Source organism: Neolamprologus brichardi, chromosome 7 (assembly GCF_056152115.1).
Source record: "Neolamprologus brichardi isolate AB-2024 chromosome 7, ASM5615211v1, whole genome shotgun sequence".
NCBI lineage: Eukaryota > Metazoa > Chordata > Actinopteri > Cichliformes > Cichlidae > Neolamprologus > Neolamprologus brichardi.
In genome coordinates, this window is record NC_142110.1 from 13,863,055 (window position 1) to 14,147,976 (window position 284,922).

Genomic DNA, 284,922 nt, shown 5'->3' on the forward strand with positions numbered 1-284,922 from the left:
TTAAACTGACTTTTTAGTAAACACCATTTAAATTTAAATGTGTGGCATGCTATACATTCTCCGGCATTCTTACTCAGGTAGGCTGTGGCATTTAAATTATAGTTGGTACTAAGAAACCCAAAGTGTGGCAAGAAACAGTTACACCATACAACACCACCTTTATACCAGGCAGAATGGTTTAGTGCTTTCATATCGTTTACAGCAAATTTTGTGTGTTACACAAGAAACCAAGACTCAACAGACCAGACATCATCTTCTGCTCAACGTTAGTGAGTCTGTGTGAACTGTGTCCTGTTCTTAGCTAAAAGGAGTGGCAACCGGTACATACTTATTATTTGAGTTACTGTTGCCTTCCTATCAGCTCGAAGCCTTCTGGCCATTCCCCTTTGACGTCTGACATCAACAAGGTATTGTTCCCCATAGAACTGCTTCTCACTGGATATTTTTCTTTTTTTGGCCTATTCTCTTTAAACTCTGAAGATGGTTGTGTAGAAAAATCCCAGCAGATCAGCAGTTTCTGAAATATTCAGACCATTCCATGCTCAAAGTCACTTAAATCCCATTTCTTTCCCATTCTGATGTGTCGTCTTGACCATGTCTACATTCCTAACTGTGTTTAATTGCTGCCATGTGACTGGCTGAATTCATATTTGCATTAGTGACCAATTAAACATGTTTATCTGGTGGCTGTAAATGCTGTGTGTTGCAATTTTGGGAAACCTACCTGTTGCAAAGTGCATAGTCTTGGACTATAAGGCGCACCGGATTACAAGGCGAGATTAAGTGAAACAAAACCTCACTGATAGCTCTGAGTTTGAAATCCGCTTCGTAAGCATGTCTCTTAACAGGTGCCATTTTGGGGCCCTTATACACACAGAATAATATTATGTTGAAGCACAGTACATATCACTCCGCGAGGCTCCTGACTACGGTAACTGTAATGCTCTGACAATCCATCAAGCAGTGCGGCCCCGTAGCTTACCAAAGTCATACTAACACATTTTGACAGATTGTTGAGTGCCGTGTAGCACATAAAATCGGTTCAAGGTCAGTAAGCACAACCAGAATCAATACATAAGGCGCACTGTTGATTTTTGAGAAAATTAAAGGATTTGAAGTAGTCCGAAAAATACGGTAGGTAAAGGACCGATACATCGTGATGGACACAATCTTTAACTGAGTGGTTTACTGAGATTATAGCAAATGTACAGGTGCTAAAGCTCCCACCTGTTTGCAGAGCACTGGCCAGCTAATGCCCATACTACTTCATGCTCAGGCATTTATATATGATGTGTTGCGTAGAGCTATTTTTCACTTTTACCCACAAACACTGACTCACATTGAAAAGCAGAAATCTAAGGTGTTTAAATTTGTCTTTAGGAAATGCACTGACTGCAATCAGACTCATGTGTCCTTAAGTCTCTCTGCCACTGAGGAAAATTATTCATTTTAGGGTTGTAAAATTGCGCTTATTCGTGTAAAAGCCATAAAAATTTGCAACATTAGGTTCTTTATACAATTTTCTACCAAAATTTCCCATAATTAAATTTTTTATTATTATTTTTAAATCAACCTGCTTAGAAAAATACATAACTGCTGCTGACAATTGTCAAGCATGGGTCTTCTCTTTTATGGAGCATGGTTTCTGACTGTCAAGTGACAGTTATAATTATACATGAGACAAAATAGTGCTGTTATTGAGTGTGAAGTGATAGCAGTGAATGTGGAGAGAATACTGATGTTCCAGCAGTTCCTGAAACCCCTTTTCCTTTGTTCAAGTCCCTCCTTTATTTGCCTATGGCTGCCCCCTCCCCTTTGCGGCGAAGCAAGCTCATTGGAGGACAGCAAAGTCACGGGTTGGCGATCATTACCACCGCGTGATAGATTCGTGATAGAACTGTTGCTAAGGTGTTTTGAATGGTTAGTTGACCATTATACTAGTCCATTTGCTCTCCATCTTCACCTGCTGAATGCTCGATGACGGCATGGGATGTGTTAAAAGTGTGAAATCTCAGCATTATTCAGTTTCTCATCAGTGAACCAGACAGTCTTCGCTGTCACTGTCTGGGGTGTTGATGGTTTCAGGCAACATTTGTTGCTGAGATTTGACCCGCATTGTGTTGGATTCCTTTATATTGAATGCCTGTTAAATCCTCTGCCAAGAGAAATTTGGCAAAGATTCATGCTGTCTGCAGATAGGCCTCTTTAGAAACGGAGCTTTAAAAAAATGCAGGTTCACCCTCAGTTCAGAGCTCATGTTGAGGAAAATCTATTTCAGTACTGCAGACTGAGCAGATCACTCAAGGCAGGAGTCAGAGGAGCTTTCTTTAAACACAGTTATGTCTTCATGCAGTAACTAAAATATTGTATTTATTAAAGTCAAATTATAAATTTTCTTATATAATTTGAATTTATTACATATCCCTGTTCATGTCTATGTAAACTGTAGTTAAATTAATGTTTTGTTTTTTCCACAATTCAAAAACGCCTCTGTGAGAATATCATTTTTTGTTGAAAATAAATCTTACCATAAAAAAGTGTTCAGTTATGTCACAAATGAGAGTTAAACAACTATAGAATTATAGAAGCATGCATCTAATTTTAAATATATCTATATTTCTGCAGTGATGATGGAAGATGGCAGTTTCATTCCTTCCATCATTAACACCCCTACAGCTTTTCCACCTACTGCTTGGAGCTGATCCAGGTGAGTTCACCCATTCAAAGTCAGTGTTAACATACCAAAACGGCAAAAAGGAAAAAAACGAGAGTTTAGTGCATTACTGCACGGCTCAGAAGGTGACAATGTTTTTGCATCCCTTTTGTCACCCCGTTGCCCCTCCAACTGCCAGCTGATTTGTATGACAGGCCCTTACACTCGAACGCCATCAGCACTTTTCTGCCGCTACACTCACTACCTGTCTGCTCTACTACCCCCCTTCTGAAACTCTAGTTTAAATTTAGGCTCACCTCAGACCACACACCATCATTATGTCTGACTGCAGAGAGGAGATGAGAGCCGCTGGCCCTGTCTGTGATTCTGGGGGAGCTCATCATGCCGGTTTCGCGGTGCAGCATCAGGCAGAGCTGCGCGGGACTGTTGGTATTGAGCAGGGAGGAGCGCCCCGGGCGAAATCCATCAAAAAGGAGCTGTTTGCACTGTGGGAATAGACATGAATAATCCATGCTTTCTTTACCATTTCCTCAGTAACTGTGTGTATCCCATTACATTCTCGGTTGCCTTTTCTTCAAATAGCCTACCATTGTGTTTGTATTAGCGTTTTTAGTGAATAGTGATATTTTTTAAATATGAAGAATTTATCCACATATTTTTTGGGGGCAGCTGACTTAAGTATATGACAGGGGGGGGGAAAGGAAAGAAAAAACAGTTTTATCATACTGATATCAAGAAGTCATCAGGCTTAACAAAAAGAAATGATTTGGGAATATATAAAACATCTAAAAACTGAACTAAGTGTCACTAAAAGTATCAATAATTTCATCTTTAAATAACAACTTTCAATTTTATGTTTTTCTAAGCACGTTTCCATCATTTACATGTCAATAAAGTGTTATTTAAGTGTTATTATGGTGCTATTAAGGTTTGAATGAAGCGCTACATTTTTGTGTTATGTTAAATAACTCTCAGGTTCTTTATGTTTTGTGTGATCAGGACTTTTGCTGTTTTGATCTTGGAACATATTTACTATAAAGTATTAACATAAAAATACTGTATTATTTTATTTATATATATTATTTTTTATTGTATAGGTGCACTTCCTTTTATAATGGTAACATGGAAATCCACACAATTTAGAATAAGTTACAGAAATTATCCCATAGCTTCTTTCTTCTTTTTTTTTTATTCGCAATTCTATATTGTGGTAATATAAACAAACCAAGATAGCAATACTGATGTTTAATTTTTCTTCCCCTGTGGAATAAATATGATGAGTTAACAGACTCACCAGGTTTCAGGTTAAAATAAAAAAGCTAAAGCTGATGAACACGCTGTGCAAAGAACAGAATTTATGGGTGGATCAGGCTTTGGGGGCTCTCTAATTTTCAGATTTTTACAATGGTCATAAACATTGATTTGTGCAGCATTATTAACGGAGGGCACTCTTGAGACCTCTGAACCATAATTACTGTTTTTTCAGGGTTTTTTTAATCCTTCAACGGCAGACGTTAGCCCTGTACTATTTCTCAATGCTATTTCTTCCTAGATGAGTTATGTAGTGAATGCTTCCTGTAAGGAGAGCTCATTCTTGGATTATAATTTAACAGACTACTGCCTCACTGTGGCAGTAACTGTGGCAGTAATACTGCTGTGCTCAAGTGCCATACTGTGCTTGTTTCCTTCCTTTTTACCACTTTCCACCTAAGGTCTTTAGTGTTCAGTAAAGTCACTGATTTTTGCAGCCGCCTCGTCCCTCCTTCTCTGTGTTTGAGGTGAGCACACCTTTCTCCATCCAAAATGAGGTATCTATTAGTAGATAAATGGATAAATCCCCTGGCGGTGATGAATATCCAGTGAGATGTGAGGAAGAGTTTATGGGTTCTGGACCTGAGCAGTTATATTGTCGGCAAATCATTTTGCTTTAATTAGATCTTAGAATATCTGATAAGATACCTCATGCCAGTTTTACTTTGTCACAGTTCTGTGCAAGCGAGATGAAAAAGATAAAAATGCAATCAAGCAAACTGAGAATTTGATTTTAAGTGAATAATTCAATTGATCTTCAGCCCACCTGGTGGTATTGCATTGCATGGGCTTAAATATCGGCATGTGATACTGCATAACTTAAACGTGCCAGTAGGGATGGGCTATGTTTATAGATAAGGATTTGTGGTGTGTGTCCTCTCTACCTCCGTCTCTTTTCTAGCCATCTCAATAAATCAGCCTTGCTTTTAGGCAGCTCTGCTGGCGAAAGAAAATCCCAATGCAGACCTCTCTGCAGTAGGTCATCTGCACACCACCTGCACATATTGTCTTTGACGGCCACTCAAACAGGTCAGGCAGGAAAAATATCCCACTCCTTTTATTCTGCCTCCATGAGCAGCGTAATCAATATGCTCTGGCTGTATCGTGCAGCTGGTGGGCAAGGCTAGTTGCTTCTTGGAGTGAGGGCAAATGCACACCAGCATGGCACATCTTGCAAAGCACTAACCTCAGGGCCATGACATCAATTAAGAAAGACAAGCCTCCTGTGCATCCGGTGCATTTGTGAAGCAAATGGGCATGAATACCTAGTGAAAGGAAAGGCCGTCATCAATGAGGTCTCTGCTGAGATGATATTGTGTCACCAATGCCCATCTGCTGAGACAGTTGTCCTAATGTTTTTAAGAGATTTGGGGAAGCAGGCTTATCTGTTTCCTTGCAGAAACTCATATGAGAATACTAATGTGTCATTTAGACTCCCAGTTAACATAGAATAAAAACTGAGGGAATGGGGGAGATGATTACAGTCGTGTGAAAAATTAAGAACAGTCAGGTCTTCATTAATTACACTTGATTAATTGATCATCAGCAAACATGAGCACATGTATAAAAGTGGATGTTTTGGCAGTGTGCTTGCCTAGAGCATTCAGGTGTGTGTTAATACAATGTCTCTATCTTCCCAGAGGATGGATGTCCTAGCAAATTCATGTCAAGGTCAGACCATGCAAAGCTTAGAGAAACTGCAAAAAGATTCTCACCGGCTACAGGCCTTAGTTTGTTAAGTCTTAAACTTTTGCAAAGTACAATTACAAAAAGACCAAACAAGTACCACTTGTTTAGAAACATTGCCAGGGGAAAAATTGGGGTTTGCAAAGTTGTATTTGTAGTTGTACAAACAATAACATTTTGGATGGACAGATAAAATTTTGGATCTATGAGACCAAAGTGGAAATGATATGGGTGGCCACAGACCTGGATACCTTACAGTCATTGAATTGACTATAAACTCCTCTGTAGACCAAACATTTCTACAGTTAAATCTCACTACTAAAGTTTGGCTCACATTGGGTCATCCAACAAGATAATGATGCAAAGTAGAGTACAATTAGAGTACATTTTTAATATTTTTTAACACAAATTGTTTTTTTATTCTATCTTGTATAGAATCAAAAAGGTTAGTGTCAGTTACTGAGCTTTAGACAGACTTTTTTTCACAAGTCATCGCAAACTGAAAATGAGATGTCTTTAAGTTTAAGTTAAAATTATATGATAAAGTATGATTTTTAGAGTCCTGTTTTGAGCTTTTTTCAAACTGGTTAACACACACAGGTCTGGCTTGTCTGAACAAATTAGAGCCTTTCTGTTTCAGTCTCTGCTTCATCTACCAATCCTTTAATAACAGTAGAGCTGCTGCCCAGGTGCAAATGGTGCAACTCGATGTTTTATTTATTTTGCTTTCACAAATTGATTTGCTAGCTGAGTGTCAGAACCTAATCTGTAGCAGCGATGCTGGTCGACACCCACATCATGTTTTCATTTATGCCTTGCAAGGGAGGGGTCACCATTACGCATTCATTTTATTCTGGACGACAGAGAGAGCAATTCTCCATTTCCACAGAAACTATGTTTCTGTCACTCAATTTTCCAAATATGGCATATTGGTGATGGTGACTCATAATTTTTTTGTATTAAAATATGTATGAATCAGTAAGGAACAAAGCCAAATTTTGGCTTACATACATACATGCATATATATATCTATATATATATAGATATATATATAGATAGATAGATAGATAGATAGATAGATAGATAGATAGATACATACATACATACATATATATATATATATATATATATATATATTTATTTTTATTTTTTTCAGTTTTATATATGTTATGATGGTTTTCATCTCAGCAAGCAGCAAGGCTGGCTGTGACTGCAGTGTATTTTCCACTGCCTTGTTTCCACCCTTCACGCCTCACTGCACAGGGTTGACTTTGACGTCAGGTATGCATGTTCTGTTTTAAGTCCATTTTATTTTGGTTTCCCTCTGAAATACATCCAGAAAGATAGCAAGATGATGTGTGTAGTGCAAAAGCCTCAAGAGCAAATGAAGAGCTCTGCATTTCTCTTGATGGCTGTAACTGAGCGATGATGGGCAGGGCATGGCTGCCGTCCCAGCGTCATGGCAGGGAACTGGAGTCTGGAGAACCGGCATGTCTTCCTCTCTTCTCTCAGAGAGCTCTGTTTGTTGCTTGCTTTCACCGTCTGTCACGCCGCAGAGCGCCATGGCTACACACTCTCTTTTCATACATTTTTCTATCCTGCCCATCACGGCATATTTCACTCTCACATACTCGACACCTCAAAGAGGAAACATGTCATCCTCCTCTCCACACATAGTGCTAAAAGGCCCCAGTGTCCCCTGCGGGAACTCTGCTCTTCCTCTGCTGATCGATCTGCTGAACCCTCGCCTTCATTCATCTACCTATCAATCCGTCTTCCTGTCTTTATGCCTTGCCATTTGTCTCCAGTCTTTATTTGCTCACAGAGGATCTCTCAATAGCTTTTGTTAATAATCAATATGGTGTGTTCTTCTCTGTTTAGAATATAAATTATGAATATTAATGCTTTTAATATAGATGCTGGACATCCTGTGCCCAGTGTGGACTCATTGCTCACAATGAGTGGAATCCCTCCAGCAGACCTGCTTGCAATGTAGGCTGTATGTATGTTTGAATTTTGCCTTTTCTTGCAGTTCTCTTCCTTAGATTGCTTTTTTTGCTGTCTACATTCAACCCCCACATGAGTTATATTGATTGTTCCAGTGCACTAATTATCCTTCTTGGCCTTGGATGTCTGTGTGAACTACAGTCAATACTTTTATTGTCAAGTCTGGATGAAAAAAAACTGTCTGATTACAGAATTAAGAGCATATTTTGGTTCTTATATTTTATAAAAGTGTTTCCTTCCTAAATGTCTCTGCAGTCACTTCCTGTGCCATACAATGAGGTCTTGACTTGGCTTGTCAACACCACTGTGTGGGTGAAGGCACTGTTTTCACATGCATCCATGCATACATTATTATAATATATATATATTCTCTCTCTCTGTGTGTGTGTGTGTGTGTGTGTGTGTGTGTGTGTGTGTGTGTGTGTGTGTGTGTGTGTGTGTGTGTGTGTGTGTGTGTGTGTGTGTGTGTGTGTGTGGACAAGCCTTGTGGGCAAAGGTACAGGTTGGTACATCCTGCTCTGCCACCATCTGTGCTCAGGCAGGGATCAGGCCACTTCTTACAGGCACATACTATTTCCATATCGCCACACAGATCTGCTTTTATTTGTTTAATGTTTCTAGCATCAAAAATAAATAAATAAACAAACATTTTTGCTTGATTTTATTGGCGATGTAAAGCCTGTTGGTTGTGGTTGCAGCTTGGTATTGGAGCAATTACTGGTCCTATTTTGCCCCTGTTTGAGCTTGTGATTGCACATACAGCACGCTATCAGAATTTACCTGTCAAGCTATGACGACTGTGACGTCACCTGTTGGTTTTTCTGAAATTTCCAAGCCTTGAGCTGAGCATTTTGACTGCTGCTATCTTTTTGTCAATTGGGGCGGGTGGGCGTGTTTAATGTTATCATAAAATCTCTACACAACTAAATGCACCACTAGAAAACTACAGTGCACTGGTTCTCAAAGGGATCCCTCGACCTTATGTTTAATTATACATGTACTGATCCTAAATTACAATTCCAGATATGTCCTCACAGTGAATGTATATTCATGATTAAAATTTCAGGTGCATCTGTAATTGCCAGGCATAATGATGGTGGATTGGGAATCAATAAGTGCTGGAGCCAGTGTCACTTGTGACCTTTGTGTGTGCTGACAGGAGCTTCATCCAATGACATTTTAAGCCCAAAGGTCCCCATGGATAAGTGCTCATCGGGCGGTGTGTAAATGACACTCTTGGCAACCTCTGTGTGTTACTAAACAGTGCTCAGCCGCCTGACAGAGCATTTGAATGCAGAGAGGCAGACGTGTGTGTTGATGTGAGCTGCACCCAAAATATCACTTTAAATGTTAAGTCTACATCTTCCCTAATAAAATGTTGAAAGGTTTTTTTTTCTGTCACGCATATCTGTGTGTTTTTGAAAATGGCCCAGACAAAATTATTTATACCTATTTTAAAAGTTGTGATATATAAATAGGATGATTTCACCTAGACCTGAGTTGCATGCTAATTGGTACCTCTGACAGAATGTCCTTGGGACAGATGAAGCAAATGCTTTTTGGAGCTTTTTGGAAAGACATATCAGTGCTATGAGGTTAGTTTTATCACACAGAAAAAATTAAATTCCCTTGAAAGACTTGATTATCACAGGACAGTATATATCTCAGCTGCACAGAAAGCACTTGATTTTGGTGGTATAGCCACCTGGCAGAACATATAAAACCCTCTTTTCAGTCATTCATAGAGTGCTGAAACATTAACACCAAAAATGTTAAACTAATTAAACTATTTTCAGAAATAACTGTTAAATAAATTATAATTATGAGTGCATCCTTCATTTTCTGGTGGAAAATAATAACATAGGGACCGGCTGGAGAAAGGTACAGAGATCGTGGACATCAATAATTCCTTTATTCAGCAACACAGACGAGATTTATAAACCCAGATGAGCACAAACATCTGTCTGCCTGGGGCACATTGTGACCTCGGTAGACTTTCTCCCACCAATCCAACGGAGTCCCTTTGCCCAACCTTTTTGGCACTGCCACCTTTTCTCACCTGCGAGGCACCCTCCTTGTTTCAGTACTCTCTCTCTCGCCGAGACTGAGGCTTAAACATGCTCAGTATATGAGGAAGTACACCCTAGCGTCAATACCATCTGCCAGCTCCCCTCAGGGCTCCAGCCAGGTGCTGGGCATGCTCTCACCCCAGCTATGCCACAACAGCACTGCCTGCTGGGATAAGCCTGCCTGTGCCAACTGTTGATCATCATGCCCTCTCATTCTCGTCCAGAGATTCCCTATTAACACAAGGAAAAGCTGTGCTTAGTATACTACGTCCACAGTAGACCAAAAAAATGTGTTTTTTAATTTTTGATGAAAACAGACAATTTCCTGAAGCCATGCTTCAATCTTTGTTGTATGTTGCTGCACTCCTCCCCTGTGTTTACTGCTGGTCTCCCAGGTTGTTCCCCTCGAGAGGCAGCGTGGAAGCACAGCTTTCATTTTCTGGAACAAGACTGCGCTGCCATGTTTAGCTGTGCGTCTGCTCTGATGCTGTACTGCTAAATTAATCACTGTTAACACGGTGACTAAAAGCAAACGCGCATAAGAAGAGAAGGTGAAACAACATGGCGCTTAATTGAGAGCATTTGTGCAGTTTTGGTGATGCTAATTCTTCAAGAGCAGCTGCTGTTTGCCACATTAGAAACAAGGTTGAACAGTGGAAGGTGGAGAAGTTCAGCCTAAGAGCGAGTGAGGAGGTAAACTGGATTTTTAAAACCCAAAGCCTTACTACCCTTCATTTGATGGTGCAGTTGTTGTTTAGCCAGGCTTTAAAGGCATTATTTAAAAGGCACAACCATTATTTTTAATAAACTGCAAAAACTGCATATATCAAATATCAAAAGCATTATGTTTAGCCACAACTAGCCAAAACATTGTTTTCTTTCTTTCTTTTTAAATTACATATATATATGTAGTGAACAGCAGTAAGCATTGTAACTCTTGCATGAATCAGAATCTTGTACACAGCCAGCATACACTGTCATAAGTCACGTCCACACACTTGCAGTCACAGGCCTTCCTTCTTAGCTCAATTACTAAAAAAATAAAAAACAGATGCATGCCACTTGCCTTGAGAGGGTACTAAACATATTTTATTGCTCTTTAATAATTGCCTTTTTAACATTGTTATCTTAATGCACCCACTTTTACAGGATCTAAGGGAAAAAAACATTTACTAGCTCTCAGGAGCAGAGTGGCAATCTTGGATGTGATGTGTCTCACCACCTATGTGCTCGGTCTGCCTTTAGCCTGCTGTTTGGCTCCTTTATGAGACCTGATTCATTGGTAAGCTGCAGCAGTATTATATTAATAGATCTCTGTTGAACCAGAATGGCTCTCTTGTGTGCTACACTCATAAGTTTTATGTTCCTGGACAATAACCTGTAAAAAAATATATTCTCCTGACTGCAAATAACTGTAGATGTGTGCAGGATTTATTACAATCAGAAGTGCTTGTTTTTACATTTCAAAATAAATTTCAAAACCTTGTGCTCAAGGTCAGAATGTACAACTGCATAGAGGAGGGGCTTATACATAATATATACAATATACTGTTAATTAGCACTAACAGGAAAGGATGCCCCCAGATTTCCCCTGATTTTGGTCTCATTTGCATAAATATAATGGGGCACAAGAGAGTGTAAAACCCGACGTCTGTCCTCCCCAAGGGGAGGAGGAGAGGTGTTAGTACGATCTGGGTGCACAAGTGATAATTGTTAGAGCTGTTATTCTGACGCTCAGACCATAAACTACACAATGTGAACAAAGACTGGGTAATATCTTTGGTTAGTTATCTAGATTTCTTTCATATATGCACACTTATTTATATTCAGATTGGCAAATAGGCTGTTTCCGCTGCATTTATTGGGGAGAGTGGAAATAAGTATTTGTTTTAAAACAGGTACACTTCCACAATAAGTGTAATGCTAATGAAAATGAACACTGATCAAATGCCATATCTTTGCGTATACATGTAAAAGGTTGTGACATAAGAATCTATCACTTGTTTTGCCTAAAACGAGGAATCATTACAAAAGAGTTGAATGATGGTGGGATATGGGGGGTTGGGGACTGATTTAAGGGAGTGGTGATACATTATTCACATGGGTGGGGGTGCGGGGGGCCTTAAGTGCCAAATTAATTTGTTTTTTCTTTCCAGTTGGACGGCAGTATAAATGGGCGCTGTCAGTCGTGCAGTAAAGTGCTGCGCATTCATTTAGACAAGTGTTATTGCTGCACTGGAGCAATACGGTTTTAGCAAAGCAGGCCAGCCTGGTGGGTGGAAGCTGTGTAATTATCTTTGGTTCCTATGATGGCAATCATTGCTAAAACAGCCAAGTGGTCCCAGAGCACAGCAGGTGTGACTGTCAGACTGCAGGTTGGTGAGACGGTCAGCAGATGTGAGTGCACATGAGCACCTTATTTGAAGACAGAGAAGACTACTGTCTACATTTGTCTTTGATGGCAATGGTACACTCATAATTATTTGTAAAAAAAAAAAAAAGAAAAAAGAAAAAAAAAGAAAGACCGCTTCAAATAAAATCAGATTTATTATTTAGTGTTCAAAAAGTCACGAAAACGAAGTCTCCTAAGAGACCAGACATCATATATCACAAAGTGGATCCCATCTAATTTCTCCTGTACCAAAACCATATTTTAAGCTTGCCATCTTTCATGCCTCTGTATAATGATCTTAAAACATAGTTTCGAGCAGATTAATGTTGACAGATATGGTGCAGATTAAAGCGAGCCCAGCAGATGTTTCAATTTTTTTTCCTCCTTTAAAATTCTGCCATTACTACTAAGCAAGTCTGACAACGTGCAAATACAGAAACACGGACATCTGCTGCGTTTCAAAGGAACAGGGGGACGTAAAATGAATACTGATGTTGCTGGGCTGCATTTATCTGCCTGACATTCAAAAGCGCTAAATGCTCTGTTTGTTCTCTGTAGCACAGAAGAAACTTTGAAACGTGCCATACTTTCAGTGGTGTGGGTCAGACAGATGTTTGCCAAGAGATATGGATGTTATTGATGCTCTCACACAGCTTGGACTGTCAGAGATATTGAGACCTATTCTGACTGCCTTGAGTTGGTTCAGCTACTATGGACAGTCAGTAACATGAGTGATGTTGACTGGTAATACACTATAAATGTAAAATATAGGAAATGGAGGTTGGACCTATAGACTTTAGCTTTTATAAATGGTGGACCAAGCCAGAGTGCATGCACTGCCCACTGGACTCCACATTTTGAAGCCTTCGCTCTAGCTTTATGGATAACGGCAAGTTAACGGCAGCAGCTTGGGTGCTAAGTAACATACAAACATTTTTCTATCATTGTCACTCACAAAAACTGGATATGCATCTTTGTCACAATTGCGTGTTTCAGATCATCACACAAATTTTAATATTAGACAAAGATGTTAGCAAGATGTAAATGAATTTTGTCTTGGGGATAATAAAGATGCTTTTTGGCAAAGGTGAGATGAGCTTTTGCGTTCTTTTTGTAGTCGTTTTTTCCTTGGAACTCTCCCATGGATGCCATTTTTGCCCAGTCTGTTTCTTATTCTTAAATCATCAGCTCTGACCTTAAATGAGAGAAGTGAGGCCTGCAGTTCTTTAAATTTTGTTCTAGGTTAACTTTGTTTTAGCTCTTTTACCGTACTTCACTTTTTGTCAGACAGGTTGTGTAATTCTTTGATTCAACAGGTCTCTCAGTTATCAGGCCTGGGTGTGTCTATTAAAACTGAGATCAGCTTTCCAGAAAATTTGGTTAGACACAGTTGATTCATGATTTAACATGATTGAACATCACTTTTTCACACAGAGCCAGGCGGGTTTGGATAGCCTTTTTTCCCCTAAATTAAATCATCATTTAAAAACTACATTTTGTATTTATTCAGGTAAATTTTGTCTAATATTTAACTTATTCAATTGTTTCAAATACACAAAACAAACAAAAGAACTCAGGAGTGGGGAAATATACACTTTTTCACAGTACTGTTGTACAATTAAAGACACAGCTCCTCACTACTCCAAAAGGCACCAACACAGTCAAGAGGTCTAGTTCAGTTGTATCCCTAATAATGCGTTGTTTTAAGCCTTAATTAGCTTTGGGAGCCTGCCTCAAGTGGTCATTCAGGGAATGGCAATTTTTGGCATGTTCTGTTGGCTTCGTTTTTCAGCCCTGAAGGTTAGCACTTGGTTGTTCCTGATCAGTCTGCTCTCCAAATACTCACCAGCACAATGAACAGCAAAAGAAGGGTACACTTTGCTTCGCTTTGCTTAAAATCTTTTTTTTCCTCACTCCAGCCCAAGTCAGAAAAAAATCTGTCCCTCCTCATATTTGTAAAGACACTGTTTGAGATGATCAACACTCACTCAGCTGACTAATGAGGTGGATTCAGCATGGGCAAAGGTCTTGGTTGAATGTCTTTGTTAGACAGGCCTGCAGCCCCATTTCTTTTCCTTTTTTTTTTTTTTGCAGGCAGTTCCCAGGGGAGGCCTTGCAGACTGCCTAATTGAATCAAGTACATATGGTGCCTCCCCCTTTGCAACTCGGCCCCTCCCTGAATGAGATGAGCGAGGAGGAGAGCTTCAGCTTTGATGCTTTTGTTCTTCTCAACATCATGGACGGCTCTGGGGGGCTTCACTGCAACTAGTTGACTGGTGGATGGAGAGGCACACCATCACTACAGAATCATGAATTCACTCTCCCTAAAATCCTGAAGCTGAAAATTGGTGTTTTAGACTGTACGACACTATACATTTCTAGTCTAGCTTTGGACAGAAAGAGCTGACCCAATCAGAGAGATCCAAATATTCAACAGCCTATTTAATCTGTATGTGATGCAACCACATTATCACTCATGTGCCAGTGGGCAGGTGGCTTAGACAGGCAAAATAAACAACTGCCGATAAGACAAAGACAGCGCTGTGTGACTGTGCATAACTTCCTGCCTTCCCTTGTATTTCAACAGCGACTGTTTCTGTTCTTCTTCAAACATGCCCGGGCATGGACTACATATCCTCAGTGTTCATCACAGTTCAGCACCCTCAATTCAGAAGGACAGATTGGAGCTGTGCTTCCAGAAGACGTCTGCTCATTAGATAGCCTCCAGATGCCAGGTTAATGAAGGATCCATTTGTGAGCCGGCATTTAAATTGCAAGACTCAGAACAGAGTATGTCCACGGTCCTGTCTCGTGAAGCACGAAGCCTCCTCCTGCTGGCCGAGTGAAATTCCATCAATGTCATGTGATATGTTTATTTATAAAATATAAACATATATTATTTATATAAATATAAACATATCTCTTATACTCTGGCTGAAACTTTAAACTTTGATCCTGTAATGTTTTTAAAGGGTGTTTAAAACAGGGCATAACAATTCAGATATAAACTCTTCCATAATACTGCTGCATGAGTTTGTCATTTTTTAGCTTCTCCATTTGGCAATGGTAATAATGGTACAAAGTGTAGATCTTTGAGTGGTTGCCTAATAAAAGCATTTAGTATATTTCCTGGTTTGCTGGTGCAAAAAAATGTATCACCGTCATAAATTTTGAGCCTCCTTTTAGCAATGGTGCAGTTCATATTGAAAGGAAAAATAAATACTCGCACTGGGTAAAAATAAGACACACAGATATTTTACTAGGCTCCCTGTCCAGCCAGTAACTCACTGATTAAGTCCTGCCTGGAAAGCACTACTCAAATGAACTTGGGTCAGCTATGTTCTAAGAGGCTAAAATGTAATTGAGGGGAACAGCTGGATTAGTCCTGGCAATGTATATCCGCTCCTAATGATATTAGATAGTAGTCTGGAGAATACCTTCCAGCACACAGCTCTCATTTTGATGAGCCACAGGAAGACTGAACTGAGATATTTTCAATCTCAGATGAGGCTGGCGCTGGCTGTTAGGCTACCACGTTTTTCATTTCAAGCATATCAAGGTTATACAATCTCTGCACACTGTTATGAAATTGTTCTTTCCTAATCATGTTTAGATTCTTTAAATTATATGTATAATAACTTTATTTCCAGGAGTAACACATACATTGACTGTGTGCTGGGTTGAATATACTGAACTGTCACATTTTCTCAGGCAAGAGTACCACGCCCAGCCCAGCTGTCTGCAAGTCCTGCAGCTAGGGTATCAGCATTTTGTGTTGGATGTATCTGATTAACATTAAGGTTCTACATACAACACTGTGGTCAAGTTACTAATTTAATGTCCATCACATGCATTCTTTATTGCTGGTACACTTCTAATCGTGGTGTTTTAAACTCCACATTGATTGCAAATCTACATGGGTTTTCAAAAGTCTTTTGACTGCAACTGATCAATATCCACTCTGAGTACAAATTTCAAATTCATCAGGCCTCCTTATATGGTATTGATTTTTGTGCAATGGCTCTGAAAAGAATCGGATTACTTCCCCCCCCCCCTCCCCATCAGTCAGAACAAACAGAAGCCTGATATGCAGTCAGGTAGAGCTGCTGTGCTTTTGTACCTCTGCTTTTAATCTTTGTGCCATTTGAGGTAAATGAGCAAACACAGACAAGATGGAGACATGTTTTTTTTTTCCATTTTAAATTATTATTATTTGCCAGTAATTCTCCCCTATTGCTGACTTTCCCATTCATTTGCACACTTTTCTATTCACTATCATCACTGCAATTATTTTGATAATGACAGTAAGCGTGGGTGACATGTTTTATGTATTTTTTTTATTGGGCTGTGATAGTCCCCACGGGCTGGACCCTGGGTTCATACATGTAGCATAATGCATGCAGTCCTCCTCCTGCAGAGCTGCAGTGTACAGTAATTTCTGAGCATCATGCCGCCGGGCACTCTTGTGGTTTGAGAGCATCGCAGGCAGAATTGACGGGAAGTGTGGAACGAGTCCTGAATAGTAATGGCTTTACGGACCATTCTCAGACATAGCAGTTTAGACACAGCAGTGTAAGCGTCCTATTGAAGAGGCAGTCTCTCACTACTCTCTCACAGAGGTTGCTGTAGTTGGTCAGCTGACAGGGGCTGAAGTGGGGTCACAGTGACATCTAGTGGCTTTTTGATGAGGCCAGAAAGATGCCTGGTGCCTTTGTGCTGTGCTAATTTTGCTTGCTTTTCTGTCGTGTGACAATTCTGTGCTGTGTTTCCAGCTTATTTTTTTAGAGAAAAAAATATTTTTCAGTCACTTCAAATCAGCCTTGTAAACACTGTTTTTGTTTTTTTTTGTTTTTTTACAGAGAGCACATTTATTATGATTATCTGCACAACCTTGACTGTCTGGTATGTTTTTGTGGGTGGGGGGGGGGGGGTCCCCTCAAATGCTTTTGTGATACTCTGTTTCTGTGCTGGTTGGTATGCAAGCACAGAGATTCCTTCCTTTTAACAGACAAAATGAAGGTGTGATGTAATCGATGAGACCGGCTTTTATGCGCAGGTCAAAACAGATGTGATACAAGCTGGCCTTGACAGACAAAAGCTGAAGCTGCGGAGCAAAGGAGGCATGTGTGGGAGGGCTGCTCATGAATGTGGGTGGTTCAGTCTGACTCTATATAAGAGCCGAGTGCTTTAAAGACCTTGAACACCGAAGGCCACTGCAGGCCGAGTTTCTAATGATAGCTATCGGGATGCCGCAAGCATTTGCTTACTGCTTGGAGTGAACAAGACTATACTGAAAGCCCTTTAACCTGTGCTGTGCTTCCAATGTTTAAAAACAATTATTTGACGTAATGATTTCCAGTTTAACGTACCTCACATAATTTAGTGCTCTGACCTAACTCACAGTGATTGTAGTTTTTGCAGACAGCAGAGTCGTTAAGACAACGCTTGCCAGTCTTATTTATTGCTAATTCCCCAGCTGTTTACCTCAGTCTCCTGTTATTTTCTGATAAGGGCGGAGTGGGGATGCAGGGAGCTCGGCGGCTTCTGTCTGGCATGCAGGTTGGGCTGGACTGTTCTGTTTGAAGTGCCCGTATCTATATGCCACAGCTGGAGTAGAGTGTGTTGAGTAGATTTACAGCTATTCTCATATTCCCACCGCAGCTAAATGTGTAACCTCACAATCGCCTCTGAATACAGACTTGCTACTGCTACAGGCTTCACAATGAAGCTGTTTCTGGCAGTGTCAGCTATTGTCTACCTTGTCTTGTATCAGCTCAGCTCCAACTAATGGACTATCATCATCCCATCTACGCTGTGCTGTCCATCAGGAGTTCTTTCTGAATAGCCTGGCCTGCTCATTAAAGATCGGCTCTGTCCTGCACAGAAAAGGGTTGAGGGGTTAATGTCTCTATTCTGTGTTGTTATCTGATTTTAGAACCATAAACGGTGCACACAGAGCACAGAATATCTCATGAGTCCCCCATGCCTTTGCTCTCCTTGGTTAGTATGAAGCTAATGTAGGTCTTAACCTGCTGATGGACCCCTAGCTAATGCCATTAAGTCCTTTACACATGATAAATGGTCTTTTCTGTGGTTGCGTAGATACAGTGACTGATGACTGGATACCAAACAGCACTCTAAATGTCTTTCTTCTCGGCAGTAATGTACAGACTTGAATGGGAACAACTTATGTGGTTATCATTTGGGTCCATTGACCTTGTCTTTCATTGCACTTACTCTACCACCTTGTTCTCTCATGGGGATGCAGGTCAGTGACTTTCCTCCAGATATTCATCTCCTGACAGGATCTGGGCCGGAGCTTGATGTTTCCTGCTTAGCTGGTAATTGCATCAGTTGACTGGCTGACCTCAATCTCATGATTTTTGGGAAGAGGTGTGTGACTCGGTGTTGACATAATTGCATGATTTGCCTTCTCATTAAATAAATTCAAGGAACAGTTCTGCCAAAAACAGGCACGCCTAGTTCCCTTTCAGTTTCCATTCCCCTTTTCACAGCGTTAGACAGGATGTGGCGTGCTTTAAATTTTAAACAAAGATTTTGTTTGTTTAGGTCTTTCTACCCACATGTTTTCCTACTACTAGTTGGAATTCATTTTATTTATTTATTTATTATTTTTTAGCCAAATCTACAAGTCTACAATCTATAGATTTAATCCCCAATACTGAAACACTATACAAGTTTACGCACATCTCCTCTTCTTTCGCTCCTCAGGGGCCCCTTTTGGGTGCAAAAGCTAGCATTAGCATTTTGATGTTTCTTTGAACTATTCAACAGCGAGCTGCCTTCAGTAAATGTCAAACGTTGTGTTAGTCATTAAGCTTCAGTTGTATAGCATTTTTGAAAAGGTCATGCGGAACCAGTGGGGAAAAAACTAGTCATGGATACTTGCTGTGCTGTAGCTGACTACCAACTTGTTCAGGTAAGGTTTTAGGGCTCGATTGGATCATTTTATTCTCCCCTGAGCATAAATCATATTTTGTGTTTGGTGAGGATTAAATAAAACTTATAGGGAAAATGAATTGGTTGTACAGCAATATATGAAATTCAGTGTTTCCCATTTGTTTTGTGTGCCTTCAAATATTAAATACATTTAAAAATCACTTTGTGTATTACTCTAATGATCCAAGTGATGAATCTTTTAGTGTGCTTTTCCTTATTTTTTTATATTACTACAACGATTATATTAAATATTAAACATGGGAAAGTTTCAAATAGTAAAGTGACCTTAACAATAAGTCCACCTTAAGTATTATAATTACATTTACATGTCTGTTTCTTTTCTGTTTGATACTTATATTTGTTACTTTCTTTGCTGCATACATTTTAGACAGAACGGCCTACTATCTACTATAACATACATATATAAAACTACACATTATACTGTAGTACTGTAGTATAGTTCGTCCTATTGTTTGTGTGTAAATTAAAGAAGTTGAAACCACAATAGTCAATACAATTTATTCAATATTCAATATATGGATATATATTAATATATGGAAGCCATATTTACTCATTTTTAAATTCCTTTTTTATTTATTTAATTTATTATTTTTGACACACTCATCACCACCACAATTCATTATACCAAAAGTCAATTTTGCCTTTATATTCATACCGCCTTAATTTATGGAGTGCTGCAGTTTGACTGCAGTGTATCCTTAATTGACAGGAGTTGATTTACAGATAATCCTTGGCTTTGCTTTCGCTGTGAACCTCACAGGGAGTGGCAGTGGCTGTCAGCCACGCATGCCCTTGAATCACAGCTGCACACTGTCCTTGACACACACCCCACTCTCCATCCCTCTTGCCACTCTCTCCATTTTGCCATATTTTATAAATCTTTATAAGCACATAACCAGCTCGCCGCAGATGTGATTTTATTTTGCTGACAGGGCACAGATATGATTGCATGCAGGACGAAATGTAATTCTCTTAGAAATTGAATTGAATTTTTTTCTTCTGCAAGACAATCAAGTGTTACCTGATCTAGTATTACTGTGTTATTGCTAATAGAAGCTAAATGCAGATCAGTTGTTACAATGTTGATTTCATTGTAATTTTTCACAGATAAAATAGCTCGTATGTATGTGATCATTGTTACAGCTACGTAATAAATTGTGGTTGTCTCCAGATTTCTTTTGGTTAAATTTTAAAACGGCCCTAACGTTGATGAGGATGCACTTTCTGAGTTACCTTTTGGCTCAGCGCTACATTAAAAATACATTTGTTGATTTTTGTGTTCATTTTGCAGATAAGCGATACACACTGTAAAAAGTCTGTAAAAATACTTTCTGTATTTCTTTTATATATGTTATTTTCATATTTTTTAATCACACATTGAATTTTACCATTTAGAGAAGTACCCATAAACTTTTGCTTAAAAAAAACATTTCAACTTTTTTCAGTGTAATCCATGAAAATGTACCATTATAGCATTCGTGTAGCATTTTGTATTTCATTTCTGGTTTATAACTTATAAAGCATTTAAATGTGTCATCTCTGCACATAATGGCCAAAGATTTATAATACCTAATATGTGTTCGAAGCTGGGTGTCTATCAGTACTCAGATATCCTTTAGGTGGAGACGGAGAAGGATACATGAACTATAGTGTTTTAAACTGTAGAACATTTAATAACATTAGAATTGTTTCTATGTTAGTATTTCTTCTCTTTTTACTCAAGCTGAAGAGCCTGAGTAACACCAACACATCCTGTCCTTTAAATTTCCTTCTTTCATTTCTACTTTAGATCTCCAACCCCTTTTTGTGCCTCTGTGTCCATTAACACATTGTAAGTATTTCCGCTTGGCTTGTCATGGTGACACGGGAAAAGCTGCAAAAAGATTGTAACTTAGGTAACAGGGACAGCGGAAGGTGTTGAAGTGCGCTGTGGAAAAAGAGGGGAAAAGAGGAAAAGCTAGGTTAGATGAAGGGTTGACAAGAAAAATAAAAGGTGGTGGATGGCAAATTTGGAATGGGGAGGTAGAAAAGGCTCCTGGGAACTGGCTGCCTGGCAGGCTAATTGAAGCTCTGTGTGGCAGCAGATTCAGAGCTGTCACTCCCATGAAGAGCACATTGGCTACATTTTGCAGGCTATGTCCTGAATTCTGATGATGTTAGAGATAGCCCAGAGTGAAAAACCAACACTGTGTCACTCAGACCCCCACCCCCATCCCCACCACCCACACAGCAGAGCACAGCGTAGCGCAGCACACATCCCCCCAAAACATAGCTCTCCACAGATTATATGTAACACGGTCAGAAGCATTCTGAACACGAGCTGTGTCTACAAAGTGCAACATGTGAATATAAATGATTTAGTTGTAGGGATTTTCTAAATTTGTCGAGCAATCTCATACATGATAATGTGATATTAAACTCCGCTGGAAGGCTTTTCACTTCTGCAGGTTTTCCCTTGCTGGATTAGGAGAGATTACGTCTTCTAGCAGAGCACATAGCCAGAAGCACCCAGTGAATTATTTAACACAAATTTAGCCTAATATTTATCTAATAACTAAACAGAGTGTAGCTTTTTTCATGGTAAGCTACATGTTGTTATTAGGTTGGCTGTTATTTTCCTCATACTGAGGAAAATACTATGACAGAGAATGAGAATGAGCGCTCTACGGTGTTTAGCTTAATGATAATTCTTCATAATTTCCTCCAAACACTTCATACACATAGGAAACCTTTAGTTACTTGAGGCATATAAGTTCATGCTGTTGGATTAGGTTAACTTATAACAAGGTAATAACAACACCCCATTTTCATCAGTGGTGATCTAACTCCAGCATTAGGGCATTCTGTAGTTTTAAGGTACAGTATAGATACACCAAACCCCCTTTCAGGCTAATATATTATTGAATAAAAAGTACTGATACATTTACATGTGTACTAGTTTTATATTGCTGCTGCCAAAAGCTTGGTACATGAATACATTGTTTGTGTGAGTCTCTCAAGCCTCAGTGAATTAATGAGAAGAACTGAAGCCTCAACACTCTTTTTCTGTGAGTTCTGCTGAAACATGATATTACAGCATTTTGTACATAGTGGGAATTCACTGCCTGTGAAGTCGCTAAGGTTTGTGTTGTGGTTACAAGCTGATTGATGTCAAAGCTCCAGCTTTCCCATTCACCATCAGTTAAAGGACTCTGACATTTTGTGTTGGATGAAGGCTTCAAAAAAGACAAAATCCCTCAGCACACCTGCAGCTGTGCAGGTAGGTTCTGACACTGTGGAGGTATTTGCGTTAGTGGGCAAGTCAGTGGAAAGATAATGAATAATCACTCTATTTAATGCCATTTTTTTGAATTTGCGCTGCCAGGCAACTGTCATCATTGAAAGTGTACACTGTGTATGCAATGCTCACACTTAAAGGACTTCAGGGCTATTGACAGAGAGCTCTCTAGCTATGGAGTGGGTAGTGTATGCCTACTGATGTAACAGCATTTATATTCAAGTGATGAAGAGGTAGAATGGCCTCGCTCACAGTGCAGTGAGAAAGGTCATAGATACAATGTATTTTGATAAAAGCTTTCAGTGTATGTAAAAATGTTAGATAACATTAAATCTACCATTGTGGAAGTCATTTAGTCCTCCCATATTGTCACGGGAAGTTGTTCAGCATTTTCCATCGTACAGATAACAATGACCATTTGGCATCCCTTTGTGTTTTTTCAAAAACTAGCTCTACATCTTTAGAGTTGATATTGCTGTTGTCTTTGTAATAATAGTAGTAACAGTTTTTACTTCATTTAAAATTTTTACCTTTAAATGTTTACATTTCTATTTGACCAATTCAATATCTAGGAAGTAGAGAACGTGTTTTGGGGGGAAAACTTTTCTCACTGACACAAACTACTGACTAGATTTGATGAAGGTGACCATGATGATGGTGGTGAAGAATGGGTTTTTGTTTTGCAGAACTTCTGTTAGACCCGTTATGAGCATACTATTATTTTCAATATCACAAATTTCTTAATTTGACACTTAGGAGGAATTCTGCTCCATTTAAAAAAAAAAATAATAAATTACAGTCAAGACCAATCATAGATGGAGAGCCTATGAACCTTGTTATATGCTTGTCAGTAGTAGACTCCTGAACCACGTCATTAAGTCATCAGTAACTCTAGTTAGCTTTATTCGCAAGGTGTCGTCAGTACAAATAAGCACAATCAGGATGATAAACAATAGTAATTGCCATATTACATTATAAATTTATCAATAGGTCGACACCACAATCACTGCCTAGAGGTCCAGTTTGTCTATCCATCCATTCCTTCACTCATCCACTAATTCATTAATTTTTTGATTATCTTTTCCGGGTTGCGGGAGGAGCAGTCTAAGCAGAGATGCCAAGACCTCTCTCCCCCCAGCTAAGTTGACAAGGGATTCTCAAGCCGCCCAACAGATGTAATCTCTCCAGCATGCTGAGTCTGCCCTGGGACAACTTTTACGTTCAAGCAGGCACCCAGAAGGCTACTAGTCAGAAGACTGAGCCAAATCATATGGCTCCTTTTCTAAGCCCTTCCTAGATTTTTGAGATCCTCAGGGAGAGCCCAAATACTCTTAGGAGAAAGCTCATTCTCACAGCCTTTACCCATGATCTCATTCTTTTGGACCATGCCATCCTTAGAATGCAAAGTTCTGCCAGTGGTGAGAGGTGGGGCTCTGCCAAACATGGCTCTCCACCAGATGCAAATACAACGCGCACACACACACACACACACACACACACACACACACACACTAAAGGCACATTCCTCTGTACGGCGTCCTCCCCAGGCAATTGATCCAACAACTCAGTTCCTCCCTCCATTAGGGTGTCCACCCTGCCATAAATGATGCAGTGACAAAGTTGATCATTGACTTACGATCAGGTCCACAAAACCCTTACAAACAGTCTGTGACTAATACTTCAGTGACTCATATAAGAAAAAGTTCAGTCATAGACATTATGGTGACATTACTTATTGTTTACTGAAGCCATGTTTTAAAGTCTCAAGTTGAACTTTTTTGCCATCACCATGTTGGTGTTCTGATACTGAACAAGACTAGCAAGAGATGGATCTGACAAAGAAACCAAGGACACCACAACTGAGTAAAAACCTTTAACTGACAGGTCATTAGCCAGTGAGCATAATCCTCCTTTTTCTGACTCACAGAATGCCCACAATTTACAAAATAGACCTGAAACTACGGATTTAAAGTCTTTAAGATGTGTGAATCGCTACCTTATCGTGGTGGAGGGGTTCGTGTGTCCCAGGGATCCCAGGGGCTATGTTGTCTGGGGGCTTTTTCCCCCTGGTAGGGTCTCCAATGGCAAATTGGTCCTGGGTGAGGGACCAGACAAAGAGCGATTCAGAAGACCCTTATGAGGAAAACATCGAGGGAACAGTTTACCCTACCCGGGATAAGGTTACCGGGGCCTCGCCCTGGAGCCAGGCCCGGGAAGGGTGCCCAAGGGCAAGCATCTGGTGGTCGGGCCTTAGTCCGTGGGGTCCGGCCGGGCACAGCCCGAAAAGGGGACATGGGCCCATCCTCCCGCAGGCCCACCACCTGCGGGAGGTGCCGTAAGGGTTGGGTGCATTCTGTGCCGGGTGGCAGCCAGAAGTGGAGGCCCTGGCGGACTGATCCCCGGCTACCAAGACAGGCAATTGGGACATGGAATGTCACCTCTCTCATGGGGAAGCAGCCTGAGTTAGTGCGTGAGGTTGAGAGGTACTGGCTAGATATAGTCGGGCTCACCTCAACGCATGGCTTGGGCTCTGGAACCAGTCTCCTGGAGAGGGGGTGGACTCTGTCTCAGTCTGGAGTTGCCCCTGGTGAGAGGCGACGGGCTGGGGTGGGTATTCCAATATCCCCTCGGATTACTGCCTGTACGTTGGGGTTCTTCCTGGTGGATGAGAGGGGTTGTTCCCTGCGCCTTAGGGTCGGGGAACGGGTCCTGACTGTCATCTGCGCTTATACACCGAGTGGCAGTTCAGAGTACCCAGTCTTCTTAGAGTTCCTGGGTGGGGTGCTGGAGGGTGCTCCACCTGGAGACTCTGTTGTCCTACTGGGAGACTTCAATGCTCACATGGGTAACGACAGCGAGACCTGGAGGGGTGTGATTGGGAGGAACGACCTCCCTGATTTGAACGCAAGCGGTGTTTTTTTATTGGACTTCTGTGCAAATCACAGTTTGGCCATAACAAACACCTTGTTCAAACATAAGAGTGTCCATAAGTGCACGTGGCACCAGGAAGCTCTAGGCCACAGGTCGATGATCGATTTTGTAATCGTATCACCAGATCTGCGACCATATGTTCTGGACACTCGGGTAAAAAGAGGGGCTGAGCTGTCAACTGATCACCACCAGGTGGTGAGTTGGAGTGCTGGGAACGCCTAGCAGAGGCCCCAGTCCGTGAGATCTTCAACGCACACCTCCGGCAGAGCTTCAACAGCATTCCGAGGGAGACTGGAGACATTAAGTCTGAATGGACCATGTTCAGCATCTCCTGCTGCTGCATTGAGCTGCAGCCGCAAGGTGGTTGGTGCCTGTCGTGGTGGTAACCCCCAAACCAAATGGTGGACACCAGAGGTGAAGGGAGCCACCAGGCTGAAGAAGGAGTCCTATCGGGCTTGGTTAGCCTCTGGGACTTTGGAGGCAGCTGACAGGTACCGACAGGCCAAGTGGAATGCGGGTCGGGCAGTGGCTGAAGCAAAAACTCGGGTGTGGGAGGAGTTCGGAGAGGCCATGGAAAAAGACTTTCGGACTGCCTCGAAGAGATTCTGACAAACTGTCAGGCATCTCAGGAGGGGAAACCGGTGTTCTACCTGCACTGTGTATAGTGCTGTTGGAGCACTGCTGAATTTGACTGAGAAAATTGTCTGGCGGTGGAAGGAATACTTCAAGGACCTCCTTAATCCCACTGACATGTCTTCCGAGGAGGAAGCAGAGTCTGGGGATGAGGGGGATGACCGGCCAATTTCTGGGGGGGAGGTCACTGAGGCAGTTAAACAACTCCTTGGTGGCAGAGCCCCTGGTGTGGATGAGGTCCGCCTCGAGTTCCTGAAGGCTCTGGACGTTGTACGGCTGTCCTGGTTGAAAAACCTCTACAATGTTGCGTGGAGATCAGGGGCAGTACCCCTGGACTGGCAGACAAGACTGGCAGAAAAATGGGTGGTCCCCATTTTTAAGAAGTGGGACCGGAGGGTGTGTTCCAACTACAGGGGTATCACACTCCTCAGCCTCCCTGGGAAAGTCTATGCCAGGGTGCTGGAAATGAGAGTTCATCCGCTAGTCGAACCTCAGATACAGGAGGAGCAATGCGGTTTTCGTCCTGGTCGCGGAACACTGGACCAGCTCTTTTTCCTCTCAAAGATACTTGAGGGTGCATGGGAGTTTGCCCAACTAGTCTACATGTGTTTTGTGGACTTAGAGAAGGCATTCGACCGTGTCCCTCGGGGTGTCCTGTGGGAGGTGCAGGCAATAAGTTGGACTCGTTCCCGGTGGGTAATGGGCTCCGCCAGGGCTGCCTTTTGTCACCGATTCTGTTCATAATTTTTATGGACAGGATTTCTAGGCGCAGCCAAGTGGCGGTGGGCTTTCACTTAGGCGGCCTCGGAATCTCATCTCTGCTTTTTGCGGATGATGTGGTTCTGTTGGCTTCATCGGGTAATGGCCTCCAGCTCGCACTGGAATGGTTCACAGCCGAGTGCGACGCAGCAGGATCAGCACCTCCAAATCTAAGACTATGGTTCTCAGCCGGAAAAGGGTGGAGTGCCCACTCCGGGTCGGGGATGAGTTCCTGCCCCAAGTGGAGGAGTTTAAGTATCTCGGGTCTTGTTCAAGAGTGATGGGAGAAGGGAGCCAGAGATCGACAGACAGCTTGGTGCTGCGGCTGCAGTGATGCGCACCCTGCAACGGTCCGTCGTGGTGAAGAGAGAGCTGAGCGTAAAAGCGAAGCTCTCAATTTACCAGTCGATCTACGTCACCACCCTCACCTATGGCCACGAGCTGTGGGTAGTGACCGAAAGAACGAGATCGCGGATACAAGCAGCGGAAATGAGTTTCCTCCGAAGGGTGGCTGGCCTCTCCCTTAGAGATAGGGTGAGAAGTTCAGCCACCCGGGAGGAGCTCAGAGTAGAGCTGCTGCTCCTCCACATCAAAGGAGCCAGCTGAGGTGGTTCAGGCATCTGACAAGGATGCCTCCTGGGCGCCTCCTGGGTGAGGTTTTCCGGGCATGTCCCATAGGGAGGAGGCCCAGGGCAGACCCAGGACACGCTGGAGAGATTATATGTCTCGGCTGGCCTGGGAACGCCTTGGTGTTCCCCCGGATAAGCTAGAGGAGGTGGCTGGGGAGAGAAAGGTCTGGGCTTCTCTGCTTAGGCTGCTGCCCCCGCGACCTGGCCCCGGATAAAGCGGAAGAAGATGGATGGATGGATGGACTACTGATTTAAAGTCTTTAAGATGTGTTTTGACACCAAAGGATTTGATAAAAAAAAAAAAAAAAGAATGCGGGTTTGAGGCACTTAAACCTTGGCTTCAGCTACTTTTATCTTTTACACGGGGTGAAGCCAAGTAAACTAGCTGCCTAGTTAGCATGTGTCATGCAGACTGGACTTATAAGCACTGATATGATTAGTGGACAAAGAATAGTTAGAAAATAATTTTTGTCCAAAGCTCTACATTTTCATCATAGGAGTTGCTTTTAGAGCCAACCTGGAGTGGCCAATCAAACAAGTACATATTTTGGGCATTTCAGGTTGGCTTATCATTTATTCTGAATAAGTTATGACGCATAATTTGTATGTTTCTGGGACAGTAAATGAAGTTAAAAGAGACCATTGGCATTTTAAGTGATGCTTGTTTGATATTCATACAGATTTTAACAACATTTGTTTCTGAAACAGCTTTGAGCAAGTTTGGAAATCCTTTGTGACAATCAAACACTATGTGCTCTACAGTTTCAGAGGGGAAAATACAATCTCCCATCTCATGATGCCCTGGCACAGATCCTACCAGATAATCAGCTGCTCCTCAGCAGAGCGAAGACTGAGCTTCCAGGCACTGCCCAGCTAGACCAGAAAACTAAAGCTGAGAGGGCAGACTCCACCGAGAACAACAAAACTAACATAAACAGCACGTATCAAGTTCCTCATCCACACATGCGGTACAGTGCAAAAATATATGAGAAACAGATTTATTTGATTTATTTCGAAAGTAAATGAAAGACTTAAATTTAGACTACAATTGTGTTCTCATGCTTTAGGCCCCCTCCGCATGACTTTGAGGATGATCCCCACGTAGCAGAGATCTCTGACCTCCAAACAAAGGTGAATAGGCATGACCAATATCTTAACTGTTCAATCAATCAGTGAGGCAATCCTATGTCATATTTAGTTAGCGAATAGTGACACAGAGAGGCCAGTGAAATGAGAAGATGATGAAGCAAACAGTCACAGTTTGGAGATAAAATGAATACATTAACATTTCTCCTTGACTGTTATTGCACTGAAGGAGGATTAAGCTGATGAGGCTTAAAGTGTTCCAATAACATTTTCTTTTCGAATATCTTGCCATTTTCTCCTGTTTTATTTACAGCCAGACTATTATGTCTGCACACTGCCTTAAATTGTCTGTGGGTGTAGATTTTATATATGCTTAATTTATCAACGAGTATCAACTGGCCTTTTTTCATTGCAAAAGTGCATATTTAAAGTTTAATAGACAATGATTATTAATACTTTACATGCAAAATAATGTGGTTAATAAAATGCAGCCAAATGTGAAATCCTCGTGTTTCAGTTGAGCTGTCATACATCTGTCCTGAAGTGACTTTATGCATGACATCAAACCTGTTTAATGGCTTTATATCATACAGAATAGAAGGGATCCAGCCAGAGACAGAGATTCCCTTTTATTTTCAATACATAAAAGGACTTTCCAGACTCATCACGGGGAGCTCTCCTTCACATCACTGCTTTGGGCCCCCAGCAGAGACGACATCTCATCTACAGTCATGATTGTCACCTCGTCCCTGCCCTTTCAATTAGATGCTCAATTTCACCCCTTGTGTCCCATGGGAGACACAACAACACCATCCAAGATTGGAATCCCCTAATCGTCACCCCCCCGCTCATACATACAGCTGGACCTGCCTCTTGTCTCCATTCAATTCTGGCTATTCAACTTGATAGAAGAGCATGTGACAGAACAATGGGTCCTACACGCTGCTAGACAACATCCAGGGGCCTTGTACAAAGAAATGCTTTGATAAAAAAGCTCTGCTCCCAGACTCATTTTGTCAGCCTTTAAAGAAACAAATTTCTTTAAAGAATTTCCCAGAAATATATATATTTTTTGCTCGCTTCTACAGAAATTCAGCTTTCCCCGGTTAAATTTCCCCTAACAAAACACCTTTACAGGATGGAGTGGAATGCCCTTATGAATTTGAGGAGCCAGAGTTATGAATACATTATACCAAACCTTAACCAATCAATTAGAGGAACATTCAAGTCAATGGATCACATTCATTTATGGCTTGCAGTAATACCCCATGTCTCATGCTACATGCATATCTGAAAACCAGAAGTTACCAGTTATCCTATTTAAAACCAGTTCAAGCCTGTTCATACCTTTTGCTGCAATAATTGTTTGTGTGTCTATGGTAATACATCCTGTATTACTCTCTTAAGACATGGGATTGAGGAGACATCTAGTGGTGGCGCTCGCTCATAACCACCTAATATCAAATTGTTTCAACAGGCCAGTGAATTTATTGTTGACACCAGTCAGTGCATGACAGTAAAATGCCATTATAAGCACTAAAAAGAATGGTATTTATTGATCTGATAGGCACTAATAAGGTTCAATGCAAGTACTAGTAGACCAGTAGGACACAAACAGTGAAAGAGAATTTTAAAAAATAACAATTTTTTGTTACCTACATTGTAGAGGCTAACTTTGCCTCCACACCTAAACAGGAAAACGAGTAAGTCATTGGTTACAGTGGGATTCAGCAGGTGGAGGGAATCCTAAGATCTCTGTAGTGGCTCAGTGGGAATAAGAATTAAAACTCATAATAATTAATGTGAGCATCAGTAGATTTTCTTAGTGTACAGGCTGTGATCAGCTGACCTGCTGCTCTTTGTGGATTTACACAACTGAATTCAACAAGATGTCAGCAGTTTCACAAGCTACCATGGGTTATGTCCATCCCCTGACACTATACTGTTTCTTTATACGAGACAGCATATAGTTGGTATAGAGTTAGGATTCGGTTAATTAATCTAAGCATCATCAGTTTAAATGCAAATTCATCTCTGATGCATTTGATGTAACCTAATTCTAACCATAAGAACCACAGCCACTTTGGCAAAATACCCCAAATATTCATGCAACATTTGAATGGCACAAAGTTAGTATAGCTTAGTTTGTTTCACAAAAATGAAAACACATAATCTAACAAAACACCTCATGCACAAATCCAATATGTGATTAAAAAATTAAGACATTGCATCTAAGCTTTAAATTTGCAGTTCATCAGAGTCACTGAGCACTCCTTACCTTTAAATACAACCACTCTTCTTCCTCTCACGTCCTGTCTGTCTTCCTCCATCTTTCTCCATCTCCTATTGAATTTATTGCGCACTCTTTTCTCTCCCTAGGAAATCCAGACCATTAGCTAGCGACACACTGTGCGACATACTGCACACGAACAGTTTGTGTATTTTTGCTGACAGAAACGTTTAATTTGAACTTACCTGCCACTTAACAAAACGTTACTTCCGTTATGCTCGCTCCTCTTCTGTGGCGCTAGCTTGATTCTGAAGTACCGCGAACACAAATTGCGGACACCTGCACTCCTTCCGGCCCACCTGTAAGCTATAAATGAACCTTTGAACCGAAAGTAACGAGACTGTTTTGCATATGTAAGGAGCGGAAAATACGCATATATGTATAAAAATATAGGTAGTAAAAGTAAAAATTTGTCTGAAAAATAAATAATCAAATAAAGTACAGATACCTGATAATTCTACTATTTGTAGTATTTGTACTTGGTTACTTCTTAAGTACTCTACTTAAGTACAGTAACCAAGTATTTGTACTTCATTACTTCTCACCTCTGCTTTTAAGCCACTGAAAATGTTCTAATGTGAGACTTACAGGCACTCTTTCACCATCAGGAGATTGAAAACTATCGCTCAGCAATGTCTAGGATGGCAGAAGACATAATAACACTTAGGACACAGGTGCTGTCTTTGGAGGCAGAAAACAGTCAGCTCCGCAGTGATCTGTCTCTGCAGCAGGACCTTGGACGAGATCTTCTGGCCGACACTGACATTGATGTCATGACCAAGGCTGAAATTGCTGACCGAATAGGTACAAAAGTAATATATCACCCTAACTTCACTCTCTGGTAGCTTACTTGTGGTTCACGGGGGCATTTAAAAGCAGAGTTTATGTTTTAAAAGTAAAATGGGAGCCAGAGCCTTCAGCTTTAAGGCCCCTCTTCTGTGGAACCAGCTCCCAGTTTGAATTCAAGAGATATACACCTTCTCTACGTTTAAGATTAGATTTACAACTTTCCATTTCGCTTATATAGCTTATAAATGGTAAATGGTAAATGGACTGATTCTTATATAGCGCTTTTCTACTCTCCCGGAGTACTCAAAGCGCTCTATACAACATGCCACATTCACCCAGTCACAGTGCTATTCTAACTACATTCACACACTCATACTCCGATGGACGCATCGGAGAGCAACTTGGGGTTAGTATCTTGCCCAAGGATACTTGGCATGCAGACTGGAGGAGCCTGGGATCGAACCTCCAACCTTCCGATCAGTAGGTGACCTGCTCTACCTCCTGAGCTACAGCCATAAGTCTATAGCTTATAGCTGGGGCTGGATCAGGTGACCCTGAACTCTCCCTTAGTTATGCTGCAATAGGCCTAGGCTGCTGGGGGCTTCCCGTGATCCCGTGAGTGTTTCTTCTTCACTCACTGGGTGTTTATACATCACTCTGCATTTCATCATTAGTTATTTCCCCTGTCATAATGTTTCCTTCCCAGTGTTGCCCATTACTTCTTCATAGGGGGTTTGTCTGATTGTTGGGATTTTCTCTGCGTTATTGTAGGGTCTTCGCCTTACAATACAAAGTCCCTTGAGGATGTTGTTGTTGTGATTTAACACTTAAATAAATTTAACATTTAAGTTTTACTCAGCTTTATATTATCCACACACCATCATTTAGTCTCAGACCAAAATTTTAAACTCCTAAGAAGTTAAGAGCAAATAAAGGACTAGGTGCTGATCCACTAAAATTAAAGATAATTTACCACCCAGCTAGCTCTCTCTCAGTGCTGTAACGGACTTAAGGTCATTTCCTTGGCAGATGAAGTCGTGACATCGAAGGCTGCTCAGCATGCGTTAATCCTTGTGAGTGTCCATTCCCAGGCAGACTGTCATTTTGTGATAAGGAAGCTTATTTAGGCCATGGACCACGATAAGCTCCGTGTGTACTACAACCCTTATCTCCTGAAGGACAGTTTGTGGCCCTCGGTGAAAGGACGTTCCAGAAGGTCTCTTTGCTAACATCAAAAGCAAAAAGATAGGATTTAACTCCCATCCCTCCGAAAGATCCATTCAAATTCAAAAGTATATTGATGGATCTTTTGATTATTATTGGTCCAAAGCACATGGCATAAAACTGACATGTTATTGAAACTAGTGTGAAATTCGAACTCATTACTTAGATATGCTCAGCGATCGAGTTTTTAAGTGAATGTACAAAAAACACATTCCCTGTAAGTAAGAGATGACAGACAGTTTCTGCAGTTCTGATGATTGTTCTGCTCTTTTTAAGCCACTCTAAAATTCAAGCTCGCCAGTGAGGTGAGCAAGGCCGCCACACAAAGGGACCGCATACAACATCTGCAAAACGAGCTCATCCGGGTTAGAAAACACACCACACACATTATGAATATTTTTTAAAACACGTCTCAGGAAAGTGTCTTTCCACTGATTATATAACTCTTATTGGTTTTATTTGTGCAGAAAAATGATAGTGAGCAGGAGCTATTAAAGGTCTGCAGAGTCCTCCAGCAGGAGCAGAAGGATCTGCAGCATCACCAGAGTCACTTGGCAAAGATGGCAACTTTAGAGGCCACAGTGAAACAGCAGGAAGAGGTGTACAGTCTGTTACTAATCTAATTTCATGATAGTGAATATGCTTCTCATGTGACTAGCAGCTTATAATTCGCATGAGGGGATATTTATGTTTGTGCCATCCTTATTTTTAGGTCATAGAAAAAATGGAGAAAGCATTAGATGGAAAGCTCAGAGACAAGAATATTCATCGTGGTGACAAAAGGCTGATGCTAATGGAAAGAGGTAAGTGCACCCAGTGGGAACAATTATGGTCACAAAAGCACTGACACTGACTGGAGTGTCTGATCTCTTTTCATGCTGAGAAGATGGCTTTAAAAAGAAGGAAATGAAATCAGCCTTGGCAGCAAGGAACGGCCCTCTCAGAAAAGAGCTGGAAAGGATTCACCAGCTGCCTGCACCACTCAAAACACAGCAGTCAGACCAGGTACTTCTTAAACTTCTTAAATATTGCAAATAACTACGATAGTATCCAAATTTTCCCTCGCAACTCCTAAAAGTGACGCTTTTTTTTTTTTTTTTTACACTCAAGGAGGAATGGAGTTTACGACATAAATTGGAGAGGGCTGAAGCACGAATCCAAACACTGGAAGCTCAGGTTAAGAAAATATAAATAAGATATACTTGGTCTAATCATTTATTTCCTTATAAATATATATATATATATTCTTTTGCATCTTTAAAGCTGGAGGAGAACGCTAAAGTATGGGGGAGAGAGAAGCAAGAAATGCTGACCAAACTGAGCGAGCACAGGCACGGCTTCATCCGAACATCCACAGCAATCCTTCAAAATGTTCCTTCGGTCAGTCAGGCCTCACTCTTCTCCATATAATTATGGTATGAAGGGATTTAATATTCTTAAATACTGCATGTTACTTCCTACAGCTCCTTATACCAGCAAAGAGGACAGCAGAAGCAAAACCTGTAAAAAGACCTGCAAATGAATTGAACTGTTGATGGGACACACAGAGTCTGTGATTTAAAATTTAGATCTAATTCAAATGTGATGATTTAATCTGAAAAAGTGTGTTTAAAATGTAAACCATAGACAATTACATATAAAAACAGATACTTTGTATCAGTTGTATTTTTTTATTCATCATTGGTACATAAGTGAACATTTTTTGCCAAGTACAGGTGAAATAAATTTGCACAATGCATTCCTGATTTTTAGTATATTTCACACACAGAGTACATGTCCCTTAGTAATCACATTTTTCACTAAGCAATCTACAATATGTACCATTACTTTGTTGTCTAGCTATAGAAATACTGAAGTAAAAACTGAGGTTTACTGCGCAGCTTTAGCTTATTCCTTCCTTCCTGTGTTTTTCTTGCTCTCCCTACAACTCTAAGGTTGAAAGATTTTCATTTGTTGTTCATATTGTGGAGTTTTGTGAAGCCGTTTACAGTTAATTTCATCAAACACGATGTTACTGACTTGCTTGTAGAGGTTTCAGAGTCAATATTATGGGCTTGTCTGGCAAGAGAATTAGCTCAAAGGTGCTCTGTACTTCCACGTGTCGCTGTTTCTCCACTCTGAAGTTCTCGAGAAACTGCAAAGGTAACGCAGACAGTTTGTATGATGTCAGTGTGCCACATATATATGGAAATACTGCTGATTATTTTCTTTATATCTTACGTGGATAAGAAAGAGTTGCATCTCTGATTCAGCTATTCTTCGTCCTAAACACTGACGGGGCCCAAAGCCGAAGCCCAGACTTCTGAAGTAGTGGGTCTCGGTCCTCAGCCAGCGAGAGGGCTGATACTGCTCCGGACGAGAAAACACCTTGGGGTCTCTTCCCATAGCATACAGCCCTAATTGGACCAGAGTCTGAATACACATACAGACATATACAGACACAACAACATGCATGACAGTTTGTATGAAAATGGTCAAATACTCAAATATAAATACATCATTTATATGTTTTTGTGCCTCCTACCCCAGCTGGGATGTGATAGTTTTGAATAATTATGTCTTCTGTTATGTATCTTTGCAAGCTCACTGCCACCGGATGCAACCTTAGACACAGAAAGAAAACCACTTTTATAAAAGAAACACAAACTAATGAACTAAGAGAATTGCAAAAGTTCATTCAGATAAAGTGTATCTTTTCTGGTCTTATCTTAAATGTCTTGAACAAGTGTTTCAGTCACCTGAGTGTTTCCTTCAGAGCACCTTTGACCAAAGGGATCCGCTTCAGCATCTCCAGCAAGTCTCCCTGACTTTCGGCCCGAGCTGCAGCCACCTCTGCCCTGAGCTCCTCCTGGAGGTTGGGGTGCCTGGCTAATTCATACAATGTCCACAGAAGCGTTATAGAAGTCTGTAACACAACCAGAAGCAGCCTTAAAAATCTGGATAACAGTCACACAGTTCCTCATACTTTGAATTTTTCTTTTTTTCTCCTTACTGTATCTACTCCACCCGCCATCAGTTCAGTGACACTGGCTTTGATGTCTTCAATGGACAGCTTGTCCAGCATGAGCAGGCTTGCCAGGACTCCTGGGTATTTCTTTGGAGTGCCTGCATCCTGACGCAGCTTCTTGTAGATGTTCTGGATACAGCGGTCCGCTGATGCAACGAAAGGACAGAAATGAAACAAGAAATTGCACCACAGTAAAAGCAAAAACTGTATTTTGAAATTTCAGAATTCAATTTTCAACCTATGTGTCCCACCGTGGTTGAATATGCCATCCCAGGCCTCCACGTGGTCCCGCCACACCTTTGATCCAGTCTGCTTCAAGAGAGCAGGAGGTATGTACAGCATGGGCGAGGTAGTCTTGAACATAAGGGTGATGCAGTCAATGAAATGCTGAGCTTCTGGGTCAATGTAGTCCAGCATCAAACCCAGACGCTCACCATACAGCACTGAGCTCACCGCTATATTGGACAAAACAAACATGAGATAGAAACAAGTGATGTGTGATTGAGTTTAAAAAAAGGCAGGAATAATTAGAATTGAATATTTTAAATAAATGTTATTCTTACATTCTAATGCGTATTTAAAGAGTTCTTGAGAGAGGTCAGTGGTCCACTTGTTCTGGCCAGTTCGCTTGATCTTTTTGTGAACTCTGGCCACAAAATCCTGGCCCACTTCATCCAGCAAAGGCACAAAGTTTTCCAGTATCTTCAAGGAAATCACCTCCTTGTTGAGAATCACACGGTTTGATCTCCAGTCTTCTCCATTCCTGTGTGACAATCAGATTTTAAATTAAAAGTATTTAGCTAACACTGATAATGCTTACTGGAGAGACTGGTTTTGTCAAAGTGTCTGAATAGTGGAAGAGTTGGAAGAGGACAATAACAGGACATACTTAAGAAGAACTCCATATTTGCGATTTCTGTAATCTCTGTATGATGTCCATGCTTCAACCTTCAGCCTTTTAGGATAATGGCCCTCTGCTTTGAAGAGGATGGCAGCATCCTCGGGGTTGATGATATTTACACTTTCATAATAACCTATTTTTTCTCTGCCATACAGAAAAGAAGAAAAGAAATTGTGAGATGAACATTTGACCTTGGAAATTGTAGGTTACAGGTTTGGGTCAGTCATGTGCAGTAATTTTTTCATTTTATGTAGAACGAAGAAAACAGCCTGGACTCCTTTACCTGTAAATGGGTCCAAAAGTGTTGAAGTTCTGCAACATGAGGCGGTGAAGATTTCTGAAGCCATCCAACTTCCAGAAATTGTACAAGTTAGCCCAGCCATTCTTCCACAGTCCGGGAATTTCATTGAAAGGCCGGACGACGCTGCTGCTTTCCGAGTATGCCTGTCTGATCATCGGCGTGCTGCTGCTGCAGCGCACGCCTGATGCTGTAAGCTCCTCTGCCCAGCACAGCGGCAGCGTCACAGGGCTACGCCAAACACTCCACTTGGCCATCTGAACAACAAAAAATGCTCACTCTGCTCCACCTTCAGCAGTTACTCTGGCTCTGCCAAGGACATCTGGTGCAAAAAAAGGGAGGCGAGAGGCTGGTCTGTAGAGTCGGCCCCCCTTTCTGCCCTGATCAAGGCTTTCTAGTTGAATCTCACAGAATAGACCAAAGAACGGCATGTCTGATTATGACAGAGCTCTGCCGCATTACTGAAGCTTTTATCTAGTTTCACGGCTCTTTTTATAATCATGTTTCAAACAGTGTTGCATAAAATAACCCTCAGAAAGCACGTTATCTTTGTAAACAAGCATTTACTTTGAATTTGTGAGAAATTATAAGAATATTACAGAAATTCAGTCACAGCATACACGAAAAACACAGTTTATAGTTAAAATTAAAGATTTAATAAATTAATTAAAATGTACTATAGTTGATGTTTCTTAAGTAGCTTTATGAGTTCTTCCAGCTTCATGGCTGTTTTAATGTCTCCCTGGACTTTAAGTCTGCCACTTGTAAAAGCAGCTATTGGTCGCAGTTCACCCTGAAACATGTCCAGAAGGTCACGGTCACTCATATTCAGGGTTACATCTGGTTCTCGACACAAGGACCCTTCCCCAGCTGCACCGCTACCTAAAGTACAAAGAGAAATAGACAGATTTCATTTTTTATGTTTTTGTACACACATTTAGCGCCAATTAAAAATTCCATAATCATGACATAATTATCACCTTGGCTCAGATCCACATAGTAACGGCGCTGTTGTCCATCTCCTGAGCTGATGTCAAACTGATAACAGGCCCCAACCTGGCGGACCAAAGACTCAGAGAGGAGCAGCTTGACTTTGCTGAGCAGCTCTTCAACACAACCTGGTGTGGCAGTGACAGACTCAGCAGCACTGCTGAGCTCATCCGTAAATGCTACGCTGTCCTCTGAAGAAAGAGGTAAAGATTACAGCACTAATTATGGAAAAGATGCAAGAAGATTTTTTAAGTGTTCTGTCTTACCCTGCTGAGGCCGTGATGTGGCACCGTGGCTCAGAAAGTGCATGGCCAACTGCTGAATGGGGCCAGTGAGGCCTTCAAGTCCAGGTGCAGAGGGCATAATCAGGGGGGCAGAGGGGCTGTCCTCTGGGGCTTTCAGTAGAGAACCAAGGGTAAGCTCTACTCTATCCACCTCCAACCCCCAAGGACGAGTCATCTCGTTTATGTCCATCTGTAAACATGAAGCATGAATGTAAGCATGAACTGATACAGCAAAAAAAATCAGCACAGAGTAGCTAAAGCGTGTCCTCACCCCAAGATATTCCCCTAGTTTCACTCTCTCAGTTTGAATTTCCCTGACGGTCTTCTTGGCCAGGCTGTGGGTCAAAGCCTTCTGTGCCGTCATTCTGGTGGAAGCATTCAGATCCTGGATTGACACCACTGACAAGACTGGGTTCCAGATCCTGAACTGGATGTCTGCTCCCACTGACAACACACCACCATCCCGAGTAGTCACCTATAACAGCACAGTGTACTGACAGCTGAACTTACATGAAGCCAAACTGGCAAACGAATTAGTACATAAGCATCTCCTCTTAAGTAAATAACATTCACAGCTCCTAAGAGGAATGGTTTTGCAAAAATCTGAAGCTCAATTGAATATAAATTGTGCCATCAGCTTGAAGTTTGAATTGTTTTTGTCTTTTTTTTTTAAAGTGTATTAAAGGTAAGAATGACAGGCTAAGCCATATGAGAAGGAAGAAATTATCTCCAGCACAAACAAAATACATTTCATGGAACTGAAGTTACTGCTTTTAAAACATTTTTAAATGGTAAATGACGCGTATAAGACGTGTTTTACCAGTATTCAGAATTCAAAAGTGTTGTGTTACAGTGTGGCAAGAGTAGAAAAATCAGCTGATCTTATGCAATCAGAAACCAGGAAACAACGGCACACAGATCATGTATTTCATCCTATGCTGACCTCTCCTGTGGCTTAAGGATAAAAAGATATAATGTAACACTTCTTTAGCTATTAATTATCATGTAATGTACATGTATATGGGCAGACATACATGCCCATACATGTATATGGACAGAGGGGATCTCATCCAAAAGACTATTAAAACCATGTTTAACAAACATGCTGAAACATCTTCTTATTTATCTTTTTAAATGCCACAGGCCAGCTATACCAATAATAGCATGTCTGGCAGTTTACCTGGCAAGGGGGGATGTTGAAAGCACGGGTGCGCAGATCTACTTTCTGCCACTGATCAATGAGAGGCAGCACGAGGACGATACCAGGGCCCTTTGGAGGACATATTCGACCCAGACGAAACACTACTATCCTCTGGTAGTTTGGCACAGTCTGAATTTAAAAAAAAAAAGTCTATTAATTCTCAACAAGTGAGTGGAGATGCTATGGGTGCAATTTTAAGCCAAACTTACTTTCAGTACAAACCATCCCGTTATTGGAAAGGTTAAAAAGGTGCAGATGTAGACCAGGGAGATGACAACTAGGTTGCAGATCCACGACAACCATCCCTGGGAGGTGTCTAAAAGGGAAGAAACCCCAAGAAGGGGTTATTTTCATTACTGATGGTCAAGTTAAGTTACTCGCACCCAGAGCTAGGCAGTGTACAAAGTGTACTAGTATGCTAAAGTATATGAAATATAGGAAATGACTAAAGTATTGTGATAATGTCATATCGTGGGCTGTCTGGTGATTCCCACCTCTAATATATGAGACATTTCATTATATTCTTTGTGTATTTTGATATAACTTATGTTGACGTCTTTTAAAAATCCTTTGCGGTTACGAAAAAGAGGCTAAGTGTCTGTCTTACTTTCTCTTCGAAGTGAATAACAATCGTACCCTAAAACCACAAATTATGTCCCCCTAAACCAGCTCGTGTTAACTAGTGTCCTACCTGTGAAGTCGTTTTCAGTAACATTGGGGATGTAGTCAAACGAAAGGCCTTTGTGGTAGTTGTTAGAGTCCACAAACAGACCAGGAGTCCTCGGAGTGCTGAAGTCCCTTTGAGGGAGCAGACGATACGAGTTTTGAAACATTGGTAATTTGAAATAATCGCTATCGCCTAATTAATGCACCTTCATACTGTTTATCGGGCACCGAGCAAATGTCAGAGCGCCAAAAACTTTGTTTTCACACACTTTTACGTTAGCTCACTATGCTGATGCGCTTCCCTGTTTTTGTTTTGGTACGCCTCTGCTTCTTCCTCTTCTGCCACGGAGGCTGTCAAATAGCCTTTAGGCGCATTAGCGCCGTCCTCTGGATTGTGGCCGATAATCCCTAAAATAGGACGGGTTGTGCCAAAAAGTGATCATCTGTCAAAAACTAATTTCCAAAGATTCGATGTGTTTTTTATGTGCAGTGTTGGGGAGTAACGGAATACATGTACCGCCGTTACGTATTTAAAATACAAAATATGAGTAACTGTATTCCGTTACAGTTACCGTTTAAAAGGGTGGTATTTAGAATACAGTTACTTTGTTGAAATAAATGGATTACACGGTGGTACTTTCCTGTTTCATATTGTGGCGGGTCAGGACTGTTTGGGTTTTGTTTGACAGCTACGTTCTGTTGTTCCAGGCGGCAGCGTTACGGTTGCCATGGTTACATGGTGACGCTCTCTCTCAGTGTGTTTCCTGGTTGAGAGAGGCCTTTTTGTTGTTGTTGTGCTAAGCTAATAGGCAGAATGCTACAGGTATAGCTCTAAAGAATGTAGCATCATGGGCAGTGTAGTCCGTGCTGCAGGGAGAATGGACTGCCATACACGTTATGTGTCTGTGAGCGAGGGAGGGAGAAAAAGGAAAAGTACAAGCTGTCATCGAGCAAAACGGGAGCTGGAAGCATGTAAATATAATAATAACCACTGCAGCCAAGAAGAGAGCCTGAGGAGCCCAGTTGTAAGTAAGCTATTAAGACTCGACTGTACACCGTGTTCGTGTTTTCCTCCAAAAACAATAAGTTCCGTTGGAGCAGCCTTTCAACGCCTCTCTCTGTCTCTTGCTAGCAAAGTTGACCCAGACAATAAAGTAAAGCTAGTTTTCAGCTACGAGCCCGACACAGACATATTAGCCAGAGGTCCCTTTACTACGGTTCGGAGCCGCGGACCTTCAGTAACAGTAATAAATCACAGCAATAGTACATTCATGTAGTTGTAAACAGCATGATAATATAAGTAATCCAAAGTATTCGGAATACGTTACTCTCATTGAGTAACGTAGCGGAATACGTTACAGAATACATTTTGGGACATGTATTCTGTATTCTGTAACGGAATACATTTTAACAGTAACCTTCCCAACACTGTTTATGTGTAATGTCTTTACTTATATTAGTAAATTTACTTGAGTGAACAGGATTTACAAAGGGGTTATATACAACATTTAAAATGTACCTGTTAAACACCTGCACTCTAGACATATTGAAGACGGAGGGCCACAAGTGAAAACATATATTAAATAAAAACAATATTAAATAATTAATTTAATATGTCATTAAAATTAGAAATTTAAATGAAATGAACTGATATTTAATTTAATCATTTAATGAGTATATATACATGTGTGTGTGTGTGTGTGTGTGTGTGTGTATATATATATATATATATATATGTGTGTGTGTGTGTGTGTGTGTGTGTGTGTGTTAATTCATTACTTAATGACTTAATGACTTAATGATGTGTTTATTTAATTCATTTTGCAATTTTGCAGGTCTTCTGCAATTTGGGTCCCTCACATTCTAAAGGTAGGTGAAGCCCCTCCTTTCATTACACCGCATGTTTATAATCCATCTGTTAAGGTAACATGGACATATTAAAAGTACTCCACTATATGTTCAAGTCACAGTTTTTTGTTTTGACCCCAAAGCCTATTTTTATGCACTATACATTTTCGTTATGAATTCAATGTTATCTCTTTTATTTTGAAGGTACTATGCACAATATTAACAATATTAATAGCACCTGTGGATATAATTATCTTTTATCCAGTATAAATATGGTTTTCTCTTTCTTGTAATCTCTGTGTCATACTTTTAATATTTTTCAGACCATTGAGAACAACCTGATACATTTAATACAATTCAACAAAGAAAATGATGGTCACAAAACAGTTGGAAGATAAACCTATCAGAGCTCTTTGGTTTCTGTTTCAAACATGTGTTATATATGTTCTTCTCAGAAGATTAATACTGAATTCTATATTTTATAGTGTTTATTGCATTATTTATTTACAAAAAAAATCCCAGAAATCATTATACTTGACAATACAACTTCATATTTATAGACATTTAAAACATTTAAAAACATGTTTGCTGGCATGTACCGTTATTTCGCTTGTTACTCAGTACACTGAATGATTAAGTCTAGCTGTAAGCTTCACAAGATGACTTTGTGGTTATAACTTAACAGAAAAATGTGCTTTAATAGAATGCCATAACCAGAAGTTGCCTTTGACTTGAGGGAAAAAAGCACAGTTTCACATAAATGTCTCTGATCCATTCATGACTGTGTTTTTCAAACAATAATATGTCAAAATATGTTTTGTCATAAAGGCTTTTTTGCATTAAACATGACAGAAGTCATCAGCAGAATGCATGAATTAAACAGTCACACAGCTTGTTGCTTGCAGGAAGTTTTCCTCTGTATGCTTAGTTTTTGAACATGTCACACAGCAGCTTCTCCATGGGTGTGCTGCCAATAGTCCTCTGAAAGAACAGCTTAGCGATCTTCTCTGAATTCACAAAGCGGAGGGAAGGCAGCAGAAGAATTAATCTCCCAAACCTTGTTGGACAAAAACAAAAAGAGTACGAGCTTAGTGTTTCTGTGTGTGTGGTGGGGTGAGGGGGGGATTTGACATTCTCCAGCTGTTATTATGTTTGAAGATTTTGTGGTATTTTGTTAGGAAAGAAAGTGCAGTTACCTGGCACCCTGGTTGGGATACACTGAATGGATGTGCTGCCCCAGCAGCACCTGTGACTGGTCCTGTAGATTCTCCACCTGTTCTGGATCTTTAAGGTTGCGTACCTCTGCGTGGGAGATTCAAACAGCAGACATCGGTTTGGTGATCCAGAAATCAGTGACTACCATCGCTGCATCAGTGATTCCTTACCTGACTTAAACAGCACAATGGCCTTCAGACAGGCAAATTCTGTCGGGTCAACAGTCAGGGCTTTAAAGCGACTAAAGACTTCTTCTAAGATCTGCAGGTCGGCAGTAAGAAGGTTGATATTGGCTTGCTGTGGGGTAGAAAGGTCTGGCAGAGACAAAAGAGGACAGCTGTCCATGGGCAGAGACCACTGGATGGCACACAGGAGGAACATCTCACTCCAAGCTTCTTCAAGAAGAATCACCTGAGGATTTCACAGAAATGTTGAGCATCTCATTAGTCTCACACACTATCCTTATATGTTTAAAAAACAAAAAACATTTTAAGATGCAAATACACAAAGAAAAAATATCTGTCTACAGGCCTCACCTGGTCACGAAATGGCAAGTGAGCAAACACAGGCAGATTTTTTGCCCACTTGACTGACATGAAGAGGAGTCGTGCCGATGTCTCATACACATTCTCCGGACAGCTGGAGGTATAAGGGGACAAACGTCTGTCGAAGGGAGTGAGGTCCCTCTCCGAATTTGTTGTCACATCAATATTTTCCTCCGCTGTGTAGCAGAAAAAGAGACATAGGCATTACAATCCAAATATCCCACACCGTAAAGTCAAATCAAAAAGTCTGTTTTCAAAATATTTTTACTCATTTCAAGACAAATAGGTTTACACCTCTATCTTCCAAGTTATTTGACCTCTTTCATTTGATCTTACCGTCCTCTGGCTCCAGTTTTGCACAGGTCTCTGCAGTCAGCAGGCTGACCATAAAGCGGTGGTTGTTACTTATGTTGCTGCAAGGTTTTACTGTGGCAGAAATTGGAGCTGACGACGTGACCAAAGGCCTGGAGATGACTGCTGAGTAGGTGTCAGAGGGGCTGAGCGCTTGCGTGGTGACCAGGTGCTCCTTTTTGGTTTCGACATTTATAGAGTCCGGACTGACGTGAGCTGTGCTTCGAGGCTGTCGCTCATTCTGCACAGCTGCCACAACAAAGCGCAGGAAAAGCTACACCATCTCACAGCGAGGTTTTAGATATTTCATATCAATACGCACAGATAATATCTACAAGGTCAGCTTTTTCTGAGTTTCTCACCATCTTTGTTCATGCCAGCCTGGAGGCACTTCTTTAATCGACAAGCTTGGCATTGGTTTCGATGCGCTTTGTCAACAGGGCACCTGCCATTTCCAGCCTGACACCTATGAAATAAAGACACAGACGGAGTTCAAATGCACGTCATTAATTGTCCTATGATTGTTTTCCTGTTATGTACAGCTGCCTTTCACAGAGCCACTTGCCCACCTATAGACGAGTCTTCTCCTCACACTGCGCTTGAAGAAGCCGCTGCAGCCGTTACAGGCAAAGATGCCATAGTGTTTGCCACTGCTTGAGTCAGAGCAAACTTTACAAAGCAGGCCTTGGCCAAACGATTTACGCAGACCTTTTTCTGTAGAGAATAGATAGTAGAAATACTTGAAATCACTCCAGATTCTTTTGAGCACCAAAGCTGTTTTAACTACAGACTGATGTAAAATTAGCTCACTCTTTTACGCATTTTGAGCTTTGTGTCAGATTCTGTGTGTAAATCTATGTATTTAAAACTTTGTGAGCATTAATTATGAGTCTAGTCTGCTGTACTGAGAAGCCTTTAACAATCATCATCTAAGCTTTCTAAAATCTTGCACATTTGTAGTAATTTGTAAGTAACGGCTCACCTGCTTGAGCTCCGTCTGTGCTCTGTTGCGTGAAGTCCTTCAAGGTGTCTGATGAAAACATGTTCATCTTTGAAATCTGCTCCTCCATCCTTACTGAAAGACATATAAACACAAGATGACTTCCTGTTTTGCATGAACTATTTTCTGTGATAAAGTACTGGCCACAATTTTCCCAAAAACATGCTGATCAAAAGTTTTTTCTTTACACTACCTCACAGAAAGCTTCTGGGAAGATCCTTAAAGAATAAGCCTTGTTGAGTGATCTGGATACAGTGCTGATGTTCTTGTACTGCTTAAATCTGATGAAGGTGGGGTCAAGGGAGATACAACTCACCGTCTTCTTTCTTTCTCTCTCTCCAGAATGAGTGTGAGAGCTTGAGTCGTCTGGAGGAAGACAAGGAGATTAGCACCAGGCGCTGTGTAAGCAAATGCTGATTTGTCATCCTCTTAATCTTTACCGTCTATAAGGGTAAATCAATCAGTCACACCACTTACAGTCACTAAGTATATTCATTCCTCTTTCCTTTCTCGCTCCTTCTTTCTTTCCTTCTTCTCTCTCTGGTTATTTTGTTAGTTGTGGTTCTTAGAATATTTAAAAGTAGAATGGGAGGCAGAGTCTTTAGCTTTCAGGTCCCTCTCCTATGGAACCAGCTCCCAGTTTGAATTTGGGAGACAGTCACCCAAGATTAGGTTTAAAACATTCCTTTTTGACAAAGCATATAATTAGGGCTGGAACAGGTGATCCTGAATCCACTCTTAGTTATGCTGCAATAGGCCTAGGCTGCTGGGGGTGTCCCATGATGCACTGAGTGTTTCTACACCACTCGAACATCTAATCATTAGTTATTATTTATTTCCAATTTAAAGTGCATTGAGGGGACTGCTCTTGTGATTTGGCACTATATAAAAAAAACTGAATTTTCTCCTAGATTGTTTTCTTCCCATCCTGTTTTGTTCTGTTCTGCTGTGAACGATGTTCCCACATTACTATAATCAGTCTATTTCTGTATCAAGACAGCAACTTTTTCTCCCTAAAAACATCAGTGTTGGTTTATTTGCTCATGTGTTCAGAGATGCAGTTTAGCCTCATGGCACTACAGTTCTGCACTGAAAGGATTGTATGAGTGTCACTGTAAGCATGATTTGCAGAAGAAATTTCCTGCTAGCAACAGCCAACAAACAGCAACAGCAAACTATTATATTAGTGCTCATCAGCAGCAGACTGTCTTCTCTTGCTTTGTTTTATACCAGAATTAAGATGTTCCTTCTGTGCCATATTGGCTCTGTCAATGACATTAACAACCTCAAGAGAAGATAGCCACCCCAAATTAGCAAAAGAGCTTAACCTTCAATGAAATGTGATCTCCTTCTGGGTGAGGGGTCACGAAAGAGCATAATGAGAAGAAAAAGAATTAGCACAAAGATTGAAAGAGCAGCAAAGGGCTGAACCTTAATTCCATTTTACTGCCATATGGTGGCTTTTCTCTGAAGCCCCCGTCTGCCTAATTGAGTGATGCAACTTATTTTTTAAGAAAATTTGAACTAGATTAACTCAAATGAATCCTTTCTTGCCTTGAATGGCTTTACGGAAATTCTCATCTCTCAACAATCTAAAGAAATCTGCACACTATTTTCTGTATTGAATATTGCATATAGCTGACCACATATAACACCATAACAAAGACACTAATACTAATGATTCCTACAGTCTACATAGACTGAATTATATCATGTCAGTAAATCACTCTTGAATTTAAGAGACCAACTTAGCATTGAAAACAGAGCTCTTTTTGTTGCCCTAAACTGGTGTATAAATGGATTAAGCATGGGTCGTCTTCAAATTATTGCTGTGCACATGGGGCCACGTAAACCCAGAACCTATAACACTCACAGGTTTGACACGCTGTGGTAGCTTGTGAAATTATATGAAAAGACTAACTGATAATTACAAAACCTTTTGTCAGTTATCTTACCATCAGCTTACGAGAGAATGAATAACTATAGCAATCTGAGTATCAGCTATTCAGGTAGTCTCAGAAAGTAGAAATTTCTTCTGAAACTTTTTTTTCTACAAAAGTCAAAAAACAAATTCTTAAAAAAAATCTCAAACTGATTCTAACCAGATTAAAATCAGTGCACAAATGAGCAGGAGTACAAGTATATTAGAATCTTTAGTTTAAGAAACAGATGTCACAGCCGCCTGCCTCAAAAGGCTATGCAGAAAGAGTGGAGAGATTGTAAAGACTGAAAATGTAATGGCTTATGCTTGAGACTGATCAATAAAAGTAATATTTTGCTGTAAGATGTGCAAAAGGATCAATTCGATTCAATTTCCGGTCCGATTTTATTTATATAGCACCGAATCACAACAACAGTCACCTCAAGGTCCTTGATATTGTCAGGTAAAGACACTCCAATAATACAAAGAAAATCCCAACAATCAGATTATCCCCTGTCAGCGAGCACTTGACAACAATGAGAAGGAAAAACTCCTTTTTAACAGGAAGAAACCTCTGGCAGAACCAGAGTCAGGGAGGAGAGCCCATATGCTGCCCATCAGGGTTTGAAGGGAGGGAGACAGGCCATTAGAAGGGAAAGACTGGTAAGGAAGTTGTACCGGAAAACAAAATTAAGTTGGAGGTGACTGCCTGGGTCAGAAGGATCTGTCAGATGTCCTTGATGAAAAATTGCATCAAGCGCATATGATAGGAGGGGTGATTAGTTTGGATTCTTTGGTGGTGATGAAGTGGGAACTTTTTGAGTGTCAGTGACCTTCAACTCTGACTCTGTTTGGACAATGACTGAAAGACACAAGAAATATTTAGAAAGAGCTTAGTATAAGTGTATAAGTAAAATATATTTAAAAAAAATAGTTTTCATGACAAACCAGAGATTTTCTGAGTGGTATGTGAATCGCTTTTATTATACTATATTGGTAGTTATATATCAGATGTTTTCCTACTACAGGCCTTATCCATACAAGTGGGTTTTTTTTATTACTTAAGCACTTTTAACCTGACATTCACACACTCTGGTGGATGCATCAGGGAGACTGGATGGATGGCTGAATGGATATTTTTATTCATTTGTCATCACTATTACTCTCTTTGATATTTTTATTTTTATTTTCTTCTCCTTTATTGCTGCTATTTTCTTTGTTTCCCACTTCTATATAAATCCACTCAACTTTCTGTGCCGGTGAAGGCAAATGTAGCATTTGATGTAATAAGTAAGGCTTTGAAAGTCCATACACTCTGGACACCTTAATTTAGCACATTAGCATTTACACTTCACACTTGGTGACAGTATAAATTTACAGTGAAAACGACCTCTGAGGAGATTCATAAGTCAGAAATACATATTTAAGTATGGCAACCTGGACTCCCACATCAGATTTTGTAGCACATGTGTTCCTCACATGTCAGGGCGAGATGATTATTTTGTTCTTAACACTAGGAACTACACATGTTAAGTCCTTTTTAGCTCAGTTTTTTGAGGAGTTGACTCTCTTCCGCACAGTTAAGATGCTGCAGCCATCAGCAAGCTCCTGCTTTGAGTCTTTTATCTGCCAGGAATAACTGTCACGTTTCTTCCCTGCCCAGCCCTGTGATTGTTGTGCAGACACAGAACAATCTTTAGCAGCATGCTGCCATGAGCTGTTTAGATGATTATGTATTTAGTGGAAACATTTATGAGGACAGTGCTGGTCATGTGATTGGACACGCGTCACCAGTAAAACCTTGGCTCTGTTGTTTGTCAGATCAAACAGATCAGTTGCTCATTACTTTAACCCTCAAATGCATGGGTCATTTCAAATGCCTTGCATTCATTTAAGGGTCAGGAATGGCATTATCTTATATCGCATATCTACATTTTGTGCATATTAAAGACTTATTATTGTAGTGAGGTGCATTGCATAAAAACTACGTGCCCTGAAAAAAACAAGGAAGGCATAATTTTATTGTCCTTCGCAGGATGCCCTTGAATGCTAGTTCATAAGTCTTTGCATCAATCTAAGCAGCTTTTTGATATAATCTCCTTGAATGTCAGCAGTTGTCAAAGAGTGAGATTAACTTTTAAAGTTATAGTGGTTCTCTACAGGATCCTCAAATTTGCCAAATCATAAAATAAATGACCATTCTTTATTTGGATTAGGATTTTTATTCATTTAAACTTGAACTTTTTCGAGATTAAAGTAATTAAAGTTCAAAATAGTAATAAGTTTAAAACCCCCAATGTTTTTATTACATTTGTAAGTTTTGTACCAACTTATATCTAAACTTAACCACCTCAAATAAGTAGAAAATAAAGCACACTAACCCTAACCCTGACAGGCTAATGATATTATTCCCCATATATTAACATATGCACAAGCTTTGATTACACAGGACTCAGCATGTCTGTGTGATTCTAAATGGCCCCAGTGATAGGTTAACCGAGCTTGCTTGCTTAAGCTTTGTTGTGTTTGGTTCAGCATTTCCTGGGGGCCCCCCTCCCCCTCCCCCAACTCCACCCCAATCAGATGAATTACAAGGAGTGAGGTGTCAGCACTAAGGATAGGGATTGGCCCTCCTTGCCATCTGCTACCATTGCTTTAATCCACGCAATGACAAAATCAGCTATCTTGGCCCACATCAGAGTAAAGTCAGCTCTATTCAACAGATGCTCGCTAACAGCTACTGTGAAATCTGTGTTTCTGCTGACAAATTAATCTTATTTGGTTGGATCAGTTGACTATTTCCCATAAATGTCAAAATAAGCCAGGGTTAAGTGATTTACTTAACAAAGCCCACAGGGCTCAAGTAAAAGTCCAGCACACAAAAATAATAGGTTAAACTGCAGCAACAGTAAAGACTTGTAAAAAAGAAGCAGCCGATAGAAGTCATGTATATACACGGACACTCACAACAACATCCTAAAATGATTTAAAACAGGGCTATTCACATAGTTCAATGCCTTTATTTTATTTTTTTAACATAGTCATTCCCTAGGTGGTCTGTAGAGGGAGACACACACCACTAGACTGTGTTACAAAAGTGAACCAACTAAGTAAGACCAAATGATGAATCAGAGTTGCTGTATGACCCACTGGAACATTTATGGGCTTACACATTACAGTTCACTTACAATAACAAGGGTCATGACCGCTGTTACTTCAGAAGCAGTCTCGATTTCTGTGTAAAAACACAAACAGCCAGAGAGAATTGAAAGTGTCTCTTTGTGTAAGAGCAGTGCTGCACCAATGCTCTGAGCATTATATAGACTCTGTTATGGCATCTTAGGGCATTGCAGCATTTTTGCACTTTATATTGCTTTTGTAGCAACACAGTGGCGCCGTGGTTAGGATTGCTGCCTCGCAGCAAGAAGGTCCTGGGTTTAAATCTGACCAAAGCGTTTCTTTGTTGAGTTTGCATGGTCTCTCTATTTCTGGGTTCTTTCCAGCTACTCTGGCTTCCTCCCACAGTCCAAAAATGTAAAGTTAGGTTAATTTGTGATTCTAAATTGCTCATAATGGTGTGAATTTGAGTGTGAAAGGCTGTCTGTCTGTTTCTGTTAGCTGTGCGACAGACTTGTGACCTGTCCAGGGTGTACTATCTCTTGCCCTGTGGTAGCCTGAATTGGAGAAGTGGAATGATGGGTAGTTTTATTTTTTTATATGGCATCAAAGTAAAGCTGAAAGTTGTACACTGGTCTCAGGTGGACTGTTTTGCTCAGATTGGTCTGTTATATAGTGTAGGACTTGGGTAAGAGACAGCCTTTATGCTTTTGAAAGGATGCTTATCTGTTTTATAAGCTTTATAATTAGGCCAGACACAGTCATGTGTCTTTTGTCTAGTTATGCTGCTACAGGAACCTCTCTATGCATTTTATCACTGTGACACATTATTTCCTTTGTGTCCTCTGTACCTTTGTGCTTACATATCTGTGGTTTCTGGCCCAACAGCCTCCCAAGTGTCTATTCATCACTGCACACTTCTTTTCACTCTGCTCTCTTCACTTCCAATCAACCTTTACAGGCAGACGGCCACCCATCTGGATAAGACGGCCACCCATTTGGAATAAGCACTTAGTCACCGTTAGGTGGCTAAGTGTTTATTCCAGGATGGTTGGCAAACCTAGGAAAAGGGTTGCTGTTTTTATAATTCCTCCAAATAAACCCGAGATTATTTTCATTGGCTAGTAAACTGTGGTGGTTTTTCTGTTTATTTTTTAAATAAACAGTGATAGAATGTGCAGGGGTCTGTGTCCAATATCAGCAAGGTTTGGAGGAAACTCTTCCTTCCACAGAATTGTGTCTTCTTTTGTTTGGGTTGCTTCCTGAGGGTGGTGTGCAGTTAGCTTCATTTGTAACATTAATCTAGTTATAAAATAGGGTTCTAAGTTTAAATCAGTTGCCTGGGATGAGACGATCATGTGTTCTATACCTGAAACAAACTGTTGTCTCAGGTATTATTCTAATAATAATTAAAAAACCATCTAGATGCTCAATCATCCAGGTATAGAAATCCCACAAAGTTGATTCTGTTCATCTGGACGTAGCGTTTTTCAGACAAAACGTTTCTCCCACTGAAAAAGCTACATCCAGATGAATTTTAATTTTGATAAAAGTCTACACAGCAATGTGACTTTATTATAATTTTTATTACATTTTAATGGAAAAGAGAGCAAGCTACATCATACTGGCGTGTGCCACTCAAACACAACTGATTTGTATATTTTGTAATCATCTCATATAATGTAGGTAAACTTTCACATTTATTACATATGATCACTACATGATATAAATGTATCAAATCAAATGTAAAATTAAAAAACAGCAGTTGCAATACAAAGAGGAAAATCCCTGAGAAAGCACAAGTGTAAATTGGACTTAAAAGCAGAGAAAATTTCTTTTTGAAGAATTTACACCTCTTGAAATTCCATTCCATTTTTTTTTAAAATTACTTCCAGTTACACCTCGGAAGTTAATCGATTCAAATGCTCAAAAATGCCACAGGGTCCATTATAATCAAACACCTTGGTACTCGTGTTTGCAGTGTCCAACAAAGAGAGGCTCTGCCTGGATACCCCGCCTGCAAACGAAGTGAAACAGAAGCATCGGTGTATATTAAGCAGACCTCATAAAAAAGAGTGCGGTGATGTGTTGAGGTATGCCATGTGCATTATCAGAAAAGCTAAAGTACCTCAAGAGTTCGCAACGAAAGTCCTGCAATCGAGGAAACGCCTTGTCCACGTCAGAGGTCTGCTTCTCATTGCTCCACAGTCTCTCTGCGGCAGCACTTGCCCTTGGCCTGTGATTTTGGATTCATCCGGTCATTATTTTGATTAATCTCATGCGCTGCACATTCTACTTAGGTTCTCTAGTTTGATCATTTCAGGGATCTTTTCAATCTCTTACCAAAGACGTGGGGTCAGATTAGTAGCATCTACGTATTCCCCCCACATGCAAACTTCACCCCCTATCACCAGCTTCTTTTGTTCCTCGGTACCTGTGAAAAAGATGTGGATTCTTTTTCTTTAATAACATGTTATACTTTAGAATTGGCTATTTACAGTTCAATGTTATCACACCACTTCAAGTCAAACTTGTCAAGTCAGAGTTTTAATGGGTCTCACTAATAAGAAATCTTTACTGATAGCTCCCACCACCAGAGAAGCACCATGGACAGCACATAAGTGAGCAAGGTTGTATTATTTTTGTTATATTACTTGGCCAACACACACCAGAAAAGTTCAGAGGCTGCACGGTATAGTAGTTGCGCCAGTCCTGGCCATAGGAAATGTGGTTGATGTACCAAGGTGCAGCGAGCAGGACCCTGTGGCCAGCTTTGGTGATAGCGCTGAGTTCTGCCGCATAAGAAGCGGGGAGGCCCTTCCAGATGTGCAGCACTGTGTCCTTGGGAATCTGAGAAGGGTAACAACAACAACTGTTGTGCTCCTTGTGTGTTATATTGCCCAAGTTTCTTTTAGTATGTTGAATCCAGTTGATTAGTATGTTTGTATTAAATACTTTATCATTTAGAAAAGTCACATATTAAAAAAAAGCCACAGTTCAAAGAATTTCTAATCCTCAAAGCACAAGCCAGAGCACAAAGTTACTCATCTAGTGCACATTCATGTCTGGAAAAATGCCCAGGCTGGACAATCCCCATTTAGCCAACATTTGGCAACCAGGGTTGAACTTTCCTTGAGCCATTATTCCTAAGCATGTGCACAAGATGAAAGTGAAAGACGTTGGCAAGAATTTTCTTTTCTTTCTGGGAAAGCATCAAGCTCAACTTCTGCAGAATCCCAAAACTGCCTCTGATGACAAAGCATACAGTCTCGGCTGTTAAACTAATTATCTCACCAGCATATTATCCTCACATTACTACCAACAAACTGTGCTCAATACAGCCTCTGTCCACGGAGAATTGTTATACTGAACTGCTGCATTTATTCTTTTTAACATGTTATCTCCCTTGACATTATTTGAAAAACCTCAACAACATCTGTATAATGTTTTTACAATTTCCCATCTTTCTCAGTACTTGCAAAGATACATTTATCTTTGCTTTTATACCCTAAATTTAAGACAAAGTCTATTAACTTGCTCATCCTGTCCCTTAAAGAGTTTTTTCATATATTTATATAATGACAATAAAGAAAACTGTGCTGAATTGAGTGACCATTATGACCTTGGCCCCTTAGAAAATTATAAAAAACCGTTTGTGATTTTTTATAGTAATTTAACATTCGATAAACAGATAAATAATGTGATCAAGACCAGCTTCTTTCACCTCCGCTTACTTGCAAAGGTGAAGCCATTTCTCTGCTTCAGAGACTTTGAGAAAGCAATCCATGCCTTTATTTCATCTCGCCTCGACTTCTACAACAGCCTCTACTCTGGTGTTACTTCGTCATCTATTGACCGACTACAGCTGGTTCAAAATGCCGCGGCAAGGCTAATGACTGGCAAGCAGAAGCGAGAGCACATATCCTCTATACTCACCTCGCTACACTGGATGCCAGTAAGTTTTCGAATTGATTTTAAGATCTTGACACTTGTTTTTAAAACTTTGCACGAACTAGCTCCTATATATCTTTCTGATCTTTTAAATTGCTATACTCCAGTGAGATCTTTGAGGTCTGCGGACCAAATGCTTCTAGTTGTCCCTAGGTCTAGATTAAAACACAGAGGAGATCGGGCTTTTGCTGTGACTGCTCCGAAACTGTGGAATAAACTACCTTTACATATCAGGACCTCTCCAACACTGGATACTTTTAAAACTCATTTAAAGACCCAATTTTACTCTTTGGCTTTTAATTCTGTATGAGTCTGTCATTCTTTTATTCTTATTATTATTATTATTACTATTATTAGTCTTATCTTTTATTTTACTTTCCTTTTAAATTTTATCTGATTATTTTATTGTACAATACTTTGGTCAACAGTTGTTGTTTTTAAAAGTGCTATATAAATAAAATTGATTTGATTTTATTTGAATTTCCAGCAGTTTTGTGTATAAAAACAATGGTTTTTAAATGGCTTGGAGAACCAAACATAAACAGTATCTGTAATTTTCTTCTGCTAAGCTTGTCTGATGGAAGCAGCTGTGGAATCTCTAATGGGCTACCAGCAGATTAGGTCAGGAGCAAGCATGTGGTTATGCTTTCAAGACCTTTAAAAAAAAGGTAAGACACCATTATGCATATGCTTAACTCTTTGATTATCTCCCAGATAAACAAAGAGTCAATTGTTGGGTTTTTGCTTTGGCAAAGCAGCTGGCAGTAGCAGGATTTTTATATGTGTGTTCAGCAGTAAGCAGCATCACAACAATCACATCTCTCTGTAGCTGTGTCCAAGTTCTTTACACACCAAGTTGTATTATTATTATTTGTTCATACCTGGAATACCTGGAAAAAAAATGATTTCAGGTACAGTCTTGGGACACAGAACAGTCTTAGTAACACTGATGTATGTAACACTTTGTACACCATGTAAATAGTCCCCAAATTTTAGCTATCCATAGATATATATTTTACGTAAAACCATGTTTTATCTGTTGATTAATATCAGACAAACAAACACACACACACACACACAGCAGCTTGCAAATCTTTAACTCTGCACAGCACACAGTTTTCATATTCTGACCCTTGAAGGCGAGGGGCCACACAGTGTAGTAGCGGGCCCAGTTGTGTGTAGGTCCGGGCTGGTCCAGATACCATGGAGAGGCTAGAATTACCCTGAGCCCTGCTTTAACCACCCTGCGTACTTCACACAGGTAACAGCCCTCTCTCCATACCTCCACCACTGATAGAGAAGTGCGCTGTAACACAAGGCTTTGGGCTCTCAGACAGATAAACAGAAAGCATGATATACATAGACTGTATATAAATAATGGACACAGCTAGGTGTCTTTACTGTTGCACTCTTGCTGTTTTAACGAGTATCACGTTGGGCTTAAAACTGGCAACTGAAACTAAACACAAGCTTTCTTTTTGCACTCAAGTGACTCGCCCCCTTCAGGACACTAGAAAGAATGCCGATTTCAGGCACTGTGCATGGGCTGTGTTTTTTAAGACCTCTCACGTCCATTGTTTGTATACAGTCCATGGTGAAAGATCAGATCAGATCAGAACAGATGGATGTTGTCAACAAACTGTTTTAAACTGCTGGTTAGCTGGCTCAAACCACTAAACCTGCAGAGTGTAAAATTACATTTGTATCAAATGTATCTGAAGAACTTCTTAATAGAGGATTTTATTTTTTCCACAATTAGCCAGTTCTGTTTTAATGTGACAATTTCCATCCTGTACTCATCTGCAGAGCTAATAGCAACTGAGCCAACAGTGTCACAACAAGTACAAAAAAAACTGGTGCATTTTTATAGAATATGCATGGATCCTGTAGATACTTGAACACACTCTAAAATATCTATAATTAATAATCCAAGAACAAAACTGTAAAGACACAGGACTATGCAAAAATGTTGAGCCACTCCTCATTCCTTCATATTTTGCTTCCAAGGAGCAATACTTTGTTGTAATTTTTCAGGGGTTGTCTTGTACAATAGTTCTCCAGGCTAGTTTTTCTTTGGGCATTGGCTGCTTTAGCACTCGATTTCAGTCCAATCCTTGTACCCAAGGATTTCTTTTAGGCCATTTAACACTTACCAATGAATTATTCATGGATAGAAACACACCCAAGGGATGAACCAGCAAAGAATTTTACATTGTATCTTTAGACACTTTGTCATTAGCAGCAGGATTAGCAAGAATTTTGATCCAGCATGCAATACCATCTGTAAAGCGTCTGATTGGCAACAGCTTCATTTTTTAGCTTGACAATGACAACAAAAATGAAGAGCTTTGAATGTCCTTCAAATCTGGAGAACTATTCCTGAAGACTACTTAAAAAAATTACCAGAAAGCTTGCCTAAGTGCAGGAACATTTATATACATAACTGCACTTATTTCTTATCTTCTTAGCAGAAAATAAATAAATTATGGGTGGCTTTTGCACAGTACTGCCCTGGTAAAATATTATAAAATTCATTGAAATTCACTTTTTTTTTTAATTTAAAATTTGTACTTGTTAAAATCAACATCATGCACTTCCAACCACATCCTCTAAAAACCACAAACGCAGGAAATGTACATTTTTTATATCATGAAATATAAGTGTTTCGGTGGGGCGTACTTACTCGTTCATGATAGTCAAAAACATCCTGCCACACAATGGATGTTCTGTTGAGAGCTACAGTGATGTTCACAATGCTAAAAAAAAGATAAGCACATGAATGCATCAGTTGGTGTATTTTGCAGAACCTTCTACATTGTATTTTCCCTTTTACAACCTACTTCTCCATGTAGTAAGCTTCCAGTTTGGTGAAGTCTGCTCCAAATCCCATTTTCATCATGAATGCTCGGACATCAGGGTTGGATTTCCTACAGAAAAAAAAATGTGTTCATTGTTTATGTAAAATTGTCATAAACTCTCTTTTATTTAATTATCAAAAATCAGAAAAACTTATTTGAAATTGTTAACAATCAGCCGACGTGTAAATGATAGTTACATTTTAACCTACCAGCAGGAAAAGTTAACCTCATCTCCTCCTAAGTGGATATAGGAATCAGGAAACACCGAAGACACTTCCTTAAATAGTGTTGCCATGAACTTGTAAGTGGAGGGCAATATTGGATTAACAGGACCAAAAGTACCAGAAGGGCTGCTCCCACTGTAGCAGGGAGTCAACAGGTCAGACTGCCCTGAGAAATAATTGTAAATAATTAATTTGACTCAGTCATATCCTTCAAATACATTTTTTTGCATTTTCTATCGAGAGCAGACAATTTGTTCCACTGATGTAACCACATAACCAGTAAGTCAGCCTTCGCTACATATTATATTGCCATTTATAGTCTTGACTTGCAGATTTGGCAGAAATTATTCCTACTGAGCCTTAACTAGACATCATGCCAAGTACTTTTTCTTCTATAGATCAAAATGCTGAAATCATTTGGACTAAACTGTTTATTATTAATGTCACTTACTGGATGTTGGGAGTTTAACTGAATTTTTACCTTTTCCCCAAGACTGAGTGTGGCCTGGTGAATCAAACTCAGGAAGGACTCTTATTCCCCGCATTCTGGCAAATGAGATCACCCTTCTTACATCTGACTGCGTGTAGATGTGAGTCATCGGATGGAAAGCCCCCTGAATAAGAGCCAGAAGTCGCTGTTCAGAGTGGATGCTATTTTTCAGCCATTTCCTATCTCATGAGTCTATATGCATTAAACCTACTTAGATTTCTGGGATAAAATAGCCAAGAACACCTTATAAAATTAGGATATTTTTTGCAAGGCAAATTGTAATGAATGTGCATAGTTACAGTGAGGATCATATGATAGGACTTACGTAAGTGCCTCAAGGAAGAATATCAACAAACCTTAGCAGACAGGTCCGGAAAGGTGCGGCTCTGATAAGGGAAGGAGGGGTCATCGACAATGTGCCAATGAAACACATTGAACTTACTGAAGGCCATCGCATCCTAACAGAAAACATGTATGTCAATACAGCTTATAATAAATACAGTGAATCAAACAGAAGGCTGAAGTTTCGATTGTGTCGTCTGATTATTACCAGGGTTTTTAAAATGGCCTGCAGTGGTAAATAATGACGTGAAGTGTCCAATAAAATCCCTCTGAACTGAAAGCGGGGGAAGTCTTCAATCTCAGTCTTGTTCACATAATACTAAATTAAAAACAAACAGAAAAAAGGGAAAAATATTAATTATACACATATTTGAAACGTGATTACTCCAGAGGCCTTGTTGTTAGTTTGTGCATTTGGAAAAACTGCGACTTACTGAGCCAAAATCCTCTTGATAAACCAACTGACTGAAGGTTTCCAGACCTGTGCTTAAACAGAGGGTGTACAGTACATAATCAGCAATTTGTTATACACGATAGATGAGGTTGACAAAATGTTGGAATTTCCCTACTTTATAAATCCACATGCAGTAGGCCTACTTGAAATTCTACTGAGTAAAACTATAAAGAAGGTGTCTGTGTGTGCCATATGAAGTGTTGCATCGGTTGAGTCAGATGAGTTAAAAAAAAAACTGGAAATACATAGCACAACCTGACAGGCTACTTACTCAATATGTAGTAGAACAAGAAATCTGCTACAACTCATCAAGCTTTGACATACTTTGCCAGCTTAAGGTGGTGGTTAACATGTTTGTTTAATTACCAATGCTCTTCAGATATATTTTACATATGCTATAATCACCTCTTAGAGCACCCCACACAGTTTCTGCCTTCAGAGATGCTTGTCCAGCAGAGACGCTCAGAGTGTCTGGAACACAAACAGGAGAAATTATGATATTTTGTCAATCTCTATATAGTATTATGGTGATTAAATTCATTACAAAACAGTGTTACTTGCTCTAATCAATGGGCATCAGCGGTTTGTACTTACATTGCTCAGAAGAGTCTTCATCTGGGTAGCTGTCGCAATCATCGCGGCCAACACTTACTTGGACAGTAAATGGTTTATCCACACTGAATCGCAGAAAACCATAACCTGGTGGTGATAAATATTAAACCATTACCACAGTATTTGCAGAAGTGAACTTGCACTTTAAGCACATTGCACACTGATTTTTTTCCCTAGGAGCTGTTGTTCTTGTGTTTGTTTCTGAAAACACAAAAACAAAGCTGTGCTACTCTCGTCCATTGTTATTGTGAGGTTATTTTCAGTTGGTATGCCCGTGCTGGCTGACTACCTTCACCTGTTGTCTGTACAATGACCATTGATCTGTTTTAAAAGCCAGCATGACAAACAACATTGAAGCCACGTGAGCACTTTGCTCTGTTTATTGTGCGTTTACAATCATGTTTTAAACGTGTTATAATGCCAATTGGCATTATAAACCATAAACCATCTACTAATAGTGTCCAGATTAGACTTTCACAAAAAGTTAGTTTTTATAGGCTATTTCATATCCTTAGTGTTTTTCGAATATATATCTAAACAGTCTGACTGAACAACTACAACTTTCAAGTTAAGCAAGACTTTAAATCTTACTTCGTTTTTGCATTTTAAGAATTTCACCTCACTATAAAACCTACCAGATGAGTAGTCTGGAAAAACAAGAGAAAAGTATCTCTTAAATGCTTCATCCAGAACAGAGCAGCCCTCCTGTGCAGCTGATTGACTTCCGTAAGTAAAGTAGAAAGCCTGGGGATTCAGAGGGTATCGCTCCGGTGAGGAGGTAATAGATTGCGGTAAAGGCCATACTCCCTCAACTGAGTGCAGCCCAAGCTGGAGGAAAATAAAAAACACCAAATTATAGTTGGGAAAAGTGTATCGTCCAGACGTTACTACAGACATGACTTCCCTCGCTCTTCACTAGCGCTAACTGCATCGTCAAAACGATACCTGTCATGTGCTTAGATGAATGCAATCACATGACTGCGGCCAGCGAGTTAATAAGTCAAGTTCGTCTTCCGGAAAATATAAGTAAACATTATTTTTATTTAAACACTATTTTATTTGGTAAGACCTGCACCAAGGTCACTGTAGTTTAAATAAATTTTAAATTTACAGGAAATGCTTTTAGTTTTAGTTGAGATATATATATATATATATATATATATATATATATATATATATATATATATATATATATATATATATATATATATATATATATAAAATTAATTTTATTAAATCGAATGTATTAAATCAAAAGTAAAGGGAAATGACCGAACTCACTCACGAAACTCATTCAACAAAAAAATGATGATAATAAAAAAAATACAGAATTGTTTTTTTTAAAGACCGAACTATTATAACTCTGTTTTGGTATATAAAACACACACACACGCAATCACTGCTTAAAATTATAGGCAACTCACGTTATATCTTTTTTTCTGTTACTAGCCTTCATTTATGAGAACGAAAGTATTTTACATTTGCATTTGATGTGACGCTTTAATTATAGATGGAAATTTTCCAAATTCGTACTTATTTGATTTAGTTGTTGTTGTTGTTTTATAAACACTTAGGTTAAAGTAAAAGTTTGTTATATTAAATGTTTTTTACATCCGTTCTTGTCCTGCTTGTCTGACGTAAGGCAGTCGTCAGTTGGTGACGCTGTGTCTCTTTGTTGGCTTAGCAGCAGCGGCGACGTTTTGTTGTTATTTTCGCCGCAGCTGAAAAACGGGCTCGGATCAACGTTTCATACGCTATAGACCTTTAGGTGTGCTTGTCACTTGCTGATAACCGCGCTAGGAATGGACTCAGACGAGGGTTATAACTATGAATACGACGAAGACGAGGAGGAATGTAGCGAGGACAGCAATGAAGAGGAACCCGACGACGACACCCTGGAGCTCGGGGAGGTGGAGTTGGTCGATCCCGTGGTGGCCGGCGGGGAGCGAGATGAGTGCGGTGAGACTGGCGGAGGGGGCCACGGCCCGGGCGAGGAAGAGGAGGAAGACTACCGTTTCGAAGTTTTGACTGCCGAGCAGATCCTCCAGCATATGGTCGAGTGTATTAGGGAGGTCAACGAGGTCATCCAGGTAGGTATTTTGGTATGACAGCATCAGGAAAGATCGGGGTCCTAGCGTAAAAACAGGCCGTGGATATTAGCTAAACCATTAGCCTTCCAGTAGTATACTTGTTATAGTTGACAGTTTAAGAACAATGATGAGATTTATAGAAAACTAAACTTACATATATATATGATAATGGCACTATGGAACTTGGTAGTTAAAATGAAGACATGAAAATTTTTCCTATATATGTGAAGGTAAAAATTTCCATTAGGACTTTTCATCCAGGAAGTAGTCCCATCCCTAAGTTGGCAGCAACGCTTGCTAAGCTAATGTTAGCTTGCTGGCTACCTAGCATCTTACAGCAAAAGCTCTAGACCAGGATGGCGTTAAGTGCCAGCTCCTGTTAGACGACAGATAGTGTGCGTTGAGCAGTTAACTGAAACTTGGTTTTTCAGAAATTCTGCATTTCTAAAGCTAAACCTTGCGTTTAGTGTTATTTTAACGTTGGACCCAAAGGCTTGGCCAGCGGTAAGTTAGCAAGTGGGATGCTAGCTTAGTTACGCTTATGTAAAAGAACGGGTTATGATAATTTCATTTTTTACCAATAACATAAAAAGTTACATTTTGCGATAGCTTTCAATGAAATTTATGAAGAAATTGGGGGAAGCTCTTCGCTTTAAGCTAGCGTTAACCTGGGCCTCCATTTCCTTTCACAGAGCTTCACTTGAGCTCAGAATAAAATGGAAATGATCTTGATAACTCAGCATCCAGTTTGGTATCTGAGAAAATGCGTTGGAGTTTTGTGTTGATTTCTATATAAACAAGCCTAAAAATTAAAATTGGCCAATAATGATACATATTATTTTTCTATCCTATGGCCGCATGGCAGTTTCTTTTCTACAGCAAAAACGAGTAACACGGTGATTTTATCCCCGTTAAATATTGTTTATGTTTAATTATTAAATTTTCGGGGTTTTGCAGCACCAACAAATGCCTTTTAAAGTTAATCCATACATAGACCTTCTGATATGAAGTTTTCGATGTAGAATGTGCTTCAAAAAGCCAGGACTTTATTAACATGCATTGGCTTCATAGTGGTCAAGTTTACATCAACTTTAGTCATCGGTACTGAGAAGTACTACTAATCTTTTGACCAACCCATTCATATCAACGTGGTTAGATAAATTAAAAGAACATTTTGCAATGGAACCACAAAGAATAACAGCTAAAGGAAGTGTAAAATTGAATCAGTGCCCTTCTAAAAGATACCATCATCATTGTTGTATGTTTTGCATATCTGTTTTAGGGTGTGTTAGTGTTAGCTAGGTGTACATAATACAGTCAGAACATAGTAAATATGTTGTCACTCCTTTCCAATGTTATGATTTTTGTTTCTCAAGGTGTATCCTGACTTTATTATTCCTCCAAGGTGAGCACCAAAGTAGAGATATACAAGCAGGGCTGTTTTTCTGGGCAAATGAACAGTCCATTACATGGTTAGGTGGGATTTGGTACAAACCTGGACCACTTTCTTTGAAATTGCAAAATGGGCATTGGGCTAGGGAGACAATACACTAATTTTTGTTCACTTCTTTATATTTGACACACATATGTGCAACATATACATGTGGTCTCCTTAATCTCACAGATATTTGCCAAACAACTAATTATTATGTGTTATATGGATAGTTTGGGAGTATAGCTTTCCCCATTTTTAAAGAGCAGTTTGTAACTTGGGTTAAACACTATTTAGTACCTTACAGTAATTTCACATTATCACTAAAGATGTAGTCAAAATTAAGTATTATTGTGTCTTAGAATACAGAGTTATTCTAATCCCTGAACTATAGTAAATGGAGTATAATAAGAAATATTTGTATTAACAGGTACATGGAGAGAGGTTCCTCATCATCCCTAGTGCTTTCCCTAAACTGTACAGCCTTGGCACTGGACATAGTCCATTTTATGCTACTGTTACACCATCATCCACATTTTCAGATAGTTTGTGAGATACCTGTTACACATTTAGAATACAACAAACAAACTATGTGTATACTACCTGTTTCTGAACCTGACACGCTTTATAATTCCAAAGTATTTTCAGAATGATGGTGTAAGCCAGTGGTTTTCCTGGTTCTGAAAGGCCTTTGTGGGGAGTGACATGGCCAAAAGCATGACTGGTCCATTTACCGACAAGGGTGTGAGTTAGCATTACTTTATTTGGAAGAAATGTAAACGTGTTTCTGGACAGCTCCTAAAAATGATATAGTTCTTGGGTGGGTAAGAACACATTTAGCAACATAATTCCATCAGATATGGAGGTGATTTTGCTTTGGCTCTGACTAGAGCTTCTTTCTGGTGGGTGAATCCTTGCATCCTTTCTTTACCCAACTTAAAACACTTTCATATCAATGTGTAGGCTTCAGTAGCCTAGAAATTTTATTTTTATTTTATTTCCCCCCAGGCAAAAGATCTACAAAAACAGTACTTTTATAGGTGTTTATACATCTATGGCTCTCTAACTGCAATTTGGACAGAAAGTCCTTATATTAAGCCATAAATGGGACTGGATATATATGATCAAGCATGATGATTAAATCCATTTTGTAGGGTATTTATTAGTTTGAGTCATCAGAAATCACAATTGTCACATCAGTGGGACATAAGTGCCACATTTGGCTTCATCCAGTGTAATATGCATACAGACTTCTAAAGACTAAAACCTTCTGTTTATTTAAAAAATAAAAACTGTCTCAGTTGTGTCTGTCTGTCTTTAACAGCTACTGTGGTTATAAGAAAGGAATAAGTGCCTGAGTGTGCTTCATTGAATAGCTGTAATGAATACAAACTTTTCTAAATATATGGTCTATTATTATGGCCTTAGATTGTGATGATTTAATTTTGTGGTAACTTGTAAAGCTGTAGTTGCTTTGTGTTGTATTTAGTGTAATGGGAAGCTGTTTTTATGTCCATTCACTGATGTACATGGGTGAACAGCAAGATCAAATATGATAACTTGCTTATGTTTTCTAACCCTATTTCTAATGTGCAAAATAGTTTAATGTCCTGCCATAGAATATATTACCTTTACCTTCCTAATTCAGTACTTATCTTTAATCAGGCTTTAAAAGCTGAAAAGGCCTGAAAGCCATTACAACCGTTGGATCCTCTAGCTCATTGAAACTAGTAGAAGTTGCAAGTAAAAATCAAGTTTCTCACAAACTATTTCTTGTTCCTTTAGAATCCTGCAACAATAACACGCATTCTTCTCAGTCACTTCAACTGGGATAAAGAAAAGCTCATGGAAAGGTAAGAAATTCTGAATTACATTCTTGGCCACTTTTAACTTCCTGACAAGTGTCAACCAAAAGGTTCATAGCAGAGCGTATCTAAAAGCTTATTTTATTTCAATCTATTCAGGTATTTTGATGGTAATCTGGACAAGCTTTTCTCTGAGTGTCATGTCATTAACCCGAGTAAGAAGCCCCGAATACGTCCTCCAATCAACACTAGATCATCGGCACAGGACATGCCATGTCAGATCTGCTATCTGAACTTCCCCAACTCTGTGAGTCACATAATGACACTAACATGGAGCTCCACTATCTTAACGTGTTGTCAGGCAATTTAATGCACACTTTAACTTTTGTAATGCAAGCGGAGAAACAACAGGAGAGCATCATCAGAGGCAGGGACATTGTAATCCTGTTTTGTTACAAATGGGGAAACCCGTTTTATTTTTTATATTTTAAAGACTAGTTAAAAGCTTTGCTAAAAGTCATTTAACATAACAAAAGGTGGTTACAACAGCTAAGAAAATAAATTGCTAGGATTTTGGTTTCTTATACATGTTATAAGATCTTTATAAACAGATACAAACTTATCCCCCCCATACAATAGCATTTTTTTTCAGCCACATTTATTCAGTAATAGCTCCTCCCCATGAACAACCTTGGATTTGGTGACTCTGTCATCAGGCCAGAGTGACATTAAAAATACAAGGGTGGAAAAACAAATTACATTTTTACATCTCTCTGATCAAAGCTATAGATAAGGACTCAGTAGCTGTTTTATAAAAACTGTCCTCCAATAACAATATTAATAAAAGAATTGTTCTTTGAATATAAAGCTGTTCAATAACATAAATGTCACTTGTCTGTTACATTTCTTTTGTTGAATGGATTCTAAGAAATTCCCAAAAACATATTGTATGCCAAATTTATTTTATACCAGTTATACCAGCCACTGCTTTATTTAATGCAGTGCACATTGCAGTCTTCTCAAAACAGAGGTGCTTGGTGTTTTAAAAAAACTGGTAAAGGAACCTCCTGGGTGGAAAGGGTTTAATGTTAAGGTGAAAATGGATCCGTAAATAAAAGGCACACATCATCATGTTTAGTTCTTCAGTTATGATGATGGGATGTCAGAACTATGGATTACCATAACTGTCTGAATTTAGAATATTATCCTTTGGAGCACACATTTCAGTGTTATTTCAATCAGGTTGTTAAAACAGTGTGTAAAATCCAGGTGATGTTTTTCTTAGAAGGGTTTTCACTGGCCTCTGAAGGCCTTTCCTACCTGGTTACTAATTTTTTGATACCTTGTGTGTTTCATTCCAAATTATAAACTATCAGCTTTTTGTTGATACTGTTTGTTTAACAGTATTTTACAGGCCTGGAGTGTGGACACAAGTTCTGCATGCAGTGTTGGGGAGATTATCTGACGACCAAAATAATTGAAGAAGGAATGGGACAGGTATCTACTTCAAAATTTTAAGATTTATTTAGAATAGAACTTGTGACTTTATGCAACAAGTGGCAATGTCCATTTTCTCTTAATCAACAGTAAGAGGGCACCAAAAGTCCTCAGCAGTTCTCGTCTACCTTCTCGCTTATCAGCCTATGTGCACATACAGATACTAGTAGCCACTATCCAACCAGTATAATTTACAGATCAACTCATTTGATATTAGGATTGGATATCAGTGTAATCCTAACTCAAAAAGCTGAACTGTATATCCATGACAGTGGGATAGTGTGTTCAGTTCAACGCTGTTGTTCTCTGTTTGTTACACCATGCGTCAGCACCTCTGCTTGGAAGTATTTCATGTCTGCAACATCAACATTTCTTTCTTTGTATCTTTGCAATAATTTGAATTGTTCATGTTAGTTTAAGAATTTCAGACCCTCCCATGATGAGTCGTTTGGTCTTCTTGCTCTTTTGCAATTTTTCAGTACTTTGAAAAGCTGTGACGAGTTCTACGTTAGCTATTCTATTCAGTCATTGACACGCATCCATACACTCCTTTTAATTTATACATGTAACGCAGATAGACTTTCAAAGAATGACACAGTGGCTGTAATTTTGGGGGTTTCATTGTCTTCACTTGACATTTAGACAGAGTTTGTGTTCTTGTAACTGTCACAGGGCAAGCCTAAAAAAGTTAAATCAGAAAGGGCAGCTGCTCTTCCTCTTCTTTACCGCTGTGATCCACCAAAAACAATTGAAGAGGGTGCTATTTGACACTGCCTTTACTATTTCAAAAGGTGGTTCTCTAATTATCTACCTTCTGTGTTTCCTTTACAGACCATTTCTTGCCCTGCTCATAGCTGTGACATTTTGGTTGATGACAACACAGTCATGTGAGTATCTGTGCATATATTTTTTTATGTTGTTACATATTGGGCATTGTTCAATGAAATAGCAATAGCAATACCAAAGACATGCAGCTTGTGGGGATAGGTTAATTGGATAATCCAAATTGTCACTAGGTGTGAATGTGCGAATGAATGTGAGTGTGAATGGTTGTCTGTCCCTGTGTGTTAGCCCTGCGACAGACTGGCGACCTGTCCAGGGTGTACCCTGCCTCTCGCTCTATGACAGCTGGGATAGGCTCCAGCACCCCCCGCGACCCTGAAAAGGATAAGCGGAAGCGGATGGATGGATGGATGGGATATATATATATATATATATATATATATATATATATATATATATATATATATATATATATATATATATATATATATATATACATATATATATATATACACATATATATATATATATATATATATACACATATATATATATATATATATATATATATACACATATATATATATATATATATACACATATATATATATATATATATACACATATATATATATATTCGATATAATTTGAAATTGTCATTAGAACTCATGAAAAAAAGGATTTACTGTGGTCAGAGCAAGGGAGTGTTTCCCATAGTCCTCTTCATGCAGTCAGAGCACTTCCCCTTCTCACAGCTACTGTAGTCTTTTTTTTTTTTATTTCATGTAATACATTCTGTTTAATTTTGCAGTTGTAGCCAGAAGCTTGTAAAAGTTATAAATACATACATTTCAGTCATATAGTTAAATCCATATAGACATCCTTTATTGATTCCTTTTTATTTTTACCATATTGGTATGAATAGAAACCATATGTTAAAAGGATTTCTACCTGTTGTTTTGCCTTGTAAAAGAAACCTATCAGTACAAGGCTTTGAAGTTGACCCTTTTTGTGTTTTTCAGTGTTCATGTTCAGTGTAAAGTCCAAAGAAATATACCTGAATAAGCACGGACGCTAATCTCTTGTACCAGCTCTTAAGCTGACAGTAATTGTCTTAACCTACATTCTGATATTACCAGCTACCAAGAGACCTTACTGTATTTTCAGTAATCAGTTTAGGCCATGCATTCAAATAGAGTTTGCATATGAACTTGTACTTTTCTATTTCGGAATGTTGCTTCATAATGAGATAATATTCACATGTCAGCTTACAGTAATACTTAGCGTTACTCAAGAAAATATGCTATCTTTTGATGATCTCACCCATGTTTTGTAATGATGGCTAATAGATTATTTGACTGCTTCCACAGGCGCCTCATAACAGATTCAAAAGTGAAGTTGAAGTACCAGCATTTAATTACAAATAGTTTTGTAGAGGTAAGAGATCTTTTTTTCTTCTTCTTGACAGTATTTCAAGCTTGAATATTAAACTTTGATCAGTAATGTGAGCTGCTGGGTTGTCTCTTAATTGCCCCTTGGGGATAAATAAAGTCTTGTGAATCTGAATATGTGTACTACTTTGAAAAGCAAAAAATCTTATTTCTCCCCTCTGAGTCAAATTTGTCTCATTACTCATTTTAGTGCAATCGACTGTTAAAGTGGTGCCCTGCACCAGACTGCCATCATGTTGTCAAAGTCCAGTACCCAGATGCCAAGCCAGTGAGGTGCAAGTGTGGACGCCAGTTCTGGTAAGAGAGAATTTTTTATTATTTTAAAACCTTTCTTGTAAATTTATTTGCAGTTTTTGAATAATGTGTTTGATATTGCTCCCTTTGTTTCAGCTTCAACTGTGGAGAAAATTGGCATGATCCTGTGAAGTGTAAGGTGAGCGAAATGGAGATTATTTTCTTACCTTAGAGAAAAATTATGCTTTGGATTCAGCTTCTTTTTAAGAAAAATATTAAGATTAGCATTCAATACATGAATCCATTTCCTTCTTCTATTTTAACGTGTTTGCAGTGGCTGAGAAAATGGATTAAAAAATGTGATGATGACAGTGAAACTTCAAACTGGATTGCAGCAAATACCAAGGTGTGGATTCTGAGTTGTTTTTTTTCTCTCATCTAGTTTTGTGTTATGTATTACGTTTAAATAAGATTACACAATGTTGAAGTCCCTATATTTTTGTCACGTATTTGTGTGCTGATAACCTGTCATAAAGTGTGCACACCTTACAGACCTGACAGTTGTTGACAATTAATGTTTACAGTCATCAGTGCATAGCTGTGAATGATAGTTTTACAGGGCCTTGCCCATTGTTGCTTCATTTGTTTCTGCAGCCTTTTTCTCAGTCTATAGCATGAATCATTTCCTTGAATTACTGTTTTTAAATAAAATTAATGTAATTTCATTCACAGGAATGTCCAAAATGCCACGTGACCATTGAGAAAGATGGTGGCTGCAATCATATGGTTTGTCGAAACCAGAACTGCAAAGCTGAGTTCTGCTGGGTCTGTCTGGGTCCATGGGAACCACACGGCTCAGCCTGGTGAGAATCACTAGCTCACATGCTTGTTATGTAGAGTCTTTTGTTTTAGTGTCTGCTGGAAATGTCAGAACAGGGGATGACTTTTTTCCACCTTTTTTTGTTGTTGTTGTTGTTGTTGTTGTTGTTGTTTTTCGCTACACTTAAATGACAGCTCAGGTTTCTTACTTCCTCCATCATCACTTGTTTGGGTTTTTTGGCCCTAAAAGATGTAGAGATTAAAATTCAGATTTTCTGTGTTAGAGTACCATATGAATGTGAATTTGACCACCTTAAACACACATAGTATAGCTTATCAGAGAGAAGAACATTACTCTTTTCATCTCAGTTATATATTTTTAATATTTCAGGTACAACTGCAACCGCTACAATGAAGATGATGCCAAGGCAGCCAGAGATGCTCAAGAGGTAATCAGTTATATTGAAGCTTCAAAATTTTTGTACGTTATTCTATTTGCCATATGTATAAACTCAAGTAGCCTCATCTGTTGTACCAAGCATGGTTTATGTTCCAGTTAACGCTTACATCTAAAAATGAATTACAGTTATTCTTGAAGGGGAAAAAATCATGATTAAATAAATAACGTGACATTTCTATAGTTTACAGTAACTGCAACTAAAATATATCTGTATATTGGATATCGTTTTATAAGGAATTGCTGATAATTACATGATGATTAAGACCTGACAAACAGTTGAGACATTTCAGTATGTCTCTGATATTCCAGTGCCCAGCGAGAAAGTAGAGTGACAGTCTATTATAAGTAAAGATGAGCGTGCTCACAATAAAGGAAGTCCATGCTGTGTGTGTATGTGTGTGTGCAGCGCTCCAGGGCAGCCTTGCAGAGGTACCTGTTCTACTGCAACCGCTACATGAACCACATGCAGAGTCTGCGCTTTGAGCACAAGCTCTATGCTCAGGTCAAGCAGAAGATGGAGGAAATGCAGCAGCACAACATGTCCTGGATTGAGGTGCAGTTTCTGAAGAAGGCTGTGGATGTGCTGTGCCAGTGCCGCTCCACACTCATGTTCACTTATGTCTTCGCCTTCTACCTCAAGAAGAACAACCAGTCCATTATTTTTGAGGTAGGGCAGTTTTTGGCTCAGATACACTAGTGTGATTGTACCTTTTTTATATGAGATATTTACTATCGTGCTGGAAAATTTTGGTATTATTTGCAGCGGGCATGAATGAATCCAACATGGCATACGAACAAAACTGGACACCTCACCAACCCCAGATGTAACACCTTTTAGCTTTCGACTTTTGTGGAAGCTGTGTTCGTCTCTCCCCCTCTTTCATTCACACAGTTTTTATCTTCATGGATGAACTAAGTGCTGAAGAGCTGTTTTTTGTTTTGTTTTTTAACTACTTTATTAGAAATTCTCATAGATTAGACATTTGTTCCTTTAACTCTATTGTATAGTGGAACGTTGCTTATCTGATTATAATGCAATTATCACTCATCAGAACAACCAGGCAGACCTGGAAAATGCCACCGAGGTGCTGTCAGGCTACCTAGAGAGGGACATCTCCCAGGATTCCTTGCAGGACATCAAGCAAAAAGTACAAGACAAGTACAGGTCAGTGAAGGAAGAACTGTACTGGTGCATGCCATGGCTGACTTTGTGTGTTTTGGAGCTTAAAATTTGTCCTGTGTCTGTAGATACTGTGAGAGCAGGCGAAGAGTGCTGCTACAGCACGTGCATGAAGGCTATGAGAAGGACCTGTGGGAGTACATTGAGGATTGAGAACACGTCCCAATGCAACGGACTCTTGAGTATCTTGACAAACTAGAGCGCTGATGCAATTTAACAGGGCAGCACAGGCCTTCTGCCGCCTCTCCTTTGGCAAACCAACCACTTTTGCATCATTTTTTTTCTGGATTTGTTTAACAAAATCTTCAAAGTAAATTATATTTAAATAAAGGGTAGAGTAATAAAAAAAGTGTACTACAGTATTGTTAGCAACAGAGTGGAGGGTTGAACAAGCAGAAGATCCATATTAAACAAATACATCCTCTTGGCTTGTATTGTAATACCTCCCCTGAACTTGTTTTCCTCATGTTTTTTTTTTTTTTTTTTTTTTTTTGTGTTGTTTTGTTTTTGTTTTGTTTTTTTTTTGCTTGTGAATCTTTTACTCTGTTTTGATTTTGACTTTTGTTTTCCCATCAGTGTGAAAATGTTTTCAACACAGCTTTAATTGTCCTGGCCATGTCTGCAATGTCTGCAATATGTGGTAAAGATCCTTGTCTGAGTGGCTGAATGTTGATAGGCTGATTGCAAAGGGGCAAAGACATTTCAGGGGGGAAAAAAAGGAAGAAAAAAAAAACATAAAAAGAACAAAATAGCGAGTCTGTATTTTTCAATTTGTAAATAGTCCATATGCATGGAAGTTCAAGAGCAAGAGTGGCACGTGTTTGCATAATTTTCAAATATTTATTCTTTACCGTGCTTTTGCCATGTAGGTTGAGTCTGTCTACTCTCCACAGACTGTTGATGTTTGGAGGTCTTTGGCAATAAGATATTCGTCCTGTCATCTGCAGTCCCTTCAGAGCAGTCCTAAGTTATACCTAACCAGTAACTCAACATGGAGACTGACAGAATTGGCTTTAGTTTCCAGGTAATCACATAAAGGACTCAGTGAAAGTGCACAGAGGAGCAGGATAAAGTTTTACAGGTCAGAGGTGAGGTAGAACGCACCGGCCCAGTGTCTCTCTATGCTAACCTTTTGTTGTACCCCCCCTAGTTGTTTTTAGAGGTGTTTAACATTTAAGAACATTACTAATTATTTGCAAGAGCCAAACTGAGTGACATTCACTCCTTTTTTTTTTTTTCCCCTCTTTCCTGACGTGGCTTGAGGTAGCCCTCCTTAAAGCTCAGCTTGCACCTTGAGAATTGAAAGAGGGTAATGGAATGTACTGACAGCGCGGCGTTGCACTGCTGCTAATTGGGCTCGATCACTGTCAAACAGGGTCAGGCATCTGCATCACTCTTGCAGGGAATATTGGAATGGAGGTGGTAGTGGCATCATCTCCATTCAGGAGCTCTCTTGCCTTGCAGTGAGACTGAACATTGCTTTAATTGAGCTACACAGATGGACATGTGATCCTTAAGGAGCTGAGGGAGATGGGACAAACTTCTAAAGGTTGTAGGAGTGTTTTGTAAAGCTGTTATGCTTTTTCATTAAAGACTGCATTTTTTGGTTGTTTTTTTTTTGTTGTTGTTTTTTTTTTTTCGCACGTGTGTTGAGGTTTTGGCATTGAAATGTCAGTTCCCCTCAAGATTTTGCATTGCTCTATGTGGTGGTTGCTCTGGTTGTCAAGCTCTCTGCTTGTAAATGCTTGTTCATCTGTTCTCTGAAATATGGCAGTCTTCAAAAAGACTGACTGGAGGGGACGCGATTATACAGGCAGTGATACGAGTCTGAAGATGACACCAAAGTGTCAGCCATCACTGAAACACATCCTTTGCCCCAGTTTCAGATCTTTGGGGAATTCTTTCCCAAATGCTTCTTATGTGTTCAAACGCATTATTTTATCCTAGCAAATTATAAACTGTATTGTTTATTTGAATAAATGTCATGACAAATCTAATTTTTTGGAGTACTGTGTGAGTCATTAGAGTAGGTTTTCTCTCATCTTAATTACCTTAACATCCATGAGTCACTAATTCCCCCTTTTTTTTTTCTTCTTTTTTTTTTTTTAAAGCAGTGTTGTGTTCTGCAGACCTTGCCAGACTGTCTTCCAAAATGACATGGAATTAATTTGATAACTTTTAAATAATAATTTAAACTTTTTTAGTTTATTCAGAGTGTTCTATAGCAATCAGGTGGTTTTGTTTTGTTTTTGTCATTTTAATTCTCTCAAATCCTAAACTTATGATGATACAAGGTGAATGGATAAAAGATGGGCTGTTTTCTCCAAGCTGTCTTGCAGTAACACCAGCTGTAGCTTTGCTCATTAGGCTAATGTACTCTCCAGGGTTTTCATTGTGTCTGCTAGTAGTTCATGAACATCTCAGCTTAACGGTTGGAGTAACAGAAGCAGCTACTCACATTAAATTGACATCCAAAAGACTATTAATAGTTTTATAAATATCTTCAATTTGCACTATCAAAGATGTCTTGGTAGTGTAAAAAATGTTTGGGGTGGAGTTAGTTGTTTTACATGAAAATATTAAAGTGCAAAATGTTGCAAACATTTTTTTTTTTGTTTGGGTGTTTTTTTGGGGGGAGGGAGGGGCGATTTAATTTTTGCAGCATCACTCATTTAAGTGTCTGAGGTGTTTTGAAAGTGTGTCATTATGAAGAATTCCACTGTTGTACTGTCACTGGTATAAACCAAGTCCATCCCTGGAATTGCATTTTTAAAATAAAGAGCATTTTTGACAGTATAATGTGAATGTAAGAGTTACGTTTTCAGCCACATGATGGGGACAAAGACACCAGTTCTGACAAACATGATTACTAATTGTGAGTTTCAACGTCGAATGCACGGTGTTAAAATGGAAGGTGTGACACAGAACACATTATTTTTGACAGCTTATCCATATTTAGCACCAAACAATAACATTTGTCTCAAGGTGCTTTGTACAAGTTAAAGATCCAACAGTAAGACATAGGAACCTTAACAATCAAACGCCCCTTTTGAGCAAGCACTTGGAGATAGTGGGAAGGAAAAACTCCCTTTTAACAGGAAGAAACTCTGGGCAAAAATCAGGCTTGGGAAAAAGCAGTCATCTGACACAACTGGTTGGGGGTGAGGGGAGGAAGAGAGGACCCAAAATTCATAACTAGTGATTAAATGAAAATGGTGTATAAGGACAGAGTTAAGAAGAAATGCTCAGTGTGTCATGGGAGGCCCCCAGCAACTTTAAGCCTATTGCAGTGTAACTAAGCGTTGAAATTGTTTTTAGCAAAAAGGGAAGTTTTAAGCCTAATCATAAAAGCAGAGAGGGTGTCGGTCACCTGAATCTGAATTGGGAGCTGATTTGACAGAAGAGGAGTTTGAAAACTTAAGGCTCTGCCTCCCATTCTACTCTGGAATATTTTAGGAACCACAAGTAAACCAGCAGTCTGAGAGCAAAATGCTCTGTTGGCGTGATATAGTACTATGAGTTCTTTAAGATAAGATGCTGCTTGACCTTGTATGTGAGGAGAAGGATTTTAAATTAAATTCTGGATTTACCGGGCAAGCCAATGAAGAGAAGCCAATATGGCAGAAATATGCACTAATGAATTATAATAGTCCAGCCTAGAAGTAATAAATACACAAACTAGTTTTTCAGCATCACTCTGGGTGTATGGTTGATTAATAAGCTGATGTGGACGATTGCTTCCGCTCGTTCTCCTTGGCCTGTTCTTTGAGGATTCTAACAGTATGACTTAAACTAACATAATCATCCTGCTTTAATCAGGTTTCAATTCATTCGTTTAGGAACACATTATAGCTTTACAAGAAGTCTTAACATTGTTTTTTTTTTCCCCTTCTCTTGAATATTTAGAGTTGAGAAGTGACAAAACACGATGGTGAGGCAAATGCTTTAATTCAGTCTGTAGAAGTAGGAAAATCATACAAAACAAAACCACGATTTGAGGTTCAGTCATAAGTTTCACACTGACTGTATACAGCACACTCGGCTTGTGTTTTTAAAACCTGAGCAGTTTCAACAGAAAAACTACAAAGGGTTGAAAAATTAAAGGAGCTTCCTCTACTTGAGGGACTGGACCAAGCTTCTCAAAGTTATTCAGTGTTTTGACTTTAGTGCTTTCACTCATTTGGTATTTTGCTGATGGTGGTTGAGGGAGCATCCAAGAGCGCATCCATAGGTGTCCAGCTGGTTACATCAACTATAGTATATATTATTTACATCTTTCCCATCAGCCACTCAGTGAAACCCGTGTTCCCTGTGTACAGGGGCACTGTCATCTTGAAAGAGACCATTTCCATCTGAACAGAAATGGGCAAAGGTGGCGGCTCAGAGCAACTTTGCATTGATTTGCAGTGTAAATTTGCATCATTGTAAGGGTCAACGTTTTTCCATTTAATTCATCACCGGTCTTTACATTACTTACAATAAGGCAACCACCATCATCAGGGTCAAGATCAGTTTTCTGCATTAATGCTATATGTGACTGGCACTGCATTACGGTACAGTACGGTGCTTGAAAGTAATGCTCATTCAAACTACGCCAAGCCACTAATTTCCCTCTGCTGCACTGTTTCAAAAGAAAGGTCAGGATGACTTAAAAAAATAAATACTCCACTGATGCTCGCAGTTTATAAAAGTAAAGGGGCACAGTGAGGCAGTGATTTCTTTTGTGTCATCAAAATTGAATTTATTAAAATAAAGTTACCGCATAAATGATAAGAATGTAAAAAGAAAAAAAAAAATGAGCTAAACACTGAACATAGCCCATCACTAAAGAAAGCACAACTTTGTGCTTACATAACAGGCAATTTTTAGGTGACTTCATTATTTTATATAAAAGATGAAGTAGAAAAAAAATAATCCAGTTCACCTTCATTCTCGAGGAACCTTTCGTAAGTGAGTTAAGAAAAAAAAAATGCTCAGCTGTCGTTGCGCTCACAGAGGTGTCATAGCATTGTGTGTACGTGCCTGGAAATTAGTCTTCAATTTTGAGCCAGCCTTTTTTATAGTCTATGAGAAGCTCGAGGTAGTACTTCCACTCTGGCTCGCTGTCATACCTGACCTCAAATATGGTCTTAAGGGGGTTGGGGTGAGCCTCGTGGATGCGCAGCACCTCCCCTCTGTACCACACCTCTGATTTGTCAACTTCCTCGTACAGATGGCGGATCCTCTTTCCCACCAACTCGGGGTAGCAGAACCTCATGGCCCTCTGAGCCCTCTGCACAGCTGAACGCAGGACCCATCGCCTCCTGTGTTCGGCGCTGTGACAGGCAGACAAGTACGGACAGTATTTGATCTCCAAAAGTGATCTATGTTTTCTTTTAGAAGAGCTGCCAAGGGGTCTTAAAGCATGAGAGAGGCTTCCTGTTCTCCCCCACCTGTGCTTTGCTTTGGGTGTCCTCCTGTGAACGTCGGCCTCACCGATCACACTCTCCCCGTCATCAGTCTGTGAGATGGAAGTATCAGCAGATGTCTCCGACTCTGACACTGCTTGGTATCGAGCTTTTTTTCTCTTTAGACCTTCACTAAGTATCTTCCTCAGTTTAACAATGACTCCTGAACAATTCTTAGAGTTTTCCTTAGATTTGACTGATGGTGAGGACTGACCAACGTGCCACCTGCTGGAAGATCCCTCAGTTTCTGCGTCGCTCGGGAATGGGGATAGCTCGTCCAGTGTTAAAGGACACATCCATGAAATATATGGATTCTGCTCTGAAACCATATAATCAGTCCCTTTATTATCACTCTCCTGGGGCTCATGGGCGCTGCAGTTTTTCTTTGCAGTTGTGCTGACAGTGCTTTCAGCTACAACCTTGTCCGCATCCCCTCTCTCTTCCTCATCTGACAACCTGTTTTCTAGAAACGTACGCCTCGAACTGCTCTTTACTCTTCTTTTAGTTTTATTCCTGTTCAAATGCAATTGTGTTTCCTCATCCTCTGAACATCTCTGGGGTTGCAACTCTGAGTGCGAGGCTGCGGAGGCAGTGGTGTCAGAAAATACAGGAACCCTCCCGCTGTTAGACGCTTCACAGCTTCCATCTTGTTCCCTGTGATCGGAGTCCATATCTAATCCTGCAACACAGGGAAAATGGCAAAAAGAGAGCTCAAAACAAATGCTGAAATATCGCAGATAAATATAGGATTCTGCTTCCTCACAAAGTGGGAAGATTAGAGGCAAAGGAATTTATGCAGTGATCAGGGAAACAGTTACAAGTGAGCAGCAAGTCAGAAACAGACTTTCAGGGTTTCTGACAAGGAAATATAAAATACTTGGTTTCCTAAAGAGCTTATTTCACACCTAAACCTAAGGATTCCAGCTTTTGCACATCACGATCCTCCACCACAAAACACCCTTACAGCAAAGATGGAAGAAAAGGCTATGGGAATAAACACTAAGGCTGGGAAAAAGTCAGCTGCTGCGAGGGGTGCTATCAGTCACGGATAAAACAGCAGTGAGGCAAGAGGAGGGCAACAGAAATGTTCAGACACTAGAGTCAAGTGCTCCAAAACCATGTGAACCTATGTCAGCAGTGAACAGCGGTTCAATTAGGCCAAGTTCAGTAGGTTCAGGAAGCAAATACAATCGAAGCTGTTGACAGACAAAATAAAAGGCAACTATAATTTTTTTTTTTTAAAAAGGACGACTCTATTGATATTCTATAATCTTTGTATTTTCAACTAACGATATAAAAACTCCATCCATCCATCCATTCGCTTCTCCTTTTCAGGGTCGCGGGGGGCGCTGGAGCCTATCCCAGCTGTCATAGGGCGAGAGGCGGGGTACACCCTGGACAGGTCGCCAGTCTGTCGCAGGGCCAACACACAGGGACAGACAACCATTCACGCTCACATTCACTCGCACATTCACACCTAATGGCAATTTGGATTTTCCAATTAACCTATCCCCACAAGCTGCATGTCTTTGGACGGTGGGAGGAAGCCGGAGTACCCGGAAGGAACCCACACAAACACGGGGAGAACATGCAAACTCCACACAGAAAGACCCCGGCCTGATGCTGGAATTGAACTCAGGACCTTCTTGCTGTGCGGCAACAGTGCTAACCCCCGTGCCACCGTGCTGCCAGACATAAAAACTCAAAATATTTAATTCAAATAAAGTTGATTAACTTAGTTAATGTATGTAATATTTTTCCCCACCTATAATGAGAGAGCACTGTTATTATCGGGGGCGATCTTGGCTCAAGAGTTGGGAGTTCGCCTTGTAATCGGAAGGTTGCCGGTTCGAGCCCCGGCTTGGACAGTCTCAGTCGTTGTGTCCTTGGGCAAGACACTTCACCTGTTGCCTACTGGTGGTGGTCAGAGGGCCCGGTGGCGCCAGTGTCCGGCAGCCTCGCCTCTGTCAGTGCGCCCCAGGGTGGCTGTGGCTACAATGTAGCTTGCCATCACCAGTGTGTGAATGGATGGATGACTGGTTGTGTAAAGCGCTTTGGGGTCCTTAGGGACTAGTAAAGCGCTATACAAATACAGGCCATTTACCATTATTTAGTATGTGCAACATTTCATGAATACTTGAATGTGATGATGATGAAGTCTGAAAGTATACACTAATCAGCCACAGCATTAAAACGACTGGGAAAGGGATGCAAGTTTGTATTAGTATTTGGATTTTTTTTTTTTTTTTTTAAACCCAGATATGTTCCCAATCTCAACACTGACTCCAACCCAAACACAAACCTGATCCACAGAGGACCTACCCTGCAATCAAGATAACCCACGTCCTGGTCCCAGAAACTGTACCCCCAGATGGAATGGGTCAGAACTGTTCAGGGAGCACCTGTTCGATATTTGGAACTTGATTTTAAGGGTGTGTCTGATCAGTTTATATTTGTGACAAGATTGAAGCATTCTTATCAGAAATGCAGAGGGTGGAGAACACAGTCAGGCAGGTGAGGAAGGAAAGATTTTTTTTTTCATGAGATTTGACTGGTGTTATACTATTGTCCTGTTCTTTGGACATTACATACTCATATTCTCAGAAACTGCCTAATGCAACTTGTATGCAGTGTAGATGTGGGTTAGTTAGAGATGGTACAACAAAGGATGAAGTCACCATCTTCTGAAAAGACCTCTGACCTAAAAAAAAAAAAAAAAAAAAAAGTGCCACACTTAATCCCTCTTGTGTGTAGCGGCCTCTCACTTCCTTCCCCTCATAATGTCATCCACCAGCCTGCCTTACGCTGTTTCATCTACAGTGCTGCAAGTAGGCAACAAATTCATATGTCCCCAAGCAGGCTAGCTTAGCGCCTTTCCCCCTCTACCCACCCACAGTGTAATCATGCAGCTTCTTGTGATTTGTTACTGAAGGTTAGAAGACAAATTTCCTGCTTTCTAAATCAGGAAAAAAGCAAAAGAGTAGTGAGATTGAGGGACAACAGGAAAAAAAAAAATACCTGGACTCTCTTTTGGACGTCAGATGAGGTTGATTCTGTAAAAAATAAATGGATTTTATTTTGAATAATTCTTCTGTTTTGATTGGTTACTTACAAAAAGGGCCAATTAATGCAGAAAATATGCTTTGAAGGAAATATGATGCTTTATAATAATATCTAAAAAGGGTCATCAGTTCACATCGTGTACCAAAAGGGATCTCCTAGAATGCTATCAAAGTTATACTAAAGAAACAGGGATTTTCATAAAACCAAGCAAAATCAATCATCATAATTAATAATAAGAAATTACAAATCTTTTTACAAGTAGGAACATAGTTTGCGCTAATCACTGAGATTATATATTATATTTTATATGAATACTTTAGATTTTCTTGTTTCTTAGCTAATTCACATAAATAATAGCTTATATGTACTATTAAATTACTTGTAAAATATTTTTAAAGCCATTGGCCTTATAGACATTTCCTAACACAGTTGTGTCCGGTGCTGTGGGGAAATTAGCACATGGAGGACTCACTGCAAAACCTGTGTGTGTGTGTGTGTGTGTGTGTGTGTGTGTGTGTGTGTGTGTGTGTGTGTCGGGGGGGGGGGGGGGGGGGGTAATGGTTTAAAGGGCTACAGTGTTGTAACTGTAGCAACCTTAGTGGTTTGTCTCGGTATGTCTGTGTTGAATGTACACTCACCCAGCTGTTTGCAGACGCAGACGTAATACAGAAGGTTGACCGCGTTGGCATAGACGTCGGGCAGGTGTTTGAGGGACATCAGTCTCCTGAGTCTGGAGGAGCAGGCTCGTTTATGGAGCTGGATGAGGATCTTCTCTTCAGAGAGCGTGGTGGGTCGCAGCTCGACTTTGTGCTCCTGCAGGACCTGGTCAATGAAGCTGCCGTGGACCATAGGAAACAGCAGCTCCTTGACCACCAGCATGGGGAGAAACACTGCTCCCGTCCGCATGACGTGCGGAAAAGGACAGCGTTCCTGGATCGAGTACTCTCTTAACCTGTCGAGGACCGCGTCAAGTGCAGATTTCATCTCCTCGTTGAGCCAAGCCTCTCTGGCTTTTACCCCCAGCAGGCAGGAAACGTTCTGGACTTTGGTCACGTGAGATACCGATTCGGTTATTTTCAGTTGGGACAACCACTTTTTAAGGTCCTGCTCTGAAGAAGTCGACACAGATTTGGACACAAGCTTACAGAATGACTGGTGCAGCTCAAAGAAATGCTTGCGGGCGGGCGTTTGGATATCTTGGTTTGGTATGAACTCAGCTGCTGGCTGTGCAGTCGGCTTCTGTGGTGGTGGAACAGGGAAATAATTCTTGCCGTTAGGGATAATAATCTTATAGGTGGAAAGTTTAAGACACTGAGGGGGAATGTTTTTGAAATTTTGTTTGCTCCCAGGCAGTGGAGTCGTGGGTTTGGTGGCAAGGATGAGCTCCTCTTTGTGTTGTGTTGCTTTTGTGTCACCTTCAGAAGTCGAGTTTGTCTGTGCAGTCATCTCAGCAGGTTTGGACTCATCTGAAGTCTTATTTTCAGCTGCTCTAGATGGCTTAGTTTCGTGTTCTTCAGGTTCAATTGTCTTTTTTAAGAAAATAGGTCCATCATCAGGTGAAGCAGTCTCTGTGGGCTCTTTTTTGACTTCCATTTTACTGCTGTGGTTTGGACTAATGCTGTCATCTGTAGAGCTGCTGATATCTGATTTATCTAGGTTTTCTACTTTAATATTTTTGGGTTCAACAGCTTCTGCAGCACTTTTCTCTTTTGGAGTATTAGTATGAGTTTCTTTAAAAACTAGACACACAACAGGCTCCTGTTTAGCTTGATCTTGTTTCTTTTCTTTGTCTGGCTTGGATTTAACTTCGTGCTGCTCAGAGGACTGACAGGCTTTCCCTGATGCTCCAGCTCCAGAGATCCCTCTCGAGATCTGCAGATATCCTTGGTAAGGTGCCAAACTGAAAACAGTGTCAATAACTGGCATAGGGGGAGAGTCATTCTTATTTCCTTCTCGGATAATCTCCGTTTTCAACTTTTGTCTCTTCCTGATCCATTCCACTTCATATAAATCCTTATCCTCCTCTTTTATTTTGACAGGTGAAGATGAATGGGAAATGCTCCTCTTTAGACACTGTTTATTAACAGCGGTTTCTGGACTGGACACAGAGCTTTTATGTTTGCGTCTTGTTTCGACAGCAGGAGAATCGATACTTTTGTGGACATTTGCACTCCTAGGCGCGTCTGTGTGGATCCGATTTGAACTCCGATTGGGTGACTGAGGTCGCCACACGGCTGGGGAAACTGGAACGTTTTTTGGCTGAGTCGGGCAAGGGACTTGAGATTCACAGGAGGAATAGTCCACTGCTCTGTCCACATTCAAGCCAAGTGGTGGAAGGATGGGTGGGTCCATATGCAGGCGGTTGAGAGGGGGGAAGAATCCTCTCATTTCTATAACTGATGGTGAGACACCTGGCTTGCTCACACGTCTGGCAGGGCTGGTTTGAGTCACAGGTAGGAACGGTGAGGAAATGGGTAGGTGGTCAACATGAAGGCCGGGGTGCTTGGGTTTGTCTTTTTGTAAACTGCTGGCGGACACCATGGGGTGATCCATGTGTTGGCTGGATGGTGAAACATTTTTGTGGCTAGGATGAAAAGTAGGTGATGCATGTTGCCTTTTTAGGGGGGCTCTGATTTGGCTTGGATTTAAATGAAGTCTTGGAACAGCATAGCATGGATAGTTCAAACCCCGCATAAAGGAATGATTTGGCAACATTTCAGTGCTAGACAAAGGCAAAGGAATTTCAGCATGAAGCGACTGAGGCACTATGTAATGCTCCCGAGGGTTTGAGCTTGTGTGTTTATGAATAACAGCAACATCTTCTCTCTGCTTACTGCCACTATCTTTACACTGGGTTCTGTTTTCTACCTCCACATTTGCCTGGGGGTAGTAAAACACTTGGTGCTGCGCTAGTTGGCCATATTTGGACATGGGAGAACGTTCCTGATAAACCTCTGAGGTCATATGCTCATATGTAGGGTGGGAGGGGTAAAGGCTGGGGTAGCCTCTGGGGGAAGTCTGTAAAGGCTGGCTATGCTCACTTAAAGAACCAAACAGTGGACGAGTCGGGGTGCAGGGGTAACTGCTGTAGTGCGGCTCAATCACAGCAGGCAAAGTTCTTCCTCTAACAGGGCTGTATGAGTCCACAGTCAGCCTCTTCAGTGTATCTGTGCTATGTTCAAACTGTAAGACTCTCTGTTGAAGCACCGTTTCTTGTCCTTTCCTTTCAACAGATGGTTTTTCAGCGTAGTGAGCATCAGTTTGCATCCAGTCACGCTCATATACAGTGTTTGGTATCCTTGGAGAGCTATGTTCCACACTGTAGCGTTGTCCTAACATGCAACCCAGTTCATTACAGCAGGGATTATGTCCATAAACCGGCCTGGGAATCGCTAAGTAAACAGAGTTTTCAGATGGGGGCGATGAAGTCTCACCTCCAGTTTTTTGTTTTCTAATAGGTAACGACGCTGCAGCTGTGGGACTGCTGATCTCAGGACTTTTCTTGTACCTCATAAAGCCCTGTTTTACCGGGGTGTGACGCGTAGCAGAAGACTGAGTTTCCTCTGAAGAATTGCTGTCGTGTCTGTAAATCAGATGGTTTCCCTCCATGCCAGAGAGGTGACTCATAGTACTCCGGTCGTTCAGCAGAGATGTCTTTGAGTTCCTCCAAGGAGAAGTGAATCCCGCTCCCTCTTTTCCTCTCGGGTCATAAGCAAAGAAGGCCCCATGGCACGGCAGCGTCTGCTTGCCCAGGAAACCAGACATATTTTGCGGTTTTGACAGTCCTGCAGATGCTATCGTCCGGTCAAATAATGGCATCTTGGCTCGTAACACTGCATCACTGAGGGTTTGCATTGACTGGTTGCTCATCATGTAGTAGCCTTGTTATGATGATTCATCAATATTGCTCCGGACCTGCCGAAAAAACCAAAAACAAAGCGCAACAACAATTAGATCGTGGCATTTCTCACTGAAAAACTATCAAAAGTTTGTTTAACACTGGAATCAATCCGACTATGTTGACATCAGATATAGCAGCGAAGTGTGTTATGCTCAGCAGCAGAATCATGAGATAAGAACCGACATGACTTTAAAAAAAAAAATTGAGGTTTATCTCACATATCACACTCACGCACATAAATGGTGGAATAAGAGTCCTGCATGTGAAAAATAAGTAACTATCTGAGGAATGTGTGGGGATCACCCAGGCCAGACGGCCTCAGATCATCACCACACAGGTCACTGGTGTAAATAAACACGAAGAGTCTTCAGGGTTTATTGTAAAAAGGCTTTACTTAATAATCTTTGATGTACATTCATCGCTATTTCATCCCGTCTTCCTACTGCAGCCCTAAACATAGTTTCCATGCCACTCTTTCACATTACAAATAATTGCATAACCACATAAAATCACAGTTTTAAGACAAATAATAACTGGACCAAATTATTTGTAAGTCATTCCTTTTGACCTTGTAAAGTAAAAAAACACACACGGCTAATAAATGGTTCCTACAGTGAGTTACAATTTAATTCTTGTACAAGGAGAAATTTCAGGTTTGAGAAAGGTTTTACACAAACTGCCAAAGAGATAGTTGACACATGATGCGCCAAACCGACTGGCTCTCCCTGTACCACCTCCACTCCAACTGTTACTTGTGGTAACATAATATCCAGGTGTGACCGAGAGCAGACTCAACTTCAAGGCCATCTGTAAAAATGAGAACTACACTGTAGCACAACTGTTGTCATTTCTGCGAGTCACATATGATGTGTTATGGTTTTATCATGGCTTACTTCAAATGTCAATGTGTCACTGTGATCGTATCAAAAAGGCTAGAAACGCTTTTGTCGAAGTAGGACTTATCGCCTGACCTGGCATGCACTTCTCATGTCGTGTTTACATTCTCAGACAAAACAAGTGGAGTTGTTGCTGTTCTGCATTTTATTACCACAGCCCTCTGGTCATACCGTAGGTACTTCTTTGTTATACTTCTTCAGCGCTGTTTTGCATCTGACTCCTATTTATGGGAATTTGCTGATTCGCTTTTAATGACTAAAAACTCTTTTTGGTAACGCCTGACACTGAAACTAGTCAGCTACCAGTTCCTCCTGTCAGCTTTTTTAAATGAAAGTTAAGAGTAACATCCAAACAAGACTTTGGGGCTCAGCAGGTAAATGAACAGTGAAAAATGATCTGCAATGACAGATGTGTAATCCACAAAGTGATAAACACTAGCCACAGTGACCACAGTACAGTATCAGAATCCCCCCCCCCCCCACACACACACACACACACACATTTCTTTCCTAAGAAAAAAGTATTTTTGCACATTCTTGATATTTTCACTTCACTCTCTTTTAGTAAGTGTAAAGCTGAGCGTAAGAAGTACAGCACATTTTCGCCAAGGAAGGTTCTGCAAGTGTAAAAATTGGAAAGCAGAACAGAAAGCCCACCTCCAGTTTGGAAGTAAATGATTGAGAGTTTGGGGGGGGAGGGAGGGAGTTTCTGTTTAAATGTGGAATACAAAACCTTCACTTGAGTAAGATGCTAGATGCATCCCATCCCATTTTTAAGAGATAGATACAGACATATATAACAGATAACAGATACATAGATATACATGTCTGACTATCTATCAACCTCTGCTTAAACTGCTGCCACTCATGACCCAAGTCAAGCTGTGGACCAGCCATCGCAGATATCAGCACTAACAGTCAAAGATCGCCTAAACATGCTTAACATTTCAGCTTTCGAACCGTGTTTCTTTTCATCACGTAAAGAAGATTTTTAAAAGTGATAATTTAACAATCACACTAAGGAAAATTATTCCAGGAAAAATGCCGCTTCACTAAAAATAAATAAATAAATAAATAAATAAATGAAAAAAATAAATAAATAAATGAAAAAATAAATAAATAAACGTACGTATCTCCTAAATCTGCAGAAAAAGATAACGTCGTCACGTGATCTGCCATGCAAGCATGTGCAGGCACCGATGAGGTCATAGAGGAGATAAATTATAAATTATACCAAGGTTTATTTGCACTCGCTTGCCGACTACGCGTGGAAATTTGGCTCAACAGTTAAAGTGTAGAGGTTTAGCAAATACAACATCTGCCAGCACAATCTGTAAATGTAAAAACATGATAAGACGTTCTGAGAATAACTGAAAGTCTTGGTGAGGTTTAGAGAAGTAAACTACTTTTTTTTTTCTTTAATCCCACACAGTGACCCTCTCCAGTCTAATGACAGCACAGCACTGAGATCTTATCTTCTCATCCTGTTGACACCTTTCACAAAAGTGGTGTGACGGCTTATCTGTATATGGCGAGGAGAAACGCGGTTTATGTGCATGGAGGAAACTGCGCAGAGCTGTTTTCAACGGACTAAAAACCGCACTCTAAAATTTGTGTCTGCCTGTGTGCATGCGCCTTTGTGCGTCCTCCCACTCCCATGATCTGTAGGGCAAGGGTGATGGAGAGCGTAACTTTCGAAAACAAAACGCCCGTGGCTTAAAACCACGCGAGAGAATAGTGAAAAGGTAAAAGCTTACTTCAGTCCAGTCTAGCAATCATTAATCATTATCTGATCACCAATTAGTCTCTCGGGTTAGGATATGTTGAAAGATCTCCGCAAGTTCGTGTGACATTAAAAAAAATCAATTTCCTCCAATATGTCTTAGACTTAACCAATGAAAACGGCTCACGTCCAAACATTAAAAAACGGAACTTGAACGAGGAGAAAAAAAGTTTATTCTCAGCTTCTCTTGACATCCTCGTGAGCTGTAGCTTACGATACACATATATTTGCTTCTCAGCCAAAAATGTGAAAGTACGAGACCTGCCGAGAAGAGCAGCCTGCCAAATTTAATAGGACGCAAATAATATGAAAATAAGACGGGCGTAAGAGCTTGACTTTCGTTCACAGAGCGAGTCATTTCCATACAGCCGCGAAAGCCTCGTAAACCACGGCAAAACTAAAACCAAACTAAGTTCCAAACACACACACGCGCACGCACGCACGCACGCACACACACACACAATCAGAGGATGCATAAATCGATCTCGACTGTATGAAATAGTTCCACCTTCTTTGACGCACTCTGACAGCTTTACTAAAAGGTTCACCGGTCCTGCTTTTCTGACTTTACGCACTTCTGCATCACAATCAGTCGTCAGTTGCTTTAAACTGCGAACAACTCTCCTTACCTCACCCGTGTAATCAATGACTTCCACAAAGACTCCATGAAACTTCTAAGAAAAGAGTGGGCAAATCTCTCCGCCGCCCGTGGAGTGGGTCAGTCCAGATGCGTCAATGCCACCAAATGAAGCGACAGCACAGCCTACTAAAAAAAACTGCTGCGCTGCTGGCCCGAAGTCCACGAGGCTTTTAGAGAAGTTAACAAACTGAAGAAAAGACAAAAGGAAGGAGGATGGTCTTTGATCAATAGGCGGAGTCACACCCTCCCTCTATCCACGGCTTGTTTTCTTCACATGTCATGTTTTCTCGCTTTCAGTGACTTTTTGTCCGGCTGCCAACTGTCTGCTGCTACCGCCGAAATTAATTTAAGAGTCGGGTTTTTTTTGCCCCTTTTTACTCCCTGTCAGATAACACAAGTTTGTCAGGTTGACTCTTTCTCACCTTCGCGCCTTTGCCCGGTTCCCATGTCTGAGTGTCAGAATCGGACATGTCAGTCTCGGAGCAATAAAGGAAATCACGTGTTTATAATTCCCCGTTCTTTATCTTTGTGTTGACTTGTATGCAAGTCATTATCCCACAGCACCTCTACGGTTACGTGAACTAGTCACTGCATACTCAACCGTGTAGTGGCACAGAAGACGCCTAAGGTTGGGAACATACATATCTGCAACAATAAAACTGGTTTAAAGACATCCCACTGATGTCAAAATAAACTGTTTTTCCGATTAGACTTATTATGGCAGGATGCATGTATTCTCAGAAATTAAAATAAATAAATATATGACTTGACACAAAGAGAATCCAATATATGTAAATAGCTGCATCTAAAAGAAGCGTTTATGGCAGAGGATTGCATGTGTCGATCTCATCCTAATAAAGTTAATGGTTTACTATAATTGACCAAAGTTAAATTCAGGTCAGCCATTACCCCGGGCAGACTTTTTTTTTTTTAATTTCTTGTCATTACTCATGACTGGCATTTCACCTTTCAATCTAATCAAATGTTTTATAATATAATAAATTTCTATTATATATTGCACACCTAAATTCTTACACTCTCCACTGATTTGACATCTGGATGAGCACATGTCTTGTTGCACTTGCATCATGTCCCTCTTCACCTGTGAGCCAAAGTCTAATTTATGTGTCCCATGGGGTGCCACAGTTTAGTCTAGACAAGTTGGTTGCTTCCACAAGTCCAAGGGGGGTTTCACAGGTACAAAGATGCTCATCAAGGAGCATCTTTATACCTGATGTGAGGAATGATTCCCCCCCCATGGATAATTCCTCAGATCTTCCCGTTTCCTGTTACTATGGCATTACAGCTCTGGGGTAACCAACACAAGCCATCAAGGCAACTCACACATCATCAAACATACAAGGCAACAAAAAAGGGAATATTAAACATATACAGTACATAGCTTTGGGACGAGACATGTGATAGACATGTAAAGCTAGACATGACAAGCATGTTTATAAATAGGTCAGAAATAACTTAGACACTTTTAGAACAACTGCTGGGAGCCAAGTCTGTAAATGATTGCACAGGATGAAAAGATACTGATTGATTTGATCATGTTTTTATTTAAAGAGGCCCAAACGGCTGCCCCTTTATAACAGATAGCTCCGCACAAATTAACTCGCAGTGGAATCTGCAGTTTTGTATTTGTAGTGGGAATTTCCCCGTGTGAGACCTCCCTGTTTTAAATATGCATACATATACAGATATGAATGTTTTAAGATAGAGAATTTCAGTGAAGGCTTTACCAACATGGGTCACGTTTTCTTTACAAAAGGGTTGTATCCCAGATGAAAGAAGGTATACAAAGAAAGCAATAAATGCATCAGCAGTGCGTGGTTGACTCAAATCCAGAAGCGTGTGGGAAATGCTGACTAATTCTTAACTAGTCCAAGTCAGATTATAAAACAGATTACAGCCTTTCCAGGTTTGTGGTCTGTAAGAGAGATTTTAGAGTAAATTCCAAAGCCACCACACACTGTGATTGACATAAGATGTACATCTATAAATTTATCTGTGTGTAAAGTGTAGGAAAGTGTGCATAAATAATACAAAATGTTATTTATGCACGTAAAACACACTCCTGAGTGAATGCGCATGGTGTTTACCACTTTTAAGCATCTCAGAGTGGGTAAAGCAAGCTGTGGTGACACAGGGAGCAGAGCAGGTGATCTCTCAGGATGCAGTTTCTGATGAAACACGCTTAAACATTCCCAGAGGTCACAAACACACACTGAGCCTAGAGACTGCTTGGGTTGCATCAGACACTCGTGTCAGATGTGTTAGTGAAAGTGCATACATATTGACACACAGCCTCACCCTATACTGTGTTGACAGGAAATTTGTGGCAGGAGTCATATGATGTTTAAGTGATATTTTTTCTCCTAATGAGACAGTTAACCTGTGTAATTCTGATACATCACAGCAAAGACAACACTCAGCTTTCAGTAGACAACTACAAAAATGAATCCACATTTTAATAGCTATAGTAACAGGATTAAAGTAACTGAAGTTATGATTGTGTCTACAGGTAATATAACTGTGGTAAAGTTAAATGTTTAAGGTTATGCTTAAATATGTCCCACATATACACTCCCAGCAAGAAATAAATATGGCTTAGGTACATTGGACCTTTTAAACTCAATGAACTGCAAATGTATTTTTACAGCCCCAGGACATTTTAAAACCTTGCTATCTGATGTTTCAAATCGCTCCCGTTTCTGATCCTTCTGGTTTTAAGATTTGCGGACTTGTTATTCTTGCATGCTAGTTTGTCTACTTATGTCTCATGTTTGTAGATGTCTATCTGATTAAATACGGCTGTTATTATATGAAGGGAAGTACTGATTCATTTTAAAAGGTTTGAGCTTACTTTAAACTAAAATTGTACTAATACCAGTTAGTTGACTAATCTTTTAAGTAACTGATACAGCTAGAGTTTAACTGTTCATCACTGCTGAAATATGACAACACACTGAGCTGGTATGTTGCAGAGTCACTTTCTTGCTGACGGTATCGTGTGTACTTACAGAAACTCCTCGGTTTCACCGGCGAATTCTTGCAAATAACACAATAGGTTCAATTGATTGTGATATTTGGGAGCTATCTTTAGTTAAGCATGGGTTAAACTGGCAGCTGGGAAAAAAAATGTTTTTGCAAGTGCAACTTTAGCCATTTCATATCACCTATGTGAAGTTTTCATGATCTGCACCCAGTTCTTAGAACACACTGTTCATTCCCATTAAGCACACCTGCAAGCTGCATGCTCCCCCACAGTGATATCAAGGCCAGGATGACACTCCCCTTGTCAGAATGGCTGATGTAATATTTCTCTAGCCTCATTAACAGAATCAGCCGGCAGCCAATAGCAGCAGGACAGGTTATGGCTCAGGGAAGGATGCTTTTCATTTGGGGAGCCATTCACATCGCTCCATGTGCTGCAACCTCGACAGCTCAACAGTAACAATCCCCTCAGTTATTTGCAAGCCAAATTTCTCTCCAGTCCAACTGGATTTGGAGGAAGCAGGAAAAAAGTACGATAAAATATTACCCTCTACACAGCCTAGAAAAGTTAAAATAAACAGAACAAAAATGCACACACACAAAACACGCAGCATGCAGCTGCAAATTAGAAGAGAGGGTTTCTCTTCAGTAGAGACGAGAGGTATTAATGCTAAAGAGACAAGTTCAGTTTGATGACAAGGAAATAAAGAGACTTCCTAGTGCTGTGTGACCAGGAAAATTTGAGCAGTTCAAAATAACACCATAGATCTTTATGGTAATGAGGGTAATGGGGGAAAAAAACAAAACATAAAATGATAAACATAATGTACAGCATGACGTGGCTGACTTAGATTGCAATACAAAGTATTCTGATCTCTTAAATGGGGGGTAGGCCTACTTGTCCCAACATAACACTACTCCAGACAACTGCCACCTGCCAGGTGCACTTTCAGTTTATTACAAGTAAGACAGTTGTGTACCGTCTGTTTTCTCTGGACACAATCCAGACCTGGATGTTTCACTTTGTTATGAGATAGAAGGCTTTCACACAGATAAACATGTCGTACACTAATGCGATCCATGGGTTTCGTCACTCTTGCCCTTTGGACATCTTGTAAAAGCATTTGGGGAAGTGGTTCTAAAAAGATCAAACCATCTTAAAGCAAACAAAGAAAATTTCCAAAAATGCACAAACAAAATGAGGATGTATCGTTGTTACCAAGTCAAGGATTTCCGTATCATGACAGTTTTATTTTATGTGGTTCTGCAGTAAAACCAGTCTGTCAAACTGCCTGGTGGGAAAAGAGTTTCTGTTGCCTTGTGTCAGATAATTAATCCCAGAGGCACCAGGACAGCATCTATAGAATGAAATAAGAAGGATGTTGTTCACACTATAATGTATGACATGGCCAGAACATGGATTTAATGACTTTTTGTTTCATGCAATGCTTTTATACTCATTTGCAATTCTATATTTTTCCTTTTGTCATGGTTCCCCATATGACCATCTAAAGGATCTCTCACTAATATCATACAGAGAACAGAAAAGTGCAGTCTGAATCAGCATTATATTTTATCATTTATTTTATATACATTACACACATAACACTTTAAAGAAATATAAACATCCGAATATGAACAACCATATGAACAACCAAGCTTACATATACACACCATGGGCATGAATATTATGGTAATTTTGGGCTTTTTATTATTTTAAAAATTCCCAGAGTGGAATGATTGTTCACCACTCATCTTCAGTGACTTTAAAAAAACAAAAAAACAAGAATTCATTTTGGATTGTCTCTTATCCACACAGAGTCAAAATATAAATGCAGGCTCAAATATATACATACACTTACTTACATTTTTTAATAATTGGTGCTGAAGGTTCTACAGTGTCTTAGGTCGACAAAGCCAAGGTCTAATAACTCGTCGTTAGCGACTGATTACATGTGAACAAGCCTTCTGGAAAAAAGTTTTATGGTCAAAGATGTGACAAAGATTGAGACAATAAAGAGTATGTTTGGAGGAGCACAGGTGTGGTTTTCAAATGGACAAACACTGTAGCAACTGTCAAGCATGGTGGTGGTAAGCATGGTGGTGGTAGCAGCATGCTCTAGGGCTGTTTTGCTTCCAGCAATACTGGCAGAATATTAAAGGAGGAGGACTACCTCCAAATTCGTCAACTTTTTCTCAAATCAAGAGCTGGACAGGACAACAATCCAAAAACTAAACCTGGTTTTGGAATAGATAAAGCAAGCTTCAGGAATCACCTTCCCCGACCCTAATGAAAATGTGTGGACTATGCTTAAAAGGAAAACAACCAGAGTTAGAAATTCTCATGCACCCAATTCTTGTTGTTTTTTTTTTTAAGTCATTAAAGACACATCCTGTATGTCTGATATGATTGATTATGCTCAATAATCAATCCTGGAAAAAGGACACTTCAAAGAACTAATTAAAACCCATAGAAAACCCCAAATTACAACGGCTTTCATGAATCTGATGGGAATACGTGACTGAAATTTTAACTTGTTGCACTTTTGTCTCTTTACCTTTGATAATGACAAAATTTTCAGTTCCTTTAGCAAAGAAACAAAATGTATAATCACACATTTTACAGCTTGGAGTATAAATAAGGCCTTTTTAACAGGTATATTATTAGATGTTCATTTAGGGTGGTACTTAGCAAACAGTAATGTGGCAATGTCACAGTTTGCATTATCCTTATATCTACATCGGAATACGTCAGCTAACATTAAACAAAAAGAATAAACAATCAAAGGTAAATTCAGAGGTAAGCCTTTCCAGGAAAAACAAGTCAAGCACATCGTAAACGGGCTCAAACTGTCTGTTCAAGTCAGGAAAAAATGCATAATACAAAATGCACTTTCATGTCATCTCTGAGAGATGCAGCTTTTATCTTTTATGTTACTTGGGATACCAAATAATGTGTTACTATCTAAACAAAATAAATATATAAAAAAAACAACACAAAACTGTTTAAAATGTACCTCAAAAAACTGATGGTGACAGCTAAAAATTAATGTCTCACACTACCAACTTTTTTGTTTTTAACCTCTGGGCTGATCAGGCTCCAGAGGTGATATGATGGGAATTAATGTTGAAAAAGTCAATGCACGTCTTTGAAACGTAAAGCCGCTGTGCCCCAACAGGTTTAATAATACCAAAAGAGGATTTAGAGAGATGTCAGTCATGATGTTCTGGACACACCCACACATTCTAAGAAGTGAATTTATGAAGTAAAACAGGTGAAAGCAAGTAAATGAGTTTACCATGGGTGTGTGGACCGTGGCAGTTTGACAAATCCATCAACAAGGCATAGTGTTTGTTTTGCTTTGGCCTTTGATGTTTGCTTGGATGTACAATATGACGTTCATGCCTCCAAAGATGACTCATCTGGTTTCTGAAGATACTCTTTGACAAAACTGACAATAGTCGATACTTCTGCCATGGCACCTTTACCTATGGAAAAACAAAGAATTATGAGCTATACAAATGTCTTCTGCAGAAAACTATAAATCAGTCAGTGCCTGAAGGAAAATACAAAGAAGACATGTACACAATTGCAATGCAAATGCTCATGCACATTCTTCACATTCATAAATACACTACACTACACTCAAGCTGTTTGCATATAAATCTGAGCTAAACCCCACCGATGCATCAAAAAGACAGCACTATTAGCAACAAAGCTCATAGGCACAGCTCCTCCATTTTATTTATTCTTTTATAACACTTTATGCAGCACGTCTCCAAAATAGATGAATTGATTTGAGCATTATTTTTGAAGCTTTAACTGTATCCATGTGTACATCTGCACATGTTTGTGCCAATAAAAAATGATTAGTCATTAGATTAATGTACCAAGGTCAACTGTATGAATTGACATAGTATCAATCAATGTCTTAAACTGAGTTATACAATCTACGTGACACTTCATTAAACTTCATTACTTTTCCACTACACAGAAAGTGGTTTACAAAGCCAAGACGTAAACATGACATTAAAAAGTCCAGTGTTAGATATCCTTGAATAACATTGTGAAGGGAAGTTGTTCCCACTGAATCTATGTCTAGCCTTTTGTCTTCTGTCCAACTTTCTTTGCACTTGCTATAAGACTAAGTCATTAAAATTAGTACTTTCAGTTCCTTATATTAGCACTTTCTATGCTTATTTATACTTTCCTGTACTCTTAGTGGATGTTAATAGGAAACTTCTTTTGACTTAGCTGAAAACACAGCTTAATAAACGGCAGCCTAGGCCAACTAGAAGCAGGATAATCAATACTTACCATGGACTATAGTTATATATATTAGGTTATATTAAAGGTGGACACTGCAGCTGTGGACAGTGTTTTTTCCAGAAATAATTTCTCAGAATAAAGTAGCCAACACGGTTGCTACAGATATAGATTTAGCAGATGCAGCAGCCTCACACAGCATGTTAAATATGAACGCTAAGTATCAGCAGTGCTGTCAGCATTGGTATCCAGCCATCCAAGCATTTTAGGAGATAAGCTCCAGTTAGCAAAAAACAACAAATTGTATCAACGGGGAAGAAAAATGAAATGAACGGAAGTTGTGAAGAATTAAGTAGATAAAATGGTAGCACCTTATACAAAAATAGACCATGCAACACAAGTTTTTGCATTTACAAATCGCACCATAAGTCTTAAAGCAAATGAACTACAAGTATATGATGCCAACTTTAGAACTTGTACGATCTATACATTTCACTTGGTTGCTATTTATGCTATAACACTCTACTGCTTTAGAGTGCATGTTTGATCACAACAACACACGCAACACAAAAAGTAGCTTCTACCAGAGCCACAGAAAATGGTGTCAAATATGTGTAGCATTTTCCATCAAGGCCTATTCATTTTTATCTAGTGGTGAGTTTGAGTGCTGGGTTATTCTTGAAACTACCTGCGTTGTAATTCAATTCAATCCAATTTTATTTATATAGCGCCAAATCACAACAAAAGTCGCCTCAAGGCGCTTCATAGATACAGAGAAAAACCCAACAATCATATGACCCCCTATGAGCAAGCACTTTGGCGACAGTGGGAAGAAAAAACTCCCTTTTAACAGGAAGAAACCTCCAGCAGAACCAGGCTCAGGGAGGGGCGGCCATCTGCTGCGACCGGTTGGGGTGAGAGAAGGAAGACATGCCATGTCATCCTAGTAAATCTAAACACTGGTAAGATGTTCACATAGTTTGTCCAAGTCTCTTAATACTTTGCTTAGCCACATGACAGAATGAAAAACAAGTTCTTGATACAAAAAAAGGAAGGAGGCAGTTTTAGATGTTCTTGGATAATCCCTTTGTACCATAATTATGCCTTAAGTACAGTGTCTTTGGAAAGGAACTGAAATATGCCTCTTGTAGGTAACTTACTATGTCAAGGTATATGTGACACAGTTTAACAGTGAGCACTAAGCAGGTTGATATGACCTCACACACAGCTGGCTACTGTGCCTGGTAATTAAGAGCAATTCAAGAGCCACTTTAATCTAAAATCATCCTTGGGATAAGTCACCTTATCAGAAAAAAAGGAAGCATGTGGCATGTGATTTGGAATAAGGTCTGTTTACCTATAGGAGCTAATAGTCACAGTGTGCTGGTACATAGTGTACTTTTTACAGCCACAGGACACTGAAATCAACACAACTGGTGAAGGAGAATTTGTGTTAAGGAAGAAGGTAGAAAAACTAGCCTTTGAAACTATTTTTTTTAAAGGTGAGATTTAACCTCTTGTTTTATCTGCCTGTGATGCTGTGTGTCACCTGGTCTAATCACTGTTACATGCCACTCTCCTTATTCACCTTTGGACCCCTGATGTCATATGATTTACTCACTACTGTCACGTTTCTTGCCTGCGCAGTTCAAGTGGTGTTTGCTCCTGCTATATACTATATATAAAAGGACGACGTAACCCATATTCATCCTTAAAGAGGCTTTTTTTTTTTTTTAAACGGCCAGCAAGGGGGAATTTCCCCTGACTGCAAAAAGTAGTCCAATCATATAGACGTGCATGAGTTTTTATACTCCAGGTGAAGACACCTGGAGTATAAAAAAAACATAATGGCAAATTTATGAGCTACAGATATAGTTACAGGTTTACAGTAATAAGAAATAAATAAATAAAGGCAAAGTCCAAGATGGGTGTAGTAAAATAAGTCACTGGCTCCATGGCATGTGTGAATATTAATCTCCAGCTATTTTAAAGCCATAATAATCATGTCAGTCTTTTTTTAAGGAAATTGTAAGATACTCACTTGAGTAAGGCTCACAAATGTGAAAATATGATGTCTGCTGTTGCATAATTCTAAGTCTAATTTTGGGGGGTCTATTAACTACATGTGTAATAAAATATGTAAATATTATTGTAAATTTCAACCCTTTTTCAATTTCCTAAGATCTGAGAGACTAAGTAAATATTAGCAAAGGTTAAATATATTTAGTTCCTCCTCATATTAAAACTCACCTTCATCTCCACACACTAGCTTTTTGGCAATGCAGGGGATTTCCACATATCCAAACTCTTTCAGTCTGGATACCTGCTGGGCTGTAATAGGATGCAGCCACATAGCTGTGTTCATTGCAGGGCAGAAGAGAAGAGGACGACTGGTATCCCAGGCTCTTACCACACACGTCTGAAATGACAAATACACATATACCTGGAAATCATTTCACAGAAATTCTGCAATAAATGATTATTTGCAAAATCTTTAGTGTTTCATCTTCTTACCAGCAGATTATCACAAATACCACTAGCAATCTTTCCAAGAGTGTTGGCATCAAGAGGGGCAATGACAAGTAGGTCTGCCCAACGCCTTAGCTCAATGTGTAGCACAGGGTCAGATCTCTGTTTCCACAGCTAAATGAGAGACATGCTGTTTGAAATGCATCCAGTTACACAGTCACATCTTCACTTCTGTCTGGAATGCATAAGTTAAACCAGTGTTTTTATGTCTCAGAATTCTCACAAGTAACTCCAGTGTTTTCAAGTTAATAATGGGCAACTCATACCACATTTCATTTTGCTCAGTATGGCACTGTACAGTATTCCTTCACCTATTTTATTTGAAGAGCCCAAGCTGACCTTCATATTGATTATATATGTCATGTTAATTTGTCTTTTCTATATATATAGCTATATATGTTTTCAGTGTAATAATGGCTACATTAGAATATCATACTCGAGTTAGTTATTACCTCCCATTCATCCTTGTCACTGTAGATTTTGACTGAGACCTCAGCAGAATTATAGAAGTGCTTGGCATGCTCTGTAGTGACTACTCGTACATCCACCTACAGCATGACAACATAAATGACATAAATGACAGTGACATTTTACTACTGCAGAAGAGATAGATAGATAGATAGATAGATAGATAGATAGATAGATAGATAGATAGATAGATAGATAGATAGATAGATAGATAGATAGATAGATAGATACAGTGGGGCAAAAAAGTATTTAGTCAGCCACCGATTGTGCAAGTTCCCCCACTTAAAATGATGACAGAGGTCAGTAATTTGCACCAGAGGTACACTTCAACTGTGAGAGACAGAATGTGAAAAAAAAATCCATGAATTCACATGGTAGGATTTGTAAAGAATTTATTCATAAATCAGGGTGGAAAATAAGTATTTGGTCAATAACAAAAATACAACTCAATACTTTGTAACATAACCTTTGTTGGCAATAACAGAGGTCAAACGTTTACTATAGGTCTTTACCAGGTTTGCACACACAGTAGCTGGTATTTTGGCCCATTCCTCCATGCAGATCTTCTCAAGAGCAGTGATGTTTTGGGGCTGTCGCCGAGCAACACGGACTTTCAACTCCCGCCACAGATTTTCTATGGGGTTGAGGTCTGGAGACTGGCTAGGCCACTCCAGGACTTTCAAATGCTTCTTACGGAGCCACTCCTTTGTTGCCCGGGCGGTGTGTTTTGGATCATTGTCATGTTGGAAGACCCAGCCTCGTTTCATCTTCAAAGTTCTCACTGATGGAAGGAGGTTTTGGCTCAAAATCTCACGATACTTGGCCCCATTCATTCTGTCCTTAACACGGATCAGTCGTCCTGTCCCCTTGGCAGAAAAACAGCCCCATAGCATGATGTTTCCACCCCCATGCTTCACAGTAGGTATGGTGTTCTTGGGATGCAACTCAGTATTCTTCTTCCTCCAAACACGACCAGTTGAGTTTATACCAAAAAGTTCTACTTTGGGTTCATCTGACCACATGACATTCTCCCAATCCTCTGCTGTATCATCCATGTGCTCTCTGGCAAACTTCAGACGGGCCTGGACATGCACTGGCTTCAGCAGCGGAACACGTCTGGCACTGCGGGATTTGATTCCCTGCCGTTGTAGTGTGTTACTGATGGTGACCTTTGTTACTTTGGTCCCAGCTCTCTGCAGGTCATTCACCAGGTCCCCCCGTGTGGTTCTGGGATCTTTGCTCACCGTTCTCATGATCATTTTGACCCCACGGGATGAGATCTTGCGTGGAGCCCCAGATCGAGGGAGATTATCAGTGGTCTTGTATGTCTTCCATTTTCTGATGATTGCTCCCACAGTTGATTTTTTCACACCAAGCTGCTTGCCTATTGTAGATTCACTCTTCCCAGTCTGGTGCAGGTCTACAATTCTTTTCCTGGTGTCCTTCGAAAGCTCTTTGGTCTTGGCCATGGCAGAGTTTGGAGTCTGACTGGTTGAGGCTGTGGACAGGTGTCTTTCATACAGATGATGAGGTCAAACAGGTGCCATTCATACAGGTAACGAGTGGGGGACAGAAAAGCTTCTTACAGAAGACGTTACAGGTCTGTGAGAGCCAGGGATTTTCCTTGTTTGAGGTGACCAAATACTTATTTTCCACCCTGATTTACGAATAAATTCTTTACAAATCCTACCATGTGAATTCATGGATTTTTTTTTCACATTCTGTCTCTCACAGTTGAAGTGTACCTCTGGTGCAAATTACTGACCTCTGTCATCATTTTAAGTGGGGGAACTTGCACAATCGGTGGCTGACTAAATACTTTTTTGCCCCACTGTAGATAGATAGATAGATAGATAGGGAAGGGGAAAAGGGAGGGAGACACACATCAGTAGCATGAATTTCCTGTTCCACCACATCCCATTTAAAATTGAGATCTGATGACTGTGGATGCCTGAAAGCCACTTGTGTACAATGGATTCACTGTCATGTTCACAAACCAGTTTAACATGGTTTGAGCTTCATGGCATGTTATCCTGCAGGAAGCAGCCATCAGAAAATGAGTACTCTGTGGTCATAAATGATAGACATATTCATAAAATACTCTCAGGTAGGCTGTAATATTTAAATGATGACTTAAATGTACTAAGAGGCCTGGAGTGTGCCAAGACAATATCCCCCACAACATAACACCACCTTCTGCCTGAACAATTGACACATGGCTGGATTGGACCAAGTTATATTATCTTTATAATGATAATGATAATAATGGATTGGATTTATATAGCGCTTTTCAAGGCACCCAAAGCGCTTTACAATGCCACTATTCATTCACTCTCGCATTCACACACTGGTGGAAGCAAGCTACGGTTGTAGCCACAGCTGCCCTGGGGCAGACTGACAGAAGCGAGGCTGCCATATCACACACATCGGCCCCTCTGGCCAACACCAGTAGGCGGTAGGGTAAAGTGTCTTGCCCAAGGACACAACGACCAGGACAGAGAGCCCAGGGATCGAACCGGTGACCTTCCGGTTACAATGCCAATTTCTCACCCTACCATTTGAACATTTTTCCAAACTTCTGCTGTCCAATTTTGGTGAGTCTGTATGAACTGTAGCCTCATTTTTCAATGTCTAGCTGACAGGCATGGCACAGGGTGGGGTTTTGGCTAAGGTTTGATGAGTTATGCATTGAGAGATACTCTTCTAGTACCATGGTTGTAACATGAGGTTTTTGAATTACTCTCCTCTAACCCTGGACATCACAAATGCATTTTCACCAAGAAAGCTGCCATTCACTGGACATTTTCTCTTTTTTGGGCTATTCTCTGTAAACCCTAGAGATAATTGAGTGGGAAAATACCAGTAGATCAGCAGTTCCTGAAATACTCAGAACAACCTGTTTGCGGCCCACAAACATGCCACGTTCAAAGTCACTTAAATCACCTTTCATTGCCATTCGGATGTTCAGATGAAGTTAAGCAGGTAATCTTGACCATGTCTACATGCCTAAATGCTTGAGTTGCTGCCATGGGATTGGCTAAATAGATATTTGCATTAAAAAGCAGCTTAATTGGTGTACCTAACAAAGTAGCCAGTGAGTGCAGATAGAGTCTACATTGGTATGAATTTCTGTTTACTCTAAGTTTTTACATTATTATAGAGTATTTTTAAACAACTGTAGGTATTTGATTGCCTTTACCACTAGTATGCTTGAATTAATTCATCAATTGTTTTATAATTAGCAGGGCTTGAGCAGGTGAAGTGTTCATTCTTTCTCAAGTAAATAAATACAGTGGGGCAAAAAAGTATTTAGTCAGCCACCGATTGTGCAAGTTCCCCCACTTAAAATGATGACAGAGGTCAGTAATTTGCACCAGAGGTACACTTCAACTGTGAGAGACAGAATGTGAAAAAAAAATCCATGAATTCACATGGTAGGATTTGTAAAGAATTTATTCGTAAATCAGGGTGGAAAATAAGTATTTGGTCAATAACAAAAATACAACTCAATACTTTGTAACATAACCTTTGTTGGCAATAACAGAGGTCAAACGTTTACTATAGGTCTTTACCAGGTTTGCACACACAGTAGCTGGTATTTTGGCCCATTCCTCCATGCAGATCTTCTCAAGAGCAGTGATGTTTTGGGGCTGTCGCCGAGCAACACGGACTTTCAACTCCCGCCACAGATTTCCTATGGGGTTGAGGTCTGGAGACTGGCTAGGCCACTCCAGGACTTTCAAATGCTTCTTACGGAGCCACTCCTTTGTTGCCCGGGCGGTGTGTTTTGGATCATTGTCATGTTGGAAGACCCAGCCTCGTTTCATCTTCAAAGTTCTCACTGATGGAAGGAGGTTTTGGCTCAAAATCTCACGATACTTGGCCCCATTCATTCTGTCCTTAACACGGATCAGTCGTCCTGTCCCCTTGGCAGAAAAACAGCCCCATAGCATGATGTTTCCACCCCCATGCTTCACAGTAGGTATGGTGGTCTTGGGATGCAACTCAGTATTCTTCTTCCTCCAAACACGACCAGTTGAGTTTATACCAAAAAGTTCTACTTTGGGTTCATCTGACCACATGACATTCTCCCAATCCTCTGCTGTATCATCCATGTGCTCTCTGGCAAACTTCAGACGGGCCTGGACATGCACTGGCTTCAGCAGCGGAACACGTCTGGCACTGCGGGATTTGATTCCCTGCCGTTGTAGTGTGTTACTGATGGTGACCTTTGTTACTTTGGTCCCAGCTCTCTGCAGGTCATTCACCAGGTCCCCCCGTGTGGTTCTGGGATCTTTGCTCACCGTTCTCATGATCATTTTGACCCCACGGGATGAGATCTTGCGTGGAGCCCCAGATCGAGGGAGATTATCAGTGGTCTTGTATGTCTTCCATTTTCTGATGATTGCTCCCACAGTTGATTTTTTCACACCAAGCTGCTTGCCTATTGTAGATTCACTCTTCCCAGTCTGGTGCAGGTCTACAATTCTTTTCCTGGTGTCCTTCGAAAGCTCTTTGGTCTTGGCCATGGCGGAGTTTGGAGTCTGACTGGTTGAGGCTGTGGACAGGTGTCTTTTATACAGATGATGAGGTCAAACAGGTGCCATTCATACAGGTAACGAGTGGGGGACAGAAAAGCTTCTTACAGAAGACGTTACAGGTCTGTGAGAGCCAGGGATTTTCCTTGTTTGAGGTGACCAAATACTTATTTTCCACCCTGATTTACGAATAAATTCTTTACAAATCCTACCATGTGAATTCATGGATTTTTTTTTCACATTCTGTCTCTCACAGTTGAAGTGTACCTCTGGTGCAAATTACTGACCTCTGTCATCATTTTAAGTGGGGGAACTTGCACAATCGGTGGCTGACTAAATACTTTTTTGCCCCACTGTACGTCATACTAGTTGTTACAGAGAAGATTTTCCTACAACTGACTGTTTAATAAAAAAAAAAAAGAATGATGTTTACAAGACATTACTGCTTCCAGTGACATCCGTGATCCCACATCATTTTGTTGGAAATTAAATTGACTGATTGGGGCATTACGTCTCTCTGCTCCATGGGATGTGCATCCATGCATATTCTCGCATGTTAAACTCAAATGAAGCAATTATTCTTAGTTTGACAGGCCAAATATTTCTCTCTACAGGTATTAGCTATTACACATACAATTTAAAATTATTTGCATTGCTATGCAAACGCATAGCTTCCTCACCCTGTTTACTACAAAAGTCCTAACACACTTTATTTAGTATATTGCAAAACCTTTCCCACACTAATACCAACACTGTCATATATTATCCCCGTTTAACATTTACGTCTTCAAATGTCGTTTTCTCTATTTTCATGGACGACCATTGTGGTTTTTAATTAACATGCAGATATTGCTGGCTCAGATTTGCTCTGTTTATCAGTCTAAGACTTTTTTTTCTGCGACTGGATAAAAGAGCTATAATAACTAGAATATACTGCGTTTGTAGCGATGCTGCCTAACATCCCCATCTTGCGGTAAAGGTAAGCTTATGCGTATTTTGCCACTTAGATAAACAATAAATGTATATAGGTGCTTGTGCTATTATTTGCTAACTATGTACGGGGAAAATAGAAACATTCATGATATGCAAACATTAATTAATATGAAGCAGCTCACCCCGGAGAGTTCAAGAAGCTGGGAGACCATAAAAGGCAGTTTCAAGGCTGCAACGCTTCCTGTCACTCCAACAAGGACATTAAATGTCCCGGAAGTTTTCAACAAATCAGTTTTTAAACTTGACATATGGTCGTCTTGCTGCCTGTCAGCCTATTGCCAAAAGAAAAATTAGACAAGCTGTCGCGTTCCTGTGACACTTCCGTAAATATTCACTTAGCCAATCAGGGAAGAGCACGTCTAACGTTTGTGCCTCCTGCACGAGCGCGTCTCAGCACTGATCAGTGGAGAGCGCGCACGTTCGAAGAATATTCTGGGTAATTGCTAAAGTCCTTCCAGGGCAGCTAGCATGAAGCGTGGAGCGTTCATTTATTGTTTGCCTCACTGATATTTGCCCGATTAAAAAAACAGATCAAAAACGCAATAATGGCACTCACACCTCTTGTTTATTGGGCTCAACGCCATGAAGACATTTACCTGCGAGTTGAGCTGACAGATGTTCAGGTGAGAGTCCCTCCTGCAGTTGCTTGTCACGGGCAAAACGCTTTAGCATGGTTCTGACTTTTTTTTTTTTTTAAACATTGTTTTTGGGCCTCTGATGGTAAATGGGAAGCAATGCAAATACAGACGAAAGGTTCCTGTAAACGTTATCCTGCTGGATAGCTGTACTATTTGCATACTGTATGAGAGCTGAGATCTCTTATGTGATAACTGTTCCATACAAAGCTCTCTGTTGAGGCCCTTCGTTCAATATGTGGTACGTCTAAAGCCACACAACCTGTTCGAACCTGTTTTTAAAACCTGTTGATTTTAAGAATATTTGTGTTAACAGTTAATCACATGGGTGAAAAGTCCTAAAAATACCTGTTGGAACTACTCGGAAGGCGGGGTGGGTGGGGGTGGTAGCATCGTTCACACGCGGCGCTCGTGGGGTTATGTGTGAGGGACAGGTGTTGTTACACACATGATATCACATCATCCCATACTACATGCTACAGGAGGGCCTCTCAGCACTCGTTTTTTTCTTCTTTTTATAGCACTTAACTCTATTTCTGATCATGTAACAGAAGATTCAGGTTAGAGACTTTTTAAGCACTTATTTTACCTGGTAATTAAATATCCTATGTGTTTTGGAATGTAGTTTGTCACGGTTATATTGTAACATAAGATTAAGATCTTTGTTTCGGGTTTCTGTTAACAGGAAGTAAAAAAAATCTTGATCTAGCGAGGAAGTATGCTTATCCTTTGCCTGTGTTTTTGCAGAATATTGACGTCCACGTGGATGAAAATGTCCTTCACTTTTCAGGTAACATGGATTCACGGATTTCATTTGCATTTGGTGATTAAAGACATATTTTTAAAAATATTTTTGTGGCATTTCATTTGTGATATCCTGTTTGTAGCCCAGGGGCATGGTGCAAAAGGACAAAATGAGTACAAGTTCAGCTTGGAGTTCCTCTTACCAGTAAAGCCACAGGTATCTTGAGTAATTATATAATTTATCTTGTGGGATCAGAAATATATCTATAGACAGAATAACTTTAAGATTGCTCTTAAATCTTTTCCTTTCCTTTCTGTGGTTTTCCTGTTTGTGCTCATTGCGTGAACCTGTAGGTCAGCTACAAGTCCACACAGCGGCAGGTGAACATTATAGTGCACAAAATACAGCGAGGTTGGTGGGAAAGGCTGACTGTCCAGGAGCGTAAACCTGTCTTCCTGGCACCGGACTTTGATCGCTGGCTGGACGAGTCAGACGCTGAGATGGAAATCAGAGAAAAGGTAGGAGTACAACTTGGCATTTGACAATTGTTACTAAATGACACTCGCAGATAAAGATTAAAAAATGTCAGTATGACTAAAATAATTGATTAAAGACTCTAATATTTTCATTTTTTAAATACTTTTAAAAGGAGGAGAAAAAGAACAGGCTGAAGGCTTCAAGACAAAAAGAAGAAGGTGGGTGCAGAAAATATATTGCACTTGAACATTCTGTTTTATCAGATAGCTTTGAAAGGAAAACTGCTGATACTATTTTCCAATTTCTTTGAAATATTTCAGGGTTCGTCAGCCTGAAAACTGTGTTCTTGATTGTGTACAACCTGGTCCAGTTTCTTGGTTTTTCATGGATCTTTGTCAACATGACAGTGCGCCTGTTTATCATTGGCATAGGTGTGAAAATATATTACACAGGAGAAGCTGAAAGTGTCACTTGCTTCCCAGAAAACTGGTTAAAACATGTCCGTTCTAAAACTCTTTTCAGATTCCCTCTATGACACATTTCACACAATTTCGGATGTGATGTTCTTCTGCCAGATCCTGGCATCAGTAGAGGTCCTGAATGCTGCTTTTGGTGTAGTCAAGACAGGTGTTATACCAACTCTTATACAGGTATGGGATGTTTTTTTGTTTTTTTTTGCCTGAGTTCAAGTTTCCTAAAGTTACAGATTGAGCACCAATACACATCTTTTGTTTGTGCACTAGGTGGTCGGAAGGAATTTTATCCTCTTCATCATTTTTGGTAGTCTGGAGGAAATGCACCACAAGCCAGTTGTGTTCTTTGTTTTCTATCTGTGGAGTGCTATTGAGATTTTTAGGCAAGTATGCATTTTCCTATTGTTTACAGTAAACAGTCATCTAGTGATATATAGTACAGCTTTAGCCAGTTGTATTTAAATAAAACTAAAATTGGATAAGATTTAGAGCTTTGCAAATGTTTGGAAGTTACAGTTTTTGTTAGATTTTATTCACATTTCAGCCTTGAAACAGGCAAGTAGCAGTCGCATCTGAGCTATAATTTTATAAGAATGTGTAACTGTGGATGCAACTTTGTGTCATTTTATTTGGAGCATGACTTTTTTTCCCCTTAACCAACATGCTCATCCTTTTTCAGGTATCCCTTTTACATGCTGGGCTGTTTCAATACAGAGTGGAAAACCCTCACTTGGCTGCGGTATACTGTCTGGATGCCACTGTATCCACTAGGTGTTTTAGCTGAAGGTAGGCTTTTTTTTAAAACAAAATTTGATATAAAAAACATGCAAACATGTTTATAGACTCTTTTATATATACTCTTATCTCTCAATCCCACGTAGCTCTTGCAGTGATCCAGTCCATCCCCATCTTTGATGAATCTAAACTCTTCAGCATTCCTCTGACTAAAGTGATCGGCACCTCTGTCAGCTTCTCTTACTTCCTGTACATTTATCTTGTTCTCATGTTTTTGGGTGAGTCCCCACATGAACTGTCTCTCACATGACACATATATATTCTAACTTAACCACTGCTGCTCTGATATTAATCTTGGTTCCCCCTCCCCCCCACCAAAGGACTTTTTATCAACTTTCGCCACCTTTACAAGCAGAGGAAGAGGCGCTTCCGGACCAAAAAGAGGAAAGCAAATTGAGACTCAACACCAACAGCATTCCTTGAACACCTTTGCTGCCTGCTTATTCCTTGACATTTGTTTTTAATAATCATCATCCTTATGTCAAATTTATTATCAACTCAATTTTTGACAGCCTGTCCATATAAAAACTAAAATGACAATAGATGATGCAGTATTTCTGTCCTCATTGCACGAGCAAACTTATTGGTGACCAAGTTTGCACACATATACCGGTACATTTCCATAGCACCTGTGTGATAGTGCCCCCCCCCCCCCCTCTTTTAGTCGTTTTTCTCCCACGCAGCGCTATTTTGAGAAGCACTGATAAGAAAACCCTGTTATCATTTCATATTCAGTCACTGCCATATGTATAAAGAAAACAAGTCATCATTCCACATGACAAGCTCTTGGTTATAATTTCACAATTCCAAACCATTCCACAAAGCTCAGGGAAAAATAACCAGACTGCTAAAAAAAAAGTGTCCGTTGTGCTCAACAACAACCTTCAAGGAGCAATGTTAAATTGTAACAGGTTTTTTTCTGGCTGCTTTTTTTATTATTTGCACTTGAATTACGAATGCCAACAGTAATAGCCGTTTACTCTGTTCTGTAAATGTGGCAGTTATTTGACAATGAATAAAAATCAAATTTTAATGTGGTTATTGTGTCAAAAGATTCCTACAAAGGAACATTTATAAAAACAAAACAACACTGAATCCCAAAGATGACTTCGTAAAATAATCCCGTGAACGTCTTTACAGGGTGTACGCAACGCTGCACCACATTGGTCCACGCAGGCTGAGCCTATGATATTTTGAGTTCATTCATACAAATTCGGATGCAGCTCAGCTTGAGAAATCCGTGTGCATGGGAACAATGTTGTGATCAAAAGCAGCATACTGGGAGTCACCAGTGCTGGCTAGTTTAAGCTGCTGTGCAGCGTGGGAGAGCTGGAAAGCAGCATCAGGATGTGCCGAGTCTGGCAGCATGGTGCACTCTCTCTCCAGCAGATCGGCAACTCCCTTCAGGAGCTCCCAGAAACCAAAAGCCAAAGCAGCCTTACGTAGACGGTTCAGCTCCTGTCAGAATCAAAATGAAAAAATAACATTTCATTTTTGGAAAAAAACAAACATAGCTTTAAAAATTATAGTTTAGAGCCATTCCAGCTAATCTTACCTTATAGAAGGTCTGAGTTTTATCTGGCAGTTTCCTGGCATTCCTCAGGATCTTCTGGACATCAGTCTGTACAATGACAGCATAAAAAAACGAGTCAATGAATCAAAAGGGCCCTTAAATGTTTTGACCAATGAAATGTTTTTATATTCATTTTAGTGATTACGGCAATCCAGTATCTCAATTAGTAGAATATTTATTAGTTGATCTGTATTGGAAATTGTTGGTTCACCATTTTGTTAAGTACAGAGTCAACATAGCCATCTACAAGATGATTTTAGAGTACTCTATGCGCAGATCTTCTGATAAGCTTCAGTGAGATGCAGATTTCCCCTTTTCAGCAGGAGTTAGCACACATTGCTAAATCTATGAGCAAATGGTTTGCTGACAATGTTATTACTGTGCATGACTAGCTAGCCAACTAATCTGATCTAAATGCCAAAAAGAATCTGTGAGATAATGTCAGGAAGATGAGAAACACAGACAAGCTGCACTATCGGCCACTATCAAAGCAACCTGGGCTTCAGTGCAGATCACCTCCATGCCACGCCGCCTTGATAAATGATAAAAGCACTCAAACTAAGTGCTGAGTGTTTACATGAACTTTACAGTAGGTGGACATTTCTTTATTGTAAATCTTTTTTTGATTAAACTTAGGAAGCATTTTAATAATCTGAGACACTGGATTTCCGTTTTTAAATGAGCTATAAACCACAAGCCTCAAGATTTATATCAAATAGTAAATATTTCCTCATATTTTTAGGAAATATTTCACTTCATGTGTAATAATTATTGAATAAACTACAAAAACGAAAAACATTTTGATGACATTTTCCTTTTTTTTAAGATTCACTAATATAAGATTACATAGTTGGTCATGTGAAGATTACTCTGAATGACAGACTTGGACTGACCTGAAGAATCAATATTTGTTCGATGGCGACAATATTGACAAAATCAAATACCTGAAATTCCTGGAGCAATTATTAATCACAGGAACAAGAATTTCAATAAATATTAACCAAGCTCTGCTGAAGAGAGTTCAAACAAAGTAGAGGCTTGCTGAGCCCACTGTACAGGCAGTGAACAGAGCAGCCTCTGAGAAGCCAAGTAACTCATTAGTCAAGTACAAGAAATTAATCTGAAGCTATTTTGACAATTTCGCAAATAAACCTTTTTTTTTTCTTTTCTTCTTCTTACACAGAAATGTCAGAAATTAATCGCTTTCTGGGTTTTTTAAAACACAGAAAGCAGTTCATTAAAAGAATATAATTGGATAAATTTATCACTGACATAAATGTTTGAAATTTTTGTCTTTTCTCCAAACTTTCAAGAGAAAAATACTCTCACGCAGTAATTTTACTTCACCTGTAGTCCACTGGCCTTAATCCACACGGTCACATTCTGGGCATAGCTACGTTTCACCTGTGGTTGTACAGGAAATGGACTTTTACTGTCATCCTCTCCGTAGGGATTATCAGCCGCTTCTGTGACATGAGAAAGGTCACGGGACAACATAGTGAGGTCAGTCAATACACTGCATCATGAGACACGTGAGAAACCCAGGTGAAGTATTAACTACTTGATCGTGTACACAGTCTGTTGTTCTTTAGGACTTGTGCATGGGTCATTGTGTCACATGTTAAATAAAACACAGAGTTTCAGAATATCCCTAAAATGGTTTGCGGCTTAATTTAAGCCACTGGGGGGAAAAAAGAAAAAGAAAAAAAGAATTTAAACACAGTGCACTTAGAAACCCCATATAATCTTTTGTAAACACAGAACTCTTCATATTTGCTCATTTGACCCTCATCTGCAATGAAACTTTGCATGGTGGAGAGATTAAAAAAAAGTCACCTGAGATTGGTCCCAAATGTGATATCTTGCCCAGCCAGGGCAGAGGCCCCGGACCGGGATCAAAAAGAGACATCATCAAGTTTGATTTCTTCTTGCTGTCTGCCTGGGAGTACAACATGCCGTACCACTCCGGCCTGAGGGGCAAAAAAGCAAACTACATATACAATTTGTTTGTATAATATAGCAGTCTTTATGGTGCAGGTTAATATAAAAGAGTTTATATAACAGCTCTGCTGCATCTCACCCCAGCTGGACCAGCGCCACCATGCCTTCAACCTTCAGACTTCCATGTAAAAGCACACAAAAATTGGGACTTTTGCCTGCCATCTGACTGGCAGAAGGTTCCTCCTCAAGCTCATCTGTGGTTCCGGTACCAACTTCATCCACATCTAAAATCAAGTACACATAATAACCTAAATCATAAATATTTGCTATTCTTTATTAATCAGAAAAAAATACTTGTTTTCATTTCTGCTGTCAGACAATTTTACTTACTTTTTTCTCATCTCTTCTATTAATGTTACTTTTAATCTTTTATATTACAGAATGAGATCAATTTTTTAAAAGAAGTACTGAAAGAAATTTGTGTGCATGACAAATAAAGGAAGCTCGAACCTCAAGGGATTTCCCAGCAGCTTTGCTCTTCCTTCCTATTTTGTTGGTTTCTTGTAGTCTGAGGCATTTCCTGATTCGTTCGTTATCAACCTTATTTACTAAAATGGATTTGTTCTGCAACAGCAAACTCTAAAGTTCTTTTTTCTTTCTTTCTTAAGTGAGTTAACATAAAGCTGCTTGAACATTTGGGTGTTTACATCTAAATACGAGGAGTTGTGCACAAGCTGCAAAGCTAATATGTCACCAATCAGCATTTCTCTATAACTGGAACATAGCAAAAGTATTAAAACCAACCTTTGTTTACAGCAATAGGTAATACCAAGTGTCTGGATATGACAGGAGGACTTGCAATGTCAGCAATTTCAATGAAACCCACAATCTCCAAATCTGAAAGGCATATAAGAGAAAGATTTGTTTAAAAAAAAAATGAAGAATTTAAAGAGGATACGAAACACTAAACATATAAAGGCCAGTTCACATCGTGGAGGTCTGCTCTCAAAAACTGACATAGATGTAACACTGTCTGTGAAAGAAGTGCTTAAAGTTTACTTAAATAAGAACAGTGTGGAGGACAGACTGTTTGAATCACCAGACCAACAGGATGAAGTTAGAAACTGATTTTTCCTCCTCAAACCAGCTGTACTGAGCAGCACAATCAGCTCATGCAATCAGCTAAGTTTCTTAGCCCAGCACAAAAATGATCCCCTTAAACTGATTTTTAGTTTTAGTGTCTTTATTTTCCTTAGAGTTATTGATTCTCTCACTAGTTAGCTAACGTAAAATAATGTAAGTCTACTAGCTGCCACCAGCCAACCACATGACGTCACGTTCCGTACTGACAGATTAAAACTTCAGCACTTATTTCTTAAATCCTGCTTCACAGTTACATCTATGTCAGTTTTTTAAAGTAGGGTTCCATGATGTAAATTAGCTTTTATGCGTGTAATGTTTCATGACCTCTTTAAATTAAACTAATCATAAAATCTGAAGCCAGCTGAGTACCTGTACTAACAGTCCGGGGCATGGGCTCCACCTCTTCATCCATCACGACAGGCTCAGGTCGAGGGAAGACCTGAACATCTGAGGATAGATTCCCACAGTGCAAAACCGCATGGAAGGGAGAGTATACAAGATCGATCAGCTTCCTGGGGACATGCAGATATAGAATATGACCAAAGATGCCCTTACTAAACATATGAAAGAGGTTAAAATGTTTTTTGTGAATAATCTAAACAGTTACAGTAGTACCCAAACATGGTCTGTACACTCTTCATGCAAAGCGGTCCCTCCATAGTAAAGATTTGCCCATCCCCTCCACTAAGGCGAAGTAATTCCTCCAGGTTGTCCATGGCATCAGTCATCTGTAACTGAAATTACACAAGACAGTGGGTCTAATTTTTCAAAGCTGGGCTATTTAGCTAGATTAAGTTAAACTTTTACATATTTGCAATTTAATGGCAATTTCCACATTCTCAATTAGATTGATCATGCTTCCTGAAAGGGACTGACAGACGGAATAAATATAGATCTAGGGCTGAGACTGTGGTATGGGGAAGACTGGTGGTTGCTCCTGGGCCTCGCAGATTCCCAAGTATGAAAATGAGAACTAAGAACCTGAGTGAAGGAAGTAGCCATACAATAGTCATAGGACAGGGAGTGAATGAGGTGTGGTCCTCCTCCTAAAAAAAATCTCCATGAGAAACTTCCTCACTTGGGATACAATAGCACAAAAACTTTAACAGATTAGTGCTGTGAGGTTATCTATAGCAAATTTTTGTCTGTTGATTCTGAAATGCTGACAGAGAAATCATCTTAAACCTTTAATCAAAGGTCACCTCATCTACAAATTTCATGACGATAAACATTTCACTCACATGTACTGTACCAGTGTACCTGCACATGTGATGTGACAATAAAAGTGATATGATTTGATGAATACCTAATATTTAATAACATGCAGGGTTTTTCCCCGATTAAAAGTTGGTGACTATTTATAACCATGATTAGTATGCATATAGTCAACACAAAAAGACTGTGCTATTTCACTTATACTTATAAGTTTATACATTTTATGTTATTTTTTTGCCATTTGAAAAATAAAATGTATTCAAATTTATTTTTTTAAATAACAGCTTTGTGAAGTAACAGCCTCTTTGTTGGAAGCCAAAATGTTTTATGTGCTGGAAAACTATAGTTTGAGTCTCTGAAGGTAGAAAACAACTGTCATACTGCTATCATCCTAAAATGTTCACAGAAATGTGTGATTTACAGGCGTCTAACACAGGCAATATGACCCTGAATTGTGTTTTTGATAGCTGCTTCTGGTATCATGTAACTGTAAGGATGGCTCAATACCTCCTCTGCATTGGCAATACACATGATGAACAGTTTGGTAGGAAAAGGGAAAGGAAGAGGAAATTTCTTGTCATCCCCACGTAGTTTCAGTGTTTGGAGGGAGTGGCGTAAAGACCCCTTCCCAATACCAAGGGATCCATCAGTAACCAGCACCACCTACAGGACATATGGAAGAAGTACATAAACATAACTCAGTATATGCACATATGGTTCAGATCACTACAGGAAAGCTATTCGACCAATAATAAGCAAAAAATAAATACAATAAATACAGAGGTGTGGCGATACTGAATAAAGTGTTAGCCAAATACCTGACAGGGGCAGGCACTACCCCACTCCTGCTGTACTACATTACTAACTCCATTTAGAGCTGCTTCAACACAGGTTTTGTCATAGTCTTCCAGGTTGCTCAGAGCCTCCTGTGCAGGAAAAAAAACAACATACGGTAATCCCAAAATCAGACCGCTTTTCAAGGAAACAAAATATACTTTGACTTTTCAGACAGATATGTCACATGAGCACACTTTACCTGCAATGCATTGTAGTCTCTGGTGAAAGGTACCAGGAGTTCCCACAGGGAAGAAAAGGCCATCAGCGACGTGAACTCCAAGCGGTAGTTTGAGGCCATGTGTTCAAACAACATATTGAGTCCGTGGACCGCCAGGTTCTTCCTCTGAAACTCTTCGACGCCATCCAATGACACTGGTCGTGTCATGGACAGAGACACATCCATTAACACCACAGTAGGCATGGCTCACCGCTTACAGATCCCAAATATGAAAACAGAAGTCCGCTGCAATGCTCCCACTAACGGATTCTACTGCGTTGTCGTCGCTGAGGCGTATTTAGCTAGAACAACTAAATACACAGGCGCCGTCAGTAAAGATAAGGGAACATATGGTAACATCCGAACTGTTAGCTAGTTGTTTGGCTAATTTACATTAGCATTCTGTAACGCTACGGCAAACGAATGAAATGTTCCAGCTGCCATTTAACCAAAATTACATTATAACTATCCAAAACCCAAGATACAAAGTAAAGAAGCGGTATCAGAAAAAATAATTACTAAAACCTACGCGCCTTTCAGTTTTTACGCTAACTAAACAATGGTTATGGTGTACTGTGCACCAGCACTTCCGTCCGGCTGACATTAGTGTACACATCAGCGGATAGTTCCCGGGAGATAAAAAAAAAAAAAAAAACCCATAACAACAACAATAATAGTAATAATAATGATAATGATGATAATAATAACGATCTGGCTGCAGACATAACTTTTTATCATCTAGAGATGCGGTCAGTCTTTTGGCGACTTGTTTTGCACAAAAGACGGGCCGATAAGCAACGCCCACTTTAAAGCCCTGACCAGTAAAGATTTGGTAGACGCGTTTCAAGGTATCTACCCACATTTTCCGTGTTTTACTATTTTTAAATGTATTTTAGGTTTTCTGGACTCTGCTTTGATGATTAGTTTAAGATGAGACGCTACACATAATCCTATTATCAGGACCTAAAGTAGGTTATAATGTTTACGGTGAAGACTTTTCCAGCGTCATGTCCTATAACTTGAACATTCCTTAGATGTCTGCCACTATGATTAAAAATTATAATATCTGTTTTGATTATCTGAATAGAACAGAACCTCTGAAAATATCCTCATCTGGTGCTGTATTTGAGTTGTAATTGCAAAACAGTTCCTAAACTTTTTGAAGAACCTTTTTTTTTTTAGGTTTTGAAGTGGAAGTGGGGACTTTTTTTGATTGATTTTTCAAAGAGAAAAATGAATTGTACAAGAGGGAAACGACTGCGGCTGATAAAGCTTCATTTTTTTTCCTCTTTGGGACTCTCCTCTGTTCCCTCTGTCAGCTGACTGTCAGTGCCAGACCAGGTTTGCCTCAGAACGGAGAGGATTTCAGGGGGAAATTAACAAAGATACTTGAGGTGGAATCTCTCACTGCAAAGCATGATTATGATCCCCAAGATCAGACGCATGTGGTCGAGGATGTGGAAACAACCTCAGATTCCAAATACCCACCACTACCAAGTCTCTATTACTGCCAGTCACAAAAGGGTTTATCTCTGCAGCCTCTAAGCTTCCAAAAGAAATATCTACAGCAGCTCCAGCTCCTCCTGCACCGACCATCCTTCATGCTCATTATCCTCTAGATATCTTTTGGCTGGGTGATCCTTCACCTCATTGGGATCATTTACATGTTTGTGCTGCTGGCGATCTTGTGTGATGAATTCTTTGTTCCTGCTCTCAGGGTAATCAGGGACAAGTTAGCCATCTCCTATGATGTGGTGGGAGCCACCTTCATGGCTGCTGGAATATCCACCCCAAAGCTTTTGGGTTTCTTAATAGGAGTCTTCATCACCCATGACAATGTGGATTTTGGCACAGTTGCGGGCTCAGCAGTTTTCAATGTTTCCTTTGTGATTGGATTGTGTGCTTTGTTTTCTCGGCAAGTTCTCCACCTGTCCTGGTGGCCTCTATTAAGAAATGTGTCATTCTACATATTTGACCTCATCGTACTGATCATCATCTTCCTGGACAATGTCATAATGTGGTGGGAGAGCATGATGCTGGTGGCTTGTTAAACTCTCTGTCATTTTCATGAAGTTTAACATGCATATAGAGCACAAACTCAAGACCAAACTCCACAAACACAAGAGCATTTTTAAAGCTATTGCTGCAGAGGAACCTGACAAGGTAAGCTCTCCTTTTCAGAGCTCTTATGTTGAATCAGACAAGAAATTAATCTACTGTTTGGTATTTATGTCATTTTCAAGAGCCTAAAATGTGTATTATCTTGTTTAAAACCCATTAATTTAATGATTTCAACCGTGCCCACAAAAATCCTTAACTGACAATATCATCATAAATGTAGTTTCACACATAAACCTCATTTATTGGTCACTGTTAACTGGTTTGTAATGACTGCTTTGATTTAAAAAACTATTTAACCCCAGATGGTATCTACACCAGTGATGTGTTACAATTTTGGTGTATGATTGGGAACAAAACTACAGAGTGTAGTTCATTCAGATGTGTCTGTAAGTATGTTTTGCATCTATTTAAAGAATTAAAAGAATTAACACAAGGATAACATGAATGCCAGACGTTCACAGAAAACATATTAAAAAGTTACCAGTTAGACACATATGTAGTTGCAGCTATGTCAAAAATTGAAATTATACCGTCTGTAAAGTTGCAGTATTGTATAGTCTGTAGCATAAGATGATTAAAAACATGAAACTATAAACTATTTACTAAATTTCAGCACACATTTTAAAATTAAACCAAAAACCAAAGTTTACTTTTACGAGAACATCTTTCCAAATACATATTTATTTGATCCAAGTGATACCTCCTCTTTTGCTGCAAGATAGATAGCAAGCATATAGTGCATATACGGTGAGAGTGGGACGTAAACAAAGGCTTCAGGTGCATTTTATTATCAACCCATTAGGAAGCAGGTATGGGAGGAGTCAGTGCTAAAGCTGCGTTCACTCATGGAAATGCATTCATCTACACTAGGGGAGCATTAATCACACATACACGTGACATCACTGATCAAGTCACCACTGAAAGCTGCAAACAGTCTGAGTCTAATGGTTGGCTAGTTTTCAGAATATGGCATTTGCCCTTGCAACAGTGTTTTAAGATGCACTACTATTTCATATTCCTATGCTGGAAACACCGGAACAGCAATCCATCAAGGAACGTGTCATTTTATCAGTAATGCACGTTGATATGGTACTTATATGTTTTAATATGAAGTTTAAAGGTAGACACACCAGTATAACACGTTTCACTATGTCATCAAAGTTTTTTTTTCTCTAAACACCACGGTGTCAAAATACCATTAGACAGAACAAAAACTTATTTTGCATTAAACTGAATATTACTAAGGTATACTCACAAGTGAGAGTGCGGTAACGCACATAATCCTCTTAGAAGACTTCAGGTATTAGGTATTATGCTGATCCATTGTGAAGAGTTGTTCTGTGTCCTACATACATAACACTGGCCACTGCAACAGTTTGTTTGTGCCACAATAGCTGACAGTGGAAACCTGTTTTTGGAAATGCTTGCACTTATGATTTTGCAAGATGTTATTCTCTGGTAAGTCTGAACCTTTTTCTTCTCTTTGGATAAAGCAATTAGATTGGCTCCTTGCTTTAAATTTTGCATCACAACTCTAGTCTTTCATGTTGTGCAGAAACCAGCATTGTGCAAAGAAAGTAACTGTAACACTTTATAAATGGATCTATGAATACAATGGGGAAAATAATAATTTGATGATCTGCTGAATTTGTTCGTTTTCTCGTTTTCAAAGAAATAAACAGTCTCTGATATTTATGGGTTTTTTTTTTTTTCCAATGGAGAGACACACAATATCAACAAAAACTCCAGAAAAAAATGACATAGAACAAATTAGCCACTCTTTAGTTGCCTTGTATGTTTTGGATCATTGTCATGCTGGAAGACCCATCCACAACCTCTCTTCAGTGTTCTAGCTGAGGCAAGGAAATTCTTGTCCAAGATTTTGTGGTACGCAGCCCCGTCCTTTTGTCCCTCAATGAGAGGATCTCTCCTGTACCCAAAACATAATGTTTCCACCACCGTGTTTGACTGTGGGGATGGTGTTCTTAGGATCATACTCAAAATTTATTTTCCGTCAAACAAGGTGAATCAAGTTGATGCCAAAGAGCTTGATGTTTATTTCATCTGACCACAGCAATTTATCCCAAGCCTTCTTTAAATCGTTTAGATCTTTACTGGCAAACTTCACATGAGCCTATACATGTAGCTTCTTTATTAGAGTTACTTTGAAGCTCCACACAGAGGGTGATTGAGGGTCATTTTCTGTGTCTTACATTTCCTAATAGTCACATCAAGTGTTGTCACCTTCCCACCAAGCTTTTTGCTGATGCTCTTGTAGCCCATTCCTGCCCTGTGCAGGTCTGTAATCTTGCTCCTGACATTCTTTGACAGCACTTTACTCTTTAGCCTGTGGGAATGCAGAGGTTGGAATGGAAGAAACTGATTATGTGGACGATTGTGCGTCATGCACATAACTATTTAAGAACAGAAGTATCAAATCTTTATTTCGCTCAGTGACATGCAAATGACTTTATAACCTTTATGTAATGTGTTTTGTTTGATATTCTGTCTCTCTTTGTTAAACTAAAACTACCATAAAAAACTGATTTAATTTCGTTGTAAGTGAGCAAACAAATAATTGTTTTCCCCATGATAATACTATGACACATAATAATGGATAAATTTTAGTTATGAATAGTCCAAATGCCTTGAGATACGTGTATACTATTAATATCCTTTCCAAATGCAATTTTATCCCTGTTTTTCCTTTACTGTACTATAGACTGGGTATTCCATGGATTTGAAGATGTGAAATGAGTCACATCGCTGGAGTTTTGAATTCTGCCACCCCATGGTCTTCTGGGGAGAGAACTGGACTCCACCAAATTTTATTTATGCACCTTATTTCAACCTAGCTAAAAGCAACACTGCTGCTGGAGAAAAATGTATTGTACCAGAAGGAAGCGACTGCAGCTGAGCCGAGTTCTTTTTCTCCTCTCTGGGGTTTTCCTCTGTACCCTCTACCAGCTGACCATCAGCACTAGACTGTACGAGCCTTTGGCAATGCCTCAAATTGCACAGGATAGTGGGGAAGGTTCAGCAGAGGGCGTTGAGGAGATTGCAGATCTGGGAAAGGCTCTAACTACAGCATATGATTTAGAGCAAACTGAGCAAACAAACACAACGTATGATGTCCATAATGCAACTACAACTTCAGTATCCACAACATCTACCACTACTGAATCGCCATTATTGCCAACAACAAATCGGACTCTTGTGCATTGCATCTATGTGGCACCTGAACTTCCGGAGACACCCACGCCAGCTCCTCCTACAACTACCGTCCCACCAGCCTTTCCGGGTGAAGCGCCACATATGAAGGGTGATTACCCAGAGGACATTTTTTCAATCGAAGATCGCAGACGTGGCTGGGTGATCCTTCACATTATTGGGATGATGTACATGTTTGTGTCACTTGCAATTGTGTGTGATGAGTTTTTTGTTCCTGCTCTCGGGGTAATCACAAACAAGTTGGCAATCTCTGAGGATGTGGCTGGAGCCACCTTCATGGCCGCCGGAGGTTCTGCCCCTGAGCTTTTTACCTCTTTGATAGGAGTCTTCATTGCCCACAGCAACGTGGGTATTGGCACAATTGTGGGCTCAGCAGTTTTCAACATTTTGTTTGTGATTGGAATGTGTGCTTTGTTTTCTCGGGAGATTCTCCATCTGACCTGGTGGCCTCTATTCAGAGATGTGTCATTCTACATACTTGGCCTCATCTTTCTAATTATCTTCTTCCTGGATAATGTCATAATGTGGTGGGAGAGCATGATGCTGGTGGCTTGTTACACTGTCTATGTCATTTTCATGAAGTTTAATGTGCAAATAGAGCGAGCATTCAAGACCCAACTCCACAAACACAAGAGCATTGTCAAAGTTATTGCTGTAGAGGAACCTGACAAGGTAAGATCTTCTATTAAAGAATTCATCAAAGCTCTTATCCTCGGTCAGACAACTAATAAGTCTGTTGTTTGATATCTATATTGAAAAGTTTTCTCCATTTTCACCCAAACCCATAAACTACTGGTAACAGAAAACAACCCAATGAAACTTTTGAAGAGCTAGGTATGCTAGCTAGGTATTAATGCATTCCTGCTGGAGAGACATAAATCAGCAGATTTTAAGATATTTAACTAGTAGAGGTTTTTGTAGGGATTATTATTAGCAACTAGAAAGCAGTTTCATCACATGATATATACGTATTTTTTTTTATAAAAACAAAAACACCCCAAAGCTAATCAGCTGCAGCAAATGAATGCTTTCCAGAGTTATAGCTCCTTTAGCATCCACGTATAGCGTGTCCAAACCTAAACAGTGTGACTGAGGCTTAACTTACACCAAGTAAAGGGTTTAAGGGTTTGTTCATACTCGGGGTTTTTGAGGGCGGGACTCCCAAAAAGAACATTTTATTCTTTGCTGAATATGCTATTTCATATCATTTAGAATAATTAATAATTATTTTATGGGGATAATGACTACAATAAAAAATACTGTCATCCTCTGCATTTTGACATCATCAAGTCAGGCAGCGTGTGCAATGAGTGAACTAGTAATGCATTAAATTATAGCACTAATATAAAATCTGCCAGAATGAACTTTGTTTTATCTCTGCCGCTGAATGATCATCACTGAACAAAACATTGTTGCACACAGACTAATGGGAACGGTGAGGATAATGCCCCTCCTGCTCCAGAGGACAAGAATCGTTTAAAGGTAAAAATCAATTCATCAACCAATAAACTGCAAGAAGAAAGTCACAAAAAACATCTTTATACCCTTCACACTCACAGTCTTATTTTTTTAAATAATTAAGACAAGTGCTGGCTCCCTGCACTAGTTAAGAAAAAAAAAACAGCCACTATATCCACTATTGAGTGTTTAACAGTGATGTGCTATTATCTGTACAGTGACTAGTTATCATGACCTCAGCCGTCTCTTTCCCCAGTTGAAGCCATCCCTTCAGCGAGGGGGTAGTTCTGCTTCTTTACACAACAGCACAATGAGAAACACCATCTTCCAACTCATGATTCATACATTAGACCCTATAGGTAATGGTGAGTACTATTTGATAGCTGTGAATACTGTTTGATGACTGATAACTGTGTACCAAGTGCTTTTATAATAGCTGTCTGAGTACTATGTCCTTCTCATTCTAAAATGGATTAGCAAAGTGTCCCACATGAAGGCAGCACTAAGTCCAGATTGATACTAAGCAGATAAATACCTACCCCAGTCTGTAGAGGGATCCATTTAGAGGCCTGTAGGAGAACATGAAGAATATCACCAGGGTATAGCTGCAACACACTCTAAGAAAAAGTCAGTAAGTGCATGATGACCAGTGTTGGGTAAGTTACTTTAAATTAGTAACTTAGTTACATTACTAGTTACTTCTATCAAAAGTAACTCAGTTACTTCAAGTTACTCGTTACTTTCAAAGTAACTAGTTACTAGGGAAAGTAACTTTGGTTTTACTCAGAATTCTCTTGTTAATGTGTTGCTTCTATAACTGGATACCCAGCAAGATTGCCAGTCTTCTAGCTTGCTTACTTGCCACAAGTGCACTGTGCCACCTACCAATAGAAAGGAAAAAATAATGTGCATATTTCCACGAGAGAAATCCCACGCCTGGACCGTCGTTGACCGCCACCATGATTCTAGCCTACGTCACAGCGTCATGTGCGCTTTTTACATCCAACACGAAAACTGCAGTCGTGGTGCTTTCGATTGTACGCAGAACTCAGAAATTCGGCCTTCCGAATAGGAAGATGTAGGTAACACCAGACTGCAGATGAGCTGCATACAGGGCTGGACTGGGACAAAAAATCGGCCCGGGCATGTTGACTAGAGACCGGCCCGCCATTATAGGAAAATCATAAAGCCTTTGAATGAAAACAAACACTGTTGTGACAGTGATGTAAACTGTTTTGAGGGTATATATGCATTAATCTATCAATCGTTTGTTGTAAGATTCAGATAATTATTTAATAAAAGCTAGATATTTTAAATGAGAATAAGAAAGAAAAGTATTTCTTTGTGCCCCCCTTTCCCTGTTAATGCCCTACCTGGTCCCCTGGCAAAACTTTGCAAGATCCGCCCCTGCACAGTTACCAGCTGTCAGCTACTTAGAAAAGGATCCTGGGGTTATCTGTCTCTCAGAAACAGTTCATAACTTTCCTTCAACTCATTCATGTGACCTAAAAGGTAAACCTGTTTCTCCATCACCTGTTCAGCTCTGATGATCCAGTAAGGACATCTCCTGGTCTCATCTTCATGTTTCCCTCTCACCACATATCCAAACCGATATCATGACCAGCAGCTTTTACAGCTGTGGCTCCAGCAAACATCAGCTGATACTAGAAAATAATATTAAATAAATTCTAACAACAGCTGATCAAGCTTAAACGTGCTGCTGTTGTTTAACGCGACCTCCACTGGTTTCTTCTTTCTGGCGCAAAGTGGGCGATAAACAAACAAGAGAGAAAAGCCAATCAGCTGATCATTGATCAGTTTCATGATTGAAGTAGAAACAGGAGAGGGAGAGAATGAGAGAAGAAGAGGCAGCTGTGCAGCAAAGACACAGAATAACTCCAGCTTTGTGTCTATCTCATTGTAGCTGAAGTCCGGGACAAACTGCATTCCTTTTCAGCTCAACACCAAGCGCTTAATATTTTCTCTGAATACGAGACGATTCCGTTTTTTAGGGGATGGTTGGCAACTCTAATAATTAACCTTATGAACAAAATAAAGTTCACTATCAGTAACATCATAGCACCCACCCAGCTGTATAGAAACTCTATCATGCTAGCTAGCACGCAGTACGAAAAAGTCAGCACAACGAAAATAAACTCCACCTAAACTTGGTTTATATCTGACCCAGATAGACTGCAGGTCATAACTTCTTACCTGAAGTTCAGTTCACCTGACACTCGGACCGGCGGCCGCCTCGGTTCTCTGCTCCTCCTTTCCCTCATCCACCTGCTGGCCTCCACCACTTGCTAATGTTACTGAATCTGTGGAAGCTGCGATAGCCACCACACGAAGTAACGAATAACGACCCTATCTAAATCCCAGTAACGATTAATGCGTTCCTGATTTTGGCATAATAACTAGTTGCTGTGCTCGTTACCACAATAATAACATAGTTACTGTAACGAGTTACTTAATAACGTTAGTCCCTACACTGATGATGATGATGACGGGGTTTTCTTTCTCTTAAATTAGTTAAAATGCAATGATTTAGAAGATGTAAGCTGGATTGACAGTGTGATGATGGGCTGACCTATCCAGATTTCACATTTGAGAAAATGGTTACAAAGATTATCTTGAGGCATCATTCTGTTGATAAAATGTCAGTGTCATCTGGCTACCTGTCGCAATTTAATGCTATATGTATGCCCCAGTTTGTGGTCCATCTTATACCAGTGCACATTTCTTCTCCTTAGGCTTCAGGGTAGCACTGCAGCAGCACAATAATTAGCATTTGAATCTGTCTATTGAATTGAATTGAATTCAATTTTATTTATATAGCGCCAAATTACAACAGCAGTCCCCTCAAGGCACTTTATATTGTAAGGTAGACCCTCCAATAATACATACAGAGAAAAACCCAACAATCAAATGACCCCCTATGAGCAAGCACTTTGGCGACAGTGGGAAGGAAAAACTCCCTTTTAACAGGTAGAAACCGCTGGCAGAACCAGGCTCAGGGAGGGGCGGCCATCTGCTGCGGTGAGAGAAGGAAGACAGCATGAAAGACATGCTGTGGAAGAGAGACAGAGGTTAATAACAATTACGAGTCAATGCAGAGAGGTCTATTGACACATAGTGAGTGAAAAAGGTGACTAAAAAGGAAAAACTCAATGCATCATGGGAGTCCCCCAGCAGCCTATGCCTATTGCAGCATAACTAAGGGAGGTTTCAGGGTCACTGATCCAGCCTTAACTATATGCTTTAGCAAAAAGAAATGTTTTAAACCTAATCTTAAAAGTAGAGATAGTGTCTGTCTCCCATGCCTAACATCAAGATCAGAGCTAACCTGCATGAACTCTGCATCAACTGTGTTTTCACACTTATAGTTCGTTTACTCTGGTCCGAATCACTTGATGAGTTTGTAAATTTGTACCTTTTCCCCATGTTTGGTTTGTTTTCACCCAGAGAAAAATTCCAAGTGAACTCCAAGCGAACCAAAATGTGTCAGTACAAATCAAGCGTTAACAGGTCTATCTGGTATGCTCGTTTCCACGTTGTAAAGCATCGCGACAATGTGATTGATCACTTGCAATACTGATGTAGGAACAACACCAAAACCACAATATCAGATCGAGCATGAGAATATTCAGCCTGCTTATTGGCCAGATGTGTCTGGGGTGGGAATAACAACAGTAAAAACAGGAAGAAGGTGTTGTGTTCTGGACTATTTTTATTCTAAATTTATCTTCGTTTCATAGCTAGTTGCTAGCTCGTACAGACCCTTGCACATCTATAGTACCTTTCCGCTTTCAGAATACAAAGCATTCATGGCTAAAGGGAATTTTCAGCTCAAACGTATAACATATACATGGCATGAATCACTGTCGGATCACATTCACACCATAAACAAACTTCAAGGAGTTCATTTGCACCAAGACCACCTCCTCTAAAGGCTCTTGGTGTGGTTACTGTGTTCACATCTGCACAAACATACTGCACGAAGGGGGGAAACGAACCAGAGTTTGATTTAAATGGGCTAGACACAGCAGGCATGAAAACACCCTGAGATCCATCCAAGAAACATCAGTGACTTAAGTAATTCTGTCAAGCAATAATTTTTAGTCAATCAAACCTTTTCTCATGTCTGGGGAGCACTATCAATAGAAATACTCTACTCTGTTATTATGTACCTTGGGATGGGTGTATTTAGTCCAAAATATGAGAAGTTGAAAAACTGACTGCTGACGCTGTCTTTCTGTGGTTTTTGCTGTACTACTGGTAATATTAATAATTATTTTAGCCTCATTGTGAGGAATGGCTGTGTGGTGGACGCAGATGAACAGTCCAGTCTTTTTTTATCCCCCCTTTTCATCATAGCAATTTATTAGTGAGACAAGAAGTTTAGTATAAAACAAAAGAAAAACAAGTAACCCCAACTTAAACACTGATTATCCAAAAAATAAATTAAACTATTAAGAAAGCAATTCTGTAGTACATACATTGTGGCCTGCTCACCATTATGACCTAACATGCAATGCTTATACTCAGTAGCTCCTCCCACTCCAGGAAATGACAATTAAGTATCAGTTAAATACTAAATTAACTTATAGTAGTTCTCAATTTAAAGTGCAGTCTGATGAAAAGATGAGCAATAAGTTAATCAGATACAAATCTTAACCACCAACATTTTCAATCAGGCTCTCTTTAGGGTTTCATGACTAATATAGCAGCAATGTACACATAATAAATCTAAATTAAAAGCACTTTGTACTGTGTTTAGGGCCCTCCGTGTGACATTTTTTTCTAATTTTATTTTGCCTCTTTGTGTGTTTGTAGGAAAATTTAAGGAGAAAGCTGAAACTCTGAACAGCGTGGCAAGAAAGAAATCAGACGCCAAAGACAAAAGTGAAGGTAACATTGAAGGATGTGATCGTCATTCACTGACTAGAGACACCTGCTTAGTATCATTATCAATAGCTGGTCTGCAAAGCATTAAAATCACATGCGCAAAATGAGTTAAAAAAATAAAATAGGTTTTCTTTTTCAACATCAGTAGATGTCGCTATATGTCAACCATCATAATAAAACAACTGTTTCCCCATTGTAGTAATATTTTAGCATATACCTTGGAAACAGTTAGTACACACACACACACACACACACACACACACATATATATATATATATATATATATATATATATACTGTATGACAGTGGCGTGACTGTTACACAAAGGCAAGCAGAGATTCCCTAGCCTCCAGAATACACACACAAACATCTTATTCCACTTTTTAACAGTTTAACTAGTTAAACTGGAACAGATTAAAACATACCATTTTTGCTGTCTGTCTGCACTTTATATGGATGTCTTCAGCTTTTGGCACTCTTTCCCGGCTGAAGAATTTTAAAATATTATTACTTCTATAACTGAATATCTACTATACTACCAAATATTACTTGCTAACAAACTGAGAATGACAGGAGGTGGAGGAATTTGCCAAAAAAAACATTTTAGCAAAAAAGTAATAAAAACAATGAACAGATTTTACTACACATAAAACTTAATTATTGGAAAATTGTCAGAAAAACATGGTGAGCAGCCCTCTCCACCGTCATCACAGCTTTCCTTGTGAATGTAAGGAAGTATTAACAACTTTTCAACATTTCTCTGCATCACACGTTGGCCAAGGTGGTTTGCAAGACAAAACTCATCTGTTAGGATGCTAAATCACTGAAGCTTGTTTACTTGTTAACGCTAGCTTTATGTTTTTTTTTTAAATTTGACAGACATGTCAAAGTGCATGTACAAACCAAGTGCATATAACTATACAGAGAACTCAAGGAATGTATAGGTATATAGCTAAGAAGACAGTGAGTGAATTCAGCTAATGCATTGACTGCAGTTCTTCCTGTAATCAGTCCTGAAGTCTTAAATGAAATTAAAGTCTTCCAGATAACTGCATAAGGGCTCGCAGTTAATAAGCAAACTCTTTGGGATTCCTTTCACAGATGGTGGGGAAAAAACTGAGCAGAGCAAAGAGCCAGAACCAACTCCAGCTGCAGAAGAAGAAAAGAAGGAGCAGCCAGAGGACAAGAAGGTACTCTCCAACCATGTCCTGGTGGCTTTCAAAAAGCCCAGAAGTCAGTCTTTGATTCCTGTCTATGTAAGAGTCAATGCACAGATCAATGATACAACTTGTGGGCACCTGCTTCCTTAGGATGGTTTGACTTTTGTTTCTTTTTATCATATTTTTTTAATTGCGGTATCTTTCCTACTTCAGGAAGATGTACCAGCAAAAGATGATGGGTCAGAAGAGTCAGACGACTCTGAGAGCGACGAAGAGGACAGCGATGATGAAAGTGATGAGTCCAGTGAAGATGAGGATGATGATGAGGATGAAGACGAAGAAGAAGATGAAAAAGACGATGAACCTCTGTCTTTAGAATGGCCAGATACACGTCGAAAGCAAGCAACCTACCTCTTCCTGTTGCCCATAGTTTTCCCTCTGTGGCTTACCGTCCCAGATGTTCGCAACCCGGTGAGAGATACCATAATATTTCTGATATCAGCTGTGGTAATTTAAATCATGCTGCATTTTGCTTTTCCATAACTCACTTTGTCCTATAGAAATCCAGAAAATTCTTTGTTGTCACCTTCCTGGGCTCTATTCTGTGGATTGCTATCTTCTCGTACCTCATGGTGTGGTGGGCCCATCAGGTCAGTTACTTTAGATGCAAATGCTCTGCTTTGTTTCCTGTTGATGTGCATTGACACACAGTATCGCTTAAAAGATCTGTGTAAACTAAAAGCTGAGCACCTAAAAACCTTGTTCATCTTCCTAGGTGGGTGAGACTATTGGCATCTCAGAGGAAATTATGGGCCTGACTATCCTGGCTGCGGGGACCTCCATCCCTGACCTCATTACCAGTGTGATTGTGGCTCGTAAAGGCCTGGGAGACATGGCTGTGTCTAGCTCTGTGGGCAGTAACATCTTTGACATCACTGTGGGGTGAGCCTCTATAGCTGGATCGTCATCAATTTCGTTTTTAAAGCTGCTTAACACAAACTTTAATAATTCCTTTCTCTCCCTTTTCTTTATGTTTTTTCACTATCATTTTATTCAAAAGTCTCCCAGTCCCTTGGCTCCTGTACTCAGCCATCCATAGCTTTGGTCCAGTGGCTGTCAGCAGCAATGGGCTCTTTTGTGCCATTGTGCTGCTCTTCCTCATGCTCCTCTTTGTCATCATCTCCATTGCTTCCTGTAAATGGAAGATGAATAAGGTGCTGGGTTTCACCATGTTCCTCCTCTACTTCATCTTCTTGGTGCTCAGTGTTATGTTGGAAGATCGTATCATCATCTGCCCAGTTTCCATCTAATTCTTTCTGCTGAACTGTTAACCTTTTTGGGAAAGGATCTCACGAGCATAGACCTGGATATCTATAGGAAACATTCAGAAAGCTACGTGCTCTGCATTGTTACCAGTGAAGTGTCTGGTATGTCAGCAGCAATAAAGCGTTTTCTAGAACCTGATACTCACTTATAGAAATGATGGCAGCTTTTAAATTGATTTTCATAGTACACGGGGAGATGCATGACTACTATCTAATACAGTGTAGATTTTGCGGTGTAAGACCTAACAGAGATGTTAATGGGTTTTTTATGCACTGTCTATGAAATGCAAGTAAAAGTGTTAGTTTGTGGACACATTTTGAAAAATGTAGGCTACTAAATGTGTATTTTGTATCATCGTAAGTAAATGATTTTGTAAGAATCATGATAGAGACCCTGAGCTTGCTTGAACTTTTTTTTTCAAAAATCATGAAAAATCATTGAAAAAATAAAAAATAAATCAAACACGACATCCATAGAATAAATGTCTTTATTCATAAATGAAGTCAAACTATACATCCACCTAAGGAAGAAATTTCATTTCTTTTTTTTTAAATGTAAAAATCATACAAATCAGTATCTGTGTTACAAATGATAAATAATACATTGGAAACATTGTTAAAATTGACACTTAGTGTAAACAACACATAGACATAAAATTATGTTTTGGTCATTCAGTGTTTTGTTTTTTACCCAGACTTTTTTTTTTACAAGTTGGCTAAAATACTGGTCTACATGCTGTGAGATTGGTGTTTTATTTCAAGCACACAGACTTATATAATCCAGCATTGTATCATCAGTTACTGCAAAGTCCAGCAATAAGCTGTGGAGCTGCATCACTCCAGGTTTTTTGTCAGTTGATCGTGAAAGAGTGAACTGTCACACTTGTGTTTTAAAGTGATTTCTGAATGAGGGCAGGTCGGAGCTGTTTTTCAAGTCCAAGAAATGCCTTTGACATCTATATATCTTTAAATATTCTCAGTGCAAATAAGCCTGCACTACCGTCTGTTCCAAGACCGGTTAGTATAAGTGGGTAAAACATCCATCAATACTCTGTATGTCACACTAAACAGTGCACTGTTGTCCAAATATCTAAAACATCGACACCATACATTGAAGACAAAAAGAAAATATACAAAATTCTAGAGTCAAATGCTCTGTACATTATTATGAACCCATTAGTGTGACTCAAAGTCTTTATAAAAGAAAATGTTGACAGAAAACATTTATCTCCTTTTGATTGATTGTACTGTTTTTAAGGAAATCCATCCTTGCAAAATCACATTTAACACAAAATTTTAATCATCACTTTAAAAAAAGATATTGCCTAAAAAAAACCCCCAAACTGTAAATTAATGAATTATATAATATTCCCTTTTGGGATCTTTTGGTACATTGTACAAAAACAAATAAACATTGTGCATATAAATTAACTGGCTCCATTCTTGAATCAGAAACAATTTTGTGGTTTATAATTTTATGAGGTTACAACCTAGTTTAGTGTATTTCAGTATATGAGTTTAATCTGTCCGCTTTATGAGGTGTACATGAAGAGGAAGTGATTTGCCTTTACAAACTTGAACCTGTGGAAATTTTAGACAGAACCATGACTAAGGTGTGCGTGGCAGAGACACAGCCCCATGTAAATGAGAACAAATGGCAAGTGCTCATCTTATCAAAGTGCTTTGTAAAAACATGAACGTCTAAAAGTACACACAGTCAACAACAGTCTTAACAAGGTCACCAGGACCACTGAGGAATTTCGACGAGGTGAACTTACACTTACTTGTACCTACTTATTCACAGCTTCAACAGTAACAGAGGCATAAAGTAGACCGTGTAATAACTGTGCAAACATTTATACAGAAAATATCTTCAAAGTATTTACAAATACAAGGCCTGTCACTTCATGCCTCTCAGCTCTGACAGTTTTTGAGAAACTCATGGCAGTTGCATTATGTTAAGTCCCATTGTGCTTACAAGAGCTTAATGCTCCAGTCAGATGAGCTGGTCCTGAGTCTGAAGAGCAGTTTGAAAAAAAAACCAAACAAACAACAACAACAGCAGCAGTGACTGTTGGAGGGAGGAAAAAAAGCGACAGAAGGGGGACAAGAGGTTCACAAACCGGGCTGTCCAAATGTCCTCCTACACTCCATGACCCCTGCTCCAGGGGGCCGGTCACAGTTGTGTGTCAGTTTAACCAGGTTGGGGGTGAGGCGATCGTATGCCAGCTTGTACTCGCGATCGAAAGCACCTGCAGGAGAGATAATGGTAAGTTAAGAATCTGTCAGCACGCTTTCTTTATATAAAATCTTTTATATCCATTAGCCACAAACAGCAGGCATTTGAGAATGTCGGCAGAAGAATCTACAGTCTTCTAGCTAGCTGTTCTATTGTAGATGGTCAGAGAAATGCTTTGGGTTAGGTGGTACTAAAACTGTGTTATGTGGATATATTCAAACACTTTAATCTTATACTTTGTACAGAGTACAAATGAGGCTCGTGTATTGCATCCAAGATGGCTGTTTACAAAAAAATTTGTACAGGATATGTGAAAAAAGAAGAAGAAAAAAAAAAAACACCCGATGGAGTTACACAAAATGTCAGGGCATCATTAAAGCCATCAAGAGTCATTATTACATATTTGGACAAAAGCAGTGGACTGACATTTCCAGTCCTGCTAAAATAACTAAAAACTAAAATATCCATGATCTGAACTTACTGATATTAATGTTGTTCTTCCCCAAAGCCACCAGAGCAAGGAACAATAAATCTCTGTAGAGACTCCTTTTTTGGGAGAGAAAAGAAAAGCAATGAGATTTTCCATTCATATGATTTTGCCGGTGTAATTTTACTCATCACACACCTCTTTATTTACTTACCTCTGTCTTTTAAAACCTAACTCAGGCCCCAACAGCTGAATGATCTGGCTCATGGGCTGATGCACATCACTCTTCTTAATGCTCCTCACGAAACCCTGCAGGAGCTCCACAGTGAAGAGTTGGCCTTCTTCACATAACCCGGAGCGAACCAGCGAGTTCGCACCTGCGAAGAGGGAGAGATTAAAATCACTGCGATCAAAGGTTCATTCATCTCATTTCTCTCATTAACAGATGAGAGAAATGAAGAAACGAAGTCTGAAAGCGTGGCTCACTGATAAGATGACTTGATTAATAGGTTTCCTGAGCTGAATTATGCATGATCTACTAGTTGTTAATATGCATTGTTTCATTTGCATGTAAATATCTGACCTTACCGGGAAAATAATTTTCTGAAGGTAGCCCGATATCACCTTTTCTAATTTATTGCACTATAGTCTGTGAAAGTAAACATTGTATTAACTTACAGTGGGTGTTCCACAGGACGTAGCAGGGTTGAACTTTGTCTTGGTGCAACTTCAAATTGTCCCACATAATCCTCACGAGAACCTGCTTGCTGTCCTCCGATGACAGCATCTGAGGAGTCTGAAGGGGACAAAATACATTAAAAAGATGAATTCATTATTGCATTGTCCTCTGTAGGCCCAAGTCGTGTTATGGTTTCATGCATTATATTTTGTTAGTTTTGATTTTTAATAACAACACTAGGAGTCACCAAAGTCCCAAATAATTTTCTGAGCTTTAGAAGTGCCAGTTGGTACAAACTGTTTCTGCTTGCCTTAGCGCTTGGCTAAGCTAATGAGCTACAAGATCTAGTTGCTGATGGCACACGGGATGACATCATTAAGGTATTCTGCGTGGGTGACAGGCTGTCATATTTACCTGGTCTTCATGGCTACAGTGTTGGGAGCCCAGGATAAGAGCTGGCAGGTTACTCGGCAGGTCGAGCCTTCTGAAGTACCAAACAAGGTTCCAGAAGACAATGGGATGTTGGTCAACAATGCTTGGGGAGGAGATTGCCTGGTCGCCCTCATTCACTAACAGGCTCTCCAGCTCCTTCCACAGAACCAGAGGGCTCAAGTAGGGCACTGTTACAGGAGCAGAAGCAGAGGAGCAGGAAGAGGAGGAGGACGAGGATGAGGCTGGGGCTTGGCCAGCACCCCCACTGCTCTCCCGCTTCTGTGCAGGAGCTGCAGATGCCTCAGCTGCACCGTCTGTTGTGGAGATTTTTTCCTCGGGATTGGGTGGCAGGGATGTATCCTCCTCTTTAACAGGATTGCTTTTCTTAGACGACCTGATGAGAGACAGAGAGTGGATCTGTTTAAATGGGCCACGGGGATAAAAGATGTTTTGTCTGTGTGCCTCAGTGCTCTTTGTAAAAAGAAAAAAAAAATGTTCCAGACAATTAGCAAGATACTATAGAAAAAGACAATCTAGCACAATGTTGTAACTGAAAATAGCCCAAATTGATGGCTTTAATTATTCAAAGTGTTTGAGCTGTCTTTGTAAGCATAGTGTGCTGTGTAAATTTTACCTGCTGTGCGGTCTCAGATCTTTGATTTCCACATTGAGAAAAGGCAAGAAGGCAGTGCCGCAGAAAGGACAAGTGCTGTTGAGGTTTGAGTCATTTGCCGTCCATCCTGCCATTATCTCCTCATCATACACCAGACAGTCACATGTCTTACAAAGTGAACAGCTAGACATCAACACCTATAAAAGAAAGCGTCAGGTTCAGAAAGAAACCATCACACTGCCTGAGCGAGCCTACAGACAAGAGGTGGACTGGGACTGTTATGTGCTGGTGCCTTACCTCTACGGTGTAATTGGGAGTGGGTTGGAAGCGGCCGGTGTCGGGGGAGGAATCTGGAGTGTGAGGAGTTTTGGAGGGAAGTGCCAAACCACCTGGATACAGTGGAGGATTATACAATCAGACACAGAACGCAAAGCCAAGACTGAACACAGCTGTCAAAGCTTTAAATGTCTGGATGAAACTAAGAAAAAGTGCCCAGCTGAAACAAAGCAGCAATTACTTTATTAAAATCTGCAATGAGCGTTTGCATTTGTGCCGCAGGTTTAGTGAGTCTGTGTCTCTGCTTGTGTGCACGTGATTGTGCATGCACGTGTACATGTTGAAGTGTGTTTAGCATAGGGCCTGTGGCTGGGTACAGAAAAACCTACACACTGCATCATGCCTCACGCCTGCTGGCCTACTTTCCAATAGAACAACACCCAACTCTTTCCATCACTGAGGCCTACTCTTACTCTAAATTTAGACTGCCAAGAAGTGTTTTCATGCAAACCAGCACAATGCTGCAGTTATAATGAGCTTGTAACAACAAAGCTTTAAGCCATGAGTTTTTTAGATTAGAGCTGCTTTTAGCAGGAAAGGGACCTGATTTAATTGACTTTGTTGATCATCCAGTGTAAGTATTAGTAACTTTGTAAAATAACAATGTAACACGCGAAAATAAAAGCTTCACTACAACAATATTTATTAAAAGATGTGGAACGAACCAGAAAAGGAGTTGTGTCTGAACACTCTGTTTGGGGTGCCAGGGCTGCCCAGGTTAGTATGATGATGCCCAACGGGGCTTCTCCTGACTCGGGACACGCTACCATGCTGTGGGGATGTAAATCCATCTGGATCTAGACAGGAGTCATTATCAAGCAGCGAGGAGCAATCGGCCTCTCCTGAGGTCAGTGAGGACACACTCATGCGGTCACAGTTTGCGTCCTGCAGGAGGCAAAAAAGGACTGTAACTATTTTCATCCTAGAGCCAGTAATCCCAAATATGCATGAATTATTTATATGTTAAAAAAAATTCTAACCTGTGTTAGTGAAGTTTGAGAGGACAAACGAGAGTAGAGACGACTAGCTTTCTCAGCCACACCCTTTCCTGCTGATATAACGCTGCTCTTGAAGATGTCGAGAGTTGGGGTGAACAGTGTTTCCATGGAGAACGATGAAGTGGAAGGAGTGGGTGATGACGGTGAAACCAAAGAGGGAGGCCTCTCTCTGTCTTTGTTACAAATACCAAGAGGAAGAGATGGTGAGTGCCTCAGCCTCTCCTTTGTTTTGGCAGGCAGTGGGAGGTGTGTAGTGGATCGAACTAGGGTTGAGGATTGCGGGGAGGAGTGGGGAGAAGAGGCTGAGCGGAACAAAGGGCTTGAGGGGTTCTGCAGGTCCATACTGGGCGTGCGGCTGCTCGAGGGGCTGTTGCCATTATTCATGTACGTTTCAATCTCCTCGGCCAGGTTGCGCCTAGAGTTGGATGCACTGCTGTTGTCATGGTCACATTCCTGTACGGTCGCTGTTGCCATCAGCGACAGGGGATCAAATCCCATCTCAATACCTGTCCTCCTCACTGTCCCGGCATTGCAGATAACGCCGGCCCTCTCCACTGGGTGTTTCTGTTTATCAGTCTCTGTGACCTCTTCCTCTACTTCATGCAGTCTGTCAGATGCAAGGTGAAGCTGCTTTGATGTACTTAGAATGGGGACACTGAGCCTCAGAGTTCCCTGTCCAGCAGACAAGTCCAGAGAATTTGGCCTCTCTGCCTTTGGCAAAGCTCCACTCAGAAGAGTGTCACTAGATGGACTGGAAGCCAGCCTGAGGCCACTGCCTGTGACAAAAACACATTTGAAAACATTCAGCTGAACGGTACATAGTGGTCATACGCAGTAATAAAACGACTCCTTGAGAGTCTGCTTTATAAATAAAACATTGCTGTGTTAGCATCTTTTGATGTGGAGGTGCTGGGAGAAAGAATGGAACCTCCACATCAAACGCTGCAGTTTTGAACAACACATAGATTGAGAATGAACACTAAAAGGCATTTTTGTGCGTTTTTGGCTAGTCCACTGAAATCTGTGGCAGTATTGTGCTCTTGCATTATTCTAAAATAAAAAATCCTGTTAGATTTGAATGAATTGTTGCTGGTGTTCTACTGTTCATGCCAACATGAAGCTGCTGCAGGGACGAGGAGGAAGGGAAACTGGCAGCTCTGCGGTTCCTTAAGGGATATGTGTTTATCTTACAATACAGCTGTATTGCATTTTAAGCCAAAAGTAAAAAGTTATTAAGGCTCTGATAAAATGCCACGCCAATTACAGAGGACTACTGATTATGAAGACTGAAAAACTAGAAAAACAACACAAAGTCAGACACCGCATGTCATGATTTGCAACAAAATTCAAGGCAAAAGTCATCTGCTTTCATAACACGTTTATCCATCAGCAGACTGTTTTTTTTAAAATGAGAAACACCTAAATTTAACAGCAAATGGACAAGAAAAAAAAAACACATTACACCCACAGCCAAATGTGATACCCCCATCTTTTAAAGGCAAAGCATCCATTTTGCAGTGAGCTGTGAGTCACTTTTGCAGAAATAGTCCCCCAGTGTCAAAGATACGACATAAAAGCAATCCATAACTCACTTGACTTGACTCCTTTGTCTTCCACCAGGGCTGTGCCATCACTCTCTCTGCTGCACAATCTCTCTTCCTCCTTAGACAAGGAATCATAGCCTTGGTCTGACTGTTCACCTGAAAAAGATAAGGAGAAATCACTCCGCTGACGCTTACTTTTTAAATGTCCTCTCACTGGTGTTTTGTTTCTTCCTCGAGTGAATTAGAATTTGTTCCTATTAGTCTCCATGGAAGCTTTATATGAGACAACTGATCAGAGAGTTTTTGTTTGCAAGCGCTTTGTGTCATTCCCTTCAGCATGAAGCACACAAAACACCCAGAATAGAAAAGCAGGGGCACCAGAAAAGGAACAGAATATTTTTATAAAAACTTCATTATATTCACAAGGTCAAATATCAGGAGACAGTACAAGTGTGTACAGTACAAAGAATTTGTTCACTTTCAGTAGTTTGATGGGACAAGTTGTGCCAGATGATATTGTTAGCGCAAAAGCTTTGGTCTTTTCAGCTTTGGTACTTGTCTTAGCTGCAAAGATGTGAGCTAACAAAAGAAACATGCCTACCTAACGCTATCCAACATAACACAATTTTCCCCAACCCCACACCTACCCCCACCACCACATATTACAGAGCAGACTTTATCTAAGTGCTTGTTCCTTGGCTTTTACATTTGCATTTTCCCCAATCACTTAAAATGCAATTTGAATGCAATTTGCCTTTAATGCATAATTCAAAGATTTATTATATGTATTTATTTATGCTTTTGACTGGGCTGGTTTAAAAGCAGCAGAAAGTTTTAAAAGTTATATTTAAAAGCAAGAGTAAGAAAGCAGCTACACAACAAACTGCCACCACATCTCCATCTACGTTACGCCTTCTTTCTCTTATCCATGCCTGAATGGACCCTACCACCAGCCGAGGGTGGGCAAGCCGAACAAAAAGGATATAAAATGTAAATAAATAACAAAAGGTATCACCTGTTATTTGCTTACATGCTGAAAGGTACCTATAATACGGCACATGCAGCACACATATTGTATATCTATGTATTTAGCAGAGTGCCTTTGACTACACATCCCCTTTATTCCCTATTGCTTTCACACCATTAAGTAAATAATCAGGGATCAAACTATCCTTGATCCTTGCACCTCACCATCCCTAGCATCTAACCAAGGAGGAAAAAACAAGACACGACACAACCACTACAGAGATTATCGCTCTGATTACCCTGAATATTTCCATAATATCAAAATAAACAACAAAAACAGCTCTCTGATATAAGTCAAGTACATCAGGTATGGGAAAAACCAACAGTGAAAACGGTGAACCTTTTATCACACCTTAATACTGGAGTCTTTCATATATTAGTTTGTGTAAAATGACTGACAGAAAGTCAGTGCAGATGAATAATTAAGGTTTGAGATTCATGATGTTCTGCCACTTTTAAGGCAGTTAATTCAATCACATCCCATCAATCAGAGAGACATGAGGGAAAGTAAAAGGCTGCACGTAAAATAGATGGAATGAGAACGACATAGGGCAGTAGCTCTCTACCTGTACTAAATCCATCATCGCTGGAGTCCATTTTAGTGAAGTCGGTGTCGATGGAGGTGCGCTCAGCAGAGTCATTAGCGCTGTCCAAACTGCCATGGCTGACTGTGTCTAGATCGCTGCCGTCTAAAGGGAGATAAGAGCAGAGAGAAAGGGGATGAGAGAGGCTTCACAAATGACAGACTACCAACAGGATTATGAAACCAGAGCTGCACTCACACTATACATGAGCGATGTATAAACCCTCACTGAACTGTGTTGCAATCATTATCATCTGCAGCAAACGCAGGAATGTTCTGAGTGCCGCAGCATCAACCAGCGCTAAAAGATTTATCTATTTTACCTCAAAGTGAACGAATCGCATTAAAGTATAATGTAACTTGAATTTTGCTCAAGACCGAAGATGCACTTAATGTGATCGTGTTTTTATTTTGGGAATTTAAACGTTTAAAACGTTAAGTTAAAATATGTGCAGCTGGGAAAAATGTCGTATCAAATGGTGTAAAGCACTACTTTTTCATTAAAGCCTATCACTCAATATGTCATTATGGTAATGAGGGTCTCTGCGGGTTGTTGTTTGAGACTGAGATCAAAAGGAATCTGTATACTTTGACTGCCAGGGAGGAAAGCCTCTTCACTTTGTTTAAAAGGTTTCAAAAAAAGCAAGGTAGGGAACCAGGATCAGACTATGTCGCATGAATTCATAAAGCAATTAAAGTAACTAAGAAGAAAATACACCATTGATGAAGTCAGGAGTAATTTTCTGTAAATTTGAGGCAGTCCAAAACATCTTAAAGCCTCACTGGGATCGAGTGTAAAGCAGTCACTACTAGTTCTACTTTTGACTACAGAACTGCCTTAATCGGAGTTCTAAGGAACCATTCCTCAGAGATGTTATTTGACATGATAGTATCACACAGTTTCTGCAGATTTGTTGGCTACACATCCATGATAAGAATCTCCCATTCCACTAGATCCCAATAGTGCTCTGTTGGATGGAGATCTGGTGACTGTGGCTGCCATTTGAATACAGTGAACTCACTGTCATGTTCAAGAAAGCAGTTTGAGATGATTTGTGACACAGCGTGTTATCCTGCTGGAAGCATCCATCAAAGCATTCACAGAGAATTACTGCTCTATACAAAATGTTTGGCCAGATGTTTGTGGAAGTGCTGTAGTTAAATGAAAAAATATCTGTATGTTTTGTTTTGTTTTTTTCACCAAAATATATGTAATTGGGTTGTTACAGACAGTCACATAATCAGAAATTTAATTTTTCCTTACCTGAAAGATGAGGATCTCTTTGGGAGTTCCGTTGTTTCCTTCCTGCTTGCTTGAACTGGAGCACACCGAGGAGCACATTCCTCAGCTTTCCCCATAGAAAGTATCCTCCCCTGGTGGTCGATGGCCAGGTGCTCTCCAATACCGCCTGGAGAAGAAATACAACATATTTTAAGATTTAAGCTCCCATCTCAATCCAATATGCAAATTGCTTACATTTTCTTAGTTGTATTGTTAATGACCGATAGCACGCACCTTGTTATAGTACCCATATGTGATAGCATTGGGTTGAACTCCAGCCTTCTTCATCTCAAACAGCACCCTCACAGCCAGGACTGGCTGGCTGTACTGTCCACACAGCTGCAGCAGCACACGGTAACAAACCTTGGAGAAAAAAAACACGTTAACACTGAAAATGTGCAGCGTCGTCTTTTCTGAATCATATCGGCAGATCTGTATTGTTTTCTTATCCAGAGCAGTTTCCTACCTCATCTGGAGCCTGCAGCTTTTTGTCCTGCATTTTCCTCAGCACATCATAAGCCGTACGCAGCGCTCGCACCTTGGAGTGGCAGTTGCCAACAAATCCTGGCAAGCAGATAAACCACAGGCCGTAGCAGTGGCGAAGCAGACACTTGGACCACATCTGAGGCATAGATGAATACGTTTTGGCCATCCTTTGAGCTGATTTGATCTCCTAAGATGAAAAAGATCAGATGTAAATGTGACTCATTGTCTATTAACAACCAGATTTGCATTTTGGATTCACATTCATATCCTTGCACATGATTATGGAGAATAGGTACAGGAGTAAATGTGACATTAATTTGAACATATTTAGGTTTATCTTTGTTCATGAAAGAAACCAAATTGACATGAAGATTCTTAAGGACCTGTTTAGAGCGTCTAAAGATGGCTGTGGGGCTGGCTGGACTGCTGTGGCGTGAGGCTATCCCTGCCGATGAAGGACTTGCTCCCTCCAAAGGCTCCAGAAGCTCAGCATTTAGCACAGGAAATGCAGAGTAGCTGCAGAAAGAAATGTATACTCCGTTATATACAGTTACATGAGCTAAAAATAGACACGGATTGCTCATAAATGCTAGCAAGCTGAGTTATTCCTACAATAGTTTGGTTCTTCCCTGAAGCACCAACATAAGAATCCAAAAGTAATGTGTTACAGCTCAAAATAACCACACACCCCTGTGGCAGTGACAAAGTCTAACAACGGAAGCAGTTTATGAGTCTGTCCTTTGGGAGCAGCACCCAGTGTCAGTGAAAAGTGCTGCTCAAGCATACAAGACAGAGTTTTAAAAAAAGAAACCCCCTGTCTTGCCTCTCTCATTTAGAGATTCATCTGCAGTGTGGTACCTATAGCACAGAGGATGCTCCTCTCCCTGCGATGGCGGAGGCAGCTCTGGAGGGTTGATGTAGACTGTGTGCTCGCTGCGGTGTGATTCATCCAGTTCGATCAGTCTGGCGTCCTCTGGTCGCTCACTGTCCATCTGGTTTGCAAGAGAAACACAAATTCAGCAGCTGTCTTCATCTTTCCTTTTAGCTCTTCTCTAAACACAAATCTACAAGTGCTAAAGCTTTCTGGAAGCTCTCAGATCCGACCAGATATCAGGGTCAGTGAGATGTCAGTAATGAACTGGCCTGCATCAGAAATATGGCTTTTGCTCCAATTGCAGTTAACTACAGGGCACTACCGAAGGCTTGATCCCGTGAATTCTCCAAGACCGAATTAATCTAGGCTGCAGTGACCTGGACAAAATTGATGCCATGTTACTCTAGGAACATGAAACCATTTAACTGTACAGCTTTGGCAGCACTACTTGATACTTAACTGTCACATTTGCTTCAGCTCCAAATGGACTTATCTGCTGTCTGGAGACAAGCTTTCAAAGCCTGCCTGCATGCCTGCATGCCTGCATGCCTTTCTGAGAACAACAGCAGGAACAAAGAGAAGCCGAGCAAAAGCATACATGCTCCTTTTTTTTAAAGAAAATCAGCTTCAAATAGTTTCCTGGGACATTATAAAAAGCCTACTGAGCTGATGTGCACTCACTTGGCTTGTCTGAATCGATTACCAGCTTATCTCGGCCATGAGTTTCACAAAAACGTTAATATTATGGCAGCGGCTGAATAGTTCCCCGGTGTACTGGATTACAGGGTTTGTTCCACTCAGTTGAGTGGATGATTCAGTCACCGGACCCTCACTGACCTGTTTGCCCTCACTTCAATTCTGCTCTGTGTTTCTCTGTTTGTTGCCCTTCCTCTTACACCCGAGAGCTCTTTCTCAATCACGCATTTGTTGTCAACCTCAGCAGCAGTGACGCTGTATGAATCAAGGCTTCCACTTCTCAATAATAACCACAATGACCATTAATACAGTTCAAACTCTTCAAGCAGGATGGAAATGTGACTTCCTGATTGCACAAGTGTACTAGCACACACACACACACGTACACACACACACAGAGGAGGCGGATGTTTTAGCGTTTTTGTGCGAGGGTGTGACAAAACAAGTTGACAGTTTGTGTTCATAAAATCTGTCAAGTCTACAAAGAATTAGCACAAACTAATAATCAGCACATCCCACGGGATTTCAACAACAACAACAACAAAAAGGATAATGCAGATTTCTGACATCTAATGCACGTCATCACATTAAATACATTTTCTTTCTAGCCCTCCGTTACACCACCTTGATTTATTCAAAATAAGTGCACATAAATATAACGTATATAATTAAATCCTTTGATTGGGATCAATGTGGGAAAATGTTAAAAATATTTTATTTAAGCAGCAGCATAGGATTGAGTAACTTACCTTTCCTCCACTGGAAAATAACTGTTAGGCAGGGACCGTAACGACAAGCAAAGGAGAAGAAAGAAGTGACAAGAAGGCAGAAAATCAGAACAGCAGAAGAAGCAAAAAGAAGACAGAAAACATCTTTAAAAAGAAGCAGACAATAAAGTTGATGAAAAAGCTTAGAGCTGATCTTACAAAGAGGCCCAAGAGATGTGCTGAAGTGTTAATTACTTTGTGTTTATTGCCTTTACTTCCTGTTAATTGCTTTTTCATTCTTTTTGAAAATTAAATAAAGTTCAAAAAAGGTCTTAATTTAGAGGACAGTGCGTGATTAATTGTTCCTCTAAATGTTTCTGCTTCTTTTTTAGAGAATTTCTGCCAGCAGTCAGAGGCCAGACTAGATATCGCTCAAAGAGCGTTTGTTCCTACGCAGCAGAATGATTTTGATGAATCATCTCTGACACTGAAAATCCATAATAAAGATTAGCTGTAAACCTCACCTTATCAACACACTCATCAAAGAAGGCCAGGCTGGCATCTTTATCACTGACAAAGGAGCACTCTTCTATGAAACGACTGAACATTTGAGTCTTGGTCATGAGGGAGTAAAACCTCTGATGGGAGCGGTCTCTGCTCTTCAAGAAGCCTGTAAAAAAGAAAAAGAAATTATTTATTGAAAAGCTTAAAAAGTGGGGAATTCATATCCGTCTCATGATTCTAAATCATTGCATTTACTTGTCAAGCCCTTACAAAATATTTATGGGGTAAAGATGCAGCCGTAACCAACATTTCCGCAAAATAAATGCTGTGTTATGAAACAATTTGTTCTCCACTGCTCCTCTTACATAATAGCACACAGATGTGCAGGGACATTGTGCTATTAATCGCAGTGGCCTCTCTGACTTGTCATCCAACCCTAATTTCCACCGAGGCTTAACATAAATCACAACAGTCATTACAGCTCTGATTTGAGGCCAGATTTGCAGCATTCAGACCTTAACCCCGCGACTTACTACAGCACTGAATCACAGAGGGAGGGGAGCCATGACCTGTCAGCATGGTTTGCCGTGGCTTAGTATTGAGAATATTACTGGCTGAGAGCGACACATACCTTGGATGTCAAAGAGAGAGCTGGCATCAGTGGTTTTCTCGGACGGGGCTTGGGTGATGGGCAACAGATAGGAACGGTAGCCTCGCAGGATGGCAGCCATGAAGCGCAGGAAGGCCTCCTGGATCTCGAGCTCTAGTGTGTGCAGGCTTTTTCCACTTTCAAGCTCACAGTCGGTCACCGTGTGATCCATCTGCACATCTTCATGGTTTAAATGACCACCTGAGGGCACACAACAGCTGATGTTTTAACAATCCATACGCGCATAAACCACCTGATAGCAAATAACCGGTTATTTAACCAGACACCAGTATTATTATCACCACAGACCACACACTTTTTCCACAAGGAAAGAAGTATTAAGTACAGCACTCAAGACTGGAGTAAAAGTGAGACTGTCAAAGTCAAATTATGTATAATACTCTGATTTTCACAGCAGTCCTATTTGAAAGAAATGCAGACACCGACTTGCCAACAGGTATAAAGCTAGCAAAAACAGACCACTTGACATGATGTCACGAGCAAATTGTTCCTGTCTAGACCAGGATTCATGATGTCATGTTGTTCAAACACCACAGCGAAGATCTAGATTTTATAAGAGGCAGGACATAACAGTTCATTTTTGCATAATTTAAAAGATTTTTAAATTAAATAGAAATAGAATAATAAAAACAATAATCTGAATAAATCACTAATGAAAGAATACCATATGTGGAATAAGAGGCAGGGTGAGGATCAGTTAAAATACCATAAATGGGGAATGATACATGGTCAACATGCTCTTCTATAAAAGAACTAATCATTGCACTATTTTATTAACGGAACAGTGAGTGCATCCTGTCAGTTTTCCTGTAAAGCTGCCCATAGAGGCTGACTCAACAGACTCATGTAGCCTAAGCAACCAAAATTATTCATGAAACCACTTAGAGGATGACACAGCATCAGACTGGACTCACCCTCAATGAGCTGCTGATAGAGCTTATTCAGACTATTGAGAAGATGCTTGCAGGCTCTCCTGGGCAAGATTTTCCACGTTAGAGCCTTCTTGTCATCTTTTCTGAAAGCACAACAGATGGTTGTTGTTACACGGGAGGACAGTTAGGAAACAAAAAAGATACGAGGGAGGGAGGATTCACTGATATCTTCACAGAATACCTTTTGAATTGATGTGGGAGGCCAGTGGGATCCAAACATGTTTTTTTTCTGGACAGTAAAAATACTTCACATTCTACCTCTTATGATTAGATAAGAGTTGAGTTGAAGGTGGCCATCGAGTAGCACAGACTGGCTGCAGTAAGAGGTCACTTACTGGGAGATGGTGTTGGTGTCCAGATCCACACAAGTGATGTCAGCCGGGGGGACGTAAAGATCAAAGTACCGGGAGTCCATGCCCACAATGAAAGGGCATGGTGCACTAAGAACATCTGCCAGAGCCAGCGGGCACAGAGGGATGTATGGACATGGCCAGTGGAAGGGAAAAATCATCTGAAAGGGATCATAAGTAAAATTAATTACTATAAACAATATATATATAATGAAGCAACAAAAGACTTTTATGGTCCAATGAAAGACCTTCGTTTTAGTGCTACTGCCAGGAAAAAAAGAGGATTAAAAAAGATAATACTTACAGACACAAGGGCCTCGGTTACACTGGTGAGTACAGCGGGGCGCAGGGAATGAACCAGGATCTTGTGCTCTGTGACAGCCAACACGAGCAGAGTGGCAGCATTTTTGGGGCCCAGATTCAGGAGCAACGTGGAGAGGCTTCCCCCACTACCACACAAAAACACACGGCAATTTAAAAAAAACAAACAAAAAAACCCAACAACACAAGTTTTCAGATTAGGATTGCAAAAAATGCAAGATGTTGTAATTCTGAAATTTATTGTTATCTTTACCTGAGTGGGAGTGGAGAGGACACAGGTTGGCTCAGCATCAGGCTGTCATGTGGCGACAGCTGTGGAAGACACACAAACAAAATTTAATGAGTTAGAGCAAATTTACAAAAGAACCCACCCGTACAAAGTTGAAGTGATTTCTCATAAACTCACCTGGACTAGGATGCGCGGTCTCTGAGTGGAGGGAAACGGCACATTTTGCATGAAGTGAGAGATGTGCCTGTGGGTAAAAAATCAATTCAGTTAGTAAAGTTGTAACACTCCTTACTTTTTTTATGAGTTATCAGGCTGTGAGCTAAAGTTTTGCCTTTTTTGATTTGAAAGGGATAAAATCTGTAAAAGTTGCTAACTTTTCAATAGGCAGGGAATGTGGCCCAGAGATGGAGTATCGGTAGAGGAAGGTGAGAAAGCTCCTGAAGGACTGGAAGAAGGGCCAATGGGAGAGCAAGCAGATGCTCTTGTTGGTGTAAACATTTCTGGTCTCGTCAGGTCTGAGATCAGAGCTTGGCAGGCCGAGCTGTGAGCGCTGACGCTCAGACAGGTTCTCCTCTGGGTAAGGCTCATAGAACTGGATAGCTGCTCCGTACACCTGCACACAAAGGGCCCCCAAGATAATTGCGTGAAGAATGCACAATGCATCCAAAGGATGCGCACACTTGTTATCCAAATGCAAACCCAACAGTAGCCACAAGTCCCTTGAGAATTACATTCATTGAGCATGTTGTGGCGGCTTCACAAGAGAATTTTCAACATAATAAATCAGCCCTTTGAAGTTCCTTCTCCCAAATAAATACACAAGTCATTCCTAGCCTAAAGTGCCATGAGACTAGCCTGCAGACTAGAGGTTGCAGGCAAGAAGCAGTAAACACTGAAGAATTCAGCATTTAAAACTTGCACATCAGCCCAAGTGGTGCATGAGCCATCCATTATTCAAAAGATGAGCTACACACAGACACACAATACAAAAAAATATTTTATGCTGCAGTGCTTTCAGAGGCTAACAGGCTTTTGGTATTCCAAACACAGCCTTTAGACCATTTTTGATTCCAGTCAGAGTTCAGAAGTTGATTAAGATTGTCTGGCATCCTTAGAAATACAGCTGCACTTCATAAACAGTCTAATCCATAAGGGATCCTAATTCTCAGTGAGAGACAGAGGTGGAGCTAAAGATAGAGATGCTAGCTGAAATGAAGCAATTAAGGGAGAGATTTTGTATGTGTGGTATTGTAGGGGAATCATTAATTGGTGATGATCTCACCGAAATGGCCGTAAGCTGAATGGAGAAGTGGTTTTTTTTGGCCACTTCAGTAGGTGAGTACACAAAATAACAAGTAAAAGAAAAAAATACAAAAAAGCAACTACGTACAAAGGTGATTTTACCTTTTCTCCAGAGGCTCCCGTTAGTACAAATGTGGAAAACACAGGCAGGGAGTGTTTGGTGTGTGCAGGCCAGCACTCGATCATTGCCCCCATGGGCAGGCAGAACATAGGCACTGACTCTGGCAGTGGAAAGGACTCATAGTCCTCTTCGGGGTACCTACACAAAAGACCTGGGCACAAACACATGCAAGAAATGTTAAACATATTCTTTATATGAATACTGATAATGACTGACACAAATCCATGACTAAACTTCCTTTTTCTTTTCACTGCTACAAACTCTGCACAGCTTACCTGCTTTGTATGCGATTGTGTTTGCTTTAGCCAGAGACTTCTTGTAACAAAGGTAGACTGAGGATCCCCACTGAAATACAGAGAAAGATAAAGTCCATCACATAGCAGCAACAATCTGGGCTGTGTGGGCATACACACTAGGTCTAAGTGAATATTTTTCAGAGCTCTATCCCACCATGCTGCTGTTGAGGTTCTTGTCCACCTTGCAGAAGGTGTGAGGGGGCGTTTCCCCTTTGCCGGGGATGATAACGCAGACATCGGTGACAGCCAATGAGGTGTGTGGCTGGCTCTTTGGTGCACGGCGGTAGGTGATGTAGATGCGTTGGGAGGACGAGCTGCTGATGTTTGCAGGGCGGCCTGAGGGTGTGGTCTGAACGATGTGACATCCGGGTTTGAGCTTCTCTTTCCACTCATACAGAACCCTGAAATATCAGACGGTGTTGGTGACTTTTTATATATATATAAACTGATCAAGACTTCAGACTGGAGCATGTGCATTACAGCAGATTACAGTGACCCTAAGCGGAGGAGTTATTAGTGCTGCTGGGTGAGTAAAAGGTCAGTAAGTGAGGATTACGTCTTACCCGAGATCTGTCAGTGGAGGCTTATCTCTGCCTCGCTTAAAGCACAAGAAGATCTGTGGGCCCCTTAGACTGGCTCCATTGAGCTCTGCAGAAAGGCCTGAGGGGGTAGTTTCAACACAGGTGAAGCCCGGGGGTACCTCTTCTCCCAGAGAGCGTATCACGACAGCGACATCCGTGATAGGGGCTTTGGGTTTCACAGATTTGGGACCAGCATCATCAAAGTGTAGATCCTCCTCCAGAGGCTTGGATGAGTTGGTGAGGCCAGCAACCACAAAGTAGTCTGCTACACGAGGCCCTTTATCCTCCATCATTTCCCATTCCCACACTGTCAGCTGCAAAATAAAAAAGTGGAAGGTGCATGGGGGGTCAACAAAGTGCACTCTATACACTGGATAACCCTTAAATGTCCTTAATCTGTATTAGCTGTTGTACTAGATTTGAAAAAAGAGGCAAAATGCAGCATGTAAAATGTACACTTCTCCTGCAGTGCATTAAATTGCATACCATACCAAAGAAATAGCACATAATGAGAGCACATGGAAGCACTTAAAATACATTCCTTGCTGCAAAAACATCATATTTCACCGAGAAATATGGGAGGGCTTGCGACCAGTGACCTTGCTATATGCCATGGCTGGTTATGTAAAACAGAACACATGCCTCTGTAGAGAAAAAAGAAAAAAGGCGCATATGGAAACTAGAATTGAACTGTAAGTGAGCACTCAGAAGTGAAGAGAGGGTACGTTGTTGCTCGGCAAGCAGCATTTTCTGGGCTTTTACAGCTGTAATATTCAGACAGCATTTATTTTGGGCTCAAAAACGTCATGAAAATGAAAGGAATAGAGGGCGCGCCAGTGAATTGGCTTGTTATGGCTTTATCACAAAGCATGGAACCCTGGAAGCCCTCTAAGTGCTGGGCCAGCTTATTGTGCTTCAGTTGAAGAGCCTGGTTTATCTCTCTCAGCAGTTCGTCCACACACACTAGCAAACTGATAAACAGCTGCCTATTATTTTCCCCACTGGCGTATGTGGGAGGTAGAATAAAGTTGTCTCACTCCTTTGTGATGGATGTGTCACTGTTAGGAACCTTGGCACACAAGGAGCTATGGCCATATCTCATCTACTGAGGACTTTGGCTTCTACTGGCTTTAAATCTAATAGTCCCGTGTGTTGTTCCTCCCTGTGGCTGCGTGATGGTACAGACAGCTAAGCACTGCTTACAGGCTCAGAGTGCAAAACTAACTCCTAACACAAGAGCATGGAAAAAGATAATTTGTAGAAACAAGATACTGCAGCATGTTGTGATGACAGAGATTCAGTTGTTTACTAAACAAGATTTAGAATTTGGTATCTGACTGGCTTTCACTTTCAATCACAAGACCTTTTAAAATAATTTACCAGCAAAGATCAGTCCACTGTTTCATAAGCTTGTTTTTGAAATGATGACTCATCACCACCAGGTTCCTCCATCCTGACAGTCGTCCAGTCGACATTGTTTTTGTCCAATTTTCCATCAGTAGTCGATGTTTTTTCGCAGTTATTTGTGCTGAGCCCTATGGTTACGCGTGATGACTCGGCGTGTAAAGAGCAAAAAGTTTTCTTGTTTTTTCAGATCTCCTTCAATACTCAATTTTATTTTATTGAAAAATATGTATGCATTCATTACACTGCCACTTATGCATTTTACAACGTAGCATTTGTTCCTCTACGGTTTACTCAGGTTCTCAAAAAAGTTTTTTATTCTGAAAAACACTGATGTATATTTATTTTATTGCTTAACTGGTCTTGTTTTTATGTTGCTTTTGCGGTTCTACTTTTCAATGAATTGTTCACATTATCTAACAGCTTTTAGAAACTTAAACTAGTGGACATTATTGTTGTGTTTTAATATTTGTAATTTTATTGTAGTTGTGAACCACTTTGTGGTCCTTAAAGGAGGTGTTATATGAATTAAAGTTTCCATATAAGTAAGTAAATCTTACTTACTTATCTGGCAGAATGTGATAGCTTCTTTTCCCATGTTAGATAATTTATATTGTTAGACATCTACATGATTGTTAATTTTGGTCTTATTTTCTAAATAGGTTCTAACTATTTTAGAAAATAAGTCTTTCCCCATTAATCAAATGAACAATCAAAGTCATGAAATATAATTACAGGTGAAATCTGTTTAAAACCAGGTGAAATGTTTGCAGACTTTGACCCAAAATAATGCTGCTGGAAAAGCTAGAAGCTATTCTTTTACCACTTTCTTTCCTGCCCCAGAATTTCTAAGCAGAAATTTGTGTGTCACATCTTTTATCATATTGCCAGCTGTTCATGTGGCACAAAATCCTTTGTAATCCAGTGCTCAATCCATTTTACCTAATGACCTAACAAGCCGAAGGCCACAATAATTCTGTTCAGCTGATTCACCTGTTCTTTGATCGCGCACAACACTTACACCACAAACCTGCTGCCAGTAGGTATTGCACAAATGCTGACAGCTAAAAGCTAGACAGATGTGTCATATAATACTCAAAAGGTTCTGGATTAAATATAGATGTAATCTCCTGCTCCAACCACCACGACATTACTGCGTCTATTCCTCCCCCTCGACAGGAAGTAGAGGCCTAAAATTATATCTAATCCTCTCCATAGCAACAACATTAAAACTGAGCAGAGAACAGAAGGTTGAACATTTCTCACTCCTGTGATGATGCACAGTCTTTGGTTTCCTTTCATCAGAATGCTGTAGATTAATTGGCTTTGCCTGGACCAATGTGTCTGAGAAACGTGTTTTACCAGATGGAGAATCGGCCACATTAATATCTTTTATCTGTTTATGTGAATTGATGTTTTTTTCCATGTGATTGTGGAATAGGAAACAAACACACCGCCCACAGTGTTTCCCTTTTATCGGGAAATGCTTTCTATTTTTTTTTATCAGTGTGATATCCTATTTAATACCACAGAGATGACTATGGTAAAACAGATTGGTTACTGGCCTGTATCATCCACTTTTATGTATGTGATTGTCCATCCCATCAATCATTAAGTGCATGTTCTAGTGACAAAAACCCCCCAACACATAAATCAAACTGACTCCATCACAAATATTTTGACTGAAATTTACTTTTGAAATGTTCTTGTATTATCTCACTTATTCTAGGCAGTCTCGAGTTTGCTAAACACTGGAAGTGAGCAAGTCACAGTCGCCACAGAAACTGCAATCGCTTCATTCACTGCATTTCTTAATAACAGGACAAATAAGGACACGGCGGATTTCCTCTTACTGCAAGCAAAGCAACTTCCCTATTCGCATCCACTATTATTTGCATGAGTCACCGCCAACCGTCCGTTTTGCAGTAATTTGTTAACCACTTGTGCCATAATGTTCCTGACATTTCCCTCTGAAGCATCCTCAAACCTAATATTTTCTTTTCATGGTATCTGAGAGCATCACACCTTCTGTGTATCTTCTTATGTTCTAAAACATGTTCTAAGATGAGTTTTTTAAACTTGCATCACTCCTATAAAATTGTTGCATCATTTTAAACATTCCTTTTACATTTGTAGCATTTGTATGCAGCACGCTCTGATTATAGCTATAAACTAAAACGCACTGCTTCACATTTTAGAAGTCCCAACTGCCAAAGCTCTGCAGATGACAAAACCCCTAAATATCAAACATGATTTTGTTTGCACCAAAATATATTTTTAAGTGCTGGATAGGCATTAAAGCCAATTTCGGAAATTAGAATGAGCTTATATTTCATCTGAAGCAACATGACCGATTATTTATCCCCAGTCTCTTTTGATATTTCTTGCCAATAACGTGTTTTTTTTCCTGTTTTGTTTTTTGTTGTTGTTTTTTTCAGAAGGCAGACATTAAACTTTGAAAAATCGATCCTCCCTCTTTTTGACTTGTGTGTTGTTGTAATTATGGCCCAAAAGACAGAGGCAGTGGCTGCTGGACAGTCCGTGTAGGGCTGTGGAGGGATTAGAGGGCTGTGTTAACAGCAGGGGGGCAGGGAGGATGGGCAGTGATCAGGGAGGGAACCACCACAACATTTCACTAAGCATCTGTTCCCCATGAAGCCATGAAGACAACCCTCACCCTCATCAGCCATTTGCACTCCTTATGCTGGACAGGGGGGGAGCCCTGGCCGCTTGATGAGGAAACCACACACGCCCAAGATAAACAGAGCAGAAAGATGAAGGAGATAAGGTGGTGCTGAAAATAGGAGAACGCTGAAGAGCTTTGTACGTTAAGCTTGAACCGCACGTGCAAAAGGACTACTGGGTTAACCATAAAGTAAATGGTTAAAATTAAATAAATAGATTTTTTTAAAAAACAACTGGCTACAGCGACCATAAAAATAAAGGGGGTTTCTCATATGCCCACATCTAAAGAGGCCATCTTATGGAGCACCGACACGGGAGGCAGTGGAATAAGCCTCCATATGACTTCAATGTAACCAATGGGCGCAGTGTATACACAGAAAATCTCACACAGAAACCGATGCTCACCGCAAAGAATTAATCTGAGCTTGCATTGCATGAAGCTCTTGGACAGTGATATGACATGTTTGCCGTTAATTGTTCCAAGCAGCAATCCAACATTAAAATTAGCCTTCAGTGTATAACACACACAAACATAAAGCTACAAAAATGGGATCTCGGACTTATAATATTAACAAAATAATAATAACACAAAAATTACTGTAAGCACAGAAACTACGTGTGCGAGCGTCGCTTGTATTTTTCTTTTTTTTCTTTTTTTAAAAAAAGATATTCGATAAAAGAAGAATCTACTCACATCACGACGAATGAAAGATGATCAGTCGAATATGAGTACACGCTGAAAATAAAACCCAGGTTCCCGTTGATGATAAATGTTTATTTCTTACAGTGCAGATTTAAATAAATTACCTACACATATATTATAATGTATAAAATAATAAAAAACCATCCACAGAGGGTTGGACCGACCAGAATAAATGGTGTATTCCCGAGCAGCGCTTTATCCAGACCTGCGCTGTTCACGTGACCGATTACAACCCTGACTGACGTCACTGATGACAGAAGAAAACGTCTGTGGTTCTGAAGAAACATTTAGCGATACAGGTTTATACGGAACTGCACAACTTCCGAAAGCGCTGCCACACCAAAAGAGTATTATTATTGTCATAAGCTGTACTAGTCGTATTTTGTCGCGAATGATTTTGTTATAATTATCTTGAAAGGAGCTATATAAATAAAAACGTACTTTACTTTCTTCTTATTATTATTTTTGTTATTGAGCCTCTGTCTCTGATAGAAATATTACAGTATAACTTTACTTTTACAACTTATTTATATCACCGCAATAAGCTTAAAACTGTTTTTCTTTTCATTTGATACCTCTGTGAAACTTCTTGCATACAAACATGAATCATAAATCATAAATTCTGATGAGCTACACCTAGTTTTATTTAAATCTACTGAGTGACACAGTATTCCAGGATTTAATTGTATTCATCCACACCGCTCAGGCCCACAACCCCCCACCCGCCCACCGCCAAAGACAGACAAGACTCTTTTGATTTAATAAGCAAAGTACATTATTTTATTCTTAAAGGGAAAAGGGGCATAGAAACACTTATTCATTTTGGTAGTGCATTCAGTATAATCTGAGAATATTACATATATTAATTATATTAATAGAATTTTTGCAATAAATATAGGAATTATGATGATTGTGGTGATGATGATACTTTATTGCCAGACAACTCTGAACTTCACCACATTATCATCATCATCATCATCATCATCATTATTATTATTATTATTATTATTATTATTATTATTATTATACAATTTTATATTCACATGACATGATAATCAAAAGGTTGTTGTTGTTGTTGTTTTTTCCTCACTCAGCTGTTTAATGTTCAGTTATACCCAATGAAAGTGGGTTTATGCAGAGTAAAAAGTTACAGTACTTGACCATGAACAATAAGAACTATTGTCCTGCCCTCTGCTGCCCTTGTGTGGCGATTACTAAGACACACAGTTTGGTGGAAATTTCCAAATGACCACATATTAGTACTGGGAAACCCCATATAGTTCCAGTGGTGAGCAATACATGCACCAGTAGTTTTAAAAAGTTGCAGCTTCTCATGGAGCCCCTTGGGGAAATTAATAGTTAATTAATTAATTAATTAATATTTCTGATTTACTCCAATTTCAGATATGGTATTGTCTCTTTAATGCTGTATTATATCTCCAAGATAAGGATGGCAACACTGCAGTTTTATTGTTAAAAAAACCAGTTATGGGCTGAAGACAGCTACTAAATCAAAAATGTTCAACATGGTATTGCAGAGATGTGCAGACTAGATGAAAAACATGATATAAGATTTGTGGCGTGAATGTGTTTGACAAGCTGCATGCTCAAATTGGATAATGTATTCATTAGCAACAGACAGTAGGTGGCTTTTCATTTGTTTTTGTGAGACTGCAGGCACACACCCCGACTGCACCCGTGAAGAAACATAAAAACAACAAGATATCTGATATATTCTTAGGCAGTTAGCAGATATGCTGTTGTTGGTATTTCAAAGGTACTGTGCAGGTGTTAAAAGTGACCAGGTTTTCTATGTAAAGGCCTAGTTATTGATGTTAAGTCATTAAATTCAACAAATCAAAATGCTCTTCAGAGCTAAATGATCATCATCACACTACTGAAATGCCATTGCATTTGGTTTAGCATGAAAAAATATTTATATCAGAAAGGTCCAAACGGATATTTAAGTCAAACTGCCTGAGAATATTATATACCATTTTTCTGTCAGCTTGCACTAAATTCTCTGCTCTGTGCTTTTAACTTCATGGTTATGCTACAGTGTTAACTAAAAACTTACAAAAACAACTGTGGGCCTTGACTAGGCATTTATTTGTATTTTTAGCAGACGGTGCTTCCCACCCACAAACACCTGGAGCTGCCAAAGAGCTATGTAGTGATGCAGGTTCAGGTTTGACTAAACACAGTATTTATTACTGCACTGGTTACCAGCAGCGCTGTCACTTTAGAGAAGACTGAAAAAATTATTTTGTGACTTCACATAAATTGCTTGCAATCAAAGATCAGATGTGTTGTTACAAACACAGTTAAGTTCAAGTAAGATGAAGTGAGGTTCTTCCTGTCAAAGCACAACACAGCTGTCATACTGGGCTTTTTGCAGAAGCGTGAATGTGGAGTACTGACATCACCTGACATTTCTTGATCTCAGCAAATAGCTCAGTATGAGTTGAAGGGCTATAGCAGAAAAACAGAACATTAAGTATCTGTATGTGTCACCCACAATGAAATAACAAGCAAGCTCCAAACAATCACTGAGATCGCTGCTGCTGTCAAACAAGAAAACATTGCATCCATGGCAACAGCTGATGAGTTATTACAAAAACCAAAACCCAAAACAACAACATCAAAAAAAAATGAGGGAAGAAATTAAAACAACTCTTTTAAAAAACGTGTTATTGCAATATCTACACATTGGAAGGAAGGAAGGAAGGAAGGGTGATTTATCCAACCTAATGTATGAGCCTACCTTACAAACGACTAACAGACTGAGCAACAAATACATTTTACAGGATTATCATTTTGTGATTTGATTCAGGATAATAGCTAGGCTAAAAAAAAAAGGGGGGTTATTGTTGAGCTTTGAAATCAGCCATTAGTGTGAATTGGTCTGCCTTGTTAGCCTTGCATTAAATGGTAAATGGCCTGCATTTGTATAGTGCTTTTCTAGTCCTTAAGGACCCCAAAGCGCTTTACACTACATTCAGTCATTCACCCATTCACACACTGGTGATGGCAAGCTACATTGTAGCCACAGCTGCCCTGGGGCGCACTGACAGAGGCGAGGCTGCCGGACACAGGCGCCACCGGGCCCTCTGACCATCACCAGTAGGCAAACATGGGGTTAGTATCTTGCCCAAGGATATTTGGCATGCAGCCAGGATGCCAACCACCGACCTTCTGATTAGTGGCTGACCTGCTCTGCCACCTGAGCTACAGCCACCCATTAAAGGCAATAGACAGAGTTTTATTTAATATGAGATCAGAAAAATCCAGGTGACATTACCATATAATGATGTCTGGTCTTTGATCTCACGAGACTATTGTTGATGACATCCTCCAGAGGATTAAAAATTGTTTCGAAATTTAACATCATTACAAGGAGGAAATTAGACAAGAAAGTGTTGTTGAAAAATTCTATGTTACACCTCAAGCTTGGAAAGGGGTCATCATCAGCTGGTCATGCCAGCAGCACCAGTCTAATCAGCTCCTTGACTCACTGACACTTTTTCAGAAGTATACAGTTTTTTCGGACCATCAGGGAAAAAGTTTGTGTTCTTTAGTTGAAAAATCCCTTGACAAAATTGGGACGTGAGTCAGTGATTTGACTTGGTTTTTAAATTTTATTTTATTTTTTAATGATTTATGTTTTTCTACAAATATATGCACGTCAGACTCTTAAGAAAACTTGCAACGTGTGAGTGCATGTAAATGGTGAATGAGTCAAAATATTGCATACCTTCTGCAACTGAAATAAAAACAGAGGAGAAAGGATTTTTTTCGTACTGTGGAGATTGTTTGTAATTTCCCATTAGTAAGCTGAAACGATAGATATTAGATATTTGAATTTATTTATTTAAAAGGGACAGTGCAGTTAAACATAGTTCAAGTGCAAGACATGAGACTGATGTACCGCACATAGGTTTATAGCTAATGCTATATATTATAATCTATTTTATAAGTATTGATAGACCTAAATAGAATCCTGTGTGGTAAACTATAGACATTTTATAATAAAAACGAGAATTAAAGAAAAATAACATTTCAGGTCCCACCGAGATTTGAACTCGGATCGCTGGATTCAGAGTCCAGAGTGCTAACCATTACACCATGGAACCACGTGTTAAAGACTTACTGAAATTATAGGGTGAGTCGTGACTCGTCTTGTTTCGGTAAGCTGTATATTTATTGCGGATGTATTGTTTTCCTTGTAGACCGGAATAAAAAGAGAAAAATTAGGTACTTACTTGTGACTGGCAGAATTGCTTCAATGCCGCTCTCACCAGTACTCGGCTGCCTCCTGGTGGTCAACATGTGTAATTGCAAGAACCGCAGGTATTGATTTTCATTCCGTTTTCTGCTCGTCTTTGAGGCACATATGAGTATGCAAACCTCAAGGCGATTCCAATGTCTCCAGTCCACACTAGTAATAATGACCTAACCATGACTAAATTAAGTCTACAGCCACAATTTAGTGATCTTTCATTCCAAATCCTTTCCAGGAGGTGCACTTATGCAATTGTAATACTATGTTAAACTGCTCGATGAAACATCTTGCATTAGATCTTTTTGAAATACAATTAATTTAGATCTGAATATACAAATTTAACAATGATCTTTCTGCAAAGAGTACCTGATAACACTTAAATTAAAAAGTGCAACTGCACATCTGTGATTTCACCACAGTTAGCAGGCCTACCACAAAATCAGTTTACGACTGAGATTGTTCAACTCTAGGGTAAATCTCCTTAGTTCAGCCAATACTTGTGAAAAAAAGCATTATAGACCGAGGTGCAACATTACATAGCAGGACTCACTAGCCTTGAGCACTCGCAGGGTTGTAGTAATGTAGTTGCTCTGTCTCCATAAAAATAGTCATTTCTTTAAACCTTGAGCTTTGAACTCATATGGAAACATCTGTTCTCATAGAAATCTCCATTAACAGGTCTCACCAGTTGATTTAGACAAATGTTATGTCATTTCCTTTCCCACCTTTACTTTGTTAACAGGCTTATTTAGTTATTGAGCAGTGTTATAAGTGTCAAGGTTGGTTTTCATCTGAATTATATACAGACACAGAGGGAGTGAAAATGATCAGCCTCACTGGGATGAATAGTGATTGTGCATTAAGTAAAGATCCAGCTCTGGTCTGATGGATAATCACAGTTCCTGTAGCAGGACGTGACCACAATAAAGATCGGCAGCTGAGCTCTGCTATGGATTTAGCCACAGCAGAGTGCAGTCAAATGGTGCATACTTAAATGAAAGCGCTATCACACCACAATTGATCCAGCTATCAGAAGTTCACCAGGAAAAATAGAAACTTTATCAGAAGTTGTTGTGTGTCGCTCTTTTCAAATGCTTCATGCAGACATAAATCTATTCCCTGGCTCTCAACAGCTGATGTCAGACTCAAGTGAAAGTGACAGGTTATTCTGCAGCAGCGTGGTCAGCATCCAGGTGCAGCTTTTCAGAACATGTAGATGTTTTCTTCCCTCCCCACTCTATGACAGCTTCTGTGAAAAACAGCTTTTGCGAGAGATAGAGCTGACAGGCAACTGCACCAGAAAGGTGTACGCCTTAGGACTGCATTAGAACGTGAAAAAAGCCCTGAAGTTCTTCTTCAGCTCAAGATTTATCAACGTTGTAAGATGCAGACCGAAGACATGCACACATATGAATCATACCAATGACACCGCTCACATTTAACCAGTTGCAATGAGTTTGTGTCGTGTGTAGTTTTTGGTAGCGTTTGCATGTCATCTTGCCTGTAAACACGATAGCTGGAAAAGCTTTGCATGAATTTTGATAAAACGTGGTAGGGTTGTAGAGTGGGGCCATGTTAACAATCCATTAAAATTTGGCTTACATCCACCAAGGTCTTCAAGGTCGAATGAATGATTTATCCATCGGAAATTGATAAAAAAAAAAAAAAAAAAAGCTTTAGAATGTAGAAAAAAATGATCCTTATAAGTGTGATGTGTCAACATATAGAAACTACTGTAAAAATATTTTAATATGTCACATATGACCTCTGACCTCACGGTTGTTAGATTAAACTGAAGGTCAAAGTGATAATAATCCTATACAGTGTTATTTAAACCCATGCTTCGTACTGCTTTTGCTTGCATTGACGACATGTAGGTATACAGGGAATTACATATGGGGAATAAAAATATCATGTTACTCTAGTCAAATAACCTCAAAGTTTCATCGAATACCTTATCATTAAATCTGTGCCACCTTTGTTTGTACTGGTAACATTTAGGAAATGATTCTGGTATACGTGGATTTTAAATATCGCATTACAGTTTGCATCCAAATATCATGTCACATTTGACCTCTGACCTCACTTTCACATTTCACATCTGCCTTTCTTACATCTTTAAAGAAAGTAGTGTCAAGAGAAGGAACGAGCTGGTGATTCTTAAATCAATACCTTGTTTGATTTATTGATCATTACCTACGCCTACATTATCTGTCTAGCTGCCCTTCTCTGATTTTTACTGCACAACAAATTTCTTAAAGTATAGTTTGAAAAGAACAAAGAAAAGAAAAATGAATATATACAGAATACAATACTATTCCCCTAAAAGTAAATACTACCCAGAGAATGAGCTGCCATGCCAGAGGTTTGTGCTCTTGGAGTGCTTCTTGTTAACAAAGTGAAAATGTCCAAAAAGTTCTCTGCAAGTTTTAACTGCCCACTGAAAGATCAGCAGTAATAAAGGAGAAGAAATATATTCAACCGTGAAGATTATTTCAATACTTTGTATAAAATGTAGTTTAAAGGGAAACAAATGACTTCCCGTGAGACAGCTGACACTGTTAAATTAGGATTAATGGAGAACAGATGCAAATGTGCCACTAATATAGTTGCATATTTGATGGCGCGCTTTACACTGAGATGTAATATTCATATAGGTGGCAGAACAAGACTCTGGAAATTAGAAACATTTTCTTTTTGTCTGTCACAGTGACTCAGCTGAAAGAGAGCACACGCTCCCCAGCAGCAATAATGATACCTGCATCTGAACACACAGAACTTTTAAGCATTCAGTATCTGTCCAGCTTTTAGTCAAATGAAGGTTTGTTGCCGTCTGTAACTCTCTACATGGTCTGACCTCTGAGAAATCACAAAGTATTTCAGTTTGGAGAGGCTATTCAGCAAGCCAAAAAGAAGAAGAAAAAAAAATCGACATCTCTCAAGTGCTTACCGTGCTACAGTGTGACCTCTTCCTTTTATGCTTCTTTTCTTCCACTCTAGCTCTCTTTAAAGTCCCCGGCTGTATTTGGTCCATTAGTTCCTTGACTTAGTGACTGCATTTCCTTTCCGTGGGGCATCACTCAGGACTTGTTGGCTGTCAATTGAGTGGAGCTCAAAAAACCCGCTCCTTAATTCTTTGGTAATGGTGACCCGACACCCTGCAATTTCTCCACGTTCCGGTAATTATGACAGTTATGACTCTTTTTTTTTTAGTAAAGCAAGCACTATGGCCTTTTACACTTGAGAGTCACAGAGTTATTTCTATAACTTCATATAGACAGATACGGTAGTCATATTAAATGTATTTAGTGATCCAATAGCATAAATTATTTAAAAACCCCGTGCACTGAGACAAACTTAACAGCTCCAAAAATGTGTATCTTTACTTAACTCCAACAGGTCATCATCTCAGCCTATTGTGTTCATGAAGTAGACTTCTGAGCACCAATTACAACCATCAGCGATCCTGGGCGCAGTCAGAGATGAAAAACAGGCTCCACACTTTCACCCAGAGTAGCAGTAAAAAAACCTGCTTTTCTGTTTTTCACTCGTCTGCACAGTCGATCAGGAAATTACTCAAAAGAAAATGTTTAATTCCTGTGATTTCATTTATATAGCTGTCAAGTAAATCTGATGAAAGTACAATAAATGCGGTAGAATAAAGGATAAAACATTTTCCTCTGTGGTGTAGCGGATAAATTTACATGCTGTGCAGAGCTGAAGCGTACGTATGGTGTAAATCAGCTTGCTTTGCCTGGAGGTCGCTCCTTTAGAATGACAGGAGGCCAGGGGCCAGTTTAAATGATAAAAAAGTAGAATTTATGAGATTAAATGAATAAAACTGACAAGTTGATAGCGCGGTCAGTAGGGGCATCTGAAGTTTTGTTAAGTTTAAAAGCCTTCATGCAACACCCCACAATGGTGGAGACCTCTCAATCAATTATATACAGTGAATTTTAAAATAGTCGACGGGTCAGCCGGTGCCCTGCGGTGGCGAGTAAGCCTATTGCTGGTCTAAATCATGTAGTTGTCCCCTTTCTGCTTCAGTCTGCGCACAGCATATAACATCGGAGGATTTAACAGTGTTTCTATTCATGAATTTCACCCAAAGCCTCATCATTAAGCCACCTGATAAGATTTGTTGTTCACCAGACCAGAACCCTTCATTAAGGGTATTAACCTGACTGAAACGGGTTTCTGATGGCAGAATAGGCATTTAATTTGAAACTTGTACCAAAACAACAACCTGCTTTGATATGACAGCAGCTAGAAAAACCTTTCTCGGAGGTCAAATAGTCACATGGTTTATGATCCACTGGTCACCACACTGGTCAAAGATGGGATAATGTTCAGCACTAATGAAACGCTGTCTGTGCATCGATTGTCAACATGTTATTGCTTCTACATAGGGTGAAATGGAATTCACATAGTGAATGAGCAAATTCATCTCGATAAATAAATAAATAAATAAATATGCTCTTTTAGCCTGATACAAACATAAATAAATTTAGAAATGGATTTGTTTCCCTTTCTTTTTGTCTTTTTTTTTTTTTAAACATATAATTTTCTTTGTAAATACTGCACAGGATATTTGTGGGTCTTAAACTGCTCATGTGAAAGCCTTTTTTTTCTCCTTTTTCAATTTACAATTTGACAGAGAGAGTGAGAACATTTTAAGTGACTTCGAAAACAGTTCACAAAATGACACCGATAATTTCACACGAAGATAAATTGTGTTATCTACATCAGCGGGTATCCATGCTTATCTTTTTTTTATGCTAGAATAACACAGATTTTTTTTTGTTTTTTAAAAAGGAACACCATCACTAATATAAAACAATCCAAAAAAAAGCAATTAGATTTATAAATACAAAAAAAGTCTAAGCAAACTCTTCTTATGACCCACTATTTTTAAAAAAAGATGTAAACCAAAACATTTGCAAGAAAAAAAAGAAAAGAAGAAGAAGCTTTCACGTACAAAACAACACAAGATCAGATCACTTCATTAGTGTGGGGAGAAAAATCCAAACTTTAGACTTACTGTTACTTTCAGCAATGCAATAAATGCATGAACACTGATGACCTGAATACATTTCAAGATACACTGGGCCTCATTAACACTAAAACTAAGAGAAGCTCTTTAGTAAGACACAGAGATCACATGAGTATTAACTGTGATTGTTACTGGATAACAGTGAATAAAAAAAACCCCAAATACAATATTTTACTATTTATCCATGCTTCCTCAGACTTGGCTCACTCACAGCAAAGTTTCCTTAAATTAACATTTAGTGGAGGTTTCGCTACCTTTGCCTGCGCTTTTCTTCACTTCGGAGTAGATGATCGTAAGCACTTTGTGGCAGCTGTGCTGTGATATGCAGCTGCTTCACAGAGAAAATTCATAAACACTATACATAGCAGATCTTTGCCTGCTTAGATATGGTGAAGGCTGTTAAACCTTCCTTCATGTGGTGAAAATCACTTAGGTTTTGCGGGGACTTTATAAACGCTTGGCTGCCCTTGAATGCAAACTTATATGATGGGTTAAAAATCAGAGTGAAGAGAGCTCTCTCCAGGTAAATAAACTGTCCACCCACTCCATGTATACTGTCTTACAGGGTGCTTGGAAAGATATTGTTCCACTTCAGCAGGTCCATAAAGAGGCCAGCCAGCAGTTTGTGTGATCAATTATATAAGAAAATACAATGAGTGAATGATCGCTGGTGTGTGGGACACTCTATCTCCCCCCTTTCCTCTCTCTGGGCGATAGAATGGGCGCCAGTGAGGGAGCTTAAGAGAGCAGGGTCCAGAAGAGCTGTGGCTGTCCTTCCATCTCAGCATGTCAGTATCTAATCGAACACACACAGAGACAAAGGGAGGGCTGTTGGTTGAAAGGTGGCTGGATGTTTCCCAGATGCCGGCACGCAGTCAGAGGCCCGGAGGAGAGTGCGCCTTCTAGAGCAGAGAGCTGGGGCTTTCTGGAGGCGGTGGGGGTGTGTGCGTGGGGCTGTGACGCATGGGTAGTATGTCATAGTGGCTGGGGATGTGGCTGCTGCGGGGAAGGTCGTAGGGGCTCTGGGAGAATCCGGTGGCCATTCCATTGGGCCCCTGCAGGACGCTCACTGTCGGCTCTGTCACAGTTTGGGGAAGGAGGAAGGAAAAAAAAGTGGGAGAGATACATAAGAAGGTAAAGTGTCAGGTATAGGCTGAGGAAAAAAAAGAGACCAGAGAGATACATGCAACAGAGAGACCACATATATTTTCTTTTATCAAGGCGTACAAATTCTGTACAGGAGAACAGTATGGGACATGACCAGAGAGGCCATAAGCTGCAGGACCCTGCTGAGCTCCACACACAACACTCCAACAACGCACTCACCAACATCATAGACATTCCTGCTTGCACTGCCCAGGAGGGTGGCAGTGCCTCCAAAGGGCACTTCACGGTGGGAGGGGGATTTCATCTCCACATAGCTGCTCTCTGTGTGCTTGCAAGCCAGCCCTGGTGGGTCTCTAATGGTAGCATAAGGATTCTCACTATTGAGGGAGCAGGAGCTGTTGCTGCACATGGAGCTCTTGATGTAATCTGCAGCTGCCGCAAGACAAGGACATATTTAGTATCAACAGAGATGAAGTGCCTGCCACTGACTTTTAACAATGGCGTACATACTGAACTCTGATATTAAAGGACTAAAATTTAAGCTGGTATCAGAGCGTGACCAGAAGAATGGAAGCGAAACTCGTTGCCATTCTCAAGAAGCTGAACTTCTTTTGTCTCGGACAGGTGACTAATGGTGGTACGTAGTAATCAGAGTACAAAGGGGAGAGAGTGGAGGACTCGGCTCATCCATAACAGTCTCATCATACTGATAAGAGGGCTCATTAGAGACCGCAGCAAAGCTGCTTCAGACCACTCTCCACACCCTTGGGTTTCTCACATTCACCACCGATTGAACAGTGTGGAAGACAAAATGACGTATCAGGCACGGAGCCATAGAGAGCAATTACTGTTGGAATAAAACCTCAGCCCACCATGATCTTGTCCAAAGTGCAGTGAGTTTTCACATAAATTACAGAGACTATACGGATGTGGGATTTTGGGTCAGAGAAATAGCTGTCTCAGAGGGGAACACGACCCAAATGGGAAAATGGATATATGGGCTGTTAAGCATAAAAGGATTTTGTAATTTAGCTGCTAGTGAAGCTGAACAGGATTCCATATGCAGAATAGGTCTTCACAGACACGCATGCAGCACACAGCACACAGCAAACTGTCCCTGCTATTCATTTCTTACCTTTCCTGGAGCCTCTTTGTGTCTGTGCCTCACCCTGTTGAACATCTGCAAACATGTCAAAACAACAAAGTCAGACATCACATTAAATTCCCAGAACGTGTGAAGGTTGACAGGCGACGTCTCATTATAGTGAAATATTATTATTTTTTTATTTTTTGAAAGGATAGGAAGAAAATGATGGTGATAAGTTACTGCCAACAACAAAATACCACAAAAAAGAAAACAAAAAAAACAAGTACTGTGACTACAATAGTTCATAGCTCAGTAAATAAAAACCACTTTTTGACTTCCCATTATAATTGATGTGCTTTGTACGTATAAACTAAATGGGGGCTCCGACTTTTAAAGTCAAGCATGACAAAGAATTAATTATAGATATTAGGTTTTTGAATGGACATCCAGCCTATTGTGATTCCCTGAGCGCTGAACACTGTCATTTTTGTCAAAGCTGCTGGCATCTCAAAGATATGCACAAGGTGTCCTCTGGTGTCTGTGCATGACCCATTTGGTTATAACGAGACTAAGACTGCTTTCTCGCTCCAAACTTGTCACATACAGTATTGAATCTAGTAAAGGACTGAGCACTCTTTTCTAAAGTTAAGCAAGCCTAAGCCTAACCAGGGAGTGGATGCAAAGTTGAATTCAGTGATAGAAAATAAAGCAAAACAAAGTCCAAAAGACAAACGCTCCCAAAGGGGATATGGACTGCAATCACTTCCTACTGAGGATTTTATCAGTCTTTAAAAAAGGGCCCAGTTATCTCTTGGCATCTTATATTGCAGCACTTCACGGCAAAAAACAAAAAGGACACCTTGTGCGTATCTCTAGGACACCAGTGGCATCTGACAGAACAGCAGCAGTTGACGCCTCAGGGTCAGAATGCATTGCAACAGTGTTCAGCGCGCCTAAAGTCAGGACATAAGCAGTAAAGAAAATAATAATATTAATAATACAGTATGACAACTCACACTGTCATTCATTATCTGTGCACCATACCTTATTCTCCACTTACAAATGGTTACCTGACAATTACCATTAATACAAAAAAAAAAAAAAAAATGACTTTGATGACTTTGATGTGCAAATTAAAGGGTAGTCACATCAAACTACCCTTTAATTTGTTATAAACCATTTATGAAATGCTAATATGCTCCTTTTAAATGCCACACTTAATTTTCTATCGTTCACAGCCTATGCGAGTGTAGTGTTTGACCCAATGTAAGCCTTCATAGAAAAATGTGCCACCAGGGGAAGTGAAAGAGGACTAATGAGCTCATAGTGACCCCTATTCATCTTCGCACCACTGCTTTCGCTGCATATCTTATCAAAATCAGAGCAAAGGTTATGTCTAACAAGAGACCCCTGGTTCATCTTCATTCACAGCAGGTTAGCGCCAATAAAGGGTGTGCGAGAACGACACGTGTGTCTTTTGCCCTTGAATTGCTGGTTCTGTAAGGTCCAAATTCCAGATCTACGAACTGCGATGCAATAAGGGAGAGAAGAAAACTGACCCAGGTCATTGAGGTTGCAGTAGGCCCTCCATTCAGACCCATTTCTGCTCTTCAGCGTGTTTGACTGTGAAAAGAAAAAGACAATGTAGTGTTGATTTTGTACTGCAGCGTGTAATTTAGAAATTGCAGTACATTTTGTGTGAAGACATGGAGGGAGTTCATACTTTGAGGGTCAGAGTGCCATCCAAGTTGCTGGAAATGGTTGAGACCACGTTACACTGAGCCACGGTGTGGTAGCTAGGGTTGGAGAAGCACTGGCCACTGCTACTGCTGTTGTTCTGGCTCTGACTGATCTCAGGAGCACTGGTTCTCATCGCGACAGTACTGCCACACTCTGAGGATTTACACACAGAAAGGTTCAAAAGCAAAATGATACCTTTTTACATTTTTTCACATTTTAGTGACATTGCATGGGGTGTAAGCAGTTTTAATACATATATTGTAAGTGATGGAAAAATGCACTCTTACCAGACAGAGAGTAGTCAGTGTTGGTAATGTGCATGGCCTGTGAGTACGATACACTTGGCTGGATCTCATGGCCCTTGTCCCTCTGCCTCTGTCTGTACCACACAAACAGACTAAGCATGGCCATGATGATGAGGAGGAGAAAGATGATGCCCATGACAGCCCCTGCCGACTGGCGCTCGGAGCCTCGTGCTGGACTGATCTTTGTGTATGGGTTCAGCTCTTCCATCATCAGAGCTGCTACAGAGAAAGCAGAAAAAGTGGGTCGTTTAAACAATGCGTACACATCTGTGTTTGAGCGATAATACCCCGTAAAGCCTCGGCCATCTCAATCACCTCTCACCTTGATCGCAGCGGATGCCTTTATAGCCAGGGCTACAGTAGCATGTTCCAGTCACATAGTCACAGGTAGCATTGTTCAGGCACTCGCATAGCTGCTGGCAACCATATCCAAATGTACCAGCGGGACACTCTGCATGACAGAGAGGCACATTATTACACCCATCAAAATTAAAGCACTTACAGAGTGGGAGCCAAACTGTTTATAGAACACACACTCATCTACTGGGCAATTTTGCTCAGAGCTAAAATGTGTTGTGCCTACTCAACTCTGCTCACAGCTCGTCCCAATGAAGCCGGTTCGGCAAGCACACTGGCCAGATATGTGGTCGCAGTCTGCACCGTTTTGGCAGCGGCAGACTTCGGAGCAGTCCCTGCCGTAGAACCCTGAAGGACAGCCTGGGACAGAGATGTATAAAATGTTGGGGTGGGAGGAGTGGTGAAAACAAAGAGAAGGGAAGACAGACAACATAGAGAGTCAAGGTCAAATCGCAAAGGAACGAGGAAATCAATATCACTCAATGTCTCTGCTGCATACTCAATAAGAGACAATGTGAATGACTTGAAATGAAACATTTCCTGCTTCTGCAGAAAATGTTGTTATGCTGTCAACATAACCTAGAGGTGGAAATAAAGAAGAAGACAACTGCAAATAGTAAGAATCTATATGAGAGAAGAGAGGGGAAAACAAATGTAATTTTCATGCACAATAGCAGGAGCTCCACACTGCAAACAATACTGAATAAACCCCTCGAGGTGATGGATAATGGAAATTCAAATTAGTGGACTGATATTGATGATCTGCTCTATCCCTGGGTAAATGACTGGGATGTATTACAAACATTAATGAAATGACCATTAGTTCAGTTCTGCTATTGCTCTCTCTCGCTTTAAAAAAAATAAATAAAAAAATAGATAAAAACATCCAGTTTCCTTGTAATCAGAAAAAAGGTATTGTTTCTCACTTGTCATCTGCTGCAGTTCTATTAGACTGCCAGTAGATGACACTGTGTGTCTACTAACTGGATGGGAGAAACTCACGCTGTGTGCAGTAGAGACCGGTCCAGCCGGGGCTGCACCTGCACTCTCCATCATAGGCACTGCACTGGGCTCCATTGTGACAGTTACACGAGTTGAGACAATCAGGGCCCCAGTGCCCAGAGGGACAGGCTGCAGACGCCAGAGACACAGTCAAACTCATGGTCACGCACTCTCCCTTACATACACTACGTCCTAGACATGCATACATGAATCACATAACACAGCGGTCCCCAACCCCCGGGCCTCGGACCGGTACCGGTCCGTGAGTCGTTTGGTACCGGGCCGCGAGAGTTGAGGCTCAGGTGTGAAATGTATGGTTTTCAGGGTTTTTATCGGTTTTCAGCGTTATTTTGTTATCGTTTTTATCGTTTACTCGGTTTTCCTTGGTCTTTTCACGTGTGTTATGAATAAATTTTCTTTTTTTCGGTACCGGTACTAGTTTTATTTTGTTGTATTTATCCGCAACACCTTAAAGGCCGGTCCGTGAAAATATTGTCGGGCATAAACCGGTCCGTGGCGCAAAAAAGGTTGGAGACCGCTGACATAACACATATGTTTGAGGAAAAGGCCAGACATTCTCCACGCTTTCATACAATATGTTAAAATGATACATTTGGAAGAAAATCCAGTTTTGTCATTACCCTCCACAAGCCCACAAGTTGTAGTGTTGGAAATTGCTGTCAGGTGAATATGTATGGAGTATCACCCGTGTGATTGTTAGTTGTTGTTTTTTTTTAGTTTAATAGTTAATGCAATTAAAAACACACACACACACACACACACACACACACACACACACACACACACACACACACACACACACACACACACACACACACACACACACACACACATCAATTTCCCATGCCATGGCAGCTCAAAGTTCTGCTAATGATCTTTGGCCTACAGTTCTGTAAATCAAAGAGCATAATGTATTACAACAATCATTTAAGCAAGCTGTGTGTTTTACATCAGCTGGTGCTGAGGGTAGTTCTCTCTGTGTGCCGGGTCATGAAGATGATTAATGTGTATCAAGGTAAGGGTGAGAGAGAAATTAGGAGTGGAGACAGACAATGAGAGTGGGGAAAGTGGGAAAATGAGCAAATTACAGAGTGGATGAAGGAAGGAAGGAAGCCATACCCTGAGAGCAGTCCTCTCCTATCCAGCCAGGGAAACACTGGCAGGAGCCATCAATGGGGTTGCAGGTGCCGTTGTTGGTGCAGAGGCAGATCTCGGCACAAGCTCTCCCGTACCTGCCACTTGGACAGACTGCAGAACAGAAAGAAACAACACACCACTTTACGAATAAACAAAAAAAAAAAAAAAAAACTGCTCTGCCTCTTTTAAGATTAGAAAAACCCATTAACATTATGACACTAAACTTAGGCACATTACTGTGAACACATTTATGCAAACACACTGATTTTTTGAAAGGTTGTATAAACATGTTCCTCTAATGGATGATATCCTTTTATTTGAGTGGACACGAAATGATCTGCTTAAACAAAAGGAGGAGTCAGTCACTGCCTCCTGTGGCACAACTGCCCCATTTCCACTGCTTAGAGTGGAATGAGTGATGTGCCAAAGAATTAAAATAGACCATGTACACAGACCACTGTATACATTTTTTATGAAATTAATATTTCAATGCAACCAGGCACTCTTCAATAAGAAATATTATTTCCAGTGAAACCTCGTTTGTGTTTCCTTGTTGGACCATGGGACAAATTAAACCAAGGTGTATCTAAGTATCAGGATCAGGGAGCTGCAGTGCCAGCAGATGCAATAAACGTCTCACATAAAAGAATAGCCACCGTTAGGAATATCTGATAAGGTGGCAGGCTGTGAAAGAGATGGGTCTGACTCATTATCATGGGGGGTGATTTTAATGATTATATTTCAACTGGTTTTTCCCTCTTCTTGAGAGCTCTTTCAACCTCTTTCAAGCAGGTTGTCATTAAGCCATGAGGTTGGCTCCCCCATACTGTTGCTTCTGGGGATTCAAGCCTCAGCTCACTGGGAGAGCTTCATTAGGCTGGGACTTTGTGTGCTGGACAGAGGACAAGTGAGGACACAATGGGGCTCAACAAGAGGATAATGTGCATGATGATAGCCACCTCCGTCCCTCGTCGCCTCACGCCCGCTCACCAGTAATTATGGTTTAGACAAATTAGGACTCGTTCTCGCTTTTACTTTTCCCTCTTCCTTCAGCTAAGCTATTAAACTTTTATTTGTAAGACATTGCTTAAAGCCATGAAAGAGAATTCAAAAATTCCTCATCGCCTATCTGTAATTTATTAAAAAAAAAAAAAGAGGTAAATTATTAGAGGAAAAAAATCTACAGCGCATTTGTGTGAAGGTATCTCTTCTCAGAACGGCGGAGAACATTTTAATGTGGAACCACTGACACGACAAATACAATACCTTGTCACACAAATGAACTGAAATCAGCACGCTGTTCAATGGATGGACAGTGTGGAGACAAAAACTACCGTGACACACACATAGTATACATTTATTCTCTTTCTCAGTTTCCTACTAAATGTTCTTTTTGACCAGACATATAGCTAAACGTCTTGCAAAAAACAAAACCCTCTTTATAAATCATTTATCAAGATGTCATCACGCTACAAGAAGTAGTTGCTGAGAAATGTCGCTTATAAGGAATAAAAAGTGCCAAACCAAGTTGTTTTCATATAACATCCTCAGTAACGCCATAAAAGAAAAGTTGCCTTGAAAACAAGTTTAACAATAGAAACAGGTGTGTTTGTGCATTTTTGTCTGTATATTAATGAAAGCAATTTACATACAGCTCCCTTTACAGAATTAGGCAAGGGGACAGCAAAATTTACTTAAAATATTCTTTGTCTAAAAATGTGGCTCTTAGCAATTTTCCGTCCTCTGTTGAAGGTTGGTTTTTTTTTGTTTACTTTTGTTTTTAGCTTGTGTTGCATCGATAATAGTCATATTTTAAAGTTTCAAGGCTAAGATGCTAGTGCGAGAGGCAGCAGGTCATCTTATTAGGACCAGTGTGCAAAGAGAGGACTTAAACAAAATGTACAGGAACAACATGATCAGTATTATTCCCTTATAGATTTTTGTATTTTATATAAAGGTATTTTCAAAAACAACCAACAAAAAAAGAAAAAAAACCACTCAAACTTCACAGTGAATGAATTTCACTGTACCTGAAAGAGCAGGATAAAGGTCAAAAGGACATAGAAGGCTACTTGCCTTGGTTGCACAGCGAGCCGGTAAAGCCAGACAGGCACTCACAGTGGCCCGTGACATGATGGCATGGCCCGGTGCTGTGCACACACTGTGGACACGACTGGCTGCAGCGGTGCCCGTAGAAACCCGGAGAGCAGACTGCAGGCAGCAGAGTGTGGCAGGAGAGGACAGAGAATCAGTCACCAGTGTTGGATGAAACAAGAGGTATATAGTAATGAAACAAAGCATGACAAGAGTGATCAAGGGAGTGCAGAAAAATCAAGGCTGCGAGAAGTAAAGCGGAAAAGACAAGGAGCGACAGCAAAGGCAGCGGAAAAGTATAAAAGTCAGTCTCCATTGTAATCACTGCCATTTTATCTGCAGCCAGAGACAGAATAGTTAACGAGTTAAGAGCATAGTGAGTCTGTTTTACGTCAAGTCATGAGAGCAGCCTGATGATCTATATATGTCAGGAGACACACAACTGTGTTAATAATGCAAATTTTATGTGAACCGAGAGATATATAAACGGCGGTGCAAAAGTTATTATATAACACTTTATGCAAAGATTGTGCAACCATTATAAAAAGCTGCAATTTATATTAAAAACATATTTTCATTCCAGCGCTACACATCCTAAGAGCGCCTTAGGAATACTTACACTATTTTCACAGCCAGTGATTTGGAGAAAACTGTCAGGGGACAGCTGGGTATTTCCAAAATAGAAACCTTTTAGAAACTGACAAAACAACCTCCGTTGTAGCTTGACAAACTTGCAATGTTAAGTTTACCCAGTGGATTTTATTTTAAGCACCAGGTGTGGTGCATTTTTATCATCCTCTGGAGAAGCATGCAATTCTTCAGTTAACAATATTTCAGTGAGGGAAAAAAAAGTGCAAAACTGCAGTTACGAGGTTTCTAGGTGACGAGAAAATTATCTGTGTAAATATTGAGTTTGGAGGAGTAACCATTTCCCCTCTCTGTCTCTCACACACACGGTGTGTTTAAGTCTCTCCACTCAAATTGATGTTTACAGGTTTGAGACAGTGAATTCACTCCCAATCAGTGAGTTCATCACTTGAGAGCACCTTCAGACAGACCCCGTTCGGAAACCAGAGCTGGCACTCCCAGTGAGCATACCCTCTGATGAGCCTCAGGCGAGGACTGTGAGTCTCCCGCTGTGAGGTGGTTGTTGAGGACTGTGCCAGAAGGGGGTGAGAAGTGTGTCAGTGTGTGTGTATGTGTATGCGTCTGGGGGAATGCCATTGGGGCAAAGACACTGTGATTACATGATAGCTGTGATGAAGGGTTTACACTCAAGCAGTTATGTCCAACAACAATTCTTCAAAGATCAAACAAGGTCAGTGCTGTGATGGAGTTTGCAAGTATGATGGTCTCAGTGTAACAGATTTATTTCCTAAGGGTTTAGATAAAAATAAGTTGCTTCGAGAAAGAGGCTCACTTCTTTTGCAGGACGTCCCTCTGTATCCAGGTGCACACACACATGTGCCGTCCTCAGGAGAGCACGATCCTCCGTTCTGACAGGAGCAGCTGACTGAACAGTTGGGTCCCCAGAAGCCTTGTGGGCACACATTATCACAGTGGATTCCTGCAGGCATGTTACCAAATCTTCAGTGAATGCATATTAAGAAGGCAAAAGACTGGTAAGCTGATAAATTCTAAACAGCGTGCCATCTGTAAAAACACATCATTAAGAGGCAGCATTAACAAAGCTTGATCATTGCACATCTTTTCAGGGTTATTAAACTAACATGAATCATTGACATATTTTAGTTTTGAATAAAGAAGCTGCAGTTTGGAGGGTGTTTTTTTTTTCCAGCCCATCTTTCACACTCTGCTTCTCCTCTCCAAATGTATTTTATTTTTGATCTGACTGGAGCTCCTTGCCAGTGCACTGTGTTGATTAACAGGGTTGGGTCTCAAGAGAGACCAAGCTTGTCTCCCATTCTCTTTCAGCAGAGCAAGGGTAGTGCATGGAGCTGAAGGGAAATACTCAGACCACAGTCTGCAAGTGTCACAGTGTCTTTTTTTCCCCCTTTGGCTTCAACCAAATGCAAAACACTGGATCCATACAGGGCTCTCACTGTGAATGCATTAGCATGCCCATCAAAGCGCCATGTTTTCCTTCAGAAAAAAAAAAATCACGTGTGCTGTTCTACATGTATACAGCCGGGTTTAGAAAGTGTGGCATAGCCCTGCAATTGCACATGCACACGCTCGGTGTCACACAGTCGCACAAATGCATGCAAACTCTGCAACCTTTCAAGCTTCAGCCCTCAGTTCGACGCCTCATTTGAAATTTCCTTTGAGCGAGAATATCTGAGAATGGTGTGGCAATTAAAGCGGCATTAGTGCAGTACCTTTGAATTAAACCTGGACTAAACTCAGGGGACTAATGTTATACGGTAACCATGGCACCTTAAGGCTATATAGGATAGGAAATGTTAAGTCTGATGAGTGGGGGGCTAGATGGGTGTGGGGGGTACAGTCGCAGTGATTAAGTCAGAAGCTGTGCCATGGACATCAAAAGGAGGGCAAGGCTTGTGCAAGTGTGTTTGAGGTTCTGCTAGGGCAGGCAGGAAAAAAAAGAAAAACAGTGGCTGGCTTTACTGTCAGAAAATGAATGCGGACAGAGCATCACATTTTTCAGTCTAATGGTGACAAACAGAGGGGCTTTGGGTGCCTAGTGAGGGAGAAGAAGAAAGAGTGAAAGAAGCCAGAACTGAAGTCTCTTCAAAGGAGGCTTTTCACTGAGAAGTGCCAGAGGTCCTACTATCCAATTTGTACAGTGAGCACAGCAAAGCAAACCTCTCTCTCCCTTTTTTAACTCTCTCTCTCTCCCGGTGCATGTAAACACACATCACATTACCTGCTTCGTGTCATGGACCAGAATCTCTACAGAAATAAAAGGCAAAGGTCTATTTAACATGGTCTAGCACGATGCCCCCTGCATCAAGTGTCTAGTCAGAGAACTCTTTTAAATCTTTGTTGGCTGATGTCAGGCTCACGACAGTTCAGTAACAATTCTGTGGGTCATAGTCGGCCTAGCCACTTAAGCGCGCACACTCCTTAAGTCAAGCTTCTTGACAATTTAGGCAAGCCTCACAATAGAGCCAACACCAAGTTGACAGCAAAGTAGAATGCAATACCAACCCTGGCACACTCAGTGATATGACAGTGTTTACAAAAATAGCTGTAAACAGACATTTCACTCCATCCCTGACTCAGTCCTGTGACGAATCCCACATAGCCCTCTTTCTAGGTGCTCCTTCCTTCAGAGAGACCGCTGTCAAGCCGCTGCAATTTAAGTATGTATGTGTGTGTTTGTCCGACCCACTGGGCTGCACGCTGCCCCCAGCTCTGCACCCTGGTGACTCAATTAAGGCTGACAGATGGTCCCGACCTGTGCAGGATTCAGAGCATGAGAGGCCCGTTTTGCCGGCTCCATTCTTGCAGATAATAAAACCCACATTGTTTCCCAGAATAAATGCCCGAAGCTCGGGAGGCTGAATGGAGTGGGATGCTGAGAGCTCACAGGCTTGACCTTTCCTGCTGAATCTTTTTCCCTCTCCGACTGCACCTCTCTGCCCAAGCTCAGAGACCAGGTCCTTTGCTAGCCCCCTGTATTTGACATTCAGATGCGACGCTTCATTTTTGAGCATAATGACTCTCACCCTTGCTGTGACATTCATACTTTCCAACCTCCAAGCTTTTTCCCTGTAAGCAAATGGTTTAAATGACAAGAAACAGAGAGCGAACATATGGACGTGCAAACCCCCCAAAAAACGAAAAACTATTTGCATCTAGAGGGGATCAGATTCCAGTGGAGAGCTTGTGATAGCAAAGAACGATTGATACTCTGGTGAATAAACGCGGCAGCTGGTTTAATCAAATTTCCCAATAAAATGCAAACTCTAATAAACAGAACCAAAAATAACAATATCACAAGACATATCTAAAAATCTTGAGAGCAATGTGGGCCAATTATTTGATTCAGTTTGCAAATATTTAGCTGATGATTCAGTTCAGTCCTTGTGTGTAGCCGGCATCACATAATATAAGCATGATTGCATACCAGCTTCCAGCGTGCCAGCCAAGAGAATTAATTTAGAGCTCAATTCTCAACATCTCTCATTCAGCTATGCCACCGGCGCAGTGGCAAAACAAATTGAACATTTAATTAACAAAACACTGTGTAGACATTCTGTAAACATACTGTACTGCACAAGCCATGAATGCTGTAGCATATTTTCCTGTTATGGTAAATCAGTGTGTCTGACTAGCATCTAATGTCTTTGATTTTCAGCTAATGAAGATAACTACTAAAGACGGGCCGCTTCTGCTCCTAAAGACAGACTACTGTGATTTACTGTGAAAAAAGGAGTACAAACCTGTCCAGCCAGGGTAGCAGCGACAATAACCGCTCACTGGGTCACAGCCATCGGCGTGGCTGCAGTCGCAGCGCTCACGGCACTCCAACCCATACGTACCCTCCTGACAACGATGATAATAATAAGAAAACCTGATCTAACTCTTCTAAAATACAGCACAATAATGCAAACGATTTAGCTGGGTCTTCACATCAATCTCTCAGTTAAAAAGAAAGAAAGACAGACTTACAGGGCAGGGCTCGTCACAGTGCTCTCCTCTCCAACCAGGAGAACATGTGCAAGTGCCATCTATAGGATCGCATGCAGCTCTGTTGCTACATAAGCATGTCTGATTACAGCCCAGACCCCAGGCACCACTGGAACAGAGGATGGAGCAGTCCACACCCTGCCAACCTCGAGTAAGAGAGAGAGAAAAAATCAAACTATAAACATTTATACAAAAAAAGCGACATGAAGGCAGTTGCTTTATATTAAAATTACCAGACAACTGAACAGTCTAAATCAGGGATGTCAGCTCATTTTATATCATTGGCCTCATACAGTCCACTTTGATCTTGAGTGGGCCGGATGAGTGAAACACTCCTTTCTATGAGCGCAAAGAAGTTTAACTACCCACTTGATCCATGAGATATCTTAATAATAGAAAAAGAAGTGCAATGTCAACTGTGCATCTCAGTTTTTCTGCACACCAAAGGAATTCTGCTCTGTCATCACGACTCTTTCGGCATAAATTGCAAGAAATGTGTAAAACTTCAGAAAAAGTTCTGCAAGGTCATTCACAGAAAATGTTGTATTTTATAATTACTGTGGACCCATTGTAATAAACTTTTCTATAATAGTGAAAAGAACAAAAAAAAAACTGGAAGCTTACTCAAAATTAATTGTTTATCTATAACTTTGTTGTAACATCAGTGATCATGAGGAAGGTCTTCATCAGAAGAAAAGATGGAAAACTTAAGAAACAACTGTTTAAATCCTGAAATTTAGGTCCTCCATCACATTTTAAAAATCATTCCAGTAGGCTGGGCCGATTTTTGCCCTCAGGCCTTATGTTTGACATCTTTGGTGTAAACAATGGTTTTTGCCCTTGTGGCCTTGAACCCTAAAGATTAATTTAAATAAATGTGATATGATTCAGCTGCAAAGAGAAAACACACCTCTAAGAATGGCGATGTATGAATGAGCACAATAACTATGGATGGACTTGTATAAATTTATTCAGTCCTACTGACTTTGGAGAGTTCTTAAGTTTCTCTTTAGTGCGTCCAGTACAATGGGTAAAAGATTTTTTTTTTAAAAAGCGGTATATTGATAGCATCTGGACTTTGGTAACCTCTTCAGTTGTTCTATTGTGTTAAAATATAATAAAGTTTTTACTTCCAGAGAAATATATCTACATGTCCTGGATATATTGCCCCCAAAACACTGAATAGACTTAACTGTTCGTGTCAAAATTTAGCGCACGATTCCTCTATTAACCCACAAGTTAACATCTGTGTGCATGAGTGAAATCTCTCAGGAATAATTGATCTGGGTGGCACTATTGACTGTGTATACTGTATATTTGGTGCACACTCTTTATATGGGACATTTGGTTATTTTTCATCTTTTATCTGGTGGAAAACAATACAATCTGAGAAAGGAAACTGTTTTTATAGGCAATGAGAGGTTAGAAGGTAAGAAGGATTTGATATCAGTGAGACATTTATGCAGTGCTGTGTAAAAATCTTGAGCCACCACTCATTTCTTTATAGTTTGCTTCCAAGGAGCCAGACTTTCTTGTAATTTTTAAAGTGGCCTGCAGCAATAGTTCTCCAGGCTTTCTGAAGGTCCTTGAAAGTTCTTATTTTAGTTTTGGCTACTTTTTCAGTCATTTTTCAGTGTAGTCTTTGCTGTCTTTCACAGAAATATATCTTTAGGCACCTTGTTATTAGCAGTCTGTCACAAAACCAATAATTTGTTCCCATTTCTTTAGTTGAATCGATGAAAAACGCCAAAGATAACACAGTTTGATGGCCATAACATAATATTTTTGCACCAGCAAGGTGATTCCCAAAGTGCTATTGGCCAAAAACGTGGCATATCTTGGCATTGTGTACAGTGTGTCCTTAAACACTCTGAGGAAACTGGACAAGTGGAGGACAAAAGAAAAAGTGGCAGATCTGAGTTTAAAAAAAGAAAAAGTTGAACTTACAGGTTTTTATTAAGGGATAAATCCAGATTTGAAGGTTTTAGTTTAGATTGTTGATGAGGAGTTTAGGACAGAGGTACGATAGTGACCATCTACAGCCACGTGTAAAGCATAGTGAAGGCTCCGCCATGATTTGGAGTTTGAGGTCAGCAGTGTTGTGAATCTTGTCAAAATGTGTCGCATTGTCAACAGAAAATAGCGTCATACATTGATCCATCAAGTAAAACCATCTGGAAATTGTCTGATTGACAGTGGCTTCATTTATCAGCATGACAATGATTTTACACACACAATTGCATACTATCAGTCATAGATTGGCCTCCCCACACCATGCTCGTTATTATTAGGTGCTCTTCAAGAAGCCTGGAGAACTATTCCTGAAACCTACATGAAGAAATGACAATAAAAGCTTGCCTAAGAGAGTTCATGCTCTGCTGAAGAATAAAGGCGGTCATACCAAATTTTTTTAGAATTTACGAACAGTTTTTACCTTGCATGTTGCATTCTCATTCATGTTTGCACATTTCAATGAATCAATGCACCTATTTCACATTTTCCTTGAGAAACACATGGAAATGAGGGGTGGCTCAAGAATTTTGCATTGTACTGACACCATAAAATTTTGTCTTAAGAAATTAAGAATAGCTTATGTCATGTATTATTCATTAGACTGAAAAATTGAAAACAACCCAATGCACAGAATGCAACTGAATTTAGTCCATAAGAATTTATGTGTATAAATGTTCATCCATCTGTTCATCTGCACAGCCAGTACACCTTATCTCATGATATAGAAGACTTGTGCTCAGCCTCATGATTCGTTACCTTCCTTGCAGAGGCAGGAGCCATCAACAGGAGAGCAGGATGCATGATTATGGCAAGAGCAGGTGGACAAGCAACTACGTCCAAACAGACCAGGTGGACACACTGTAGAGCAGTCCTCACTCTGTGGGAGAAATAACGCAAAGTTATGCAGCACACAGCCAACATAGCAATAAATGCTGACACTGGCAGACTGAAAAAGGAATAAAATAGTCTAAAAGGATGTGGACTGAAACACTGGGAAGGTTGACTCTAATTCTCTGTATAGCTTACTAAGCTGTTTACTTAAACAAGTCACATTGTGCCTGTATGGAGACTGAAATTGAATGGATTTAAGAAAGTAACTGAAGTTCAAAGGAAGGACCACACTTGATCAGCTCAAGCTATCTCTTCTTAACTTCCAATTATGCACTCTATATATTCTGACAGCACCTGCTCTGAGCCATGGTTTGCCTTTTGCAACCCCATTTCACCCCATCTCTCAACTTCTCTCTTCATCTCCATCTCCTGTTAGATTTCCTTTTCAGCTGAGACGCAGGCAGGACTCCAAAGTTGGAGAATCCCGACTTTTCACCGCTTTCTCCAATCAAGCAATGACTAACTTTGCACTCTTATCTAATCATCTTCACTCTATTAATGCAATCTTTTGAGTTCTTAATAAACCAAAGTCACATTAAGTTACTGCCCTTGCCTTGTGAAATTACTTGCGGAAGATGTATTTTGTAAGCCTTACTCTATAAGGGTGTTCAAAATCTGACACTGTGGACCCCACTCAAGCAGTCAAGACAATATTGGCATGCAAATGGAACTGGCACACTGAAATGAAATAAAAATATGGCTCATGAGCATAACAAGTTGCTGTTTGCAAGCTTCCCATGGACTGGATTACACTACACTGCATTACATTACATTAAAAGGTAAAGAAGAACATCCTGGAGTTTGTCTGAGATCTGATTTATGGATGCTTATTGCGATGGACATTGGAGATGATGAAACCGTCATGAATTGTGAGCCAAACTAAACCACAAAAATATGTAAAACATCTGTGTGTTCAAACAGACAAAGAAACTGGATTTTTTGAGTTCAAACCACTTCTGTGGCTTCAACTTTACCAGTTTGCTGAGTGAGCCAAATTAGTATGCCAAACGGCAGCAACAAAAAATGGCAACTTTTAAGATACTCATAATGTGTCCTTTGGCACCAGTGTCCTTGACAGACTGTCAGCAGCAGTCTTGGACACAGAAAGATAATGGTCCACTTATAATGAGCAAATAAGTCAGCATCAGGAGATTGAGGCTTGGGTTAAAACATGCACCTTCCCCACATTAACCCTGCCCATAAATGTGATGCCAAGGGGTCCTTTACAAGTTTATTATTGCAAAAACGGTAATTAGATTACCGTTACTTTCTCGTAGGAACGCTGTGTTACTGCGTTACTAAAACCATGATTTTTTTGCGAGAGCGTCTCATGACAATGACGTAAGCGAGTGCGACGTTTGTGACAACAGCTGTGTGCAGATCAACAATGGATAATATATCGAGTACGAGAGAGAGTATGAGCGTGCAGCGTTTAAAGCGTGGAAGTACTGACCTTACTTTGAGTTTGATTCCATAAAAAGTGGCAAAAACATTAGTGTCCGTTGTGCGTGGGAAGACAACTTCTTTTTACAGCGAAAAAAAAAACCCTAAACAAGCACCAAGTGCGCTACGACGTAATGGGAAATTCACAGAGAAACTCGTGGATTCTTCAACTGACCGCTGCAGCACACCTGCACCAGGGCACACATCCGCCTACCCCACTCCTGCTTTACAGGTGAAAATAGAGCAACAGGGCCACTAGTCTTTGATTTTATTTATTTTCTGCTGTGTTTTACTTGCATCTATTTGAAAGAGTGAGTGTAAACAAAAAAAATATTTTATTTTATGTGCTGGAATGTGCAGAAAATAGGTTTAAATGTTAAACAAATTTCTTCAAGTCAGAGAATGTTGCATATAATTTAACGTTTGCTTGATGCATAAAGTTAAAAGATTAAAACTGATAAAAACAAGTTAAAAAAAAGAGACTTTTCCATTTGATTACATTTTGTATGATGGATTATGCAGAAAAAGTAGAATTGGGCTGAAAGACCTATTGCTTTATCACCTATTCAGGTTGTAAATCGTGTTTTTAAAAAGTAACTAAGTAACTAAGTAATTAATTACTTATACTAAATAAGTAATCAGAAAGTAATGGGATTACTTTTCGGGGGAAGTAATCAGTAATTAGTTACTGATTACTTTTTTCAAGTAACTTGACCAACACTGGTCACAGCACTGATGGCAAAAAACACATTGTGCTCGTCTGTGAGACATGAGCAGCTTTCCATGGATTTGACAGCATGGGAATGAAATGGGGCTGAATCTTGTGGTGAGAACATTGTATCTACATTTTAGCACATGGGCCCTCATCAGGCTAGATATTCAGCCAAAGCCACACTAGGCAAAAACAGCGATAAAATCCAAGTAAATGAGTTCCACAGTGAAATGGATGGACAGGATCCCACATGTATCACTCTTAGACCAACTCTCTAACCTCTCACTCTAATATACCATAGAAAAGATTGGCAGCCACATTGGCACAGCCTTTTAGTGTTGTTGCATTAAAATTAAGTATCTGGTAAAGGACATGAAGTACTCCGTCTCTGTCCTCTGCATCCTGCAGTCATTAGAATTTCTCTGCTTTAAAGGCTGAGCACAACCCACCTCCACCGCTCTTGTCCCTCCCTCAGCTAGAGATCACAGCCAGTCTATGGATGCCCACACCCTTTGTTTCAAACCCTGACTTGAGTGACAGGTGACACAATGATTTAGAGTTCCAATTAGAGGCCCAGAGGAGTCCTGAGTGGCTCTTGCTTCGCTCACCAGAGATCTGGAGGACTGCTGGCTGCTCACTGCTCTCATTATCATTTTGAACTCAGTTTAAACATGAGGCAGGAGGAGATGTGCCAGTGGACGCCAGGGGCAGAACACACATCTTAAAACATCTCTCCTCCCCGTACACCACATAAAAGCGCCTGTCTGCGAATGAAATTTTTATCAATCGGTTGCAATAACCTTTGTTCTGCCGCAAACGACAGCTTCAAGACTGCTAACAATAGCAGTTCAGTTACAGTTGTTAAGTGCGGCAAGAAGTTCGACCGGCTGGGGGGTGGGGGATGGGGGAGGGCTGGACAGAGGGGGACTGGCAGGGAGGTGCAGTCTTTCTTCAGAGCTCAGGCAATTTACTGGTGACTGGACTCAGGGATAAAACGTCATACAGCCACAAATGACCACATGGATTTTGCTGCCTCCATGACTGCGTCGAATTCCACTTGGTTTCCCCCCTCACAGTGCGGACTCCAGTGGTTGGTCTGTTCTCAAGTGGGGAAAGGCAGCTCTCTCATTAGTCGACTGATTCATATTCCTTCTGAGCTGGGAAGGATAGAAGTCTGGATGTGGAGAATCATTATTAATACACGGGCTGTCAGTCCATTGCATAGGAGCAGCAGGACCTTACATAACTACACAGCCGATAGAAGCAGTAACCAGACCAGACCAGGTCGTCCTTGGCCAAAGCACTAAATTCATACCTATTAGTATCTTAATGTAATTGGAGTGCATTTTTTCCAGAAAGCCACTAGCTGACACAACATTGATCAGGCTGGTACCCTTCGAGACTAGATGCAAATGGCACCACTAATTACCAATCATTCTCACTCCTTAACAGTTCATCTAACTGCTGGGTGAGTGAGTGCAGTTTAAAATTCATGCAGCATGGTTGAAAATGAACCTCTGAACCTTCTGATGAGGAGAGAAATCCCTGAGAGATAGGAAAATTGTTTTCACCACCTACAAAGGCAGACCGGAATCCATTCCTAATGCATTCATATTTCACATAAAGCGGTACCAACAGAATCTGTAGAAAAAAAAAAAAAAAAAAAAAGAAAGACACCTTACAGAGTCCACATGCTGAAGATTGCAAGGGACAATGCCTGAATAGGTAACATGTAATCACTTTGTCCCAGTCAAAAAGAGCATGTCCAATTACTAGAGCTAAATCAAGCGTGGAGGTGCTCAGTCTGCTCAGACATTTTGCTTGGTTTGCCCCCCGATGGGACTCCAGAACAAAGATGCAGTGGGGAGGCTTAGTCTTATCAGCTGTCCCCCGGGGAAGTGACTTCGCTTGCAATCATAGCCGCAACACCATCATCAACCACATTTTAAAAGCTCCATGTGATAATAACCATGTGTGATGCATGTCACACAATTACAGGTAGCAGCTACACAGCTCTACCTCTGTAACAAAGTGTTTGCACAGCAGCAGCTTTGTTCAAAGTACAAAAAAAAAAAAAAACTCTCCACACACACTCAAACACACCAATCCTCCATATGAGGTGTGTCTGGTCCCATCTGACTGCCTTCTTTTCTTTCCAGCTCCTGCCCTCTAGGTCTATTTAATGGATCTGGCAGTCCTTCCCAGCAGCCGCCAAAGAGAACAGGTGGAGCAAATTAAGACACAGTCTGCGGCCCTGCTCGGTAGCTCAATTCACCACAGTGGCCTGCTGTAAGACACAGGCAATTTCCACCGAAATGTAATGTTGGCAGAAATGTACCCTTGCAGTCGCTGTTGCTCTCTAACTTCAGATTGCAAGACAAGAAATACAATAGGGAAACTGATTGAAGTTACCCAACTAATTTGACAGTTGTAAGAGGGAACAATGTGGCTGCAACAAAAACCGACTAAAACGAAAACATATATAGGTCAAGGATTCAATTTTCTCCCAATTGGTCCAGGAGTACAGATCACTGATGCTACAAGACATATCGACTGTATTTGTAAAATACACACGACCCATTATTAATGTCTGCACTGGGAGGTACCAGAGGATTTATTGTGATGCGGTAGAGCACATTTATAATAAGGCGATAATAAAATGTCTCACCTTGCTCTTGACTGTCTGTGTACAAAAAGCTTCTAAAGTGAAACTGGGACAACTTCCAAAAAAATTATGACCACACTGACACAAACATTTTACAACAGCCACAAAAAAACATGAAACATAAGTCAAAGCTGCAACCTTCACAACTTTGGCTCACGGCGGAGAGTTTCACAGCATATGGTATGAGACATGCGAGTACAATTATTGGTTAGTGGAGATAGAGATATTCTTCAGTATATTAAAGATCACGAGGAGCGAGGTTACAAATACAATTAACCCTTGAGCATTTCATGAGAAATTAATGTAACCAATAGCATAATTACAAGTTGACATGGTAATTATAGCTGCGAATAAATTAAAATGGACATGCAAGTGTCAACGTGGTTTAGAACACAAAGTCATGGATGCTCAAGGACTGCTCTTTCTAAGTGTTTTAAATGCCGTTTAAGCTTCTGCCTGTTTTTAATGCATTTTGAGTGCTCTTTTCTCTGTTTTTCCACCAACTTCTTTTTTCCTCCTTTTCCTTGAGTACACACTGGCTGTGTTTCGGTTTGCATAGCGTAGCTGTGGCCCCACCTTGGCATTTTGGCTCTGGGAACAGAGATCTAGATCTCATGAGATCAGGTAAAGGTCAAATTTGAAAGAAAATCTTTAATAAAACATTATCCTGAAAGTGGCCACAGATATGAGTACAATAAAATAGCAATGAATGTACATGATACTCACCATGAACCCAGGGGCACATGTACAGGTACCCGTGACAGGATGACAGTCAGCTCCGTTGGCACAGCTGCAAGTCAGCATGCAACCCTCTCCATAGAATCCAGGCGGACAGGACTCATTACAGTAAAGCTCTGTCCATCCCGCAGAGCAGGTGCATTCACCAGAAAGCGGGTGGCAGCTACAATATAATGAGAAAGAAATATGGGACAATGACAGGAAGAAAAAGGGTGAGGTGAAGTTTGAGCTCTAAAAGTATCAACACTTCATTCTTGAGCAGGATCAAAGTGTGAAGTCCGCGCCAAAAGCCATTCATCCATCTACGCGTCTACGTGCTCGTTTTTGATAGATGAGGTGTCCCTTTTCTCCTTCGTTCTGTAATGACTTCTATGGCCGATGCCCAACTCTTGCCGGAATCAGAGCATTAACATTGCATTAACTATGAATGCTGCTGAGAAATTATGAATGAAGCAAAGGTCGCGATTAAAAGCTAACTGGATGACATGGCTAAGAGGTGTCCAGACTTCAGAATGAGTGCTGGCATAGAGCTAAGATGAGACAAAATTGAGTTGCAGAAATCTTTATTCATATGGAGAGTCTTTGCTTCAGGGCTTGGTCAGAGCAAAGCTGTGTGTGGCCTTGCACTGATGTCTCACTTACCTGACGGTGTTGGTGGTGTTACAGGGGCAGTACTTGTCACAAATGAGGCCGTAAAGACCTGGGGGACAGAATCTCTCCTGGCAATTAGGCCCTTTAAACCCTGTTTCACATAGACAGGCTCCATTGATATGGTGACACTTGGCTCCATTTTGACACTCGCACTTCTGGTTACATTGCGGTCCATAGGTGCCCACAGGGCAGTCATCCTGACATCTGGAGGAAAATTACAGAGCAATGACGGGGTCTTTTAAATTGCTGCTCTAAAAAATGTCAGGTACATGGGGGAAAAAATGAGTCAAGACTTGTAACATGAAAATCTGATGTTGGAAATGTTAAAGATTCTTTTTGTGCATGTATGATATATATATATATATATATATATATATATATATATATATATATATATATATATATATATATATAATGTTAATTTCAACAATTGAATAAACTGAATTGAATAAAGAATAATCTGCAAAATCTCAAACTCTCCTTGGTTCCATCTTTTAAAATGTGCTCATTTTTCTGTCCTTTCTCTAGTTCATGTTTTTGGGTTTCAAACACAGACAAATCCCACCTTTCAGCTCTGTGAGTGCAGTTCAGTTAATAAATGATGGTATTTTTCAACAATGTCAATGCTTAATCACTACAGCATTAAAAAGCCTTTACAAATTGCACATGGTCACAACTACATGAAGGAAATTGAGTCAATTTTATATTTATTATGAGCAATATTGCTATTACAGCCATTTTAGTAAAACTGAAACATTTCATTTTGGATACATATTTCATAGACCCTGAACCTTCTAAACTCAAAGGAAAAAAATGCGGGCAAATATTTTACTCTAACCACTCTGTTCACATTTTAAAAGCATAAGATAAATATATAATAGGTTGCTTGTAAAGTTTTATTTGTATTATTATTATTTTATTGTTTTACGTTGGTGCCAGTCACCATCTGATTTTGCAGCAGACTACATTTTTGTGTGTCTTCAGAAGGTTAGCTGTTAAATAACCCCCACTCACATCTTGCATCAGGCGATCTTAATAGTTCACATGACAGTGTGAGGCAAGGTCTCACGATGGTTTCACCTGAAACCTCTGCTGATAAGGACACTCACCTTTTTCACGCCTTGGCTCGTGTGATGAGGCACATGATCAATAGCGGGTCAACGACCCTCTTAAGGGAGAACACTCAATGGCCATTGTGTTAGGTATACCTTTCAACTGCCTCTTAATGTAAATATCTAATCAGTGAGTCACATGGCAGAAACTCTGAGCAGTTAGCTTCATTTAGACATTGTCAAGACGACCTGCTTCAAATCGAGCATAAGAACAGAGAAGAAAAGTGATTTTAGTGACTCTGAATGTGGCGTGGTTGCTGGTGTCAGATGGGCTTGTCTGAGTACTTGAGAAACTGCTGATCTCTTTTCTCACACAACCATCTAAAGGGTTTATAGAGAATGGGAACAAAAAAATCCCCCCCCCCCTGCCTTGGATCAATAGTTCCAACTGGTAGTTGTGTAATGGTGTGGGGGATATTTTCTTGGCACACGTTGGACCGATTAGTACCAACTGAGCATTGTTTAAACCACCTACCTGAGTTTTGTTGCTGACCATGTCCGTACCTTTATTACAGCAGTCTACCCATCATCTAATGACTTTTTCCAGCAAAACAGCACGCAATGTCACAAAGCTCAAATCATCTCAAACTGGTTTGTTGAAGATGGCAGTGAGCTCACTGTACTCCAACGGCCTCAACAGTCACACATTCACAATCCACAACAGAGTACCCCTGGGATGCGGTGGAACGGGAGATTCACATCAATACACGCAGCTGAAAAATCTGCAGCAACTGTGTGATGCTATCATGTCAATATGAACCAAAATCTCAGAGGAATGTTTCCAGCACCTTGTTGAATCTCTGCCCCGAGGAAATGCGGCAGATCTGAATGCAACAGGGTGTTTTTGGAAAGTGCATGTAAATATAATACTAAAAAACAATAATGTTTTATCATATTTTACGCAATGCAAAGATTCTTTAAGAATTGGAAATTGAAATAAAACTCCAGCCCCAGCTTCAATGCATTAAATAATATGGATATATTATTAACAGTGTTGCCACAGTTACTTTGAAAAAGTAATATATTATGGACTACTGATAACTCCTTCCAAAAGTAACTTAGTTACTTTACTGATTACTTTATTTTTAAAGTAACTAAGTTAGATTACTAGTTACTTTCAAAAGCTGCCAATAACACTCCCCACTGCCTCAACATAAAAACATCAACCGGTTTTGCCAATACTCACTTTACTGGAAGTGTATTTTAACAGTAAAGTCAACAATATATCTCCTGACATTTGAAGTTGAACTGAAAACTTTTTTCCTGACAGAAATACTTGTTTGTATGAAAATACAGAGTCTTGTTACTTCACTTAACATAAATACTTTTTATAAAAAAAAAAACAAAGAAAGTTTTTGACTTTAACAAATACTTTATAAAAAACAATAAGTCGACTTCATTTAACATAAATACTTTTTATAAAAAACAAACAAACAAACAAACAAAGAGTCTTTCCTGACTTCCCTTAAGATACTTTTTGTACCATCCACATGTAAGCACTATTGTCCGCTTTTGTAACTTCGGACTAATCTTGTGAAAAAAAAGAGACTGCAGGTCCAACTTAAATTGCCTTACTTCCTTGCAAGTAATTGATTTAAGTTAATCAACTTGAAAACTTTAATAAGTTTATTAAGTGACTTTGATAAACTTAATTCAATTACTTGTAAATAGTTATTTAAATTGGATTCCCCATTCTCTTTTTTTCAGTATATGTTGTCATTGCATGTTATGGGGGAAACAGTAGAGTGGAGCGAGTAAACCAGTGGTTGTACCTCATTAACAGAAGCTTCTCAAACCTTTGTCAGAAAGTCGATTTCTTTTAGGCGTGAGCACCAAACCTCCCAGACTAAAAAGTCGCTTCACAGGAGCACTTGATGGGGTTGGAGTGTTATACTTTAAAAAAAATTGTCTTTATGCTTGAAAACGTATGCAGAATCTGAAGGTCGTAGCCTGACATCGGGTAGTCCATGACTTCTTTTTCTGCAGAATAGGTCTCCTCCTCTGGCTCTGCCATCTCACCTTGGCTGCTAGATGTAGTAGCACTGGGCACACTGGCAGGGCTTTTTGCCAGAGGAGCAGTGGTGCAACACTCTGCTGTCAGAAGCTGTTTTACTCGCTCCCTCCTTCCTGCATCTCTCAGCCATCGGAGTTTGAATTTTGGACAACTGGCAGCTGCGAGAATGGCATCTTTAGTTGTCCAGCACACTGGTGAAACGAGTCTGAATAGCCTAAAAAACATAATCGATATTTTTATGCCTACAATTTATTATGTTATTGAATTATTTGCAAACCATGCCTAATATGAGATCAGTATTATGGATTTATTTTGTTTTAGGTTACTTGTAAACATTTTAATTGTTTTAATCTTATTTTTCAATTATAATTAACATTCTGTTCCATGTTTGTGAATTGTAAGAAGCAGAAAATTTGACTAATTTCAAGATGGAGCGTACCTGTACAATGGCATCTGGAAGGCCTGCAGTCATCCTGGAGAGGTCATCTTTCACAGCCTGGGTTTTCTGCATCAGAACTTCAAGTGTTGGTAGTAAAGTTCCATATGGACAGTCGCCTTGTAAAATGTCCAGTGCTGCAGTCAGAGGTTTCATGGCCATGCAGAACTCATGCAGGAACTGGTATTCTTGATCTTTGAAGCACTTCAGTCCTAGCTTTGTGCACAGAGCATTCAGCTCACCCATGGGGATGTCTGCATTTCTTTTTACAGCATCAAAAAAGTTCAACCTTGTGGATGTTGGTATTAGGAGCTTTCTTTTGCTGATTTCTTCCACTGTTTCTGATTCAAGTGTAGATCTACTCGATTTATTCCAAAGAGCTGTGCATTTTGCTGTGCTGCTCCTATACACAGCCCTGCTCTCTGCATTGGTTGTTAAATGTTTCTCCACATCACGTGTGCAAATTATGTTGATTTGTACAGGTACGCTCCATCTTGAAATTAGTCAAATTTTCTGCTTCATACAATTCACAAACATGGAACAGAATGTTAATTATAATTGAAAAATAAGATTAAAACAATTAAAATGTTTACAAGTAACCTAAAACAAAATAAATCCATAATACTGATCTCATATTAGGCATGGTTTGCAAATAATTCAATAACATAAAGCACACCATCAACACACAAGAGACAGCTGACCATCACTTTCATTCTCAGCTGAGAGGATTTCTGACAGATCAGAAAAAGTGACATCATCGTCTTTGGGGGTGGACTCTTCCTCCTCCGTCTCATCATCGGACTCCGTGACAGGATGATAAACTTGAAACGCCTTAACAAAGTTGGATCCATTATCAGTAACTGTTGCAACTACTTTGTTGAGTAATCCAGAAGAGGAGTGAATGTTTTCGATTTCTGTACCAATGACATCATACGTGTGTCTACCACAAATTCGCCTACATGCTAATGCAACCTTGTGGCGCTCTAATGTGGTTCTCCTGATCCAGTGGAGCGTTACTCCCATGTAGCTTCTGTTGTTAGCAGTCCAAATATCCGCGGTAGTTGAAACAAAGTCAATCTCATTCAGTGCGGCCTTCAAATTTCTCTCCATTTCTGTAAACTCCTTCTCCAAGTAAGAAGTAAAAGTCGTTCGGTGAGGCAGCTCGGCATTAACAGAAGTAGGGATCTTTTTTATTATGGCACGAAACGAGGGAGAGTCAACAGTGTTTATAGGTAGCATTTCTTCCACAATATACTGCGCGACCAACTTCTTTAATTCTTCATCACTTACTGGTTTTGCACCAAAGTCCGACTTTTGTTGTTTGGGGGGTGTAGGACTTTCTGCGGAAGTCACGGCTCTCTGCTTCGGACCACTTGGTGGGACTCTGTGAGTTTGACTGTGCCGTGCTGCGACTCCAAATGTTTCTTTAAGTTTGACGTAGTGTTTTTGAAGGTAGATAACACTTTTTCGCCAGCACAGAGTGTACAACGAACCTTAATATCAAAATCTTTAGTTGACAGAAACTCAAAATAGTGACCATAATTCCAGCTAAATAAGGAACATCTCTCTCCTTCCATTGTTGTTTACACTTTTTTTTACGTCGCTGGCTGCTTGTGAGCGGGAAACGTGACCTGACGCTTATGTGACGTTTCACGACACGTATGCGTTTGTCATCCGCTGAGACGAAAAGAAGAAACCAAATCTTTTTGCTTAAAAAAATAGTAACGCACAGTGGTTTGGACAAGTAACTTTAATCTGACTACTGTTATGGAAATAGTAAGGCGTTAGACTAGTCGTTACTGAAAAAGTGGTCATATTCAGAGTCACTGATTATTAACACTCTTCTTACATTTCAAAGTTTTAATAATGAATGTTTACTTTAAAAATACTTTCATAAATCCGTAGTCAAATTTTAACGAGGACAGCGGGCCTCTGCTGTCAGCACTGCAGGGGTTGGACAAGACTCAGTAATCGTCATCAGCTAAACAGAAACTGCTTCAGTTTTCTGCACATAAATTAGTGTAGATCAGAAAATGGATTTCTTCATTCACTTCAATGTACTGACTTAAGTATACAGTCCTGGTGGAGTTTCAGTCTCAAGAGTGTAACAAAGCTTTTACAAATAGCTCAATTACAACATAAAATGGCCAAGTTATGTTTCATGTTTAAATTACCCTAGCTTTAGTTTTATCAGAGGACAATGGTATTATTATACTAGACACACGAGGGTGGGGGGTAACACAATCTTAGATTATTCCTGCCAGTTTAATTCACCTGCCACTGACAAAATGAATGAGGGCAATTTTGCAAAATAATAAAGTAAAGGAAAAGGTCTTGTAAAGGAAGTGTTTCCATCCAAGAGACAATTGCTTTAGCTGAACTAATAAACCCAGGCTGCTCTGGGCTGCTCTGGCAGGCACGAGGAACTAAAAAGATCTGTGGATTTCAATGAGACCTTAATATAAGCCCATTACTTATAATTAATGAGCAGACTCCAAACAGCATGTAGCTCATGGTGAGATCAATGGATAGGCTGGGAGTGGATGAGGATGAAGGCTGAAGACATGAAACCTTGCTGGCCAGCATGAAGTACAAGATTAATTAAACATACAACGCCCCTATTAAAAGCTTCCAATCTACCTTCAAATGGACTAATGGGCATTTATAAATGCTTATTTCTCTCGAGTATGAGAGTATGCTAGGATTTCCTTTATCTTTTTAAAGAACAGCCAGGTTTGTGCCTCATTTAGAAGTCAACAAAGAGAATGGGTCAATGAGTGACTGTTAAATGCGGAACTGCATGAAACCATTCTTTTGCATTAAATACTAATATCAATAAATCATGCCTTTGTATGACCTATTTTAAGTAGGAGCACAAAAGTTTGCTGATAGAACTTCAGAAAAAGCCTTTTTGAATAATAACTGAGCGGTCTGTTTGTCAGCCGGAGGTGTCACCTGCATACCTGCGTCCACTGAAGCCGGCTGCACATTGGCACTGCCCCGTGATGTGGTCGCACATTCCACCGTTACGACAGGAACAGTCTTTGCTGCAGTTGATGCCATACTTGCCAAGAGGGCAGGGCTGGGCACACACTGAACCCTGTGAAAACAAGCCAACACACTTGATTGATGTTTGGACAGTTCAGACCTATCGTTAATGTCCTCCTATGTGTCTGCAGATGTGTTTACTTTTTCTTCTTTTTTTTTTAGAAGGCAACTGAAAGCATTACATTCAAGAAGTAAGTTCAAAACTGTACACTTTACTGTGGAAGATATTTTCACATATTATCTTCAGAAAGGTCAATGCAGAGTTAATTTTCACATGGAAAGTTCACAGTAGTCAGACTCCACACTACAAATTTTTTTTTCTCCTTCCAGGGAGCAGAGACACAACATTCTCATTTATTGTACTTTTTCCCCCCCTAAACTTACAACAGCGTTCAAGTATTTTCTCCCCTCGGGCCTTTGCTTTTGCTTCTGTGACCTACCGTCCACCCAGCAGGGCAGGAACAATCTCCTGTGATGTGGTGGCACGTTCCTCCGTTCTGACAGGGGCAGCGCTGTTCACACTGAGGCCCATGACTACCGGAGGGGCAGCGCTCCCCACAGCTGTCAGCACACAAGTCAAAAGTATCAGATAAGTAACCTGTCTTTGCCTGCAGTTCTTTGCATCAGCAAGAAATTGGATAGCACACTCACATTGCTTCATAAAATGTGCCAAAAGAGTAAATATGATAGTAGTACTCACAAAACCCCTGTGTAGCCCGGTGCACAGATGCACTCTCCTGTCTCGTGGTTGCAGGTGGCACCATTGAGACATTGGCATGGTAACTGGCACGCCTTGCCATAATAACCATGCTCACAGGGCTCCTCACAACGCCATCCCTGGTACCCATCAGTGCAGACACAGGCACCTGTGATGGGGTTACACTTAGCCCCATTTTGGCACTGGCACCGATTGCTGCAGTGAGGTCCCCAGAAGTCACTCTCGCAGCCTGCAGGCACAGAGACAAGTGGCATCAAGCACACCAGAAAAAAGAGGAGACTATGCATCAGAATACACTCGTGAACACTGAAAGTCATAACGGTCACATAAAAGCACAATAAATAATAAAGTGACTCATTAATGATTGTTTGGAATAACCATAAAAATTCATCATTAATAATAAATGATCAGGGGAAATCTTCCTCCCAATGAATTACTCTTTATTATAATGGTATGATTTGGAAGCACTGTCTCGGACTGCTTGCAAATCTATCTCTATGCCTCCGATATTAATTTTCATCAGTTCAACAAATTCAAAATCTAAAGCTTTAATCTGTGTATTTTTTTTTATCTTTTGAACATGTAACAGTAAACAAATTGCTGGATTTAATCTATTCACTCAATTAATTGAACATATTATTAAAATACTATCTGTGTACCAAAAGGCTGATAGTCTTCCTGTGGGCCACAGACCTCGATTAAAAACACATCAATAAAGCACACTGGTACCCGTGGTCAATGTTCCCTCTAATTTTTCATGTGTCTGAGCGAACACACAAACTCCCTGCAGACGTGTGCACTGTGGTCACGCCAGCATCGAATCCATCTAAGTTACATGGTTTGTTAAAATAATCAAATTACAGCATTTATGTTAGACTACTTTTAAATAACTGCTTTAGCCCACTTACAATGAAGATTTTAAAAAAAATCTTGTTCGTGACCTGTGCAGTATGTTAACACTATTGGAAGTAAAAATAACTTGAACTCCAATTTTGAGAATACAACTTTCTTTTTTTAATTTTTTGTTTTTTTTATAAAGCTCTGACTTGTATTATAAGTATGAGTCTGTGGTCTGGGAGAGAGTCCTGTCTGAAAAATACAGTATATAATGACCAATGTTGGGCAATTAATTATATAGTTACTTCTTCAAAAAAGTAACTGAGTTTTGCAAACAACAAAGTTTGTTGCAGCTGTTTACCTAAAAATGCAGCCAGAGCATTTTTTTTAAATAAACATTTCAAACTATTTACAGAACAATCAGGTGTTCTGCATCAAAATTTGATGCCACGCAAATTATTTGTGCCACTCCAAAAATAATTTCTGTCCACTATGAGATAAAGGAGAACAACAGCCTGATACTTGCAGGCCTGACAACAGGAGATGTATCACTCCTGTAACATTCAGCAGTCGCCTCATTGTTCTGACACACACACAACAAAAGCTATTGACTACACGACACACTAACTACACAAGATTTGTGCTAAACATCGCAAATCTCACATCTCAAAACACCGCTGTCACTCCTAAAACTTCCCCCCGTTTCTTAACAACTAAATGCCATGTTGCCATATCATTTTTTGATTGGTCCACATAGTACATTTTTCCACCAATAGGAAAGGCGGCGGGGGTTGGGAAGGGGGCTGTTTTTGCTCACAGGCGGAGAGCACTTTCGAGCGTTTCCGCAGTAAATATAAACAACGATAGGAAAAAAACCAAAGCTTGCATATATATATTTTTTTTCATAACTCTGGTTTTACGTGACCTATCAACACAATTTAAAAACTGGTATATAGTCCACACTTTTTCCGTCAATTGTTCCATCTGTCCTGCTCACATCTCCAATGGTTGTGCACGCTGTCATTAACGTGGCTTCACTCCACATCAGCCCCGCCGCTTTGCTAGCTAAAACACCGGTGTCGGCACATAAGGACGCTCTCATAGCCTGTGGACAATGTTGATTAGCTGCGTATATATACGAATGTGAATCGCATCATTGGCTGGACTATGGGATAAGGTGACATCGTTCTAATCCCATACTGGAGCAGCCAGTCACTTACTGACTAACACTGCAAAACAGAATTGTTAACATATTTATTTTAATTTCAATTCAGGTTAGATTTTTTTTTTTTTTGTGCACAACACAGATTTTCTGTGCGCAGAGACCGTGCAGCAGTGCGCAATTGCGCACGCGCGCAGCTTAGAGGGAACATTGCCCGTGGTGTTCCTTCGTTACCAAAACCACTACACTGGCACTGCAGTTTATGGACTGATCCAATATGTTTACCATCTTCCTGTTGTAGCCAGCAACAACAACACAGAATTTCCCTGCTTGGTAAGATGTTTGCTTCTAAAAAAAACCCCTAAATTATAAAATCAGGGCACTGTTTAGATCTTCAGTGGGAATAAATTACCTTGTGGCTCAATACAACAGAGTTGAAAGGTATGACAACAAATTGCTGGTTTTGGTCTTTCCAATGATTTTTTTTTCACTCCTGCTCAGGATTATATGAGAGCAGGTACTTTTATGAGGATGCCTTGAGCAAAAAACAGACAAAAGGCCCTCCACAGAGCTAAGAAAAATGGACACAGAGAGACAGGAAGAACGTGTGGACTCCCCAATGAAAAGACCTGATTAGAAATCAAAATGAGACAGTTCACTGATCTTCTGTTTCATACTCTCAAAAACTACCCATATATGCTTGTGCTTGTCCTATTATAAGGTAGCAACAATGCAAAACAACATTTATATCTCGTGTCTGTATGAGTCAATACAAAAGAAAACAAGTGAAAGAAAGCTTCATTATTGTTAACTACTTCCCCAAAAGACATCCTGACCAACCATCTCTCTAAAAGTAAGTAAATATATTAAGGTCTTTACCCAGGATACCTCTCATTTTAATATGATTTTTTTCTATTTGATATTTCCTATGTTGCTACCCTAGCATTCAGAAAACCTTTCAACCTTTATTAATTGTGAAGATTTCATAACTTTATGTTTAATACTGAATACGGCTGAAACTTCAGCTTTTTAACATTTTCTATCATTCTAGAAAATACCAAAATCCAACTTTACAGCTCTGCGGATGAAAATTTGAAAGGTTTTCTAACATCATCTTCATCTTACAGTAATGGTGCCAAGGATGTGGGCATAATTTATATGTTGCAGTTGCTACTTTTAAAGCTGCATGCAAGGGGAAGAGCGACATCATAAAACAAACAGTCAGCACAATATCTTCTTCTTTGTGTGTGTCAGGGCACCTTAACCTACCGGTTTGAAACACGGACCCTTCACACAAGTGCATTAAACCTGTATTCTTTAAAATGGCCAGCAGGGGGTGATCCCGGTGGTTGAGAAAATTGCCTATGACCTCACTACTGGCTCCACTTATTATCCCTCTAAGCATTTTCAGAGGTGGTTAGCAGTGTTGCCTCATAACAAGGAGGTCCTGGGTTTGAATCCAACAAATGTAGCTGGGGCCTTTGAGTGGGTTCTCTCTGATTACTCTGGTTTTCTCCCACAGTCTGAAAGCATGCATGTCAGTTTAATTGGTAGGTGTGAGTATGAATGTGTGAATGTGTTAGCCCTGCAAGAGACTGATGAACTGTGCAAAGTGTATCCTGCATCTCCCGCTACAACAGCTGGGACCGGCTTCAACACCAACATTTCCCTATTCAGTTTATGGTCTCAGCAGTTTAATCTGTCCTGTACTGCAATACTTAAGATCTCGTTTAGCATGGGAACCTGGCAACCTTGTGTAGTCAGGACCTGTCTCATCTGATCTCATGACAACCTGTGACTGAAGATGAAGTTACTGCAAATTTCTGCATGCAGTTACAAAGGCATGAATTTGGTGGTGCTGATCCTTCCAGCAACACCACATGTAAAAGCAGATCATTTCACCACATGTAAAAGCAGTCATTAGACTCAGTGTTGATATAAAAATGTAAATTTGCAGGTTTTAAATGTTTTGGTTCAAATTCCTTGTAGTGGACAGATGACAGCTCTGCGTTACCAACAAGCAAATAAAACGATTAAAAAGGTGCGAATACAGTTCTGTTACGATGAAATGGCGGTAAAATGTATAGCGTGAGACTGAATATATGTGATGTTGACATATCACAACCATCACAGAGAATAATCTTAATAACACCCTGAAATTAATCTGCAAAAGAAAAAAGAAAAAAAAGAGAAGCACGTGTGCAAGCTGTTCACACCTTTCAGTGACTATACGAAAGAGCGAAGGAGGACTCAGAGACTAACACGAGGAACAAATCATTTTTCATATATAACAGTTTGATACTTTAATGTTTTTAATGCCTCTTTTCAGGTGGAACTTCAGCAGCCAGCTGTCAAAATGAAAAAAGAAACAAGGTACTTGAGACAGTCGAATGATCAAACATTTGTAAACGTTTGCGAGCACTCGTTTTTCACATTTTGCTAAATGCACAAGCTGACTAATTGTGCTGAACTTGGAGTAATATAACAGAAAAGTTTAATTTGGATCCACACCTGTATGAGACAATGGCTGCTCAGTGTTAAATTCAGTGGCATTACTAAGAAGTACCTGAGGGTATGATGTAAAACAAGTAATTCACACATTCCTGGGAATTGTTCTGTTTAAAAAAAAAAAAACCCACAAAACTCAATTGGACCTGTAATCAACGAAACAACTAGTGATCAACAATCACAATGTGAATGAAGAACGATCAGCACTGAGGTGGGATAGTAAGCTGCCTTCAGTCCCAGCCAGGTAATTGTTCATTTGAGGTCCTAGTAATGATTTAAGTGACTGATATGGCACTATATCTCTCCATCAGCAGCTGGATTGCCTCACAGAAAAGCCCAGCTTGAGATCCAGGACAGCACAGCAGCCAGGAGGGTGAATATTCCCCTATTGATTCGCACACCAACACAGCCTGAGCTGAAAATGTAAAGACGCTGAGGGCCCCCCCTCCTTCTATGCTCACTTTGCCAGAGCTGTGATCAACCAAAATTGGAGCTTAATGAACTCTGTTTCATGGTCGGCACTGAAGCCTGCTTTTCCAGGTACACAGCAGGAAGATGATCAGGCCTTCACTGATACGGACAGGTCTGCCCTGAAGGGGGTCCCGAAACACTGGGCTAGTGCAGTATTGCTTTTGCGTTTGGACAGACTAGAGACTACATTACAGGGCTCTCACTGATTTGATCTAATCTGCTCCTGGCCTCCAGTCTGCCATGAATGAGCTCCCTGAAGGTTGAGCTGCTGCCACGCAAACGACCCTGGCACATTAAACTTGAGGGGTGTGCGGGCGGTGGTGGTAATGGATGAGCAGTTTAACTGCAACTTGGTTTAGCAGTCTATAAGCACTCATCAGAGCTTCCTCTGCTCAACAGTGCTCCCTCGACACAACAGAAAAATGGGCAGTGTCTCTACAACTTAGAGGCATCATCACCTCTGGCTTCAGCTCAAACATTGGCCACATTAGTAGAGATGGCATTTTACATTCTTACATGCACAACTAAAAATATAATATCAGTTTAAAAAAAATCAATGCATAAATACCAGAGAGGCAGAGAGAAACAGAATAAGCCAAAATCTATCCCGTGCTTAATTTGCAGACTTTTCTGGTGCTTAGGAGCTCAACAAATGTTACTATTTGAAGTTTTAAACCTCCTTTAGCTTCCAGTTTGAGGCACATTGAGAGCAAAGCCCATTATCTTGCTGTCTTTCTCCTACATGGAGGTTCGGAAACTTTACCCAGTAGTCTTTCACTCCCCAGCTCTGCCAGCATTTAACTGTGATTAAGGAGTCAGAGTTCATGATGAGCTGCGGGCAAAAACAGAGAGAAATAACAGAAGAAAGTAACATGTAGCATGAAGGCTTCAGCTTCCAGAGAGAACAGCTAAATTGTGTGTGGTGATGAGGACTCCTGTGGGTTTCGGTCTGTAGGCAACAAATCCCACAGACTGAAACCAGAGAAGATGCAGTCCAAACCATTAGCTGGTCTGGCCTGGGTCACTGTGTCTAACCAGAGGACACATACACCATCCAGCCTGAGCTCTCAGAGCTCATAATGTATAACAGTTAGAATGTGGATAACCTCACACACAAGGAAAGGTCCAATCCCAAGATGCTGAGTAAAATCCCCTCTGCTGGAACAAAACAGATCATGAAGGGCTACCGGCAGGTAGTAAACTTCTGAAGGTGATGTCCAAAGAATAGGCTGAGAGAGCCATCATGGTGGTGCTGAGCTTTGAAGTATGCTCAAGAGCCTGCATAATCAGAGGCTGGCTGAAACAGGATTAAAACCAAACAGCTTTCAGCAGCAGACTTCATTCAGAAGCTCTCCTGAACTTGGCAACTTACAGCAAAATGTTTGTCACTGTTCTCGACGAGGAGAAGTCTGCGCCGCTGAAAGCTGCCATAAGCTTCTCCAAGCTAAATTCAAAATGAAGGCCTCACTCAAACTCTTTAAACACAGAATATCTTTCACCATTCAAATGGTGCCCAAGTTTTAGACATCATTTATTCAGCTCGACGGAGGGGAAAAGCAAACTTCAATTACAATTATAGTATAAATGCTGGCTAGTGGTGGTGGATGGTGCAGACGGTTGCTTTCTCCTTTGCCCACTCAAACTGTAAAAGCCACATTATTGCTACTGGAATATTTGGCAGGCAGCCTGACTTCACTCCCCACTGCCTGAGTCACTCACTGTCACATAACTATTATTAACACACACTGTTGACACTTGAGGAATAACTTAACTAAAGACATTAGAAGGGAAAACGCTCTGGCGCCTGAGAGCCTTTTACTCCACGCTTACTTTTGAGCAGAGCTTGTAGCAAAGCAAAGCAGTGTGACTCATTGTCTTGATGAGTCGCCTGCATTGCCTCATGAGCAGAATGCACCTCTGAGTTTCATATTGTCTGGATCGCACTTTGTTCCACTAGCTTTGTTCTTTTTTTCCCCTTCTTTCCTTGACAGATCTGAATTTTCAAATTATACTCATGGTCAGAATTAATGCAGACAAGCCACCACTTACAAATGGCATAAAGAGACAGACTTTCTTTAGACATTTTAAATGTTAAAATTATATATATATATATATATTTTTTAAAAAATGAACAATGAAACAATTGTTCCTATAATTTAGCTGACACGAGAATATGTAATACTCTGCTCTTCAATCAATATGAGCTATTTGCAAAAGGAGTTATTCAAAAAAAAGCCACACTCAACTATTCATCACAGCTCCCTGACTCATTGATGCAGACTAACTGAGTGAGAAGCAGACAGGGCTGGTACAGGGTCTACAGGGAAAGTGATGATTGTTGTGTAAAGTGGTAAATTTGCACTGAGTGATAAATGTCTCTGAGCTTTGTTAAACCTGGGGCTGTAAAAGCAGCCAATACGCTACAAGACAGGTCCTACTGGCACCTCCGTGCTCTGCTGACACCCATTATGCTGTTATTTATTAGTCCCCAGAAAACCCAGGCACGACAAGTAAAAAGTTTAGATACATCCATGAGAGCTTGACAAATGAACTTCTAAATATACAGAGGAAACTGCCAATAGTTATGGGCGCCGTTTTGCTGAACTGGAATAACAGCATGCTGCGGCTTCTGCGGTTGGGCGTGTCTTTTGTCCTGCCCTAATTCATCTTAGCTGAGACCCTGTGTGCTCGCATTTCCCTTGGGGGGGAAAGCAGCACACAATCAAGCTAACAACACAAGGTCTATGAGCAGAGTTTGCTGCTCAAACATTTCACTACAATGCACCATACACTTCCTCCTGATACCACCTTGCCGCTGGAGAAGAACTAACAAGACCTGACTGTTGCCTACTTGGAGCCACAAAACTAATGAGTGAATAGCTTAATTCTTTTAGGACTATGCATTACTGATTAAAAAGTCTGGCCTTGTTCTTTATCTTGAGGAGGATCTGATCATTTGTCTGAGTTCTACTCTATAGGATGCTAACATGGATCAATAGAAGTACTGCAGCCAGCTCCCCTGCAGCACAGCTGTAACTAGGTTAACAGGACCAGTGGCTGACTGAAACCGACAAGGCCAGGTCATCTCACGTGTTATTCCGAACGAGCACTTAAAAGTAACGTTACTAAAAAGAGTGCCCCTCAGTTTCTAATAAAGCTGCCCATGTTGAGCAGTAATGCAAGCGCCCTGCGAGAGATGCTCTGCCTCATTGCAGTAAACCAGTCACTTGTTCAACACAACCTGACATGGCTCATGAAAGCCTCTGGATCAGCAAATTGTTACACAGCCCACTGCTCCTTCCAATTAATAATTTACCCTTCACCCTGTCCTGCAGAAAACAAACCCTTTGCTCTCTTGCCACAGGACAACAACAACAAAAAAAAGCAATCAGAGCAAAGGCGGGCATTTATCTACAGTGCACAACAATGCACAGTGACCTGGGTATAAATAAAGCCACAACTGTAGCACTTCAAAGACATAACACACAGCAGTAAATCAGTCACCTGGAATGGCATGGTCCCTCCAAAAAACAATGTCAACCTGACAATACCAACTGTTACCAGACTTAATTTGCACATATTGATTTCCTATTTTCAATTATTAATTCTAATTAGGATGAAGTAGAATCTGCCATAGGGCAACGGCAGTCGATGTGAAGGGGTGCGCAATCAAGAGAGTGGAGACTGATGTATATTCATATAATGCCAATACAGCCACCCCTACCATTGTACCTATATATTTCCCACATGAAGTTACTACTTTCTAAACCAGATTTACAGTTATTTTCCAGATTAAGCCTGTACACATAAAACTACAGGAAGATGAAAGCATTTACTTAATGCGCCTATAATTAGGATCCAGTAGTTTCATACAGTGGCAGGATTCTGCATTTACCCTAAAATCTGTGTAATTTAAGTTCAAGAAAAATATAATTCAGTCTTTGCTTGTAATAGAATATCAGAGTTACTAACTCACCCCCACTGCAAATTGGTAACTTTGTTTGCACAAAAGAAACATTAGTAATCCACTAAAGAGAAGACCTTAAAAGGATCTTCCAAACCGCTGACCTTCAAAAGTCAAAAAACCTGCTTGGTGGAAAAACTTGGATTACCACGTTGTTGCTGTGTGGCTCTATCGACCAGTCATGCTGCAGTTTACATCCACGTCTGTCGAGACTCATGTGTAGAGGAGACCTTGAAGACATTTAATACGTGGGGACCAAATAGTAGTGTTAACAATTCAATATCCGACCAAATGTGAAATATCACAACCTTCCATTCAGTTCTCTGCTATGGCGGACTCAAGCAACAAAACATATTACCTCCGGCTACTTCAGCAGTCAGCATGAAATCATTTTAAAGAAAAAATCTCAAGATGAGACAACGTTTGACTACACGGCACTCCTTCTTGTTGTTGCCTCTGGTGTAATTGGCTATATTGGTAAAATCAGATTATGTTTTGTTATCTTTTCAACCATATTGTGCACTTTCACTGCAGCTCTGCACTCATTTTAAAACACATGGCTTCAGCGTAAGGGGTTGTTGTGTGCCTGGTATCACAATTAGAGATTTGTGACTGGCTTTATTTGCATAAGTAGTCTTAATAAATGGAGTCCTAAAGAGGAAAAGCTGCAGCTGTTGAATTTATGTACATGGCACTAATTAGTTGAAGTCCTGTGTTTACGGTATGAGTTCTGTGGGTTTTATGTGGATTAACAGATTATCACTTTCTGTAGATATCAGTGTATAGTCTGCTTTGTTATTACTGTGCATATAGAAGCTCAGAGGAGGCACGGCCAATCACAGGTGGATTTAGCAATCAGAGGTGCACGCTTGAAAGAGATTCTTTTTTTCTTTTTTTTTGCAAGGTTGTTTTAAAATCTACATGACATGAATTATCTATGTCTACATCAGACTGCTCTACTGAAAATAGTAGGTTATAAAAGCAGGTTCTGCTTTTTGCATTGTCAAACAAAAAATTAGCACAAGCACAGCATATCATAATATATAAACAACACAGCATCCTGCAGGCTGCTGCTCTAATGGCAATCCCCTTGGAGCCCCGCTACACTGTATATTCAATATCACACACCAGAAAAGCTTTAATTGCACAGTGTATCTGCATTTTTATGTATCATTATATGCCAGTGGGACTGGTATATAACAATATTTCTTAAGTAAATACGTACTTTTATTTCATTATCATTTTAGGTTTTAAAGATTTTCTTTAAAGTTACCCTTAAGTAGATACAATGAAATTGCCGGTATTACTTTTGTAAACTAGCACAAAGACATTAGTAATAACAAAAAAAGCAATTTAAGAAAAAATAAAGCTTGAGAAAAAAACACATTTTGGTTTTACCTTTCAAGGTTATACTAATGATTGTTTTCATTAGTGATTAATCTGCTCATTTCTGTGCATTACTAATCTGCCACTGCTCAGGCCAGAAAAAACATGAACCACACATATCCATCACAGCTTCTCAAGAACGTAACCATCAAACTGCTTGTTTTGCATGACTTCTTCCTTATAACTCACTACAATCATGACAGGGTTACTTTAGGCAACAATTATGTAGTTATTCTAATATCAAGATTGTTGCCAGTTATTTATCAGCAGCAATCAATGAATATGTCCAGTATCAATCTGAGATGGTATCATAATTTAATTCTCAACTAAGTGGTTCATTTAAATCAGAAACTAATGTACTACTTAAGCATACTTGGTGGATAAAAAATACAGGTGTTAAAAGATGAAAGAAAGAATATATTACTTTTGCTATGTTTTGAAAAATCACAGCAGCGGTTGTGTTTTTATCTCTTAAAAACACCAAAGAATAAGAGAGTAACATTAGTAACATTGGTTACTTAAAGCCACTTTAAAATTTGCTTTAAGACTTAACCTAAAACCTGCAATCTTAAACATAGACATAAACATAGAAATTGAGTTTAATCTTCCTCATCTGGACAGTGAGCACAACTTTAGATCTGATTTGATTGACGGCAAGTTGACAGCATAAGGGAAACATCAGACTTCGCTCTCACTACACACGGGTTAAAAAATGCTCAGTAGATCCCGACTCATAGAGGGTGCTTACAGGATAGACCTTGTGGAGCTGAATATCCTAATACTGGATATTTAGTTCATCCTGCATGTTTTTAATAAAAGGGGTTAAGATAATATTTATGGGTAATATGAGTCACTTTTTATAGATCAACTAAGCTGCAGCTGAGCGTTTCCTAGCAGCAGACACCTCAGGGCAACCAATAATAAAGCACCTGCAGATGGCATAGGCAGCTTTTAATATGCATATTTAAGTTTGCTTTTTTTTTTAAGTGTATACACAGGAGTGTACTTGATTTGCTGAAGTTGTTTGAAAACAGGTCTCATTATTGGAGAGTGTTCTGACAAAGTGATTGGGGAAATCTCAGCTGACCAATCAGCACTAGCAGAATATTAAATTCCGTGTATGCAAAACAAAAAATATTAGTAAAGTTTAATTTTAATCCTGATATAAAATTAAAACTACATTAGTGAAAACTGAAATCAAAATGTAACAGTTTGGTCTAGACATGGGAGTATATTTATTTTATAGTTCAGCCCCATTCATTCACATTCACTAAGGACCGTCTTATGAGTGCCCTCTAGCCAAATAGTATCCGGTGTCACTTAAGTAAAGGAAGGAACAGACTCTGTTTTTTTTTAACTAACTCCACTGAACCTTAAATTAAAATGTAGAGGAAAAAAATCATTGTGTTAAATTGGAAAGATTTGAAGACAGCCAGCCTACTGACAAAATAATTTTTCTGCAGTTTTACTGTCTTGTTCACATTGTTGTGAAGTAAAAACAAGGAACATTAAATACTTGGAAGTCCTGCTAATACTTTTTATTTAGACACGTATATGACTTTGTGGTGCTGTGAGGAAAGGAACCCAGAAATTAATATTGTGCAGAAAACTTGAACCGTGCAGTTTGAGCAGATTAAAGCTAAACTGGAAATAAAATAAAAATGCAATGAGTTTCATCCTGAGCTGAAGGTGTTAAGCCTCGACAGCATTAGCATCTAGGTTTACATGTATCCAAGCTAATACTGTCAAGAAAACACCAGGCATAAAAAATGTTTTTTTTTTAAAAAAAAAGTCAAAGTGTGAATGTCCATCTGTCAATCTGATTATTGAATTCCCTAAAGCTTGAGACACGCGGCAATAACAGCACCGGAACTCATCGACTAACACACAGAGGTGCGTAAATGCAAATTTTCTGTTGTCTCTGCATTTTTAACCACTCCTCTCCACACAGTGTGAGCAAACAAAACTTGCTAGTTGTTCTCTCAAAGCCGTGATTGTATGTGTCTCGGGTGTCACGGCATATGAATATCCCCCCACCGCCCCACCCCACTGTAAACACTTAATATGATTCATCTTAAAGGCGGTCAATCAGTGAGCCTATCCACCTACCAAATGAATCCCAACAATACAGAAACACGTTCGCACATTGAAACACAAGGATAATTGCTTTTTAACGATCTCACATTATGCAAATGCTCATCATGTAGCCATCAATCTTGGAGGGAGTTTCTACCTGCCTGACCACCAGTTAATCCGACACACTGACGTATATTATATGAGGAAAGTTATGAGGCAAAGACTTTTATGTACAACTTTGTCAATTTTTTTTAATTGAATGAAATAAATAGCCAAGAGAGAAGCCCAGAAAAGTGTTTTTTTTTTCATTGCTATTCATCTAAAATGGGAAACATGTGGCACAGTCATGCATTTAAAACTATATTAGCACTGCATCTTGGGAAATATTTGAATATGCGGAAAACAGGAGGTTGAAAAACCAGAGCAGTGCATTATGCTCAATGAGGTAAAAAGAGTAGCGGCGCAGGATAGTTGGATACCTGAAATATGAAAGGACAGAAACAGGAAAACATCTTGAGCCTTTGATTAACACAGAAAAACTGTAGATTAAGAGTTTTCCTTTCTATTTCCCTCCCCTATTTCTCTCCAGGATAATATGGACCCTTTGGAGATTTCTCAGGGAAAAAAAAGGAAAATCCAGAATTTCAACTCAAATGAACTGCTGGCTCTGAAAGCAGCGTTGTTATCCCAGTCTCTGAAACTTGCTGGCCCATGAATTATTCTCCCCGATTCTCAAAGTCAAAGTGAAGAGAAAAGTATACAACAGCAACTTAGGGAGTACTGTGTGCGAGTGGCAGAGAGAGAGAGAGCAGGAGAGAAATACTGTAGTACATTAAAGAAGCAGCAAAGAAATGAATTAAGCCATCTGGGAAGAGCAGGGTCAGCATGGGGCATAAAACCACCCGCATGACATTTATTATAAGAGAAGAAACATAGTTTTAAAATATCTAAAACTAGACAGATTTGCTCATCGGTCAGGTTTTGATTAAAAGTTTTAAGGAATAAACAAATGACACAAGAGAAGGGAAAAAATCCGCCCAAAAGCTTTAAGAGTCAGCAGAAGGAACCGTGATATTGATCCATGGACCTTAACCCTCTTTTTGTTCTGTGGCAGAGGGCGAATTTGTCATTCATACTACAGTATGCCTGTGCCTGAAATGGAAGTGAGTCCCAGAATTATAATACAAGGGAATGTTTAAAGTGTGAAAGCTGAGAGAATCACATGGTGTCAAGTTTCTTTGCTAATCTAATTTCTCAGGAGGGACTCATCACTTTGAGGATGCGGGTGCCTGAACCAGTAAGTCAGCATTTTCTGTCTTTTATCCATCTAAACTCAATTGAAAGGTCTTAATGAAGTGTGCAGTACAGGACATGATGGACCCCTATAGGTAGGTGTGCTTTTTTTTTTCTGTACTGGTTGGTGATGTGTGCTCACCCAATCAGGGCAAAAAGACAATTTTAGTGGCACTGACGACTAATTTTAGATGAGCGTCTGCAGAACACAGATTGGATCGTCATGAATACATCCTTGTGTGGGGTAACGATTACATTTCCTCTAAAATTTCCTTTGATCCTTATCATCCAGATGCCCTTTTGTCAATGGTTAAATCCCAAGCTACATCTCTTTGTTCCAGTTAGTATGCCCTAGCTATGTGATAGCGTATCTTTGCGTTTTGTCTGTTTCCTTTTTTCTTTGTGGCAACAGCCACCAATTTAATTGAATTTCTTGGCTTTTAATGTCTGCATTACTCTAATCAGAGAAGAGAAGAGTTGTTTATCTCGACCTTGGAAGAATTAGCAGAGGGTATTTGTGGAGATGTAGAATTAGCAGAGGGTATTTGTGGAGATGTTAATGCACAAACATTTCTGCAAGATCGTAACCTCAGCTTTTATTGATCAACTAGTCCAAGGTGCTTATAGACTTTCCTGACACTGCCATGCACCCAGGCACTCACACACACACACACACACACAAAACAATTCTTGCGACAAGCTGCAGTAAATTCACACCAAATATAAACAATAGTTTTATTCTTTTGTCAGCCTTGTTTGCGGGTGGATAACTTTAAGATGCTACCACTGGCTAATTCATCAATCACAGACAGTAGAAAGATAGGGCTTGTACCAAAGTAGGGTCCAGGGAAATTTGCTATCTCACACAAACAACATGCAATATAACCTTCTGAGAGGGTAGCACGGCTGCAGGCGAGGCAGAACACAGCGGAATGCAAAATACAACCCCAAATACCCTAGGGCCCGGAGGCAAATTTGATTAAAAGTTTGTTTTTCTTCACTCTCAACAAACGGAGGAGCTCGTCGATGCGGCACTGACAGTTAATTGGACTTGGCAGGGCCACGAGTTCATTCGTCAGCATTGTGTGGGGCTGGCCTAGGAGGAGCAGGACAATCGATGTCCCTCAGGACGGCCTGTAATCACTGCAACACTCCAATGAAGTCCAGGGTTAAACATCAGGAGATTGCAGGTGCACCAAAGCATCTGAGAAAGACTGCTAATATGTTCCCTCTCCCAAAGCAAGGCAAGGACACAGCAACGCAGCACCCAAAGGACTGTGGCGATCCTCAAGCTATTATTCTTATCATAATGATCACGAGTCCAAGGTCCTGAGAGGTGATTGGGGCATCTATTACTAATACTTTGCTAATAAAATGTGATATCTGTATATGCGGTACAAGGTAGAAGATATATGTGGATGTGTGTGGATATGATAGTTTACCCTTTATTTGTGCTTTCAACTTAATAACACTGAAGTATATACGTTTATAAACCTCATTAAATCTTGTGAAATTTAGCATATGTACTAAGAATAACTATCTGGGTACTGGGACTGACACAAGAGCTCAGTCTGAGGCGTCACAAAATGAAGCATGGGATATTAAAGCAGAAAGCACATTTCTACTACACAGATGGGAAAGATGAACACAAATAAATCATGGCAAAAAAATAAATATTCATTCCATGATTCTAGCTGCTTTATTGGGTAAATACTGAGAATTCTCAGATTACAGAATAACTAACACAAAAACACAAGCAATCATACTAATAATAATCATACTAGAGCTACATTCACAACAGCTGACAGACATATTCAAATAATAATACGACATCATGACTTTTAGAAGTCAAATCATCATGGCTGATACTTACTGGGGGCAAATGACTACAAACATTTTTTAAGACCGTGAGGAGTCTGGCCTTGTCAGGTTTTTGAAGCCACTGGTCAGAATAGAAAAATAATGACACTGAGTTTTGTCAATTCCGTAGAGACCTAACAACACAGATCCACGGAGCATTTTGACACCATGTGCAACTGTGTCCAATACTCAAATGACTGAAACAAACAACGCATTAGGCCACAAAACTAAGTGTGACTTATAGGCTGTAACATGATCCTAAAGCTGCTTTGTTCTGCATTAGTATTCAGGAGATATCTTATCTCTCTAAACTGTTATCATAGCATTTCAGCTATTTTAGACACACTGACCTTCTCTTAAGGACAGGAGATAAGGCTTTTTAATGTCCTTATTAAATCAAGCCATCTATACAGGCTCTCAGAGCTGGGTGGTGTGTTCCAGGAGCCCTTAACTCTCTCTCTTTCTCTCTTACTGACTAATGACAAGCATGAGGGTGATAATGACCCTCGGAACTTCATGTTATACCCTCCTAACCATCACCATGCACCATGAGTATGACATCCACCAGCTTTTTATATGTGAAATACTAAGAATTTATACATGCATCTCTCTCTCTCTCTCCTCTCATATATATATATATATATATATATATATATATATATATATATATATATATATATATATATATATATATATATATATATAAATAAAATCACAGTATGCAGCAGACATATGGATGCACAACACATCAAACCTTGAAGAAGATGGGTTACAGCAACTGGGTGCCACTCCTGTCAGCTAGAAAAAAAATTAAGTTGCCTAATCTGGTAAATGTCCTTTATCAATGTTTCATTCAGATGTTAGGGAGAGAATTTGGTGTAAACAACATGACATCACGGATCCATCCTGCCTTGTTTTAAAACTTCAGGCTGGTTATAATGGTGTGGGGAATATGTTCCTGGCACTCTTTGGGTGCCAGGAACATAAACATCACAGCCAGCCTGAGTATTGTTGCTGTATTTTTTCTGACCATATCCATTCCTTTATGACCACAGTGTACCCATCTTTAGATGGCTGCTTCCAGCCTGCTGATGTGCAATGTCACAAATTTCAGATTATCTGAACAATGTCGAGTTCACTGTTCTCAATTGGCCTCCACACTCACCAGATCTAGACAGATAAGATAAATAGATTCTATCTATCTATCACACGCATACATACAAAGATACATACCTAACCCCCACCACACACACACACACACACACACACACACACACACACACACACACACACCTACACACACACACACACACGTCAGGCATTCTCCCAAAAGTAATGGAGCAGTGAGCTCTTGGGGAATAATAAATCCTGCTTAATGGGATGGTACAAAAAAATCTTCAGAGGCTGGCAAAGTCAATCTGCATGCTTGGCCAATGAGGCTTGTATGTACAGAAAGTATAAGAGACATGTAAGAGTGTGTGTGTGTGTGTGTGTGTGTGTGTGTAAAAGATTATGATTATTGTACTCAGTGAGAACATTTTTCAATAATGAATATTTAATTCATTTTCAGCTTTTATGTGGATGTGTGTGTGCACATGTGTGTGTGTGTGTGTGTGTGTGCGTGTATGTGTGTGTGTGTTTGCTTGTCAGCTTGTAGCCAAGAATGCTGTCAGCTGTGGTGTGTGCGCCACATTTCATTTGATGGACTCAATATCAGTCAGTTGAAGTCTCTGCACAGTGATTTACACTACACATAAGTCACACGAGTCAGTGTGAGGCATGCAGGGATAGATCTGAGAGGCGTGCTGTCTGAAGCACGTCCTGAAACATCTCTTTCAGAGCCCGAGCAGTGGCATCCACATGGTTTAATCTTTTCTGTTTAACAGTCACCACTGGGTTTTAAAATTGGACACAGCCAACTTGAATTACTAAAGTTAGCATGCAAAGTCCTTTTTAAGTTCTAAATAGCAAGTAATGGACTATTCGTGAAATAAAAAGTTTAACAATTTGTGCTCACTATTTCAACTGTCCAAGACTATAGTTATATATTAAGTTGTTAGAGTTTTGCTTTTGAATGCAAGGCACTACAAATTTTTCCTAACTGCACCCAAATAGTAAACAGAATGACAAGATATATATATCAAAGTTAAGATCACGTGGACCTTTATTGTTAACAGCACAAATTAAATAGGAAGTCGCCCACATTACCTGTTCCACATATTTTCACAATGCCCCCAAGTGGCAGTGTGAAGCTACAACATGTATATGCAGGCCTACAAAGCTGTGTGTGGAACATATATGCATAGAGACTACCAGCACGCTACCATGTCGGGACCTTAAGCACAGCTTTTGCATACTTGGCAGTACACAAAATGGCTCCACCATCCACAGGGAACCCGGAGTCATTCACAAAAACAAACCTCTGCAAGCACAGTAGGCCTCAACTGCACTGATGCAAGCACACACTTGCACAGCGGCACAAGGCTCTATAGATCGGTCCGTCTTCTGTCCCCTTGAGAAAAACTGTTGCCTGGGCGCTTTGATCTATCAAAATGAATGAGGCAGTTGGCATCGACTGAAATAAGCAGCAAGGAACCCACTTCAGAATGATAGAGTTAGAATATTTATAGTTCTCCAAAAATGCCTCTTTACATGCTTGTATAATGAGGAATTCAATCGATGTGGACGTCTTTTTAAAAACACGATTCACTTTTTTTTGCTTGCTGTTGTTGACGTGCAGGCGTCATCTCAAAGAAAAGTGACTTGTTGAAACACACGCTCACAAACAAACGTTCAACATTCTGTCTCTAAGATTAATGAAGGAAGAAGTTTCGGGAGCAAAGTAAGGTGACATTTGGAGTGATGTGTCAAGTGAGAGTGAATCTCTGTGTGCTATGCCGATGTTCAATGTAATTCAGTCCCTTGGTCTTTGACAGCAATGCATATCAATGTCCTGCTGCTGTGGGATTGGAGAGAAACCATCTGGCTTAGATGCTCTTCTGAGAATAATGTGTAAATACTGTCGACGTGTGCCAGAGGGAGTCCTCGTGAGAGTGTTTTTCAAGTCAAAATGAAGTTTAACAGCTTCTGGTCTGTTGGTCTTGGTCGGGCTACTCTTTCATTTTACATCTACAGTTGTTGGGGCAAAACAAGCTAACAAAGCTAAAAGCACAAATCGTTTAATTCTGTTTGAGCCACATTACTGTGATTGCAATCCCAAATTCCTAAATCCAATAAAAACAAATCATTGATTTAAATCCATAAAAATGGACAGTTTTAGTGGTCAATTAGCATTTGTAACATCTGATCTGGTGCAGCATAGCATAAAAAAGCCATTCATCAGCCACATTTATCAATTAACCACGTGTATAGCACACACAGCAATAGCTGCTTTGCCATCTGAATACATGAGGGAGGAATATGTTACCTCATGGGCCACGGCTGACCAAACACATTAGATTTGGCTGTTAAGTGTGATAGATTTCTTTTTAGAATGCAAGGGAAGCTTTGCGGTTAACAAACCTGAACTACTTCTTGGACTTTCCAGATACTTATATTGTGGCATTGATTCTTAGAATCTCTGCACAAGTGGGCGTACATTTTCCACCACGATAGGGGAAAGAAATCTCCAAGAAGGCTGAGGAAAGAAACATTAAAAGCTTCATATGCACATTTCTTCTCCCCGAGCACCAGGAACATATCATTATCTGACTGAATCACATGAAATCAATGATAGTGCTTCATTGCACCTAATATTTTACAAGCGATGGCAGTCACGGCTAAATATACCTTACGACATCTATCTTGATCATTCTTTTTATTTGAAAGCTGTTATTACTGTAGCAAACAGTGACCCGGTGTGACAGACTCATCAAGAGGGATTAAATCACAAGAGCTGAAAAATACGCAGAAATAAAGGAGGGGAGAAAAAAAAGGACCAGGTCATTTCTCTGCAACTTCACAAACGAAGAGTCTACTGCTAAACCCAAGAAACTCATAAGAGTCTCTAAAAAACTTTATATAGATTTTATTCAATAAACTGATAATACTCTACAAAGATTTGATTTCCCGTTTTATCTCATACTGTGTGCTTCTTTTTTTACGCTAACATGTAGTATATTTGCTGCAAACTACAACCAATAACAGCAGTAGCATACATCAGAAGACTAAAATGACTAAAGACATACTGTTCGGTCCCATGAGCAGAGCTCCATCTATCTGAATTGCCATTGCAAAAAAATAAAAATAAATAAATCTGCTGCTGTCCTTGCTTTATTGAACCTAATATTCTTTGTCCATTTTTTTATTTACATGGTGGAATTCCTATTGTGAACATTGTTATTTCTCCAAGACAAACCCTACTGACAAAACAAAGTATACACAGTGGCACAGAGAGGACAAATAGTTGCATTTCAATATGAAAAGAAGAGAAAGCAAAAGAACAGACAAAACAAGCACAACATTGGGGGGGAAAAAACAGACAAAAGCAAACATTAACAGGTACAGGGCACTCTTTCAATGCCCTAAACTGTTAAATTAAAAAATAAACAACTGATTCATGACAAGTGATTAGGAGAACATTTTCAAGACCACGTTCCACAAACACAATGTGCAGGCATTAGAGCAATCACACTAACCAACAGCGGCAATTAATCATTCATCACTCTGGGAAAACAAAGCCTCCCCTCAAAATACTCAAAATCCACACATGACAGAAAGCAAGCATCACTCATCTGCTTTTTCTGTTTTATGTGTGGTCCACATCTACCAGTGTGTCCTTGAGATGAGTCTGAGACACCCCGGGATTCGAGGCAGGTCACAGGGCAGGTCTGGTCTCAGTGGGAATATAGCTTCAGGCCGAGAAAAAGGATGAAATGTTTTCTGGCTACAGCAGGTGGACAACAGCAGGCGAAAACAAAAAAACAAAAGAAACCAGGCTAGATCTCTCTTCAGCCTTCGCCACCACTCCCAGCACAATTTACTGACTTTCTCCCACCTTATCGCCTTCCCTTTTCTGGCAACAAACAGTGCAACTCTTTATTTCCATCACCTGACCCATATACAAAACTGTTTCCTGGTGGGTGCTGCTCCAGAAACAAAGTCCAAGCCTTTGATCCAGCTCCAGATCATTGGCTGAAAGGCTGTCACTTCAGCTTTAGACCGCACAGCATCCCACGGCAGCTCTTCATCTCCAAGCCTGGACGGCACACTTTTTCTTTTTTCTATTTTAATCACATTCACAAATCCTTTGTCATATGATGAGCTCATTTTGCCTTCTCACCAGCTATGGAATTGGCTTTTATGTGAACACAAACACCTCAAGTCAAACATAATAGTGGTAAAATAAACAGCAAATAAAGCATGACATTGATTGTGTTGGAGCTGATTTGGTGTTAATGTGTGTATTTCAGCCCACTTGCGCCATAATATGAACCCTGCATCCATTTGCATAAAGACTTTTACCTAACCGCCTCATCTGTCTGTGCTGAGCGAATGCAGAATTTACAGTGAAAGACAAAAAAAAAAAAACATGCTGCACCATTTACACGAAGGAAAAAGAGGGCAGATTTAATTTAAAAATTGGCACACATTCCTTATTTCGACAGATGAAAGCTCGTAAATGAAAAAACCTGGAATCATGCCTGGTATGGAAATCTAAAGTTATGAATAATGCCTCTGTCTCAATCATCAAGTCTGTTTTAACAAGGTGGATTAGCCAAGCGCCTGCAGGCTCAAACGCACACACGGCTGCACTCCTAACCAACTAAGAGTGGGACAAGAGTCCCCGAGGGCACTGAACCTCACACATCCTCCCTGTTGGACCCTCACCAGTCTGTAGGAGTGAGCAGCAGCAGCAGCAGCAAACAGCTCAGGCTTGTCATTTATGCCCATGAATCCACCTCCGATAGGCCACTGCTGCTGCGCAGGCAGCTGATTTACACACAGTTGCTAATCAGCGAATGGCTCTCCTGCTAATGAAAACTCATAGATCTATACAATAGCACTACTGATTTGATTTTATCTGCCATAACTCATTCCTAAATATGCAACGGTTAAATGCAACTGGGAGTGGAGAGTTGAAGTTAAGAATTAGAGGTCAGAAATGTTGATGCAGGAAATGGTGATATGTTGCCATGGCTATTGCTATATTTGCCCTGACCTAAGTATAAAAGGCCTTCTGTATCTACATTTCTCTGCTGGCATACATTTCACAAAGGAGAAAATAGACTCTTCCCTCCTGCCTGGCCTCAGTGACACTCCAGCATTTAGTTGATTGCAGGATGAATATGTCTAACTCCACCCTCCCATCCAGCTCTGGGTGCTGAGGAAACCCCAGTAAATAGAAGACCAATACAATGGCTTGTTTCAGCTTGGCACTGATTCATCATCGCACTGAACAAGCCACGGGCATCAGTCTAATCATGATTAAGACCATAACAGAGAGTTTGGTAGACACGGGGGGAGGGGGGGGGGGGGGAATGCAACCATCCATCCATCCGCTATATTCATCAGGCAAATCACTTCCACTTCCAGCAAATGAAAATGAATTCATTGTAACTTACCTGTTCCATTGGCTGTGCTTGCTAAGAAGAGAGGATACAAAGCTGAGCAGCTTTGAGGTAGATGGGCATTGTGGCAAAACACACTGAGAGCAAAGTCTTATGGACTAACTGGCTGTGAAGCCATTTAGAAATAAATGGGTCTAAAATGGGTTTAACTGGAAAATTAAAAGAAAAGTGCCCTCACCACTGGAGCAGTCCAGTCCTCCCCATCCGGGCTCGCACTGGCATGTATCGGGAGACACGCAGCGACCGTGGACACACTCCTCTGTGCACAGAGCTAAAATAGACAAAGACATTTCCTCATCAGCACAGTTTATAATTGCATTGAAACACACACACACACACACACACACACAGAGTGTAAACCGTCATTAAAGCACCAATAAACAGCATAATGAAAAGCACCAAGATAACAGCTGAAAGAAAATGGCCCATAAAACTGAACACTCAATATCTCCTGAATACCATCAAAGGACTGAATCTTAGCTCTGGCGCTCATATTTAACATCCATCTCAGCTACTTGACAATAGGCTAAACGATTTGTTAGCAGCCAAAGTCCTTGGTCAACACTTGGTTTATCATGTAGTTTTACTTTCCACAATAACTCACTATCGGCAGATCGAGGCAGGACGGAACAAGCTGTAAATCCTCCCTAATTTGATCAGCCAGGGCTTTGTCATATAGTGATGCTTTAATGTAGCAGGTCCAGGCACTGCAGTGTTTACTAAGTATGCAGTTTTCTTGATCATTCATATTGAACAACACAGTGCCCAATTGATTGGGCTGGCATTAGTATTCTTGCAAGTGTGTTCACAAAAGTTGGATTTTTTTTTTCTGTGAGCTGGAAAATAAAGTGACCCATGTGGATTTATTTTTTCCACAGTGTTTCAAAGTAAGAAGGAAAAGGATGGCAAAAATAGGTACTTAGCATTAATAACTATATGGCAGCCAAGGTCATCTGGCCAACAGGGTTAAGACAGACAGGCTCTTATCTGAGGAAGGAAACACGACGAGAGAGAAACTCCGCCTGATGGGAATCAGCAGTCCTCTAACATGGCCTGTGGAGGGATAATACGCAATCCAAGGGCGGCAGAGCAGACAGTCCATCCCCTTAACTGATCAGAGCTCATCCAACACTCCATCCAAGTTCTGCTTCCTTTGTTCCTTATTTTTTTGTGATGTGGTCAAAAGTGAAAAAGGGACAGGGGATAGCATCTAGCAGTTTTTTTCTTAACAATATAAGTCCTGTGTTCAACACTATGGCACCCATCCTGCAGGCACAGAGGTCAGGAGGAGCTGGCTGCAGGCCTGAACAGTGCTGCTATAGATTATCACTCAGTCAGGTTTCGATTAAGCTCCACCACCAACTCAAAAGATGCAGCAGGAAAGGAGAAATAGGAGTGAACGCCAGACAGCAACAAGCTGGCGCTAATCGCAGAAATGCTCCCACGGCAAAAATGGTAAACCAGAGATTGAAAGATAATTCAGGGCAGATTTTCTGAACATCACTCTGGCAGAGAACTGTCTAATTACAGTAAGCCAGCAAAAAGAAAAGGGGGAAGAGCTTCAACATTTGTGCTGACGAAGGTAGTGAGATCGACTACCTGTAATCAATGAGCCCACAGTATGCAGAGTATTCAAAGAGAAGAGGAGACGAATTCAATGTCACCACGATGAGTTGATTTCGTTTAGTTTCAATCAGCAAATTCTGATCAGCGAGAACAGGGAAATGCAAATGTGTCACATCCTTTAGAAAAAAAAGAAATATGGAAATGAAGTTTTGAATATGGGAGAAAGGATAAAGCGCACCCTTCTCCTGAGATCTGAACCGGTGTACTGAAGGGATGGCATAATAAAGTAGGAGGTAGGTCTTTCATTTTAATTGAAATTCATGAATCACTCTGCCTAACTCATGTCTAAGGAATCTGTTGGAAAATTGAGTCTTTCATCTAGATAAAAGGCTAATCTAACTCATTATGCAGAGGTGTTATCAGGACAGGGAACAATGGAGCTAATTGGTGATTGTCATGCAGTGTTAATAAATTGAATATTTTTACCCAGGAAAACCGCAATCTTTTAAAATGTTGGATATTATAAATCTTTACTGTCCCTTCCTGTTGTGGAAAGCTTTCCTGCAGTAACCAAAAGAAAAAAAAGGGTCTACCAGTGCCATTTTTTTTGCCAGTGTTTATGATTCTTGTAGTCGTAGTGCTTTGTAGTGGAAAAAGCTTGAAACAAGGTGATGCAGCTGATGGTTGAATCATTCTAAGACAGGTGCCAGCAGAACCTATCAAACAACTTCCTGCATAACTTCTTTTCTGGGCCTCTGTCTAGCACAGAGACGATTTATTTTAAAACTGTGTCTTTGAAGCATTAAAAAAATGCAACAAAGCCAAAAATGAAAAAGAAATCAAAGGCGCACGATCCCTTTCTGGAGCCAAATCTCATCATCTTACTGATGGTGAAAGCTCAAATGTGAAACTTGTCAAAACCCGACAAATTCTGCAGCGAAGGTCTTTTTTAAAATGGACAGGCAAGAGTCACGCAGGAGTCATCTGGCCTAAATGTTTTGCGAAAAGAGAGACTCAGAGCCCCGCAGAGCCTGTCAGCCTCAGAAGATATTACGAGCTGTTGTCATTAGTGAGCTCATCTTGCTTCCTTTGCACAACTGTAATAATCATGCTTATTAGGTGGGAAATGAGTTCCTCACATCCTCTACATAGACTAGTTACATATTAAGCTAATGACTTACGACAGATCAAAGGTCACAGAAATAATAAACACCTCTCATTGGGAACTTCAAGCACTAATTAGAAAAAAGCAGATCAAAGTTCAGTGTGTCATGGAGCGTTAAATGTTAAAAAAAAAATCACTTCTTACAGACAAAACAAAACACAACAACAAAGAAAAGGCATCTTTTAAGAGTGTCGGAAGCATTAGCATTTTGTGTGTTTCTGTAATGCTTGCTCCACATCCCCAAATTCATTAACTGCCTCTCACTGGAGCTAATGTGAGCGCTGATGTGGTGCCATATGACAAAAAAAAAGAAAGGAGGCAGGATTAAAAGGCAACCCCTCTTGAAGCTTTTCTGACTCTTAACGAAACAGACTTCATGGGGAAAAGCTACACTAAACTGACAATACACAAGGGAGGGATATTTTACATTCAGTAAACAATAAAATGTCTCGAAATAGATGACTTGAGTTAATTTTGGTTCGATTTCCTCTATAATGCCCCCTTTTGTCACTGCATGCAAAACAGCTTGGGGAGTACAAATCTCTTAATCCTAGTAGTGAGAGTGCTAGGATTAAAAGAGAGCAGTCTGCAAAGCCAGCAAAAAGCAAAAACTGCCCTCTTGGCCCCTATCAACTCAATCTCCTCTATTCACCTGACACAGGCCGCAATGGCCCGATACTGTATTATACAAAAAAATAAAGCACGCTTATTGATAAACACGAGCCAAATTCAAGAGGCGGCATCGCAGTTAGCAGATTCACCTTGTTAACACCCTGAAAAGACTATTAATGAACAAATGTCTCTGTTGTCAGTTAAATGGTTAATGAATGCATTATTGATCAGTCTGCTCCTCACTTCTCCAGACCCCCATATAATCACACGGGCTCTCACTCTTTGTTGGCTGACTTCCTGGGGAGCTGTTACCCCGAGGCTAGGAAAGCTTAGACAAGGACAAGCTCAGCTGTGGTCAAAGAGCACACGGTGGGGTTACTATATCAGAAGCTAGCTCATGTTGCAAAAGATGATGAAAACTATTATTGAAGACCAATTTTAACTAAATTCTTTTTTAAGGCAAATGAAATATTCAGTGAGGTCAGCGTAACGAATACTGTGAACAGCTTGCAAAAGTGTTCAGTTGAATGCGTGCGAGTGAAATTAGACATTGAAGCTATTGAATTGACAGTGAATGACTGTTTTAAGCGCACTGTTACAACCTAATTTTCAAGGCCCTTGCTCTTTTAAGTTATTGAAGTCTGTTGTGGTTTTATGGTGGGTGCTATACATCCTTGGTCTGTAACCAGTATGCTCTCGGCTCGTTAATTTTTCTCATTGTTATACAACTTCAATTAAGCTACTCTAACAGAAAGAGCAAAGCAGGGAGCAGACCATGTTGTAAAACAGTGAGTGACCTTATTAAATCATGCTCAGTCATTTTAAATTGACTTAATCCGCATATTATACATGGTGGCACGCTAGCAAAGAAGGCAGGAGTGGATTGCTATTGAGGGATCAGACAGGAGACTTGGGCAGCAGTGGCCTGTACGGAAGTTGCGTCTTTACTTGCAAGCCACTCAGACTAAAAGTCGATCCTAATATTTTATTTTCTTAAAATCTCCTGCAGATACAACCTGAAATGTCGTGAGCAAAGACTTAGGAATTAAAAAAAAGGTGCACTCACGAACACATAAGTCTCCGCTTTCAAAGTAACCAGGGCAACACTGCGAGCGGCGCCTATACATGGTCCTCACTCCCCGCCGGTAAGCTGTCTTATAGCTGATCCTGAAAAAGCAGACACACAGGGACAGCTACGTGAGGTAAAGAGTGATCCTTTCTGAAGGGCAGGAAACAAACAAACTCGAAACAGTAACTTAATGTTTTGTTGTTATTTGTCATTTTATCAAAGTACGCACAGAAAAATCATTCTTAAGTGGAATTTTACCCCCAAATAAAAATCCGCTTGTAGGAGGTCTCTGTTTACTCATTTAGTTGAGTAAACAGAGACTTCAACCTTGATGAAGCAATTAAAACATAACATCTTCAAAACAACACAATTACAGTCACTGGCATCCTCTGGGGGTACAGTAAAGGTTGTGCTACTTAAAACAAAAAAAAACAAAACAAGTAAACTATAATAAGAAAACAAATTCTGAGACCTACAAACTCACCTGTGCTTTGTGCATTTAAACCAGTTGAGGATGTCTGTGCATCTAGTGTAATAGATCTGGTCGAATGGGTGAGCGTAGGATTCCTGGACAGTCACCGCATAGCTGAAAGACAAACGTTTAAGGACACCAGTTGCAGAAAAAAGGACTGTACCATACTTGCTTGTACTCTGGCTTATTATTTCTACCCCTTTAAATTGTGGTAGAGATTTAAAATGTATTCACTTCAAAATTTTAGATTCAGATGCTGTGCTCTTTATTTTTTACATTTATTTGACTCCTAGAATTTTCAGTATGGTTTCAGATCTTAAATGTAAACAAGCGCCTGATAAAGTATTGAAATGCCGGTCCTATAGTCTCCAATAATTTTGGCTTTCAGTCCCTGCCGCAGGCACAAAAGAAAAGCAGCCATTACTCTGGGCTTCTTGTCATCTATTAAATGTCTGAGTGTTGTAATAAGCTCTACCTAGGAGACATTTACCCTTTAAATTTTTTACATGGTTTGACTTAAATAACAATTTTAGAAAAAAATTGTGAAAGGTGGCATTATTTAAAAAAATATTACAGGGAAGTCAAACATTTTAAATATTTGAGCAGCCAAACTTCTTTTTTGTGAATCATCACCAAAAAAAATCATTTTTTAAATCACTTTGACCTAACCCTACTCTAACCCTAACCCTATTAAACTGGATCAGGTTTTACCAGCTATAACAATAAAATGCTAATTATTAAGAATCAGAAAGTCACTGATGCCATTTTCAACACAGTGTCGTTTTCCTGCATAATGAAGCTTTGACTTTAAAATAAAGGGTATGAAAACGCTAAAAAAAAGTTGATATTTATGATATGTGGTCTGCGGATATTGGAGGACCTAAAAGCCATAACTATACTGCCCACTTAGGGAATCCATTTCAATGCCAACAAGGTGGAACCACAAAGTACCCTCACCTTGGTCAGGCAATAATCCAGATAATATATCTTCACAGCTTTCTTTCCTCCCCTTTGCGCCACAGACAGAAATTATTCCTGCTTATTTCTCATAAGTGACACTGCCCAGCAAAGCTAATAATTATTCAGGCTCTGTGGCATTTGCGATTGATTGGGATGAGAGTACACTGATCAATCTGCCTGTGTATTTCATTTGAAGCAGCAGCACCTCCCATCTCTCCGAGCTTGGCAACTTGAGCCGCTGTGAGATCAATACTGCTGTATGGACTTTGACAATAGATCAGAACTTTGGTTAAGAGAAGATATACTGAAAAAGTTTCAGAAGTGACAACGTCACTCATACGAATCAGCGTTTTCAGACGATTAAATACAAGGGAATGTGCTTACCTCTCCCAGTGGCTGCAGACATTGGGGTCATCTGGGTTGAGACTCAACGCACTGGTGGTGAGCGCAAGGAGCAAGGCCAGCAGAGGAACTGATGACCCCATCCTTCACTCTGAGAAGGAAACAGGGAGGAAATGTAGACAGTTGGGTGGTAAATGATAATTTCATTACATTTAAAAGGAATAGTTTGACCTTTTAAAAACTGGCTTATTTTATTCCTGAGAGGTTTATCACATTAAGCTTCATTTGCTTGTTTGTATGTTAATGTGTTTTGTGTATAACAAGCTGCTTGAGGCTAATTGCCCCTAGTGGGATTAATAAACTTGTTTGTATTATATTGTGCCAGTTTGTTCGGTAAGGCTGATGTAATTGCAATTTCCAGGTTCAAATGCTTTTGATGACAAACACAAGCGTAAACTCTCCAATTAATTCATCAATACTCTGAATACTCCAGTATTGTGATTGTCTAGCTGTTATCTCAGATGGAATAATCAAGGGTACAATATAAGCATCAAAAAATAACAGTATTTAGAGGTTGGGAATAAAAAAAGGTTAGCAATAGGCTGTGCAGTTGGTCTGTAGGTTTTTGCACAATGACACCAGGTTTAATGTTGAGCTCGATCACAGCTGTTCAGACCTTTCTATTTTTAAGTGTCTTATAATGGTAGACATTAGAGATGCATGAGTGGCGACACAAAGTTCCCCAAAGTAAACCATGGGGGATAACTGTGAAAAAGTTTTTATATCAAACAATCTAATCAGACACTTAAATCACCCTCACCCAGATTAACATGGACATAGCTAACAAAGGGAAAGAGCTCAGAGGCAGCTGCAAGTCAGCAGCCTCAGTATTAGCAAAATGATCAAAGAAGTTATGAGGAAAATGATGGAGATGGATGAAAAAAAAGATTGGTGTCTGGTGAATTTAAACAAATTGGAAAAATATGTAAGTGCAATTTGTTTTGTTATACAAACTTGTTGCACCTGCTTTTGTTTGAGGTAAAAATATATCAGGTGAATGTTGGTGTACAACAACTCACGTTCACTTAATTATTTATACCTTTTTTCAGTAGCAGAGAATTGTTTAAAGGAGAGAAGATTCTGTTTCTTTCTGTGGTTTTGGGAAAAATGTAAAGTTTAATCATTTATTTTATTATGAGAATAATATTTTACACTGAAGAAAAGTCGGTTTTTTGTTTGTATATGCTCTCATTTGTCATTCTTAGAAAAAAAATGCAATTGGCAAAAAGTCAGTATAAGCATGTTAAAAAATAAATAAATCAGAAATTTCAATCAAAAATGTACAACTGGTGAATCTCTACTGCATATGGATGGTTACCATGGATATGGCTATTGACTAAATATACAATATATCTGGGATACTATTGTTTTGTGGGACTTGAAGTTTGACTTAAGCGGACTATTTAACTCTCAAATACACCATAGCACTTTGTCCTCTGAGGTGCTTAAAAGGACACGAAAAATAAATTTTTAAATATCATTATTTTTTCAAACCCTTTAGTGGTAACTCTGTCCATAGAGTAAGACTCAACTGTGCTAAGCTAAGCTGACCAGCCGTTAGCTATAGTCCCATATAGTGGTGCATTTTCTTAGTTTATTTCCCATAAAACACACCAAACTATTTTATTTAAGTAGTTTTCACCTTGAAAACACCTCATATGCAATGTTCAATGGACACCTACTGTAGCAGCAACCTTTGGACCTTCTGTATAGACGTAAAGTGTCTGACTCGTGTTTTCTAGGAGGCAGCTTGCATGCCATTCAGAAACAAAAACAGAAAAAAAAAAGGTTTTATTCCACACATAGAAAATGGAATCCTGGTTATATAGCTTTGTTGGTAAACTGTGACAGTCAGAAAACTATTGCTCCATGCCCCGCATCCTTGATGACCTTCTAAGATGCATATGCTGGCCCACCAATCTACTACATCTGCCTAGACTACAACAGAACAGATTCACAACAGCCAGATGAATTAATGGAGCATAATATCCTAAATTACAAAATAAATTTACATAATAAAGATCAACCATTACAATTGGTGCAAATAGAAGATCATAATAAAATATTTAAATGTGGCTCAAGCAGAATATTGGGCTAAGTTATCTATGGCTCTAATATCTACAGAAATGAAACCACCCAGTGACAGAGACAAACAGGCTGTTTACCCAATCAGGATTTTTCATTAGGCAGAAGAAGAGCACATATCATCAACAAAAGTGACAATGACAGATTAGGTACAGTAGTCCAGGTATAACACGTGCATGACTGACACAGCAAATTTCCGTTTTGCACAGTAGTAATAAAATACACAAGTATGAAGTACACAGAAATGTTACAGCGTGGCATTTTGACCAAAAATAATGAATTGTAATAGATTCAACATGATGCGTCTTTGTACAACTCAACATGTAGTGATACATCCACGTGTGGGCTGCGTGTGCTCTGCATGTGGTTTGCCGTGTTATGGGGATGTGTTCGATACTTCAGAGTGACTGTATCCAATAACGCACAAATTCACATGTTCAGCTAATCTTCTGCATTGATAGATGCATGTAGTTCACTCACATGTGAAAGAAAATCAATCAGAGCTCCACTTCCTCTGAGCAGCAGTTCATCTGAACAGGCAGAGGTTAAAGCCATGTTCATTTCCTTAACAGGATGATTAATCAAGATACACATGTGTTATGGGCTACAGCTGCTCTCATATTCAAGCCCTGCTCTGAAACAGTCGGGTTATACGCTACTACAGGGACACTGCTTGATGAACCAGAAAGCTTTTACTGTTTCTTTGATTAGACCATCTTCCTCTGCCATTTAATCTGAATGACTGTGGACAAGCTCAATATTTTTTTTTTTTTTTTTTTTTTTAATTGTTCTCAATCACTAGTCTGAAAGGGGGTTAAGAGGTAATAAAATCGGGATTATCCTAAATATGTGGCAAGATTAAACAAATCAATGACTATTAGTAAGCTTTAGAGTGAGGTCTGCAAGCAAATTAAGTGCCAGAGTGCCCTCAAATGAGGAGACAGTGACAGATCTAATAGCCAGAGGCGTGTGGCCTAAAGCTCACCTAATCTTGCAGCCTGTGGTCTCTGGGTGTTTTCGGTGGCTGCTGAGGGGGCTCTGGAAGCAGAAAAAACACAGAAGTGCCAGTGCGTACACATACACTTGCTGGGTGAGGTGATGACAGGTCGCAGATCTGTGGGAGAGAAGAAAAATAATGAGCTTATGATGACACACAGAAGACACATGCTTCCTTGCTCGCTCTCACATGGACACACGCACACAAACTCATAAATTTCTTATGGGATCAAGAGCCTCAACAGGCATATAGTTCAACAAAAGCTGCTCTTGAAAGGCCAGTTTACGCTGCGCAGCCTCCACATTCGAGCACGCGGTTCTCATTTCCACCTACCTGGTATCCACATCCACACTAACTTACCCACAGGAATAAAAGCCTGCATTAACTCAAGAGGGGCTAATACCATGAACTCTCTTCACGTTTCAAACTCTGTGAGTGGTTTGTCCACGATGTGACAAGATCACATTAACTGTGATCATTATCAAAGCCTACACAAGGTTTATTGCAATAATTTGGAGAACATTCATGTGTTTATCATTTTTCTCATTACATGGCTTTCGCTGGAAGGTCAGAGTGTAGGTTTGAGATTTTTCCGTCCTTCATTTGCTGTGAATTCTAAATTAAGATGCAAACACAGCCACAACAAAATAAAGGCTTAATAAATACTTTAACATCATTTCTTATTCATGTAAATAGTTTCCAAGGCTAAAGTGAAGACTAAAGAATTACTGTAGATCCACTTATTACATCTGCTGAACATTAACTCGTTTAGAGATCTATGCTAGTCTGAAGCAATTTTAAATTTGCAGCACAATTATACAGCCGGTGAACAAATACAAAACAATGCACTCCCACTGTTATTACAACAAGCATCAAGAGAATGCTTGATTTGATTGGGTTAAAATTATCACCGTAATTATTAGGTTTGTGGGGAAAAATAATCCATACAGCATAGTATTGCAATATTTTGTCTATGGATATTATATTGATACAGAGACACCAAATATTGATATTTTATTAAATAAATTAAAATACTGTGGGAATATTAAGAACAAGGCTTGAGTAAGCTTACATTAAATTAGCTGGGTGCACTTAGCTTGACAAAGCTATGCCTATATTCAGAGCAAGCTAATGGGTCAGTCACACAAGTAAAAAATAGGATGGAAATCTTGCATCTACAATAAAGGAAACAAAAAAGAAAACTCAGTGGCTACTTTGAGATTGTTTTGAATTTTTTCACCAAACTGTTGATGGTGTTGCACACTATTGATCACAAGGTCGGCTAAGAGGAGGCAAACTTTCTCCAAACAGTCACAGTCTCACTTGGGATGACTGCAGTCACTCTCAGAGACGTTGTTGAAGGTTTGCAAATAATCACTAATTTCTAATTTATAAATGCTGACAGATAGCCAACATGTTGCCATCAGTTTGAATGAGTCTTTGTCAATGAGCCAACTTGAGGGGACTCGGCTCAACTGGCTGCCAGCTGGTTGTAGTCGGGTTATATTTCTATTGAACAGGAAGGCTGCTGTGCACAAATGTAACAGTTAAATGTACATTTATGTTAATTGTGAGTTTCCATCTATGTAAACAACAGATGTGTGATTTTTGATGATTTATCACAATTACATGCTGTATTATCAAAAACAGATTGGATGTAATAGCCAACTTGATCCCATTTGGTTGCTGTCAGACTGATATCAGACTGACTGTCTCTTACGGCAACATTTAAAATAACAGTCTCATTTTGCAGCAAAAAAAAAAAAATGACTGAAGTGAGATCGTTTTTTTTTTTTTTTTTAAACCATCAAAGGCAGAACAAAATGCAGTGGCCAATTTTGATTGGAAATCAAACCCTACGTGGAGATTTAATTCCAAATCCTAGCAAATCCTGTTAGATCTGGACAAAATCTACCTCCGGTGAGATATATGTGTGCAGCGCAGCATGCGTCAGTAACAGCTTAGTGACATTAAAAATGTGAATGTCAAGGACAAAGACCTAGTTAACATTTTGCAATGCCTGATCACATGTTTGCTATTTCCCTTAACATGGATTTTAACATTAGAATGCATTGTTGGGGGCAAGCAACACGCCCTTTAATTAATGTTGAAATAACTTCTCTTCATTGCTGATTCTCCGTACAGAGAGCACTGCATAAAAGACAAGCTGGATGAATATGACGGTTATCACTCGGGGCTCTCCTGTATGACTTCGCACTGTATCTGCTCAAATCCCTGAAAATAGATTCCCTCTTTTTTGACGAGAAAAGTGTTTACACCAACAAAATGCTCTCCAGAGACCTCACTCAACCTAAATGTATTTCACTTCTGCTCGTCACCACTTTGATTACTGTGACAATGAAACCTTCCCACTGCTGTGCTGCTCCCAGTGAAAAAACAGCTGAAATAGCAACATCATTTAGGTACCGAGGTTAGACGAGTGCAAAGAACAAGAGGCAGAGTATAGTGAAGGTGTGTGTACGTGATTATATGGACTTCTGAATCTTGACAGGAACACCCGCAGTTTACATCGGACACCTGCCTGCAGAAACATTAAGTCCGATGAGACGGAGCCACCTTTGTCCCTTGCACTGCCTATCAGCGGGGACGTCTGCGTGATTAAAGCCAGTGTGTGACTTATTAAAGTGCAGTGCAATTAACCACCCTGTCCCCTGGCTGACCAACTCCTGCATTCTTCCATGAATGATGTTCAGCAGGCATGACTGACTAGCACAAGTTAGCTCACCTCCACTCTGTGGGCCCCCTGCCGCTTTCAGGACCCTCTTAGTGCTAAATTTATCACAATGCTCTGTTTCCGCTAGCTTGTGTGAATTTACATAATCAAAAGCAGTCAACAAAAACAATGGCATCGCAGCCTTATCCGAGGCAGCGTTAGAACGCCGATCAGTCACGAGCTTCAGCCTGTAACATGTCTTTGCACAATCGGCCTATTATCACAACTTCAAGCGGAGGGCTCGTATACAACTTTTATGAGAATTCTTCCAGCCACTCAATCCGTTTTGTAATAACTACTGAAGGATTCCCGCAGCAGCCTAATCTGAAGTGATCTAAAGGTTACAGCAGTAACCACGCAGCACAGAGTGCCAATGAGATAAGCCCCACTGCTGGCCACCTCTATCTCTTGCTGGGGGCTGTGAGTCATTAGGAGTCAGGCCTCATTACAGAGGCCACAGTGTGGCACACTGTACGCTCTGGTTCCCCTGGTTTCAGCCAAATACCTGAGTGTTAAGAAGCCAGAAAGAGATGGTTTCTCTGCAGGTACAACAAAACTACAAAAACTAGGTTCTAAAATCTGCTTATGAGTTGTATATTTGTATGTATATTTCAAAGCTTTATGATAGTGTTCTAATGAGAACCAATAGTAACTATAATCTGAGGGTACTGGTGCTTTATTTGTGAGCATTTGCTACTTTATACTCAATTATATTCAAAGTTAAATTACTATAAATACTTTTGGTAGCACGTTATAATAATGTGACACTATTAAGCATTATTAAGGTATTAGTAAGTACTTAATTCATCATTTATATAGCATTACTCCTCCTTAGTGTGCTATTTATAAATACAGATATATTATAAAGACTATGATTGGCATCAGAGTGTGACATTATTAATATATAAAGTGCTACAGGAAGTAGTTACTTTCCTGACTAAAACTTCTGACATCTTTATGTTTTCTACATATTTTTTGCCTGTGACCTAAATTGCTATAGATTTAACAGTTTTTTATTTCAAACTTGCCTCCGCCTCAAATCATGAGACTAAAATACTGTTTCCCGTATCATATACCTATTAATAATATCAAATAATATTAGTATAATAAAAGTTTCCAACAGGACCAACATAGTGAGTGCTTATGTTTAAGAACAGTTTCCTAATGACAGGAGTGACTTGATTGCACGTTTGAATGCTGGTTATTTTTACATTTTTGTATTTTTACTTACGTTTTTTTGTGTGTGTGTGTTTTGGGTTTTTTTTTTTTTTGTTGCTTCACATTACTTGTTCTGTTCCTCTCTATACACAAATCACTTTAAAGAGACTAAGTGCATGCACTAGCATGGCAAGAGTACTGAAGTCATAAAGCCCGAGAGAGTGTTTGTCGCTGCATTTATGGGAATCTCAGTAATGCTGACAGGATGAAGTGGAGCCAAGGCAGCAATGCCTTATACCTGATCTCTCTCTCTAGGGTACTTCTCTATTTATTACACTTCAGTGATTAGGAATGCCAGCTTGACATGATCCAGCCAAGGATTAATTTCACAATCTCTCAATCTCAGGCTGGATACTCGCCATAATACTGCTTAGTTATGGTTATGGACAACTCAACTCATTTGAGAGGACAGAGGGCATACTGTGTTCAGATTATTTTATACAGGCCAGAAAAGAAAAGTTCCCCCTGCTTTAGCTATAGGCATTTGAATAAGATTTTTCAATCAGAGAGTGAAGATGGACAAGAAGACCGACGCGCAATATTCCTATTATTAATATGCATTAATATGTATGTAGTTTCCCACGAAAAACTGCTGCTTCTTGCTGCCACAGCACCTCACTGTACATTGTGCCTCTGGTGAAGTAGTGTATTTAAAAAACAAAAAATAGACAAAAGCAGCCATTTTATTTTCAGCGGACTTTATCTTAAAAATTGGCACAATCAGTCTTATTGAGATTAGCCTGATTCGCGTCCTCAATTGAGTTTTTTGTTTCTCACTTTATTTCAGACTTTTTTTTATTATTTCAAATCCACACGTAGATAAGGAAAATGACAAATTATCTGTCCAAACATTATTTCAGCAAAAGTTTAAAGGGGTACTGCAGTATATTTGTGCTTCCACAAAGCACAACAGGTTGGGAGAAAGAGCGATAAGTGAGGATAACTATACATATACTCCTTAGTATGGATCAAAAGCTCTTCCCTTTACTGCTGGCATTTACTACTACCCCTCCCACATCTTGCAGACTTGACATCCTGGGTTTGCAGTGCAGTCCTTCTCTTAAATATGTGACTTTCAACCCCAACGTGATGTTGCTTGTGTTATTGTTTTAGTTTAAAAAAACTATTAAAAATTGTTATGTGCAAAGTAGCTTCTCCAGTTTAACGATTTTCAGTAATTACATTAATTGCTACTAATTATTTAATTGGACTGTTAAACTTTCATTTTCAACTTTTTAGTGTTTGTTATGGTTGAAACTTGTTTTTGTTCCAGATTTTTGATCAGAAAAGTCCAATCAAGTGATTTGAATTCAGAATTTTAATGCAGTTATTCAAGCTGAGAAATTCAAATGCATTTATTCTGGTATTGAATAGATAATGAGATCGTAGTTACGTTGCCTTACGTCAAGCCTTCATGCAAAGGGGCTCTACAAACTATTAATAAGCTCAAAACAATTACCTGGCAGTGTTGCCGAAGCCATGGGGATTACTGGGAACGAGAGAGGAAAAATTAAAACAGCCTCTGCTTTTAAAGTCTCATGTAGCAACGACAACATCCACGGTGTGATTTCACTTTGGCTGGTGAAGCACCTGGGAAAATGCTGTGCGTCGTTTAACAGAAGCTTAATTCTGCCCACATGGTTTATTCATGTGGCGACTGCTGATATCATGGTTCTCATAAATCACGCAGTGCGGAATGCTGGACGTCCATGCGCTCAGGCAGGGCTCACTAATCTCAACACCATCTTTCATCTGAATAACCTTGCCTTACCGCAGGGCATGCCAACACCAGACTCAGCCCGTTGGAGGGAGCCTGTACTCATACTTTTATTTCTTTCACTCTGGGCACAAAGACTTTTCGCAGCCTGTCGGAGCAGACAAACACTGTCCTGTGTACTCCCATCCCACTTTCAACCACGGGCAATAATGAGAAATTGCTTTATAGACATCAGAGAAACTAATCTAGTCTAACGTTGGCTTTATGAATCTAAAATCAGACTCACAAGGGAGGAGAGCAGCACAGTCACTGCAGCCATCTGTTCAGAAGTGGTTCAAAGAAAGAGCAGAAAATGTGAAACTAATGTGAGTAAACATAATCATCAAATCTCACTAATAAATCAAGAAACCCCTGTCTGTCTGTCCTTCGCATATTTCACCAAATAATCTACGTCATACTTAGCGGGTATACTGCTGGGAGCAGGAGTAGGAGCACTGCAAGAGTTTGAGGTCATGTAGATGAGCAGTGGTCTGACCTTAGGGTTTAGCCACCTCTGACCTGACACATGATGTCACAGGTGACACAAGTTTAAACTATTCACAAACATGCTCCTGAAAGTGGACCCCACTTCCATAGAGGATGAATGCAGGGAGGGTCTCGCTGGCTCCAGCAGGTTTAAATTTGCCCATAATTTTATGTGACAAATGATGCGTTCAGTGGGAATAGGCCATTATGGTTGATATGTGACCTCACAGATTATGCCACACTCCTCTGTGGCCTCATAACAATGTCACAGTTCAGATAACATGGTTAGTTGGAATAAACTTCCAATGAGTGTGATATCTAACTTTGCTGATGCAAAGACACCCGAAGGCTGTAGAAGGCTGACACTGCACAACCCAGTGCGCAGGTTTTTGCCCAAAACCTTCTTAGCTATGAGACAGTGCTAACCACTGCACCACTGAGCAAAGCACTGGTGACTATCAGATCGAGGACTCTCTATTCATCGGTTTACTTCAGATTTGCTGGCTGTATTGCTAGAAACCAAAGCAAGTACATTGCTGAGTTTAGGGACCGTTTTTTGATAAGTGCTTTGATTTTGGCTATGTGCTCCTGTTCTCCGGATTTTTAGGCAGACGTAGCACTTAAAGGATCGTGAATAAGAAATCTATGGGAGACAGCAGCTTACCACTGCTCCCTACAAAGAGCCAATCACCTGCTTTATAATGAAAACACACACAGATGAGGTTGAGGATCGTTTTAGCTGTGTGGTGGCAGGTGTGTCTATTTATTATAGTAAAGATATGGGTAAATGAACTATTTTTTTCTAGGCTTAATGCTTTGCTCTGCTTGGATGATCATGTTGGCACTCTATGTTGGGCTGTAAATGAGGCAGTAATGCCTTGAAACTCTGCATGCATAGTAATAATAGAACCTGCTGAAAAAAAATTTGACTGGTGATTGTATATGAGGTTTTTTTTATATCTCATTGACCCATCTATTGCAGTTATGGGTCTAGCCTCACTAAATTGGGAGACTTGGGTGGCTTAGTCTTGTAAAAGATTGCTTGAAGGCATTACGAGGATAGCTGCTGAGTGGCAGGGACAGCTTCTAGAAGGTTAGAGTCATCACGTCGCCTCTGATACTAAGCATAATTGTCACATGCAAATGTATAGCATGATGTGACAATGTGATTGCATTGTAGGGTCTTCTGCTTGATTTGTGACCGCACAGATGATGTGACATTCTTCATAATGATGTCCTCAATTCGGATAACACAGTTTCTAAATAAATCTCCACTGATTATGACATCTGCCTCTGCTGACGCTAAAATGTCTCTGACAGCAGGCACTGCACTAATATAGATAATGGAGTACAGCATATAGCAATTACAACGTCGTTTTTCTTGTGCTTATTCTAATGTTTTGGGTTTTTTTTGGTAATTAATCATGTTTGGGTTCCTCACATAACAGGCATGGCACATACAGTCATAAACATGTCACCAATTACCAGCTTTAGGCAAGAAAACTAATTAGTGAAACAACATCACTTAATGAAGCAAAATAACAATGTGCCTGATGTCACATAGCTCTGCCTGCTGCTCAGAATAGTTTCTGTGTTTCGCCCTATGCTTTTAATAACAAACCCTAGGCATCATACTGACAGCCAAATGTTTTGCAGTGCCCTCTGCACCACGTCTGTTCTCTCTTCACAGCCTGGGCATGGCCTCCTGCTGCCACCAGGAGGAAGCACCAGTCATTCCTATATGCACCAGTAAAGCTTTCCTACACCACACAGACAATTAGCCAGCCTGTGACTGATTGCACGTAATGAGATCTATTGGAGAACAGTTGGACATCTTTGGGCAAATTAATGTGTGAATATTAGCCTGTTGAACCGTCTGCTCTCTCACCAGGATCATTCTCCAGTGGAGAACAAAACTGAACCACTGTAATATTCAGCTGCTCTCTGCCTGGCGGCCCAGCCAAGCCATGTGTTCATTACTGTATTTCAGTTGTACAGCTACAGTGCTGTGGACAAATTAAGCAGAGGTATAGTGTGGACAGAAACACAAATAAAAGGAGGTGGATAGAAGGAGGCAGAAAAGTCAAGTAAAGTCTAGCTGAGCAGCTCACCATGAAATGCTGAAACAACAGTGCGGCTGCCAGGGCAATTTTACACCCCAATAGTTTCACACCTCAGCTACCAACCCCTTCCAACTCTGAACCTTGTGTCTTCTTTGTGTCTTCATTTATTTTGTGTCAGTGTCCAAGATGTGAGAAGCCAAGCAGTGAGAAACTCGTCCCAAATGTCGCAGGGTAAGTGGTGTGTGAAGCAGACACGGGGAGCAAGGAGGAGAAAAGCCACTGCGCGTGGATGCACTTTGCTTTCTGTGCAGACAATCCTCTGAGATATCAGAGGACTTCACATTACACTTGGGAAAACATATCATTTTATACTGATGCATGCAATGCAGTAGAGGGACTACTCAAACCCTTTACTTACAAGCAAGCAAAAGTTCAGAATACAAATGGCTACTTCAATGAAGTAATGTACTGTCAAAAAATTGACTCAGAGTTCAAGTGAATTAAAAAGAAGCAGCTCTGCAGTGACTTTATCTTATGGTACAAACAAATTATTAATGCTGAATTATCAAACATCACTTTACCACTGTAACACCTCATAGTCCAGTTAATTACATCTCAACTTAGTGGCTGTAACAGCTACAAAGGATAAAAAAAAAAAAACTGAGATGAGTGGCAGGATATGTTCAAAATTGTTATTAAACAATCATTCATCAAAGCACTCTTGATGACTTTAGAAGGACGGCATCTGGGCAAAAAATGACCTTTTTTGCAACAATATTTTTAAAACTGTGTAGTTGTGCTCTTTTCTCTGCGTTTTATTGGACTATTTTTTGTTTGAGTGGGTAAATTGGTTGCTTTTTTCTGTTTCGTAACTGAAATAATCCTGTAATTTACTTACGCTTTACCAATGCCTTACATTTTGAGTAAAAGCATCTTAAAAAATAAATAATAATGCATAAATGTGTTTTATTTCTTTTTTTGCAATTCTATTATCTTTGATTTGCTGTGAAATGTGAAACAGCAATGAACAGCCACTGAAATGAAGTGATGAATTATGAGGGGGAATGTCCCTTAAGTGGATGTGCTAATAATTTAGGCATTTGAAATTTTGATAATCAAGCACTAGTTTCTAAATGGTAGCTCATCAAAAAAAATGGCAGAATTATTAAAGTTGCTGTCAGAATAATGTACCTGAAAACTGACTTACATGCGTGTACTTGAGTGACTTGAGTGAATCACCAGCTTACGTAGAAGCATTAGTTAGCCTACTCTAACTAATGCTTTTTTTCCAAAAAATAACAAATCAGAATAAAACATCAACTCTTTCTGTTAAAAGCTACACCTCCTACTTCCCTCTCAGTGGTGTGCTCCCTCTGATAGTGCAGCACGTTGACCTTCTGGATCACTAGTCAATGACTGAATGAAGAATGACTTACCATCATGATTATTAAATCTGAAAATGCGCTACCGGTGCACAAAGGATCCAAACCAGGTGATCTCCATTTGGTGAAATGAGAGCTCCATCAACTCGATTTGCACGATGTACGCCCAATTTTTGCCGTCATGACCTTTTAAATGTCCTTGAAACCACTTGAGCAAAATGTGCCTACTTAGACTGAATACATTAAAAAAAGATGAACAAAAGAGAGGCGTTTGTGTGGCTGTGTTCAGCCTGCATAATGAACACATGAGGACGCCTGTTTTCATCATATGACAATGAGTTAAATAAAGCCAAAATGCAAAAAATCCATAAAATCCGATGCATACACAAAGCCAACAAAAGTCATTAGAAATTTGTTTGAATAATAACTGGGAAACAGAATATAACCACTAGGCTGAGAAAACAATGCACTAAAATGTATTTAGTATAAATCATCTGATTCATGAGATGCTCGCACTGTTAAAGCTCATCCTGCGGTGTAGAACTCGACGATATAATTGTGTCGTATATTACAGCTGTGGTCAACCAACATGAGCTTTTCTGCCTGCAATGCAGATGTGTCCGCATTCATAGGCCAACCAATTAATCGGTCTGTCACTAAAGTCTGTAAATATCATAGTGCAGTGAAATGTAGAAATAGTGCACAGGTTGCAAAACAATATAGCAACATATACTTACTGTTTTATGAACTGCAAACCTGTTCATTTTTAATTTATGACATCTGCCAAGTAAAATAGCCTGTCTCCATGACCTGAGTGAAATAAAAACAACATAAGGTTGTTAAATTGCAGTTTTCCGTGCCATCTCAACCCAGATCGCTTTGTGTTGTATATAAAAATGCTCCTAAAATCTATAAAAACCTAATAAAAAATGATCATTGTTGTAAATGGAAGCTACATCTCCCTTACGTGCTTCTTTCAGCCTCTATTCCATTATGCTTTCCATTATAACATGGTTGCGGTGGGCAGGGATGCCTGATGCTGGTGCTAGGGGTGCCAAGTGTTTGTGCACTGACCTTCTGCTCCCTGGACAGGTCTGAGTGCAAAAGCATCACTAGTAAGGGGCCAAAGGAGATGGGACACTCAGCTGGCTGGTGCATTATTCATGAGTCACCCCTGTTGAGTGGGCTGTTATTCAGCATCCAAATCCCAGATGTGGTTCAATCTGTGCTCCATTCAGTGTCCTGACTGCTGGCCATTGATCACAGGCAAGGTACGCGGTGCTGAATAAGCGCTGGGGCTTTATGTTACAGGGCTCAAAGCGTCTCACTGATAACACAAAGATCCATCACTAGACATTGGAAAGGCTCCAAAGTATTCTCACTGGAACTGATCAGACAAGCCGAGAGGAGATGCAGCTAAAACATTTGCTACGACGGTGCACAGCATGTGGCAGTGATGTGACAGCAATATGTTGTATGTCAGGTGTCATACATTTACATATTTTTTGGGTTTTAAATAAAAAATAAGCTTATATTTACTTATTCAGAAACATACACTCTGACACACATCCCTGTCAACAGACAGAGAAAAAAAATAGTGTGACGAGGTCCCTGTGTGAAAGGTGCCAGAGGCAAAATATCACCCTCTAATAGGCATCATACTACTAATGGACAGTTGAGCACAGTGAATCATTTGTCTGCTTTAATCATCAATCACATAAGGGCAGCTAAATGTGGCACGACCACAACTCTGTCTGCATTTGTCAAGATGATGATCATAAGCCATTGATCATGTTGCTGAATTACTGCACAATATAAAACGTGAATAATAATTTCCTTTTCACTCTGCCTACTGAGACACAACACTACAATTCTTTGATGTGGGTGATAAATTGTGGTTGTTTGTCAAATTTGTGACTCATACCCGATTTGTTTGGTTGAGGAAACAATGCAAAAATCACAACATTAAATATGCTGGGGAACATTTAAGTTTTTAAAGCCCTTTTTAAGATGAATGGCTGTTGTTAGGATTTTTCTGTTTAGCAGGCGTTACAAACTGCCTTAGTCTTTGACCACAGTTATGAATCATCTTCTCCTTAAGATTTCTGGGGACTTCTGTGAAATCTATCACATCTATTCTAGCTCATTTTAAAACATTCTTAGTGCCTATCGGTACCTTTTTGATGCTGTCAAATTAAATATTAAATTTCATCATGTTTCTGACAAGCCAATATTTCACTTTTCTACTTCTGCTCAACAGCCTAAGCTGTTTCAGAAGGAAAGATTAGCTTAGTGAATATCTGTGGCTTCTTTACAGTCTACATAAGCGATTAAATCATTTTTAACTCCAAAGTAATTAGTAAGCAGTAAGTAAACTATGTGTGAAAAGCATATGCCTGAGATGGAGAGTGGATTTCTGCTGTCTAAGGCATAATAATGAATAATAGCCTTATCAGCAAAGCACAACACATCCCAACATGCTGAGATATTATCACTGTTCATTTCCTCAGCTCATGTATCCTGTATCTCTGGTAGAAAATATGTCATGTGGTCTCTTGCACTGTAACTGACAGCCTAGTCATGTCAGAAAAACTTGGCCATTCTACCAGGGCTCTCTACACAATACGGGGAAGGGAAAAGCGGCAGATCCAAGCAGATGCATCAGCAGTATTTGCAAAAAGTCACCAAATTCCCGCAAGGGACATACTTGTCATTAAAACCAACAAGAAAAGAACTGATGAGTGCATTAATCAGAGCTTGGCCAACTATCTGTGGTGAGCTGTAGTCCACGGCGTTCCTCCCCAAGACTGCACCTGAGGGAGGGAGGATTAACGCAGCTCCGCACGAGCTCGTGTATCTGAAATCTGCCTGAGCTCATCGTTTCCTTGTTCCTCACTAAGAGGCTGTGGCTGGATATCAAGCAGAGCCAATCTATTTCCCCGCAGAATGCTGGCTGACCGGCATCAATGCCGTGCATTGTCGAATTATTAATTAAATGTATGCAAGGATAATCAGATGCAGACATGACCAGACCCTTGGGAAACCTAATGTGGAATTGTAGCTCAATCTAAATTGCAGATGTCTTCTTATTTTTTAATGCCAGCTAGCGACGACGTTTTATTGGCCTTTAAAATTTTGCATCACTTTGCACTTATGTAACTTTTTTGTGATGCACAACATGCACAACTGTGACTTTTCCTTATAATCGCCACTTACAAGAAAAGCCAAATGCTCATGAACAAAAAAAAAATAAATAAATAAAATCACCTGCAACAAACGTGTCTATTTTTACTGGTAACGCTACAATATTGGCTACTGCAAATCTATGTCTGAGGTAGGTTGTGGGTGTATGCTGAGGGATAAACCGTTTCCACTCCCTCTACTCAGCGCAAAATGTAAATGCCAGAGCTTTCAAAAGTAAAGCAAAGTCTAGGTCCTGCCTCCATATATTTCATTAACTTTTGTTAATGCAGTTGCTATGGCTCTAGGGTATTTGCTCAATGCTCAATGCACTTTTGCTGAAATAATAAGATCTATCAGTCATTGCAAAGCAAAAACAGCTTAATTTGCAGAATAAAGGTCATACTAGCTGTTACTTCTGAGGGACTGACAGAAAACAGTGTTCATTACAGCAAATTCGAAAAGAAACTAAGCCCTGAAACACAGCACTATGCTGAGGTGTCCACATGCAGTCTTCAAAATCAGTGTCCGATTTATAAGACTGAGACGACTTTTTAGGATTTGCCCTTTTGAACCAGACCCAACCCCCAAACAGTACACAGCAGTTGTAGTTCTGCAAATCCCAATATACTAATGGAGAGATTTCACACTGCCAACAGTCTATGTCTATGCCTGCGGGGAAAACTATTTCTAAACATATGCACGAAGCAGTGTTTTCAAATCCCTTAATTCACATGTGTTTAAGAGATTATATTGAGCCTGTGTGAGTTTCAACCCCCAGCTGGTCAAATCTTAAATGTAGTTACTGAAAAAAAATTGTTAGGTCATCTATAGAAACGGAAATGTAAACTATATGTATACTTAATCCCTACAGTTGTTTTTTTTTTTTTTTTTTCGGTTTAATGAATACTGTGAGTTGCTACATAAAAATCACATTACCACCATGGAATGAATTTTTTTCTTTTTTCTTGAGATGAGAGAAATTGGTCAGCCTTCCACATCTATCTGCTTTCATTAATCAGCCCTAATTAAACATATTGATTGAGCCAAACATCGGGATTTCCAGTTGAAAGGGTTTACTAGACTGTAAAATGCCTGCAAAAAAATGACCTCCACCGAATGCACGAGGCACTTAGGTGCCCCGGACACAGTGATCCTTTAAGTGAGCCCCCAAAATAAGACAAATATGCATCTGTTCAGTAAACAACATCAGAATTTACGGTGTCTGAGCGGCAAATGTCGTCCTTGGCTCCACTGAGAGCTGAAGCCACTGAAGCTGAACCGAGTATTACTTTGGTTTCTGGCTCCATGACCCCTCATTAGAGGAAAGTGTTGCTTAAAATCACAGCTTTAACCAGCCCTAACTCTGGATATCAATGTTTTATGTATATATATATATATATATATATATATATATATATATATATATATATATATATATATATATATATATATATATATATATACACACACACACACACACCCCTTTTCTCCCATTTTTCCAAGCACTTGCTATGCCCTGACAGATTGAGTGAACTACTAAAAGACAATGACTGTTTTTCTTTTACTAATTATCTACAAAAGACTAAAGAATATTACAGTTAGGTATTGTTATTCACAGTAATATTAGCAAGAAAAATGTAAATGTGATTGTTAGATGAAATGATTCCCTAACCTGTCAGACAAAGTGAAGGATTCTTTAACTAAATAAACACTTAAAAAGCTATTATCCATTCAGTGTTTACATGATTTATTGACACAAAGCCGAACACAAGGTCATTTTTTATATTTGTGAAAGGCCTGACATTTGAAGATACTCCATTTTCACGGGACAATAGGCAGGTATGAAAAAGGAATATGGTGATTTTGTCAACTTGTTTGACAGCCTAAAGCTGAACTGTGGGCATAAAGAAAGGAAAATGGGAGCAATATTTGCCCACGCTTTCTAATATTTTGACAGGTCATGGTGGTCCAGAATAACAGCTGATTTGACAAAGGAACAGATGATCTAAATATAAAGGCAGTATTTGTTAAACATGAGTTAGGACACTGTGAATTATTGATGTGCTCCAGTTATCTGGAGAACAAAAAAACAAAATGAACACAGAACATTAAAATTGCGGTGTGATTTAACTAATTGTGTAGCCCTTGAATACTCAGAAATGAAGCTGTGAATATCAAGTGGAGTCTTGAAAGGGGTTACAATGAACAAGCCGGAGTTTCTGGAAGCACAACAGCACACACCAAGTGTCCAAGTCTCACTCAAAAACTAAACCTTCACTGCTGTGGTGTCACGGTGCATCCCTGATAAATGACTTTATGACAAATTGCTATAATGCAGAGAACCCATGCTGAGCATGTGGAACTATGTATGCAGCGCCAGCAGGGCAAAGCAACAGTAGCTACAGTGTGCGTATTTCTTTGTGTGTGTCTGTGCGTTGTGTAACTGATAGTGATATCATCAAAACTGTATGTTTTAGAGACGGGCTTCTTGGTTTTGTTTATTCTCCCACAAAGGAAATCAGCAGCAGTAATGATTTCATGATTAAACCATGGTGCAGATCTGCTCATTGACTAACAGGCTAATGCAAGTTTAATCAGATGCTTTACGTTGCACTTTGTTGTCATCTAGTGGTTAAAAAATGACATAACATGCCGCATGTCATTTCTATTCTGTGCATCTAAAATGTACATCAGTCCTAATCCTTGAGTTTGAAGGGCAGACCATTATCTCAAATCCTGCTTCTATGAATGTCTCTTAAGCTTAAAAAACGACGTCGTGACATCGCAGTTACACAGGGGCCACTTACACTAGTGTTCATATTAAATGTGTAACATTTAAAAGGAACCAGGGAATGAAAGATCACATTGAGCACACAACCAACCAAACTAACTCCAGGCAAGGCAAAAAAGCATCACAACAAAGCATAAACTGCAGCAGTTCAAATAAAAGGAAAGAAAATCGAAATCATTAGCATTCAAAGCTTTACAGCTTTTAAAAATGACAATCTTCAAAAGTAATAGACTAGTTTGAAAAGACAGAGCACGTTGGCATACAAAAATATATATGCGATAAAAGAAAAACACTCGGCTTCGCGACTGCAGCAGATTAGAAAACTCTCCGGGATGATACAGCCCTTTTCTTTGGCACAGCGCGCACATTTCCGTGGGATATACTCGCCAATAGCCTAATTAAATGGAAAGCACAATTTGTCACAGCAACCAACAGCAGCGCGCTCAGACTGCAAGTTACTGCGGAGCCACTCCAGCACTTAAAACAAAAATACACAATAATGTATTTTTCTCTGTCTCTCTCTTAAAATAAAATAAAAAAAAAAATCTGCTTTAACAAACATCTGGAAACATGTTTATCGCCACACATGCTGCGCGTGCAGATGACACGCCTGCTGCAGCATCATTTACAAATTGAGCCCGATTTGTCGGGGGGGAAGCATTTGACTCACCGTTGAATTGAAGCTGAATTGGAAAGTTATCGACCTCAAGGCGAAAGAATTGACAGGGTCCACCGTGCAACGAGCTCTTCCATATTTAGTTAAAGCAGAAAGTCAACATTCAGGCAGGATCGCTGAGAGCAGGTACTTTGTGGAGTTGTGTCAGCGCAGGGCTTTTTCACACTCGGCGACGCGCACGAGACAGGTGCGAGGAACCGCCGCCGCTTCCTCCCTCTCCTCTCTCCCCTCCACGGGGTGAAGCGCGGCCCACTTTAAACTCTGGTGACGTCATGGTCGCTGATGCTGATGCTGCCCTCCTCCCTACCCACCTAGTCCCCATCACCCTGCCGTACACCTCTCCGCACATAAACACACACTTGCTTGTTCTTACAGAGAGGATGATCCCACAATATTATTAGAGCAACCTGGGAAACATCTCCCCTCTAACCTCAGCAGTTACAGCCTACAACCTGTAGGATCTCTTTCAGAATTCTTAAAAGTCTTTTTTTCTCATTTTGCAAAGCGTCTTTCATCTAAGCTACTTCTAGACATGGATGCAACATTTAAAATTGTATGTGGTGAAAGCAGCAAATTGCCTGGAACAGCATAATTATTATAATTAGATCCTATTTCTGAAAGGATGCACACTTTAGTTCTCCTGTGAACCAGAGAGGGAAAAAACAGGGGGAAAAAAATCAATTTACTTAAGACTGAATTTTTTTCCTTCTCTTTAAATATTCAAATGATTGTTCATAATCCACCTTTACTAACAAATCCTCATCTGCGTGTGACAGATTTAAGGAAGTTTGCTAAGTTTTTACAGCGACTTCTCACTTTGCAGTCCTGATGTTTCCAAGGATTTTTTTCACATGGAAGATTCGCAAACCAAACCCTGGATCTGGTTCTTAGTTTGACGTTTAAAGAGATGTGCCGCTTAGTGGGAAATTAGAAGGTGTTAAGAGGAGGGAGACTGTTTAAAGAAGCTGTGCATTTTTTTTATACTGAAAAATAATGGCCGTCATCTTAAATATGAGTCTCTTGATACTTTTATTACCAACAAAGTTTAAAAAATACTTTTAAAAACACATAAATGTGCCAAAGTTTGTCATAATGTGACTTATAGCACTTTATTGAGTCCATCTAACTTAAACACTCACATGCCTGACATGAATACTCATGAGATGAACAAATGTACATTAGTCACAGTGCAATCATTGTGTTGTTTTTGTTGGTTTTCTTAAAGAAAAATGCTAAAATATATTTTTTCAGCAGGAACAAGTGGGTTGGCAGAGACATTACATTGTGAGGGTATGGGAAAGAATTGATAGATGAAGAAACATTTTGTCAGTTTTGGTCTTTTCTTGGGACTTATTGATGAAAAATGTATGACAGACATATTGTGGAGCAACAGCTTTATCCTTCAGGTGAAAGTCAGTGCAGAATGTGTTGAAGAAATGTGACAAGACTGAAAAGCAAAACATGACATGTCCTGTCACTCACTTTTGTTGCCGATTCTTGTTTGTTTCCATTGCCTAGCATACGTGTGTTTGCCTGCATGCCAACCAGCCAGTAAGAGTACACTCTGGATTGTAAGATAGAACGTTGGAGGCGTTTTTTGCCTTGGCTTTGTCTGTCCATCAGAGCCCTACTGCATGCTCCCCAGCACAACTGCAACAGATGTGTAAAAAAAAAAAAAAAAGTGTCCAAATGTACCAATGCCAAAGCATAATTTACTTTAAGTATGCATTATGCAGCTGTTGTATAATCTGATTTCTTTTTGTAATGCATTCATGAGAAAACATCATCATCTCACTGTCCTATTTAATTGAGGCAAGGCTAACTGCTGCTGTTGTCTTAACTGCTGATTATATGAATGTGATTATTTTCAAATTGCTCAAAATTAAAGTTGAAATAACTGCTGTTGCCAAGTAGAGGTGCAACCTCACAAATCCTTATACTTTTTATCATTATATAGTTATAATTTAGGACAGGAAATCCACAAATTATCACATTTGAGAAGCTGTGTAAATAATGAACTTTACAACTTATCTGTACTTCTATGGTTTCTTATTGTTTTTAGCAATATTGGTATTTTAAATATTTCTCTGGTTTTGGCTGTTAGTTGATACAAAAAGATTTCTTTTGTGTCTTCATATTTGTAGTGAAGTAGAAATGGTGCATATAGCCCAGCATGTATTCCATGCAGCTGCACTAAACTCAAGCCCCAGCAGAGCACCGTGTGTGTGTGTGTGTGTGTGTGTGTGTGTGTGTGTGTGTGTGTGTGTGTGTAGCCTTTTACTTATTCTTGCTGAGTTAAGCTGAGTGCTGGACTTTTGTTTTCATATTTTTATGTTCTCGGTCACATATGCAGTCCTCTGTGTTTTGCCGTTGGCTTTGCTCCAGATGAACCACATCTGCCCAGTGTTAGAACTGCTTTTGCCTCTGTATTATTGCTTGCTGACTTATCATAATCAAACAGAAGGGCACTGCTCCACCTTCCCACTGCCACTGGCTAAGGGGTAAAACTTTCTTTATGTAACATGATAATCTATCACTCTACTTAAGGCTCTTAAAATTAATTATTCTTTGGAAGAAGTTGATCGTGAATTGAATCGCTTTATTCTTATTTTATTTCTTGTTTGCTTCTTCTTGCCACATTCATAGAAAGCATCTTATAAAACATTTTGAGATTAAGAAAATTGGCCTCCTCACATTGATACTCCAGTCAAGAAATCACACACTACGTTTATAAAATTTAAATTAAGGAACACTGCTTCCTGTCCAGAGGGAGACACTCAAGGTGAAGGAAACAAAGAAAAAAGACAAAAAACTAGAAGGCTCGGCACTTGAAAGTCTGTGCGATGTAAACGATGTAATTAAGTGTACTGAAGTGGGAATTTCAAACCTTTTGCATGCGATTCAACCATCAAATAAATGTTCCTTATTTATGTTAATCCAGAAATAGAAAACAGTGCATGAGTACCCACTTGTCCTGCCACAGCTGTCCCATCCTGTCATTGTTTTTCTGTATTAGTCATTGGACAGATTTGCATGTTTGGGACTCAAACTTTTGGCCTTTTTTCTCAGCAGGAGCAACTGGCGGCTGTTATCGGCTGCTTCAGAAGCTGCCTTTGTGGCCTGCTGCAATCCCAGACCACAAATCCCCAACTCCCTGACCAAAGTAGTGGTGGATGAGGCAACAAATCCACAGCATCAAACAAGACATAGTGTATTCTGGTTTTCCAACACTACTGCTCATCCTCAATCAGCCCGTCTGAGCTTGTTTCTTTTATGTCTCATCTGTTGTCTCCTGATGGCACAGCAGTGTCTGGAAAGTGGAGTAAAGAGCGGACTTGTTTTGACCATATCAGGGCGGTAGGCTGGCTTTGTGATAGACTGTATATACAGATCCATCTATCTATCTATTTTCTTAACTGCTTATCCAATTCAGGGTCGCGGGGGGGCTGGAGCCAGTCCCAGCTGTCATAGTGGCTAGAAGACTGTATATATATCTGAATCTCAATTTTTGTTATCTTTTTTTTATTACCCACACTGTTTGCTCAGAAGTGATTCCTGACTTCCTTTAGGTGCAACATACCCAATGACATTTTTTGTTTTTCAGCCTCTCAGTAAAACAAACCTGTTCATTAAAAATACTAAAACTAACAACAACAGACAAATAAATTTCAGGTAAAATTGACCACCATCTTTCTTGTTTCATGGTTTTTCTCAATGTATCAAGCAACACAGTTCATTTAATATTTACAAGGTTGGATAACCCCCCAGTTCCTCCAGAATTAATGTCCCCGTTATTCAGGATTATCCACAGATCACATTTTCAACACTTTTCAACTTCCTGCCCTCTGGACATTTGAAGATATATATACATATTCTCAGTGTTGGGAAGGTTACTTTTAAAATGTATTCCATTACAGAATACAGAATACATGCCCCAAAATATATTCTGTAACGTATTCCGTTACGTTACTCAATGAGAGTAACGTATTCTGAATACTTTGGATTACTTAATATATTATCATGCTGTTTCCAACTACATGAATGTACTATTGCTGTGATTTATTACTGTTACTGAAGGTCCGCGGCTCCGAACCGTAGTAAAGGGACCTCTGGCTAATATGGTGGGTTCCGTGTCGGGCTCGTGGCCGAAAACTAGCTTTACTTTGTTGTCTGGGTCAACTCTGCCAGCGAGAGACAGAGAGAGGCGTTGAAAGGCTGCTCCAACTGAACTTATTGTTTTTGGAGGAAAACACAAACACGGTGTACAGTCGAGTCTTAATAGCTTACTTACAACTGGGCTCGTCAGGCACTCTTCTTGGCTGCAGTGGTTATTATTATATTTACATGCTTCCAGCTCCCATTTTTGCTCGATGACAGCTCGTACTTTTCCTTTTTCTCCCTCCCTCGCTCACAGACACATACCGTGTATGGCAGTCCATTCTCCCTGCAGCACGGACTACACTGCCTATGATGCTACATTCTTTAAAGCTATACCTGTAGCATTCTGCCTATTAGCTTAGCACAACAACAACAAAAAGGCCTCTCTCACCCAGGAAACACGCAGAGAGAGCGTTACCCTGCAACCGTAACGCTGCCGCCTGGAACAACAGAACGTAGCTGTCAAACAAAACCCAAACAGGCCTGACTCGCCACAATATGAAACAGGGAAGTACTGCCGTGTAATCCATTTATTTCAACAAAGTAACTGTATTCTAAATACCACCTTTTTAAACGGTAACTGTAACGGAATACAGTTACTCATATTTTGTATTTTAAATAGGTAAGGGCGGTACATGTATTCCGTTACTCCCCAACACTGCATATTCTCTGCTTTGAACAGGGCCGTGCAGAGAGGTTTAAAGGGGCGGGTGCTCAAAGTTAAAAAGGGGCACATTGAACCAGGCTGAATAACAGCAACACACATTCATCAAGAATCTAATATGGGAAGGGCAGGGCTGTGTTGATTTGAGACTGTAGACATTAGAAAGTCCATAGGAGAGATGGTAGCTGATTAAACAAGTATCATGAGATAATAACAAAATGCAAAGATTGGTGACAGCGCTTGGAACCATAAGGCAACAAAAAACTGTGAGAAATAATTTAGGCTCTGCCTGTGAATCACTCTTTGCTTCTCTTCTTCCTTCCATCCCTTCATTTCATATATCACTCTCCACTTGCTGTCTATCTGAGAACAAGGCACAACTTGCTATTGCAATAAACTATCTATCTAACTATCTAACTATCCACACCTAACAACTCCAGCACTTAATCTATAATAAAATGATGACAGAAAAATGTTATAGCACTGCCTTTAGTAGCCTCACACAGCTCCTACTGTTTCCTCCTCATGTCCTTACCAGCCAATGTTATATCATGAGTAATAATATAAAAAAATCCATATACATAAAACAAACACATGCACGCACACACAGTGACATTTTAGACCTTCTTCAGAATACTGTATATACTATGGGCATCATGGTGCTGATCCAGAATCCTTACATTATTATTTATTACTAGAGCTACAATAATAAAGCAATGAGGAGGGGGAAGTAATAAATATGAAATAATGTATTTATGATGATTCCATTTGTTTCACTATCCACTCTGTGCAGGGGAAAGCTTATTACATTTTTAAACTGTAGAGATACAATAATTTTATTGCTGTAAAATCCAAATTTTGTCTTATTTAAAATATAAATCTAATATAATCTGCTTCTTAATGTATGTTCTTTAAAATACAGCGTGTGTTTTTTAAAATATTATAATAATGCATAATTATGTGGACATGCATATTAGATCGTTTTTTAGTAAAATATAATCCCTCCAGAAAGGCAGGAAAAGCCCTGTAACTTACTTTAAAACTAAATATGTTCCCTAAAACGGTGGACAGAGCTACAGACCCATGACAGCCTTACCCAGTGAGCTAGCAGCTATGACCAGCACTACTTGTGCAGTTAATAAAAGGACAGGTAATGTTTGTCGTGCTGTTGCACACACAGCACGCTCATTTGTTTCAGTTCGTCAGTTGCCACAAGACAGCTTACCAACGTGTACGTAATAAGCTAATACTCCTGTGTGCTGTAGACTACAGTGTACGCTGTACACCTACTTACTGGTTTTGTCGCATCAGTCTGTGTCTCTGAGTTAACTTGTTTCTCCTACAGCTCCGGACCGCTAAAAATGCGCGTGCTCTTTGTGAGCTCGTTCCCAGCTCGTAACCAGCGCGTTCTGCCGTCAAGGGCGATCATTGGTTAAATGTGATCATGTGACTGATGCAAACCAGATCCTTTTATTTAGCAAAACTGTGATTAATAGTTAAATATTATTGTTGAGGGGCCCAGACAGGACTCCGCACGCACACACACATTAATTTTTTTTTTTTTTTTTAAAGTTGCCTCAACAAAAGGGCACTTTGGGCACCCATCAGGAAAGGGGCGGGTGCTCAAGCCCCTCTAGCCCCCCCTCTGCACGTGCCTGGCTTTGAATGATAATTTGTCTCCTATGTGTTTTTTGACAAAAAGTTCAATTATTTAGTTGATTTTCTCTATCTTGAGTACGTGTCTTCGAAAATATAGAATCTATGAATATTCAGATGTTCAAATTCTGCTTTTCCTGTCACACGTAAGATGCGTCCCGCCTTAGAAAATCCCATTTTAATGCAGGTGCACTGGAGATTTCATGTTTGCACATCACATGTACATGTCTTAACCTCTGAATGAAGGTGAGAAACTTTCCTCTTTCAGTAGATCAAGATGAAAAGCACTTCTGTGTCAAACTGCACACATACTCCATTCAGAAAAGTGAAAGTCAAACATCCATGACATGTAAAAACAGAACAAAACCAAAAAACAGGTGAAACGACTTTTTGAGAGGAGGCGTTAAATGCAATCAAGCACAAATAAAAAAAAATAAGTTACCAGCACTGCAAAAGATTGGAGTGTTAGATAACTCAGCACCTACTACAGTCATCTATTTGGATGTCTTTGAGCACCTGCAGATAAAGGTAATACAGACAAACAAAAAACACTTTCAAATTTTAAAAAAAAGAAAAGAAAAGAAAAACAAAAAAATTGAAATGTTATCTTTTGGGATTGCTTGATGTTTGCTATCTTGAGTCAGAAGTGGACCTTTCAATTGAGTATTGATTCGGAGCACATTCGAAATTCCACAAAGGAATGCCTTATAAACAAATAAAGAGCAAGTTATTGAATGGTCTCGTCAAAGCTCACATTTGAATCCTATTGAAATGTTGTGGGGAACATTTCAAACAGTCCATACAAGCAAGAAAACACTCACCCTGGCATCTGAAGGATTTTTACATGGAGAATAGTCAAAAACCTTGGCAGCCCAATATCTGAGACTTTGGAGAAATTATGCAAAGTGCCCACAAGAAATTAAATATACGAAAAGTGTCTGATACAAGTCTACTTACTTTTTCCATTACATGTACTGATATTTTTATTGAATAGCAATGTTTCACTTTAAGTGTTCTTCCATCTTTATTTGTAAGCAGCGTATTGAAGAAGCTTTGGGTTAGTGTCTGCTTTCAAAGAGAGGCAACAATTTAGTAGTGATGTAGTTACTTTTTCCACATGATTTTATGTACAATTAGTATTAGAAATAATTATATTTTTTTCTTTCATTTTATGAAATATGATCCCCTTCAATCTCACTGGCACAGTGTGCAAAAACAATGGTCTTTCTTCAGATCGGAGGTTCCCCAAACAGCCCCAAAATAAGCATAATGCTGTTCTTGTCATCCTAATTACGGTTCTGTGACTATATGTGAGGTGTTCCAACCCCTCAGAATGGAAAAACACTGCTGTAGATGTTTTATGGTCCATATTAGATACCAAAACTCTAGAAAGGTCGGTTAAGCTCAAGTGCCCACAGTGCAGTTTGTCAAATGAAACTTACAATTCTCAGGTTTCCTGTCTATGGGCCAATCTTTCCTCTCTGTCAGTCCTGGTTTATGAAGAAAAAGCTGATTATGGCAGCAAGATGCTTTTGGTAAAACAGGCACGGCTCACTGGCCTTGTGTCCGTCAGGACGATGTGCAGAGACTTCAGGGTAAATTGTAAAAATGGGAGTCGATTTAAAGTTCTGCTTGATGTCTAATCTACACGCTACATTTAGGCTGACAGCTAATACATCATTAGGGTAGAGAATGTCAGGTGAATCTACTCTTTGGTATATTTTTTTTCACAGAGATCAAACAGTTTGAGCTGAGCAGTTTTCCCCAACAAAACAAAAACTTTTAGTCGAATGACTCCTTTTAGGGATGAAAATTATTCAAAGCGTCCCATCTCCAGCTGGGAAGAGTAGTTTAGTCAGCGATTTTAATTCAGGAAGCAAGCCTTTTTTGACTTAATGGCGGTCATCATTGTCTTCTCCATCCTCCTCCTTCCATCGCTGCTGTGGACTCTCTGGTGGTTAGGAGCACTACCCTCAAAGTATTTAAGAAAGAATTTTAAATATGTACTGGCTGTATGTTTCATGTCCTTCTCTGCAACTTTTGTGATGATGTTTTTCCCCTTTTTCTTACTGTTTTTATCTCCATTGCTTTATGTTAAAAAAAAATAGTGAACAACACTTGGGAGTGCGTAAAAAGTAGACAGAGGATTAAATCTCTGCTTTTTTATAGTCTGCTCTTGTTTAACAGTTGTTTTACAAAATGCTTGTAGGCTACTGGGTCCTTTACTAGAGGACACAGTTTGCTGCAAAATAACAAAAAAAAAAACAATCCACACATACACACACACAAAACCCCATCATTAATGCAACATGAGTCTGTCCTCTGAAATGTTAATGTGTTTATATGATCATTGTGAAGATCAGCCTTCTTTATGAAGAGGAAATGCAAATGCCATTTTTTGCAGCTTATATCACTTTAAGGTAAATACTTAAAGGATAGAGGGAGGTAAGTACAGATTACATTTTGGGAAAGAGTAGTTCTCTGCCCTGCAGAGGGGGAATAAGAGAGAGGAGAAAGCGGCGCAGAAAGAATAACCAAAACTGGGTGTTCGGTACTGTTATTAGTCAGAAGCATGCTCCAAATGAGTTTAACTTTATAACCATCTCCACAACCCTCAGGCCACCTTCCAGGTTAAGAACCACATTTGTACAAATAGACTAAATTTCAAAATGTTAATAACCGATGAATAAATAAGTATGTTTTTTGAAATTATAATTTTACCATTCTTTTTTCCCCTCTCAAATACTACAACATGTTATGGTTAATAAATGAGCTTTGTCTTATTTAAAATCCACCGGACACAGATTTATTTTACAACATACGGGCAAAAGAACATTCAGATGGTGGCAGTGTTAGTGGAGAAAGAAAAGACATAAGTCTGAGCCTCTGTAAGAATCCACCCTCTTGTACAGTATGAAAAGAATCAGCAGCTTCTAAACAGTCACAGCGGGTGTCAACAATAATAAAAGATAGCAAATGTACAAAGGGAAGTATTAAAGAGGGGAGGGTATTGCTGTGGATGAAATCAGAAACAGAATCCTTGGCGATTTTGGTCTGAAATAAATAAAACAGGAGCAGAGCACGAACAGAAAATTTCACCGCCTTTCTGAGAGGCTATGACCTAAAATAGTAAAATGATTTTAAAACACTATCTTCAAATGAGATGACTGGGTTATTTACAAGTCAACTCATTTGAAGATGTTGCGGTTTTAAAGTAATGTGGGAGGAAGAGAAAAAAGAGGAAAAACACTATAAATAAGCCTTGTCATTGCTTTGTTTGCCAGGTTTAACTTAACTGGTATGTGTTTAATTACCACTGTATATAAATACTACATTATATCAAAACTATAGTTTGACAGCAAATTAATCACAAATGGCTTTTGAGATTGTTCCTATGAGTTTCCTATATTAAAATATTAATAACAAGCAACTGGCAGAATGGTAATTTTATCAGATTCTCTTGCTTTATTCTTCAGGTTATATATATATATATATACACACACACACACACACACACATATATATATATATATATATATATATATACATACATACATATACATATATACTGAGCTGGCATCTAATGTAAATACCTAACACCTATAGAATAAAAGAATAGAAACCATTTAAGCATAATGAAGGTCGTGTGTATCATTGGTATTTTGAAATATTTTTTAAATTAATAGTATTTAAAATAACTTAAAATAATGATAACAAGATAAGGGATAAAATATCTTGAAGTAAAGAGGGCTGGGTAGTTTTCATTTCTTTTGCACCTCTATTTTTTGTCGTCGCTATGTTTTTAGTAGCCAACTTCAGTCAAATCTTGTTTATTTGCACTACAACATGCAGTTTCTAGCTTTTTCCTTTGCTATTATTTTATAATGAGGAAACACATTTAACACAACTTTTTGTAGATCAATCATGATTCATGTTAATTAGATATAGACTTGGTGGCGACTGTTTCTTTCATCACTGACTCTGTGACAGAGATGTTAATTGCATCGAATGATTTCGAGTTATGGTGCCGTTAAAATGGGCTGCATTATACTCAGAGGAGCTTCTAATATACACTGTTCAAAAAAATTAAGGGAACTGCTGGAGGTCATTTTGTAGGGGTCTGATCTTGATCCTTCAGTTTCTCCTTGCACAAAGGAGTGGATACTTGCCCTGCTGTTGGCCGTGTTCGATGGCCGTGTCCAGCTGGCCTTGCCTTTCCTCCACATTCTTCAAACTGTGAAAGTGAAACTTCATAACTGGACAGACTGATATCTGTTAACCAACTTTGCGTTATACTGATGATTGAGTGTCATTATCGTTGGTATTATTTTTAGTAGTGTCTATATTAATGCCTAAATTTCTGTTTAAATAAAAATATCTCCTTATAAATATGTTAATGGCACAAATGACATCTTGCAAAGTAAGATCACAGCGATGTATTTATCACAGAATTTTCTGATGATGCCATCAAAACCTGTAAGCAGAGCTGCTGTGCTGTATTGTAATAGATGTACCTGTCATTAAATCCAGGTGCACCCAGCTGAGTGCAAATTAAATACGTCTTCCCTAATTATATTGTCTTTTAAAAATGCAAACTCCGAACAAATAAGTTGCCATGTTATTAGATTTCCCCATCAAATGGAAACTCGCCATTACTTAGAAAAGCAACTACTTGCTCTAACACAATTCATGAGGTGTCCCTTACACATGGGCCCACAAAATTCTGACAAACATCAAGTCTCCTCAAACAATTATACAAGATGTTTCAAAGATGTCCTTGAATTGCCGGAATAACCTTCTGGTGGAAAATTACTGAATCCTTTTATTTTCTTATAGCTACTTTTGTGGCCTCAAACTAATCCTGTTTGAGTTTAAAAAACAGCTGATATAAAACCTGTAATTTGCAGTGGTAGAAAGTGGCTACATACATTTATCCACTTATTTATCCACTTGAGTCTTTCCAATTTCAGATGATCCTTTTAACTCATCTATGTTTATTTAACAACATACTTTTTACTTATAATAATAATAAACCAGTTTGTTTTTTTGTTTTTTACCATTTTTGCTTGGGATCTATGTTGGGGCAATTACTTCCTGATTTCACATGTCAGATTTTTCTCAATTAAGAATGTTAGACTCACTAATATTTAATATGAAAATTAAAAACTGGTCAAGCAGCCAAATGAAAAACACACATTTGTCTGGCAGAACTTTATTTTTTCCAAATTCTTGCTCATTCATTCAGTTTGACTTCTTTACCTTATGACCCTGCCTGCGATCAAGGACTAAAATGCATAAAGCAACATATACTTTTCCAGCCAAAATGGAGTAAGGTCCTAACTCAGTTAGAGCCTCACTTGTTTCACATTTTGTCATGTCATCACTTGATTAATTAATTTTTCACTCAAAATAGCCTTTTCTCAGTATTTTCTTGAATCGTCTTTGGCAGCAATTAGAGCCTCGAGTATTTTTGTGTAGGATGCTACAAGCTTGACACACCTATATTTGGGTGGTTTCTCCCAATCTTCTTTGCAAAACTTCACAAGCTACAGCAGGTTGTATGGGGAGCAATGGTGCACTGCCATTTTCAGATCTCTCCAGAGATTATCATTCTTAAAGTCCTGCTCTGTTCACGCATGAGGCCAAGCTTATTCCTTGAACAGAATTACCAAGGCCATCTTAATGGATAAAGTCCTCATGATGTGAGCACTGCCTAGGGGCCCACCTCCAATAGAACCAGTCTCAGGGTGGGGCAATTATCTGCTGTGAGGGGAGGATGATGAGGAGACAACTAACTAGCTAATTAACTAAGTCATGTTGGTCTTGATTTGTTTATCAGTTTTTTTGACAGATCTAAGATAGAAAGATATAAAAGTCTATTTATTCTGTTTGAGTTTATTCAGAGCAGCCAGACACTAGATGTTCTATTGTCTCTTCTTATTTGCCACATATTCAGTGTTTGTTAATTTCCACTTTTTAAAAGTTGTCACATTTGTCAAGGCCGTTGAATTGGTGCCATGTTTCAAGAGCTTGTTTCAGTTCAATTCAGTTCAGCCTCATCTTTTCAGTAGCAGTTGGTCTTAATGCATTGATCTTAAGCAGCAATAATGAGCCCTTCAGTTTCTGACTGTAGGCCTGCTGTTTTAAGCCAGCAGCTTGTTTGGTCCAAATCTCTGCCATTTATTCATTTCAAATACTGTCCGGAGCATTTTCTTGCCATTTTCTCTTTCATTGTTATAGAGTTTGATGTTTGCCTGCCATTTCTGCTTAGCTGGTAGTTGGCTCATTTTCCAGTAGCTGTATCTTTGGCATATTGAGCTCTCTTTTGAATATAACGGCTTCATTAGTGCAGTGATAATGATTTTTCTTGGTTTTTTTTAGTTCTTTCACTATCTTTAGCTTTGGTAAGGTGATTGTCTTCTTTATGTTTGAGGTATGTGTCCAATGTTTTTGTTTTGTACAGAGAGTACAGAACATCTTTTCTATCCATCGATCCATCTCATCATATTCAGGGTCACAGGGAGACTGGAGCCGAATACAGCTGTCAGTGGGAGTAAGTTGTGGTACACCCTAAACAGGTTGCCAGTCTATTGCAATGGTAACACAAAGACACAGATTCACTGTGACTCGAACAGCCGATTAAGGAAGAATCACCAACTAAACTTCCCATTGTATTTTATTTTTCCCTGAAATGTTCTTTTTTTGAACAGAGCTGAATACTTTCTTTTGGTCAACCAAAAGGAGTAAGATTATTTCTTTTCCCAGTCTTAATTGCCTTCATTATGGCTTTATTCATAAGTAGTTGATCTACATAACTCCTACATAACTACAGTATTTTTGTTGTAGTGCTAGCAAGTTGTTGCCCACCAGATTCTTGTAGGATCTGGCTATTGGTATTCATTTTAAAGTCTTACACAGTGTAGGATTAAGTAGTACCACTTGTTAGTCGACTGCATTAGTTGGGCACTAACAATAAGGAGGCCATTCTTCGTGGTTTTCTATGATCGTGTCAGGTTTTCATGTAGTGCTGTTGTTTTAGCCAGAAGCTTGTTACGCCATCATTCCCCAGGGTCTCCCAGTTTTTGGAGTTTTTGGATATCTGTTGTTTGTTGTTGCCTCCACTGTTGTTGCCTAAGATGTCACTGACTGCAGAGGCAGTGGCATAAAATAATTTGTTCACTTCAGCAAGGGATAGCTTATCATTAAGCCTATTCTTAATAGCCATGATTGCTCTATTAGTTATTTTTAACCCTCTCAAGGCAGGCGTTGCAGATTTGCAACAGTTAAAAGCTAACAACCTGATTACCCCACATACATATTTTATGAGTTTTTTTACTCAGAAGTACCACTGCAGGTATTCTTTTGTGCATTAGCAACAAAAACTTAATTTGAGCCTGAGAGGGTTAATGCTGATTTTGCATGCCTGTCACATTTAATCTTTAGCATTAGTGGTCCTTCATCAATGGTTCTTTTACAGTCTCCCATTTTCTCAGGATGTTGTTTACCATTTCCTCTACTTTTTCATCAGCACTGTGTTGCATTTGGGTGGTCTGATTCATTCGGTTGGTTTACTTCATCGCTCTGCTCATTTTCCTCAGCACTTAATGCTGCAACATTGTTTTCGTGGTGATTCACATCTCTTCCCCGCTCTTGAGATGTTTTTATCTTTTATCCTTTGAATTTCAGTCTCTGTCAGCCTCGTTTTTAATAACGTCCCTTCTGTTGTTCGCAAGGTCATTAGTGGTCATACGAGGTCTTGAAATACACTTCCATCACATATTTTTACTTTTTCTGTCACCATTCTAGTTCTAGCTGGTTTTCGATGGTTTTCAGAGAGTCCATTTTATGGGCCCTCATAAGCATCATAGTTATTGCTTAGTGGGGTGATTGTCATTTGCTTGCTTGTTAGAGTTTGTTCTAGTAGCAGACTGTGTGGCTCCCTGTGGAGGAAAGCAGTCCTTGTTTATGTTATGGTAATCTATAGGTTTTTATGCCATTTTGGACAATGATAGTCAGAGCCTCTGTATCCAGAGGCTACATTTCCCAGTAAAAATCACTGGGTATTACCATTATTATTATTATTATTATTATTATTATTATTGTTGTTGTTGTTGTTGTTATTATTATTATTATTAAAAGGATGTGAGCTAATGGTCCTAAAAGTGGACCTATTATCTTTTTACTTATTTTCTTTCATTGTTATGTCATATTTTTCCATATTTAACATTGGCCATGTTAAATGTGGTTGAAGTTTCAAATAAAGAGGTCAGTTTATGTATGAGTAATCCCTGTGAGCCAAAAGCTCAGATTTCAGACTTCTTTAAGTGCTCAGTTTCAGATAATTTATGTCAGTGAGAGTTTAAAGCCCTTAAACACAATTGTTGTTCAAACTTTCAGTATAGGAGGGGCAGCCAATCCGAAGAAAGAGGCTAAAGTGATTTGTTTTAGGATGAAGCCAGTGACGGCATTTCTTATAAATGAAGATTTTTTTTTTAAATGCAAAGCTACTCTAGTTTTGGCTAATAGGCTCCTTTTAGTGACCGCCTTCCCGTTCGTTCAAAGTTTAAACGAAACTTTAGGTAACAGCATGGTAATACCGCCTATCACCAGCAGAGGGAGAGCTGCAACAAGCCCAGCCACGCTTTCCGGAAGACCAATGAAAATATTTTGTGACGTTTCATTCACCTCCACCCATTAAGAAGAAATCAGCTGCTCAGCCTTGCAGCGCATTACAACCCTTGCCTGTTTCTTCTCCTGTCAGTCAGTGCCGATAAACAGTGTCTTCTTAATATCAGAGACCCCTTCCGTATCGGGCTTCCGTCTACACTGCTGCAGCTCGTGTGTTGATTTGTTGTTGTTGTTATTTTTTTTGTACACCAGCTTGTTTCTTGCACGTAACATGCAGAAGAGAAGGAAGCCTGAGCCGATCCAACTCAACCCCATCCCTGATGGAAACACTATCAACGGCAGCGGAGCCACAGAGTGAGTGTCAATATTAATCTGCTTCTGATATTCAGATAGGGGAATGTAGTGCACAGATACCTGCTTTCTGATATATAACCTAATATATGTTGGATTCAGTATGACAGCAGCCAATACCGTGTGTGTGTGCTCGACTACTCTGCACCAAGTATTTGTGTGGGTTCCTGAAACCTTGTCCTCTACTGCAACTATTGATCATTTGCATTGTTATCAGTTGCTGTACTGAGAAAATGAAATATTTTTTTTAAAATCTGAAAAGTTACTGACACGTTAACCATTGACCATTCCTCAAATAGCTTATGTGGTTTGGGTTGCATGTAGCATTTTTATAGGCTACAGCATTGATTGATTAATTCTTTAGATTTACTCTTCGAGCACAATCCAAGACACAGAGATACTCCGTTCACACTGAAATAAAACAGGGAATAAACAGAGGTTGCTCACATTGATAATGTTTGGCTCTAAAAAAATGCTTGAACAGTTATTAAAACAGACACTAAATCATAATTCAGTACACTACATGATAACTGGACTATTTGTTGCACACTAATCAGCTATCAAACAGTTAAAGAAGTTGAATTTTTAATGATGTAAAATGGAGAAAACTGGAAACTTATTTCACTTTATCATTTCAAGCGCTAAGTAGCTGTCAAAGTCCTCGTGATTTCATTCATTTTCCCGTTTTACTCATGCCGCAGGTCATTTTCACAAATTATCATTGTTACTGTGTTTCTCATTATAATATTTATGTAACTTTTGGCTGTCAAGTCCTCTTTGTGGTGTCATAGATGGACAGGTCTCCGTGTTACTCTCACAGCCCACTTGGTGTGATTAGTCAGAGATGGAGCTTTCCAGCGAGGCAGCACACAGAATTATATTTCTGTCTGCTGAAGAAGTTCTGCAAAGGCCTGCTCCCACCACTGTTTGACAAAACACAGTAATGGAGACATAAAATTGTTTTGACATCCTCCTCTAGCCCTCAGTTTGCAGAGAAAAGCCCAGTGAGTCCTGCAACAAGCTGGATCAGTTGAGATGAGAATTACGTAACGTGTCATCGGTTATGATGGCTGCTTTTCTGATGCGTTGTAGAGTCTGAATATATTATTGTTTCGTTGTTAGAGCGCACATCTGAAGGCCATCTGTGTCTTTCGCAATGAATTATGACACTGAGTCACATTTGAATACCATTTTGCATTAAGTAATGGTAATTTTAAAGAAACAAGAACGATTTTTTTAATGTGTCCACTAGTCCACCACATTAACATTTACAAAATACAAAAAACAGGAAGAAATATACTTTTAGTTAGCTTTTAGTAAGATAAAAATTAGAGTAGTAGAAATGTAAAAGTGACGCCAAAAGTCAATGACATGATATTTGGATACAAACTATAATGTGGTATTTAAAATCCCCATAAACCAGTATCATTTCTTAACTGTTCCCAGTACAAATGAATTTGTAGCATAGCTTGAAAGGTGAAATATATTTTATAAAAGTTTGACCAGTAAGAAACATAGTTTTAAAAATAGCTCTACAGATCACTAGTATCACTTTGACCTTCGGATTAATCTATTGACCTTGGAGAGGTCAAAGGTTATAAGTGACCTATTTAAAATCTTTACACAGTATATACAATACACTCTATATGTTGACAATACATGTCACTCATGTCACAAGTGTAAAACTTGTAGGACTTTTTGTCAGTTTTTGCCCAACAAATCATTTGGTTGACCTTGAAGACCTTGGTGGATGTAAGCCAAACTTGAATGGATTGTTAACATGACCCCACTCTACACCTCTACAAAGTTTGATCAGAATTCATTCAAAACCTTTTGAGTTCTCGTGTTTATTGATACAAGAAATGATACATGTAAATGCTACCAAAAATAGAACTGCCTCTTCTGATTTTTAAAGATTCAGTTTAGCTTTAGCCAAGGGCAGATGTTTGACTTTAGCTTGCATTAGATGGAAAGTCTACTTCTCAGCTTCTCACCATTAAAATATATATCAGCTGATAATCATGTACATGTAATTCCTGTGAACCTAAAGCTAAGGCTGCTGCAGACATTTTGTTTTACATTCCTTTCGCCTGGTTGATGTCAGTAAGGCAGGAATGTCCTTATATGGGCACAGAAAGGGCCCAAGAATCACCAGATTCTGAACCATTGGACTTGGAAATTTTTCTTCAGTGCTCTACTTAAGAGTTATCTGCACGTTCTAGAGCTTGATCAAATACTTTCTCTGTTGCGAAGGAGTGCTAAAAGAGAAAGAAAGAAGGAAAACTGTTTATTTATTTATACTTTCTTGTGACATCAAAATGAGCCCAATGCTTATTGAGTAACTCTGTTGAAATCTGTTGTGCTGTGGATGTTGTCGCTGTCTGCTCTGTTCTGGATCCGATTTTGAGCTCCAACGTGTATGCAAGAATGTGAAAAGTGGACATTTTGTAGGTTTTGTATGTTGGTTTCAGAATCTCTACATGACTGGTCAAGCAGGAGAAGAACAGCCAATCAAAACAAAGTGGGCTTTTAGAAAGAGGGGCTTTAAAGGGACTGGAGCTAAAATGTCTTTTTCTAGACTGTGAATGAAGTGAGGAGATGCATGAAGGGCTGGTATACGATGAAAGGGGATTATATTGAATAGTGAATTGTGCAAAGCTGTAGTAGAGTTAAAGTATGACGTTTAGGTACAGTGGTTAGCACTGTTGCCTCGCAGCACATGAATCTTGCAATTGGCTTCCTTTTTAGAGTTTGAATGTTTTCCCTGTGCTTGCATGGATTTCTTTTGGGTCCTCTTTCCAAAGATCAATTGGTGATTCTAAATTGGCCGTGGATGTGCATGAAGTGCTGTATGAATATGTGGCTAATGTGTGACTTGGATGGTGTGTAAGACAGGAAAAGCACAAAAAATACTGAATGCATAAAAACATGGAGCTTGAAGTGAGCACAACAGATCAACTTTCAGGACTTAAAGTAATCCATGTTGGATTGGGGTGCTGACAATGTTAAACAGATGAGCTGTGCCTCTACTTTGTTCATTAGGAGCTATTGATGATGACATAATGTTTGGCGAGAGCCGAGCACATTCCTGCTGCTGCTGGCCGGGCTCTAATGGACTAAAGAGCAACATGTTGGGATGAGGCAACAATCAGGAATTCTGAATCACTGTGGTTTTTTTTGTTTGTTTGTTTTTGAATGAGGGTTCCTGTGTCCTCTGTCATGTGAGAAGGTGTTATACTGTGGCACTGCTGACATATAGTGACTGCTGTTACTCAAGTCCTCTTTTCCATAAAAACACAGTTCTGTTTGAGTTCAGCTGGCTGAGGGTTTAAGGAAAAGCTAAACCAGTTTCAATCCAGTGATGGTAGATGGTGGGTTTGTGATAACAAATGTTGTTCATGTTACCAATATCAGGAGTTTGTCACACTTAAATGTTTCAGATCATCAAATAAATATAAATACTAGACAAATGTAACACAAGTAAAGTTTCTAAAATGAGGGTGTTTATCTATTCAGATGTGCTAGGAAATAATTGCAGTGTGCATTAGATACACCATTTCAGCTGCTTGTTAACACAACTATCTAATAAGCCAATCCTCATTGCATTTAGGCATGAAGACATGAGCAAGAGTACAAGCTGAAGTTCAAACTGAGCATCAGAAAGTGGACAGTGATTTAAGTGACTTTGAACGTTGCATGGTTGTTGATGCCAGATGGGTTGGCAACAACCATATCCATAGAGTTTACAGAGAATGGTTTTGAAAAGAGAAAAATATTCAGTGAGCAGCAGTTATCTACACTCCCTTGTTAATATTAGATATCAGAAGAAAATACCTCAACCAGTCTTTACAACCCAGGTATGCAGAAGAGCATCTCTGAGCACACAACACATCAAACCCTACGACAGCAGAAGACCACACTCGGTGGTAACTCCTCTCAGCTAAGAACAGGAAATTAAAGCTACACTCGGCATGGACAAAAGAAGATTGGAAAAATGTTTCCTGATCCTGATGAGTCACGATTTGTGCTGCAACATTCGGATGGCAGAATTTTGTGCAAACAACATGAAAGGATGGATCCGCTCTGCGTTGTAGCAACAATTCAGACTTCTGTTGCTATAATGTTGTGAGAGATATTTGCTTGGCACACCTTGGGCCGCTCTGTACCAAAACGAGCATAATAATATCATGGCCCTGAAATCAAACAGCCAAATGAATTTCAACCGTCATTGATTTCAATATTTACATTTATGATTTAGTTACCGTGTATCATAATGAAAATAGATGGTATAAAAATGTCAGAAAGAGACATTTCCAGAAATCTATTCTCGTAATGTATTGGCGTTGTAGCCGTAAGTAAGAAAACCCACCAGCTGTTTTGAACAGAAGGGGAAGAAAAGGCTCATGTTTCAAAGCGCTCATTTAAATTAGCACATTATTCTGGGTAATTTGCAACACGACACAAGATGATTGGATGCTGACACTGGAGAGCAAATATGTTGCATAATGGTTGTGGATGAGCTTAATCCAATCGATGAGCCTCTTACTGAAACCAGACCATTGCACTCTTGTGAAAAAGGACAACCATTCCAGCACGCCAAATGCCTTTTCAGCATGAAATGGCTGCAAGCCATTGGAGAACTGCAATGAGTGGCCCATAAGGATGGAATATTATCAGGGGAGAGCTGAGAACAAATACAAACAGCTTGTTTTGGATAGACCCTTATACTTCATCTTGGATAAGCTACTGCCATCACATAGGTAAAAACCTCTCTAAGGTTCTGGGAAACTCAATTATTGATGAATATTGACAGCAGCCATAGTTTGTGGCTCTTTTTTTATAATTTATTTATTTAACATATTGCTTACTATATGCTTTTTTATTAGAGAGCAACAGATACTCAGTTTTCAATTACAGTAAAAAAAAAAAAAAGGTTTTCTGAGGAACTCATCCTGGTTTTAATTCCTCCAACAGTAAGTGATTGACACTTGATACAAAATACTGTAATTCTCCCATCTGTTACATTTACTGTGCACCAGGTTCAGCTACCCGTGCTACAGGTTTCTTGAATTGTAATCTTTACAGGGCACCTATGTTTACACATCCGGTAATTTTGCGTAGTCTCTTAACGTACCTGCACATGATGCAATGCTTAGAAAAGAGAAACACTCGGGGGAGATACAGAATGTAAACAGATGGAAACAGCTGTAGCTTCAACAGCAACCATTTTTCAAATAATAGTTTAAAAGAGACCGTTCAATCGCATATCAATTTTTAATAAAATTTTGGTTCTGCAGAGCTGTGTTGAACTATTCTTTGAAAAAAAAATCTAAGCAACACATGTTGAAGTAATAAGTAGCTGAATACCTCTTTGGCTGAAGCCGTAAACCAAAACCTGATAGATAAACGTGTGTCTCACAGATTCTCATTTATTAAAAATGCATTTTCTTTAACTTGCTTGATGTCAAGGTGTAGAGTTATTGTGCTTCTCACATTCGAGTTCTGCTGGATGTCCTTGTTCTTTAGTGCGGATGGAGCTCAAAAGGCCAGCGTCGTGCTCACTTCTTCCTGCACCTGGAAGGGAGAGGGCCTGCAGTGTGGCGCTACTGTAGTCCCTCCCTCGTACATTGTGTAGAGTGTTTCAGGCTTCTCATCCTCCTCCACCTCCAGCTCTTGTCGACAAAACGCCCACGCCACCCACAGCCAGCTCAAACTCGGCACCTCGTCTCCATGGATATGCAGGCCTACTGTCAAAAATAAAACCACTTAACCCTCTCTTTGCTGTGCGGAGCTTTGCAGGGAGAAGAGCTGCTCTCCAGTGAGTCGTTATTAAGTTTAAAAAAAAAAGATGAGGAATAAAAAGCTTAATTACCACTAAGACTGATGAAGATCTTCTCATCAACACATAGTCGTATTGTCACAAAAATCTGGTAGGCTGGCAATGAAATAATTAATTTAAATGATTTTCTCTTAGCTGAATGAAGACAGCAGCACATATGAATCATACATGCTTTTGTTTGATACTTTAATCATTTGCAGCGTAAACAATTAAATTGCTAATTTTTAACATTCACAGGCCAAATGTTTGACACTAATAACAGGACATCTCTGTGGTCTTCACAGCAGCTTCCAGCTAGTACTTTTTAAAGTCTTAGAGTGGCTGTGCGTGGCGGTGTGGACAGTGTTTTGAGGCAGTTGAGTGGGAGGTCAAAGGGCAGCAGATCAGCAGAGTTCACTAGACAATTAGTTTCTCAAGGAAAGATTGTTTAAAGCTTTCTCACACTGGGATCTGAAAAGGGATAATAAAGCACACCCAGCTCTCTCTGCTGGCTCCCTCTTTGTTTAACATTATTCCTGAGGAATGTGCAGGAGTACTACACTTAGCTCAGTCTTATCTCTGAGGATGACATAATAGATGCAGTAGGTCTGGATGAGGAGTATGTGGATATCTGTGGTGAGCAGATCCCAGCAAGCTGAATGTGGGGGAGTGAGTGTGACAAGGAGAAAAACCTTACTAATGTTGAACGGTAGTTTGAAATCTAGATATATCTAACTTGAAGAAACACAATCTATGGAGCAACCATACTATATTTATAATATTTATGGATATTAAAGTTTATTTTTATGGCCTTGTGTTTTTGTACACTGCTCTGCTGGCTCTTTTCTGTTGCACTAACTATTAAAAGTTTGGACTGGTAATCAAATTTGACTTGCCATAAGTCGGTATCCATGGATTGGAAACACCTTTTTGAGTCACACATTTCTTGGGAGACTCACAAATTCAGACTTTTGGAGCTCAAACCAATCATGTGAGATGAAAGCATGAGGAATGAAAATAGTGGGACCACCGGGTCATTGATATCTAATGAGAGGAGATCTGACAGTTTAGTCTCTGAACTGAATACAATAATAATTCACGTTTCTCATCGTCGTCTGTCTTTCATTACTTCACTCTTAACAAGAACAAACTTGGAGGCACTGCAGAAAAAACTAGAGGAGCTTGAGTTGGATGAGCAGCAGCGGAAACGCTTGGAGGCCTTTCTGACACAGAAGCAGAAAGTGGGAGAGCTGAAGGACGATGACTTTGAGAAGATCTGCGAGCTCGGTGCCGGCAATGGAGGAGTTGTCTTTAAGGTTTCCCACCGACCCTCGGGTCTGATTATGGCAAGGAAGGTAAGCTGCAGCACAGCTGTCTGAAAGCTATTTTTTTTACTCCAGTATGTCCAAGAGGCATCATTACTCCAGTGTTTGTGCACAGCCTTAAATGTGGGTTAATGGGACAGCAGACCGTCCGAAAACCCAAGTGCTGCTGTTAAAAATCGTCCCCTAGCTGAAACAAGATGTGCTTCAATATTAAATCTTTTTCCTTAATGATCATTTTTGGTCATAAAGCATGTTCTTGTCTATGCTTGTGTTGTCTAGCATTTGTCTTCTCTGTGTTACGGAAGCATAATTAAAAACATGAGCCCTGCTGTGTTCCAGCTGATCCACCTTGAGATTAAACCAGCCATCAGGAACCAGATCATTAGGGAGCTGCAGGTGCTACATGAGTGCAACTCCCCATATATTGTGGGCTTCTACGGGGCTTTCTACAGCGATGGGGAAATCAGCATCTGCATGGAGCATATGGTATAGTTTATTAATGTTATGCTTGCCAGTGTTTTCCCCGTAGTGTTTTTGCTTTCTTTTACAGACTATACTGAAAGTTGTTAGGTATTTCTTGCCCTCCATTTACAGCCTGGTTGGTATGGGAACAAGCTATTTTTGATAAAATGTGTTGTTTGTTCCCATCTGTTGTTCATAGGATGGTGGCTCCCTGGACCAATCACTGAAGAAAGCAGGCAAGATCCCAGAGCAGATCCTTGGCAAAGTCAGCATTGCTGTGGGTAGCTTTAATACCTCTCCCACTTATTTCATGCTCTGGCCGTCACACTAGAGCTAAGTTTCTTGTACTTCTTTGGCAGTACCAAATTATCTGTGCCTTTGCTGTGCTTTTATGCAATGTTTGTCTTTGCAGGTAATTAAAGGTCTTTCCTACCTGAGGGAGAAGCACAAGATCATGCACAGAGGTCTCTATTTCAATTAAATATAATTTAATTTTCTTGACCTGGCCTTTAAACGCATAAATACCTTTCCTTAGTTTTGCTATACATAAAGCCTAGATCAAATCATATGTCTGGCACTAGCAGAGAGGTGAAGATATGATTACATGGACGTCTGATTTGGTTTTTTTATTAGCCAGTATGTTTTTGTTATGTCTGAGGGGGAAGTTTAAAGCTCTTGTTTTTTGTGATAGTTACATTTGAACAGATTTTTTTTTCACTTTAACATTTCTTTCTGTCATATTGTGGTCATACTGGGTGTAAAAGCTTGTTTTCTAACATAGAAGTGGAGGCGTGACCTGACAGCAACACAGTGATCACCTACCTCTTGTTTTAATACAAACTTAGAATACAGTCAATCCCTATTTTAAGGCTCAGTTAAATCTTCGTTGTAGGGATGAAACTGTAAAACCAGTCAGCACAAGCAGCACAAAATGCCTGCAGCAGTTTGTTCTGTGCTGATGCTGCCTGTTGAAACACTTGCCCACTGTGTTCTTCTAAACACTGCGTGTCCCCCTTTCAGATGTCAAGCCTTCTAACATCCTAGTGAATTCCCGTGGTGAGATCAAGCTGTGTGACTTTGGAGTGAGCGGACAGCTTATAGACTCCATGGCCAACTCCTTTGTGGGCACTCGGTCGTACATGTCGGTCAGTTAAAATGGAAAACTCATCAGTAATCTGGCTGCAAGTTTACGTGTGCCACTTAACATAGCTGTCATTTACCTGCAGGTTTAGAAATGCAATAAAATAAGTAAAAGCTATACTACTGATAACTGACACTACTTGTGTTATGTGTTGTTTAGCCTGAGCGCTTACAAGGCACCCACTATTCTGTTCAGTCGGACATCTGGAGCATGGGTCTGTCACTGGTTGAAATGGCCATTGGACGCTTTCCTATTCCACCACCTGATGCTAAGGAGCTCGAACAGATTTTCGGCTTCCCAGTGGAAGGGGAGGCAGCCTCCAGTGATTCCTCCCCAAAGCCGCGGCCCCCTGGGCGACCTGGCAGCTGTAAGTCTGAGAAGGCTCTGCTTCTTGCTGTAACTCTGAAGTTACAGCAGCTTTATATCATTTCAAAAAGCTCTGATGAAATAGCTTAAATAAGTTACAGCATAGTCATTGAAGTAATTACACATCTAACCTACAAGGGGCTGATTATTTTGGTTCCACCCCCTTAACAGCATATGGCCCAGACAGCAGACCTCCGATGGCCATTTTTGAGCTTCTTGATTACATCGTTAATGAGGTGAGTTTACTGGATTTATCTACACATGCTGGTATGATGCAGATAGATGCTAGGCTACAGTGTATTAATGCCTTTAGGAGCAATTTAACACGATATTTGACTTACACAAACCTCTAAATTTCAGCCTCCACCAAAACTGCCTGCTGTATTTAGTTCTGAATTCCAGGACTTTGTTAATAAATGGTAGGTAGAAGACAGTTTTCTCTCACCTACACTGCACATAATCTTATGCCACCTAGTGGTGTTTCACGGAACTACACTAAGATGTTTTGTTTCCACTCCAGCTTGATTAAAAACCCAGCAGAGAGAGCAGACTTGAAACAGTTGATGGTAAGATTTGCACTCTTAATATTCACTTATTAAACTCCTTATCTCTATGCATCTAAAAGTTCTCCTTTTCTTCAGGTGCATCCTTTCATTAAAAACTCCGAAGCAGAGGAAGTTGACTTTGCTGGCTGGCTGTGCACCACCATTGGACTCAGTCAGCCTTTGACACCAACACATGGTACCATAATGTGAGGCCTGTTCTGCCTACAACACCCACATCAAAGTCTTCTAATGACTAATTTCTATTATTGGTATATAAAACTGTTTATACTGATTAAAGTGTACAAACCTAAATGCCAAGTGAAACTATGTATTGAACAAGTCTTTGGGCTACCTTGCAGGCCTTCCTGAAAAGCCATCTTTTTTCTAAAGATTTAATTTAATCTTGACAAATGCTGCTCTACCTGTGCTTGATATTCCTTTGTAACCCCAAGTCTTCACAGTGTAAAACCTTTGCTAGCTTATGTGGAATAAATAAGTCCTGTGAATAAAAAGTTTGAATGACAGGTCTGACTCATGCATTTGAAACAACTGATTTATTCATCACTGAACTCCAGTCTGTATGTATTGGTTTATGCCTTGGGCTTAGCAGGTGCACCCTTCTTTCCAGGCCTCTTCTTGGGTTTCAGCATCTTGGCCTTAATCTATGGTGAGAACAAAGAGGGGCTCTGAGTTACCATCAACAAATAGACATACAGTTTTTACTTTCATCGTTAACTGATCAGGCTCTTACCGCAGGGTCATGCTTGAGGATGGCATGACGTCTTGCTGTCTTGGCGTAAGGATTCAGTTTGAGCATTATGTTCAAATTCTTCAGAGGATTCTTCTTCAGAATTCTGCGGTTGAGCTTCTTGCTGTAATGACAATACAATCCACCCTTGAATATGTGAGCTTCTGCTTAACTACAACTTCAGTGAAACTTTCTGCATCACTCAGGACTTCCATATAATCAGGGTTCAGAAACACGGACCTGAAGTGGAAAATCATCATAGCTGGCAAATAAGACCTCGGGGGAAAACTACACTGAAAAATGCTTACTTGGGTGCACGAAGTGCTTTCTGGATCTCCTCACTCTTCAGAATCCTGGTCAGGTCTGTATTGGTCATCTTGTGCATTGGCAGGCTGAAGGAAGAAGAGTCAAGAATTAAAGTCCCTCGTGCATGAAGGCAAAAAAGTCGTATGATAAGTTTTATGTTGCTCAAACTCAGAACTTCATTAAATATCACATAGTTCAAAAACACGGACCATGAAGTGGAAGCTCATCACTGTTGTACACCAGCATGATACACTGCACTTGTACTTTTAGAGTGCATGCTCTCAAAATACTCAAATACTCACTTGTAGTCAACCTTCAGGGAGGCAGCCTTGCGCCATGTGCCGTACAGGTCATCCAGCTTGCGGAAAGCACTCTCGGTCCAGATGCAGAACCGTCCAACGTGACCACCGGGAGCGAGCCTCAAAAGGTTCAGTTTGTTCACGTTCAGCAGAGTGATGCCTGCAAAATGCAGCACAATCAAACATCTGCATGTTGATGAACCAATTATCTTAAAGCTATAGTGAGTTTTAAAGGGCAATTGACTTATTTAAGACTCAACTATGCTATAAACACTACAATTACAACTCATCAGTATTCAGGCAGACTTAAAGTTACACATGCATAAATGAAGAAAAGAGTTGAAAGCAAAGTTAGTTTTAGAATCTTGGTCATTTTATTCCATTTCATCCAATAGAATCATCCATTTTAACTATACCTTAATTAAATGTAAGAATCATAATATCCATTTTCTAACACCGTAATAAATTCTAAATTTTAAACGGGACATTTACCGGGGATATTTCTGAAGGCTTTGGTTAAGCCAGCATCTTGGTTATAGATAATGCACGGCCCTCTGCGCTGGATACGTCTGCGATTCCTCATCTTACCCTTACCGGCACGCATACGCTGAGAGGCATAGACCTGAGAAGAGCAAAGAAAACTCCATTATTAATAATTAAATGCTCCTAATGCCAACTCAAGAAGAAAAAAAAAAAGCATGATTTGACTTCGGAAGAACTACTGATGAAACTCAGTGTTCCTCAGTGTTTTGAGGTTACTGTACCTTCTTAATGTCATTCCAGGCTTTGAGCTTCTTCAGCAGCAGCACTGCCTCCTTGGTCTTCTTGTAGCCCTCAACTTTGTCTTCAACCACCAGTGGGACCTCAGGGATTTCCTCAATGCGGTGTCCTAAAAGGGAAGATTGTCTTTGACTGATTCTTAACAATGACAGAGAAAACTGCTAGGACTATCAAGGTTACAGCATTAACTACACTTGCTCAGATTTAAAGGACATCAATACTCTGTGACAGCTTAGAGACGGCAGGCAACCGTCACTGTTCACAAGCTCAGACGCAAATTACACCATCACAGCAAGTCAAATGTTGGGCTGAATCAAAAAGGGTTCCTTTTTGGTCAAAATATATTTCCATGCTGGTTTCTACCAATTCATGTCCCATTCAAACATCTTTTGGCTCTTACCTTTGGACATCACAAGTGCAGGAATGGCAGAGGCGGCCAGGGCAGAGCAGATAGCATAGCGCTTCTGGGGTACGTTGATCCTGCGGTGCCAGCGGCGCCAGGTTTTAGTGGGGGCAAACATACGACCACCACGACACATCTAGACCAAAGTCAAGGACCACTGACTTAAAACACTTAAGTAAGTAACTATTTTATACCTGCTCAGACTCAATGTTCATCAGCCATCTGCGCCAGCATATGACAGCAGGCATTCTGTCACTGGTCACAGAGTCAGACGCAAATTACACCATCACAGCAAGCCCACAGAATTAAGTTTGCCTCAGTATACATATTACAAAGTGGGAAAAACTCTTGTAATCATCAAGAGGATACGTTTCCAAAAGCACCCTGGCCAGAACGGTGAGTACCACCACCTCTCACACGAGGGATACGGGCCACAGCTCTTCCTGTACCCCAGGACTCTGCACTGGTCTGGTGGCCTAAAACACACATAACGCATAATCTATATTGTGTACATAACACTTTAATGAAACGTTTACTATATGCCAAGTACATTTATGCACTCACCTGCCAGTTCGCTGACTGCATAAGGCTGGCGGTTGTTCTTGCGCATGTTGGTGTGCACAAAATTCACCACATCAGGGCGAATAGGGGCCTTGAACACTGCAGGCATGACAACATTTTTGCCTGAGGATTCTCCTTTCTCGGAATACACCGAGATGAGGGGTCGGGCACAAGCCTGAGAAAGAAATAAACAATCGTTAGATGTATTCTGTCAGAGAAAGTTATGTAGGCAATTCAAGAGTCTGTAAACCTGTGTAGCATGTGTCTTTAAGACATCCAGGCATGTGACAGGAGAAAAACTACTAACTCATAATTCAGATTTAAAAGGCAGATTAATCTTGACGCAATTGCAGTTTCAATAAAATATCCCTGCTTTAACCGACACAATCAAAGTAAGGTTTCATTTAGCCAACATGAAATCTGCCTCGGTTAGCCTCAATTTAGCTCGTTTCTGCTAAGACGACTTGGCCAGGTTGTTTAAACGTAACATTAATTGTAAATAATAACGGCCGAATATAGCGCATGGATAAATTCAAATGACAGAAATAACCATCTAACTTTAGATGCCATCAAAGTACACAAGATCAGCCTTCAGTGATCTACCCCTGAAAGGACAGCCACACGTGTAACTTGTAGCCGCTCACTCAAAATGGCTCCTCGTGTTAGCTTTGCTAGCTAGGAGCGTTTCAATTTGCTGCTATACTGCATCGGAACCTATGATTTCCAAATTCACAAAACACGCGCTTGCTTGTTCAACACGAACAACAATATGAAGACTCGTGTATTATATCACGTTAGCCTTGAAAAACATGGAAATTCTCACCATTTTCGGTAGTTATTTTCGGCTCGCCGGGAACCACGCTCCTCACGGTATGGCGGCCACAGTAAAAAAGGAAGTTGGCGATTCACCCTACATGGTTTATGCCTCCGCTTTAAATCACCACTTCCGGTGTCAACATCGTCGTGACAAGTCCTTTGTATAACTTCATAAAACGAGCACAGGAAAAGGAAAACGAATACACAGCATAAATAATATAGCATGTTTAATTTGTCAGTGCTTAGCATGTTTAGCCAAGCAATTTTAAAACCGTTCTTAAACATGGGACTATTTCTTTACTCCATGTTGGCGCAGGAAAGATTGAACCGTTTCTTTCCTCGTTATTTTTAATCAAATATTTTTTTTATTTTATTTTAAAAAATCTTGTATATTCGTATTTCTGATACATTTTCAATCATTTTCTACCTCATTATTTTATTTATTTCTTTATAAGGGAAGTGTGTGTTCACCTATGACCCCATGTCGTCACCCTCTGCTTTTCGAGCGCGCGACTGTCAAAATATCAACAACGGATTTGTTAACTTTAAACTCGTTTAGCCACTTTCGTATGTTTTATGTACATCCTTCCTTCTGTAACAGGATACACAGACCATAATTTGGCGATGTGCTCGAAGATTATATCTAGGGCTAAAGAGTTTTTCACGATTCTTCGGTGAGTTTTGAATGCATAGCGATTCTAACAAAAAGTTAACCCTCAGAATGATGGGTGAAACAAAGTTAATTTCTGTCGTGTTGATTGCAGCTCTCTTCAGGATGCGGAAAGCAGTGATCCGTATATATATGAGGTAAATTCGTGCATCCTTAAGTAAGCTGTCGTGAGTCAATGCATCTGTCGCTGTTACAGTAATGTTGATATCTTTTGGGCTTCAGGAGGAGGTCCAAATAGTGAAGATGAACGGAGACGGAATCCCTGCGGTGAATATGTATTGTGGGAACCAGACAATCTTCGTCTGTGAAAAAGCTGTGAGTAATGTCAGTCCTTGGACTCATTTACCATATCGAAAATATGTAGACCCAATAATAAAATTTTACTTTGTAAGATTCTACTTTTTTTTTTTTACTTTACTCTTTTAGGAGTATTTTTACCTAGTTGTGTTTATAGCGACACAGCATACAGGAATAATTGTTGACTGGCTCTGACTTTTGTTGTAAAACATTTTACTTTGTTTATCTCTAGCATCCAAACTACTAATACATCTCAAGGCCTTTTAGGCCTTTTGTAAAAGCTGTGGACCTGCTTTTAATTTGAAATCTCCAAAGGCCTGTACTGCAAAGAATGATTTGTGCTTATTCATATAACTTCAGGGCATGAGAAAGATGGTTCACGTCTTTACAGGGTGCATTACCATGGCAACGTATCCTGCAGACCTCATGGTGATTTCTATCAGAAAACAAGCGTGAGACTAATTGGACTCTTTTATAGAAATTTCTTTTTTACTCTCCAGGGGAAACGTAAACACCCCATACCTTCACCTCACATATCTCAAGATGCCCCTCGCTCCACACCTTGCCTCCTGTTGACCAATACTGTCTTCACTTGCAGTCTAAACTTATTACTTTCCATTTTCTTACATTAACCCATTTCTCTCCTTTCTAAAGAACAAAGCGTAGACTGGTTTTGTCTCGCCAGAGGATTGCTCTGCTAAAAGATCTGTCCCTATCTACATCTTGTAACTTTCCCTGGAGCAGATTACATTTGAGATTAAAGATCACCACATAGTGACCAGTGGTAAATGGACTGATCCTTATATACACTTTTCTGCTCTAACTGAGTGTTCATCGCACTTAGTACTACAAGTTTCATTCACCCAATCACGCACACATTCATAAAAGTGCCTTGTCTAACATTCTTAGATTAGATTAGATTTGATTAGATGAAACTTTATTAATCCGTCATGTGGGTTCTTTCAGGAAATTCAGTTTCCAGTAGTACAGCACCGAAAGAAGTTACATGTTACAGAGTTACAGAGATGAATGGGGGCAGCTCGAGGTTCAATAGTTGGAGAAACCGGGAACTACCGACCTTCTAAATAGTGGACAACCTACTGTACCTCCTGAGCCACAGCTGCCCCGTCCTAATCAGTTCTCTGGGAAAGGTGTCAGGATTCCTGCAAGTTCCCTTGGACCCTTGTGTGTGGATAGTAGAAGTTATTTACATTTTTTTAATAGTGTCTAAAGTATTTGTCTTTTCCTGATGAGCATCAGACAGAAATTCATTCATAGGTAAAACCTTACTTCTTGATTTTATTTATTTTGTTCCCTTGTTTGCTGCAACCAGTTTAAAAAGAAAATTATTGTTCAGTAAGGATTAATATACAATTCCAAAACTGGGCACCTCTTTGTATTTGTTACATTTGAATTCAATTTTTTTATGTATTCCTACTCTCAGACTGTTAAACACCACGTGGCCTGCAGCTAAAAAGAATCTCTTACACCCTTCGAAAAATTCATTCCATGAAATAACATTTGCAATCCACCACATTTAGAGAACAAGAATGAGGTTTCTTATACAAATGGCAGAAATGAATTTCCTTTGAAGGGTGGCTGGCCTCTTCCTTAAAGATGGAGTGAAGAGCTCAGTCAATTGAGAGGGGCTCAAAGTAGAGCGGCTGCTCCTCCATATCGAAATGAGCCAGTTGAGGTGGTTCGGGCATCTGACTACGACACCTTCTCCATGGCTCCTAGCTGAAGTATTTTAGGCATGTCCAATTGAGAAGAGCCCCCAGGACAGACCTAGAGATTATATCTCTCAGATGGCTTGGGAACAACTCGGTGTCACCCTTGGATGACTTGGAAGAGGTGGCCAGTGTAAGGGAACTCTTGGCTTCTCTGGTGAGACTTCTGCCCTGGTGACCAAATCCCGGATAAGCAGTAGAAAATGAATGGATGTGTCCACCAGATTCTCCCTTGTCTTAATGGTAGAGCACTGATACTGAGAAGTCTCTTAACATACATAGTTTCCTCCTTCTTCTTTTTTACCAGCTTTCCTGGTTTTGTTTTCCTTTGTAAAATTTACTCACTCCGTTGACAGTAGACTTATCAATGTTTCTAATTGGTCAGATGCTGTCAATGCTGCCCTTAGATAATGGAAAGATAACTGGGCATGTAGAGCTTGCTTCACTGTTACAGGGTTCAGGACTGTGTTTTAGTCTAGATGGGCAGAGACTTTTGGAAAAAAGGATGCAGACACACATTCACTCCATGATCTCAAAAAGTCTTTCCGTCCAGAATAAAACCTGAGTTCCAGAGTTTTCAAGCTGAAACTGGGCCAGTAGTGTTTCCAAAATTCCCAATTGTAGGAATATTAAAACACTGAATGTATGCTTAGATGACTAACCAGTCTCCTCCTCGTCGCTCGCCATTGAATTGTGCTCTGATTTCACTAAGGTTTCAAAAATAAGCGATCCAGGCGACGAACAAATGAGCGAGGCTTCAAACCTTTCTGATGGCGATGCTGATGATGCTAACGACAGTGCCCATGTACTTCAAACTGAAATGGGACCGCAGCCACTTTCAGTCATGAAAGCAAGGTGATTAGTGCTAAGACGTTTAAAATTTCATTGCAAAAGAAATACGCGCTGGTAAGATGTGCATATTTAATCAACCACATCTGACAAAGTTTTTTTTCTTCTTCTTTGTACAGACAGTTTCTGTCTTGGTATACATTATCTCAAAATGCCAGCATGTCAGCTGAGGACACAAACCTTCCTTTATACCCTCTGTGGGTGCGATGCGACATGTCTGATCCTGCTGGAACGACCTGGTTTGGGGCTGAAACAGTCTGCGTGGGCACTAAAGTTACTGGTGTCAAACTGTATTCCATCACTTCCAAAGGTATTGCTTAGAAACATCACTCCTCTTTGAATAACCCATTTTTAAACATTATCAGTGCATTTACTGATGATTTTTATGTATTTGTATCACTTACTTTTATTTTTCTGATGTTAATGTTTTTAGGTTCAACTGCAGACAAACAATCCCTCACAACCTTAGAAGAACTGAAGCAAGAGCATAAGAAACGGCATCATCCATCCTCGGTATTTCAGTTTCCATCCTCTTTTGCAAGTCTGTCTGTATGAACAAATGCCCGTGTTCTTACACTGATAAATACTTCTAGGTGGGGATTAAAGGCAGTGCCAGGTTCAGCCTGTTTGGTTCCACTGTTGTTGAAAACACCACCATTGAGTCTCAGAGCAGCGTGACTGTGGATTTCAAATGGAGCCATGTGGAGAGTATTCTTGAGACCCCACCCCTGTCCTCTACAGCAACATTAGTGAGCAGCAATAATGACCTCTTATAATAATCCCTTCTTTCCCTTAAAAAGCTTACTTTTTATATTTCTATTTAATTAATATGCTATTATGAATAGAAAAGGAAAACATGTATCTGGAAGTAGTACCAGCAGATGAAGCTGAACAGACACAGACTGATTTTTTTAATGTGTTTATCTTTTTTAAATGCAGAATATCAAAATTGCCAGTGGAGACATGAGAAGTCCCATGTTTGAGATGTATAGGGAGCTGGAGTTTCTACAGGTTTGTCTCCCACTGTAATCTAAAATGACAGCAACTAACAGCATCCACATAAATAACTAAATATATCTGAATCCTGTTATTTCAGACTCTCGCTGATGGTTTGAGAACTGGTGAGACTGAATGGATGGAACCGCTGGAAAGCACATCGCCTGTAAATCTGACCAAGGCTTACCTAGAAGGCATGAAGCACTGCTGAATCAATACATTGTAAATCTGATGTAATGCTACCTGGTACTTATGATTATTTTTTTCATTTTTAATTCTTCTTTCAGAGCTACAGAACACTGCAAAAACACTGCAGGATCAGGCTGCAAGAACGCCCGAGGTAGGATGGAGCCATTTTCACTAAAACATTAATTTCACAATATATCTGCTAGAGTCTTGGGGTTTTTTTCCTCTCCATCTTTTTCAGAAGACCTCGAAGCTGAAGTCGGAGACAGAAACTCCCATTTTCAACTCGTTCCTGGAAAGAGGAGATTTGGATTTTGTGGAGCAGCTTTGGGTTCGGATGAGAAAAAGTGAGTTAGGCCTTCCATTCAGGAAACTGGGATGGATTTTAGCATTTTACAAACAGTCAGAAAAAAAAACTTTGTATTGCAGGTGTGACTTCATATCAGGACATTGGAGACTGCCTGAAGTTGGTCATTGACGCTCTAAGATATGGTGACATCAAACCCTGGGTAAAAACATAAAACATTTTTGCTTTTGAAAACTTGGAGTTAGATGAGTTTGGATGTTGCAGTTGTTATTTTATTAATTCATTGATTAATTTATTTTTGTTTTTTTTTGTTTCACATCATCCAGATTCACAGAGACAGCAGCAGTTCCCTCAGCAAGCTCATTCTGCAGTCGTACCACCAGCAGATCGAACATGTGTCTCTTACAGGCTTCACGCCTGTCAACATGCTGCTGGAGATGGGTCTGGATAAGATGAGAAAAGACTATATTAACTACCTGATTGGTAACCTTTAATTATTCATTTGGAGCTCTTTCTTTGACTCTGTGTTTGTGTTATGCTCTCTGGATGATAGGCCATTTGCAATTTGTGTTTGTTTCTTAGGTGAAGAACTGACGACTTTAAACCACTTGGTAAGCTTTACACTGTTTCTCAGTTCTTTTCAAGTGTCTGTCAGCATAGTACTGACTCTGAGTAATTTCCTCCACAGTGTTTTTACCTCAGCACAGAGGTTGATCTGCAGGAACAAGTGATCCGACTCAGGAAACTGCACCATCTGCTGGAAATAATTGTGACCTGCAGCACATTCCTTGGTTTGCCCTACGATCGTCTCTTTCTTCTCACGCAGTAAATCTTTTGACTTTTTTTCCGCCGCAGTGATATGTGACTGTGCAGAAGTATTTCTTCTTTTAAACTGGTATTTAAATAAACAATTCCCTCTCCTGTTTTCCCCCTTTCCTGTCACATAGATTGTGTTTGCAGCACTACAGAACGTCACCTTATGATGAAGAGCACGAGTTCAAACTCCAAATCAAACCTGCCCTGATCAGTCATTTTTACCAAAAGTAAGGAATGCAAGCCTTTTTTTACTGCCTGCTTTATTGTGAAACTGGGATATTTGACCTTATTATTTGTGAATATGACATTTTTATAGTGGACATAATCATATTGATAGTGAAAATATGCAACAATTATTTATTGTAGATTTCAGTTCTTTAAACCGTCTTTGTTGTTGGGGGTTTTAATCATCTAATAGTATATAATGCTAGCAGACTGCAAAGTGCAATCAATCTTTTGGCAACTCAGTGATGACACTAAATATGCTTCGGTTATATTATCGATCTAAATCTCTCACCTCAAGCTGAGGTGCAAACATGACAGATTTAAAGGAGCTGTCACAAATGCCAAGAGAGCCAATTATTCCTTTGTGCCAAAAGACAACGGTTCAACTGAAGATTTCCAAGACACTTCAAATTGAATGAGACACGGTTGGGAGGTTAGTTCAAAAGTCAGTGTAGTATTGCAAACCTTTACATGCAGGAAGGACCTGACGAAGGCGGGGAAAAACACTTAACAAGCAAAAATGTCAGGCCTGTAAACCTCACCACAGTCCAATCTCGACTGAACGGCACATAAAAGTCGACCTGAATGTGACGCCCGCAGAATTCTGGCAGTCTGTTATGTGGAGTGTTGAAAACAGAGATCTCAACGGCATGCGAGAAACCACATAAAACATTTATTGAAAGTCAAAGGATATATTGGTAGATGTTAGGCTTTTTTTTTCTTCTTTTTTTTTTACACAGAATTGAGTTTTTCTGTGTTCATCTTTGTGCTCTACAGGGAGCACCCAATACTGTGGGGGGTTGAGGTGTCCAGTGGTCATGGTCCTCGTGAGGTCAGGACCTCCTTACATCTTAGTGACAGACCACTGGTTGATCATGTCATCTTTGAAACAGGTGATTTTTATTTACTGAATATATAAGTGACTACCCCAGTAAAGTACCGATAACAATATTCTTCTTTAACTGTTCTTTTGTTTTTAGACTATCCAAATGAAACCGTGAATGGGGACAGTGAGGATCCTGCTTTCTTCTCCACTATGGCGTACTGCAGCCTTGTCAACTTTGCATGAATTTATAAAAACATGCTACTAACCCCTCAACAGCAAATTTCAGTCCTTTGTGTATATGTTTTTTGTGTGTATATGTTTTTTCCAGTCACATCTTTATTTTCACATTTTGCTGCTCAAGGAAAGACAGGAAATATTCTGCCAAACAACTTAGCTGTATCCAAATGAAAGTAGATCACCTGGCGTCTTTGCAATACCAGTATCCTATAGTAGCAGTTTAATTAGAAACTCTGACTCCTTTTTCCTTCTACTCAAAACCAGTAATTTTAGAGCAAAACGCTTTACACACATCAAATCGATAAAAATCACCAGTTCTTTCAGTTCAGCTTAAATGATGTATTTATATTCACACGTTATCCAATAAAGAAGTGATGCACTTAAATTTTAAATGTGTGCATATGTGTGTGTGTGCCGATGCTTGTGATGTATAAACACGAAAGCCTTCCTAGTTACGCCTCCGCAGCAGGAACATGAGGAAGATGGCACTGAGCAAAATGGAGAGTGTGCACACAGTGGGAACAACGATCTCAGTCACCATCTCCATGTGGCTGGTCAAAGGGTCTGCAAAGCACACACACACACTCATTAAAAACTTATGGGCATCGTTATATTGTCCAAACACTGCCAGTGAAGCGAAAGCTCAAGCACAGCACTCAAAGGGTTAATACTTGTCCCGGAATCACAATTTTGGTCTAATTCATAGAGAGCATAGGGATTCCTTACCATGTATAAGTCTTAGAATATTGGCAGCAGTACTCCGCTGTTCCTCTAATAAAAGAAGAGAAAGTACTCAGAGTTGATTAATGGCACTTTAACCCTTTGAGAACTGCATGCAGCTACAAGGGAATATTTCAGAAAGCAGCGTTTTTACCAGATGATTATTAAAAGCAGTATTCTGAAAATGACTTAATATTACAAGCCATCAGCAAGCAGCTGAGGCTCAGATATATCACTGACTTTATTGGTGGTATTACATTACCCAGTTACATTTTTTTTTATCTCTGCTTTGTGAAATACCCCGTGGGCTGAAGTGCACCGCTTCGCTTTATGCCTGTTTGCGAGTTTTTGTTAAAAAAGCTCTTTTAAAAGGAGTAAAAGCTTGTGTTTAATGGCAGGCGTTAAACGCAGGAGCTTGTTAGTCAGAATTGTAAACACACAATTGCAAAGCGACAAAAGAGAAAAAAAAAAAATCAGATTGTTAGAAATAGGAAGCATGTACCCTCAAGTTCTAAACTTCATCATGCACTGGCCAAACCTTTGGCATTTCTGCATGTTCCTGGGATTTTCTTCTAGCTGGAGGGGCAAACAAAGAAGATATCTCAGATCGCCTGTAACAGATTCTACTAATCAATTTTTAAATTTCAACTATTCTTCTTAACACTATTTGTCCGTGCATGTTCTGAGATGGCTGAAGAAAAGAAACAGATTTATTATTTTCATTGTTGTTATAGTGTTCAAATTTTTAGGACATTTTTTTTTGTTTGTCTGCTGTTTTTTTTTCCATATTTTGGCAAGAATCTTTATTTGTTTACCCCTGCTAGTTGTTCAACCCTATATAGTGAGGAACATGGTCAATGATGTTACAGACGAACTGACCTGCAGCTAGAAGCTGATTGCTGGAAGAGCACGTCTCAACTGCCTTTCGCCTCCAGTTTTCAACCTGTGGAGGTTCACAAGACAGTCAAATATAATCAGAGACTTGTTGCATTTTGGGGCACAGTACAGAATAAACCATGTAATGAAAAACCCCTCAGACTGGCAGGGCTTTGTAGTCCTTTTCTGCTCACCTCTCTTTGATTGGGAAATCCATTGGAGCTGATAATGCGTTTGTAAAACTGAACAGAAGCTTTGGGATAGCGAGGCTTGTTTTTGTTCCTGAAGTCCACATAGTACAAGCCAAATCTCTCAGAGAAACCTTCATCCCACTCAAATTTGTCCAGCAGCGACCATGCAGTGTAGCCCTTCACATTGACTCCGTCTTTGATAGCTGGGTGATAAAGAGATCAAAGAGCTTGATAACTACAAAAAAGTAATTTGAATTTAAGACAGTGGGCACATTTTTGCATTTTTTGTTCAATACATGTGAGCTCATTCACCTTTAAGCATCTCATTGATGTAGTCTTTATAGTACACTATCCTCCATTCATCACAAAGCTCTGTGCATAACATCCTCTCAGAGACTCCATTTGCAGTCACATAAATCATTGGGTTCCCATACTGAGTCTAGATGAGGATGAAATCAATATGAGTTTTTTTTTGTTTTTTTTTTTAAATAAAGAGTATGTAGCACAAATATCAATGAGTAACCTTGACAAAATTGAGCAGACGTCTAAAACCCCAGGGCACGGCATAGAGCCACTCTGAACCAGGGTCAGGCCATCTTGGGTCAACCAGCTCAGCCAGGTCACGGTCACTAAAGTAGTTGCTGCTGCTACGGCCCGATGGGTTGTTTTTTTGGGTGATGTAGCGGGTGGTGAAATGACCAATGCCAAGGAAGTCACAGGTCCCCTTTATGTAGCTCTTCTCTTGAGGGGAAAATGTGGGCAGTCGAGACGCCCCGAGGCCCTGCTGGACACTCTTTCTCCCTGCACATTGCCACAAATAGCAATTATTTAATTCCTGTTATATAAATAACCCTAATTTAGGAGCATTTACAGTTCAACATACCTATGAAATCTTTCATCACTTGAGGGTAGTCGCCATGAAAAATCGGTGTGGCAAACCATCCCAGGTGGAACTGGACATATCTCTCAGCTGCTTCAATGTCTTTCTGGTTGCTGATATCCACCGGTTCTCCCCATTCCCCCGACAGAGAGATGCCAACCAGACCTACGGATTTAAACAGGAGCTCTCAGCACTTAGAAAATGTAATCTTTTTAGTGGTAAACGCTGAATGAAGTCACTGCACGCTCAATTTCCCAACTTTCATTTTCTTTACCTTTTTGCTTCCCCCTCCACTGTGTGTCATACGTGTGCCAAACTTTAGCATGTGCCTATGAAAAAAGTATTTTTTCACATTTCACTTTAAAGTCTTTATTAATTACTGTGTAGTTTTTATACTGTAATTGAATAAAAGCGACGTCTTATACCTTAATGATATGATGTGCAGCTCTGTATGCTCCCGTTCCCCTCAGCCTCAGTCCAGGAGCGTGTTCCCCCGTCTCATAACCTTCAACAGCTACAGACTGGTACATGTGCATAAATACAATACTTTTAATGCTGACGTGAGTTAAACTTGTGCATGTATTTGTTGTATAAATATTTCTTGTAAATGTACCCATGGATTGTTGAAAGTGATCCAGTACTTGACTCGGTCGCCAAATTTCTCAAAGCACAGGTTAGCAAATTCATTGAAATAATTGACCATGCTTATATTTTGCCATCCACCATATTTCTCTTGCAAGACCTATAAAAAAATAAAAAAAAAAAGAAACATATTGTTAAAAAAGTTATTAAGAACAAAGTTGAGGGTTCTCTGTATTTTGCTTGCAAACCTGTGGAAGATCCCAGTGATACAAAGTAACAATCGGAGTGATTTTGTTCTCCAGTAGGTGGTTGATCAGGTGATCGTAGTACTGTATTCCCTTTTCATTTACATGGTCAGCTGGAAAGAGTGTTTTAAGCATGGATTACTTTTAAATAAAACAACATTCTGCCAGTTTATTTCATCAAAAGGCTTAACATCAGTTACCCACATTTTATGCCAGTGGGAAGCAGTCGAGGCCATGAGATGGAGAAACGATAGTGGTTAAGCCTCAGCTCCTTCATCAGAGAAATATCATCCTGCACAAAAGGCATACACTGGATTACTTGGTGTCCTAACTACAAACCCTCCTCTCCTTACACCTCAGACACACCACACCTTACCTTGACTTTGTAGTAGCCTTCACAGGAGAAATCCCCAGTGTCATTTTGTTGGATCTTGCCTTTCTTATGACTGAACACGTCCCAGATGCTCAGTCCTTTTCCATCTTTGTCCCAGGCTCCTTCTGTTTGATAGGCTGAACCTCCGGCACCCCACGAAAATCCTGAAAAACAAAACGTTAGCAGATCTAGGTTATACGATCACAGTTTAGGAGGACTAATGGCACTAAATACAAAATGAATCAAATGTAACCCCACTGAACAAAACGAACTGTGTGTACCAGCTGGAAAAGTGCCATAATAGAAGGAGCCGTGGTGGTTCTTTGTCCAGTCGAAGTCCTCAGCCGCAGACACACACAGCACCAACATAAGCACATGGCACACACCGACTGCACAGCGGGGCAGCATGGTACTTTTGAGCCTGCAGCACAGTTCGTGTCTCACTCTGCTTCAGTCGCTCACTACCACCTAAATACAGATGAGAAGCATTCAGCACCCACGCTTAATGACAAAAAGAAGCGTGGTCTGGAGTAAACATGTCATATTCAAGCTAAAATTCACACATGCTTGCAAGCCTTTCTAATAAAACCTGTGTAAAATTGGTATAATAACAATAAACTATCACCAAGTTGTCTGGAAGCATCCAATGTGCTGGACTGTGGGGGGTCCCACGTCCATAATGCAAAGCCAAATGGAGCTTTTCAGACTCAATGGTCTGTGAGCTCATCTTGCTGAGGCAGACAGATCCCATTCAAACTACGGTTTCACCTCTGTAAGCAAAGCTAATGTTGGAGAGGTTGATATATTTACAGTGCACAATCACACAACAATGGATGAACTTTTCCTCACAAACAGGCAAATGTAAGAGGACCTTACAATTCCTGCTATTTCTTTTGTTTGCAAATTTAACTCAAAAGTAAACCCAGTTATCTTTGCAAATCATTTCCAGGTGTTCAAGAGCATCATAGCAAAACAGAAGATACTGCACTGTAAGCATGAAAAATTGAAAACAGAAATATGGCAAAGCATAAATACAGCCTAAAAATGTAATGTGCCTGCATACTAATTCTATACACTTCTGCCTGTGTTCACATCTCTGCTGCCCCCACCCCACTTTTCTTTAAACAAAAATATTATCCTTGCACTATTTTTCCCCATTTGTTACCTGTTAACCTTACGAACAAGGCATTTGCAGCAGGTCTGCGCAGTGGGGTGAATGGCAGCTCTCTCCTGGACTAGCAGACCCTGTAGACAGCTGTTATTTGTGCAATCTCTATTATACATTCCCTGTTGTAGCACCACCCTTCTCCAGAGCTGTCCCTGCTGTCAGGATGAAAGCTGGCCTTATTGTGAGGCTCGCTGTATTGTTTTAACTGTTTAGAAAATGCTGAATGGTTTTCTCGTGGAAAGTGTTTGCACTGCACTACCCATTTGCCCGGGTCAGGTTAGGACACGAAGTGAACACAGATATTATCTTGAAGTGTACACTGTAAAAAACAGGCTGGTGAAAATGTATGCAAAACATTTATTTTGTGCTTACATAATACAGACATACTATCTCCTTATATGGCCCAGCCATACATTTTCATCAACAGACACATCTCAACATCAGACCTTCTAATTCTCAAAGTGGGTTGATGCTTTCATTCTCCGAAAATACACAATATGTTTAGAAAGCCAAGAGTTTCTCATAACACTGCCTCAAAGCATTTCAGCAGCAGATTTCCCACAAAGTTTGACATATGACTAACATGGTGTGAAATCCTGGTGACGTGCCTTAAATCCAGCAAAGGAGGAGATATTGCTAGCACCGGACATTGTTACACTGCTACTTACTCCACCCAAATAAATAAAACGTCTTCAGTGATAATACAAAACAGGTGAACAAATAACAGGCATCTGTTCATGTTCTTCTTCAGTGGTGTAAATACTAACACTGATGGATCTCAGTAATCTTCTTCCTCCTCATCCTCCTCAGGCAAAAATCCGAGTTCGTTGTCATCCTCATCCCCCTCCTCATCTTCCTCCTCCTCCTCATCCTCCTCTTCTTCTTCTTCCATATCATAATCTGCCGCAGCATTCAAGAGGAGTTTGGTTCGATTTATCTCACTTTCATCATCCAGATTAACCTCAACCTGAAACATTCAACAACAAAAAAGAAAAGAATTGATGTTGAAAGGTGAAAACTTTACAACTAGTTGTCATAACCAGACACAGACATCATACAACACTTTTGTGCAAAAGTCTGGGGGTGGGGGAAAAATAAGCAAAGAAGAGATTGGGTCAGTGTGAGTCTGTCTGGCTGATGGTGCAATCTCTTGAGACAATATCATCAATTGCTCACTTTAACCACGAAATCAATCATAATCACGTGCAGAAGCAACAAGTTTATGTTTCAGGGAATCCCACTCTGCAGCCTCTGATTTACTGAATTAAAATAAAAGGGTCAAATATCCCAAGACACATATAGTACCTCTCTAAATATAAACTACTGATAAAAACAGTTAGATGCACTCTGACTAAATGACTGTGCTCCCCTTAAGCAAATTACTGCTGGAGAAACACTGTTATTTGGTCTTGTATATGAATGCAAATGACCAATTGTAATAGTCTCCAGTGTTGTGTCCTTTCCTGGTGCAGAGATCTACCTCAGGTTCGGGCGATAAGCGTTGAGAGGTTCCTTCTTCTGTTTGAGCATTAATAATAGACTTCAGTGCCCCCTCTTCAAACTGAAATGCAGAAGAAGCACACAGGACATAAACTACAGGTATGTATACAAATTCCAGCATGCTTGTATTTTGCAGCCTGCACTGACCTTTAATCTGTTCAGTTGGTCCTGTAGCATGACTTTGATTTTGAGAAGAGTCTCCTCTTCCTTCTTTAACTCCTGCAGACGGCTAAGCATATTTGCTGCTGCAGTCAGACCATTCCTCAATACTGAGAGAGAAACCAGACAGCACAAGGACGCTTTACAAAGCTTTTTTTATTCGATTATTCACTCTCCGGTACCTTGAGTTTACTGTACTAATTCTATTGCGGATCTCCAACACGTTTAGCCCTTTCTGTCTCATCTTTTAACATTTAATACCACTGTATTCAATATACTTAACAACTCAGCAGGTAGAATTAGCTGGTCAAAATATCAGTCTTATAGTAGACTACAACAATGCATTAATCGCAGCCAGTTATTAACAGATCGGTATTTAATGTCCGCAACAACACACTGTTTCTGGAAATTTTGTAACATGATTTTTTTATTCCTAGCTAGCCGCTACAAAGAGCACTTTGGAGGCAAAGCGTGTATCCCATATAATAAACAGTTTATGTCCCCAGGTGAGTAACAAAAACAATTTTAAGACAATTACCTCCGTTTATAAATTCAGCCTACAACTCCATACCAACGCCAAAATTATTGAAACACAGGATAAAGTGCTTCCTGAAGCTTCTTATTTAGGATAGGAACAGCAGCAGAGATGTTGTGCTACAGCTACGGCTACCGCTACTAGCCAAACTTTGGTTCCTGTGCTGTCATGTCCGGGTTTAATGTGCCTTCATGTCCTGTCGGACAATACAGTTGTCAAATAAGACTGTCACGGCTTTACTAGATGCAGCATTACCCATCTGTAATTTCACGCTTTTCTTGTTTTTGCTAATTAACTAGATTCAGTTTGATGTTGTTATTTTTGATACTCTATTTGTATTTCTTCCCCTTAAAAGCCAGTAATACAATTTCCCATAGGCATGAAAAGGCAGCATTAGCGAAGTGTTGCACATGGTGACATCTTGCGGTAAAGTGGCAGCAACTGCAGCCTTGTCCTTTTTGCTTCCAGAAACCCCAGTGACCAATCTGCTTAGAAGCAAATGAAGGTTTAAGACGGTAAGAAAACCTAGCTGTTTTTGTAACAGCGACTGTATAAACTCCTGTTAACAAACCGCAGCAGTGGTTACAGCACCTGGTTATCAGCTGACTTCGTTAATTAAACAGTATCAATGAAATTCTTTGGTACACCAGTTGAAGTGGTCGGTGTCAACTTTACAGCGCCAGGAAGCCTAATATGTAACAAATGTAGCCCACGGTGTTAGTTCCCCTTATAAAACACAAAGGTCATGCTAGTGGGAGACAAACAAGCCTTTAAGGGGAAGAAGTGAGGCCTATTGCTGCTGGCTGTAAATTTGTCTGTAATGTCACCTTAAGTAAGGTGAGTGACGTTTTAATAACAAAGAGTTTGCTAACATACTGTAAGAAATTTTGCATGAAGCCAGAAGCTGGGCACTTAAAATCCCTGCTATGCCACAGAGTACATAGGATCACCATGTATGCTGAGGTTGACAGAGACGGAGCACTCCTGTATGTTTATCTAAAACTGCCATATAAGTCAATATTCAGCGATGCAGCTCATTATCTGCAAACAGACAAACAAAACAAACTCCAGTACACTGAAAGGGAGCAAGAAAAGTAGATGACGAATTCAGTGAAAACACAATAAATTGCAGATGGAGCTCACTGATGTGAACAAGATCTGAAACGGCTCTTAATCAGTCTTCAGAAATGTTTGAAGAGCCCATTAGGGTCTTTATAGGATTTCTTTCTAAGTCCATCCAGGTGTGTGTGTTGATAATCACAGCACAGGCACCAATATGGAGCTCAGCCAAAAGCAGAAGACATACGGTACCTCTCTGTTCACACACGTGAAAACAGGAAAATTAAGAATTTCCTAATTATCCTTCATATATTAAAACTTTGCTAGTTTTTGCCATTAGTTCAACCGTTTTTTTCTTCTTAGCAACCTAGAGATCAGGAATCAGGGTTGTAGCTGGATAACATCACCATGGTAAGAAAGGATGGGTGAACTCACTGTGTAGTCACACACAATATATATAATATACACAGAGTGACACATTAAAGGAAAAACCTGAACTGTCGACTCCTACGGTGAGAGGGTCATTTGGCTCTGGGAGCTTCTCTCTAGCAATATATACCCAATTGCCACTTTATTAGGTACACCTTGCAAGTACCAGAATGGACTTCCTTTTGCCTGAAGAACCAGCTTAAATCTTTGTGGCTTAGATATAACAAGGTGCTGGAAACATTTCAGTACATTGTTACACCTTGTTGTTTTCATGTTAATATGCACCAAAATGCTGCAGCGTTATCGTATGCACATCCATGATGTGCTCTATTGGACTGAGATAGTGAGTTTAGAGATTTGAATACAGTGAACTTCCTGTGATGTTGGTCATAAAGCCATAGATGTGGTCAGCAACAACAAATAATCCCCACACTTGCTTGCCACACGTGCTTTTATGTTCTTTGCGTCAAATTCTGATTATGGTTCAACATGTTGTTCATATGGAGATGCTCTTTTCCATAACTTAGATGAGTTAGTCTTGCCTTCCTATTAGCTACAAGCAGTCTTCCCCATTCTGATGTTTGATTTGTAGTTAAGCAGGTTGTTTTGACCATGTCTACAAGCCTAAAGTTGCAGCCATTGGCTGAATCGATATTTATATTAACAAGCAGTTGAACAGGCGTGTCTGACAAAGTGACTGACGAGTACAGATCTGTACTGTGCTTTTCTAAAAACATAAACAAGGTCTGTGGAATTATTTTACCATTGCAACTAAAATGCAATGATGGCATCCTGCAGCTTCATTGCATTCAAAATTTCCAAAAGTAAAATAAAACACACTAATATCTCATCTCTTTTTCTTTTTTTTAAAGAAATGGATTAAAAACACTATATAACCTTCAAAGACATGAAAGCTCTCGGGTCTTTGCACTGAAATAAGTTAAAAGGTTCTGTTTCATTAATCTTGTGTTGGCCAGCTAACGGATTAATTGACAGTACTGTACATGTGCTGTGTTTGTATGAGGCCATGTACAAGAACATTATTGTTTTATGACCCAAGCACATGGGAAGCTTTGGGAGGCAGAAATTGGAGCTCCATGTCAGCGCAGTTGTGACCTCGGGGATTTGGGGGTCATATGAATAGGTGCTCTGAGGTGTGTGCCCCAATATTGCAGCTGCCAGCCTCCCAGCACACGCACAAGACGCCAAGACGCCTGAGAATTTTTACTTGGAGCAGGTTTCATCAACTCTGAGGTGGCTAATGCTGGACAGTTATCACTCTGCTCCTTGAGAGAGACAGTTGTTTTCTCCTTGTCATCACACAGACTGTATTGCAGCTACATTGCAATTTCTCCCCAGTCAAAGCGCTTCTTGGCAGGGCTTGGGTCCTAGTGCTGAGGCGTTGGTGGCAGCTGAGGCTGGGGCTCAGACTCCATGCATGCCGCTGCCAGTGGTGGTCTGCTATGCCTATGCAGCATTTGAAGGTGCTCCCACTGTCTGTGGAATGCAGCGCTGGGCATTTTGGAAGAGGGGCCCTCGAAAAGGGAGAGGAGGAAAAGGGGCGGGAAACTTAGAAAGAAAGACGAGGGGAGGTGACCTTTGAACAGTGCCACCAGGAAATTATGACTCAATTTTCAACTGGGGGAGTGAAATAGAGAAGGTATATGCCAGTTCCCTGAAATGAGCACTCCTTACTGGTCCTCTATCATGTGGGCCATTTCAGGGTTTTGTTTTTTGCAATCAGGAGTGAAGATCAAGAAATGTTGAGCTGGGAGATCAAGGTTTATAAGGCTTTTAGCTTTTAGCAAGCAGGAACACTCCATTATTTGAAATCTGTTGGTGTTTTTTTTCTTCTTTTATTGTCAGATTCAAGGCCTTATTAATAGTCTGGGAAACACAGTGTGGATTGATTAATCTGGGCTGGGAATGAATAGAACTTGATGTAGTTAGTTCAAAAAACACCACCCTTTTCTCAGGTTTTTAATGGCAGAAGCTAACATGCAATGCAGGAACAGAACTGGTAGTGGTGGTGTGTGTGTGTGTGTGTGTGTGTGTGGGGGGGGGGGGTTAATTAGGGGGCTAAAAAGATGTACGTATGGCATTGTGGTGTTTTTGACCTAATATGTATTGGGACACATTTTTCTTGCACACTAAATAGCATAGCAGTGTGAATATTGGAATACGCCCAAGCCCGTGGATTGCATTGTCTGTCATTTGGTACTGGTCCAGGAACAAGTCTACCAAAGCTTTACTCGTAATTGCTTTTATGTAATAAAGTTGCTTGACTGTAATGTATTGCAGGTCGGGCCATCTATAGAAGATGGAGGGAAAGGTGGGGGTTGTAGCTCTGAGACGTTTCCTCTTCAGCCCAACGGCGACGCAGACATGAGCCCAGCGTGCCTATAAAAAGAAAGGGCTTGCGTATCTGCTGGAGCCTTTGTTTCCAAGGAGCTAGCTAAACCTTAACATTTCCTGTTCTCAACTCCCACACACATATTCATGCAAAGTGGCATGCACAAACAGTGGGACAAATCTATTAAAGTGCTTTCGCTGTAATCTGCACAATCTTGTGCACATAAGCAGAGTCTGAAAGACATGGATGCATGCTTTGATGGTGAATAAGTGTACTGATAGAGATCCATGTTTCACAAATACACATTACTAAGCTTAAAAAAACAAAACAAAATGCCTACAGAGGTGTAGTCTGCGCATTCAGAAGAAAATATTTCTTCATATTTTATGTAATATCATCACTGTAATAAACAGCAGCATGTTAGTGAGCGTGGAGAATAAAATGGAGATTTGCCTAAGTTCTTTATGAAACCTTTCAGACTGTGTCAACTACCTCCCAGTGGGCATGCTTGTCACTGAATCAGAGAGAATGATTGATAATACTGTTAATCTCTAGCCACTGTGTGTTTTTTGTCTATCAACACTCGCATGTGTACGTGTGTAAGTGTATATTTGGGTGCCCTCTGCAGCTATAATGCTGTCTTCATTTGTCATGCAAGTGTAGTAAAGGCCAAGCTCTATTCCCTTGTCCTGCTGGGAAACTTGATCGTTGTTGCAGTCAGCGTTTTATTATCCGAAGCACTGAAGTTCCAGGAGATAGTCAGTCCTCTATTCTCGACAATCTCTGGAAAGCATATTTGCTCCATAATCAGGATTGATGTCAGCCCGATTGTGAGGTGTTTGTTGCGCTTTTATGGTTAATCTCATCTTTCCAGAAAAGTGGAACGGCAGCCAATCAAATTGGAAAAGATGTGCAACACACTGTGACACCAGGGAAGTGAAAAAGCAGTTCTGGAGGTCTGGTTCTCAGAGTTTTGCTGGACGTGTGGAACTGAAAAGAGGTTGAAAGTGCTGCCAGATCCTGGACATAAGGCAGTCCAAAATAACCACAGTAAAAGGCTGTTGATTTAGGTTGGGACTAAATGGATTGCGCCTCTTTATGCTGCAGCCCAGGGAATTCCTCAGATCAGGACA

The 284,922-nt window shown here is 39.9% G+C and overlaps 18 protein-coding genes, 5 non-coding genes and 1 pseudogene across 42 annotated transcripts; 6 read left to right on the plus strand and 18 right to left on the minus strand.

Annotated features, from left to right (window-relative positions):
• The first annotated feature begins 12,056 nt into the window (after positions 1–12,056).
• On the plus strand, positions 12,057–34,722 carry ccdc33 (coiled-coil domain containing 33). Its single transcript, XM_087844602.1, has 11 exons — positions 12,057–12,122; positions 28,112–28,317; positions 28,417–28,480; positions 31,334–31,529; positions 33,015–33,103; positions 33,206–33,337; positions 33,451–33,541; positions 33,625–33,743; positions 33,849–33,914; positions 34,002–34,118; positions 34,202–34,722. The coding sequence occupies exons 1-11, from the start codon at positions 12,057–12,059 to the stop codon at positions 34,271–34,273; spliced, it is 1,218 nt and encodes a 405-aa protein (XP_087700728.1). The 3' UTR covers positions 34,274–34,722.
• cyp11a1.2 (cytochrome P450 family 11 subfamily A member 1, tandem duplicate 2) lies at positions 34,389–37,201 on the minus strand. Its single transcript, XM_006789280.2, has 9 exons — positions 36,930–37,201; positions 36,635–36,790; positions 36,309–36,508; positions 35,997–36,200; positions 35,731–35,891; positions 35,477–35,643; positions 35,263–35,341; positions 34,959–35,150; positions 34,389–34,872 (listed from the first exon to the last, which is right to left on the minus strand). Exons 1-9 carry the CDS (start codon positions 37,199–37,201, stop codon positions 34,750–34,752), a joined length of 1,554 nt encoding a protein of 517 aa, XP_006789343.1. The 3' UTR covers positions 34,389–34,749.
• A 417-nt stretch (positions 37,202–37,618) lies between these two features.
• Positions 37,619–40,569, minus strand: stoml1 (stomatin (EPB72)-like 1). Its single transcript, XM_006789279.2, has 7 exons — positions 40,111–40,569; positions 39,629–39,735; positions 39,399–39,548; positions 38,490–38,693; positions 38,201–38,408; positions 37,925–38,125; positions 37,619–37,826 (listed from the first exon to the last, which is right to left on the minus strand). Exons 1-7 carry the CDS (start codon positions 40,250–40,252, stop codon positions 37,621–37,623), a joined length of 1,218 nt encoding a protein of 405 aa, XP_006789342.2. The 5' UTR covers positions 40,253–40,569; the 3' UTR covers positions 37,619–37,620.
• Positions 40,570–42,582: 2,013 nt separating this feature from the next.
• Positions 42,583–45,132, minus strand: nr2e3 (nuclear receptor subfamily 2, group E, member 3). The gene is made up of 8 exons (XM_035907119.2): positions 45,027–45,132; positions 44,614–44,758; positions 44,407–44,510; positions 44,030–44,293; positions 43,685–43,869; positions 43,319–43,559; positions 43,130–43,235; positions 42,583–42,990 (listed from the first exon to the last, which is right to left on the minus strand). The coding sequence occupies exons 1-8, from the start codon at positions 45,112–45,114 to the stop codon at positions 42,858–42,860; spliced, it is 1,266 nt and encodes a 421-aa protein (XP_035763012.2). The 5' UTR covers positions 45,115–45,132; the 3' UTR covers positions 42,583–42,857.
• A 6,520-nt stretch (positions 45,133–51,652) lies between these two features.
• On the minus strand, positions 51,653–59,975 carry hexa (hexosaminidase A (alpha polypeptide)). Of its 2 annotated transcripts, none has more exons than XM_006789277.3 (14): positions 59,649–59,975; positions 58,996–59,100; positions 58,807–58,872; positions 58,382–58,428; positions 58,156–58,266; positions 57,962–58,063; positions 57,597–57,729; positions 57,101–57,281; positions 56,874–56,960; positions 56,717–56,789; positions 52,752–52,932; positions 52,426–52,516; positions 52,211–52,318; positions 51,653–52,099 (listed from the first exon to the last, which is right to left on the minus strand). In XM_006789277.3, exons 1-14 carry the CDS (start codon positions 59,908–59,910, stop codon positions 52,036–52,038), a joined length of 1,611 nt encoding a protein of 536 aa, XP_006789340.2. In that variant the 5' UTR covers positions 59,911–59,975; the 3' UTR covers positions 51,653–52,035. The 2 variants fall into 2 exon arrangements, 1 of the variants encoding a protein (XP_006789340.2); XR_004843585.2 differs by lacking the exon at positions 51,653–52,099 and adding an exon at positions 55,165–55,339.
• A 679-nt stretch (positions 59,976–60,654) lies between these two features.
• On the plus strand, positions 60,655–72,761 carry arih1 (ariadne ubiquitin-conjugating enzyme E2 binding protein homolog 1 (Drosophila)). The gene is made up of 14 exons (XM_006789276.3): positions 60,655–61,103; positions 64,321–64,388; positions 64,500–64,647; positions 65,745–65,837; positions 66,669–66,724; positions 67,991–68,057; positions 68,262–68,368; positions 68,462–68,504; positions 68,640–68,711; positions 69,038–69,168; positions 69,516–69,573; positions 69,991–70,251; positions 70,637–70,749; positions 70,833–72,761. Exons 1-14 carry the CDS (start codon positions 60,816–60,818, stop codon positions 70,915–70,917), a joined length of 1,590 nt encoding a protein of 529 aa, XP_006789339.1. The 5' UTR covers positions 60,655–60,815; the 3' UTR covers positions 70,918–72,761.
• A 1,942-nt stretch (positions 72,762–74,703) lies between these two features.
• prmt2ip (PRMT2 interacting protein) lies at positions 74,704–86,967 on the minus strand. Of its 3 annotated transcripts, none has more exons than XM_035907222.2 (3): positions 86,917–86,967; positions 79,913–83,189; positions 74,704–76,890 (listed from the first exon to the last, which is right to left on the minus strand). In XM_035907222.2, the coding sequence occupies exons 2-3, from the start codon at positions 83,145–83,147 to the stop codon at positions 75,794–75,796; spliced, it is 4,332 nt and encodes a 1,443-aa protein (XP_035763115.2). In that variant the 5' UTR covers positions 83,148–83,189; positions 86,917–86,967; the 3' UTR covers positions 74,704–75,793. The 3 variants fall into 3 exon arrangements, with proteins under 3 accessions (XP_035763115.2, XP_087699265.1, XP_035763114.2); XM_087843139.1 differs by lacking the exon at positions 86,917–86,967 and adding an exon at positions 86,489–86,652; XM_035907221.2 differs by lacking the exon at positions 86,917–86,967 and adding an exon at positions 86,484–86,652.
• Positions 86,968–90,428: 3,461 nt separating this feature from the next.
• On the minus strand, positions 90,429–102,615 carry ppcdc (phosphopantothenoylcysteine decarboxylase). 3 transcript variants are annotated; one of them, XR_436835.3, is made up of 6 exons: positions 102,415–102,615; positions 96,746–96,841; positions 96,279–96,407; positions 96,015–96,183; positions 92,797–92,986; positions 90,429–90,855 (listed from the first exon to the last, which is right to left on the minus strand). XR_436835.3 is itself a non-coding variant. In XM_006789273.3 (5 exons), exons 1-5 carry the CDS (start codon positions 102,538–102,540, stop codon positions 92,898–92,900), a joined length of 609 nt encoding a protein of 202 aa, XP_006789336.2. In that variant the 5' UTR covers positions 102,541–102,615; the 3' UTR covers positions 91,064–92,897. The 3 variants fall into 3 exon arrangements, 1 of the variants encoding a protein (XP_006789336.2); XR_015719243.1 differs by having other exon boundaries at positions 90,773–90,855; positions 91,364–92,986; XM_006789273.3 differs by lacking the exon at positions 90,429–90,855 and having other exon boundaries at positions 91,064–92,986.
• An 82-nt stretch (positions 102,616–102,697) lies between these two features.
• hacd3 (3-hydroxyacyl-CoA dehydratase 3) lies at positions 102,698–106,450 on the plus strand. The gene is made up of 11 exons (XM_006789274.3): positions 102,698–102,915; positions 103,675–103,717; positions 103,815–103,888; positions 104,026–104,190; positions 104,322–104,367; positions 104,470–104,580; positions 104,672–104,799; positions 104,893–105,005; positions 105,302–105,408; positions 105,504–105,635; positions 105,738–106,450. The coding sequence occupies exons 1-11, from the start codon at positions 102,838–102,840 to the stop codon at positions 105,812–105,814; spliced, it is 1,074 nt and encodes a 357-aa protein (XP_006789337.1). The 5' UTR covers positions 102,698–102,837; the 3' UTR covers positions 105,815–106,450.
• On the minus strand, positions 106,187–112,933 carry ints14 (integrator complex subunit 14). Its single transcript, XM_006789275.3, has 11 exons — positions 112,326–112,933; positions 112,108–112,215; positions 111,797–111,952; positions 110,690–110,808; positions 110,444–110,586; positions 109,736–109,828; positions 109,071–109,215; positions 108,827–108,960; positions 108,338–108,456; positions 106,973–107,038; positions 106,187–106,875 (listed from the first exon to the last, which is right to left on the minus strand). The coding sequence occupies exons 1-11, from the start codon at positions 112,545–112,547 to the stop codon at positions 106,642–106,644; spliced, it is 1,539 nt and encodes a 512-aa protein (XP_006789338.2). The 5' UTR covers positions 112,548–112,933; the 3' UTR covers positions 106,187–106,641.
• Positions 112,934–117,155: 4,222 nt separating this feature from the next.
• Positions 117,156–127,009, plus strand: slc24a1 (solute carrier family 24 member 1). Of its 3 annotated transcripts, none has more exons than XM_035907215.2 (9): positions 117,156–118,367; positions 119,118–119,177; positions 119,410–119,518; positions 123,990–124,064; positions 125,164–125,318; positions 125,436–125,693; positions 125,783–125,872; positions 125,998–126,164; positions 126,283–127,009. In XM_035907215.2, exons 1-9 carry the CDS (start codon positions 117,348–117,350, stop codon positions 126,530–126,532), a joined length of 2,184 nt encoding a protein of 727 aa, XP_035763108.2. In that variant the 5' UTR covers positions 117,156–117,347; the 3' UTR covers positions 126,533–127,009. The 3 variants fall into 3 exon arrangements, with proteins under 3 accessions (XP_035763108.2, XP_035763110.2, XP_087700487.1); XM_035907217.2 differs by having other exon boundaries at positions 125,164–125,252; XM_087844361.1 differs by having other exon boundaries at positions 119,410–119,512; positions 125,164–125,252.
• Positions 127,010–128,229: 1,220 nt separating this feature from the next.
• Positions 128,230–149,779, minus strand: dennd4a (DENN/MADD domain containing 4A). Of its 2 annotated transcripts, XM_087843141.1 has the most exons (30): positions 149,559–149,779; positions 144,758–145,089; positions 144,349–144,595; positions 144,174–144,243; positions 143,880–144,049; positions 142,850–143,088; positions 142,653–142,719; positions 142,500–142,558; positions 142,230–142,374; positions 141,911–142,086; positions 141,558–141,658; positions 140,605–140,823; positions 139,994–140,139; positions 139,512–139,532; positions 138,051–138,184; positions 137,576–137,708; positions 137,173–137,379; positions 136,941–137,069; positions 136,689–136,833; positions 135,408–135,530; positions 133,864–133,971; positions 132,254–133,047; positions 131,939–132,158; positions 131,235–131,326; positions 130,959–131,134; positions 130,307–130,718; positions 129,892–130,009; positions 129,428–129,590; positions 129,268–129,332; positions 128,230–128,799 (listed from the first exon to the last, which is right to left on the minus strand). In XM_087843141.1, the coding sequence occupies exons 2-30, from the start codon at positions 145,066–145,068 to the stop codon at positions 128,663–128,665; spliced, it is 5,127 nt and encodes a 1,708-aa protein (XP_087699267.1). In that variant the 5' UTR covers positions 145,069–145,089; positions 149,559–149,779; the 3' UTR covers positions 128,230–128,662. The 2 variants fall into 2 exon arrangements, with proteins under 2 accessions (XP_087699267.1, XP_087699268.1); XM_087843142.1 differs by lacking the exon at positions 139,512–139,532.
• A 3,849-nt stretch (positions 149,780–153,628) lies between these two features.
• Positions 153,629–153,700, minus strand: trnaq-cug (transfer RNA glutamine (anticodon CUG)). The gene has a single exon. It is a non-coding gene; the product is annotated as a tRNA-Gln (tRNA).
• A 4,343-nt stretch (positions 153,701–158,043) lies between these two features.
• megf11 (multiple EGF-like-domains 11) lies at positions 158,044–236,764 on the minus strand. Of its 6 annotated transcripts, none has more exons than XM_087843143.1 (27): positions 236,548–236,764; positions 220,253–220,381; positions 217,165–217,273; positions 215,833–215,934; positions 215,346–215,446; positions 211,115–211,207; positions 210,931–210,951; positions 188,793–189,039; positions 188,533–188,653; positions 188,008–188,144; positions 181,474–181,686; positions 180,820–180,994; positions 175,139–175,259; positions 172,352–172,515; positions 172,123–172,225; positions 169,173–169,319; positions 167,735–167,869; positions 165,641–165,769; positions 164,501–164,629; positions 163,730–163,858; positions 163,464–163,592; positions 163,124–163,357; positions 162,820–162,989; positions 162,656–162,719; positions 161,145–161,189; positions 160,229–160,441; positions 158,044–159,980 (listed from the first exon to the last, which is right to left on the minus strand). In XM_087843143.1, the coding sequence occupies exons 3-27, from the start codon at positions 217,263–217,265 to the stop codon at positions 159,805–159,807; spliced, it is 3,399 nt and encodes a 1,132-aa protein (XP_087699269.1). In that variant the 5' UTR covers positions 217,266–217,273; positions 220,253–220,381; positions 236,548–236,764; the 3' UTR covers positions 158,044–159,804. The 6 variants fall into 6 exon arrangements, with proteins under 6 accessions (XP_087699269.1, XP_006789333.2, XP_006789332.2 ...); XM_006789270.2 differs by having other exon boundaries at positions 160,229–160,435; positions 163,124–163,360; XM_006789269.2 differs by having other exon boundaries at positions 163,124–163,360.
• On the minus strand, positions 184,288–185,503 carry LOC148101982 (uncharacterized; annotated as a pseudogene). The gene is made up of 2 exons (XR_015719244.1): positions 185,048–185,503; positions 184,288–184,822 (listed from the first exon to the last, which is right to left on the minus strand). The product of XR_015719244.1 is annotated as an uncharacterized LOC148101982 (transcript).
• Positions 236,765–251,733: 14,969 nt separating the features above from the next.
• Positions 251,734–262,191, plus strand: map2k1 (mitogen-activated protein kinase kinase 1). The gene is made up of 11 exons (XM_006789268.3): positions 251,734–252,013; positions 258,973–259,183; positions 259,493–259,639; positions 259,815–259,892; positions 260,028–260,079; positions 260,636–260,760; positions 260,916–261,123; positions 261,294–261,358; positions 261,483–261,541; positions 261,643–261,688; positions 261,764–262,191. The coding sequence occupies exons 1-11, from the start codon at positions 251,931–251,933 to the stop codon at positions 261,875–261,877; spliced, it is 1,188 nt and encodes a 395-aa protein (XP_006789331.1). The 5' UTR covers positions 251,734–251,930; the 3' UTR covers positions 261,878–262,191.
• Positions 262,192–262,206: 15 nt separating this feature from the next.
• Positions 262,207–265,701, minus strand: rpl4 (ribosomal protein L4). The gene is made up of 10 exons (XM_087843145.1): positions 265,588–265,701; positions 264,768–264,939; positions 264,573–264,679; positions 264,201–264,339; positions 263,785–263,909; positions 263,513–263,642; positions 263,024–263,180; positions 262,724–262,807; positions 262,419–262,539; positions 262,207–262,329 (listed from the first exon to the last, which is right to left on the minus strand). The coding sequence occupies exons 1-10, from the start codon at positions 265,588–265,590 to the stop codon at positions 262,258–262,260; spliced, it is 1,110 nt and encodes a 369-aa protein (XP_087699271.1). The 5' UTR covers positions 265,591–265,701; the 3' UTR covers positions 262,207–262,257.
• On the minus strand, positions 262,614–262,680 carry LOC118454082 (small nucleolar RNA SNORD18). Its single transcript, XR_004843598.1, has one exon. It is a non-coding gene; the product is annotated as a small nucleolar RNA SNORD18 (small nucleolar RNA).
• Positions 262,886–262,956, minus strand: LOC118454080 (small nucleolar RNA SNORD18). Its single transcript, XR_004843597.1, has one exon. It is a non-coding gene; the product is annotated as a small nucleolar RNA SNORD18 (small nucleolar RNA).
• On the minus strand, positions 263,996–264,094 carry LOC118453485 (small nucleolar RNA SNORD16). The gene has a single exon (XR_004843332.1). It is a non-coding gene; the product is annotated as a small nucleolar RNA SNORD16 (small nucleolar RNA).
• LOC148101983 (small nucleolar RNA SNORD16) lies at positions 264,399–264,497 on the minus strand. The gene has a single exon (XR_015719381.1). It is a non-coding gene; the product is annotated as a small nucleolar RNA SNORD16 (small nucleolar RNA).
• A 287-nt stretch (positions 265,702–265,988) lies between the features above and the next one.
• On the plus strand, positions 265,989–273,111 carry zwilch (zwilch kinetochore protein). 2 transcript variants are annotated; one of them, XM_006789265.3, is made up of 18 exons: positions 265,989–266,254; positions 266,345–266,387; positions 266,473–266,565; positions 268,990–269,132; positions 269,246–269,436; positions 269,560–269,639; positions 269,720–269,875; positions 270,066–270,137; positions 270,223–270,316; positions 270,410–270,462; positions 270,550–270,655; positions 270,738–270,817; positions 270,942–271,098; positions 271,198–271,226; positions 271,304–271,440; positions 271,563–271,658; positions 272,434–272,549; positions 272,637–273,111. In XM_006789265.3, the coding sequence occupies exons 1-18, from the start codon at positions 266,157–266,159 to the stop codon at positions 272,723–272,725; spliced, it is 1,833 nt and encodes a 610-aa protein (XP_006789328.1). In that variant the 5' UTR covers positions 265,989–266,156; the 3' UTR covers positions 272,726–273,111. The 2 variants fall into 2 exon arrangements, with proteins under 2 accessions (XP_006789328.1, XP_006789329.1); XM_006789266.3 differs by having other exon boundaries at positions 270,553–270,655.
• On the minus strand, positions 272,315–277,979 carry lctlb (lactase-like b). 5 transcript variants are annotated; one of them, XR_004843575.2, is made up of 16 exons: positions 277,752–277,979; positions 276,868–277,054; positions 276,590–276,750; positions 276,418–276,505; positions 276,217–276,326; positions 276,000–276,128; positions 275,812–275,907; positions 275,661–275,715; positions 275,390–275,551; positions 275,030–275,307; positions 274,819–274,945; positions 274,510–274,709; positions 274,319–274,382; positions 273,942–274,015; positions 273,446–273,490; positions 273,207–273,283 (listed from the first exon to the last, which is right to left on the minus strand). XR_004843575.2 is itself a non-coding variant. In XM_035907093.2 (15 exons), the coding sequence occupies exons 2-15, from the start codon at positions 276,992–276,994 to the stop codon at positions 273,168–273,170; spliced, it is 1,758 nt and encodes a 585-aa protein (XP_035762986.1). In that variant the 5' UTR covers positions 276,995–277,054; positions 277,752–277,979; the 3' UTR covers positions 272,315–273,167. The 5 variants fall into 5 exon arrangements, 4 of the variants coding, with proteins under 4 accessions (XP_035762986.1, XP_035762988.1, XP_035762987.1 ...); XM_035907093.2 differs by lacking the exon at positions 273,942–274,015 and having other exon boundaries at positions 272,315–273,283; XM_035907095.2 differs by lacking the exon at positions 273,446–273,490 and having other exon boundaries at positions 272,315–273,283.
• Positions 277,980–278,093: 114 nt separating this feature from the next.
• Positions 278,094–280,095, minus strand: snapc5 (small nuclear RNA activating complex, polypeptide 5). Its single transcript, XM_006789264.3, has 4 exons — positions 279,952–280,095; positions 279,402–279,523; positions 279,235–279,315; positions 278,094–278,721 (listed from the first exon to the last, which is right to left on the minus strand). Exons 2-4 carry the CDS (start codon positions 279,489–279,491, stop codon positions 278,533–278,535), a joined length of 360 nt encoding a protein of 119 aa, XP_006789327.1. The 5' UTR covers positions 279,492–279,523; positions 279,952–280,095; the 3' UTR covers positions 278,094–278,532.
• Positions 280,096–284,922: the final 4,827 nt, after the last annotated feature.

Coding starts and splice junctions, on each gene's coding strand:
- stoml1 (XM_006789279.2), bottom strand. CDS start 40,252: ATGTTTCAAAACTCGTATCGTCTGCTCCCTCAAAGGGACTTCAGCACT. Junction 39,736..40,110: donor TACTGAAAACGACTTCACAG/GTAGGACACTAG, acceptor CTTCCCTTTTAG/ACACCTCCCAGGGATGGTTG. Junction 38,694..39,398: donor TCAACATCCCCCCTTGCCAG/GTAAACTGCCAG, acceptor GTGCTGTTATAG/GTGACTACTCGGGATGGTGG.
- ccdc33 (XM_087844602.1), top strand. CDS start 12,057: ATGGCAATCATTGCTAAAACAGCCAAGTGGTCCCAGAGCACAGCAGGT. Junction 31,530..33,014: donor TGAAATTGCTGACCGAATAG/GTACAAAAGTAA, acceptor GCTCTTTTTAAG/CCACTCTAAAATTCAAGCTC. Junction 33,542..33,624: donor GCTGATGCTAATGGAAAGAG/GTAAGTGCACCC, acceptor CATGCTGAGAAG/ATGGCTTTAAAAAGAAGGAA.
- slc24a1 (XM_035907215.2), top strand. CDS start 117,348: ATGTATTGTACCAGAAGGAAGCGACTGCAGCTGAGCCGAGTTCTTTTT. Junction 124,065..125,163: donor CGCCAAAGACAAAAGTGAAG/GTAACATTGAAG, acceptor TTCCTTTCACAG/ATGGTGGGGAAAAAACTGAG. Junction 125,319..125,435: donor AGTCTTTGATTCCTGTCTAT/GTAAGAGTCAAT, acceptor TTCCTACTTCAG/GAAGATGTACCAGCAAAAGA.
- lctlb (XM_035907093.2), bottom strand. CDS start 276,994: ATGCTGCCCCGCTGTGCAGTCGGTGTGTGCCATGTGCTTATGTTGGTG. Junction 276,506..276,589: donor AAGGCTACTACAAAGTCAAG/GTAAGGTGTGGT, acceptor CCTTTTGTGCAG/GATGATATTTCTCTGATGAA. Junction 276,129..276,216: donor ATCACTGGGATCTTCCACAG/GTTTGCAAGCAA, acceptor ATTTTTTTATAG/GTCTTGCAAGAGAAATATGG.
- hexa (XM_006789277.3), bottom strand. CDS start 59,910: ATGTCTGTAGTAACGTCTGGACGATACACTTTTCCCAACTATAATTTG. Junction 59,101..59,648: donor TTTTCCAGACTACTCATCTG/GTAGGTTTTATA, acceptor TATCACCACCAG/GTTATGGTTTTCTGCGATTC. Junction 57,282..57,596: donor CACTCAGTCTTGGGGAAAAG/GTAAAAATTCAG, acceptor ATTATTTCTCAG/GGCAGTCTGACCTGTTGACT.
- ppcdc (XM_006789273.3), bottom strand. CDS start 102,540: ATGTCAAGTTTAAAAACTGATTTGTTGAAAACTTCCGGGACATTTAAT. Junction 96,842..102,414: donor AGCTTCTTGAACTCTCCGGG/GTGAGCTGCTTC, acceptor GTCATGCTGTAG/GTGGATGTACGAGTAGTCAC. Junction 96,408..96,745: donor GTGACAAGGATGAATGGGAG/GTAATAACTAAC, acceptor TCTCTCATTTAG/CTGTGGAAACAGAGATCTGA.
- megf11 (XM_006789269.2), bottom strand. CDS start 217,265: ATGGGGTCATCAGTTCCTCTGCTGGCCTTGCTCCTTGCGCTCACCACC. Junction 169,320..172,122: donor CTGCTACCCTGGCTGGACAG/GTTTGTACTCCT, acceptor ACATGCCTGCAG/GAATCCACTGTGATAATGTG. Junction 163,361..163,463: donor AGGCATCCGCTGCGATCAAG/GTGAGAGGTGAT, acceptor CTTTCTCTGTAG/CAGCTCTGATGATGGAAGAG.
- prmt2ip (XM_035907222.2), bottom strand. CDS start 83,147: ATGATGAGCAACCAGTCAATGCAAACCCTCAGTGATGCAGTGTTACGA. Junction 76,891..79,912: donor CTGCGTCTGCAAACAGCTGG/GTGAGTGTACAT, acceptor CCTGTGTTGCAG/GATTAGATATGGACTCCGAT.
- snapc5 (XM_006789264.3), bottom strand. CDS start 279,491: ATGCTTAGCCGTCTGCAGGAGTTAAAGAAGGAAGAGGAGACTCTTCTC. Junction 279,316..279,401: donor ACCAACTGAACAGATTAAAG/GTCAGTGCAGGC, acceptor TCTGCATTTCAG/TTTGAAGAGGGGGCACTGAA. Junction 278,722..279,234: donor GCTTATCGCCCGAACCTGAG/GTAGATCTCTGC, acceptor TGAATGTTTCAG/GTTGAGGTTAATCTGGATGA.
- arih1 (XM_006789276.3), top strand. CDS start 60,816: ATGGACTCAGACGAGGGTTATAACTATGAATACGACGAAGACGAGGAG. Junction 68,369..68,461: donor AAGTGTGGACGCCAGTTCTG/GTAAGAGAGAAT, acceptor CCTTTGTTTCAG/CTTCAACTGTGGAGAAAATT. Junction 70,750..70,832: donor AAAGTACAAGACAAGTACAG/GTCAGTGAAGGA, acceptor CTGTGTCTGTAG/ATACTGTGAGAGCAGGCGAA.
- ints14 (XM_006789275.3), bottom strand. CDS start 112,547: ATGCCTACTGTGGTGTTAATGGATGTGTCTCTGTCCATGACACGACCA. Junction 109,829..110,443: donor GCCCCGGACTGTTAGTACAG/GTACTCAGCTGG, acceptor TATGCCTTTCAG/ATTTGGAGATTGTGGGTTTC. Junction 109,216..109,735: donor ACCTATTGCTGTAAACAAAG/GTTGGTTTTAAT, acceptor ACTTGATTTTAG/ATGTGGATGAAGTTGGTACC.
- rpl4 (XM_087843145.1), bottom strand. Junction 263,643..263,784: donor CCTGGAATGACATTAAGAAG/GTACAGTAACCT, acceptor TGCTCTTCTCAG/GTCTATGCCTCTCAGCGTAT. Junction 262,808..263,023: donor TCCCTGAAGGTTGACTACAA/GTGAGTATTTGA, acceptor TTCTTCCTTCAG/CCTGCCAATGCACAAGATGA.
- zwilch (XM_006789265.3), top strand. CDS start 266,157: ATGTACATCCTTCCTTCTGTAACAGGATACACAGACCATAATTTGGCG. Junction 266,255..266,344: donor GAGTTTTTCACGATTCTTCG/GTGAGTTTTGAA, acceptor TGTTGATTGCAG/CTCTCTTCAGGATGCGGAAA. Junction 269,640..269,719: donor AACGGCATCATCCATCCTCG/GTATTTCAGTTT, acceptor AAATACTTCTAG/GTGGGGATTAAAGGCAGTGC.
- dennd4a (XM_087843141.1), bottom strand. CDS start 145,068: ATGATGGAGGATAAAGGGCCTCGTGTAGCAGACTACTTTGTGGTTGCT. Junction 138,185..139,511: donor TATTTTCCAGTGGAGGAAAG/GTAAGTTACTCA, acceptor CTTGCAAACCAG/ATGGACAGTGAGCGACCAGA. Junction 137,380..137,575: donor TCTTTAGACGCTCTAAACAG/GTCCTTAAGAAT, acceptor TTTTCATCTTAG/GAGATCAAATCAGCTCAAAG.
- hacd3 (XM_006789274.3), top strand. CDS start 102,838: ATGGCACTCACACCTCTTGTTTATTGGGCTCAACGCCATGAAGACATT. Junction 102,916..103,674: donor TTGAGCTGACAGATGTTCAG/GTGAGAGTCCCT, acceptor GTGTTTTTGCAG/AATATTGACGTCCACGTGGA. Junction 103,718..103,814: donor AAATGTCCTTCACTTTTCAG/GTAACATGGATT, acceptor TCCTGTTTGTAG/CCCAGGGGCATGGTGCAAAA.
- cyp11a1.2 (XM_006789280.2), bottom strand. CDS start 37,201: ATGGCCAAGTGGAGTGTTTGGCGTAGCCCTGTGACGCTGCCGCTGTGC. Junction 36,791..36,929: donor ACTTTTGGACCCATTTACAG/GTAAAGGAGTCC, acceptor TCTGTATGGCAG/AGAAAAAATAGGTTATTATG. Junction 35,892..35,996: donor GGATGGCATATTCAACCACG/GTGGGACACATA, acceptor TCGTTGCATCAG/CGGACCGCTGTATCCAGAAC.
- nr2e3 (XM_035907119.2), bottom strand. CDS start 45,114: ATGGAGGAGCAGATTTCAAAGATGAACATGTTTTCATCAGACACCTTG. Junction 44,759..45,026: donor CACAGACGGAGCTCAAGCAG/GTGAGCCGTTAC, acceptor TATTCTCTACAG/AAAAAGGTCTGCGTAAATCG. Junction 43,236..43,318: donor CATTGTGCTGTTTAAGTCAG/GTAAGGAATCAC, acceptor TCTCCCACGCAG/AGGTACGCAACCTTAAAGAT.
- map2k1 (XM_006789268.3), top strand. CDS start 251,931: ATGCAGAAGAGAAGGAAGCCTGAGCCGATCCAACTCAACCCCATCCCT. Junction 260,761..260,915: donor GCACTCGGTCGTACATGTCG/GTCAGTTAAAAT, acceptor TGTGTTGTTTAG/CCTGAGCGCTTACAAGGCAC. Junction 261,689..261,763: donor CAGACTTGAAACAGTTGATG/GTAAGATTTGCA, acceptor CCTTTTCTTCAG/GTGCATCCTTTCATTAAAAA.